The sequence below is a fragment of the Chionomys nivalis genome, chromosome 9 (genome assembly GCF_950005125.1).
Source record: "Chionomys nivalis chromosome 9, mChiNiv1.1, whole genome shotgun sequence".
NCBI lineage: Eukaryota > Metazoa > Chordata > Mammalia > Rodentia > Cricetidae > Chionomys > Chionomys nivalis.
This window is the reverse complement of record NC_080094.1, coordinates 5,107,228-5,395,585: the sequence shown is the minus strand read 5'-3', so window position 1 is coordinate 5,395,585 and position 288,358 is coordinate 5,107,228. Positions and strand designations below refer to the sequence as shown.

Sequence of the window (288,358 nt, the reverse complement as noted above, 5' to 3'; positions counted from 1 at the left end):
GTGTCTGTAACTGAGGGCCATCTGGCAACCCTTGGGGAAAGTGGCTGATGGTGCTTCAGAGACATACTCCCACTCCCAGTGCTGGAAACAGGGATACTAGGTTTGGGGATATGTGCCCCAGGACCCTGCTTTGACTTCCATCAGCAAATGATGGCTCCTAACGAATGTAGCCAACCCCAGCCAGCCAGCGAGCACTTTCCTCAGAACCCAGTTCACATCTGCCCTCTTGGTCCAGAGGGACCAAGCACTGATAAAGGAGCCAAAGACATCAATTGAAGGGCCAGTGGGATGTCTCAGTGGGTAAAGGCACTTAGGACCCACACAGTGGGGGAGAGAACCACGCCCCACGAGTTGTCCCATGACCTCCACATGTACACTCTGACACTGACCGCCCCACCCCAGCACGAAGGAAATAGAAGTGAGGTTTTTTTTTTAATGAAACATATCGAAATTTGCTATTGAAATTGACACCAAAAGAGAGTTTCCTCTCCTGCCTCCCATGATTCCCGAGACGGCTTTGGGGGAATCACAGAGGTAAGTCTGGGATGCAGGAACAGTGGGCCCTGGGACACAGAAGCAAGGAGTTCTGTCTTTTGCTGGCTTTGGTGGGTTTCAGACTTGGGGAGAACTGTCCCAGTCCACACTGGAAATGTCGTACAGCCTGGGGGGACCTGAGTGGGGCCAAAGGACTCTAGGTGTGGAATCTGAACTATGAGGACCAGAAAGAGCAGCAGCTGAGTCTGGCTGGAGCTGAGAGGATAGCACTAGGGATTCTTCTACATACCCACTGAGTGGCAAGTGTCAGGAGTACCCCCAGTGTGGGTGCTTCACGAAGAGCTCGGCTGTCTGGCTCTGGCTGTCTGGCTCTGGTGTGGGAATATGTGTCAAAGGTCAGGAGCAGCAGGGACTGAATTTCAGAGACCCTGGCAGCAACAGACACATGGTGGCTGATGGAGGGAGGTGCGGTTGTCGTGGCTGCGTCTCAGCATCCTCTCTGGTATCTTATTAGAGACATTCATCTGCAGACGGAGAAGGGATGCCCAGAAGAGCAGAGGATAGAGGCAGAGGGGAAGCCACAGGTCAAGGAGTGGGAGGTCATAGGTCAAGGGGTGGGAGGTCACAGGTCAAAGGGATGGGAGGCACTAGCTGCCTTTGCAGTTCTGGGTTCTAGATCTCAATACCTATAGTGAAGGTGAGGGGAAACTGAGTCAGCCATGCTGCACTGTGGGCATACGGACCACATCACACAGGCATTCAGCAGGATCTGACAGCGGCCGGTTGTCCAGTTAGCAACATGATACAGCAATCAGAGACAGGGTTTCTCTGTGTGGCCCTGGCTGTCCTAGAACTCACTCTGTAGACCAGGCTGGCCTTGAACTCACAGAGATCCACCTGCCTGTGCCTCCCAAGTGCTGGGATTAAAGGTGTGCACCACCACGCCTGGCAAGAGCGAGACCTTTTTTTTTTTTTTTTTTATTTTCGAGACAGGGTTTCTCCGTAGCTTTTGGTTCCTGTCCTGGAACTAGCTGGAACTAGACCAGGCTGGCCTCGAACTCACAGAGATCCGCTTGCCTCTGCCTCCCGAGTGCTGGGATTAAAGGCGTGCGCCACCACCGCCTGGCGAGAGCGAGACTTTTAAGTGGCTGCTGATCTCTGTGTGTGGTTCCTTACTGCAGTGCTGTACAAAAGACCTGACAAAAGCCATGTAAGGCAGGAAGGATTTCTTTTGGCTCAGTTCGAGGTCCAGTCAGTCCAGCATGGAGGTCTCAGCAGTGGCCATGCGGTGGTTGGTCACAGGAGCTGCAATCAGAAGGCAGAGCGGCACGTGTTGGTGCTCAGCTGCTTTCTCTCTTTGTATGATGTCTAAGACCCTGGAAAGGTGCTGCCCACGTTTAGGGAGGGTCTTTCCATCTCAGTGAACCTAATCTAGATAATTCCTCCTAGACACGTCCAAAGTTCGTGTCGTCCTAATTCTGGATCCTGTAGAGTTGACGGTATTGGCCTCACACTTGCCTTCTGGGAGGGTGGAGTGAATACACATTTCCTTATTCCAACGCATGCACAGATGCTATTCTGTGGCGTCTCTGTGGTGTGGACTCGCTGCTATCTCTGTTTCCTTGCACGTGCATTGCAGATCATCACAGCAGCTCCTGCATGCTCTGGTGAGGGTTAAACACGCTCTGAACACTCACAGCAGCACCTGACATATACCGAGTGCTTAATAAATGTCAGCCTCTATTATTAATAGCAGTATTAATGCAGATAGTCAAAAGTACTAGCAGGTGGTATCAACACCTGCTACATGAAAGCCCTTGTCTGCTGTGTCCCCAGAGGGAAGGCTGATCACCCCTCAGGAAACTCAATCCTGGAGACCCAAATGCTCCAGCAATGTTCTGATGTGCTGGCTCCTCACCGCACAGCAACCCGTAGCCACTCAGCCTGGTCCTGCACAGGGTGCCAGCGTTCCCACCAGCTTGGCTTCCTCTTAGTGACTGGACTAGGTGATTCAGTCACAGTCCAACGGCTCAGGGACAGCAAACACAGGACGGGGCCCAGGCTCTGATGTCCTTAGTATCTAATGACTCCAGGCATCTGGGGCACTCTGGGGATCTGGCAAGTCCCTGACAGCCATTTCTGACTTCCAAGTGCTTCCTGTTTGATCACAGCTGCTTCTAGACAGGGAGACAGAGCACGGGGAAGCCTAAGGCCACCCTTCCTTTCATCTGAGGCTGGGAAAAGCAGTTTCTTCTCCCAGTGACCACAGGCTCGGAGGCCACAACAGCCTAACAAGCAAATGATGGGTTCGTGTTTCTCTCTGGCAGCCAGGGCCAGGGACTTAGGCTACAGCTAGAGGGATGCTTCAGATTTGCGTCTCAAACACCAGAGGCCACAGCCGGGGGACCAGAGAAGAACGGATAGGTTCTGGCATTGATTGGTACCCTGAATAATACATCAAAAGCCTACGACTTTACCATAAAGGCAAATCACCTTCTGCACCCAGACTCCCTGGGGACCAGTGAGGGAGGAAAGAGGGACACCACTGGGCAGATTCTCAAACCTGAGAGAGGAATGGAAATTATGTCTTCAGCCCCACCTCCATCCCATCATGCACCCTGTGGCCTGGGGAGAGGCCCCCACCCTACCAATGACAGTTCCCTGGGAGGACAGAGCTGACCCTGCACTTGAGGTCAGTCACTAACCTCTTTGCGGTCTCTCTAACGTCACCCTTCCCTGAAAAGTATGAAGTTAGAATTATATAGTACATACCCTTTCCAGCCTGCATGTCTCAACTCCTTTTTTTGTTACACACATAAATTATTTAAAGGGTAAATTCTGTGTCACCCTCACAGACAGGAATTCAGATTCAGGAAGTCACAGGAATATCAGCAAGAACGGGTCGCTGTCTATCCCACAAGTCATGATAAAAATAACAAACTGCCCAGATCAGCTTTTCCAGGATTCTGGAAGTCCCGCTCAGGTTTGCGGAATACCAGAGAGTAAGCGTTTGTGGGAGAAGCCTAGCAACATTTTAACTCAGTGTATTTCCCTAACTCCTTCATCAGCACGGGTTCCTCTGAAAGCCCACAGCCTAGAGTCTCCCCAGAGACTCCACCCAGCCTTCCCGGAGGGGACAGAGCCTCAGCTTGGGAAAACTGTCATTGCTCTGTCCCTGGGTGACTCTACTAACAAAGCTGTCTTCTTTGACCTTGCCCCGTGTGAAAAGTCTGAGTTTTTAAAAAAAATGATGGACTCGTTCACTAAATTCCAGTGAACCGCAGCTAACCACAAACCTCGGAGAAAACCTGGAAGAGAATTCTCCTGAAGTAGGCTAAGAGCAGGGCAAGAGAGAGTTGTCCATGGCGGCATTTCAAATTACAGCAGGCTCCTGGTTCCTTGATGGCTGTGTGCCTCTAAAGGCTTCATAGCATGGGCACATGCTACAAAGAAACCCAAGAAAGCCCTGAGCTCTCAGCTCCACCTGACCCCCAGAGTCTATGCTAGCAAGAAGTAGAGAACCAGTCACTTCCTGGTATAGGACTGAAGATGTATTCAGCATAGACAGACTCCCTGTCTCTCGGGGGCACTTCTAGGCATTTAAGCATCATTGTCCAATAATCAGTTTGTAATCTGAGCAGATATCACAGGGCCCACATGAGGAAAGCATTATACAAGATGGTAATAGACTCAAAGGTAAAACAATAATGCCGCCTGAGCGAGTCCCTCAACAGAGAAGACCACAGCTGGAGGCTGGAGAGGTGGCGCAGGGTGGCGCAGGGGAGAAGACTGCTGGTGGCTTTGGCAGAGGAGCCGGCATCTGCACCATGGCTCCCAACTCCTGCTAGCCCAGGCCGAGACAGAGAAAGGGGGACCAGAGCTCAGGGCGTCCTTAGTTACGTAGAAAGTTTGGAAAGGGCATCAGGACCGGCTCAGCATAGCGCCAGCCTTCGAGGTGCTAAGGAGCAGCATCCCTGCGTGTTTCATTCTCCCGTCTATGTGTTCACATCTACAACCCTCCTCAAGCTTGGGCACCGTGCTCTGAGAGTGATGGGGGGAGGGATCACAGCTGAGAGTGCGAGTCACTTCTTCCTGGCACGGACCAGCTGTGTGATATGGGGGCAGCCTCATGTGCTTCTCTGGTCTTAGTTTCCTTATCTGAAGTACCCATCCTGCAGGTCACCAACAGTAGTCACTAAATAAGGTGGGAGGCACTGTTAGTAATTGTGGTTTGAATGAGAAGGTCCCCCCATGTTTGAAGGCTTGGTCCCCAGTTGGTAGAACTGGTTGGAGAATTAGGTGTGGCCTTGCTGGAGGTGTGACTGCGGTTGAGCTTTGAGGTTTCAAAGGCTCAAGCCAAGCTCAGGCGCTCTCTCTCTCTCTCTCTCTCTCTCTCTCTCTCTCTCTCTCTCTCTCTCTCTCTCTGGCTCTGCCTGAACATCGGGATGCAAAGCTTTCAGCTACAGTGCCAAGGCCACGGCTGTCTGCCCCTTGCCATGATGACCGTGGACTAACCCTCTGAAACTATAAGCCAGCCCCCAGTTAAATGCTCTCTTTCACATGAGTTCTCTCAGCCATGTGTTTCTTCTCACCAACAGAACTGTAGCTCAGAGACGGTAATGGAAGTTGTTGGAAAAGCCAGTCATCTGGAACAAGCTGGTTTTCAAAGATCCTGTAAGAATCCCGTGGGGATCCTGAAACAGTCCCTTGAGACCCATGGGTGTGGCCAGAGAAACTCCTCCAAGGTCCTGGAGAACAAAGGTGTCACCATGTACATTGGGGACAGGGAGACTGCCCTAATCACACAGTCCTGTTTCCCCAGCCCAATCTGGGCTGTTGGGTTCAGCCACAAATGGTAGCTGTCAGTGTGGATTCCTGTCTCTCTACCTCCCTGGGCCAGAGGGTGAGGGAAAGGTGAGCTTGGCTACACAGCGAAGGAAAGACCTGGAAAGACCCTCATGATGGGAGCCTCTGGGAATGTGTGGAAAGAAGATTCAGTTCAACAAGGGAGAGTTGGCCTTGGCTGCAGTGGCATGTCTCCAGCTGTGGCTTAGATGCCTGGGTACCACAGGTAAGTTCTAGAGCCTCTAAATGTTAGCTTTCTCCAACAGCAGCCGGAAGGCCCCCAAAGGCCAGGCCTGTCCTTGCTGCAACCTCCCGGGCAGATGCTGCTTCCTACAGGAACCAGAAGCACCTTGGACCTGTCATCTAAGTGAAGACTGCACATTCAACTGCCTTAACATTACTGCTCCTCCCGGCTCTACTGCCGAATCCCCGCCTCCACCCACAGAGACCCTGGGAGTCAGTTTCATTAGCAAGAGTCAACTTAATTCCAGCCCAGTCAGGCAGCACTGAACCATGCAGAGTATCTTCAGGAGACCCCCAGTGCCTTTTTGTCGGGGATGAGATTGGACAGCCAGCAGTTATTGACAGAGATGGCAGACAGACATTGATTAGGTACAGGGAGAGAGTTGCCTTCATTACCACAGACCAGCTACAAGCAGTGATGGACGAGTCCCTGGCAGGGTAGATCTGCCCCTTTCAGTGCTGCTGGCTGGTACTGGAGGCCTGCCTCTGTCTCAGCCTGTCCCTGACCTTTAAAGGGAATGAGATGACCATAAAACTCGGTGGCATCCCTGACTGATGGGTGTGCAATACTGGAGATGTGAGTCCTCAGTGATGAGAAGGGCTGGCTGGCAGCCTCCTTGGCAGTCTGTGCCTGGACCCCTCTGCAGCCTGCTCTCCAGGGCAGCCAGGGGCTGGGGCTGGGGCTCCAAGGAAGTGCAAGGCTGATCTTCCAGTCCACAGCCTCTTGTTTTGAACCTTCCATAATGTTAGCTGGGAAACTTCTGGGATGGGATGGGAGTGGGTACTGGCAGAACCTAAGCTCCTTGACTCCTGCAGTGAGGTCCCTGAGTCCTTCTGGTGGCATAGGTACCCAGACTTGCCCTATATCTGTCACTTTTGGGGGAAGAGCTGTACCTCTATGTCATGAAACCCCACTGAAAACACTTATCCACTGAGCTTTCTAGAAAGTTCTGGAGAGATCCCAAGCCCGTGGCTACAGTGAGGCTTGCCAGTCCTGGTTTCCTTCTGCAGCATTTGGATGCTATTCTGGCCCCTACAAAGCCACCATCCGCTCCCCTTAGGGGCTCACACAACCTGTAGGATGAAGACCCACCCAGGGACTCTTCCATGAAGGGTGGAGGCAGACGCCTATCAAGATTCCCCCAGACAGCTAGAATCTCAGAGCAGAAAAAGGAGTCTGGGTTACACACTGGAAAATACCCATGTTTCCGGAAACCTACAACTGGCTGCTGTTTCCCCTAACTCTGAGTCTTGTCCTGCCCAAAAAGATCATAACCTCAAATCATGAAGTTTGCATCTGGGGGAAAAGTCACATACTCCTGCACAGCATGTGTTCCTAGCTAAGCAGAGCTGAACGAGTGAATGAATGAATGAATGAATGAATGATCACTTACTCCATTCTTGCTCAAAGACTTCTGAGAGTCTGAATAGGAATCTCCCCACATGGGGCTCCCTCATTCAGCTAAAACAGATGGTCCACAAGCCCCAGGGATCTGCCTGTTTCTGCCTCTTTGGCACTGTGGAATTACAAGCTCACACCGTGGTGACAGGCAAGCTCTTTACCAACTGAGTCTTCTCCCGTTTCAGTGATGAGGCAACAGATCTGTCCACTGAGTGAGGAGATACCCTCAGAAGGCACCCACAGACACTTGGGGCCCACACCTACTGGGCTCAGGCTTCTTTCCAGGTGGAGACAATGGTGACCACTGTGCCATGCAAGTTGGGACCCCTGGAGATGTGGCCACGGGCTGCTGTGTTTTCAGGCTGCTTGGGAAGGAAGGGTCTGGCTTTGGGCAGGTTTATTATCCTTGGCAGGAGATAATGAACAGTGTCCCTAAGTCAACAGCGCTGGACGAAGCCTGGCCTCGGCTGCTCTCCACGAAGATTATTGCCATGTATGAATATTTCATAAGCCTCTCCTGACAGCCCTCCCTGCCCGCTCCGTGGTCATAAATGTCATCCTGCAACCCAAATCTAAACTCAGCCGTGTCCCCAGTGGGTGGGAGAGCTTTCAGATCAGTCTGGGGCTCACAGCACTCACTTCAAACACGGAAGAGGGAGAGAGGGAGGGAGAGAAAATATACATCATCTCTCAAAAGCTGCACCAGGCACAGGAGTGGATTAAATGGTGCCCTCTTCCTACTCCCCGCCATATTCGTGTCTACAGAGCTTCAAGATGTGTGCTTACACAGAAATAATGGCTTTGGGAAAATCCGGGTATGGTGAAGTCACACTGGGGTCTGTGGACTCTAACTGGTTGATATCTTGGTAAGGAGAAGTGGCACCCAGGAAGAGGAGGGAAAGCCACATGCATAGAGGAGTGCCCTAAGCCAAGGGACAGTTGAGCCTTCAGAGCTGGAGGCGCTCTTACCCAGAGGCTCAGAGATCCCCACCCACCCTTGACTTTGGACTTTTGGCATAAGGACTGGAAAAGAATGGCTTCCTTTGTTGTGAGCTTCTCAGTTCTCGCAGTTTGTGGCTGAAGCCCAGGGATTTTCCAGGATGTGGCCTCTGCAGGAAAGGTCTTTGGAGGGACTGGAGACATTCACTATCCTTCACACACACACACACACACACACACACACACACACACACGCCATCCTCAGCCTTCCTTGTTTCGGGTCTCATTTCTCATTTTTTTTGTAACAAGCACCATGGCCAAAAGCAACTTGGGAGCAAAGGGTTTGTTGTATCATACAGCTTCTAGTTCATCACAAAGGGGGAAAGAAAGGCAGGCGCGCAGGGCTGGAGGCACACACTGAAGCAGAGGCGGGAGAGGGATGCTGCCCACTGGCTTGCTCAGCCTGCATTCTTTTTTTTTTTTTTTTTTTTTTTTTTTTTTTTGGTTTTTCGAGACAGGGTTTCTCTGTGGCTTTGGAGCCTGTCCTGGAACTAGCTCTGTAGACCAGGCTGGTCTCGAACTCACAGAGATCCGCCTGCCTCTGCCTCCCAAGTGCTGGGATTAAAGGCGTGCGCCACCACCGCCCGGCTTCAGCCTGCATTCTTATACCTCCCAGCACGGCCTGCCCAGCGATGGCACCATCCGCAGTGGGCTGGGCCCCCAACATCAACCATAAATCAAGACACAGTCACAGCTCTTTTTCGTGGCGCCTCCTAGGCGGTCGGCTGTGCGAAGATGAAGCTGAATATCTCCTTCCCTGCCACCGGCTGCCAGAAACTCATCGAAGTGGACGATGAACGCAAGCTTCGGACCTTCTACAAGAAGCGCATGGCCACGGAAGTGGCTGCCGATGCCCTGGGTGAAGAGTGGAAGGGTTACGTGGTCCGAATCAGTGGCGGCAATGACAAACAAGGTTTTCCCATGAAACAAGGTGTCCTGACCCATGGCAGAGTGCGCCTGCTGTTGAGTAAAGGGCATTCCTGTTATAGACCAAGGAGAACTGGAGAGAGGAAGCGCAAATCTGTCCGAGGATGCATTGTGGATGCCAATCTGAGTGTTCTCAACTTGGTTATTGTAAAAAAAGGAGAGAAGGATATTCCTGGACTGATAGATACTACTGTGCCTCGTCGGTTGGGACCTAAAAGAGCTAGCAGAATCCGAAAGCTTTTTAATCTTTCTAAAGAAGATGATGTCCGCCAGTACGTTGTCAGAAAGCCTTTAAACAAAGAAGGTAAGAAGCCCAGGACCAAGGCACCCAAGATTCAACGTCTTGTGACTCCACGTGTCCTGCAACACAAACGCCGGCGTATTGCTCTGAAGAAAAACAAGGAGGAGGCTGCAGAATATGCTAAACTTTTGGCCAAGAGAATGAAGGAAGCCAAAGAAAAGCGCCAGGAACAGATTGCCAAGAGGCGAAGACTGTCCTCGCTGAGAGCTTCTACTTCTAAGTCTGAGTCCAGTCAAAAATAAGTCTGTAAGGGTAACAAATAAATGATCAGACCTTGAAAAAAAAAAAAAAGACACAGTCACATCAGATATCCCACAGGTCAATCTGATGGAGGCAGCTCCTTAGTCAAGGTTCCTCTTCACAGGAAAACTCCAGTTTGTGTCAAGCTGAGGGAAACATAACGAGCAACCTCCTTTTCCACACCAGAGATCGCCCTCCCTCTCAGGTCTGAGGCAGCAGTTAGACAGCTGAGGTGATGTGTACACAGCTGTCAGGAAAATGCCTCAACCTTCTGTCGGGTCAAGGTCACACTGGGGCCCGACCTCAGCCATGACTTCTTGTCTGTGTGACCTTGTAATCCAGTCCTCCACATAGGAAGGGCACTGTTCTGTGATGGAAGGACCCTGGCCCCGCACAGTGGGTGAGGTGGATGCTGCTGAGAGTCAAGCTTTTCTGACACGGAACCCAGTGTAACTGGACGTTCTGGGGAACCCTAGAAGGGTTGTCACATGTTTGGGGGAAAAATGGGTCCTCTCTGGAGCTTTTTTGGTTTGGTTTTGGTTTGGTTTGGGTTTATTTTATTTTTGGTCTCATTAATAAAAGATTTAAGAACTGACTCAAATGGAAGCTTAAGGACAAGCTTATCAGAGTTTGAAAGAAAAATCTCAAAGCAGGCAAAGTGTGAACCTCAGCAGCTGCCCCGAGGAGCGAGACGGAAAAGAGAGACAGGGACAGCCATGCCATCTGAGTTAAGTATGAAAGGCAGCCTCATGGCAGACGAGCCCTTGAGAAAAGGTGAAGCTCGAAGGACTGGGGGAAGAATGCTTAGAAAAGAGAGAAAGAAGCGAAGGGAAAGCTAGGCTTTTCTGAGTCTTTCAGGAAGCTGCATGGTTGTGGCTGGTAGAGACTGCAGCAGGGGCTTGGAGAGGGAAATGACATCTCATTTACAGGATAATTATTCCTCCTATCTCTTTAGTGTGGCTCAAAGATCCTACTTTGAGTGTGGTCCCTTGGCCAGGTGATTAACAAACCCAAACAGATTGTTTCTTTCGTGTTTTGGGCAGTTGAGAACATTAGGTCTCTGCCCAGCTCAGAATTGCAGTTCTCACTAATGGTCCTCGGCAGAGCCCTGTGGGAAGCCACTCTATCACCAGGACAGCCGGGCACAGCTAAGGGCTTTTTTTGATTTTGTTCCTCCCCTACCTGCTTTGGGGTTAACTCACCTGTCCCCAACAGATAGTTAAGTGACTGTCATCCCAATCCATGAAGGATAGGTGGACAAGCCAAGCAGAGGCCTCTAAAGGACCCCTCCATCAGGTGGAGCCCCCCACCCATGCCACAGTGATCCCATCTGCCTGGGCCCTCCCCCCATGGATTCTTACAGTTTCCTTGCCCAAGACTGGTGCTATCTCATCTCCTGTGCACTAAGTTGTGGGCTGGAGAGGCGGTCCAATCAGTGAAGCGATTGCCAATTACCTGAACCAAAGGTCAGCGACAACCTCCAGTTTGGAGCCCATTGCTTGGCAATCTTGGTGGCATCTGCAACACCGTGAAAGCTAACAGACTTGCAGATGGACATCTTTGCAAGTATACGGTTCTCACAGCACCCATAGGCTTGTGGCCATCTCATCATGTAAAATGCATTCAGTTCAACTTCAAAAGTCGTGGTAGTCCTTCACAGTCTCAACAGTCTTGGTCTGGAGAGATGGCTCGGTGGTTAAGAGCATTGGCTGCAGAGCACCCAGGTTCAATTCCCAGCCCCCACATGGCAGCTCACAACTGTCTGCAACTCCAGTTCCAGGGGATCTGATACTGTCACATGGATACAAATGCAGAATTTATTTTTAAAAGCCCAAAGTCTCTTCTGAGATTCAAGGCAATCTATTAACTGTAAAATCCAAAAGCAAATTATATATTATCATTCCAATAGAAAGGAGGCATAGAGAGAACATGTTACACCTAAACAAGATTGAAAATCGGCAGAACAAACTCCACATCCAATAGCTCCATGTTTGCTGTCAAAGGGCTTAGCTGCGTTTGGCTTTTCAGCTTTGCTAACTGCAGCTCACTTCTCTCTCCTGCTTCCACTCCCTGTATACAGCTTCCCCTGCCAGACATCCCACAGCCTCCGATCTCTGATGTCCTGGGACCTCCAATGCAAACCCAGGCTTTCCTGTCATGGAGCCACACAACAGCCTCTCTGTGCCTCCCCTCAGAGTCCCCTCCCACATCCTGGCCTCAGCAGCTCTCCTAAGCAGCAAAGGACAATTCCACAGCTCTTTACTCAGGAATTCTCTGTGCCTTTAAATCCAGGACCACGCAGAGGACACTGCCTAACTGTGTGCTTGGGATGGAGCCTAGCTCAAATCACACGTGCAGGAGTCTTTCCTGTGTGTCATCACGTTGTGAGAGCAGAACTTTCCCAGGCTTTCCTCTTTACAAGTTGGAGGCTTAGCTGGGTGGAGACGTGCCCTGAAAGAGACACTTCCTTTCTTTCACTTATGATCAGGCCTCTTGCTTACAATACACTTTCTGTTTACTTAGGCAATATTATATCCTTCTGGGGTCTTTGATGGAGTCGAAGAATAGATAGTTATAATTATAGTTTTTCTTAGTTATGATAAAAGATAAAGTAGATATAAATATGGTAACTATAATTTTTGCTTGATACCTGTTTTGTTATATGTAATTTTACTATGTTAAAGTTAAAGCCTTCCTTTGTATTTAAACAGAAAAGGGGAAATGGTATGGGAAGTCCTTCTGTATATGTGTTGCTTTTATTGGTTAATGAATAAAGAATCTGTCTTGGCCTGTGATAGGGCAGAGGAGAGTTAGGCCAGGAAAACTAAACTGAATGCTGAGAGAAAGAAAGCAGAGTAGTGAGATGCCATGGAGCTGTCAGAGGAGGAAGACACAAGTCGCCAGCCAGAACCTTTCTGGTAGGTCACGAGCCTCATGGTAAATAAAATAATGGAAATGGGTTAATTCTAGATGTAAGAGCTAGCTAGCAATACACTTAAGTGATTGGACAAGCAGTGATTTAATCAATTCAGTTTCTGTGTGATTGTTTCAAGAGTCTGGGGAAATTAACAAATGGCCTCCTATGAGAGAAAGAGAGAGAGAGGGAGAGAGAGAGAGAGGAGAGAGAGAGAGACGACACTGGGAATAATAGCAGTCTTGAAATCTCAAAGCTTGTTCCCAGTGACACACCTCCTCCAACAAGGCCATACTTCCTAATCCTTCCCAAATAATTCCACTGACTGTGGACTAGGTATTCATATATTTGAGCCTACAGGGTCCATTCTCATTCAAACCACCACAGCAGAGCAAACTTTTATGCCCTCAGTTGTTTCTTGTCAGGTATCTGGTGACAGCAATAAAAATAAAAAAGACACTAAAATACGAAGTGAATGAAAATGAGGACATGATTGCTCCTAAACTGACTGAGAAGTTTTTATTGTGGATATGAGAGAGAGAACAGTCAGAGGCATCTGGAAGGGTTCAGACTGAACCGGGTCACGGAGGTACAAAGAGAGCACATGAGAGCCAAGAGACTAAGAGCAGATCCAAGGGGGAGAGAAGACCAAGATGCCAAGAGAAGGCGAGCCAGGACCAAGAGAGGCGCCAAGAGACCAAGAGACAGCCAGCCAGGACCAAGAGAGGCGCCAAGAGACCAAGAGAGCTCATGGGAACCCGGAGAGTTTGTAGCCAAACTGGCTGGGTTATATAGGAATCAAACTGCTCCTGGGCTGCGGAGGTTTAGGGTAGGGGATGGGTGGAAAGTGCTAGGAGGAGCCACAGGCACTGAGTAGCCCTGCCCTGGGTTTCTTTGGGACCTGGTAGTTAAATACAGGAAAGTTTTAAATATAAGATAGAGGAGGCCTGTGAGTGCCAACGGGGCAATGATGGGGATGCAGATCAGACAGCAAACCAGGACCACAGAGCACATGAGTTCACCCGGAAACAAAGTCGCACAGTGGACAGCACTGACAGACACCCTAAGAACCTGCAGACGGATTCCCTCGGGGCAGTCAGAAGGAATCAATGAGCTACGTCAGTTAAAGCCCAGAAGAAGAGTCCAATGAAAGGCAACAAACTGGTGTCCCTCTCGGGCTGCAACACTGAAAACCCATGCCCAAAGGCAAATCGTTTCAGACGGGCAGATGACTCCTTACCATCCCAGTTTTTAAATTTTGTTACAATATAAAGAAAAGGCTGGGCGGTGGTGGTGCACGCCTTTAATCCCAGCACTCGGGAGGCAGAGGCAGGCGGATCTCTGTGAGTTCGAGGCCAGCCTGGTCTACAAAAGCTAGTTCCAGGACAGGCACCAAAGCTACAGAGAAACCCTGTCTCAAAAAACCAAAAAAAAAAAAAAAAAAAACCAATATAAAGAAAAGACTGTTTTAATTGTTTTTATTGAGCTATATATTTTTCTCCGTTCCCCTCTCGCCCCCTCCCCTTCTCTTCTACTCTCTTGTATGCTCCCAATTAACTCAAGAGATCTTGTCTTTTTCTACTCCCATGTAGATTAGATCCATGCATGTCTCTCTTAGGGTCCTCTTTGTTGTCTAGGTTCTCTGGGAGTGTGAATTGTAGGCTGGTTTTTAAAGAAAAGATTTTAAGGGACATTTTGCAAAAATAAGTTTGAAATCTTCAATTAAACCAGCAAAACCCACTGACCCTAGAATTTAAAAAAATTCTGAAACTATCAAAAATCAACTGATGGATAATCTGAAAAACTGAATTTACTCTGTTATACCCACGTGAGTAGATTACCAACCACCATGAATACCAGGCCAATGTGGGTCATTTATTTAAACTGGTAGCTCCTGCATGAGAAAGTTCTTCTGGGGCTATGCTCAGTGGGGGCTGGGGAGCAGCTGGGGGAGTTTAGCTAAGACTTGAATAAAATGGAGTTACTTCGGGTGGCACAACTTTGATTTAGCTTTGGGTTAGACTCTGCCCAGTACACTTTTCTCTTTATTTTTGGGGTGTGTGTGTCTGTGTGTGTGTGCACATGCATGCATTTGGAGGCTGGAGGAAAGTGTCAGGCATCTTTTTCTACTGTTCTCCCACTTATTTCCTTGAGACAAAGGCTCTCTCTGAACTTGGAGCTGTCTGTTTTTCTGGCTAGACTGACCGACAAGACCCAGGGATCTTCCCATCACCATCTCCTCCCCTCACAGTGTTGGGGTTAGAGGCAAACCCGGGATTTTACTCCAGTGTTGGGGAACCTGAGGTCAGGTCCTCACGCTGACCTGGCAAGCACCCTCACCCACTGAGCCATTCCCTAGGTTCCCCACAAGCTTTTCCAAGTACATTTTTAACTAAAAGGACTCTCAAATCTGCAAGGAAACTGCAGCTCACAGACTAAAGAACTGAACACATGACATAAGTAGTTTTGAGTCACCCACTCCGTCAAGAGAGACTTTCAGCTAAAAGAGGAAATTCATTTCCATCGAGACAGAATTGACTTGGTCGCTGCTGGGTAATCTAGATGCTGTGGGATATAAAACAAGAGGCCGAGGTCTCGCTCAATGCCAGTTTGCATCGTGTGCTGCACAAGGAAGATAATAGGGTTAGGTTTCTGGAGTGGACTCGGGAGTTCCATGGAGACAGTGTAAAATCAACAGACTTTACCACACGAGCCATGAGCCATCCTGAGTTGCTGGATGTGATGAGCCAGAGACAAGGAACTCGAGTGTTCTTGCTCATTGGCTGAGTCATGGAGGAATCTCACTGAGACTTTTCTGAAGCCCTGAGTCCTAGTTAAGATTTCCCCAGAACAGAAGACAGACATGCCCAAGGGACAATGATCAATAACATGCCCAAGAGGCAATAATTAATGATGGACGTGCCCAAGAGGCATTGATCAATGACAAAGAACCTAGACTCCATCACTAGGTCTCTCCTTGAAAAATTTATGATGCAGACTTAAGAGCTGAGCCCGAATTCTATCAGCGACCTTGATAGAGGGGGCAAAATTCTTACACGACAGCTCATGCCTGTAATGCCAACACTGGGAAACCTGAGGGAGGAGGACCGCTATGGGCTCAAGACCAGCTGAGACTACATAGTGAGACAAAACAATAATATCTAAATGTAAATCTTTTATCATACAAACCAATAAACATAATTATTCAGTTTTCCCCCATGCAGATTTAAGTTGCAACCAACAGTATCATGCAGATTATCTAAGAAATAAACAGGAAGTTGGCAACCCCTGTGTTGATATTGGTACATTCAGAGTTGATTTTGGATCTGTGGCATGCCCCTTTGATTTCCTCCACCGGGACCCTTGAATCTCGTATCTCACAGGCTCTGGTTTCATCCAGTTCCTGTCGGCATCTCTTTAAAAATCTGTTTTGTTATTCATTTGTGTACGGAGGGGGTGTGCACGAGGGCAGCTCCAGTGGAGGCCGAGTCTGATCGTCTGGAGCTGGACTCGCAGACAGTTGTGAGTCGAGTGATGTGAATGTCAGGAACCAAACGTGGGGTCTCAGCAAGGGCAGGAAGCACTCTCTCTTAACCCTGGAACCCCATCTCCAGCTCCCCCACTCTAGCTTTTCCTTTAAAGATGAAAGAAATAGAAAACGAAACGGCTTTCTCAAGAAAAATCCAGTTATTAAAACTTTCTGGAATGAAGTGGATATGGTTATATATTTCTAAGATTGCAAATTTTTATCAAATATTCCTGTGGGCTCAAGCACCATGAAATGCAAACAGCTAAACTCAAATCTGCTGTTAAGGGTCAAGGCACGCACTTGAATCACAAGATTTAAACAGAACAAAACAGCGTAAAATACTGCATCAATAACTGTGTTCTGTGTTGACATGACAGTGCCTTGAACATTAGCACATTTTAAAATTAACTTCACTGCTTGCATGTTTCATCATGACAGGGTCTCCCCATGCAGCTCAGGCCAGCTTCAAATTTGCAGTTCTCCTGTCTCGGTTTCCCAAGTGCTGGGATTGCAGGTGCGAATTCTTCTGAAATCACGGTGGTGAGCAAGCTTGAGGCTCTGCCACAAGCAGGGAATTGCCCTTGCTTTTGTTTCCAGGCATAAGCTTGAGTCCGTTTTAATAAAAGCTGCAAAGTCCAATTGGCCAGTCCACTTTCAGCCAAGTTTAGTGTTGGAAAACACATTTGTTTCTGGTAGCAAACGCCAGGAAACCACACAAGCCTTGAGGTCTGGTAGACTTTCGCAGGTCGGTCCTTCCCGGCTGACGCTGCCTGTCCAAGGGTGACACTTGGCAACAGGACCCACTGCCGGTGTCCTCATGTGGCCCAGGGTGGACTTGTGGGAGAGCCAAGTCCTCCGAGGTAGGTGCAGAGACTTTATTGGGAGGAGGGGCTCTCTTTTCAACAGTTTGATACAGCTCAAACGGAATTTCCTCTAGCTCAGACTCATTGCAAAGGGGGACTTATCTAGTTAACATCAATCTTTGATAAAGGTTAACTAGGGTCATAGATACATATTTTTATTTACCAGGGTGGCCTTGAACTCAAAGATCCACCTGCCTGTGTGTCCTGAAATAACCAATTCTTTATCTCACCATTTGCATGGCTGTTCTTTCTAATGGATTTTTTGCTTTAATTTCTGACAATATAGCCTTTTATTGTTTGGCCTATTTCTAGTCCTCCTTTCTGATATTCTTCAGTTGACTTACTAGCCATTCATATCTCCTTCTTTTTTATATGCAACACAGAACATTTAAGTATGTGAGTTTTCCTCTGAACGTGACTTGGCTGCATCCAAAATGCTGCTGTCATAGATAGCTTTCTAAATAAATTAAAATCTAAGGTCTTGTTATCTCCTTGATCTAAAATTTGCTGAGGAGAGTATGTTTTTAGAATTTCCCACTGCAACTTCTTATCGACTGGAAAAAGGTTATGTCTTGACAAATTCACACAAATCTTGTATGGTCACAAGTGAGAATTAGAAGGACACACACAACACAGGTGGGCGCTCCTGGCATGGGTGAAGAAAACCACAACTTCGGGGAACTCCCTTCTGGAGCTGTCTCCCTGGCCGCTCTGGTGGTGTCCTCTGGAGAAGGGTGTTGGCTGTGATGCAAGGCAGGGAGCCCTCTGCAGGTGGCCTGGGGGGCCGCACATCTGTGAAAGTGTACTCTGGTGTGTACAGACCATCTTACACTACATGGTACTCAGACACACATCCTTTCCTTAAGGGTGAAGATCTGTCCTCACGAGCAGCGCAGGGCATCTAAGGTATGTGTGTCAGCTGCTTCCTGCATGGCGGTGGTCAAACACCTAGAAGAGACTTGAGCAAAGATTTATGCTGATACTACTGTCTGCCATGGCTCTCAGCTGTGTGTTCTTAGCTCACACCCTAGTGGAACTGGAAGCAGAGGCCATACAGGAAGTAGAGCTGGCCTATGACTCTCGATGCAATACCCAAGTGATTCAAGTCTCCAGTGAGGCTCCACCCCCTAGAGGTTCCAAAGCTTCCTAGAACAGTGCCATCATGTGAGGACCGAGCATTCAAACACACAAGCCCATGGGGAATGTTTCACCAAGCCATACTGGCATCATTAGCAGAGAATCCAGCATATCAGCTGTCTCCTTTCTGGAGATTGTAAACATTTTCTTCCTGACTGGAGTTATTGCCTCTGTGGGCTCCCCAGAAGGGTCTTGTCTTCTTCACCCCGACCTAGACTCAAAAGTTTGGATGGATTTAACTATGCACCACTCCCAGGGGAGCTGCTGACCATCCCAGTTCCCGGGGCAGGGGTTGGAGAGGGGGTGAGGGCGCATGAGTGGTCTCAGCCAGTTTTGATGACTTCCTTCCTTGTTCCACATTTAAGTCCACCTGGCATTCTCTCTGTAATCTGTGGGAAAGAGACATCACTGGTCCAATCTGACCACAGGAGAGAGATATCTGTTCCCAGGGATGGGAACTTGGGGCTTCTGCTTCAGTTGTGCTGGCTCCCAACAGTTGGCCTGAAGATAGGAGGACGGTGTCCTGGAAGGCAGACTGAGGCAAAGGGCCCTCTGTGATAGACTACCCTGTACCTACCTTTCCTAGTCTCCCGGAGATGTACCCATACACTACCTCCTACTTTTCCCTTAAAAAAAGATTCATTATATTTTTAATTGTGGATATGTGTGTCTGTACACAGGTGTGTGTACCTGAGCGCAGTGTCCACAGAGGCCAGAAGAGGGCACTGGATGCCCTGGAACTGGAGTGACAGGCAGTTGTGAACAGCCTGACATGGATGCTAGGAACTGAACTCTGGTCCTCTGTAAGGTCAGCCAGTGCCCTTAACCACAGAGCCAGCTCTCCAGTTTCATTTTGAGTTGTGTGGTTTTTTTTTTTTTCTTTAACTCCTGGTTTCATGCCCTCCAAAGGGAGGCTTTTTGCTTGTTGTAGCCAAACACTCCACCCATGAACCAAGTGGGAAGTTCAATGCGGAGGCTGTTCTACGGGCCAAGGGATGGGGTGTCCCCTTTGCAGTGTTTGGATTTGTCCTTATGAGGCGGAGCTCATTACTGCCGTCTCCTCCCCTGCTTGTGTGATCTATAGAATATGAGAGGAACACTGAAGGCTGGTGCTACAATGGTGGCTTGGCAGAAGCATCGCATTAGAGCCTTTCTCCTAGGGGAAATAGTCAGAGTTAGGTTCATAACCATCATGTCTTCATGGGTAGTGGGTTTGACCAGGGTTGAACGCTGCTGATTTCGCTGGTGGTGCGTATTTATCTCCTCGTCCTGCCTGTTCTGCCCTAAGCCCCTCTTCACTGCCCCACCCATCATCTCTCACTCCTCTGGGTCGTTGGGGTGTGTCCCTGGTTGGGTGTCATCTCTGCAGCCTCTGCCTCCTGTGAGGAGCACTTGCCATCCCATCTGACATTCTGTTCACCCTGTTTTGATTGTGGATGATGTTTTGGTTTTTGCTTTATTGAATTAATCTTGCCTTTTCTCCCTATTTCCCTAGATATTTGAGTACTATTTCCCTTGTAGGACACACCAATATCTCTAAGCCTGGATACTGGTTGTGGATGATGATGTTTTGGGTTTTGCTTTATTGAATTAATCTTGCCTTTTCTCCCTATTTCCCTAGACTTGGATATTTGAGTACTATTTCCCTTGAAGGGCTACACCAATATCTCTGAGCCTGGATACATCTGTTACCATCAACACTGCTCAGTGGCCAATTTCTAGCCTGCTGCCCCTGCCCAGGCTAGCCCTTTGCCCAGGCTAGCCCTCTGGCAGCTTTCTACAAAACAAAATGTTGCTCAGCTGTGCTGCCTCATCCCTGGCCAGTCTCCTCTGCGAAACCAGCCCGCTTGTCACTGCAGATGCCTCCCATTGCTGCGTCTCTCTACACTAGCCCCACAAGGGCAGGGACTTATCTTCCTCTCTCAGCCTGCTATGACTGGCCCAGGACCAGGTCTCAGGTGCAGATACTGGACTTTCACCCCACCTCCCGGGTTGAGAGAGAGCTGGAGTTTCAGCTCGAACCCAGCAGTGTTTTGTCTTTGTTTACACAATTTGCCCACAGAACAAGTTGAGGACAGTTGCATAGTCTCAAGACAGGTGCAGCAGGGGCCGGAGAGACAACCTGGCGGTAAGAGTGCTTACTGCTCTTGTAAAGGATCTGAGTTTCGGTTCCCAGCACCATACCAGACAACTTACGACTGCCTGTAACTCCAGCTCCCAAAGACCTAACATCCTCTTTTGGCCCCCACAGGCATTGCACTAGGGTGAACAAACCCACACTCAGACACAGGCACGTATACACAATTTTTTAAATGTTTCAGGATATTTTCTCACACTGTGGAACTCTGAGACTGTGTTAATAAAGTTAACTTTATATCAGGAGGGCAGAACCAGCTACTAGTTGGCAAGAATTATCCATAGGAGAGGATGGAGGAGCCAGGAATATGGATAGGGAGGCACACAGGAAGGAGTAGGGAGGGACTTAAAGATTCATGATCTTTTTGGTTTGACACTCTCTTGCTGGGTCTCCCGCCACAAAAGAAGGGCTGATTGCTGGTTGCTTCTCAGATTCTTTGGTCTAGCAGGTTTTTACCCAACATTTGACTCTGAGTCTTCACTGGCGAATAGAGCGACTCAGCTAAAAACAACATAAAACATCAATGAGCCGGTTAGACTTGAACTCGGATGAAGTCTACCTTCTCTATTAGTTCCCTACTGCCGTGACAACACAGCCAGCTGCAGCAAGTGGGAGGAGGAAGGGTGGGTTTTGGTCTGAGGGTACCATCCATCATGGCAGAGCAGCATGAAGGAACTTGTTGTGTTCCATCTGCAGTCTGGAAGCAGAGGGATGAATGGAAGGAGCCCAGCTGCTTTCTCCTCATTCATTCTGGGACCTCATCCTATGGAGTGGCGCCACCCACATTCAGGATGGGTCCTCCCTCTGCGGTTAACATGTTCTGCAAGCTCTCTCACAGATTCACCAAAGCTCACTTCCATGGTGACTTTATATCCCATAAAACTAATAATCCAGATGACACATCTGATCTTATTATTACCTCCTCTGCCCCAGCCCCCCTGCCACACACACACCGATGTGAGCTCAGGAGGAGGCTGCTCTGAGTGAGACCTCTCACACTGTCATGACAAGCCACCAAGGTCATGGTTCCCATCGATATGAATGTATCTGGGCCCCCCTTCTCCTCCTCCATCACCATCACCAGTTCCATCTTAGGTGACCAATCTAAGGGTGGCCCCTTCACTCCCAACTAACCCGTCTCCCTGTAGGGCTATTCAGTGCCTTTCTTGACCCCTGCACCTCGGGCTGTACCTGGCACACACGAATTGAGTTCAGTCTCTGTGTGTGCATTGTGAACTTGCCTTGTTTTATCCAGAGTCTGGATGGATGGTCCTCACCCTTCCTAATGCTGGGAGCCTTTAATACACTTCTTCATGTTGTGGTGACCTCCAACCATTAAATTATTTCATTGCTACTTCATAACTGTAATTTTGCTACAGTCCTGAATTGTAATATGATACACCAGATAGCTAAATACATGGTTCCCCAAAGCGGTTGCAACCCACATGTGGAGAACCACTTATTCAGACCAAGATCCACTTCCTCCAGGTAACCTGCCGGGAATCCTCGCAGGGTCCCTTCTCCATTCTCACCTTTCCCAACTGGGAGACTTCAGTCTGAGAACTGGATGGAATCGTGGGAGCCCCTGAAGAAGAGAGCATGCAGGCCAGGACAGCGCCTCTCAAGTACTGCCCCTCTGCGGTCAGGATGAGAAATTCCAGCCAGAAGACCCATTGCAAAGCTGAGTTCTTTACTCCCTGGTCTGGTTTCTTGCTGTCCTCCCCAGCACTGCTCCCCAAAGTCACTACTGTTGTAACATGCTTAAATGACCCCGCTGCTTCCGCGACGGTGCCGCTCAATCACAAGCCAACACCCGCTACCTTCCAGCAACCTCAGGTTTGCGACAGGTTTGAGATTGGCTTGTGTTCAGTGCTTTGCTTGTTTTCTATTGCCGTGTTAAAACACACACACATACCTACACACACACACACACCTACACACACACACACACACACCTACACACACACACACACACCTACACACACACACACCATGAGCAAAAGTGACCTGGGGAGGAAAGGGTTTATTTTCTCTTGCAGCTTACGTTCCACCATGAAGAGAAGCCATGGTAGAAACTGAAGCAGAAGCCACAGAAAGGCGCTCAATGGCTTGCTCTTCATGGCTCACTTGAGAAGCTTTTTATACAGCCCAGGACCACCTAACCAAGCATGGCACTGCCCATAGTGGGCTGGACCCTGACATATCAGTCATAATTGATATCACATAATTGAGAAAATGCCCCCGAAGACTTGCCCACAGGCCAACCTGACGGAGGCATTTTCTCAGATGACCCTAACTTGTATCAAGTTGATTAAAATAAGAGACCCAGCGGTAAAGGATAACATGGTCCCTCTACTGTTGCTCACACGTTTGTGGGAAGCAGCCCTGGATCCACAAATCGAAGGAGGCACCAAGTCTGTCACCACAATGTAAAACCAGCACAGAGCACAGCGAGCCCTGGCATCCCAAGCAGCCACTCGGCACTCGCTTTTCAGACCATAGGAGACTGAATCTTGGCCAGAATTCACTGAGAAGAGAGGCCAGACCCAGGGTTCACAGCCCAGGCTTGAGATTCAAACCGATTCTTGTTCTGTGGCTTGTATGTATTTAACCTAATTAAACGCACGCTAATCAAAAGAGTGTGTGTTTCCTCGTGTGGGTAATGAAGGCAATGAGAACAGCTTCCTGACAGTGGGTGTATCGTGTTCGGTGAGCACTGCATAGTGTCAGACCCAGAGACATCCCGAGTGTGTGATGTGTGCAGCTGGCCTTCCTGAGAGTCTGCACTAACCGATTCTCCTCTGCACAAATCTCATACCCCACCCCCACCTTTGAGAGTGAGTGCTGGGACAATGTCTAGTCAGCTTCCTGTCCAATACCCAACCGCCTTCCTCCCCAAGCATAGACCCCAGGCTGCATTGGGCAGCACAGACCCAGATGTGGCCCATGATACACTTAAGCCCACCTGTGTTTCTGAGACCCACTTTCCCAGCCTCCTTTGCAGCAAGAAGCAGTCCTATATTCTCAGCTGCAGCCTGGTGGTAGGTTTTCTGGGAAACAGTCCCTTTTCCCCTAATACATGAGTCACATGGTGAGCATTTGCCTCTTTACTCTTCACACCTTGAACGCGGATGCGATGTCTGGAGCTGGAGCCATTGCTGTAAAAGCACGAGGCATCATCAAAGGTCAATACGCTAAAGATGACAAGACGAAGTGAGAGCTGGATCCTGGGGACATGATTGACATCTGGGCCCAGAACCAACAGCCTGCCCACCTGAGGCTTGGTTGTGTGAAGAACTCCAGAGCAGACCCAATGTCTGCAAGCTACAGCTGAATGAATCCATGAGACTCTGCTTCCTGTGGCCAGGAAGAAGCAGCTCTCAGCTCAGAGACATTCCCTAGAATGGCTCATCCCTCCCAGGACACAGAAGCCAATTAGAAGGCAGATATCTGGATCTGCCTGGGCAGTAGGTGGACCCCTAACACAGGGTCCAGACCTGATCAACCTGGGGTCTGTCTACCTCTCCAAGCCCTGCATCGCACCAAGCTGAGGGAAGATTCTTGGGCAATCAGGTAAACTGCCACAAGGCTGATCCCCCACCAAGACTCACGAGTAGAGACATAGCCAACCCTGGGACCCCAGAGGCAATCCCTGGGAAACTGTGGCCTCCCGGATGCCCCTTGTCTCGCTGCAGGACTCTCCGCCTTCTGCTCAAGCCTTCAGAATGTCGTTAGTAAGAATTTGTGGGTTATTAGCCAAGCATGTGGGTTGTAAAATTCCCGGAGCTGGGACTGCGGGGTGAGGGAGAGCGTGCTGAATAACGGTCCTGCTGTCAGGAGAGACAGGGGTGACCTCCAAAGAGCTCAGGGTCTCACATGCACGGTGACCAGGACGTCCTCCACACATGAGCCACCAAAGTCGCTTTGCTCCTCGTGTTCCATGTGGCATCCTTGGCTGGAAGGAAAGAGTTCCCGAGCTCCCCCATTTCCAACTCAAACCTGCTCATGAGTAGCGACATCCACCCCGTGATGACACTGAGCCACCTATGACCTCATCCCAACATCAAGTGGAATGTCACTCTTTCTCACTGTGTGCCAAACACCTGATGAACATCTGTGCAAATGTTCTAAATAAAATTCAAGAAAAATTGTGTAAAATATGCAAACACATGAAAATTGAATTATACAGGAGTAAATAATGAATTAAGTCGTTGAAAATTCATAAAAGAAAATTAAAAATTTTTAGAATCAAAAAAATATAATTTACTGGAATTTGAAGGCATAAAAGAATGTTACCCACAAAAAAATTACAAGCCAAATTCAACAGCACAATTAAAAAAAATAAATGGTAGAATTGAGTTAGTCTCATTCAAGGATGTAAAGATGCATAAGCATACATAAATCAATCAAGACTATATAGACTTGGGGTCAAAAAAAAAAACACACACGATCATCTCAATAGGTACAGAAAGCTGACAAAGTTCCACATCCCTTTATGATAAAAATCCATGAAGAATGCTGGGCACTGGTGGCACACGCCTTTAATCCCAGCACTTGGGAGGCAGAGGCAGGTACAGAGACAGTTCAAAGTCAGCCTGGTCTACAAGAGCTAGTTCCAGGACAGGCTCCAAAGCAACACAGAGAAACCTTGTCTCGAAAAATCAAAAAAAAAAAAAAAATCCATGAAGAAACTAGAAAGAAAAACAAATTCAATATGATAAGGGCTATATATAGCAAACATATACCTAGCATTATACTTAATATGGGAAGCATTTTCTCTGAAGTCAGTAACAAAAATGGGTGTCTACTCTCTTCCATTATTCAATATGGTGCTTGAAGGCTTAGCCAAAGCAATAAGGCAAGATAAAGAAATGAAAGGGATACAAATAGGAAAAGAGCAAGTGAAATCATTCTGGTTCACAAATGTCTTATCCTGTACTTAAAAGACCCTGAAGATTCCACCAGAAAATCCTTAGCTCTGACCCACATTTTCAGCAAAGTAGCAGAGTAAACATCAAGATACAAAAGTCAGTAACCTTTCTATGTATCAATAACAAACTGGCCAAGAGTGAAACCAGATGGTTAAGATATCATTACAGAAGTTTAATACAAATAAAATACCCAACGAGGTGAAATACCTCCATAGCAAAATCTTTAAGTCACTGAAGAAAGAAATTGAGAAAGACACCGCAAAGTGGAAAGACATCTGTTGTTCATGCATCAGCAAGATTAATATCATGGAAATGGCTGCATTGCTGAAAGCAATGAACCCTTGCAATGCAACCCTCACAAAAGTGCCAACACTATTCTTCACAGAAATAGGGGGGAAAGTCCCAAAATTTACATGAACGTACAAAACACCCAAATAATCAAAAGAATCTTAAGTAGACAGAGCAATGCCATGGGTACATCAACACCTAAGTTCAAATTATACTACAGAGCCATAGTCACAAAGAGCATAGCCCAACAAAGCATAGGCTAACGAAGGAGAATAAAGGACCCAGAAACAAACACATTCAGATACAACTGCCTGGTTTTCAATGGAGTTGTCAGAACATTGCTGGAGAGAAGGCAACCTGTTCAGTAAATGGTGCTGGGAATCCTGTGTGTCCGCAAAGGGATCAGAAAGCCTCAACGTGAGACCTGGAACCCTGAAACTTGAGGAAATCATTTTAAAATGTAGGTGAAGCAAAGGGTGTCCTTAAAAAATTCCAACAGCTCAGGAAAGAAAACATTAACTAATGAGATTTCATTTGATTGCATCGAAGTAAAAGATTTTTCACAGCACAGGGAAGAGTTAGCAGAGTGAAAAGTCATCTTTGAGGGTAGCAAAAGCCCTCTGCCAGCTAGACAGCTGCCACTCGCATCCAGAGCGTGCTACAGCTAGACAGCCGCCACTCGCATCCAGAGCGTACTAAGAGCTCAGAACACCCCCAAAACAACAGAATCATCTAATAAACAAATGAGTCAATGAATTACCCCCAAAACAACAGAATCATCTAATAAACAAACGAGTCAATGAATTACCCCCAAAACAACAGAATCATCTAATAAACAAATGAGTCAATGAATTACCCCCAAAACAACAGAATCATCTAATAAACAAATGAGTCAATGAATTAAACATAACATTTCTCAGAAGAAGGAGGAGGAGGAGGAGAAGAGGGAGAGGGAGGAGAAGAAGAAGAAGAGGAGGAGGAGGAGGAGGAGAAGAAAGAAAGAAAGAAAGAAAGAAAGAAAGAAAGAAAGAAAGAAAGAAAGAAAGAAAGCACAGAGCCAGTTCTGATGGCGCAGGTCTTTAATCCCAGCTCTCAGGAGGCAGAGGCAGGCAGATCACTGTGAGTTCAAGGACAGCCTGGTCTACACTTCAAGTTCCAGGACAGCCATCGCTACATAGAGAGCTCCTGTCTCAAAAAACAAAACAAAAAAAAAAAGTGCACAATGTCAATAAACACATGAAGAGTATGAAACATGGTTAGCCATCAAGGAAAGGGAAATCAAAACTATGTTGAGATTCCATCTCACTCTAGTCAGAATGGCTGTCATCAATAAAACAAAGGACAAATGTCAGTGAGGATGTAGTGGGTGAGGAAGCTGCGCTGATTAGTTTTAACTTGGCAAAACCTAGAGTCACCTGGGGAGGGAGTCTCAAATGAGGCGCTGTCTAGATCAGGCTGGATTGTAGACACGTCTATGGGGGATTGTCTTGATTGTTAATGTAGGAAGACCCAGCCCACTGTTGGTGGCACTAGTCTCTACTCAGGATACCCTAAACTGTATAAGAGTGGAGAAAACTTGCTAAGGCACAGCCAGCAAGCAAGAAAGGGTCCATCCGTTCATTTCCCTCTCCTCTGGGCTGTGCCTGTGAAGGAACTAGCTGCTTGAGTTCCTGCCTTGACTTTCTCTCAGTGATGGACAGCAATCTGGAGTTGTGGGCCAATAAACCTTTCTCCCCTAAACTGTTGGTGTTTATTACAGAAAGAAACAATAGCAACAACAACAAAAACAACAATTAGAACAGACCCTTCTACACTGTTGGTGGGAATGTAAATGAGTGTAGCTACTGGGGAGAACAGTCTAGAGGGTCACCAAATACTAAATAGAACTACATTATAATCCAGCTACGTTATTTAATCATATACTCAAATGCCGGGTTCTCTGGCAGAAAGGGCCAGGGCAGAGCCAGATCTGCCGGACTTTCCCTGGGGCTGAGCGGGATGGTGAGTGTTGACAACTCAGACCTCCGCCCATTGAGGAGAACACACACACTGAGCCGGGAGTCTGTTGAAGCAGGATCTCCTTTAATTACATCAGGCAGGAACTTATATAGGCTGAGATGGGGAGTGGAGGAGACTGGGATGGGCCGAGGTGGAGCAAGGAACAAGGGCCAATAATATTCTGCCACGTTAGTGGCGGTTGGGCAGAGGTGGGCCTAGGATGGGTTGTGCTGAGTCACTTCCTGTGTGGAAGTTATAGCCAGAGACAGGTCTCCAAACTCGAGTCAGGCTCAGGAAGTTACACTGGGCCTCATGAGGCCCAACATCCAAGGGTCTCTCATTCAACAGTCCACAGAGATGCCCAAACAGCCACCATTACTCTGGCTCTTGTCATTTTAATCAAGGTACGAGAGGATTCAGTCTAGACGCCCATCAACAAAGGCGTGGATAAAAGAAATATAATGTGTACACAGGAAATACAATTCAGCCATCACGAAAAATGCAGGAAAACGAAGGAAGCTGAAGGCCCTCAAGTTGCATGACATAAAGCAGACTCAGAAACACCATGAAAGCATCTGTAAAATCTAGGCCAAAATTACAGAAAAGCAGAGGAGCGACTATTTGTTGGGGAGAGGGGGAGCAGCAGGGAGTAGGGAGGGGCAAGATGGGCGATAAGAGGTGAATATGGGGGTGACAGGCGATGTGGTAAGAACGAAAGCCGTGTAGCCATTGCTGCTGTATCAGTTTTCAAGGCTGATGTGAAAAGGAACAAGCAATAAGCAACCAGAACCACCAGGCTTGGTAGAGTTCAGTCTTCAGGGTTTTGAGAGAAAAGCAACCGGCTGCTTCAGATGCAGAGAACTTTAGACGGCTGTGATTGTCACAGGATTAACCAAAAGAAAGCCCGGGTTCTAAGTTCTCGGAGGCCTGAAGCCATCACTGGGCTCATACTCTTCATTGGGGTATATTAGGGAGTGAAACTCTCCAGGGACACACCAGAGGGAGTCTCTTGCTGCCCCAAACATAGTAACTCCAAGGAAAATCCGAGGTGGTTTAAGTAGGCAACCCAGCAGGCATGTTGTAGGTTATAGCCAGTAATGCTGTGCCCTTCTCCAGGAGGGGAAGTGTACAGGTCACTGGAATGCATTTAAATGATCAAAAAATGGATGTCGGATGGGGAAGATGGTTCAGTCAGTAAAGCACTTGCTACTCAATCACAAGGACCTGACTTTAATCCCCAGAACCCCCTAAAAATGCCAAGCATTGAGGTACACACTTGAAATCCCAGTGCTAGGGAGGCAGGGAGGACAGGATCCCTGTTGATGGAGTTTTCCTCTCTGGGCAGTACTCCCAAATAATCACTCAGAAAGTTAATATTAATTATAACTGCTAGGGCAATAGCTCAGGCTTATTACTAACAAGCTCCTACAGCTTAAATTAACCCATTTCTATTTATCTATGTGCTGCCCTGAGGTTCTGTACATCTATGTGTATGCCCTCACATACATACATCCCATCCTGCTCGCTCTTCATCTCCTGGTATCTCCTCCGACTCTGCCCTTCTTCCCAATATTCCCTATGCCCTGAAAATCCTGCTTAGCTATTGGTCAATCAGCTTTTTTATTAACAATGAGAACCAGTCAGCTTTTTATTAACAATGAGAGCAACACATTTTTACAATGTTCAAAAGAATTATTCCGCAGCATTTCCCCCTTAGAAACGTCTGTCTACAGATCTCTACTGGCTTGCCAGTGAGCCTACTTGAGAAGCTTCACTGAGAGACCATGTCTCAAAGGAGGTAGATGACACACAAGATTGTCTTCTCTCAATATGTGTACATACATGTGTGAACATACACGCACACACACACACACACACACACACACATTTAAAAGGAAAAAGCCAAGAGTGGCTTGGCAATGCTGCTTTGGAACCCACCAGCTACCACAATGCTTCTGAGTACAACAGTTCCAGCTCCCCAGCTTGGGCCAATGGGTACATCTAACATTTCCCACCAGGGACATTTCCTGTTCCTTGTGGACAGGTATCTAGGCTGATTCTCTGCTTTGGTGCTTGTGAATCATGCCACGCCATCTCTGTGGCGTGTTGATGAGTGTCTTCTGTGTAAATAGCCAGGGATGGTACAAGTGGAGTGTGTAATCATCCTCTATTTCATTTCTGAAGAACATTTGTGCAGATTTCCTTGCTGACGTCACCTGCTTCGGCCATTTGGCCTAGGGCCGCTCTGTTCCCACCCCTACCCCCCTTATTCTGAGGAAACCCAAGAAAAGAGCTGCCTCATATTGACTGCCCCACAAAGCCTACACAGCTCCAGACCCCACAGAGGGGTCTGGGCCAGGCCACATGAAGGGGTGCTTCTGCGCGTGGTATGAAAATGCATGTTTCCAAAAAGCACAGTGCCCCCAGGAAGTGCAGTGCCCCCAGGAAGCGCAGAGCAGGGCTCCCAAGAAGCACTATACTCAGTCATTTATGGATAGAACCCACCAGGAAGAAGACGGGAAAGGCTCTCGCCCAAGCAGGTGGCTAAGGACACCCCAGCCTGCCGCCAAGTGCTGGGCTGGATATGGATTGCTCTGTCTGAGATCTGAATCGTTTGATTGATGAATTTTCATCAAGCAGCATTCAGATGAAAGGGTTTTATTGGAATGAATCAAATGTTCAAGGGAGACAGTACGTACCCAGTGTCACTTGGAAGAGAACCTGCCAGCCAGGCAGGAAATAGCAGGAGGCAGGTGTTGATCTGTGTTCCCATGGGACCTCACATAGACCTCCCTCAGAGCAGCTGTCACCCTGTGTGGCCTTGAGCGAGTGACAAGTTTATCTCCCACCAACTGGTGACCTCAAGAAGCAGGGCCATGTCTCCCTGCTCTGTAGTTCCACTGATGTCCAATGCAGAGCACGAGGCCAGGGTGCTGGAGATGTGTGAAGGAGGGAGGGAGAGAGGGACTGAGGCAGAAAAGGAGGGCAGAGAAGAAAGAGGAAAGGAGGGTAGGGGGAAGAGAGGCTAGAATGAAGGACAATGAAGAGGAGATGAGCGAGAGCCAGGGAAGGAGGTGGGGAGGAGTTGTCTGCCTACAGACCTAACAACGCGGCTATGCCTTTGCCCACTGCTCACATGTAGCTGCGATTTTCTTTCACCTTTCTGAAGACAAAATCAGCCCTTCCTGAGGGATGGGTTCCACCTCAGTGGGATGGTGGAACAGCCAAGGTGACAGTTCACACACTCTGACCTCCCGTCCTAGCTCCAAGTGACCTCACTCATGCCATTTGCAAATTGGGGTGACATTACTCCTCTCATGGTCATTCTGAGAACAGATGTGCAGAGAGGCTCATGACACTCAGATATGGATACCTGGGGGCACCGTAAGAAGCGGGGAGCCCTGTGGTCATCAAAGCTCAACCGGAGACACCAGAGCAGCCACATGCCACCTCTTCCCCTTTGGGACTTGGTGTCTTCTCTTTGTCTCAGAGAGAACATTTATGGAGGTCATCCAGGATGGGATAGGGCCAAGTCAGCCTCACAAGGCTGTGAGATGCTCCTTTGTTGTTTTTGGAGGAAGCTTGCTACTCACTACCCTAAAGCCCAGCTCTGAGGAGCCAGCTTCTGGGTCTTGCCACTGTCAGCTGCCTGTGTTCAAAGCAACCTCTCTCCCTCCCTTAGGTGGGTCCTCCATCACTTCCCTTCAGGGCTACCTTGTGCACTGCTCAACAAAATGCCTGCAAAAAAAACCAACATCACGGAGGAATGGTTCACTCTGTATCAGTGTGAGGGTCCAGTCCATCATGGGGGAGGGGCGGTGCATGGTGGAAGGAGAGTGACGCAGCTGGTCACATGACATCCACAGGTCAGGAAGCAGAGAGATGAACGCTGATGCTTAGCTCACTGTCTCCATCTTACATAGTCCTGGAACACCTACTTAGGGGATGGTTCCACCCACAGCCGAGATGGATCTTTCCACATCAATGAACATAATTGAAATTATCCCCCAGAGGCAAGCCTACAGGGTTCTGTCTGCAGACCTAACAATGCAGTTATGTCCCTGCCCTTGAGAAAGATCATCTCTTGCATGATTTGAGATTCTGTCTCATCTTATCCTATCCTACCAGACTGGCATCACCAACCATCACATGTGCATGAACATATACACAGACATGAGTGCACACACACATGTATACACACATACACTCATGTACACCCCCACGCATGCATGTACATACACACACATGTGAACATACTTATGCACACACTTGCACACACCTGCAGTCACATGAGGTAGGTTGGCTCCAGGATATGCATTTAGGAAAAGCCAGAGGTCCTGAAGATGAGGATAGGCATGGTCCTCAGACATGATGCCCCCGTGAAGGAAAGGGTCAGTGGAAAATGAGACGGGGAATGCCCAACTCCTGGTCCAGAGGGATGTCTTCAGATCCATCCTCTGATGAACGGCAGAGACTCTGCACCAGACTCCAAGTTTCACAGACCAATTAGATTCCCCTGGTGGAACCTGCTGAAGCCTCTTAGCCTGGTTCTCTATCCCTTCGCTTAGCATGTGACTGTGAACTTCAGGTGTCCAGTATGTTAAGTGGACACCATATTAATAACACCTCCTCCGGGCTATGGAGAGTTGAGAAAAGCTGATTTCTAAACATTTAGTGAGGCTCTCCTATAAGATGCTTGCGACGCTTAGGAATAAGATGTGCTGGCATGGGTGGTGGTGTATGCCTGTGTGTGTCTGCTGCATTTCTGGAGACATGCACGCTCACCTATGAGGAGGCCAGAGCTTTCTGCCACGTGTCTTCCTTGATCTTGCTCTACCTTATTTCTTGAGACAGCCGCTTGCTGATTCTGGACTCACCAGTAGCTTTAGCACAGAGGCGTAGGGACCCTCTTGTCTCTGTCCCCAGGTGCTGGGATTAAAGGCATGCACTACTATCCCTCACTTTTCATATGAGTACTGGAGATCTGGACTTGGGTTGTCATGTTCCTGCAGCAAGCATGCTACCAACTGAGCCATCCCTCAGCCCCTAAGATGCACTTGCAAATGCAGTTGTTGGCCCTACTTGGCATTGATGCCTGTAGGATGCAGAGCATAGCTAGGTAAGGGGCAGCCGTGTGGCAAACCTGCCCCTACCTGCTTTTATGCCAGTTCAGTTGGCAAGGTGTTTTATTATTAATGATTAAGAAAAACAAAAGAAGAATGCTATCCTGTCGCCAGGTATATCTGTAAACACGGGTGTGCCACCACAATGTCCCTTCCACACTATCTGTGCTTCTGTGACACAGTGGGAGCAGTCAGCTGTGACAAGCCATGGGACCTGGCATCTTCAGATTCATCTTTTACAGAAAGCTTCCTGGTCCCCACTCAAGGGGGTAAAACCAATGTTGAAGTCTTCTCTGTCCCTTTCCCATTGTGTGTGTGTGTGTGTGTGTGTGTGTGAGAGAGAGAGAGAGAGAGAGAGAGAGAGAGAGAGAGAGAGAGAGAGAGAATGTGCTGGAGGGGAGGGTCTGGTTGTCATGGAGATTGGCACCCCCAAGGAGAGGCCAGATCTGCATTGGAATAAGGGGAAGGTGCCCTTAGAGCCAGACCCTACTTGTGGAAGGAAACAGTCTATGAAATGTTCTGCTTCTAGAAAGAAATAGCGAACAAGAGTTTCTGCCAGTGTCACTCGAGGGGCCAGGAATCTATCTTGAACTGTCAGCTGACGTGGCAGTGCCATGTGTACGATTCTGACTTCAGAGTCGCGATGGAGACACTAGCTAAACAGTAATAGGATCTTCCTCTTCCGTCACAGAAAGGCCACCGAGGCCAAGTGTGTGACAGGGGAGTCTCTGCCTGGAAGCCCTGAGAGGCCATTGTGTGACACTTGGGTTGCATAGACCTCAAGATGTTGGGGACGCCAGAGTTGTGAGATATCTGCCAAGGAGAGCTGAAGGCAGCGTGTGGAAGCAGCCCAAGAGAAAGAAGGGCGGGGGTAGGGCTACCTACGCCCTTTGACATCAGACATGGAGACAAAGGCTATGGAGATTACCCTGTCGCTTTTTTAAATCTTGCTTTGATCCAGTATTTCCTCACTTTGCCTCCTACAAATATTCTGTGCATTGTATATTGGAAATGTGTAATCGATTTTGTGAGTTTGCAGGGGATCACAGTTAAAAGCCTGTGTTGAGACTTAGAAAAGACATTGAACTTTTGAACAGTGTTGAGACTGAGAAACTATGGGGACTTTTGAAGTTGCACTAAAGTTATTTTTCATTATGTGACCTTGAGTCTAAGGGGACCAGTGCATGGAATGTGGTGGTTTGTTGTTCAAGATGTGTGAACCTTCCACTCTCAGTTTCCATTCCCAAATACCAAGTCTGCTGTCCCCAGTATCATGGACCCTAACCCTCTGGAATCTTAGCCCCAGATAAACTCCTTCTTTTTTTTAAGCTGCTTTGGTCATGGTGTTTTATCACAGCAATAAAAAAAGAAGCCATTGTAGTCACAGCTAAATTAGACCCTGTCTCAAAATCAAAAGTGAATGCAGAGCTGAGGATATAAGTTAGTAGCTGAATGCTTGCCTTGCATAGGCAAGCCTCTAAGTTCAATCTTCAGTGCTGGGTTAAGGAAGGAAGGAAGGAAGGAAGGAAGGAAGGAAGGAAGGAAGGAAGGAAAAAAAAAAAAACTTTGTATGTCTCTGGTTACAAAGAGAAAAGTGTTACAACCACAACTGCCGTTTCTCAGGATAGACCACAACTGCTTTAAATGTCAGTGGTTTAATTACATCAACCAAAACAAAATTGCCAAAATGGACAAGAAATGGGAGCCAATTGTGCAATAAATTGCATATTAGAAGTATATTTTAAATATAAAAACATGCTGTCCCTAATTTAAAAAAAAATGGCTCCAACAATCATACTAATTTCAGGCAAAGTCAACTTCATGAGAAGGAAAATTATCATCATAAAATGTTAAAAGAGATCAGCTTTCCAAGAAGTACAGCCCTGAGTGTGCAGACAGCAGTCTGAGTGTGCAGGCAGCAGTCCTGAGTGTGTAAGCGGCAGTTTTGAGTGTGCAGGCAGCAGTTCTGAGTATGCAAGCAGCAACCCTGAGTGTGCAAGCAGCAGTCCTGAGTGTGTAGACAGCAGTCTGAGTTGTGTAAGCAGCAGTCCCAAGTGTGCAGGCAGCAGTCCCGAGTGTGTAGGCAGCAGTCCCGAGTGTGTAGGCAGCAGTCCCGAGTGTGTAGGCAGCAGTCCTGAGTGTGCATGCAGCAGTCCTGAGTGTGCAGGCAGCAGTCTGAGGTGCACACAGCAGAGCATGGAGACACATGGCAAAGGCAGGCGACACTGGAAGGGGTTGACGAGCACTACGACAGTCGAGGGCTTCCACACCCTCGGTCACTACTGATCAATCAAACGGACAGGAAATCAATAGGATGGGGCTGACTGGGATAGTGCGGTCGTCAGCAGACATTTGCAGAATTCATCATCATCATCACTGGCAGCAGACGGAGGCAGCAGCAGCCGCAGCACACACCCCAGGCTCATATGGAACACACAGCACAACAGACCGTGTTCTTACCCATAAAGGACATTGCAAAAAAGCTGGAAAGAGGGCTCGAGGAGACAGCTTAATCTGTGACTTGTTTGCTGCACACACAAGAGCCTGAGTTTTATCCCCCAACAACCACGTAAAAAGCAGGCAAAGCAGGACTTGAAATCCCAGTGTTGAGGAGACTTTATAGCCAGCCAGCTTGGCCAGTCAGACAGGTTCAATCAGAAACCCTGTCTCAAAAAATAACGTGGACAGCAACAGAGGCAGACACTCAATATTGACCTCTATACATACCACACACATGAGCTAACAAAAACCAGAAACCGCACAAAATATTACTGATATGATAAATTAAACTGGAAATCATTAACAAAGGGATAATTAAAAGAGTTTGCAAAAAGCAGTTTGAAATAATAATAAAGACATCAAGTGGTTATATTACTTTAGCATAAACATATTAACTGGAAGCACCTTGCCCGTGAATAATGTACCATATCTTATTAACATTGGTTTTGGTTGTAAGCCTAGCCTTTAATGGCTGAGTCATGTCTCCAGCCCTCTTACTAATGTTTTTGAAATCTATTCTGCTCATATGTGTGTGTGTTCATGTAAAAATACTCACACACATAAAGTAGAGCTGCATATAAAACACATGAAATTGAAAGGTGGTTCTTAAAGATGATGATTTTAAGTCAATAAACTTGGAGTCAGACTAAAATCTATGAGGACACAAAACACCCAAATCAAAATGAAATGGTCCTCGCCACTAACTTGGTACATACTAAAAGTCATAAAGACTTTAAATAAAATAACAAAGAAATATAAAGATAAACAAAGAGATATTTTAAGTGTTTTGAAGGAAATGAGACCAGAACAAACTCGTGAGGTAATAGCAAAGGAGAAATCCAGAAAAAAACGTGCACACTGCGAAAGAAGGACCTTAGATGAATAACCCAGGCTTGGCACTACTGAAAATTCCAGAAAAATTGAGCAATTTAAGTCTGGCGCAAGCAGAGGAAATGGAAAAACAAAAATAAGGACAAAAATCAATGGCAATAAACACGCAGAGCAGGGGCTTAAAAGATGGCTCAAGATGGTTCCGGGCACTGACTCCTCTTGCAGAGGACATAGGTGCAGATCCCAGCACCCACACGGTGGCTCAAAACCATTGATAACTCCAGTTCCAGGACATATGACCTCCATGGGCATTGGGAACACATGTAGTGCACACACACACACACACACACATATATAGAATCAGGGCCAACAAGATGGCTCAGTGGGTAAAGACACGAGCTGCCGAGTAGGACCACCTGACTTTGAGCCCCAGCACCCCAGGACCAGCTGGAAAGAGGAAACAGACTTCTGCAAGCTGTCCTCTGACCTCTGCTTGTACACCATGGTACATTACCCCAAATATATATGTGTGTGTGTGTGTTCATGTAAAAATACTCACACACATAAAGTAGAGCTGCATATAAAACACATGAAATTGAAAGGTGGTTCTTAAAGATGATGATTTTAAGTCAATAAACTTGGAGTCAGACTAAAATCTATGAGGACACAAAACACCCAAATGAAAATGAAATGGTCCTCGCCACTAACTTGGTACACACTAAAAGGTATGACACAAACAGTTCCATCTCAAGGCCTAGGGTTTTGATTATGTAAATAAGGTAAAAAAAGTTCATCAAAAGGTCCCAGCTACCAAAATTGACACAAATAGAAACAGATAGCCTGAGTAGCCCTGTGTCTGCATAATTAGTTAAGTCAATAGCCTTAAAAAATAAGTCACCAGGTACAGACTGTTTCACTGGTGAGTCCCTTCAAATATTTAAAGGAAGAAATAAGAAGAGGCCTACACTCATTCAGAAAACAGAATCAGGGCCAACAAGATGGCTCAGTGGGTAAAGACACGAGCTGCCGAGTAGGACCACCTGACTTTGAGCCCCAGCACCCCAGGACCAGCTGGAAAGAGGAAACAGACTTCTGCAAGCTGTCCTCTGACCTCTGCTTGTACACCATGGTACATTACCCCAAATAGACAGACAAAAATGTTATAAGATTTTAAAGGAAAATAGAATCAGGGAGATCATTGTCTGGTTTACTCTACGAGTTCAGGGTCAACACAACACCAAGTCAGAAAAAGATCTTACAGGAAGGAAGATTTGCAGATGAATGGCTCTCCTAAAGACAGGTGAAAGACAGGTGGAAGACAGGTGAAAGACAGGTGGAAGACAGGTGAAAGACAGGTGGAAGACAGGTGGAAAACAGGTGAAAGTCTTCAGTGATCCCAGGGGACATGGCTGTCTGTGTACAAAATGTGTAAAGTTAGACAAGAACACTAACAGATGGAATCTTAAAGAGCATACAGCCTCAACTGAGGTTCACTCCATGAGAGCAAGGCTGGTTAAATGTTCAAAACTACGTTGATGTAATTCACCCTGCTAGAAGCCAAAGGTGAAAAATGATGCAATCATGAGATTAACTCGGAAAGCATTTGACAGATGAAACCCACACTCGTGATACAACCTCACAGCACACCAGGGACAGAGGACATTTCTTCTCCTGATAAAGATCCACATTTTATACCCCAGCTCATATGAATAAACACATTCTCCTATCAGGACCGGGTAGTGTAATAAGGACAGCCCATTGCCAACCTTATGTATCATCGTACCAGACATCTCAGTTTCTGCCATAGGGAATGACATTGGACCCAATGGCAAAGAATAATTGCATCATCCTGCATGAAGATGGCACAATTGCCTGTGTAGAAAGATCTAGATAGTGTCCCCAAACTTAATAGAACTGCTTGGTAGATATGTCACATCTTCATGATACAAACAATTATGTGAAAGTTAACTGCTTTCTTTGGGAACAGCAAAGAAGGGTGTAACTGAAACTTCTGGGGGGAAATACCATTTATAACAGCACCAAGTACTCTTTTAAAAAGTTGAACTCTGGCGTGGAGATGGTAAAGATGGATGCTGGAGGCTGAGGGCTGGGGACTGTTAGAGTTAAAATCTGATGGCTCGTTTCCTCAGGTGCTTTGAGCCAGCTTCTGTCCAGCTACAAATAAACAGAAAACACCAGAGCTTGTCATCTCCTGCTAGTCTAGCTATCTCACCCAAACTGCTGAGCTTCCCTCCCGTCCAAACTGCTGAGCTACCCTCCCCAGCAAAAGTCAATAGCATAAAGCAGTAGCCTACAGAATGAGAAAATATTTTCACCAACCCCACATCTAGCATAGGGTTAATTTCCAAAAAGAACTTAAGAAACTAGACTTCAAAAGAAAACAATAATCCAGTGTAAAAATGGGGCACAGATCTAAACAAAGGAATCTCAAATGGCCAAAAAACACTTAAATGTTCAACATCCTTAGTCACCAGGGAAATGTGAATCAAAATGACTCCGATTTCATCTTATACATGTCAGAATGGTTAAAATCAGAAACACAAGTGACAGCTGAAGCTGGTGAGGATGTGGAGCAAGGAGAACTCTCCTCCACGGCTTTGGGAGTGCAAACTTGTACTGCCACTTTGGAAATCTATATGATGGTTTCTCAGAAAATTGGGAATTAATCTAACTCAAGACCCAACTATATCACTCTTGGACATATATCTGAAAGATGCTCCATCCTACCACAAGGACACTTGTTCAACTATGTTCATAGCAGATTTATTTGTTATAGCCAAGAAACTGGAAAGATCTTAGGTGTCCCTCAGTCAAAAAAGGGATAAAGAAAATGCAGTACACTTACACAATGGAGTATTACTCAGCTGTTAAAACCAATGGCGTCATGAAATTAGCAGGCAAATGAGTGGAAGTAGAAAAAATCATCCCAAGTGAGATAGCCCAGACCCAGAGAGCAATCATGGTATGTACTCACTTGTAAGTAGACATTAGTAAAGGATAGCCATGCTACAGTCTGGAGACCCGGAGAAGCAAAGCTAACAAGGAGTCCTCAAGGGAGAGGGGGAGCTTGGATCTCCCTGGGAAGGGGAAACAGAACAGAAACTGTGGGTTGACTGGGGGCAGGTGGGGCTGGGGACATGAGCATAAGGATAGGGAGATCGACCGGAAAACAGAGTGTTTCAGGACAAGATTAAAAACCTAGCACAAATCCCAGAAGTCTTCAAGGATGGCCCCAGCTAAGACTCTTAGCAATACGAAACCTGAACTTCCCATCTCCTGTCACCGAGGGATCGGGACACCAACCCAGCCACATAACCTTCGACCTACTGTCTGTCCTGCCTATGGGATGTGCTGGGGTAAGGCTGGCGTGGAGGTTGTGGGAGTGGTCATTCAACGACTGGTCCATCCTGAGACCTATGGGGGAGAGTGAGCCCACCCCTGGTGCCTGGAGCACCAGGACCCAAAGGCTGGATGGCCCAGAGAGCTAGGACAGAACCCAACACGACTGAAGAAAAAAAATGTCAGTTTAATGATGCCTAATGATATTCTGCTGTACTTAAAGATTCGGGCCTAGTTAATTGTCATTAGGGAGGCTTCATCCAGCAGCTGGTAGAAACAAATGCAGAAACTCACAGTCAAACATTAGGCCGAGCTCAGGGAATCCTGCTGAAGAGAGAGGGAAGGATTGTGGGAGCCAGAGGGTTCAAAGTCATTATAAAAAATAAAACAAAACAAAACCACAGAATCAACTAACCTGTGCTCATAGGAGCTCACAGACTGAATGGACAACCAGAGAACCTACATGGAATGTTAGACACACAGGGCTCTTCCTTCAATGGAAGGGATATAATCTGCCATCTGCCCAGAAGGCTGGGAGCAATGGTGACCTTTGCCCTGTCTGTGTGTCTGGAGACCACAGCAGAACCCTATCATAAGCTGGTTTTCCCGGTAAACCTGCAGAGCCCTCTTCATGGACGGCATCATGGGTGCGTTACGTCCAATCTCTGTTTCTTTGGGCTTTATCATCCACACAGAGCTGTGCTCTGCTTAAATATGCCTAAAACGAACTACTTGGGGTCAGACTCCCCCAAGTTTGAGCCAACACAGGCTGCTTAGTCATGTTGAACCAGTTTGCCCTCTTGCCTTCCTGGGATTGTTACTCTGCTGGCTGTGGCAGTCACGGAGACCCACACACCAGAGGTTCACTACCTGGTCAGCTGCTGACACAGTATACTCAAGAATGAGTGGGAGACTCCACCCCAAAGACAAGATGTACAGTAATATAAAGTCACTCAATGTCAACCTCTGGCCTCCATACCCACATGTACACATGCACACATATACACACACACACAAACACGTACACGCATACACACACACTCTTCAAGAATAACTCATTTAGGGAAGTCAGGTGCCTGGGGCAGCTGGGAAGGGAGCCTACCTGGACTAGAAATTGAAAAGACCTTGACCTCTGTAACCATGGAGATGTGTGGAACCTGCAGCAGGAGGCGAGCAGAGCTGCGCCAAGAACTGTGCTCCATGAAGCTCCTCATGCCAAAGTGTTTGCCAAAGAACTGAAGGGAACAACAGGGGACAGGGAGGGGAGGGAATGACCGGCGAGCTCCAGGCTTCACACTGCTACAGTGGGAGACAGTGCAGGCAGTCATGGGTTAAATTAGGAGACATCAGCATGAACTTATGTTTGGCTTAGTGTAGACATGGACAGGACATGTAGAGGTATTTAGATGTAAGCATTATGTGAGGGTTGAATCTCCTTTCTATCATCTGAGAATACATAAATGCAATAACGCAGTAACAGAAAGCCCTCCTAGCTTCCAGATATGCTTTATTTTCTTTGCTTTGCTTTCCTTTCCTTTTCTTTCTTTTCTTTCCTTCCCTCCTTCCTCCCTTTGTTCTTCCAGTACTAATGGTTGAGTCTAGTGCCTCACACATGCTAGGTAAGCCACCACCAAGCTTTATTGCAAACCCTCTTTTTACTTTTTTATTTGAGACAGAGTTTCATCAAGTTGCCCAGGCTGGCCTTGAACTCACTGTATACCCAGGCAAGCCTTGAACTTATCATCCTCCTGCCTCAGCCTTCTGGGCAGCTAAAATGGCAGACCTGCTCCTCCAGTCCTGGAACATATTATAATTCCAATGTGTGAAGACAGGGGATGGGAGGAGAGGGTAAATATGAATCTACCTTGAAGGGCTTTCTGTTGCCAAAGCTGAAATAATTTGAGAAATAAAATAAAGTCATTAGGGATGAAGTGTTGATGCCCCCCCCCAACATGGCTGCAAAGCAAGACCTGAAAAAGGAACGACATCAACAGACACGCTAACAGACATGGTAGGAAGCTCAGGGGTCTCAACCCTAGACAAAAAACTACAGGCAGCTAAGGAACACTGACAGTGGGGAATCTTCTCAAGGAAGGGCACACCTGTTGACAGAGATTTCTGTCCTGCCCAGTTCCACAGCTGTTCAATCCCAAAGAAACACATAGAGGCCTGCATTAATTATAAACTGATTGGCCTATTAGCTCAGGCTTTATTAATTTATTAACTAATTCTTACATCTTACATTAACCCATAATTCTTGTCTGTGTTAGCCAGGTTTGGTACCTTTATCAGCGAGGTGTTCTCATCTTGCTTCCTCTGCGTCTGGGTGTCGACTGCAGACTGAGTCTTTCCTCTTCCCAGAATTCTCCTGTTCTGGTCACCCAGCCTATACTTCCTGCCTGGCTATTGGCCAATCAGCATTTTATTAAACAAGTACAAGAGACAAATCTTTATAGAGTACAAGACCATTGTCCCATAACACACACTGATTGGTTATCCAATACCAAATGGTGGCCAGCCTTGGAAACCTGAAAACTTACATACAGTTAACATTATACAGATTGAGTAGGTCTATTTAGGAGAGTGTGTGTGTGTGTGTGTGTGTGTGTGTGTGCAACTAAGGAGGAGAAGGACACAAACTTGAATAAGAGTGAGGGTTTGGGTACATGGAAAAAGTTGGGGAAGGAGGAAATGATGTTATAATCTCGATTTTTTTTTAATTAAAAAAAAAGATGATTGTATGGTTCCCCCTTTCTCCCTCCTACCCTTCCCGTGCTCATCCTCTCCTCCTCCCGAATTTATGGCCTCCTCTTCTTTAACCATTACTGTTATACGTAATAAAATTAATAAACACTTACATGCAAAATAAACGAGCCAGGAACTGAGCCATGACTCTCACTTCAAAAGGTACCCCACACTCTGGGGACCCAGCCGGTGGTTCCTATAGAGATCAGGTGATGTGACAGGATGGGAGTCAGGCTCATCCTGAGCTAGAAGCTTCCAGATGTGTGGGAGAGTCAAGGCTCTACTTTAAAGGAGGACCTGAAAGATGGCACTCCCTAAGTGTGGCAATTTCTAGCCACTGCCCCAGCTCTAGTCTTCTTGAGCCCGACCCCCAGGAACAAGTTGTGTCCTTGGCTTTCCCAGTCCACCTCTCAGTGTTTTCTCAAAGCTCCCCAGTGTCCTTCTAAGGACCCCTACCTGTCTCTGAGCTGCTGGACCCCCATGCTATGCCCCAATCTACACACTCTCCACTTATTCTCAAGGATATTAGGGCAAGATCCTAATGTGGTCCTCTTGGCTACGTCTGAGTGGGGCTGGGCACCTTTCCCAGCTCTCAGCTGCAGCCTTGGCCACTGGAAACACTTCGTCCATGTGGTGAGCAAGCCTCACTCTCCGCCTGAGGGGAGCATGAGATGCAGTTCTGTCCGGGAATATGTGAGACTCATTCTAATGGAGGCTTCTGGAAGATCCCCTCCCATGCACCCCCATTTCTCCTGTAGGAATTCTTTTCTCTTCATCCCATTCTCTGTAGCACCTAGAGCTTCGGTTGCCACACACAGCGCGTATCTGAGGCTCGTTCATTCATCTTCTGCTGTGTCAACTGAAATACAAACGTGTCTTAGCTGTCACATCCCACTGTTGACTCCAGACTCTCGATGGCCCTGGACCCTGTGGGCACCTGACAGATCATAGTGAATGAGTAAATCACTTGATGGGGCTTCTGGCCTGGGGTGGAGGTAGGTGGAGGAAAAATGAGTAAAGCAAACGGACGAGGAAGAGTCATAGCTCACACTTGAAAATGTGTAAGGCACCTAAGGCTGGACGATGTGCTGAGAAGGGACCAGGGATGAAGGGACACATGGGTAGTGCTTAGTTGGGGGTTCTATTGTGTTTATGATCAAATAGACTCCAGAGAGCCAAAAGCAAATTATCTAAAAGAGCCGGGTGGAAACTCAGAACTGAGATATTAGAATGGCTGAAGCTGAGACACCGAGAGTACTTAGCATCATGTTGAACATGGCCAAGGAGCTGGAAATTTGAAAGTCTTCAAGCTTAGACAACCTGAAGGACAAAGAAAGGGGGCTGAAGAAACAAGGGAGGATGTCACCCCTGGCTCTGAACAGCTGTGCTCCTTAAAGTAGGAAAGGATGTTTGAGGGGCCCTCATCCTCAAGAATCCAGGTCCCCACACACACACTGCATTATCTCCTCCCTCTATTTCTTCTTTTGTGTCTTCTTTCTTTTACTCTGAGTCCGTCTGCAAACAGAGCTATTCGGCACCACATTTATAAAAACAAATAAATATCATTGCTTTTTTTTAAAAAACCACAGTTTTCTGTCCTGAAGCTTTCTCAGTGGCTGTGCAGTGGGAGCCAGCCCTTCCCTTCAGGGCTTCCTGGGGGCAGCCACAGGTGGACATCCTTCCTCGCTGTCTGATTGCTTTTCTCCTTTCCCCTCCCCACTGGTCCACCCCACATCCAGACTCTGACAGATCTTTTGGCTCAGGGCTTTGAAGCTGGCTTCTTGGTGGGCTTGCATGAGAAAGGGAAGCCGTCTTTCAGATGGATTTTGTCCCTTTGGGGAGTTCTATTTCCAGCCTCTGAATTCCTATGCCACAAACCGCAGTATCACTCCCTCCATTGCCTGAGCTGAGTCACCTTAATTCGGACCCTTGATGCGACAATGTGGGAGATTCTTCAATGCTGAACTCTCCTTGGGAGACCCCAGATGGGATGCCACTGCTACTATCTCTGAAATACCACCCGAGACCCTCAGATCATTCTGTGCATTGATGTCTTGGGGATGAATCTCAATGACTTCTTGAGTTAACTCACCAAGCAGTGACTTAAGCGATGTAGGACATGCTAGGTGCCTGTCCTTGAGAGTAACTAGGAGAGGGAATTAGACCACACAGAAGGGGCTGCAGAGACAGCTCAGTCGCTGGAGTGTTTACTACAAGGGTACAAAGGGCTTGAGTTCAAACCCCTGCACCCACAAAAGAAGTCAGGTGCAGTAGTGCACACCTGTAACCACAGAGACAGGCAGATGCCGGACACTTGCTGGCGACCCCGGCTGGCCAAATTATTGAGGTCAGGTTCAGTGAGATACCCTAACTCAAAAAATAATTGGAGGTGGGGGCTGGCCCGATGGTTAAACGCACTTAGTGATCTTGCAGAGAACCTGGATCAGTTTCCAGCACCTACTTTGGGTGGTTCAAAACCACCTGCAACTCCAGTTCCAGGGAATTCTACAACTATTCTGACCTCTACAGGCTCCTTCATATATGTGATACACACACAATGCTCGCATGCATCCAGGCAGGCCATAGTAGAGACTAGAAAATGCCATAAAGAATCAATGCTTTGGGGGCTGGAGAGGTGGGTGAAAGTACTTGTTATGCAAGCTTGAGAACTTGAGTTCGAACCCCTGGCATCCACATAAAAGCCGCACTGGGTGCATGCCTGTTACTCCGGGTCCTAGGAGGGACCCTTTCTCAAGGGGATAAGGTGGAGAGTGATGGAGTTGGACACTTGGCATCTGCCTCTTGCCTCCACATGTCCAGGGAGGCAAGGGCAGCATATATGCACACACACATTACACACAAAACAATAATGATAATAATTAAAAATTAAAAATAATCAGGACTGTGGAACACTGTCACTTCCCTTTGGCATTCTTGGAGAGACAACTCATTGGAATGCACAATTAACACCAAGAGCAAGAGTCACATCTCCAAAAAACCTCCTGTTCAAAGCTCAATCTATTCTACATCAGCATCACTGAGAGTTCCAGGAGTCCCCTGTTCTCAGCACCAACTCACCCTGTGCTTCCCAGGTGCCCATGTCTGAAAGGTACCAGGCTCACTTGAGGTCACCTCTGAGCAGCACTCAGGTGCATCTGTGATGGTTGTGCCAATTTATGCCAACTTATGCCTCCAGCCCCACTCCCTTCTGCAGTGACAATGGGGCAAACCTTTTAGTGTCTGGAAGTCAAGTCCTGAGATGCAAGTAGAGAAGACACTTTTGATATTCGGATCCCAGATCCTCCATTCTGCATCTGGACTTGCCTCAACTTCACTGAGTCATTAATCCCTTCCTTTATTCCAAAAGAAAGAAAGTGAGAAAGAATGGAGGTGCTTAGGAGAAAAAAAAGGATGAAGGGGGAAGGAAGGAAAGAAGGAAGGGAGGGAGGGAGGGAGGGAGGGAGGGAGGGACGGACGGACGGACGGAGGGAGGGAGGGAGGGAGAGAGAAGGAGGGGGAGAGGGAGGGAGAGAGAGAGAGAAGAAGAGAGGGAGAGAGGGAGGGAGGATGGAAGAAAGGGAGAGAGGGAGGGAGGATGGAAGGGAGGGAGGGAGAGAGGGAGGGAGGGAGGGAGGGAGAGAGGGAGGGAGGGAGGGAGGGAGGAAAAGAAGGAGGGAGGGATGGAGGAAGGGCTAGTTAGCTGTCATTGGCCACAACTGAACTTCTCTACATATTTCAGACCAGCTCCAAACACTTCACTAGCACGCCCACATAATTAAATCAGAACTGGGAATCTGGGGAGTTTGGCAGAGGAGCATGCAGGTTTGCTTGGATCTGAGGCTTCTCTGAGGGCATGGCCACTGGGCAAGAAGAAGACTGAAGGTTGACTTCTAACAGCTTTTGGAGGGGATGACAAAGGGGTATGGCTATATGACAGTTTAGGAAATGTACATCAAATGTCGTATGAAGTGTGATGCCCACATTCATAATCGTGGTACTCGGAGGCCAGCCTGCACCACATATATACCTAAACACAATCTCAAAAGCAAACCAACTAACAAGAGGCTGGGGGTGTGGCTCGTGGGGGGCGGGGCTTGCCTAGCATGCACAAAGCCCTGGGTTCACCAGGAAAAGAAAGAAAATCTCAGAAACACATGAAGAGAGCTGTTCCTGCTATACCCAGTCCCTGGGGACCCCAAAAGACCACCAGGGAGACCGATTCATTGAATGCAAAAAGCAAGGTTTATTGTGTGCACAATACAAGCCGGCAGGAACCTCATCAGCACAGCAGAGAGAGGAGGTACCTGCCCTTCTAGAGGGCACTATTTAAAGGAAAAAAACCAGAAAAGTTAACATTAGCAGGGTGTGTGCTGGCATACCATAGTCGGAACTTGGGAATTTCCTTTGAATGGTCTTTTCCTGGATGGTGCCTGGGTGATCTCAGTTTGTGGTCTTTATCAGAACCAGGTATTGCCTCAGGGTAAACTACTGAGACTCAGGTCTCTATTGAGCTTGTCAAGGCTGGGTCCCACAGTTCCTTCCCACTCCCTGTGACTGAGAACAGTCTCCATGGGGGTTGGCCCAGCAAAGGCCTCCCCTGGGGGTCCGTGAACCCCTGCCTGGAATGTAAGAAACCCTAGACTTTTGGCTAGAAGCCAAGGATAAAAGCTCCTCTCTGAATACAAGAAGCAGGTACAGGAGGCCAGAATCTAACCACACCAGGCTTGCCACCTCTGTTACCACAACATAGTAATGGCTTTATCCTTCCTTTGAAATAAGCATATTTTAAGGGGTTTAAATAAAAGTTTTTGAAAAGGTCTAAGTCAGTAATGGCCCCATAGGTGGGTAGAGTGTGAATGACAGGTTTTCGGAAAGGCATGACAGACGCAAGAAAAGTCAGCTTGGCCTTCCTGCTTCCTGTGTTTCAAAACTGAAATCCCCTCTGTAGTGTTCAAAGAAGGAGGAGGAATGCCCAGAAGTTCATCAGCATCATAAGGAACTCCCCAGAAGGATCTGGGGAGGGGAGTATCGGGAAGGTGGAGGTAAATGTGATTAAAACATGCTGGGTACACGCGTGAGATCCTCAAAGAGTCAGAATATCACCAGCAGTCTCAATAAAACGGGGGGGGGATAATTTCCCGGGACTGGGGAGACAGCTCAGTGCACTTGCCGAGCAATCTGAGGACCTAAGTTTGGACCCCAGTCCCCCAAGTCCTTGTAAAAGGCAGTTATGATCACACGTACCAGATCGCTGAGAATCTCTGGCCAGCCCTAGTGAAACCCAGTGAGCTTGTGGCTTAGTAAGGAATAGTGCAGAGACTGGGGAAGTTAAAAATGTGACATCTTCATCTGGCCTCTGCGTGCAGACACCTAGGGCCTGTGCCTGCACACACACACACACACTCACACTCTCACACCCTCATTTACACACAGTGACCCTTTGGGGAGAACGACTATGCATCTATGTCATTATTCTAGCGCTTTTATCTGTCTCCAGGAGCGCTGGATTTTCATCTCTCCCTGGGCTGGTGTTTGTCTCTAACCCTCTGCTGCATTCTGGAGGTCTGTGGTCATGCACAGTGGAGGTTAAGTTTCCAGTCTTGCTCCAGTGTCACTGTAGCTCCAGAGATTTCTGGGGTGCAGGGGCGCATGAAGCAAAGAAGGGCTCTGGCTGTTTTTCCTCTTGGGACTTTAGAACCCGTTTAGCGTCCAAGCATCGACCGACTTGGTACCTCACAGTGTTTTGCATAGAACTCGGGGATCAAAATATAATTTCAAAATAATATATTTCCTGACATCCCCTAAGAAAAAAAATAATTACTAGTTTCTTCCCTGTAAAAGGATTTAGATGGAGTAACACCTGCATTGAGAATTCGGCAGATACGTTAAACTGACAGGCGGTCTCCCAGGCACTCCACTCATTAATGTTCTGTGCATAAAATTAAAACTTGAAATATATTTTTAAATCCATTTTGAATCATTTAAGCAATTCTCCCGCAAAGAAACTATTGTACTAAAATAATATATTTGGAGCGAGGAAAATGAAAGGCATTAAAATGTCTTAAGACCCCCTGCCTTTCGCAGGCAGGAGGAGTGGGAGGGGGACCCCTCTTTCTCCTGTGAAACATGCCCTGTGCACAGCATGCCTGCCTGGAAGAAAACGACTTTCAAGTAGAGTTTGACTTGAGCCCGCAGGAGCCGAGGGAATTGAAGTTGGATATTGGTTATTCCGTCTCTGGTCTGCAGCTGAGGTGGGGGTGAGGAGGCGAGGGAGGTCTCCCCAAAGAAGAGATAAAGGCATACCTCAGAGCCTTGCTTTGCACCAACTTGGGGGGGGGGACTTCTGAGATGTCTGTGTTTGTTTTGCTTAGCAAAGGATGGCCTTGAACTTCTAACCCTCCTACTCTTCTTCCAGGGTGCTGAGACTACAGGTGTGCACCATTGTACGCAGTTTGTGCAGTGCTGGGGCTAGAACCAGGGTTGTGTGTGTGCTAGGCAAACACACTACTCACTGGGCTACAGCCCAATCCTCCGATTTGTATAGTTGCTTTCAGTGTGTTCAGGACACCATGGCTGGGTCTTTGGAGCACATTGGCCCTTGTATGTAGCTGAAACAGTGGACTGATGCTCCCAGCCCCTACTCTCCCTCATTGCTGCTTTAGCCCATTTATCAATTCTGCATTAAATGCTACCCAAGAGCCATCTCTGCTAGGACTCTCACGATTCCATGTTGGGGAAGACTGAACTCCCCAGGGGCGAGCACCATGGGAAAGAGGCACCCGAGCAGGAAGGCCTACCTCATTACAGTATAGGAATGGGGCCCTTAAAGAGGAAGAGCCCAAGGATGGCACCAGATGCTCCCTGGAGAGGTGTGTGGCCATCAGGGTATCCCCAGAGTCCCGCAGTTTTCATAACTCCCAGCCAGGAGGTGAGCTAGAGGATGCGCCTTCTCCGTGAGGCTTCCTTGGACTCTAACCAAGTCTTGGTGTAAAGTACAATGCAGCAAATGTCCGCGAGTGAGATGGGCCAAGAGTCTAAGCAGCTGGGGAACCAGGACTGGGCAAACTAATGACCCGTGGGCAAAATGGATCTTAAGATGTTCAGTTACTCACAGGGCCTTTCAGAGGTGGAGAAAGAGGTTCACTGGGAAACAGCCAAGACTCTGACAGACACCTGCTACCTGCCAAAGAAAACTACCTGGTACCAGGAGGCTGCAGCACCCCAAGACCCATCCAGTCATGCTCCTCCTCTCTGCTCCCACTCTTTCTCTACACACAGCTTCAATTGTTCCTGAAGTGTTTGAGCTTCGATTGAGGCTTTTCCCAGGGAGGAATAGGTGTGTCTCCGTAATGATTTCAGTCACATAAGACGATACTTCCGGGTTCTAGAGCCATGCACATGCAGACAAACCTTCAGGCAGAAGTGCCTGAATGTTAAAGGGCCCCGCATGACCCACGAGCGCACTTGCAAAGTTACATCCACTATGACACAGCTAAGCCCTTGTGCGCATGCGTGATTCCATCCACTAACTCAGCTAAGCCCTTGTGCGCATGTGTAGCCCATCATTTGCGTCATCTGTGTATGATGTAGTCACACCAAACCCTGTGCGCATGTGCTAGGCAGCTTTTAAGAAGCTGGACGTGCTGTCTTTCTCTCTCTCTCTGCACACCGACTCCCCAGGCCTGTACCCCCCTCTAATAAATTCCTAAGCAAGTTTGTTGCGAGTTCTGTGTTTCCTTCTCACTCGCTCTAGGTAATTTCATTTCTGCCTGAAGGCTTGTCTGCACGTGCATGGCTCTAGAACCCGGAAGTATCAGCCTTATGTGGCTGAAATCATCACAGTCCTTACTCCAGATAAGACGCCAAGGATAGACCAAAGAAACGAGTCCACTGAAGTCCAATCTGGCAAAGCAGTGAGTTTACTGGAGCTACTTACAGAGTATGAGGGAGGGCTTACTTCTAGGAACACGATGGCATCGGGAACGCTCAGAGAGGCATGGTTGTAGACTAATTACATAGCTAACTCAGAGGCAGGTGCATCTGGGAAAACCCACCCCAGCAAGAGCGGCAGCTCACCAAAGCTGCATCCCTGGAGCTCCCTACCAGAGTTGCAGGCAGCTCAACAGGTAGGAAAGTCTGCCCCATCCTAGCAAGTCTTACTGCTCATATAACCCTGGGGACAGAAGGGCCTGGGAAGTCCTATAAGCTTCAGTGACTTCTGAGGCCTTTGAGATGCTTGCTTCCTGGGTCTGAAGGAGCATCCCCCAGGACAGGGTGTTTCATTTGGAACGTCCTGCACACTGGAGCATCCAGCTCATCTGTGCTTTAGATGAAAAACGTTCCTCAAGGCTCATGTGTTGAACATTTGGTCCCCAACGTATGGGAAGGTTCTGGAACTTTTAGGAGGCATAGTCTTGCTAGAAGAAAGTGTATCACCGAGGACCTTGAGGCTTCAAAGCCAGCTTCCTGTTCCCTCCACATGCCTTCCCTTCTGCAGCCATTGTTGCTCACTGTGGTGGCTTGAATGAGGCAGGCCCCCACAGGCTCATATCCTTAAATGTGTAGTCCCTAGTTGGTGGGCTATTTAGGGAAGGCTTGGGCAGGTGGCCTTGTTGGAGGCACTAGGGGTGGGCTTTGAGGCCCAGTCTCTCTCTGCTGGCTCCCTGTGGATCAGGGCGCAAATCTCTCATGGTTACCGCTCCAGTACCATGCGCGCTGCCACGCTGCCTACCATGAAGATAAAGGACTGACCCTCTGAAACTGTAAGCAAGTCCCCAATGAAATGCTTTGTTTCTAAGAGCTGCGTTGGTCATGGTGTCTTCACAGCAATAGAACAGTGACTCAGACACCCACTGTGATGGAATAATCCCCTAATCTAGAAGCCTGCAGAAACCCTCCCTCCCCAGTTGCTTTTGTCAGAGCACAGGAAAACTAATCCTGGGCCTGATAGAAGGCAGCTGGGCCATAGACGGGTGTCCCCCTGGGACGGGACCAGTGTAGCTCTTGCAGATCATAGGTCAGTTCTCCCTTGAGACCGGCTCTCCCTTTCTCTGTCCTCCAGTGTCGTCATGACTTCGGTTACACTCCCCTACTGTGACGTCATTGTCCAGGATGACCTCACTGGAGCTGAGTGGAAGCCGGCACTATACTCCTGAAGTTCAGGAGCTATTAGCCAAATGGACTGTTTTTCTTAACAGCTTCAGGCATTTTGTTATAGCAATGAAAAATGGACAAACATACTACCCAAACTGCAAGGCCTGCCAAGCCTAGATCTCGCGATATTCCTCTTTGTTGTTTCTGGGAACAGCCTCCCTGACCAACCCGTAAGAGAACTTCAAAGCATCCACATCGCCGTTTGAGTTGGTGTAACACTAGTCCCATATAGAACTCTTTGACTGTGCTGTTTTCCTGGGCTGGAAGCATCTAGGAGGTTGGAACAGGGTCATTCTGGGCACTGTCAGGTGCCAGAGGCCCTGCACATATAAAAGACTCAGTAACATTTGTTGAGAAAAGTATGACGAAGGCCACCTTGAGGCCTCCCTGTGTCACTGAATACAAGACAAAGAATGACACTGTGGGGTAGGATGGAGGTGCCACCCGCCTTCTCCCCTTCCAACCACATGACCCTGCTTCCCTTCAAGCATGTCTAACCCTTTGTGGGAATCCCCTCTCCTTGGACTGTCTGGGATGATGAGAACTCATCATTACACAGCCCTCTGGGAGGGCTGACATCATCAACTAAACAAAGTCTGGACTCACCTCGGAACTGAATCACAGGGCAACAGGTGCTCAGGCAGATGGTTTCCCCAGGACATGGTGGGTACACTGTGTCCTGTGTTTTGGCCCGTTCGGTCTTGCCACCCTGCTGGAGGGTGCCCCAGGTTCCTGCACTCCTTCCTGCCACTAGGACAAATACTCTGACCAAAAGCAACATGGGAGGAAAGGGTTTATGTCAGCTCCACTTTCAGGTCACAGTTCCTCACTGGGGGAAGTCAAGGCAGAAACCCAGGCATGCAGACCCAGCTCCTACCAGGGAGCTAGCTCACTGCACAGTCAAGGAAATGCAGCAGGGCTTGCTAGCTGGCTTGCTCCAGCTGACACTTAGCTAGGACTCCCTGTCTAGGCAATGGTGCTGCCCACAGTGGGCTGGGCCCTTCTACATCAATTAACAAGACAATCTCTCCCAGACATGCCCATGTGGTAATTTGATCTGGGCTACTGGTTCTCAACCTTCCTAAAGCTGTGACCCTTTAATACAGCTCCTCATGTTGTGGTGACTCCAGACACAAAATTATTTTTGTTGTTACTTCAGACCTGTACTTTTGCTACTGTTATGAATTGTAATGTAAACACATGTGTATTTCCGTGGTCTTAGGCACCCCTGTGAAAAGGTCATTCCGCCCCCAAAGGGGTTGTGACCCACAGGTTGAGAATCTCTGATCATGCTTTTCCTCAGTTTGCAGCTCTCCTTCTAGGTGGCTCCTACCATCAAACCTAATCAAGGTAGAAGGATTGGAATCCTAGGAAGAGTGGCTCACTGCTGTGGGACAATGGTTTCACCCTGTAAAGATTTGTTCCTTTTACTTGTTTAATAAAATGCTGATTGGCCAGTAGCCAGGCAGGAAGTAGAGGTTGGGGTGATGAGAACAGGAGAATTCTGGGAAAAGGAAAAGTGACTCTGCAGTCATCATCCAGACACGAGGAAGCAAGATGTGACTGCCTCGCCGAAAAAGGTACCAAGCCATGTAGCTAACACAGACAAGTATTATGGGCTAATATAAATTATAAGAGTTAATAAGAAGCTGGAGCTAATAGGCCAATCAGTTTATAATTAATGCAGACCTCTGTGTGTTTCTTTGGGGCTGAACGGCTGCAGGACCAGGCGGAACAGAAACCTCAGTCAACAGCTCACTAGTAGGGGTTAATAGATGTACCTGACCCTACAACAAGTGATTCTGTCCAGGGAAAACAAGTCCCTAGTCCCATAATTAAGAAGTTTCTTCCACCAGGCAGTGGTGGTGCATGCCTTTTATCCCAGCACTCAAGAGGTAGAAGCAGGTGGATCTCTGTAAATTTGAGGCTAACCTGGTCTACAAAGCAAGTTCTAGGACAGCCAGTGCAGTTAAACAGAGAAACCCTGCCTCGAAAAGCCAAAAGGAAGGAGGAGGAGAAAGAAGAAAAAAAGGAGGAGGAGAAGAAGGAGGAGGAAGAGGAGGACTTGAAGTTTCTTCCCCAGTCAGCATCAAGGGTATCCATCTTCGTGGGCTTCAGCAGCTGGGGCTAGCCTGAGATGGGAAGCCTCGATATGTAGGGTTTGCCCCGCAACTGGAGGTCTAGACTAAATAAAGAGAGGAGGCGAGCTGAGCACCAGTGTCCATCTCTCTCTGCTTTCTGACCATGAATGAGGTGTGACTGGCTGCCCCACACTCCTTACCGATGGCTGGAAACCACAATAAACCTCCTTCTGGCAGGTATTCATCACAATGGTGGGGAAACAGCTAATCCACTTTTTTCCTTCCAGTCGTTTGAGTTGGGGATTCGGGTCTCAGTGATGAAAAGTGGGGCCAGGAGCTGGGCCCACAGAAGATTCCCAAGCCTGTCCATGGCCACAGTTCCTGCCTGTTTCTAGTCCTGGATGTGCCTTAGGGTGCCCTGTGCACAAGGCCACTTCTCCCCGTCTCCGCAGAAAATGCTTTGATCCTTGTACGTGGGTGGGCCGCTTTCCACATCAGGCCAAGCACAGCAGCCACAGGCTGTGCTTATTCTTGATTTCAGAGACATCTAGAAGCTTCCCGAAACAGGAGCAAGGTCTGCCTGACTGCACAATGAAAGAAACGGGTCTTTTTTTCATCCCTCCCATAAAGGCTTCACCAGCCATAGAACAGGGACCTGGGAGAAAGGTCAGGGACAAGACCCGAGCCTACCTGAGGACCCACTCACCCAGGAGCAAGGACACTGGCGGTACTATCCCTTCTCATCTCAGCATGAATACAGGTCAAACCATCGCAGACCTGCTGTCCTTGGGCAGGGGTGGGTGGAATACTGAGCGGGAATAGAAAAACGCACGGGAGGACTCTCAGAACAACACCAATGACTTCCCACAGACCTCAGCAGACAAGAGAAGCCTGGCTAGACAAGCCAGCCTGTCCTAGATCCTGTGGAGGCCGGATAGCTCTGCAGGGAGGTGCAGGGAGGGCAGAGTGGCATCTGCAGCGGCTGGAGGTGGCTGGCAATGCTGGTTTGTGATGCCCAGGATCCGGGCAGGATATGTTCTTACTAATAGACATCGCCAAGCTCTGTGCTCTTGGGATTCCGCACCTGGATGGGTGCTCTAACCTCCTTGCTTGAGGCTTAAGTTTTGAAAAGGGCCAGGGACAAGGATTTGTGGTACAAACCAGGCCATCCCGACTACTCAGGGGGCTGAGACAGGAGCATCTCAAAGCACAGGTCTACTTCGGTTCCAGAATGAGTTCAAGACCAGCCTGAGAAACTTAAGGAGACCCTGTGAAGGCTGGGTCAGTGGTGGAGTGTGTGCCATGCCCTGGGACCAATTCCCAGTATCAAAACAGAAGTAGGGATGTTGTCGTTAGGTCTAGAGGTCACTCAGAGGGACACGTGACAGGGTGACCACCGGGCACTCAGAGGGCAGAGACCGGCAGCAGCAAGTTCCAGGGACCCACCTCCCCTGTAAGTGTACCTTGGTCTCCGCCTAAGCATCATGTGTTACCTGGCAACCGGTCTCCCAGCAACGAAGGACGCAGAGTCTACGGCAAGAGATCACAGGTTTGCGGAGACCCCAGGAGCCATGGCGCAGAAGCCGCTCAGCACCACGGCCGCAGAGCGCATGAACCTTGTGGCCCAGGACCAGATCTGGTAAGACCCCTGGGCCGGGCCCTTCTCACCTGCCAAGCGCACACCTTGGTGGCCTCAGTTTCCCTGCCAAGACTAGATAACAGCCGATCTCTAGGCGCCAGAGCAGTGCTCTTATGATAATCAGGAACGTGAAGGAGAGGGGGCAACGTTGGGGACACAGGGACACCTCAGTCTGTATACCCCTCCTTCCTGCCCGCCGCGGAGACTGGAAGAATTCCAACAGGGAATTTTAAAAGAAGATAAAAAATTAAAATGCTAATATTTGACAAACATCGAAGGTTTGGCCTTTCTTGGTTTTCCTTGATTCTTTGAAACAAGAAGAAATGTTAATTTTAAAAGACCCAGGGCTGGGTTTGGTTTCCCACATCTTTAACACAAACACCGGAGACGCAGAGACCAAAAGGTCTCTGTGAGTTCAAGGCCACCCCAGTCTACGTAGTGAGTCTACATAGTGAGACCAAGAGCAGTGAAAGGTTATTCTCTGAAGAGTCTGGTGCAAGAAACATTTGTCTCTCGTCCCCCCCCCACCCCCAGCACTGGGTATGACTCTGAGGCTTTGAGAAGCAGAGTGCTCTGCTGCTGAGCTGCAGCCCCTCCTCCGTTCCCCCTCCTCCTCTCCCCATCTCTGCTTCAGCCCTGGGTAGGACTCTGGCCAAGCCTCTGCTCTGCTACTGAGCAGCAGCCCCAGCAGCCCCAGCTTTGTTTTTCTGACTTTTGATTTCGAGTCGCCCAGGCTGGTCTAAACTCACTCCTCCATAGCTCAGGCAAGCCTTCAACTTACCATCCTTCTGCCTCAGCCACCGAGTATCTGGAATGACAGGCCCCTGGCTCTCCTCATAAGCTCCCTAGTAACCATCTCAGTGACTCTTGTCACCTCCCTTCACACCCTTGGGGACAATTGATGGAGACTCATGAAGAACCTGCTTCATCTTGGAACTGTTGCTTTGTTTGTTTTGTAGGAAACTGTATAATTCTCCCAAGTGGAAAACAGCATCATTTCCATGAACCACACAATCTCAGTGTCTTAAAGGTGTTTGTTACCACCCAAGAGGAAACATCCTTTTCCCCCATTCCACTAGACAAACTCATACATATCCTTCGATATCCAGACCAAAAGGCCCTCCCCTATGAACTGACCCTCTTGAAGCCCCAGACTCCAGTATATAACGTGACTCTGGAGCACTGGAAATGGCCATAGCCAAACGTGAGGTTAACTAGAAATGGGAAATTAACAAATTTCAAAAATTCACTCCCAAAAAAGTATCATGAAAATTCATGAAAGTTGGCTATTTTTATTTCCTTTTTGAGATGTGGCCATGGGAAATTTACAGCCATGTTTGTGGCTCCTGTTTGATGCTCATGTTGGTTACATTTTTATGAGAAATAGACTCTGGGACACAGAGGGACAGTTCAGCAGGTGGGAGTGTGACAGGGAAAGCCTAATAACCTAAGTTCAGATCCCTAGAACACTGTGAACTGTCCTCTGACTCCCCACACACGCACACACGCAAACGATAAATTTACACACATGCACACACTCAAACACTGTGACTAAATGTACACATGCATGTACACACTCAAACACTAAATGTACACATATGCACACACTCAAACACTAAATGTACACAAACATGCACACACTCAAACACTAAATGTACACAGGCCTGCACACACTCAAACACTAAATGTACACACACGCACACACTCAAACACTAAAAGTACACACACATGCACACACTCAAACACTAAGTGACTAAATGTACACAGGCCTGCACACACTCAAACACTAAATGTACACACATGCACACACTCAAACACTAAAAGTACACACACATGCACACACTCAAACACTAAGTGACTAAATGTACACAGGCCTGCACACACTCAAACACTAAATGTACACACATGCACACACTCAAACACTAAAAGTACACACACATGCACACACTCAAACACTAAGTGACTAAATATACACAGGCCTGCACACAAACACTAAATGTACACAGGCCTGCACACAAACACTAAATGTACACAGGCATGCACACAAACACTAAATGTACACAGGCATGCACACACTCAAACACTAAATGTACACAGGCCTGCACACAAACACTAAATGTACACACACATGCACACACTCAAACACTAAATGTACACACACATGCACACACTCAAACACTAAATGTACACACATATAACACTCAAACACTAAATGTATACACATGTACACATTCAAACACTAAATGTACACACACACACACACACGAAAAGAAAAATAAAAAGAAACAGACTTTGTCTTCCAGGCTCTGGGCCTAGGTATATAACTTGGCCAGACCCCAAACATGCAGAGACTTGGGAGGGGTGTGGGTTCTGATTCCCAAGTGGGGGATCAAGTTGAACTCAGTGTTTGCAGAGCCTGACACATCACCTCACCAGCTGCCCCTCAAATCAGCTCACTCGTGGGCCTCTAGGAACTGTGTTTAATGTGGAATGAGCAAGGGTGGGGCTGGAGTGGGGGGGATCTGAGGACCACACCCCAGGAAGGTCTGGATGTCAAGTTCACGCTTGTTGTGTCCATACTTGCAGGACTAAGTGTCTTTTTCAACTCACTACCCCATTCCATGGGTATGTCTGCCTCTGGCTGCTCTTCCTCAAAGGGTAGTAGGCCAGCCTAAGAGGGCTAGCAGTCTCTGCCCCAGTCCCACCTGCACCATCTCTCCCCACCTCCTCCTCTCCTGCCAGGGTCTCTTCATAAGTTAAGGGAGACTCTGTTGAGGGCACTGACCTCTCTCCTGCTCCAGCCCCACTCAGATCGCCTGCAGACCCACTAGTCAGTGTGCGGGACACAAAGGAAGCCACCAGGTCTCCACAGGTTTAGAGGTTGGCACGGTGGACTTTCTGAGAGCATCACCGCCCACTTAAGTGTTTCCGTTTCTCAGGAGATACCGTCTGAAGGCTGAATACGAAGCCCAGGAAAACTGGCCGACAAAGTGGGGCTATTTAACAACCTCCATGGAGAAGGTAACTGAGAAGTTCATCGGGGCCCCCTCTTGCCCTCCCCTGACTCCAGGCTGTAGTGATGTCAGGAAAAAAAATGACTACCTTCCGATAATCAGCAAGAATTATCTGAATTAACTGAAAGAACGTGACTGAGGAGATGACCGTGCGTAAGAGCCACACAGTAGAATAGCTGATGTCCCCTTCGGGCATCCACATGTGCGGGTACAGGTATATATACACACACACACACACACACACACAATTTAATTAGCTTTTTTCTGCTCCCCTGAATCCAGAGGTTCCTTTGAGGGGTTGCAGAGCACTCTCAAGATGCAAGGCGTGTGCCGGGCATTTCCTCTAAACCAACATTGTAGTTTGCACAGCAGCCAGGTGCATGGGGCTGCCGCTGCATGCCCACTTTATTAAAAAGACAGTGAGTTCAAAGAATGATGGCTGGGCACAAGACTGGCAAAGCAGGCACAAAGACGAGGAGCCAGCTGGCCTCAGCCTCACCTTGAGGCCACCTGACCCACTCCCTTCTGTGAAGTGGGGTGATAGCTCTCACGTGACTTGGGGTGTAGGTGGAACATGGTATGTGGGCCCCTCTGCAGACCTGGAGACAAGTAGTAACCAAGACGCTGCCTTCCGCAAAGCGTGGGTCAAACATCCAGATGTCTGCCAGGGTCCAGACAGATGACAGAATGAGAGGGGACAAGCATCACAGCCAAGCTGTGATGACATGGGCAGAGAGACAGTGCTGGTCACAGAGCTGGCCACCATAAGCTCAGCTTCTAGAGGGAGTGGGTCCTCGTTACAAACAACAAAAATAACAACAAACACTATGCAGGCACTCATAGTACCCCAGGGCTTCTGAACTGGCCTATTTGTGACATAGCTACCTCTGGCCAGACCCCAGGCAGGTCCTCTTCCTTTGCCAGAACACAGTGACCAGAACCGCATGGTTCAAAATCCTCTAACTCACGGCATCGCAAGCCCCACCCGCAGCCCACCCACTGCACAGCTTTGAAATTATGCCATTTGTAATGAGGTTTTTAAAATTCTTAGATAGTTATACGGTTTGAAATTCGATGCATAAAGTAGGGGCCTTAATAATGTACTGTTCGTGAGTGATTTGATATTAATATTCCTCGTGTGTAATTAAATTGGGTTTCCAGGGAGTTTTAAATGGCTCTAAAATCTCCCAGGGCGTGGGGCACTCATTTCTGGTTGGAAAGCTTGGTCTTGGAGCTGGCACAGGCAGTTTTTAGTTTGAGTTCTTGACCAGGGATGTCCCCTCTGGTCCCATGATTGGCTGTTAATTCCTAGGCTGGAAGACTAGTAGAAGGGGCCTCAGCAAGGGCCACTCAGGACTAACTTAGCAGCTCGGATCTGCTTTACCATCGTCTGCTTGTGCTAGGGCTGTAGCACCTCTGCTTAGAACCCCATGAGTGTTCTCCGTCACATGTGAATGAAGGACCCACACCCTGAAGCCTTGGCCTGACGTTCCTGTCTCTGGGGTTCTGTTTCAGCTGCTTGAAGGTGAGGAAGAGCCACATACCCCAAAGCCTAAGATTGAGCTGCCCAGCCACTTCCGTGTCCAGCCGGTGAGCCCCTTGGACAAATATATCAAGGTTTGCAGGCTGTTTTTATACCATTTTCTTAGAAAGAAGTAAGTCCTACTGCAAACTGTGGTCTGTCCACTACCAGGGGTGAGGACAGGGCCATGCTGGCAGCCACAAGAACCCCACAACCAGGTTGGGAACCTCGCTGGTAAGACACCTGCATGGGCATGTGGTTCATGCACATATACCTGCACATATAAACACAAGCAAGCATGCGCGTTCACACACACGGATTTCTAAACATGCTCATAGAAAACACAAGCACATACAAGCATGCATACATGTAAGTATAAACACAAACACATGCATGTACGAACACACATATATATATACACACATGTGCACAATCTATGGGAGCAGGCGAGTAAGGGAGGTTCAAGATTTACAATGAGATCTGAGCCTGTTCAGCTCCTGTGTTGTCTTAGACAAGTGGCCCAGAGTTTGTGTCTCCATTCCTTCCTTCGTCACTGTATCTCAGAGTTACTGGAACACCTTAGGGAGCGGGGTTCTATGGACAGTGTGCTTGCAGGACTGGGGACAGAAGCCAGCATTTCCAGAGTGGTGACCGCCAGTCATTACTGCTGGGTAAGTAATCAGAGGCAAACAAGGAAGGGATCCTCAACCAAAAAATCAAAGAATGCAGTGGGCAGGAGATGTTCCACAGGGTGACCAGAGCCCATGGGCAGACCCCTCGTAGCCACCAATCTGTCTGAACCAGTGAGCTACAGATTCCGTGAGACAAGGTAGAGAGCCCTTGAGAAAGACACACAACAGCCAGGCTAGTTTTTAGCAACTTGACTCAGCTACAGTCATTTGAGAAAGGAGACTGTCAACTGAGAAAATGCCTCCATAAGATTTGTCAGTGGGTAAGACTGCAGTGTAGTTTTTAAATTACTGATTGATGTGGAAGGGCCCAGCCCATGATGGGTCCTGGGTTCTCTAAGAAGGCAGACTGAGCAAGCCGTGAGCTACAAGCCATGAGCAACAAGCCATGGGCAGCATCCTCTATGGCCTCTGCTTCAGCCGCTCCAGCTTCCGGACCTGTTCTTCCCTAACTTCCCTGGATGATGGACTCCAAGCTGTAAGATGAAATCAACCCTTACCTCCCCAGCTTGTTTTTTATCATGGTGTTTTATCACAGGACTAGAAACCCTAAGGCATGTGCCTCAGCCTACAGTCCTCTGAAGGAAAGCCTAGTTCAGACTAGCCTGTGGATGTATTTGATTATAAACTGATGTGAGAGGCCCCGGCCCACTGCAGGCAGCGCCATCCCTAGGCAAGTGGCTCTGGGCTTTAGAACAAAGGCCTATAACCATGACCCTGTGAGTGAGCTATGGGTACGCCAACAAGCAACATTTCTCCATGGTTTCTACCTCGGCATGTGGCGGTGAATGCCTTCGTTGATGAGCTGAGACTTGAAAGTATAAGTCAGTTTCTTCCCTAGGTGGTTTTTGGTCAGTGTTACCAAAGAAACAGAACGGAAACTTAATGAACACACAAAAGCTGAACTCCAGCCTTCACACACACATTTCCGCACACACTGTTTAATATTGGTTTTCCTGTCTTCTCCATCCTAGGCCTCATATGGCATCACGGGCACCTTGCAGACACTCCCGTGGCACGTATGACCATTTGCCCCACCATGAAATGCAGGCCTTCCTCCTGTCAGCACCTGTGACTCATCCCTTGCCTTTCTCCTTCAGATCCATCCATCACCTCCAGTCCCACAGACCACCCAGGGCTTCATCGGGTGGCGATCTGGGGTGCCAGGCCTGAACAAGTGCTTGGAGCAGGACACAGAGATCCGCAGCTGCAAAGGGGCTTACGCCCGAGAGCTGCACTGGCCTGAGCAAGGCGTGTACTGAAGGTCACCAGCCTCCACGTCAGGTGGGATGCACCCTGTACCTGGGCAAGCCTCCCCGAGGACAGCTCCCCACATATCAATGGATGTGTTGAAGAATAACAGTCTGCCTTGGGCATTGCCATTTAGTGGTGCTTCCAAGATTCTTGGCTTAAGTGAGCTAAAATAGATACTCTGGTTTATTTGTCTGTTTGTTTGTTCATGGGAATTCTTCTCTATGACTTTGGAAAACAGTCATTTAACTCTTAAGCACACTTGTCTATATCTGGGGATGTTGCTCAGTTGGTAGATGACTTATATATATGCGCCAAGCTCTAACACCTCAGAATACTGGCTATGGTGCCAATCACAACATTTGGGAGATGGAGGCAGAAGAAATAAGTTCAAGGACATCCTTGGCAAATCAAGTTTGAAGCTAGTCTGAGTTCTGTGGGATCTTGTCTCAAAAAAGAAAAGACTTTAACACACCTGCCCAGCTTGAGGCATAGTGGTAGCAGGCCCGTCATTACACAGAGACTCCAAGATTACCTGGGGAGCAGAGCGAGCTGGATAACCCGGGAAACCCAGTAAGACGCGTTCTGAACATAGAAAGAAGGCTGCGGGTAGGTCTGCAGTAGGCTTGCCTAGCCTGCACACAACCCGATGTTCAGTCCCAAGGAACCTCCTGTGAAAACCTGTGTCAGCTCTCATGGCCTCTCCCAGCCTCCTCTTGCTGAGGAGATTGCTGGTCCATGGCTTCTGTGTCCAGACACCAGCTTCTCTTCAGAAGGAATGAGATAGCTTGAGGTTTCTTGTTGAGGTATCTTCAGGAAGTTCACAGCTTCAAGGGCAGAGACCAGGCCAAGGCCACCAGGTGGATTTCCCAGAGTCCCTTCTTGAGTTTTCTGAGCACACCCTGACCCATTCAACAGCCTGGCCTCCTAACCCAGGTCCCTTGCCATTCTCACCTTGTGGACGTCTGTACCCCAGCTAACAGTTCCTTCCCGCCTTCCCCTGCTCAGTTCTGTAGCTTTCCACCGGGTCCTCCAGCAGCAGGTCGGAGCGGTTCCCAGGTGACCAGAGAGGAAGAGTATCGTGTGGCAGGCATCACGAACTGCACGCTCCAAAGCAGGCAAGCAGAGCTTTGGGACAGTGTGGGAGCTGTTCCTGGTCTCTGCTGACTCTGAGATAAGATTTTGTGTAGTCTAGGCTGGTGTGGAACAGATAGATATCTGAGGATGACCTTGAACTTCTGATCCTCCTGCCTCTGCCTCCCAAGGGCTAGGATTACAGACATAAATTACCAAAGCAGGTTTCTGTGTGCTGGGAATAAAGCCCAGGCTCCTGCACGCTAGGCAAGGACTCAGTCACAGCTCCAGTCCTGGGGTTCAGTCTGCAACTTCTTCAGATCTGGTCTGAGTCCGACGTCTCCGCAATGAATGACTCTTCCTCCTGTCTAAACTGTGGGCAAGAGGTTTTCCATGACTGACTGATGGGCTTGGAGAGCCTTCATTTGGCGGAGCCATTGCTGAAGCCAGAGTCCCTCCTCTTAGGGAGATTCGAAGACCCATCTCTCCCAGTTCTGAGCATAGGCCTTTACCCCTTCACCCCTCTACTGCCCCCCAAAAAGGGATTTCATGGCAAATAGGAGTCAAACACCAGGGGACAGAATCCCCTCAGCATCAGGGCATCCCCTTACCATCAGGGCTGGGAGACCAGCAGACAAGTTCCTGCCACATGGGGACTCTCCTCTCTCTCTGAGAACCTCTAGGTGGAGATTTGAGCCAGCATCTATCTGAGCTCTGTTGTGCCAGGGCCAGGCTTCCTCTCAGAAACCTCATTCACCTCCTGGTGGGATAATTGCCACAGCTGTGCCTATGGTCAGGTTTAGTCATCCCAGCTGCTCAGGAGGCTGAAGCAGGAGGGTCACAAGTTCAAAGCCAGACTGGGCGACTGAGAAGACTGCCCCAAAATAAAAAACTGAAGAAATAGCTCAGTGGTGAGCCATTTGCCTAGCATGTCCAAGGTCTTCGCTCTGTCCCCGGTACCTACAGGAAACAAGCTACACTCTCTTCTGCTCCATTTGCTCCTGTCAACATTTAGATGGCTTCGTGTGTTTGTGTTGTGTAGAGTATGTGTGTTGTATTTGTCCGTGAGCACATGTGTGTATGCATGTGGAGACAAGAGCTGGAGCTGTCTTCCCCTATTGCTATTAATTTTACTTTTTGAGACAAGGTGTCTCACCTAACCTAGAGCTCACAAATTTGGCTGGGCGAGGTATCAAGATGGCTCCAGGAATCCTCCTGTCTCTGTGAGTGCCATTGCATCCCAGTTCTGGGTTTATAGATGTGCACCACCGTGCCCTGAGTTTACATGGTCCTGGATATGAACTCAGGTTCTCATGGTCGCATGGCATCTTCCCAGCCTCTGTTTAGATAGCTTTAGCTAATCTAGGAAACCCTCGCAGTGGTGGGAACAGTCTGCCTTAGGATTCTTTCTTTGCCCTGTTAAACACCATGACCAAAAGCAGCTTGGGGATGAAAGGGTTTATTTGTTTACATATCCTGGGTCACAGTCCACTGAGGAAACCTAAAGTAGGAACTTAAGCAGGGCAGGAACCCGGGGGCAGTAGCTAATGCAGAGGCCACGGAGGGGGCTGCTTTACCGGCTTGCTCCTACGGCTTGCTCAGCCTCTTAAAGCACCTAGGACCACCAGCCTGGGGATGGTGCCACCCACTGTGGACTGGGCCCTCCCACATCAATCAATAAGAAAATGCCCTAAAAACTTGCCTACAGCTGGATTTTATGGCGGCATTTCTCAACTGAGGTTTCCTCCTCTCAGAAGACTCTAACTTGGGTCAAGTTGACATGAAACTAGCCAGCACACTGTCTGTCTGCAGTAACTTATTCTTCAACTAGCCACATGTGGTCTTTGATTTAAAGAACTGAGCATAAGATGTCCCTCTGGGTGTCTAGTTTCACTCCTTCGCCGTCTTCACCCACTTGCTTCTCCTGGATTCTAGGGTGACTTCTGGCACAACACAATCTGCCCTGTGCTCACTGGCACCTAATGAGACCCAAGCCCCAAGTCAATGGCCCAGTTGAGACTTGAAGTGGACACCCCTCCAGGATTCAATTCCCCACAACCACTACAAACTTGACATTTAATCTACGGAAATCCACCTCTTTGTGGGTGTCCACGAAGGCCCATAAATGTGACCACATTTATGTGGTGTAAAATACCATAGCACTTCCAAGGTCAAGACGCAGCTGGTGAACCCACGTGCAGGATGTCAACATCATCTCAATAACGAGCCAACAACTAGGCTCAGGCCAAACGAACAGACTCAGAATGATGCCACACAGGACTGGGTCAGGGACCCAGAACAGACCCAGTGCAAGCATGCTTGAGTCTAACACAAATTAGAAACACCTGTGCTGAGTTAACAAAAATGTATAATTGAATGCAAGCTGAAAACCAGGGGGACCAACTCATAAGCATTTTAACAAGGAGGAATGTGCCCAGGAACTCAGCATCTCAGGATCCCAAAGCCCCAGAATAGATTGCTTGAGAGATTATAATCTACATATTTCAGAGATTACACATACTGTATATGCGCTATAATCCCATTGACAAGGCCTGGGTATCCCCACAAAGCTAAACTCATCAATATTTTAACTTTTTAAAAATGTGTATAGGTGTTTTGCCTGTGTGTCAGTCTGTGCACCATATGCCTGCAGTGCTCCCAGAGGCCAGAAAAGAACAGCAAATTCCCTGGAACTGGAGTTTCAGATGGTTGTAACCAGCCATGGGGGTGCTGGGAATTGAACCCAGGTGCAGTGGGAGAGCAGAAGTGCTCACACTGCTGAGCTGTCTCTCTGCCCACCTCCCCCTTTGTTCTGTTGAAACCTAAAAATAAGCACACAAACTCAGATGGAGGCTCCACCGGGTCAGGTGTCGGTTTCGTGGAGTTTTGTCCGCAGATAATCGCTGGTGTCACACTAGATAAACGTCCCTGGGGTTTGGGGCAATTTTAGAGCTTGAAATCAATGGAAAAGTTTTGGAAATAAAATCACTATTGCCACAGAGGACATTTTGGGAGTCTTTTGTATCTGCCTGCCTTTATGAAATTATGCAGGGATTCTGTTGGTTGTAAAAGGAAGTAACCCACCCCAAGCCACACAAGATACAGAGGAACTTATGAACTCACAACTGGGAAGCCCCAGGGGGAAGTAGGCTTCAGGTGCTGTTTGTTTAGGCTTTCAGAGGCTGTCTCTAGGACCCAGGATCTCTTCTCCCAGTTCACTTGAGCTTGGTCTGACTCCAGCTTTCGAGACCTATCTCTGCATTGTTAAATCATGGGGAAGTTTCTTAGATTCCAAAGAGGAGGTACAGGGGCACTTGCAGTGACAAGCTAGTCTGATAGCTTGCCTTCAAAGCTTTTGATTTTTTTTTCTCTCTTAACTGTCCTGATGGCAGCCTCCCTTGGAGATTTAGTGTTGGTGCCCCCAGCAAAGAGGGCCACACACTCTCTGCTCACCTGTGGCGGTAGAAAAGGAATTTGCTTACTCTGCATCAGATCAGAGAGTAAAACAGCTGCCCTGATCAGCCTTACAGACCAGACAGTGGTAACACACACCTTTAATCCCTGTAGCCACACTAGTTTGCCATGGAAGCGGTGCGTGCCTTTAATCCAGCTCTAGAGAGAATTATAAAATGGAAGGAGACAGTTCTCAGACACGATCTCATTCTGAGATTCCTAGAGGCAGGATCGTGTTTTGGAACTGAGGTCGAGGTAAGAGCTCTGCTTTTCAGATCTTCAGTTTGACCCCCAATTTCTCTGAGTTTTTATTAATTGTGCTTCAGCTGGGGTGGCTTTTGCCCCTGTTATGGGTCAACCACTACATTATCTCCTTTGGGCCAACAACCCCTTCCCATGCAACACTGCCTACTCGTAGGAGAGCAGAAAGAAAGAAGTAGGGATAAGCACGGTAGTCACCATGATGTCAAGCTCACAGTCCTCATTGTCACAAGAGGGTTGCAACTGCTCCTGGCTTTCCTTAGTCTGTGCCCAAGGCTATTTCCCAGGATTCCCAAGTATGGTCTCATTGTGTCTCATCCACTCCAATCTGGTAGCATGTCCATTCCTGAGTCAGTGTGGCCCCCAAAATGTTCATCAGTGTCAGGTCTCTAGACCTCTTCTCACCCCTCCCATCTCTCGCTCTCATACTCATCCTCTCGGAGAAACCGTTTGCCATCATGTGTGCATACTCGGGGCGTCTCCACAGATCTGGAACGGAAGGAGACCATCATCCAACAGCCAAGGAGGAATGCGGCCTTGGTCCAGCTGCCTGCTGGGAACTGAGTGCTTCGGACAGCGGAGGGGGGGAAGGAGTCAGACCACAGAGCCCTCTGACTCTACCAGTACACACTCACAAACACAATTCTGGCTGCACACCTCCCACTCCCATGAGAAAAGAAGTTCTGCTTCTATGTATTTCTGGGGCCACGTAGACAAATGGCATAACTTGAGTCCCCAACCTGCAGGCGTTCCCCCCACTCCCCTGCCTCAGCGGCCCTCTTCTGCATCCTGGAGAGACCTTATGATGGGTGTTGTTGCTAAAACCAGGCAGTGTGGATGTGGTGGGTCAGTTCTGACCCTTACAGCGCCTGGGAGCTGCCTTCACACCCTTCCCTCCCCAGAAGCCAGATCCCAGCTAATAGCCCTTTTCTGTCCCCTGTCAGAAACCTGCACCTCTATCTCTGTCTACTTTTTATTAAGTTGGGGGAGGAAACTGTTTGACTTAAATTTCCAAGTCCAAGTCCATCACTGCGGGAAGTCAGGGCAGGAACTCAGAGCAAAGGAAAGAACCAGGGAGGAAAGTCACTCCCACTCGCTAGTCCCATCTCTCAGACAAGCCAGGATCACCCTCACAGACCAGTGGGGGAGGGTTGAGCCCTCCCACATCAGTCACTAATCAAGGAAACGGCGGCGGGCATGCCCATGGCCCAGTCATGGTGGCAACTTCTCAGCTAAGCTTTCTTCTTCTCAGATGACCCCAGTTTGTGTCAAATTGGTACAAAAAAAGCAAGCAAACAAACAAAAAACCCAAAGCAAAAACCTAACCCACACAGGGTTTGTTAGGGTGACATTTCCGGTTCACAGTCCATCATTGAGGAAGCAGGATCCAAACTCAAGGCAGGAACTCGAATCAGAAACCATGGAGAAATGCTGTGTGCAGGCTTGCTCCCTGGCCAGCTCACAGACATAACTAGCTAGCTTTCTTACACAGCCTGGGACCACCTGTCCATAGGCTGCTGCACATGGTGGGCTGGGCCCTGCTGCGTCTACTATTAACAACACGATCCCCTGGAAACATGTCCACAGGCCAGTCTGACCTGGACAATATCTCCGTTGAGACATCCTCTTAGACGACTCTAGGCTGTGTCAAACTGACAAGGCTAACCAGAACACCCCACCCCTTGTCCACTTGACTCACAAATGCATTAATCCAGAGCCTCGTCACCAGGGTCTCATGTTAACATCATACTCTAGAATAGAATACAACTTTAAAAGTCTTAGCCTTTAAAATATTCAAAGTTTTAAAAGTTCAACATCTCTTTCCAAGTCTAGCGGCTCTGTTGTGTTTTCCTATAAAATAAAACGCGGGTTACAAATTTTCTCACTCCAGAAGGGAAGACCCAGGGCATAGGAGGAACCAGGTAAAGGTAACTCCGGTAGAAGAACTAGGTCCTGTCGCTGTGTGCAGCATCTCGGACTCACTTGTGACCCGTCACCAGGGCACGGGCATCCTCACCTCTCAAGTTCTGCCAACCACAGCACACACAGTTTGTCTCGTCAGCTCATTTAGTTTTATTCCTTACCTGCTTGGGTAGCTTTGGCCCCCAGACCACAGTTTCTGTGTTCTGACCCCTCAAAGAGATAATTCCCTGAAGATTTCCCCCGAGTGGGGCTGGTGTCTGGTTAATCACAGCTAATTCTTCAGTCCGGGCACGACCAAGCATGTACGGATTATCAGTCAAATATCACACGAATGGCCCTGTCCCGAGTCTTAATTAAGCCTTTGCATATCCTCACATTTCTCTCACCATTTTTGTCTTATAAGCTTCCACAATAATGGCCCATTAAGTTCTGAGCACTCAATGACTTTCCCATTCCAGAATCCTTGAATAAAACACTCTAAAGGCATAGGAGGAAGCTGTACGCTCAACTCGATCCCAACAACGCTCCACTCCCTGGTACCATGTTTTGTCTCCTATGACAAAGCGCCCGATCAAAGCACCTCAAGGCAGACAGAGGTTCATCTGACTTTTATTTCCAGGTCACACACTCCATCCCTGAGGGAAGTCAGGACAGGAATCAAGGCAGGAACATCAGACGGAACCAGAAGCAGAGACTGTGGAGAAACGCTGCTTGCTGGTTTGCTTTAATAAACTTGTACAGCTCAGGACCACTTGCCCAGCCGCCCACAGTGGGCTGGGCTCTCCTGTATCAATTAGTGATAATGGCAATCTCCCACAAACAGGACAATCTGACTCAGGCAATCCTTCAGCTGAGGTTCACCCTCTCAGGCAACTCCAGACTATGTCAAGTTGGCCACAAAGGCTATCAGATGAGTCTCCTCACTTTATGAAATAAAAGGTGCTTGCCTTTTCAGTACCCAGGACCCACATGGAAGAAGAGAACCAACTCCCCCAAACTTCTGACCTCCACATGCCTGCCACATGGTACTTGTATGCCCCCCCACACAGAGAGAGATACACATACACACATTAAATAATAATAAATGTAAATTATATGAGCATCTTCAAAACCTGAACCAACAAAGCTAGGCAAGCCACCAAGATGGTGCTGAGGCCTCACATGACCTCTGGCTTATGGAGCAGAACCACCCTCCGCTGCGCTGTGACTACAACCTGTGCCCTGGGATACTCAAACTGGAACTTAGTCTCACTACGAGGTGTTCAGAGTGGAAACATAATCTCACCATGGCATCTCGAAGCCACAAGGACCCCACAAAGTCATCAGCCCCCATGACTGACTTTGGGGGCTTTGTCAGGGGAGGGAGAGAGACTGACAGACACAACGCCCTGTGCACACTGTCTCTAGTGTGGTGCCCTGAACAGCCCTGAAACCTGTCTTCTAGAAGGCTGTCCCCAGACACAGACCTCCCACCTTGTGCCCCAGATCGGGGAACTCAATAAACCTCTTTTTCTATAACATACCCCACCTGGGTTATTGTGTCTCAGCAACCGAAAACAGACTGAGATATCTCAAACTAAGAGACAAGAAAACAGGGCCAGACCTCGTGGTGCACACTTAGAATCCTAGTTACTTGGGAGGCTGAGGTGGGAATGTTGCAAGTCCAATGCCTACCTGAGTTCTAGAGTGAACTCAAGGCCAGGTGTGGTACACAATTAATAAAGGCGCTATTAATAAAAATCAGGGTCAGAAATTGGGGTTCAACCTGAAGATCCAAAAAGTAAAACATCTTACCTTGACCTCAGTCTTAAATGGCAATCCTGCCTCTTGGAATCTCAGGAGACTGCATGACCAAGAGCTGTTTCCTCCCATTTTATAATCCTCTCTAGGGCTCGGATTAAAGGCATGCACCGCCCAGTTTCTATGGCAACTAGTGTGGCTACTGGGATTAAAGGTGTGTGTTGCCATAACCTGGTCTGTAAGGCTGACCAGTGGGGCTGTTTTATTTCAGATCTTCAGGCAGGCTTTATTTATTAAAATACAGTTGAAATGCTACTACCAGGTGCTCCTTTTTTTTCCCCCTAAAGGAAGTTGAACAACTTGGGTTTTCAAATTTAAAAGAAAAAAATTGAACAATGTTTTTACATTTTTAAATGTTTCAATTCTTATTAAGTGTGATACCCCAGAAACAGCAGCTTTGACTTTCTCAAAGAAACACATTTCCAAGTGCTTTCCTGATGTCTCCATTTGGGTATCTAGAAGGCATCTCAAACTGAACACACCAAAAATTCACCTTACTCCAGCAGCCACCTCTCTTGGCTAACTGTGTCCTTTGTTCCTTCCCAGCATCCCTATAGACAAGGCAGAAAGAAGTCTTGGCTTTCCCCTTCCTCGTCCCAATGGTTCTTCAACAAAGCTGTCCGCACCGGCCACCACAGCACCTTCAGCCGTCACCATCTTCTCTGGGTACTGTGGTTCGGAAATGGGTTCAGTCACCCCCAAGGGTTCTGTGTTGGCAGCTTGGTCCCCAGGGTAGCGAAGTTTAAAGGCGCTGGAGCTGTGAGATGTGGGGCCTGAGGGGCAGGAGGAGCTCTCGGAGTCCTGGGAAGTGAGTCACGTGACCCTGATTCCTTCAAGAACAGCTTACCATAGGAAGAGTGGGCCTGTCATGTGACTTTTTTGGCTCTTTTGGAGGGCCCACCACAAGTTCCCAAATAAATCACACATGGAGGTTTATTCTTTCTTATAATTGTCCAGCCTTAGCTCGTCTTGTTTCTTGTCACCTTTTCTTATTGACCCTTCTGCATTTTCCCTCTGGGCTTTTATCGTTCTTACTTCTATATATCTTACTTTCCTTCTTACTCCGTGGCTGGCTGGGTGGCCGGGTGACCGGGTGGCCGAGTGGCCAGGTGGCTAACCCCTGACATCCTCCTCTACTTGATCTCTCATTGCTTTTTCTCCTCCTCATTTCTCCTTCTATTTATCCTCCCTGCCTGCCAGCCCCACCTCTCCGTGCTCCTGCCTCACTATTGACCGTTCAGCTCTTTATTATAGGACCATCAGGTGTTTTAGACAGGCAAACGATCACAGCTTCACAGAGTTAAACAAACACAGCATAAACAAAAGTCACACACCTGGAAATGCCTGGCCACTGAACGCCTCTGGCTCGTATCTTGTATTGAACACCTTTTCTCTCATGTGCACTGACGCCACTGTGACATCACTGTGTTGACCCAAACAAGGTGTCCTCCCCAAAGGCTGCACAGGCAAGGCCGTGAGCCTTAGACATCCCTCTCTGGAAGTGAGTTAAATGAGTCCTCTTGGTAAAGTGTCCCCCGATGACCACAACAGCAGGCACCTAAACCTCCTGACCTACAGGTTCCGTGAGGATGGCAGTGGGGACAGACACTAGCCTGATGATGCTAACCCTGAGTGAGGGTGGCACACATGACCCGGCTCTCAAGTCATACTACAGAGCAAGTCACCTGGAACTACAGTCTCCTACGGTCAAACAATTCCCAAGTCAAAAGCAAAACACCACAGAAGACTAATTCTCAGACTGTTCCCCCTAGAAGGGGGGTGGGGCGGTTTGGGAAGAGAACAGAGGCGCTCCCATGGAAAAGAGGCCTCCTCGCCACCATTGCAATGTTCACGTCTTTATTTCAGAAAACACCTTGAAGACCAGAAGCCAAAAGAGGAAATGAATGTGACAATTGCGTCCAGGCGGGCGAGCACGAAGGCTTCCTTCCTGTCATCCGTGGTGGGAAACGCTCAGACCAAGCCAGTTCATAGGAACATAACAACAACTGGGGAGGGGGTGACAGGGCCACCTGGGCACGGGGACTTCTGACAGGGTCTCCTTTCAGGGTGACAAACCAGTTTGAAACTGAGGTGGTGAGGGCTGTACTGTAAACACCTAATGACGAGTCCCACCCTGTCAAATGGTCACTTTGTGTAGTGCAAACTTCTAAAAACGGATGGGGTTTGTAACTGTCAATTCTGTGTTCTGTGTTCTGTGTGGGCAACTTTTCCCTCGCATATCCTCCCAGTCTCTGTGATATATGTCACTTAATCGTGTGATAGAGGCTATAGTGAGTCCTAGAACCCCTGATCAATCCTCCAGGCTGTGTGTCTGTGTGTCTGTGTGTGTGTCTTCTTGGGCTTGTTCCTGTGTGTGCCTGTTCATATATGTACACTTGTTCTTGTATGTGCTTATTCTTGTGTGTGCCTGTACATGTGTGTGCAAGCATGGAGAGACCAAAGAACAATCTTTGGTGTTCCTTGGGTGACACGCATCTGGGTTTTTTGACACAAGGTCTATCAGGGACCTATAACTTACCAAGTAAGTTAAGCAGTGGACTTCAGGGCTCCACCTGGCTTCTCCCTGCCACTGGCGTTACAAGCACCAAGGGCAGCTCTTCCCATGGGTCTGGCTCAGCTGCCTCCCCAGCACCAGCCTCTCACCCCTTCCTCGAGTGTCCCTTGAGGCCAGCCAGTCAGCTGGCCATTCACTCCCTCCTGTTAGCTGTTCGCACCCAAAGGCTCTGCGTGTGGGAACCTTCCCAGCCTCGGAAAACCTGCTTTGGTGGGGCTGAAGATAAAAATAAACCCACAGAACATGGGGCCAGAGACGCCAGACACTGAAAAGAACGCGCTGTCTGCTTCCATTTATATCAAGTGCGGAGACAGCATCGATCCAAGAGTCAGGCTGGGGTCTCTGCGGGGTGGCAGCCGGGAGGGGCTCAGGGAGAGGGCACTTCGGGTCACATTCTATTCTTAATCAAGACCCTGGGGACCCAGCTGTGTCGAGCCTGTGAAAATTCGCCAGGCTGCACATTCGGGACACTGCACTGAGCTGTTTTCTCGGGTTCAGGAGTTTTCAGAGAAACAAGTGTGTGTGTGTGTGTGTGTGTGTGTGTGTGTGTGTGTGTGTGTGTGTGAGTGCCTGCCAGACTTTTCTCAGGGGGTAAGATGCCTGCAAGGTGAGTCTGGGATCTGAACGTCCACTGTACAGGATGTTTGTCCAGCAAGTAGCCTGGAGTGAACCCAGCGCAAGCTCCTTCTGGGGATGAAGTGCCTGGGGGAGACTGTGCAGGTAGTTGTCACTCCAGACAGGGGACGGAGAGCCCAGAAGCATACCTCCCCTTCCTGCACACTTTGATTTCTTTTGCTGTGATGAAACGCCACGACCAAAAGCAGCTTAGGGGTTATTTGGCTTAAAGTTACAGTCATCGAGGACACCAAGGGAGGAGCTCGGGGCAGGAACCTGGGCACTGATGCAGAGGCCACGAAGGAGTGATGCTTCCTGGCTCAGCCTGCTTCCCTGTCAGGCCTAGAATTACCAACCCAGGGAAGATACCTCCCACAGGGAGCTGGGCCCTTCCACATCAATTATTAATCAATCAACCCAGAAGATGCCCACTGGCTTGCCCGCAGGCTTGCCCGCAGGCAAATCTCAGGGAGGTGGTTCTCAATTGAGGTTCCTCATCTCAGGTGACCCTAGCTTGTGTCACATCAGCACACCTACCTGGCACACTGAGGACACTGTGTTCGTAGGGATATGGGTATAAGCAGCCTGGATCAAGGTTGTTAACCCACTTAAACAGCAACACATTTGAAGAGAACCGTCTTTTCTGTAGCGCTCCGGAAAGAATTCCCAGTCACCCCCAAGGTGTTCCTGAATCCTTGAAGAAGCCACTGTCCCCACCCACCCCCTCTTCCTCTGCTGTGGCCCTTCTCGGGGGCTACTTCTCCCTGAGCACAGCCAGTACTACACGTCCACCCTTCCAGCACCCTCCACACCAGCTCTGGGGTAGGGGTGTCAGCTGTGAGCAGCACAGCCTCACCTCACCCCTTCCAGGGTATGGAAGGAAAAATGGGGGGGGGTGAGGAGAGAGGGAAGGGGGAGAGGCAAAGAGGCGAGGAACAGACAATTGTGAAGATGCTAAACACACACACACTGCTGGTCAGAGATGGGAGGAGGAGGCTAGGGGGAAAGGAGGGGAGGACCCAGTTGCTCTTGTGACTGGGCCTCCAGTCCAGAGGAGAACGAGAATGGGGAAGTCTGAGCGAAGCCACCATCCTACGTACAGGGGAATGGGCCAGAGAGCCAGGCTCTATGGGTTCTCATGAGCCACGCCCTCCAGCTCTCCCAGGTGGATGAGCTGCCTCGGTGGGCCTAAGTTCCCTCTGCTCCTCCTGTGGAGGGAGCACCACACCAAGCAAAGACAGTGGCACCGAGACCCTGCTCCGTGAGGGTCTATGAACACAATGTCCCCAGTGTGCCGGTTAGTTGTGTTGATGTGGCACAGTGATTGCTGTATGTAGCATTCATCCAGAGCAAAAGTGCCCCAGTTGGTCATGGGTCCCAGTCCTGGGCAATGAGAGAGCTGAGAGTGGAGGTCACCAGCTGGGAGCTGGCCGGGTTCATGTGACCCCTCCACCATTTATTCAAACGAGGCTGGGTACTGAGGGGCCAGGCTGGGCTCGGGCACTGGGACCTGGAGCTAGGCTCTGCACATAGAGACCCAAGGCTGGCGCTCCTGGAGAGTCAGTTTCCCTAGAAGGACATCTGAGGGTCACACGGAGAGTCCCTACCCAGATCCCTGATCAGTCATAAAGGTTGCAGACCCAACTAGAGGCCAAAAAAAAGTTTCTCTAAGACACAGCAGAGCACGCTAGGATTAACTCCTGAGATGACTGAATGGACTCTCATTAGGTGACAAGTGTCCCCATGAAACACAGGGTCTCACCACAGCTCTCAAATGTCCCATCAGTGCCTTCTGCACATTCCCCCAAGGGCCCAGGGGTCTGGTCCCCTCCTCAAAACTGGGGAGACAGGACTCCTCTAACTGGTTTCTCCCCCAGAGTCTTGGGGTTTTCACAGGAGCCCAGCTTCCAGGGACGCCCAAATCCACGGTGCCCCCTGGTCAGTCACTGTCAATACAGGCAGCCAGGCCAGTGCTGGTTGCACACTTGCTGTATATGAGCTATTGCTCGAGGCACCCCGAGCTTAGCCCTTGCTTCACATGGCAGGCAGGGACTCGGCAGCCTGAGTTTACACAGCAGGACAGCAGGGCACAGTGGGGAAGAAGGGGGCACAGTGGGAAAGAGGGGCACAGTGAGGAAGAGGGGGCACACTGAGGCCCCAGCAGGCTGAGCCTGTGGCAAACCCAGGTGTGGCAACACTCTGGCCCCCAGGCTTCGATCTGCAGAATCAAAGAGCCTTGGGAGCAGAAGCTAAAAGATGATATGGATGGAGCTTTGAGCAGTGGGGCCTTGGGACCCAGAGCCCAGCCCCTCAGGTGGTCCCGTCACTGAGGGCAGGCATCAGAGCCACCTAACCCTGGGGACCCTACCCCAAGTTGGTGCCTTTTCCCCTTACTGTCTCTTACTGCCCCTCAAAATATGTGCTTTTGTGTAGGAACTAGTTGAGCTCTGTTTTCTACTTGATCCATTGCCACAAAAGCCTGAGGGAGGAGTCAAGGGAGGGAGGGGACAGGCAGCATGCACACGCGGGCCCACATGTGAACAGGTACACATATATGTACACATTCACACGTGCATATGTGCAGGCACACTGGTACATACACACATAGTTACAGGTACATACATACACACATGCTCACAGGTACACATGCGCGCGCGCACACACACACAGGTTGCTGGATACCCTTTCAACGAATAAGCAGGCACACAGGCATTTTCTGAGGACACTTCCTCGGGAACCTGTCAGGTCTCAGCTTGCAGCCGGCTGGACGCACTTTTCACATCCAGGGACAGCAGGGGCCTGACATTTCGCACAGAGGCAGCAACTCCATCTGATGTCTCTAAACCGCGCCTCGACAAATAGCAGGCACTCCGACAAAAGGTCACCAGTCAGACACCCACAGAAAACCCAGCCATCACTGTCACCTGCCTGGTGCCCCCACCCAAGGTCTCTCCAGATCATTTCCTTCCTCACTCTGCCTTCTTTGCAGAGATATGCAAAGGGAAAGAGGTGCCAGCCAGCTAGGAGCCCCGCCTGCCAGGGCTCGTCACCTGCTGCCTCCCGGCATCCTCTCTCCCACTCCTGTCACACATGCAGGACCTGGGTTGCATATATATGGTTGCCTCAAAGCTGCGAGTCCCAAGTCTGTGCTGAGCCTACAGCCGAAGCCCTACAGCCACATGGTGGCCCCTGCCCTGCTGAGAAAACACAGCAAACCCAGTCCCTCCTGTGCTCCAACTCTGATGTCCCTCACCCATCCTCAGCCTTCAACAGAGATCTCAGGACCATGCTCCCAAGCTCACGTGACCCCTTGGCTTGGACAATCTTCAAAGCTCTGGCCTCCGTTGTGATGTAGAGCAGTACCTGGGGCCTGGGCCTATGAAAGAGGAGGGCTAGACCTCCAACCCACCAGGAAAGGAAAGGTCTCAGAAACAGATGGGACAGTCAGCTCAAAGACCCGAGCTTATCTCCCTGTGCTATGAGAGGCGGGGCTCTGTCTATGAGTTCAAGTATGTCCTTCAGCCGGCAGAAAGCTCAGTCCACCAGCTGAGAGAGAGCTCAGGCCATCTCCCCTCCAGGACGGACACCTATATAGGTGGGACTGGAGGCCAGACCTGCGCCTGCTCCTCTGTTCATCCCTCTGCACGCCTTCCCCACTCTCCCAGAACAAGATGAAGGCTGGCAACAGAGCTGATGCTCCTTTGAAGACAGGACACCAACAGCCACAGACACCAAGAGGGCCACACACTGCACCAGTCCCTAAGGGAGACACTGCAAGAAGAGAAAGGGCCCTGCTCTGGGAAGGGACCTCTGAGGACCCCTGGTGAGGTCACTGTTGAGCTTAGAGTGTATCAAGAGACAGACAATGACAAGCAGAGAGGAGTCTGGGAGGTTGGAGGGTAGAGAATCCCTCAGAAGAGAAGTCAAGGGTCCCACAGTGTACCAGCACTTCAAAGCCCAGGGGCCAAGACCACACAACAGGAGGGGGGGTGATTTAGCCTCTCTGAGCCTCAGTTTCCCTATCAGAGATGGCAGAGGAGGGAAGGGCAAAGCTAGATGCCCCATCCCCTGAAGGACACTGCTCGGTAACCTCAAAGGTTCTGGCTCGTCAGCAGTGAAGACAAGCTGGGGAGAGTACCAAGGAACCCCGAGGGCAGCATCCTGAAAGGCATCAAGAGCCGGCTCTGGGACAAATTCCGAGTCTAGCGTTTTCTGTGTTGTGTGACCTCAGTCTGTTTATCTCTGGGTCTCAATTTTCCTATCTGAGAAAACACAAAAACGGTGACTTCCCTCGCAGGCTGACTGTGAGGATCAAATGTGTCAAAGCCAGCAGGACTCTGGCTACGGTCACTGCAACAAACTGTGTCCCTGCCGTGGGGACAGGGGCAGACACTAGATGCCAAACTCCGTCACCTGCAGGTCATCAACACAGAAGCTTCCTGCAGCCTCCTGCTGAGAACTCATTGGGTTTTGGTTCATTTATGTCTGAATGGATTTTTTTTGTCCAAGCATCTTACCTTTTCATGATTTTCATTTCAAATTATCAAAGAATGTGCTCTTGCTGACTGCAGAAAATGAGGAAAAATGTGCCCTGCACAAAGAAGATGAGGTCCTTCCCCGGAGTCAGGATGCCTAAGCAATGGCCACTTTCAGGGCATCGTGGTTCCCTAAATACCCATCACCCGTGCCATATCCACTCCATCTGAAGCAATTACCCTGAGAGGAACTCAGCCCTGTGGGAATTCACCCCACTGTTCTCTCACCTTCGTGAGACGGCAAACCACACCCTCCAACCTGGGCTCACAACCCAGCAGCCCCGTGTCGCCGCCGGCTCGCCGTCAGACATAGCTCTGGAAAGGTGAGCCCCACAGAGTGTTTTCCACAGCACCTGGCACATAGTCGGCACCCCAGGAACACTGTGGTGGCCGAGTGCCCTGTGTGCCTGTCCCTTGTGAGGCAGAAATGTCATTCGGTGGGGAAGTGCTAGGAAGACCCAGGAGACTTAGGCTGGCCCAGGCCACAGCATGGTGCTCCATCATGACCCCAGAAGAGGCAGCAGGCCCCTGGGTGATGTCACCTGCCACCTGCTTGCTATGGGGTTAGAGGGCTCTGTTGAGGGCTTGGCAACTCTTGATCCCCCACTGCTACAGACAAGGCAGCTCTGAGAGGCAGGGAACAGTGCCACCCCAGTGGGTAACAGTGGGCAGAAGCCAGCCACACCAGCCTCTATTCACGAGAGACTGTCCAGTCCAGAGTGGCTGTGACGAGCCTGGCGTGGCCTTAACAGTCAATCTTACACAAGGGTTCCTTCTTTTTGTTTTCAATTCAAATGCAGTAAAACCACACAGCTCAGCGGAACTAAAACTTGGAGCTCTGCCTCCCACCCCCAGGTGTAGGGGTTTTCGGCAGCCTTCTGCCTCCCTCTCTTGTCTGCGGGACTTTTGAGGGAAGGAAAAAAATCCCTGGCCCAGGCTGGACTCGAGGTGCCATGCTGCCCCCTGCTGGACACTTGTGGCACCGCACGAGCCAGAGTCCTGAGGTGAGTGGGTGGAGCCTGGTAGGGAACGCCAGCTACCAGACCGCCAGCGCCACTCCTGTGGGTAACTGGTCCCCCAGTAGGCCATCTACCACCAAGCATGGCGTAAAATGGGTGGAAAATTAAAGCAGATGCAATAAAACGTCAGCACTCAGATAAATAACATTTTTTTAAATCCTAGAATCAATGTAAATATCTCCCCGTTCTATAAAAATATCGAAGTTTTCAGTAAACATGGGATCCTATCACTGATTTCTTTCTGTCGCCTCCAGCTCCGGTACAGCTGAGCACAACACTGTAATGTGTCTGTCTTTATTTAAAGTAAAGCCCTGATGATTTGTTTGCATGGCTTTTTGGCTTTAATTTTGATTTTTAAAAATTGCATTAAAATGTCATTTATCTTGATTACAGGTATGGTTTTCTGCTTAGGTTGCTAGTTGTTCTTTTATTTCATTCCAGTCTTTTCTTATATTTTGAGCCCAAGGCATGAAGTCCCTTCTCTGTGGTAGCCTTGGCTCTGCCCTGGCTCACCTGGCTTTCTGCTCTTCTCCCTGTTACCCTTCCTAAGGTCCCAATGGCAAACTGGGGCGCCATTTTACCAAAATTCACTCCAGGGAACCAATGAGTTTATTGGACTTTCTTATACAGCATGAATGAGACATTACTTACAGGAGTGTGGGTGATCCCCCTGAAAAAGGCAACTCTGGAAAATCTTTACCCAAGGGATGACAGCTGCCTATAGCTACATGTATGGAACCCCCTTTCCTATTCTCTTGGCCTGTAAACTTTAGACCCTCCCCGAGGCCAGGAGCAGTTAGGTCTGAGTTGCATATGACAGGTGGTGAGGAGACAGCAACCGGATGACTTGGTGACTTCCAACCCTTCCTGTCCCTCTGAGAGGACGATGTCTGCAGCCATGCACCACGCCCAGCTGGGCTGGTCGTTTGCAAGCAAACACAGCTGAACTCCCCAAGATAGCAGTTGTTTCATTTGGAGAACAGTCATATGTGACAGGGGCTGTCCCCTGGAGCCTCCAGAAAGGAACACAGGCTTGCCAAGACCCAATCTAGAGGAGCTCCCAGATGGTACCCTCTAGAGTTATGAGGCCATGTATCTTGTCTAAGACCCCGAGTTGGTGGCAGTTAAAGCATCACAGAAGCCCAATAGAGAGACTTCCAATGTCCCCAAGGAATGTTGGAACCCCTAAGATGGCTCCAAGCAATTGCTTTATCCCTTGCTGGGGTGGATTTCCCCCACAGCTGAGTGAGAAACATCAAAACTGAAGGCTTAGGACAGCAGAACCTGACTCTCATAACATGGGAACAGAAGCCAGGAGCCCAGGCATCAGCGGGGCTCTCCCTTCTTACGGCCCTGGGTAGATCTTGCCACATTCAACTTCTGGTGGTGCCAGACATCTCTTGCTTGACTCCTGGCTTCATTGTTCCTGTCCTACGGTCATGTCCCTCCATCCTCCTGTATATATAAGATCTTTCCTCCCTTTTAAGGATTCTTGCAATGGTATTGCAGTCCACCTAGGACATTCACCCCATCTCTGGATCCTTGACTTATCCATGTCCAACCTTTCCCTGAGTAATGGAATTGGGGCGTGCAATCTTTAGGGCCATTGCCCTGCCTTCCATAGGCTCTATGACACAGCAGCTACCCTGTGGGATGGCCAAGGGGTAGCCACTTAACCCAATGTTGAGGTCCAAGCAGAGCTGAGAGCAACCCGGTTTCAAAGCCACTCCTTAGCCCTGCCAAGCCCTTATGCAGGTGCCAGCGATTCTGAACCTGCTTCCTCCTTGATCCTGGGAACACTAGCCATGTCCCACCAGTCCTCACAGCAACAGCTTACAGAGTCCTGCCTTCCCTAATGCCATCCTCAGTGATCACCACTCAGGGCCTGGAGTTAGGTTGCTCCTGATCAGGTTCCCACTGCTCAGCTGCCTGGGTGTACCCCCGACGTGCTCGTTGAAAGGCCAAAGCAATGTGATTGCTGTCCAACGCTTAACCCGCAGGCCTGGGAACTCGGCCTTTCTCTCCCGGCTCCCTGCAGCCTCAGACGCCACCACATCATTGTCCCTTATGTTACACGGTCAGCTGTCAGGTGATTTCTGGTGTTGGGAGCCAACCCCACAGGACTGCCGCCACTCTTGGTGGTTTATCATCCCCGCAGATGGAATTATAGCTCTGGCACGGGTAATTGGCCACATATTATCCCATATTTTATTTGTATTTATCATTACAGCTAATTATATGGGCCAAGCCTTGTCACCGGGGAAGCATATAAATTATGTCTACAGCGTTTGTGCAGAGCCCATTTCCAAAGAAAAGAGTCAGCAGACCCATCTGGCCCCAGGATGGGGGGTATAGTCATGTGACTTCTGCAGTGTGACTTATACATCTAGCTCACCTATTAATTACACATGGGCACAGACACTGAAGCCTTATGTGCCAGTGTCTACATATAAGCATATATATGCACAGTGGATCTCTATGGATCTTGAGGTACATCTTCAAAGGAAGACAGAAAAGGGCTCCTTGAATGTCAGATAGGCACCACTATGGCCCCCATCAGTCAATCGAACAATAAATTTAAAAGTGTTGAGCTGTTATTTAAGCCCATCATCAGCTGACTTTATGGATTTTGTTCTGGATATCCTGGGTAGGCCAGGTCCAACCAGGTGAGAGAGAGGCCTTACAAGCCTGGACTCCCCGAAAAAACAGAACTCCCCTCTGCGGTCACTGCCGCAGCTAAACCAAGAGGACAGCTTGCCCTCAGGGTTGGCTCCGTGGGTTTCATACTGGTCCAGATGGACCATACCTGTCCAGCAAAATCCCTCGAGGCAGACTTCCTTCTGCCTTGTTCTTCTGGCTGAGCTTAACTTAGACAAGGACCCGGAAGTGTCCTCTGTCAGCCAACCAGCCAGGGTACTCGTGAGACCAGAGCTGGTACAAACATGTTTAGTGACCTGTTGGGTCCTTGGAGCCAAAATGTCTTTCTAGGTTCAAAACCATCACAAAGGTACCTCAAAGGTCAAAGCTTGAGGAAAGGCCCACTGGATTGTTCTTTCTCTTGGTAGGGAAACTGAGGCTCAGAACAGATGTTGCAAGGGAGGTCAGTACTACTGGGCCTCCTATGCCCCCCTGGCCTCCTCCCTTCAAAGTTCTGGCAATACATCCAAGGAGCAGAGTCCTTCTCAGAGTGAAGCAGAAAGGAGCACAGCTTCTCTGAGAGCATTGGCGGGGAAGGGGAAGGCTCTCTATATGGTATATTCTTTGTATTTTAATAAATAAGACCAGAGGCAAAGCTAAGTCACTAGAGGTCAGGTAATGGTGACACACACCTTTAATTCCAGGATTTGGGAGACAGAGGCACAGGGATCTCTGTGAGTTCAAGGTGATCCTGGGCTACACAAGATCAGTGCAGGAGGGCCGGGCGGTGGTGGCACACGCCTTTAATCCCAGCACTTGGGAGGCAGAGGCAGGTGGATCTCTGTGAGTTCGAGACCAGCCTGGTCTACAAGAGCTAGTCCCAGGACAGGCTCCAAAACCACAGAGAAACCCTGTCTCGAAAAACCAAAAAAAAAAAAAAAAAAAAAAAAAAAAAAAGATCAGTGCAGGAATAATTCCAGGTAGTGGTGGCTCACACCTTTAATCCCAGCACTAGAGGGAATATAAAATGGGAGGAGAGAGAGGCAGAGTTTAGTCTGTGGGCACCCAGCCTTGGTAGAGGTAAGCTCGTGTAGCTAGGCTGCCTTGCTTTCTGGTTTTAGGGCTGATTTGTTTATTAAAATACAAATAACACACCGCTATAGCCCTCTGCCCTGGCAGATGCTGCCACATAACTGGGCTCCTGGTAGACAGGCATGTGAAAGTCCCATGATGCTGGGTCCAAGCACCTGGGAGAGTAGGCAGGCTCAGTGGCTGGCCTATGGGGTGAGATTATGCTGTAGGTGTCTGAGGGATCTCTGGGTCCCCAGATATTCGAATCCTGGGCAAGGCAATGACCTCAGACAGAGGCAAACACGGGAAGGTACCAACTCAGAACATTTCATGAGTTCGTCACAAAGACAAAAATCTATTGACTTGACATTTTTTAAAAATTTTGATTTGAGTGACTTATACAAAGTTGGAACTAAATTAATAACAAATGTATTAACTTTTAAGTATTCAAACAAACAAGAAAAATGGTAGTTATGAACCCAGGGGAAGCATAGTTGGTCAATAAAGCAGAATTTATGTGCTTTTTACATGCCCCAAGGAAGTTACTACAAAGTGATAGTATTGAAAACGCTGTAACTCGGTCATCTTCCGTCCTGGAGTGAAACACTCAAAGGCAGCTAGAATGTACATGGGGAAGGGTTCTTGGACTGACAGATTGGCAGGTTTGAAGTCCAGTTGAGATACTTCATTAGCCTAGCCTCTGGTAACTGGGAACAAATGGTGGCACAGCATAGTAGAAACCCTTGACAAAGCAGAGAGAGGGCTGTCCCACACACCCGTCCAAGGGCACGTCCCAATGACACAGGATCTCTCCTAAGGCCCTGCCTCTTGCTTAAATTCTTTGTTCTCTTTCCTCCCCCTCTCATTGGGTTCTCTCTCTCCTCTCCCCTCCCTCTCACCTACCCTCCCTCCTCCTTCTCCTCCTCCTCCTTTTCCTCCTCCTTCTCCTCCTCCTTCTTCTTCCTCTCTCTCTCTCTCTCTCTCTCTCTCTCTCTCTCTCTCTCTCTCTCTCTCTCTCTTCCCTCCCCCCCCCCCCCGCCGCCTCTATCCCTATGTCCCCTGCTAGGTGGAAGCAAGCTGTCAAGACAATGAATTGTGTCATCGCCCAAGCAAGCGAGCACAGGACAAACCCTCCCTGGTCTTCAGATGAGGACCCTGTCCTGACATTGACTCAGCTTCTGAGGCCCTGGAGCAACACCAGCCCAGATGAGCTGTGTCTGCACGTCTGATCTAGGAGTTACAGATGACAAATGGGTGTGGTTTTAACCCACTAACTGATATAATGAGCCTATTAAAACCTCTTTAAAATGCCATAAGGAATGTGATTCCCAGTGACAATCACCGGCTCATACCTAAGGACAAATGGGGAGCAAACCTCACAGGAACAAACTTTCTCATGGGGTAATCGGCCAAGGCTCTGCCTCCCATACTCTCCCGGAGCACGGGGACCCAAGCTGCCATTGCTCAGCCCCTGGAGGAGACAGCCGTGATGCTGCTGGTGGGGAGGGCAGCGGAGGATGGACATGAGTTTCCAAACTCACCCTTCGTGCTGGACACCAAGGGTTTTTAGGGGTGTGTGTGCATGGCATGGTTAGGTGAATGTTGTAAGTGGGCCTTTGGCTGTTTCAGCTACATCTCTTTGTTTTTAGACCTTATTAGGCCAGCAATAGAGTCTTCTTCTGTCTAGGATCTCCACATATGGTGTTAGCTTCTGGTGACTTGGGGTGAACCCATTACCTGGACTCAATGGAAAGGTACAGAGCACTCAGTCACCCCTAGACTCACCTGTTAAATTAACCCTAAACATATCTGAGTGTTTCCAGGATCCCACAAGCCGGTGGATGAGAGGGACTTCAAGGTAGTCCTTGAACATCACGGAGGTTAAAGAGTGGGTCAAAAAAGGCACGTCTGCTGAAAAGGTATCCACCTAGAGCCAGGGCCCCTCACACAGACTCAAACTCATGTGTCAGATGAGCTCACCCCTTTCCCCAAGGTGCCTTCCCTTGCAGATTAAACTGACTCTCAGCGTTTCCCGCCGTGGTAATGGGGAGAAGTGGCTCATCCCAGGCTTCGGGAGGAGTCTTATCAATACTTCCCTGGTGCTACATGGGATTGTGTCCCTAAGTCTCCCTCCCTAGTGACCAAAAAGTCTACTGGGGTGATGGTCAGAGTTAATACTGTACCTTCTGTGTATAGGCAGCTAAAAGCTAAAATGACGTGCTAAGAAATTACTGTCCGGCTCTACCGTTTTCTGCTCCAGTTTATTTTGCTGTAAGACCCTAACACTACAAGATCTGTGCAGGTTCTTGATGTTGGGTGGGAGCTACAAGTCTGATTTCTGGAGTAAGTCGAGCAAAGTGACGCACAGTGATTATAAAACAGTGTAATACGAGGGGAAATGCATCCTCTGCTCCTCCCCCTAGGGCTCCTAGTGATGGGTCAGCAGTCAATCAGGATACCCTATCCCTCAACCCAGTACATACACGGGGGAAGGCCATTAGCCAGTGGCCAATCAGAGCAGCCCCTTCTGCTGGGGCACAGCACTGTTTTGTGTTTTGAGTTTGGGTCTCCTTAGATAGCCCAAACTGAACTGAAAGTCACAATCCTCCTGTCTCAACCTCCTTAGTGCTGACTGGGATTGAGTCTAGGATGAGCAAGTGACCCAGGCAGCTCGGTGGGGACACCTCTGAGATCTGATGGAGAGAGAAAGGGGGTCACTCTGGGTCTTGGGCTCTGAAGACCACCTGCTGGAACTTCCTGAATCAGAGGTTCAAGAACACATCTGCAGGAAAAGAGCACGGATGAGCATAGGAGGACAGGGGTACCCAGGAGTATCATCAGTTATTCCCCGGAGCCCTCAAAGCCCAGGGTACCCCTGAAACTGTCAAAGTTTCCGAGAGTCAACGGTAACCTCTTTATACTTTAGCAAGTTTACAAGGATTTTCTGCCAGTTATACCCAAAACTGTCCCAAGTGACACAGGGGACTTCTGCCTTTACCCATGCATATATACATACGTGCATATATACATACGTGCATACATACATACATTCACTTCTCACATAAGAAGGCTGGTCCTGGGCCCACAGAAAAGGGAGTTGAGTAAAGACAAAAGCCATTAGATAAGCACACTAAGAAACAGTCATGGGCTATATATCCCCCATGGGGACATATTGGGGACCACACTGAGACTCCCCCCAGACAGCGCACAGTAAACTGGTCAGAGATGCTCCCACCCCGGCTTGGGTCCTGGGGGTTTGCTTTGTCCCTCATGTTCCTAAGTGGTAACTGGCCTGACATTCTTCCCTCCAAAGAGCAGGCAGGAGGACACAGGCTGCCAAGTCTCCATCTAAAAAAAAAAAAAAAAAAAAAAAACCCCTCAGGCTCTGGCTCACCTGGCCCACTCCCTCACCCAGCACTTCCCAGTGGAGAAAGAGTCTATAGAGAGTCCTCATTCTACCTGCTGGGTAACCAGCCTCACACTAGCAGCAGCCACGTGTGAAAAGCCCACGGAAGGAAATCAGCCTGCGGGAGCAACAGAGCCAGCAGCTCTGGCAGGCTGGAGAAGTGCCTGGGTCCTGCCTGCCACAGCAGCTACCCTGAGCCTTTGTGGGAATGTCTGAACAGAGCCCTGCCACTCAATACCAGGCCCTTGCCAGACATCCTCCCAGCCATGCCCTACCCTCCAGACCCTCTTCCCTCACTTGAGGAGGAGAAATAAGAAGGATGGAGGAAGAGGAGGAAGAAGAGGAAGGGGAAGAGCAAGCGACTATGACATAGGGAGAGCAACCTCCCTCTGAGCTAAGCAAGCCCTACTGCAGACCCCTATGCGACAGCTCAGTGACCTTGGGCCATAGCAGAATCTAGGGACACCAGCAGAGGGCAGTGGCAGCCAATATATCCACCCTCTCAGAAGCATGTATGTGGCAGACAGGAGGCCCTAGAAATGTCTGCGGCAGAAAAGGTCTGTGCGTTTTTCTCGGGCTCCAGGAGGACCAGTAAAGAGAGCAGGACTTGGTGGCATCTGGGCTGTGAGTGTGGGCCCCACTCGTGCCCACTGGCTGGTGAGCAGCTAGTGGCACAGATGTTATTGGCAACACTACTCATTCCAATGGACAGAAGAGGTAGGAGAACCTAGAGGGGCTTTGTCATGGGAGTGGGGACTCCGCCCCTCACAAGTATATCCTGTGCAGGAATAGTGGCAAAGGACCCAGAGAAGATCTGTCTCCATCCAAGAGAGCTCTATATGCTGCTAGCCTAGTGACAGACCCTGGCATTCCTATCCTTCCCCACCAGGCCTGGACACACAGTTTAGCACAGGGGAGATAAGGGCTGAATAAGGACCACAGATGCCCGGAGCCAGCATCTCCTGGAAGCCCTAGTGTGGATGCAAAAACTGTGTGACATCATCTCTGTGCTGCTGGAGGTCTTGTAATCCACCCGAGGTGTCCTCGAGGTAAGAGGCAGGAAGGGGAGAAGGGTGCCCCGTCTATGTCTGACGACTATCCTAGGCCACACCTGCCCTGGAGAGCAGTGGCCAGGGTCCCAGAGAGGCTGTCACACCGCGAACCCAGCACCAACCACCGTGAGGTGGCTGACAGGTGTGAGAAGCTAGGAACATGGCGCCTCTGCCCCAGAGCAGCTGCAGGAGCTTATGAAGACCCCGCCCCTCTGGCCACTCGCGCGGCGACGTGTCTGGGAGGAGGGAGAGCTGAACACTACACTGGTCACATGCCAGGCATTTGCCTGAATCGTCACCATCACTCCACTGCCATGGCAAGGCTCTGGTCAACCCTGAATGGCTGTTTCCTCCAGGATGCTCCCTGAACTGAATTCAAAGCACCTCACTCCCAGCTGCTGTTAATGTTTTCTGCCCATAGCCCCTTAACAGTAAGTACACCTGGGTGCAGGCCAGGCTGTCTTCCTCCCCGCCCCCACTACAGCAGCCACCAGTTGCTGGGGCCTATCACAGACTCTCCTCCCAGAGTCCTCCTGCCTCTTCTTATCTAGTTAGTCCCAGCTTACCCTCCCGATCTGCAGACCCTTGTTGTCTTCTCAGCTGATTTCCCATCATGCTTTGAGCTCAGATAAGATGCTCAGAGACGAGGCCGCCGCTTCAGCAGATACGTTCCATAACTGCAAGGATCCCCACACACCCATAGGTCGTTGAGGATTCTAGTAGGGGAAGCTGGGTCTGACGGCGCCTTCCCTTCTAGGGGGTCGCGTGTCCTTCGCACAGCAACACCAATGACACTTGGAGAAATAGGAGAGGAAATGAGGGTTCTGGAGTCGGGGCTCGGGACGGGTGTGCTGTCTTTTTCACCTCAAGCTGGAGCCCCACACAGCATGATGCAGAGGCTGGAAAATAGGCACCACCCTCAGGGAAGCATGCAAAGTCAAGGGTAAACGTAGGAATTTGGGGTACAGAAGGAGTTGACACCAGTCATCTCCCCATTTTCTTGAGCTCGGTTGCTAGCTCAGACGTCTCGCAGGAGCCTTAATGAGATGGAGCAATGTCCATCATAAAATAGGGAACACAGAACCACACAGCACAGGTGAAGTCTTGAACATAGCTATGTAGATATTTGTGTAGAAGGAACATCTAGAAAGAAGAACTAGGGCCATTAGGATCTGACTGAAAATAACAGAAGACCCTGCTAAGGTGACTTTCGGAAAGCATGAGCAGGCCACTCCTGCTGGATCATAGTTCTTTTTTTTTTTTTTTTTGGTTTTCTTGAGACAGGGTTTTTCTGTAGCTTTGGAGCCTTCCTGGAACTAGCTCTTGTAGACCAGGCTCGCAGAGATCCACCTGCCTCTGCCTCCTGAGTGCTGGGAAAAGGCGTGCGCCACCACCGCCCAGCGGAATCACAGAGTTGAGATAGCTGTAAATTCCTTTGTCTGCAGCCATCACTTTTGAGCTGAGGGTGACAGCAAGCAAGCTGAGAAGGGAACAGAGATGTTGAAGTTGGGAGCAGTTAGACTGGGAGAGGCAAGAGAACCCAGGGTAGTCAGAACAGCCTGTGGAGGGGCTGATATAGGAAAAACTCGAGAGTGCACCTTCCTGAGACCCAGAGGAGAACAGAGGGACCCAGAGTGAGACCCACAGAGACGCAGGGTAGAGAGATGTAAGCTTCAGTGCTGAGTTTAACTTTATCCAAAGGGCAGCTGGGAGTCATGGAAGGTTGCAGGCAGAAGAGAAACACACTCTCACATTTCCACAGAACAATCATTCTGTTAGCGAGAGATGCAGCACCAGGGTCCCCCAAGGATTTCCTGAGAGACATAGGGCAGAAGAAGCAGGGAGGCTTCCCCAGCCCTGGGAAGCAGCTTAGACACAGGAAGGGGCCCCGAGATGGGGCAAGTAGTAGGTTGGGTAGCCTGAGGTAACGGGGCTGGACTCTGGCAGATCACTGGGCTACCTGATCTGGGGCCAGAGCGGATCATCACTCCCAAAGCAACTAGCTTCAGGCTTCATAAGCCAGGCTCTCTCCAGCCACCAGCCTCCCAAGGTGATTGTGACTGAGAACAGAGATTCCTGCCACGACATGCCCCTCCTCCACGACATGCCCCTCCTCCACGACATGCCCCTCCTCCAAAATTCTACCCGTCTAACGCATTCCACTTAAATGTTTGCTAGAGCCTGCATGCCCTGGGCTTGCTTTAAATCCCATCTGACTTATTTGCCTGATTGACTCCTAGGCCTCAATCCACTCAGCTCTGGTTGAGAGGCTTATACAGCAGAGAGGCGTATCGGTGACTTGAGAACTCAATGTTGCCCTGTAAGATCTCCCCCCATTTGTGGGTTCAACCTCTCTGCAGAACCAGGCCACAGAGCCTCTCTCTAGACTGTCCAGGGCCCCAAACCCGGCTCCCATCTGCAGCAGACAAGCCTTGACCTCTGAGCACTCAGGAGGAAGGGAAGCTTTACAAAGCCCCAAGTTCGCACGTCCATCTGGCCTCCAGCTCTGGGAAGAAGGAAGAGATGCTGGCGCTGGCTCTGAGAGCGTGTCTCATGGCATCGGGGTCACTGTCTAAATTTGATCTTTGTCTTCTGGACTTGTGAAAACAGGACGCTGGGATTCTTGTTCCCAGGGAATTTGCAATTCTTTGCTAAATATATACATAGATCTATAATATATACAGTAAACTACATCAGGCAAGATATTTTTCTCCTCAAAGGGATAGTCACAGGGTCTGAAGGGACCCCAGGAGGTCAAGAACTTCCCTCTGGAGATGCCTCTGGCAGCTTTCAATAGTCATCTCCAGTTCTAATTCTACACTTCCTGGAGGAGGGAGGGTGCCCCCGCCCCACCCAGAGCATCATCGAGAGCCTTTCTCAAAATAAATCACCCCCACTCTGACGGCAGGGGTTGGGAAGATATTAAATCATTTGGCATCCCTGTGTTCTTCACTTCCTCCCCTTATGGACTTGGAAGCTTGTGGAAGGAGAGGCTGGAAGCACTTAACCCTTCTTCAGTCCTTGATGCCTTCCGAGTGGAGTCCAGGGTATGGCCTAGGGGGATGCCAGAGGCACCAGCAAGTGTGTTCAGGGCTAACTCAGCCATTGGAGTAGTCTTGAGATACCAAGGTTGGCACACATGTCCATAGGCCATGCAAGAGCCACATGCTGAGACTCCACCTCCCAGACTAGAAGGTGCCCAGTTGTCCTGGCACTGGGCACAAACCCACTAGAGTCTGGATTTCTTCTGCTGTCCTTGTCCCTCCACCCTGTGTCCTCCTGTGAGACAAGCCAGCATGAATGTTAGATGACATCAGTCATTGGCACACGCGCACACACACACACACACACACCTCTACACAAGCACCCAGGAATACAATAAACTAAACAGAACTCTGGCTCCATTGACACACAGTTGTTCCCTTAAAGGGCACTGTTGATCTCACCCAGTTCAGTGGCCGCCCCTTAAGCAGTTGCTGTCCTAATCAGCAACTGCAGCCCCACAGTTACGCAGCTGTTCCACCACGAGGGCTGTCATCGACAGTGGGAATTCTGCTCCCTTGTGCACCGGCTCTCCCAAAGACACCAAGGGAAACTGCTTCGACATCTCTGCCCCTCTGTAGAACTCAGGATTCAAGGGTTGAGGTGAAATCCTGCTCGCTCAGAGAGGCTGAGGAGCAAGTATCTCACCTTCTCTCCTTCCTCACATCTCCCAAAAACCCACGAGACCGGCCGTTCGGCTCCCACTGAAGAACCCTCGCTACACCTGGTTCCTCCCTGACACTTCCTATCAGTCAGTTGCTGACGCAGCCTCCTGCCCACACGTTAATTTTATTTAATCAAACAAGTGGAACATGATTTTGCACTGTAAACAAAAGCAGTAGGAAGAAATATAACACCTTAAAATAATACTCCACAACAGGGCCCAATCTAAACCAGTCACTTCCATCAGAAGTGCACCCTGCACCCTGTCCACAGGCTACTCCATTTCACTTCCCGTCTTGTCTCCTCTGGCAGCCCCTCGCCCTGGCCACCGGTATTAAGGTCCTGTTGAGGGTTTATCTGTACCTAGTAACTGGATTTGACCCACTCACTTGGGTTGAGTTAAAATTGTTGCCTTTTTGCAGGTGAGTAATAGTCCTTTACCGAGTGCCTCAGATTGGGTGGCTAAACTGCCCTGCTTATGTAAACAAAGCTGCCCCAAGCACTTCCATAGATGCTTTCAGTTTCGGAGTATAGCTCAAGTTCTCTCTGGGCTTGCAGGGCCTCACAATCACTTTGTGTGTGACATCCGGAGAGCTTCCAGGTTCTTTCCCAGTGTCTCACTGTTTATTCCAGCGGACCCTGGCCAGACTTCCCGACCTTTCCCACCAGCACTTGCTGCCCTCATCCTGTGACCCTCCTCCATACCATGCTTCGGTGCCTTGCTTTGGCTTGTCTGTCCTCCGGGTCATGTCCGCCCTCCCCGAGCCTACTGGGGTGCCTTTCTGTCTCTACTGTGTGAACATTAGGTTCTGAGCTCGGATCCATGGTACCCATGTAATCTGTGTGTGACAGCACATGCCTGTACACCAAGCTCTGAGGAGACGGAGACAGGAGGATTCCCTTGTTTGTCAGCCACTGGAGCTGAGCCAGTAAGCTTAGGGTTCCGAGAGGCATTCTTTTTAAATTTTTGTGTTACTGTGTGTGTGTGTGTGTGTGTGTGAGAGAGAGAGAGAGAGAGAGAGAGAGAGAGAGAGAGAGGGAGGGAGGGAGGGAGGGAGGGAGGAAGGGAGAGAGAGAGAGAGAGAGAGAGAGAGAGGGAGAGAGAGAGAAGAGCACATGTATGGAGATGCTCCTCAGAGGACAGCTTATGAAAGTCAGTTCACTCCATGTACCATGTGGGTCCCAGGAATCAAACTCAGACCACTGGGCTTGGCAGCAAGATCCTTCACCTTCTCAACCATCTCACCAGTGAGAAAAAGATAACCTGGGCCTCCAGGCACACCTGCACATACTAACACTCACACATAAGAACACACAGAGGGCAACCCAGAAAGACCAAGGCAGAGAAGATCATGTAGGAGGTAAAGCAGGGACTTGAGAGGGTCAGAGATGATTCAAAGAAGCCAAATGGCTAGTTTTGTCTATGAAAGAAATAGCTGAAAACTAAGCAGGGTAACAGAGCCCCGGGAAGGCCCCAACATGCCAGCACTGGGGTCGGTACATATCTTTCATCTGTTGAATAGCAATCTGCGAGTTGGACACCTCCTTGCCCAGAGGTCAGGGCGCATGCCCACCTGCCTGGATGCATTGTCTCCAGGTGGGATGCATTCCCTTTCAAAGCCGGGTCCTATCTGCGGGCTGGAACACACACTATGGGCCCATTTCATAATTCCAACTGGATGCTGTTGCTAAATCTTCACACACTGGTGAAAGCAGTGGTTCTGTGGGGTGCATGCCTTAGACCCCAGCCCTTTCCTGCACACACGGTTTACACTCTACTGAGAACCATGCTCGGCCATCGAGACGTCTTTCTTGTTGCACTAAAATGTTCACTGTAGTTGGAAAGTCTTAGCCAGCCCTTTGTTCGGAGGTCAAAATTTGGATTTATGAACCCGGCATGGTGGTGCACACCATAATTCCAGCACTTGGGAGGCAGGGGAAGGTAGATTCTGTAAGTTTGAGGCCAGCCTGGTCTACATGTTGAATCCCAGGATAGCCAAAGCTACATAATAGTGAGACCCTTAAAGCTAGTTATCTCTTACTCTTGACCCTGAGACCATGATTCCTAAGCCCCTGGAAGGCCATTGAGCTCGAAGACATGAGTCTGGGAGTCAGATTGCCTGAACTACATGAAACGCTATCTCCAACAGTAATTTAAAAATACAAAGTTTCATGTTTTAAAAAATATTTTTCAGCTATGCAAAGATGAAAGACGTAGATAAGAATCAAGTGGGGAAACATGGGGCAAAAGGGTCTAATTTAGGAGAAAGCAGCTAACTGGGAATCCATTTGTGGTCTCCAGGCGACACCTGGTGGTGGCTCCATTACATGTCTGCAATAGTGGTTCCCAACAGCGCCACCTATCAGAATCCAACTCCAAGCTGGCCTGGGAGAGTTTCCTTTTGGAATCCGGAAGGGGCTTTAAAAGGTTCTGGGATCTCTGTGGGCTGGTTCCTGTAACTGTCTTAGGGACCCAAAGGGAGTCTAGGGAGTTTGTGCATCCATTCATCCACCCTTAAGTCTGCATTGCATGATGGTGCATGACCACAGGCATGTTTAGGGTACCCTGGTTGACTGGTACACCTTTAATGCTTTCAAAGCCTATGCTCCCTACCTCAATACTTTGAGAATACTCATACAATAGTTCAATCAGAATATCTTGGAAGGGCTTAATGAACCACTGACAAAACTCTCCAGCTTTGGAGAGCTATGGTGGGAGGGGGTCTTGTTCCTTTCTTCCCCTCTGTGTGTGTCTGTGTGTTTGTGTGTGTATGTGTGTGTGCTCATGCAGGTGCACACACTAACATACATTGTGTGTGTGTATTGTGTGACTGTTGTGCGTATGTGTATATGCTTCTGTGTGTTTGTGTGTATGCATGTGTGTTCAGATGTATGTAGCAGTGTATGCTGTATTTGTGCATCTACGTGTGTACATTGTGTGCATGTGCCATGCACACACCTGTGGAGGGTGAATGTCCACAGTAGCATTTCTCCTCAGGTGCCATCCGTGTTCCTTTCTGAAACAGGATCTCTTACTGACCTAGGACTCACACAAGCAGTCCGGACTGGCTGGTCAACAAAGCTCGGGGGTGGGTTCGGTCTCCACTGCCCCAGCTCTGGGATCACACATGCTACCATGGCTGGCTTTTTACTTGGTTTCTGGGAATCAATATTGATCCTCAATGCAATACTGATGGGCCTGACTCTCCAGCCCTCAGCTTCTTTGACATCATTCTCTGTGCTCAAATCAACATGGAAGGCATGAGCAGGGTGTCTGTCTACAACTGTAACTCGGGGATCGTGTGTATATTTCCAACCCTAGGGCCGCAGCCTGGACAATCCTGTGACTACCGCTTGGCCTGTACTTACAGCATACAAGGCAAGATCTTCTAAAAAAAAAAAAAAAACAATGAAACAAAACAAACAGAAAACCAGGGGCTTGTGTAGCTCAAGATAACTTGGAGCTCACCACGTAACCGAGGATGTCTTTGAACTTCAAATCTTCCAGCCTCCACTTCCCAAGTGCTGAAATTACATGTGTGAGCATCCACACCCAGTTTTAGAGTGCTCGGGATCAAACCTAGGGCATTATGTAAGCTCGTCAATAACTTAATCCACTGAGACCCTCAAATGATATTTTCAATAAAAGGTGTGTGTGTGTGTGTGTGTGTGTGTTTGCGTGTGTGTGGTGCCGGGAGGCTGTGGGGATTGGGGAAGTGTTTGCGGGGTGCGTGTGGGGGGTGTATGTGTGGGGGTGTGAGCTGTCTTTTTTAAACTACGCAATACATGCAGTGACCTCAGAGCCCGGCAGAGGGCAGCAGATCCTGCAGAGTTGGAGTTACAGGTGGGTTTTTTTTTTTTTTTTAAAAAAAAAAAAACAGCTACGAAATGAATTCTGGCTCCTCGCGTCCCTCAAACCCATGATCTTTCAACAGCTGCAAAATGTGCCCCCAACATCCCTCCTAGTAGCACAGGGACTACTTCTAAGGTCTTACCATCATCTTAAGCAGCTGTTTCAACATGTCTTGTACCCTGGGACTTCTACAAAAGTGGGGTGGCTGGGTCCAGGTTGGGCATTTGGACAGGAAATGGTCAATTATAACCTTCAAGGATATGGAATTCTCTAAACACCCGTGACATTCACAGGCGCGCGCGCGAGCCCCAGATGTTATCGGTATTTATTTTTTCCATTTTAAATTTAGAACATATAGCAACCAAACAGGCAGATGACGACTCTACGGGGATACAATACCATGTTTTCCTGGGGCAGCTGGGCCCCAGGAAACTGGGCCTCCTTGTTCCACGACCAGATGTGGACTCCAGGAGGAAGGGAGGGGTACAGACCCCTTTCCGGTTGTCATGAGGGCTATACACGTGTTCCCTAAGCCTATTATGCGGAAGGTTCCAGAGCTCAGGCAGAAACGCCACCCTCGAGCCCCCCAGATTGAGCCCCACTCTTGAAATCACGAGTGACGCAGTTGCAGCATCCCTGACATTTCCGCAGAACACAAACCCCGTGTTTTTGCGCCCTCTGCTGGCTGCTTCTGTATTCAGTGCACACTGCGGAGGCAGGGCATGGCATAGCGACTGGAATTTCCCTCTGCCTGAGCCTGCTGTTCCCCTGTGGCAGTTCTGGCCTGAGGGCGCTCTATGAGTTGCTGAAAAAGCCTTCCACTTAATGTCCAGACCAGCAAGTTTACGGGAAATTATTAATCTCCCACTTTGGGAATTATTAGTTCTGGATGGAGACTCTTATTGTATAAGGTTTGCTGAGAATTTATGAGTCTCTCTGGAATCCGGGAGGGGATCGATTCTCAGCAAGTAAACACTTTAAGCAAATTAAGTGCTGGTGGTATAATAATACAAATAATGCTTGCCATTTTTCAAGTGTCTGCTTCATGCCAGGCATTTCATCTCTCTGGTGGCGACAGGGCAGGTTTTATTACCCCCAAACACTCCACATGAGGCAACTGAGGCCCCAGGAACTGCCTCTGATAGGCCTCCTGCTACCCATCTAAAGGCAGAGGAAGTCTGCAAAGCACATTTACTAGACCACAAAGCCAGCCCTCCTGCTCATCAGGGGATCGGTATGGCAGGCAATTCCCACGGGCCATTTCTTCCGCCAGCATGACTGGTTGTGTATGGGAACAAGACCTCTGTACAGAATGGGTGGAGGGAGCTAAGGGTATCAGGAAGCAGCCATTGGTCCACAGCTGATGATGGAGAAATGGCTCCATCAGTAATGTCTACTGCACAAGCAAGAGGACCTGAGTCTGAGCCCCAGAAGTCACATGAAGGAATCCTGTATGGGGACTGGAGACACAGCTCAGTGGTCAAGTACACTGGCTGTTCTTGCAGAGAACCCAAGTTCAGTTCCCAACACCCATATGGTAGCTCACAACCGTCTGTAACTCCAGTTCCAGTGGATCCAACACTCTCATCTGGCCTCTGCAAGCACCAGGCACACATGTGGCACATACGTTTGGTGACAGCAAAACACCATATACGTTAAATTTTAAAAAAAATCCATCGTGATGTAGGCAAAGTACTTGCAATCCCATTGCCAGGGAGGCAGAGCCAAGCAAATCCTGAAGACTTGTAGCCAGTGTGGCCCTATTTGGTGAATTCCAGGCTAGTTAGAGACCTTATCTCAAAAAATAAATACAAAAGTGAAAGTAAAAAAAATAAAAAAATAAATTAAAAAAAAAGGTGTATGGTCTCCCTAAGGAACCACAAATAGAGGCTGTGCTCTGAGTGTGGTCCCAAATCACCCACACCGGCTGTGTACACACACACATAGGGTTGGGGTGGGGGAAACCACAATTCTAACCCATGGCATGCAGAAATCAAGGCAATGTTAGAGCTGGCAGAACACTATTGCCTGTGGGAGTCAGCTCTTCTTGGGTCTCAAGTGGAGGCCAGACAGGTTTGGAGGGCTCTATGTAGCCTAACACAGAGTGAGGTTCTCTAGGTCTACACTGCAAGACTTGGAGAAGCTGGAATGGGGTCAACCTGCTCACCCAGTGCTCAGAAGAACCCCTGGCAGGGTCAAGAGGGACACTTTCCCCAAACTCTAAAAAACCTGGACTGGTAAACACAAAGGGAGCATCCAGGTGTGTGATGCAGAGTATTGGGAGGTCAAGGGACCCAAGTACACAGGAACAGCTGTGCTCTCTACTCATGACACTTGGGATGGGGACACCAGAGGCTGGAGTCAGGAGACTAGGTCCATCATCACAGTTGAGTGAGCCATCAGGCTATACTTCTTTTTTTTTTTTTTTTTTTTTTTGCTTTTTCGAGACAGGGTTTCTCTGTGGTTTTTTTTGGAGCCTGTCCTGGAACTAGCTCTTGTAGACCAGGCTGGTCTAGAACTCACAGAGATCTGCCTGCCTCTGCCTCCCAAGTGCTGGGATTAAAGGCATGCGCCACAACCGCCCCGCCAGGCTATATTCTTTAACCTATAGCTTGTCTTGCTGTCTTTAAACTTCCCACTGTGTTGGCTTCTATGACAGACGCCAGCTGCAATGACCTCTGCAGGGAGGACCAGGAGGGGAGTCTGGAGACTCTCTCAGGGAGGAGAAGGGAGGAGAGAGCACACTGGTCACTGGACACTGACTTTGAGAGCCCTCATAGCCAAGGCAAATGGAAACACAGTAACCAATGCAACCATCATTTTTGCTGTGTCATCCTGGTGAAACTGGCTTTTCCAGAGCTGTTTTTTCAGGCTGCCATGAGGCTCAGCAGTGAACAAGCTGAAGAGATGGGAATATCATTTTGCTATTGCCTCAAATGTCATCAAGGACACAAAATAGCACTTCCCCAGGGCACTAGGGCCCAAGGGCTAGTTGATCAGAGTTTGGTGGCCAGGACTGAAGAGTGCCCAGAAAAGACAGCAAGAAGGCCTTCTTCTGTTTTTCCTACCCTCAGTGGTACAATCATCGTTTCTCGTGCTTCAGCAATGCTTGCAGCCAAGATCTCAAACGACTTGTTAGGTGCTCCTCAGTGGGGACTGGGTACAGGAATGGCCTTCCATCCTCTACAGGAGACACTTGGCTCAGAGAAGCAAAGACCCACCCAGAAACACAAGCCCGGAGTGCTGAGTAGGGGTACTCAGCCTCCAATTCCACACAAGTGAGGTCCCTGAAGAATGGAAGGTCAGTCCTATGAGGGTACAGAACAAATGTCCTCTCTGTACAGAAAGCGTCATCAGGATGTGGCAGACCACAGTTCCCTCAGCATTCTAGACCTGCTCCAGGGCATGGGGCAGCAAAGATCTTTTTTTTTTCTTTTTTCTTTTTTGCTTCTACAGGAACACTGAAGATGAACCTTCCCTTGATTTTCCTTTGTTAGCTCCTGATTATGAACAACAAAACACTCTTCAAAATAATCATGGAAAAAAACAGCTCCAAATGTAACAGTCTTGACCAGAGGCAGATCTGTTGGCATAGCTGCTGACATACCCTACACAGTCTGTGATGTGGGGCTGTTTCTATGTAATATGCAGGTGTGAGAAGTGAACCCAGGGCCTCGAGCATGCTACGCAAGCTTTCCACACCTACATTGTAAACCCAAGACTCCATGCAAGGTATTGATATTTTCTCTACTGAAGTGTCCCCAAAACCCAGGAGAGTGTCCAAGTGGCCCTGCCCCAAATTGAAGAAAATGTTACCACAGAGAGCTTGACACTGCCAGATGCCTAGCCAAGTGTCTAATTGAATTGGGGGAAATGGAGTGCTTGTCCCCAAAAGTATGGGTCTTCATGCCAGGCCGTTGACTCTTCCAGGAAGAAAGACAGCTTAGCAAGCTCTTGGCAAACACAATACTTGGAGGCGCTCCACTTGTTAAGTTAAAAGGGTACCCGTAAGCCAACCCCCTCCACGCACCTCATTAGCTAAGTGGCCTGACCCAGTGTCATGTGGGATGTCCTCCTATATGTGTTGCTTTACTGGTTGATGAATAAAGCTGCTTCAGCCTATGGCAAGGCAGAAAAAAAAGCCAAGCAGGAAATTCAAACAGAGATATAGGGAGAGATTAGGCAGAGTCAGGGAGACGCCATGTAGCTGCCAAAGGAGACAGCTGCCTGGAACCTTTCCAGTAAACCACAGCCTCGGGGTGATACGCAGATTAATAGAAATGGGTTAATTTAGGATATAAGAGTTAGGGGTTGGAGAGATGGCTCAGAGGTTAAGAGCACTGGCTGCTCTTCCAGAGGACCTGAGTTCAGTTCCCAGCAACCACATGGTGGCTCACAACCATCTATAATGAGATCTGGTGCCCTCTTCTGATATGTAGGCATACATGCCAGCAGCACATTTAAAAAAAAAAAAAAAAAAAAAAAGCAACAGAACAAGAATACTTTTTAAAAAGATATAAGAGTTAGTCAGGAATATGCATAAGTATTGTCCAAGTAGTGTTGTAATTAATATAATTTCTGTGTAATTATTTGGGTCTGAGCAGTCAGGAAACGAAAGAGCAGTCTCCGCCTACACAGTGGATGGGGGTTGTTTGATATCTGCCTATTGACTTTGGAGCTTGCCTGCCAAAAATAAGATCTCAGTTTGACATCCTTGATGCTGAGATGTACTTTCCTAACTCTTATTTGTCAAACAGATGGCCGAGCCCAGGCACAGCCACGTAGGCTGGTGTAAGACCATTGTCAACAAAGGTCTTACTTGCTGTGACACCAGGAAACACAGGCCATTAATTTTAAAGGTCTAGTTGTTGGGACATTGCAAAGAAGGGCAGCCAGGGTACGACGCCACTCTGACCAGCTCCCACCCCAAGCAACTTGATGAGTGGCCAAGAGACCTTTGACGTATACATGGATTCCAGAACTTGTGTTGTGGTTCAGGGCTTCAGGGAAACATATGGCCCACCAGGAGCAACATTATGTGTCACTACAAGGTCTGTGGCTGTCCCTAGACTGCAGTTGTAGAACTGAGGATCATCCTAATGAGATCCAGGTTCCTTCTGGCACTTTCCCCCGAAACAAACAGTTGAGTGGCCAGCAGCTGTCCCTTGGACTTGCTTTCCTGCCTTTCTATTTCTTCAGAATTTCAAGGCGATATTTTAAAGCCAGGAGTTAAACTGTCACGAAAGTCATGTTTTAACTCTGGAGCACTCTAGAACAATCTAGAAACTTCTGCCTTGCCTTTCTGATGGAGCTGAGTCCCCACGTCCTTTTTCCAGGCACCGGGACTCATCTTCAGCTTTTCTGCTTGTAGTCTGCACTTGACTCACTAACCCCCACTGCAGGGTCTCAGGTCTAGACTCAGGCAGAGTGTTGCATGGCACCAACAGCAGGCACTCTGAGCTAGTCAGCTCCTGGGGAACGGGGGTGCTTAGGAAAGTGGGAAGGAGCACAGAGGTTTGTGGATACCACTGGATTGGGACCATAGGAAGAGACTGCCAGTCTCTCTCTCCCTCTCTCTCTCTCTCTCTCTCTCTCTCTCTCTCTGTCTCTCTCTGTCTCTCTGTCTCTCTCTCTCTCTGTCTATCTCTCCTGTTTGTCTCTTCTGCTGTTTCCTCCACCCCTAAGGCCACATGAGCCCTTGCCACAAGGATACGAAAGCAGCCCCTTGACAGCCCCCTTGTTTGGAGGCTCATGGGCCCTGCTCCCAGCTTCACCTACGCCCCATACTCAAGAAGCAGACCCCTCCTAGCTGGCTTGACCAAAATTGTGTCACTCCTGGCCACAGAAATGATTAGCCACATAGGTTTGACAAATTCACAACCTACGCTGTGCACGACCTCCTGACGCAGGCCAGTGCTCTCTCTGCACGATAACAGGGGTGCTATTATCATTCCTGCTATTGCTCCTATTATGCGGGTGCATTAGATGGCCTCAAAAGAGAGAGATAATTGGCTACCATCGCCCCAACCAGTGTGATTGGTGCCACGTACAAAGAGCTGAAAATTAAAGGCTGGCATTGTCGGGCCTGGTGGGGACAAAATGGATTACAAAAGAGACAAGCTCACCTGCTCCATTACACCCTCCCAGAGACATTGGTAAGAGGACAACCAATTTGGTGTCTGATTTAGATCTGTTCCTTCTTTTGTTGCCTAATGGGTGCCATGGGGGCCACTGTGGGAGCTGCAAGGTTGCCTCAGAGAAGGGTGAGGGGCAAAGGCACTCAGGAGAGCATTAAGCTCTTCTTTAGCACGGCCCCAGAGCTGGCTTTCTCTGGAGCCTCCCTCATGACCAAGTCGGTGGGGTCCTTGTTCCCAGACTTGATCATCCAATAGAGGAGGAACATCCTGCGTTCGAAATTTCTGCGCTTCAGGCGCCGGGCAATGGTGATGGGTGTTTCCCCCTTGGCATCTCTGTCGTGAATGGAGGCACCATGTTCCAGTAAGGGCCCAATGCAGTCCATCCTGCCCATGGCTGCAACCACATGCAGGGGCGTCCTGCCCAGAGGTGATTTGCCCAGGCAATTTGCTCCTGTAAGATAAAAAAAAAAAACCCATTGGAGTAGTCTGCTCTCCCAGGCGGGAGTCCCACCATCTGACCCTGAGGTATCTCAAGAAGGGGCCGGGGGCTATGGTGGGGATCAAGGGAGGGTTGGCACTGCTCCCAGGGACATGGTGGCAGTCCTTATCATCCCTCCCATCCAACCTGGTTCCATGGGGCACCCATTCCAGTCTCCTGTTCCAAGTCTATCACTAAATCTTGCTGTCTGGGGAGCACTCTTTGACATCTTTGTCTGCCTCTCACTATACTGCTTAGTCATTCCAATGCTATCCTCACCCCTTCTTGTGCTTCCTACTGATTCCTTTGCTCCCAAGGCTCCAGGTCCATGTACTTCCCGTCTTTACCCATAACTACATCATTCTGTACCTGCCCAGGCTCTTTGCACATACTATTCCTGTTACAGACTACGCTTTTGCATTTTTTTCCTTCTTAGGATTTCAGTAATTTCCTTAGCTCTCCTCTCTACAACCTTTACCCCAACCTATACAAGCTCAGTATGCACATCCCATATGTGGCTAGCTATGGAATTAATCATTTGTAATCCCTGGCTGGCTTTCCCACCTAAGATTCATGCTGGCTTTTTGTCCCCGGCACACAGCTAGAGGTTCTGGGGAAGTGACAGGGGATAACAGCCTATGCATGGAGAGATCTGGGTTCTCACTGCCTCCTGCAGACAGATGGGCTAATGACAAGGGTCCAGCATGGACTCACAGGGTAACAAAAATCATGACACAGAAAACAAGGCAATTCAATTCAACCCAGCCAGCACTGCGGCTGCTGCCACAGTCCGACTGAGCTATGGCTGGCTGGCGAGGCGAAGCTCAAGTAGGCTTCCAGAATGCGGGCATGACTCTGCACCTCCCTCTGTGGTGGCTGCAGAGGATGGAAAACTTTGCAAAGCTGGCCGTCATTTTTTAACGGGTGCCTTCAAATACATCACGGCTCTATCAGAGCGAAGATGACTTTTTATGAGCTTAAAGGACTGCTGGGCTGTGAAAGGCCATTGTATAAGAGACGTGCGGAAAGGCAGTGTGGAATGGCAGAGAACATGGTGTTATCACCCAGCCACCCCTGAGCTCTGTAGCAGAGATGTGACATGCCAGGTTCTGCCCTGGAAAGCTGAGGTGTCTCCCACCCTTCCTGGTAGAAGGGGGGTGATAGCCAGGACTGAGCAAGACTGCAGATGCAAACGACAGGCCTGGAGGTGGCAGCTTAAAAGGCCAGAGGTGCTTGCTAGTCCTTCCTTAGTCAGAGCTCTGGGTGGTCTGAACCTGCGGCACTGTTTTTAGTGGATTGTCTTTCAATCAGGGGAGAACAAAAGATCCCCTGACATCTGTCCAGACACAGTGCTGACTACATCTTTCAACAGAGGGACAGATGGACAGATGGTCACCCTCAAGGGGAGACAGGAAGAAAAGGAGGAGTGGTGAGCATCTTTCTGAGGATCTATTTGAGAGGAACCTCCAGCCAGCCTGTTGGCCACTCCTTGTGATACCCAAGGTGAGGTCCTTTGGGACCACTCCATTTCTGTGGTGCCAGGATGAAGACAGAATATGGGCTACTCAGAAAGGACAAGTTTGGAAGTCCTGGACACTCTGTGTCTTACTGTCCTATAATTTTGGTCCTGCCACAAGAGAATGTTCTAGAGATCCAGCCCAGAGATGTGCAAACCTCCCATAAGAGCCCCACAGGAGATATGTTTGGTGGGTGAGGACTGGGGTCTAGGGAGCCACTGCTGGAGAAACAAGATAGATCACTGTGTCCTCCCAACCAGACCAGGTCGTGCTTTCTGCAGAATTACCAAGTTCTAAGAGATACTGCACGGCATCCACGTGGCCTCTGTGTGCGGAGATGTACAAGGCCACAAACGCCCTCTGGGCGGTCCACTGCCTCCACTGCTCCCCCTTAAAGTGCTGTGAGTTCGCCGTTCGGTAGAAGGTGTCCTCACTGATGCCAAGACAAGACAGCTGGATGAGAGAAACAGGTCAGGGTCGTCTCCAGAGCGTGACCCACACCCCAGGGCGCACGAGGTCCTACTTGATCCAAACCAGAGAGCGCAGTGGGAGGAGGGGGATGCTGACAGGGGACACTGTTCGGTGACCTGCATGCCCTCAGGAAGGGCAGCCACCCCTGGTCAGGCAGGGGACACAGGATGGCCTTCCTGACAAGTGTTTTGAAGGGAGAAAGTAACTTTGCTAGTGTTCAAAGGAAGATGTTTGTGGCCCTTTGGAAATAACAACACAACACGGTAGCCCTGAAGGAGCTCAAGAAGAGGAAAGTCCTCTTGGAGCTGTGATGGACTCTGCATTCCTTTCCAATCTACTTCTGTGCCCGCTGTCAACTTCTTGAAACTTTCCGAACTCTGCTGGCAGGTAGCTAGCCTGCCACAGAACCCTCTTGGGGATGGGAAGAGGGCCATGGGTTACCACAATGAGAACTGTGCTTCAGAGGTCCAGGGTCAGGGAGTGGGTGGGATGAGGAGGGGCAATGGGGTCAGGTGTACAGGGAGCAGAGGGCAACAGTTACCTCCTCAGGCAGGAGGAGATAAGCCAAGGCAGTGGCTAAATTTCCAGGAAAGAGGAGAAAAACTGGGAAAGGAGAAATTGGGGATGTGGAAAAATGCCAGGAAAACATACTATGGGTGGGGCTGGATAGACTCCCCCGTGTCTCAGGCCTGGGGTCTGTGATACGCAGACTACCACTACCCTCCTTTCCCCAGATGCACCCAGCACTCAACCTTCCCTTGAACCCCGTCCCACCAGGAAACTGCCTCCTCTTCCCCGGGATCTCAGAGTCTACTCCTCAAAGTCTTCTGGAGGAAGAGCACACACTTGTCCCGGTGCCAAACATTCATCTTCACAGAGGGGTGAGCATTCGTGTCCTGGTCTTCCTTCCCATCTTCCCTAGCAGAGACAGTGGGGCACCCAGAAGGGGGTCTGGCACACAGGCTGCTGTCCAAGGTGACCCCACCCCCCAATCAGACAGAACCTCCTGGGATATTTCTGTTCAGTTGCTCATGGCACACAAGTCTCCGAGCATGGAGCTACAGCCCCGTTCTTAGGATTAAAATTTCATTCTCAACTTGACCAACACGTAGATATTCAGAAAGGTACCACTTGAGCTCCACCGTGGGTGAAGTAAGCACATTTCTAAGCTGTAAAGAAGTGAACCCAGGGGACTCAAGCCCAGAGTGGCTGGAGATACGCCATTTTTCTTCCCTACTCTGAGGCCTTTATTCAAATGTTCATGCTAAAGATTGGGGGGGGGTCCCTCAACCCCTAATATTGAAAGAAGCATGCAACCACCTTACTGGGGTCCCCTTCCACGGCTGCCAAGACCAGTTCTGTCCAACCATCGTAATGCCAGATACATAATGAAATGACTGCGCCGGGGATGACATCGTAGAACTTCAGGGTGGCATCGTCCATCAAAATCCCTGTGGGGAACAATTTTTCCTTTTAACAAAATTAGGATTTAAAGAGAAATCACTGTATCAGTTGAGATAGTGTCTGACCTTGAATCACGCAAAGATACATTTAAAATCTTGAGCAAAGGGGGGGAAATGTCTCTCCCTTGATGGCTGCACAGGGGCCCATTCGCTGCTTCTAATGCTCTTTAGAAAATTAATTTGGCTCAGCTCAGATCGAAGCTGGGCCCAAAAAGAAAAAAAAAAAAACCATACACAATAGCAATGATTTATAAAATTTTGTAATTACAGCTTGTCCTGTTGGGGAAAAATACATGAGTCAGTGAAATCGTTTTATGAGGCAAACTCTACAAATAGAACTACTTAAATTTGAGCTATACATCACAGGCCCGACAGTGTACTTAGCAAGTTATATACCTTCGACTCCATACCGACTCCAGGGAATGCTGCCATTAGCTGGCTAAGTGGATGACAGTGACGCACAAAAGGCCTTGCAGATGACAGACAGCCCTCGTCAGGGTTTCTCCACGTCGTCTTAACTGACACTCTCAACTAGGTAACTAACCCTCTCTACCCCACGCACCACAGTCTCCATGGCTTCCGTCATGACACATCAGCCGCACCCACGGCTAGCTCTCGCAGTGAAGGACGTCCCCCAGACATTGCCCCTGGTGGGGACACATTGTCCCCATTACAAGCCTATGGTAACATCAGAAACAAAATATCAACACTCACTGTATTTGGACCTGAGTGTCAAGAGTTCTCGCCTGACCCAGCTTGGCGTCTTGAATAAAATGGATATGTGAAGAACAGAGGACCTAGGTAGGCCCCTAGGCCCACATACATAAACCAGCCAGGCTTAGTGGCACACACCTGTCATCCCAGAATTTGGGAGCTGGACACAGGAGGACCAGGAGTTCAAGACTACCCTGAGATATATGAGATCCTGCCTAAAAAGTAAATAGATAGATAAATAAATAAGTAAATAGTTGAAGGGGCCTTATGTAGGGAATGTTTTTTGAAATGTGGTGGTATTTAGTTTCTCTTTTAAAACACATACACATGTTTCTTTCTTGGTCACCTACCATCTTAGGGACCACAGAAGACTTGGGTTGTCCATAAGCAATAATGATCTACCCAAGTTATACCGGGACTCTCTCAATTGAGCAGAATCCATGAATGTTCTGGTTTCTTGCCCCTCCAGCCTCCATTGCTCTCCCTCCCGGGGAGCAAAGTGAGGCTAGGCCCAGCTAGGATGTGAGTGACAGAGCAGACTCCCCCTCGGCTCGTGGGTACCACTTGATGACCAGACTCTCAGGAGGAGGAAGACAGAAAACTCTGGTCAGCAAATCTGTAAATTAGGGTCTTATTTGTAGCTTGAACATGGGAACCAGCCGGTCACTAGCCTAAGACAACTTGACTTTCTAACCTCTTTGTACATGTCCGGGAAGAGAAGGGTTTCTTCACTCAGTCGTTCCTATACAATCGCTAGCATATTCCTTCTGCGGACAGGCAGCCACTGAGACAAATGCTACTAATTATCAACAGATACATAAATGATTGGCAGGGGCACTGCTGGCCCATGAATTCGCTTGACTTGTTTTGGCCTGGCCATCGAGACACTCTCCCGCCATGATCTCACTTGCCCTTCCTTCCCTCTGCCACCCTGGAGGTGGGCAGATGGGCCAGCCAGTTATTTATAGGCAGGGGCCCAAATGTCTCTTAGCGACAGATCGGCACCATCTCCACCGTGCCAGCCGCAGTCAGCCCAGCCCAGGGGTCAGGCCTCCAACAGTTGCTAAGTGACTGCTGAGTCTCAACACTGTGACATCAGTGTGAAGTCACCCTACCTCTCATTCCCTCTTCAGCTTGCTTGAATTTCTTGCTCATTTTGGTGAAGACAAAAGAACCAGCGGGGGTCCAGAGTTAGGAGGATAATAATTTTCAAATTCCTTGTTGGGGGGACAGTCACTCAGTCCCCCGACTACGCCTCATCTCTTTCATAACTTGTCAGCTATAGAATGAGGCTCAAAACACAGCTTAGAGCTCCATAAAGCTTCAAGAATATCGAAAGCATCTTTACACGACTCTAAGGAAATACATGTGCCATGGAAAACACTTAGCCTATTTTTTAAGAGCAGCAAGGAAAAGTGTTTTGGCCTTGCCTGCACACACACTGGCAAACTGCAGAGTCATTCCTGTCCACCGGGGAACAGCACAGAGAATTCTGGAGCTAATGGGGCTCTGCTTTCCGGATTAGGAAACTGAGCCCAGGAAGGGCAGCTCGAGAACGCTGAGCTGAGCGTGGGGACAGGCTGCTTTCAGAGCTGTCTCCAGGCCCTGCAGTGCTCTGCAGTGTCTCCGGACTACCGGCTGCTCATTTCCCAGGCAGCCTAGAGACTGACTCTCTCTCTCTCTCTCTCTCTCTCTCTCTCTCTCTCTCTCTCTCCCTCTCTCCTCCCTCTCTCCTCCCTCTCTCCTCTCTCTCTCTCTCTCTCTCTCTCTCTCTCTCTCTCTCTCTCCTCTCTCTCTTTCTTCATTTTCTTGAAGGGTTTTGCGTTGATTTCCATCGGGTGGTGAGATGATGGAGCCCAAGAGGCTTTGATCCTGTTCTCATATCCTAAACATTGTAGGGAATGGGGCCAGGGACAGCCACGTCCTCAGGTTGAGGGAAGGATTTAGATGGAAGGATAGGCTGCTGAGCCTCTCACTTCCACTGGGTGCCTCCCCGTGGAATTTGTCTAGACCAGGGTTTATGGGGGTCCTGATTCAAGAGAGCTGCAGGTATTAGGTTCTAATTCCGCTGGGCTCCCTTTGAGCCGCCCCCCCCCCCCCAATGTGGGAAAGGACATAGCTTGGACCTTGGGGTTTAGATAGACTAGTAATGTCAGAGTTAGGGGTCTAATCACAGGCAAGGTTTGCTATGAGTTCTGGGGTCCTGATGAGGGCAGGATTTACTCTGGACTTGGGGTTCTCATGACAGCAGGGTTTGCTGGCTGCTTAGGGGTCCTGGTTTAAGAGCAATCTGTGGCCGAATTTAGGGTCCTTTCATGGACTGGTTTAGGTAGCTGAGAGTGAGGAGTCAAACGGCTCTCCCCTGAGAGTTAGGATCCTGTTACCGACAGAGTTTGCCCTAACTTTGGGGTTCTGATATGAGTAGGTTAGGCTAAGGGATCTGTATTGAGTTTTGAGGTCCTCATGAATAAGGGTTACTTTGAACCTTTGCTTCCTCACCGGCACACAGCTGGCATCAGCTTTGAAATGCTCCTAACACATGATGTTGGTGGGGGTGGGAAATCGAAGAGAGGCAGGCTTGGCTTCACTTTGGGGGGTCCTGCTGTAGGCAGGCTTTATTTAATCCTTGGAGCCCTTAGGAGACACTTAGCTTGGACTGGGATCCTGCTGTGATCATGCGTAGTTTGAGGAGTGCCTTTCAGAGGTGTACAGAATTGGCTTTGGGTTTGGGGGTCCAGATGTGGGCAAGGTCCTTATGTAGACTGGGGTTTGGCTGCACAAATGAATGGTGAGATACGGGGGGAGGAGTGTCTCAGAATTGGGTACATAGGCTTGGTGTTGATACTTATGATGTGGGTGGAGTCTGCTCTGGGATTTAGGGTGCTGGGGTGGCCGGGGGAAGCTTTAGAGCATTTGAGGTTCAAACACAGCAGTGTATGGACAGATTTTGGGACCCTGAGTTTGTCTCAGTCTTCGGTATCCCTTTGTGGACACAGCCATGGAGGATTCCAGGTCCTGAGGGTCATGTGGTTAGCCTGGGGACTTGGGGTTCATATTTGACCAGGTTTGTTTTGATTTGGGGATCCTAAGGTGGGTAGGGTTGGTTTTGAGTTTCAGTGTCTTTGTGTAAATGCAGCTGCTGGAGGATCTGGGGTTCTGAAGGAGTGACAGCTGGTCTGGAGACCTGGGGTTCAGTCTTGGGTAGGTATATTCTGGATTTGGGGATACCAAGGTAGGAAGGAAGCATTTGGTTTAATTTTGACATTCTTATGTAAATAAGTTGTCGGAGTAGTTGGGGTTCTAAGAGTGATGGCTAGCCTAGATACCTGAGGCTCAAACTTGGGGTTCGGGTTTGTTCTGAGTTTGGGGTCCCTGGATAGGCAAGGTTTGTTTTGCATTTTAGCATCTCTATATGCACACAGTAAGGGTTTGGGGGCTACAGTAGTAATCATCCTTGGGTAAATAGGTATGTTCTAGGCTTGGGGTTGTAGGATGGGCAGGTTTTATTTTGAATTTTAGCACTGTTGAATGAATATATACTTGGTGTGAGTTGGGTGTGTGTGTGTGTATTAGTGGCTAATGGGGGGGGATTTGGACATTCAACTTTGTTCTGGGTTTGGGAAGGTTTCTTCTGAGTTTTAGCATCTGTATGTAGACACAGTTGATGGAAACATCTAACAGTCATGGTAAGTCAAGATTTGGTCATGTTTGCTTGTATTTGGGTGGGGGTTGGGGGGTCCCTGCCGTGGGTAGGATTTAATGTTTAGTTTCCTTGAATGGCCATTGGGGTGGAGGACTTGGGTTTCTGAGGCTATGATAACTAGTAATCTTGAGACCTGGAGTTTAGTCTTGGCTAGCTTTGCTCTGGGTATTGAGGGTCCTGGAACTGGCTGGCTTCTTTTGTGTTTGTGCAGTCCTGTGTGGATACAGTTGATGGAGTTTTAGGGTTTTGACCTAGTTATTGTTGGCTTGCAGATTTGGGGTTCAATTTTGGGCAGATGTGCTCTGAGATTGGGGTTCTAAGACCAGCAAGGTTCATCTCAGCTTCTGGAATGCTTGCACAGATAGCCTGGCTACAGAATTTGGGGTTCACTACTTAGGGTTGGTTTTGGATTCAGGATCTCACAGGGAAAAGGCCTGTCCTTGACTGGGGGGTGGTCTGTTGAGGTCTAGTTTTGCTTCAAGTGATGGCTTGCTTGGATTCCTTATAAGGACAGAGGATCTGGGCTGCCAGGAGGGTCTTGCTGTGGATTGAGATCTGAGGTTCTGAGTAGCCTGAACTTGCTCGAGGTTGGCAGACTGGAGCCAACAGACAGAATGTTTATGAACCAGGTCCACCTTTACATTTGGGGTCTAATGAGAAACCTGTGTGTTTGGAGTTGGGGGCTCTTGAGTGGCCTGCGCTCCAAGGGGCCCTTTTAGATGGGGTTCAAGGTGGTTGGAGTTGACTTGGTCACCTTGGAACCTCTGGTAGTTAGATATATTTTGGAGACCCAGGGCAGGAGTGGGCCGGGGCCCTTGCGTAGAAGGAGCTCGTGGGGTGCGGGAAGGGACTGGGCAGGGGCCACCTTGGTCCAGGAACTGCAGCCGCTGTAGGTTGAAGGGGATGCCGACCATCAGGTCCAGCTCCTCTTTGAGCTCCCGCACCGTCATGTCGTTGCGGCAGTTGGCCACGCGGAACAGCTCCCCAGTCTCCTCCAGTTTCACCCGCAGGAAGAAGACGTCAGGGGCCAAATCTGGCGATACAATGGAGGCGCGCGGGTCCCCTGATTGGCCCTTAATTCGCGCGCGGGCACGGCTGGTGGGGTGAGCGGTGCGCGCGCCCGCCTTGGGGTCGTGCCGAGGGGTGCCCCCCTGCGGCTTCCGCGGCCGCACGCCCGCCCCCGCCACGTCCGCCGACCTCCGCATGGCCCGCGTCATCCCGCGCGTCATCACCGCCCCCGCTTGGGCCCCCGAGACGGGAGAGGGGGCGCCCACGCTTCCGGTTCCCCGCCACCTCCCGCCGCAGCCCTCGCCAGCCTCCTAGCGCTGTGGGGAATCGACTTCTGTCTGTCCAAGGCAGAATGCAAGATCAGGGAGAACCATCCGGAAACGCTAGGCCCACCGTTTCTAAGGTGGGCTCCAGGACTGCCCCCATGTGCTTCCAGAACACAGTAACCCAAGCAGACCTGGACCACAAAGGAAGTGACCCAGGCCCGCGCGGAAACGGCATCAAGCCCATGCATCCTGACACTACAACATCCTCGAGGGAGGAAAGTATGGAATACATTTCATGGGACAGGCTAGGCTAAAACCTTTTCAAGTAGAGCTCACACCGGGGGTGGGGGTGGGGACCTCAAATACCAGACCCCAAGTAAGGTCTTCGGGGGTTGAAGGAAGCACCAGGGAAAGGGCAGGGAGCCAGAATACCTTTACCAAAATAAAATACAGCTTGAAAAGATGCATTTGGTACAGCAGTTACAGAAATTTGGGCTGAGACGCACAGTGGTCCAGGCCACCCACGCACCTGGGGACAGAGGTAGGGTTCAAGATGACATCCTTGACTATAACAGTAAGCCAGTGACACAAAGGGGGAGGGGCTTAATCCTCTTATATCGAAGAGAGGCTCATTCTAAACAACAGATAACTCATTTGTACAGCGCCCAGGGTAGCCCTTTTTCCTGCAGAACTGGATCCCAAGGCTCCACCCATGCAAGGACAGCTCTCTACCTATCACTGAACCATAGTCTACACAGGAGGCTGCCCTTGTTACCTGAAGGAAGTGTTCACAATGGTTCTCAGTGCCCAGATTCTACCTCAGAACACCGGTCTTTGTTCTTTTATTTTTGTTTATTCAAGGCAGGTTTCTGTGTAGCCCTGGCTGTCCTGGAACTAGCTCTGTAGACCGGCTGAGCTTAAACACAGAGATGGGCTTTCCTTTGCTTCGGGATTGCTGGGATTAAAGGCGTGTGCCACTACCGCCCTGGCTTTTTGTTTTTCTTTATAGAAAATTATGCTCTGTAAAGAATCCAAAATTCCAGCTGATTTTAATAGAGCCATCTTCATTCACTTCGTAGGCAATAAAAGCTTGCTTGTTGTAGAAGCTCAGCAGTATGGTCTGTCTATTTGCTGTAGGCACACAACCTAGACTGTTCTTGTTTTATTTTTTTAAATCTTTTGCCTCTAACTTTGATAAACTAACTCTGCCAAAGCTGCCCAAACGTCGTCTGTGCTTGCTGAGTTCTTTACACATTTCCCATTCTGTTTGGCAGTGTAGATTCTTCTTTTTAAATAACAAGATCAATGGCATTTGGGGACCTACAGGGGTATTCTGTATACCAGGAAATGCAACATAAAAGTTTACAGGATTTGTGTTGTTTTGTTTTGTTTTTTAAGTTCCTGGGTCCCATAGGTTGCTCTCCCACCTTTCCCATGTTAAAATCAGAAACAAAGCTGGTACAGAGCCATACCCAAATGTCTACAGTATACAGAATTATTAATGAATGGAAAGCTTTTTAATCTCTACAGCATCTTTCTGTTTTCTGTGTACTTAAACCAACATAGAGTACCTAACTCCTCAAACCAATGTTGCCTGGAGAAAGTGCTGGTCAAAATTATGGCTTTTTTCTTTTGAGTCTAAAGTGTAAGTCAACATCCATGCATCTCAGCAGTCAGCCTCCTTCCCCCACCTGAGTCCCTAATTTTGTTTGTTAGTTTTTGTTTTGTTTTTTGAGACAGGATTTCTCTGTGTAGCTTTGGAGCCCATCCTGGACTCACTCTAGACCAGACTGGCCTCGAACTCACCTGCTTTTGCCTCCCGAGTGCTGGGATTAAAGGCACGTGCCACCACTGCCTGACTGAGTCCCTATTAAAAACAACCTATGGCTCGCTACTCTCAAAGACCAATACACATTTTTCCCATCTCTGAAGGGAATATCCTGAGTTCAGTGGTTTATAACAACAATACATGACCCTAGGGGAGCCCACAGCAGAGGACACAGTTCAAAGGTCACCAAAGCAGCTGCATGGAGCTACGTGTCCAACAGTTCCAGAGCAGGTCACGCCTTCACATGACCTGTGTCCACCGTTGGGAGGCTACTGTTACAGTCATATATTTTCTTCCTGTCAAGTTATTTACATATGTACGGTATTTCAGCTGGAGATAAATACAATGCCATGAACTCCATTTTCTCAGAAAGGATTAGGGCAGCAAGCCCAGAGAAAACATACAAGCTTTTATTAAATTACTTTATTGGCAAGGGAAGCTGTATTTACGTATGGTTTCCTTGGATAGGCAGGCCTGGAATTCTTTAGATTGACCTTGAACTCTTGATCTCCCTGTCCCAGCCTCTTAGGTGCTGGGGTTACAGATATGAACAAACTATACCACACTCTGGTGGCGGGGGGGGGGGGGGGAGGGGGAGTTTAAGTAACACAGTCTCTCCTAAAACACAAACGGCTGGTCACAGCTGATTGTGTGGAAGCCAGAGACTCATTGGTGCCTAGATCCACAACCTTTCTAAACTGCAAAGGATCAAGTCTGCACAGGTGGGAAGCATAGGGCTGCCCTATCAACTGAAATAGACCTCCTTCAGAAGCTCCAATACAATTGGATCCCCTTCAAGTGACAGGCATGTGTACACTGAAGCCATCCCTGTGCACCCATGACAAGGTTGTGTGTGGTTTTACTTTTCCAGTATAGTGGTGTCTATTGCAGTCTGCATCTTTGGTTCTAGGGAAGCAAAAAATGAAACATCTTGGTCCGGGTCAGACTGCAGAGCCAAAAGAGTCTCTTCAACAACTTCAAGATGATGGTTCCCGGCATTTCTAAAATATGCTAAGGAGAGAAAAGTTGGAGTTATATGTGCCATGAACTGTGTTCTAGAACATATCCTAATTTTGTTGTCTTTTAAGCCTCATGTCAAGACACTGGATAAATTTTCCATGAATATCCACATACTTAAGTCCTTTCAAGTGAAAAGTGCCTTATTCCAAAACTATTTCAGAGATTTTAATGGTGGGCTGCCAGAAGTGACACCGGCTTTAAAAATTAACCCTTTAGATGCTCCTTGTTCTGCGATGCATGAGAACTGGCATGTGTGATCAGCAGCATGGGGAGAAGGCTAGAAATGGACAAACAGGCCACGCTATGGTGGAGAAGTAAGGCAGCACAGACACACAGCTTGCACCCACTATCACTCAAGCTTAAACAGCCAAGAAGAGTCACACTGCAGTAGCACTGAGACAGACTTTGGGCTTTCTTTCCTACTGGAACTGGAGCTGATAAATGTGCCCTGTCTAGAGAGTGATAGATAGTTTGTATCTGGTGTGCCCTTGTTAAACAAATGGGATTGTGTTCATCTCTTTAGCTGGCTTGTGCCTCTAGTATGTTGCTATGCAGCCTGCTATAACTCCTTGGGGACCTAGCTGCTACCTGCCACAGCTAAGGTTAACTGAGAAGCCAGCAAGGCTCACACACCCTTCTCCAGCAGTGTCTGCCGCAGGGCCTTGGCCAGCAGAACCCTCACATTTGGCACAGGATCAGATGCCAGACTCAGGAGGCTGGGAAGCAAGTGCTCCACAAATTGGTCCACAGGAACAGACTCTTCATTGACCACAGCCTGCAGAAATAAGAGCCACAGCCCAGCAGTGACTTTCTCAACATTTCAAAGCACACATACTTCTATAATTCTAACGATATCACTTTGGAACCTGTAGGTTTGAGAGCAGCGCACATGTGAACTTTTACATTTCAAGAACTGAATTTAGTTATAAGCAGTGGCTAATTTTCCTAACACCCTTCCAAAGAATGACTGACAAGAGCACAGGATCTAGAGGGAAACATGGGCTTTGGAGCCTGGTCGCCTTGTGGCCTCAGGTAAGTTGTTTAGCTTTTCTGCACCTGGCTTTTCTCAACTGCACAGTGGTCGACCCTTTGTACCAATCACGCAGCACAGTACCACCACACTGTACTTACCTGGCCAGTAAGAACTTGTTCAGAACCCCGCCTCAGAGACAGGGACCCAGATGCTAGCCCAGGCTTGGGTGTCTGTAAGAACTGGCCATGTCTGCTTGAGCACAGCAGCAGAGTGTGTGCAGTACACCCCTCCTTTCTTCTCACAACCGACCCTGGATAGCAAAACTAGCCTTGTTTTATGGTAAGAGTGCCACCAATGTGGTGGTGGTGGCACTGAAAGTCTTAGGGCCAACAAGTGAGTGGGGACTTTAGTCAGGTGTGTGGCTTCTGGATCCTGTGGGTGTTCATGGCAAGGCTAGCATCATTGCAACAATGTATAAGGCCATCAAGGGGCTCTAGGTGCCAAGCTTGCTGGGGCAGCTGGACTGCATCAGACCAGCCAGCCTGGAACAGCACAGGAGGATACACTTTACTGTGCAGAGAGACTTGATTGCCCAGGCCACTGGCAGGGAGCTCAGAGAGAGGTTCTAGGCCAACTAGGTCTCAATCCAGATCTGTCTTGTCACCCTGGTACTTTCTTTCCAGAGCTGTGTTCAGATCAAAATTAACAAGTCTCTGAGGTGTGCTATCTCCTGAATATCCTTCCCTTGTTTTGTGTTTTTCTTGATTTTCTAAATCTTTAACATTAAGCTTTTTTCTTAAAAAAAAAAAAAAAAAAAGATCTTGTTTTTCTTGAACAAAATGGATTGGAATCATTTCTTGGTACTCACATTGTTTTCTACATTCTAGATAAATAATTAAAAACATAAAATAAAAAATATTTCATTTCTGTTTTTGCTACAGAATGATGTGAATACTGATTTTTTTTCTTCACAGATGGCTGTGCTGTGGAAAAATACTGGCTATGTTCCTCTAGACCGACAGGGGGCGCTGGTGAGTCTTCTCACTGCAGTTGTTTTTGAGGCAGGGTCAAGGGACTAAGTGGAGACAGACAGGGCCCCATCAAAGTCAACTGTGAGCACAGCTGGGCAAGCAGCTCCTGGAGATGGCGCCCCAATCCCTTTACATTTGTGATGCCAAAAGACGGCATGATGAAACATCAGAATCATTATCCTTATCATAACCCTAAACATCATAACATTATCAAAATCCTCAAACCAAAAACCACAGCTTTCCACTTTAGTGGGATCCTGCCTAGGTCACTTGACTTCTCTGGGGTTTATGCTTAACCTAAAACAATTATCCTTAAAGGTTAACAAATGTGCCATCATGTTCTACCGTGTTCCACTGGGTTCCATACCAGGAGGTCTTACTAGAGAGCCAGATGTACCAAGATGGCTGACATTCAGGTGAACTTCAGTCATGAGGAGGGGGTTGTAGAGGAGACAAGGGGACATAAATTGTAAGCCTGGGGCATGAAAAGGGGTTTCTGCACCCTCCCCCTGAATGAAGTGTGACAGGAGTGGGCTGGGTCTGGAGGGAGAGCTGGCTGGCTCTTCACTGATTTCATCTCCACAATACCCAGTACACAGCAGGTATCAACCATGTGTGGGATGTGAACGAGTACCCAGGGTGACTGGACAAGACATTATACCTCCCAGCTGTTCAGTAAAGAAGCCCAGCCTCTGCCAGGGACAGGAACCTGTGGCTGTGCTGACCTGACAGATGCAGGCAAAAGCCTGCCTTCCACCCCACTTAGGGCAGTGCCGGAACCTGGAGATGAGCTCCTGCATGAAACTGAGCCCCAGAGCACACGCGCCATGGGAGTAGAACTTCCGCAGCATGGCCACCACCTGCAAGCAAAGTAAGAGAGCCAGCCTGAGGCAGGGCCCAGCAGAGCTGACTCGAAGCAGCACTCTCCACGGCAGGGGGTGGGGGGGTGGAGAGTGGAAAGGGGTAGGGGCAGCCATTCTTATGTTCTTGTCTATCTTTTCAATGGATTTACCAGCAAGAGAAAGTAGCTCAGTTCTCACTGGAACACACACGTTTAAATAAGTCATAATACATACATGCACACAGAACTTTGCAAGGGCAAGGTAAACAGAGAAGGGGATTAACAGACAAATACATCAAGGAGAAGGATCCAGCTCTTAAAACACATCATCTTGTGAAATGTTGTAAACTATTACCTTTGAGGATATGGTACTTTTATAAAATTTTAATACCATCAAGGAATTTAAAAATCATTTTCAAGTAAGACTGTCTTTCTCTCAGGGGGCTGGAGGCTATACACGCAGAACAGGGTCATCTTTTCTAACCAAGGCCCTCCCCTTTATGAATTATTCTACGAAGCTGTATAGAATTCAACAATAACAACAAACACACACACATAAACAACAATAAAACCCTAAGCTATTATTTAAAGAGTTTTAAATACAAAATGATTTCTGCACATTTACCATCATGGAAGCATAAAATTAACAGAAGGGTAGCCTGAAAATTGATAAAATAAAGCTTCTAACTTCAAAAATTAAAAGCTGGACTTATAGAGAAAACAACAAACATCCCAGGGGGGAAAAAAACAGCGTTAAAATGGGAAACAGAAAAGAGTGTGCTGTTTACAAGAATGAGCTACGGGAAGGCTGGCTCCTTACTAGCTTGAAGGAAATCCAGCGCACTTGAGAAACTTTGTCTGCACATAACTTCAGGGCGACGTGCCTCAGGTAACCATGCACGTCGCTGGCGCTGTAGAGTTCCAAGATGAGGATCAGCTGCCTACAATCACAAGCAGGGGGACCCCTACCATTAGTTACTAGTCGATTCCGCTCCTTTCCTTCGGCGGCCACGCGGGCGCAGCAGCAACAGCCAGAGCAGCGGGCGTGCCGAAGCCGCTGGCACCGAGTGCTTTGTAAAACGGGTTTGGGCGTTAGGGCGTGGGTACCGATGTTCCAGCATCGGGCTATGGTTGAAAGGCACACAAAGCTCTGCCCTACAACACATACAATGTAAAAGCAGCCGCAGGCCTGCACATCCCAGGCCACACCATGCATGGGTCAGCGGGAGCGAGAGCCGAGCGGCGGATGGCGCCCTCGCTCTTTTTCCTGTGTTCTTTCGCCTCCATTTCTTTTTTATTTTGCTCGCTCTTTCCTTTGCTTTCAACATCGCTCTTTCCCCCTCGTTCTTCTTTCTCATCCGCTTTCCCCTAGCTCGTTTATGCCCACTCTTTTAAAACCGTTTGCTTTTTACCGCTCGCTTCATCGCGGTCCCCTCCGCCCCAGTCTGCGGGCTGCCCTTTCACTCTCACTCTTTCTGGCTAGGTCTTCCCTTCACTCTCCAGCCCCCCTCGCTTTTTCGTTAGCTCTTTTTCCCTTGTTCTCTCTCTAGCTTCCCGCCCCCCCCCCGCCCCATTCTCGTTAGATTTTTTTTTTTATATATATATCCCCCTTGCTCCTTCTTACTAGGTTTTTTTCTCCTCGTTCTTTCTCGCTGGCTTTTTTCCCCCTTGCTCCTTCTCGCCAGGTCTTTTTCCCGTGTTCTTTCTTGCCAGGTTTTTTTTTCCTTGCTCTTTTCTCCCTAGGTTTTTTCCCCCCGTGCTTCTTCTCGCTAGGTCCCCCCCCCAGTGCTCCTTCTCGCTAGGTTCCCCCCCCCCCAGTGCTCCTTCTCGCTAGGTACTATTATTCCCTTGTACTTTCTCGCTGGGTATTTTTCCCTCGCTCATTCTCACTAGGTATTTTTCCTTCGTTCTTTCTCGCTAGGTCTTTCCCCTTGCTCTTTCTCATTAGGTATTATTCCCATGCCCTTTCTCACTAGGTATTTTTCCCTCGCTCTTTCTCACTAGGTATTTTTCCCTCGCTCTTTCTCACTGGATATTTTTCCCTCGCTCTTTCTCACTAGGTATTTTTTCCCCTCACTCTTTTCTTGCTAGGTCTTTCCCCCTCGCTCTTTTCTAGCTAGGTCTTCTTCCTTTGCTTTTCCTCGCTAGGCTTTTTCACTCGCTCTTTCTCGCCAGGTCTTTCTCCCTCGCTCTTTTTCCCCTCGTTTTTTCGATAGGACGTTTTTCCTTGCTCTTTCTGTCTCGCTCGCCGCGGCCCAAGGGCCCCCGCTCGGCTTGGGCGGAGAGTGGTGTGATTTGCACGCAGGCAGAGGAAATGAAAAAGGGCGGGGAGGAAGCGGGCCGCTGCGGGCTGTTTCATATCGCTCCGGCGGTTTGCAGGGGAGGCAGTGGGGAGGGGGGATGAATATTGCTCCCCGCACAGTCCTTTATCGCGGCCCGGGGCTGCAATAAGCACTGTGATGGGAGATAGGGCCGGGCCGCCGAGGCCCAAGCCGGCTCCTGCCGCCAGGGGGAGCACGGCCGCTGCGCCGGGCCCAGGCTTGTTTTTCTCAATTCTTTTGAGTGTGCTGAGAACATGACATAATGACTAAACCTCAATCTCTCAAATTAAGCATAATGATTAAAGCTCACAGCAAAAAGAAAATCTTCCAGTTTGCCCCTGGCACCGGCCAAATCATATCCTGAATAGCTGAAAATGCCAGATGGATTTCTTCAGAAAGATAATTATTTGAGAGATGACTAGTTGTGAATAATGAAAATGAAAACTAAAGATACTAAATGGCCCTCAACAAAAGCCCAAACAAGCACCCCACAAACAATCTCCCCATCACTAAAGTACATTCTCCACTTAGAGAAGGGGGCACTGAACTGCATTCTCCTTCATTATGGGTAAAGCCTAGAACATTCTTTGTTGACAGCAGACAGGAACTGAAGAGTGCTCCACATAGGCACGGCACAGCAGCAAGTCTCATGGGCGGGTACTTCTATTTAATAGCTGTCTCATCCAGAGGAGACCTTTTCAGACCTCAATGCTGCCCAACATTCTTTGACTATTCAAGTGCAGGAGGCACCATGTGTCCTACGGAGAAGGCAGTACACAGAATGCTCAAGAAGGCTTTGCAAAACCACTCTGATTCAGGGGAAAACATTGAAGAGTGGGTGATTCATCTTTTATTTGCTTCAAATAAATTGCCTTATAGAACTGCAGAACACTCCAGTCCCAGAGTGACTCTAGCCCTGTCTTCATGTGAAAATGGATGTCTCCCCAGAGACACAGGACATATATAACTCAGAGCTTCAGAATCCCATTTATACCTTAACAAAAACAAGCTCTCTATCCAAAGGAGCACTGTGCTGCTGCTTCAGATGTCAGCTACAACGAGGGAAGGAGGCAGCTTCCCAGCTTGTCTCCCAGGGCCCCATTTTCACTCACTCTGCTAGTTGGTATCGGAACCTCCAGTTCCTGCTGCTGTCGGTCACTACAAACTCCTGCAGCTGGCGGAGATGCTCTCTCCTCTTGTCCTCATGGAGCAGCTGTTGAAAATACAGCTCCATGAATGACATGCCAGCCTCAAGGTGACTCCAGCACTCCCTTTGTTTCTCTGCAGGCTGTAAGTTTGTCACCAGCCAAAAGCCTGGGTGTCTCCCTCATACCTAGCCACCTAGGACTCGGTGTGGCTGACACCCAGTGAAGCACCCCTTGGACAACTGCTGCTTTTCCTCTGGGGGGGAGGGTGTCCATGTCCCTGAAACCGGTGGACTTCCCCACCCCAGGAGGTGTGTCTTTGTGTTCAGTGGATGATGGCTCTGCTGCCCCTGGGGCCGAAACTCCTCATCAGCAAAGAAAGGCAGGGTCTGAATGGGGTCAGTGACCACCAAAGTCCCTAGAGTGCCAAATGAGTTTCTGTAAGTAACTTCTAAGCTCTTGTTTCTATACCCATCACTTCCCTAGGGGAAGGAAAAGGCAGGAGCAGAAGCGCTGCAGTGACCTGCAGGAAAGATCTTCCTGTGTGCAGGGCTATGGTTTTATTTGGGCTCAACATCTTTCCACAGGCGACCTCTGAGTAAGCCAGGTCACCCCTGGGGACCTTGAACTTTGCCATCCAGAACCCTTCATAAGAAGCACAGCCTTACTGGGTCCTAGCAGCAGCAGAGGTATGAACGTCCATTTTAGATTCTGGGTGCATTTCAACTGCAGAGTGTGGCTGTCTTTCACCGCCACCAAGCTGCTAGCCCATGCTCAGCGGCAGACTGGGGAAGGTCTGAGTGATTTCAGCTTTCCCACCTTTAGGAAGTCATACAGGTGTTTAAGGACTCCTACACGCACTTCATCCAGATCCTTTAAAAACCCACTGAAGATGGGAACCAGGTCGGCTGCTGTCAACTGATCCCCGAGAATCACTGCCAGCTCATGAATGGAAAAGGCGAGGGTCCGCCGGACCTTCCACTAGGGGTGACAGCAGACACACGAATCACCACAAGCAAGTGTAATTCAATGTTCCTAGCATTTCCCCAGAGGACAGTAAACAAGCCGGCTCACAGTCACAGGCAAAATCAGGGCAACAAGCTGTGTTGCAGCCCCAGGGCCTCCTGCTCTGATGCCGCCCTCTTTCTGTCTGTGCCTCTCGATCAGACCCTTTACCTGACCATCAGAAGCCAGAGTTTCATATGTGTCCTTCAAGCAGTGCCAGTTCTGCCGGCCGAGGGTCAGGGCCACCCCAGGGAGGCTGTAGGCACAGTGCTTGGCGATGTCAGTGTCCACAGTCTGGGCTCTAGCTGGGTCAGTCATGGACACGAACTGGTCAAGCAGAGGCTGAGGGATTATATCCTGAGAAACATGAGAAAGGAAATCATCACACTGGCAAGGAGGGCCAGCGACAGCAGTGCAGGCTCTCATAGCCTGGGCTGAGAACAGAATAACAAGAAGGAAAGCAGTACCTAGAGTCAGCTGCCTCAAAGGGGGCACCTGGGCCACAGAGAAGAGCCTGGAGAGCAGAGTGCATGACACAGCCGCCCAGTGTGGAGACCATGCTCTCCAACAGCCCTGGAAGCTGGGCCCAAGGCTACCCTTGGGATTATTATTTCTCCTTTCCAACTGAAGAGAAGCCTCCCTGGTACAAACAGCATCTGTTTATGCCTGCCTCTGGAAGAGCAATGTGTGCCAATGACTTAGAATATTTAAGGAGCATAATATTTGTATAGCACAAGGGGCCAATCCATAAGAGAAATGCACCCAACAAAAGAAGCCTTACAAAATTTTTGTGCCAAAAAAAAAAAAGTCATTGTCTAAAACATTAGTCTGAGGTCGTTTCCCCCTTGTTTAGCTTTATTAATAGACTTTGAACACTACTTCATAATTCTATTAGAGAAAATATTACCAATGCACTTAACTAGATAAACACTACTGAGATAAGGAAAACACTGGGCTTCAGTGGCTGCTCCAAAGCTTAACTTAAGGAAGATGAAAGGCTAAGCTACTTTGTTTTTTTGTTCTTTCCTTTTGTTTTAAGGAACAAACAAACCTGTACTTTAGATCTGTGCTCCTCAAGTGCCGGAGGTCCCTGCCTCTGCTCCATCTCCAGGTGCTCACTGCTTCTATTCTGAGGCTCAGTTTGATCCTGTAGAGTTGATGGGACATGTCACCAACTGACACCAAAGGAGAACAGCGTCTTCATCCACCCCCATCCAAGGAACCGTCCTTCATGTCAGAAACAACAAGTGCATTTCCTGAGGGGCATGGCATTTCTCCTGACAGCAGAACGTGCACTTCTGCATAGCGGCAGGCTCTGTACACGGTCCAGTCTCTACCTGTGCTCTGGAGAAGGAGCTCACAGCAGCTTCAAGGCTGCCTTATAGGCAGCCATGCTGACTGTTAAAGCCGGTGAGGAACAACAGTGTGGGATGGCATCTGCCACTCTTTTAAGGCCTGGGTCTCTTGTGTGTGGTCAACCAGCAGCCTTCAAGACAGCTCCAGAAAGAGGGGTAAGGATAGATTTTCAGAAAGGACAGAGCAGGACCTGCAGTCTTGGCTTGGAGTCAGGCTGCAGTGCAGGTGGCAGGCATGGCAGTGAGGGAGGTTCGACCAGCAGGGGACTATTGACTCAGTAAACTCTTCTGTGCTCTCACATGTGCAAACACTCCTAATGTTTGCTGATGAACCTTTGCATTAGGTTAACAATTAAAATGAGCAACAACATTCAATGGTGACATATCAGTCTTTGATCATTGATTAACATTAACTGAGATGGACCTGACCTTCTCCTTCAACCATAACACGGATATTCAACTTGCACTTGAAATGTCATACTGTCTATTGTGCTAATGGATTCTGACAAATCAGCTCAATATATGATCTGGGAGTCAATTAATACCCCAATAAATGCAATGTTTGCTCTGAGCATGCCACCAAGACCTTAGTGCCCAATGTTTACAGAGAAACATGCTGTCTATCTGAAGAGGAAACATGATGGCAGTAACATTTTGGTAGGGCACTCAAGGTCTCTTTTGGGCATGGTGCCTCCGATTCTCCACATGAATCAACAACATGCACTAACATGACATGGCTGGTATCAAATTCAGCACTTTAGGAAGGAATCCTGTCCAAGTCTTGAGTGAGCTCACTGTGGAGCACTGGCTTCAGGAGTGATCCATCCTGACCCAACACCACAAGCCCTGTGAGCTCACTTCTCCAAACAGCCCTGGAGAAGGGTGGCATACTGAGTGGTGCGAGGCACCACACCTTCCTGAGGAGAACCTATGAGAGAGCCCTAGTTCTTCAGACAGTCACGTTTCCAACCACTCTGCCATATGCACCTCCCCTCCCCCTGCAGCTGTGGCCAAGAAGAGCCAGGAGGAGAGCAATGGCAGGAGGACTTCTGGGGTAGGGTTTCCTTCTTCTGTTGAGCACCCTATGCTGACATGGACAGACAGCACAAAGGTATGATCCACTCTGCCTCTCTTGAACATTGTGGGACAGGGGTGCTCTGCCGTCCACGTGGTCTCAGTATTTGCAGCTGAGGCCCCTGGCTGACCTCATCTGCGCTCCAGGGTCAAGCTGAGATCCACCAGCTTAGCTTTTCACACATACCTCGGAAGACCTGACTGAGGTGCTCTGCTGCCTTCTTCCAGTTCTGCCTCTGATAAAGAGGCCACAATACTAACACACTCCATCAGGGACAATGGACTACACTTTTCTCCCCTATAGTTAGGGTTTCTACAGGCAGGTAGCAAAGGAAACAGGCCTGTTTTCTTGGCATTTTATAGAAGCAACAAAGGCATCCCATCCTTTCTTACTAATCTAAAGGCACCTTTGACAACTTAGACACTTGAGATTAAGATTGTGCCAGTTGCTCATTTGAACAGGCTTCAAGTGGGGATGATAAATTAATAACTACAGTCAGAATTTCAGTCCTGTCAATAGCAGTGTGCACTTGGCTCCTGAAGACCGTGGACTTGCAGAGTCTGATCACGCTGAAACACAGTGGCGAAAAGGCATCAACTTACCCAAGGCCTAGGCAATGAGAAACCCCAGTTTAAACTGGGCCAAGTGAAAGCTGGGGGAACGGGAAGGTACATGGATGCCCAATATCAAGAGGGTTAGGAAGCTTCTAGAGAGTCAGGCAAGGAGGAAGTTCAGGCCATTCTGGTTTCACTTGGGGCCCTGGTTTCACAAGTAGGAGAAAGCAGGTGACGCTGGCTTTCTCAAGTCTCCCCTCTGAGAAGGACCATGACCAAGCAGCTGGGGATGAAAGGATGTCACTCTCTGTGGCCTTGGTCAAGTTAGAATTCACCCTCTTCTGTTATTAAAGACGTAAATGACTGCCAGAAATGACCAGGACATTTACACTGTTAATCCCCCAGGAGCACTGCCTGTCATCCCCCCCCCCGGGGGGGGTTGTTTCTGGTGCCCACCCTGTTCCCAAGGAAGGGATTCAGGGTGATCAATCACCTGATTGATTGGTTGTCTAGTTATCCAAAACATGACCTTAAGAATGAAATGAAATTTGCCATTTATCTTCTCTGCGGGGATGTATTAATAAAAGCAAGCATGGCTTTGTGATTTCTGTCACATCCTCAGTGGCTGAGGGACAGGGCAAGTACTTACTGTGCTCTGTAATATCCTGGCCACGGAGAGCTCATTCTGAGATGATGAAGCCGACAGGAGGATATGATTGTCGGAGACAGGGCTGGGATCTGAAACGGGCTCTTCGTTTAGACCTTCTGTCTGCCTGCCCTCGGGTTCACGAGTGGAGTCGAGCTGCGTTGCTCTCAGTGCGGCAGATAATACCTGAACTTGAGCTACAAGAAGAGAAGCATCAAGAATTTTAATAACTATACGGGGCTGGGTATGTGGTTCAGTTGGTAGAGTATTTATCTAGCATTCAGAAAACCCTGTTTTGGATGCCCTGCACCCCATAAGATGGGTGTGACAGTGCTTACTTCTACATAATCCCAGGACGTGGGAGATGGAGCAAAAAGACCAGCAGTTCAAAGTCACTCTCTATTACAAAGCAAGTACCAGACTAACTTGGGCTTTGTGAAAGCCTGTCTGTAAAAAGATTTGTAAAAAGACTTTAATAATTGAATGTGGATCCTGGACTGACTTGAGGGTGCGTACCAAGCCTTGGCCTGGGAATGGGATTCTCCCTAGAAGCACGTGTGTGCACCTCCTCCAGAACTGGAGACTGTCTAGTACCAGACTCTGGAGTCTAAACAAGATCTCCCAGCCCACTGTGATGCTGGCCACATCAGCCACACTGAGCGCATATCTGGATTCAAACCACATTTGTCAGGAAGAATCAGTTCAACTCTATTGTCTCTCACAAAAGAACAAAATGAGGTTACACAGGAGAAGCTGGGAGGCCCCCCTCCTTGACAAGGGTTGTCCCACTACCCGTTTATAAAGCAGGATGGCTGCCTCCCTCCCACTCACGCATATGCATGCGCATACATCTAAGTCTCTTCTCACACTAGTGTGGTTGCTCTATGTGAACCTACAGAGTTTTCTACACAAATTAAAGCTGTATATTCCCATCTCCAGAGCACTGGGCACATGCACTACCTATCCCCCAAGTGCAGCACACCAGGCCCTCTGCAACAGCCAGAATAGAAAATGTGTCATTTCTTTCTGAATCTCTGGGGGTACTGACCCCTTTGGTATCTGAGGAAAGCTAAGAGTCCTTTCTTACTGAGAAAGCAGCTATGTAAATATGTGCAGAACACTACAAACAATGGCTTTTCAGGAGCAGGAAAAATACCTATCCCTTGACCTCCAGGGTGGGGATCCCTCCATTTTCTCTGCCCCCAGGAATGACCAGCTTCCTGCCCTATGCTGCTTCTGGACACCTCTCTGTCAGTCCTCACTATACCCTAGGCAGAGCTGCCTCTACAACCCCCTCTGGCAGATGATGTCAGCCCCAGCAGCTCTTGCTATGGGAGGAAGGGGAGTGTCAGAGCAGTTACAGGAATGTGCTGGTCCATGCCCAACCCTCTGCCTGTAGCAGTCAGGCAGGGAATGCTTGTTTGTCCCTTGAGCAACCATTGGGCTCCTTTACTTAGTCTCAGGGACAAAGACTAATCATGAGGCAATCTGAACCTTCACATTTCCTTTCCCCAAAGCATCACAGATCTTTGCCCAGTAACAGCAGCAAGTCTTGCTTTCCCAGTTTCTCTGACTCAGGACAAACACAAGTCTAACACTGTTGATTGGCAGAGGATTAACTGGAGTATGCATGACACCGGGCATGGATTAGGAGACTGGCTCCAAGACCCCACATTTGGTGGGAGCATTAGTCATGACATAAAAAACACCTCAAAAAAGTTGTCCTTTCCCTGGTTGCATAAGACAGAAACCTTAGGACTTAGTGAAGGCCTGAGGCAATGAGTTCCAAAAGGAGGGCCTCCCCGGGGAGTGTGAGAAATGACATCACTGCCCTGGAGCTAATAAACCTTCCATGACCACAGGCATGCCCAAGCACTGTCCCCTGTTCTGTCAGGGTCCCCTCCAGGCTCTGCACACACTGTCTGGAAACCCTCTTCACACAGTTCCTGCTTGGAGATATCAGACTGGACTAGGCATGACCCTGAGTGAGGATAGTTAAGAGATTTTACCGACAGACATTGCAGCATAGGGGCCTGGGGGGAAGGAAGCAGTCCTGTGCCATCCACAACACACAGACATCCTGTCTTTACCTTGAATGTCTGGGTCCTGCAGCAAATGCCCCTGCAGACTCTGCAGGACTTTCTGGATTTCGCTTGTGGCCACACAGCTGTCACATGCAGCCTCAGGTCCACTGTGGCTCTCTTCCAGGGGTCCAGCCCCACTCAGAAGCAGCTCCACTTCTTTGCTTATGTCAGGCAGAGGAGTTCGCCAATACAGGAAAGTACTGAATGTGTCCTCAGAAGTCCCTGGACCTGCTTCATGGTCACTGTTGCTGAGGCAGCCACTGCCCCCTGGGAGCTCTGGGAAAGCCCCAGTCCTCTCAGCTAAGGTTGGAGAACAGCTCCGTGGCTGGCTCTCTGCTGTGACTGCGGAGGAGCTGCTGTCATGCCGGTGACCGGTCCTGACCGAGGCCTCTTCTGGAAGCAGGTCTGGCTCCACGTGCAGTGCTGCTTTAGGACTAGAGCAAAGGAGGGAGCAAGCTCTCAGCGCCACAGAGCATTCGGGAAGGAGGCAGAAGCAGGGGCCTCCACCCTCCTGCCACTGTGTCAGAAGACTGCTACCTCACAGCTGCGCTCAGTACCACTCTGTCCCCTGGGAGAAAGATGTGCACTGAAAATACCCCTAAAGTTTATCAGTACCCCAGGAGGGGCAGGCTTTGGAAAAAAAAGGCTCAGGCACCAGCAAGAGCTGACTGTGTGCCAGTCTCTTAGAAAGCCTTGATAAGGAAGACCTGGTCCCAGGAATGGTACAGCACAAGCACCGTGAGTGCAGGAAGAGGAAGTATGGAGGATGGGGACACTGAGTGCAGGAGGAGGAGGAGGAGGAGGGAGTATGGAGGATGGGGACACTGAGTGCAGCAGGAGGAGGAGGGAGTATGGAGGATGGGGACACTGAGTGCAGGAGGAGGAGGAGGAGGAGGAGGATGGGGACACTGAGTGCAGGAGGAGGAGGAGGAGGAGGAGGAGGAGGAGGATGGGGACACTGAGTGCAGGAGGAGGAGGAGGAGGAGGGAGTATGGAGGATGGGGACACTGAGTGCAGCAGGAGGAGGAGGGAGTATGGAGGATGGGGACACTGAGTGCAGGAGGAGGAGGAGGAGGATGGGGACACTGAGTGCAGGAGGAGGAGGAGGGAGTATGGAGGATGGGGACACTGAGTGCAGGAGGAGGAGGAGGAGGAGGAGGATGGGGACACTGAGTGCAGGAGGAGGAGGAGGAGGAGGAAGTATGGAGGATGGGGACACTGAGTGCAGGAGGAGGAGGAGGAAGTATGGAGGATGGGGACACTGAGTGCAGCAGGAGGAGGAGGAAGTATGGAGGATGGGGACACTGAGTGCAGCAGGAGGAGGAGGAGGGATGAGAAGGGTCTGTATGCAAAGGTGTCATGTGCCCACACAGTCCTACCTCACACTCTTACATAATGGGGTCCTTAAAAATTACCTCAATATGGTCAGTCCATGCCCACCATTTTCATAGGGCAAGCTAAAAAGCCAAAGATCAGCCTTCACACTAGTAAGACACTGAGGGTCAACACAGCACACAGGGATGGGGCCTTTGTATACACAGAATGTCCCATGTCACAAATGTATGTCTGGAACATTTCACCTTTTTCCCTGTGTAAATTCTCCAAAGAACTCCATTATTCGAGGAGAGAAAGAATTTTCTTTACAGGTCATCATTTCATCCCCACCCTCCATGAAGATCTGATCTAACTGAAGAGACGTGGTAGCTCCGTTATTTATAACCTGGCAGTCATGTTTCAAAATCATTATTGCAATTACTTTTTGCTTCTTTACATAATTAAAGATCTAATATTCCATCTTTCCCAGAAGGTCACTATTACTAAAACTGGAGATGAGATAATTGCTAGAATTCTAGACGGATGCTTGAGGTGAAGCGGGTGGGGGGAAGGGGGGGTTGTGCCAAGTATCCTGGCTGGAGCTTACCTGTTTGAGGAGTCTGCACTGCAACTGGTGGGCCTGGGTGGTCCAGAGGCAAACCCAGAGTCCACCTCTTGGCTCGATGGCCTGATGCTCAGGGTGCCATCCTCCCGAATGGACAGGCCAGCTTGGGATGGGTTTGCAAACGTGGAGATAAAGGGGCCGAGTGACTGAAAGGCCGCTTGGCGCACCTGGAACCAGAGCACACAGTGTTGGCCTGCAGCAGGGACCAGATCTGACACCAGGGAGGGACAGAGATGGCAGATCTCAAGTTTGCTACTTTCTAACCACCCACTAAGAGCCAAGTAAACCATTACCAATGGAAAAGAGGTACATTTAACCCCACAGCCTAGTCTTCATGTTTCTAGACTGTGAACTCCACTTACCACTAGACTTCATGAAGTCTGTAGGAAGACCTAACTGACAGTGTCCAACCTGCCTATGGCAGTATAGGAAAGAGAATAAAGCACTTAGAGATTTTTCTTCTCAATTATGGCTTCTATAAGCCAGAAACCAAGACGGAAATTGGAGACAGCAGGACAGATGGAGAGATTGACACTTGGAGGCCAGTTGTGCAAGTACTCACCCATCGACAGGGATCACTGATGAGTCTGATGAAGAGGGGCGAGAGCTGGGTCCTACGGACCTCAGGGGAGGTGTTGCAGCTCACAGCCATGAAGCACTCTGCGCATGCTTTCCGCATCCCCCACATGTTATCGGAGCAGAGCTCAAAAAACGTTGGTATCTACCAGACAAGCAAAAGCTACTCAAATATGAGCACCTGTAGATGGTCAGGACCTGTCCCAATAGCCTATAAAGGCAGAGCCACAGGGGCATAACAAAACAACAATAAAAAGATAACGGCAAAACACATTCTCTAAAGGGATCACATAAAAGAAACAGTAAGTAGGAAAAGAAAGCATAGCTCTTTCACCACCTAACAAGTGATTTGGTTAAATTTAAGAAGATAATGGAGAAAACAACAAAGAGAAGGGCCAACACTCCTTTCTCAGCTAAATTAGATCAGCTCAAAAGTCAGAGACTCGGTGAATGGCAGACTCACCCAGCCACGGGCACTGTCTTTAACCAGGGTATTGTCAGGCTATGGTAGCTGAGAGTAGACATGGGGCTCACGCTTGTAATCCCAGCACTCAGAAGACTGAGGTGGAAGGATTACACATTTGAAGCTAGTCTGGACTACACAGAATGTGAGAATATAAATAATTCCTGTCTACAGACATGCAAATTATGTCCAGAAGAAGGTAGAGGACCTGTCTATTCCTCTGGAAGTCACCTGGAGTCTGTGCTCAGACTGTGAATGTGTACTGTGGGGCTCTCCATTGAGATTGGCTGTTATATTTTTCTGGTTTCCTTTATTAGCAAATGAGTTAAATATAATTTGTTTTTACCTATGTTCATTTATGTCTACATGAAGTTGGCCGTTATATCTTTTCAATTTTATCTTTTAAAGAGCTTTGATTTTAATATCCTAATGTAAAACACTTAGCTGAAAACGTTTCACAAATGGGAGCATGGTGTGACAGAGGGAAGAGCCACCTACAGGAAAATGGCTGTGCTGGCCACTGCTGCCCCCACCAAAGACATCAACGAGATGCTAATGTTCTTGGGGCCTTCAGAGCAGAAGCCCAGGATAAATTGTCTTGGCTTACAATGGCGTTGATGTGGTTTACACTTTAAATAAATAAAATGTGCTTCTGAACTGAAATTTAAAAATCAATTTGGAGATGATCCTCTTTGAGGTTAAATTCCAACCACAAAGCTAGAGCATTAATGAAGAGACAGGTGCAGTCTGAGAGCCCAGCAGCCGCCCAGGCAAAGATAACCCAGTACAATCCCTGTCCTCAAGGTACCCATCTGTGAAACCCTCACAAGAGGGTCTATGAACAAAAGGATACAGGGGGTGAAAAAAGAAACATTCTACAGCATGTGGGCAGGTGAGTCTGGGCAAGGCAAGAAGGCCAGAGTGCTCTCCAGCTGAGCTAGCAGCGTGTGAGGGTCTCTCAATGGACAGGCAGAATGGTCTTAAGAAGAGCCACTGCTTCACAGGAGTGAACGTCATGGGGGGGAGGGGCACTATAGATGTGGTGTTCCATTGGCCACATCAGTCACATGAACTTTGACTCCCAGTTGAGATGTGTGGCCAGAGCTGAACCCAGCCAGACCAGCACAGTGGAGCAGATGTGGGGTGACTGCAGGCACGGGAGAAGAGATACTTTTTAAAGAGACCTGAATGGTGACAAGGCTCTGTATTTTAACCCAGAAACCAAGAAAAACATGCCTAGTGTTTGCAGGCTCAAGGGCAAGAAAGAGCATCGGAAGGGGTGGTGAGGAGGCAGCAGAGAAAACACAGGCAGAGGAGGCACAGGAGATGTGACCAGGAGTGGGAACAGCATCAAGGTCACAGGGCACAGGACAGTGTCTGGGCTCTCTGTGCCCACCCACTTGCTGACAGACTTGCAAAGCACATCAAGAAGTGTGGCAGCAATTACGATTGGCAAAGCTTCACATACCAAAAATTGCTCGGTGGCTTCTTGTCCAACAGCATGACAAATATCACCAAAATGCGTGGCGCATACCTGTGAAAGGCAAAGGCCTACCCATCATTTCTTTTTCTTTCTTTTTGTCTTAACAAATTGTAAAGCCTAACAAGCAGGAACTCTGAGAGCAATTATTCCTCTAGTCAGACAGCTAACAAGCCTGCACCAGGCCCATCGCCCACACAGCACCATGCCAGGTGCCTGCTGCATTGAAAACAGGGATTTACAGGAGGTTGCCCACTTCTTTGGCTTCCTGGCTCCTAATTGCTCTTGATGCATAATGCATTTGGTAGTGATAAGGCAGAGCCTGTCCGCTTCCCTGCACAGTGAACGAGACCCCCAGTCCTGACCATGCTTGTCCCATGGCCTGAAGAGCAAGGTAGAAGCCGGGGCATCACTACCTCTAAGTAGGGCTGAGAAAGCTAAATCTTGAGCAACCCAAAGGGAAACCAGGAATAGGGTGGAAGGTGCAGAGATGACAAGAGGGTTTGGAACTAATCATTCCAAGGAATCAAAGAACCAATGAGTCTGTCCAACGTTACCTAGCCAGCAGTGGCCCTCCCAAAAGTTGACTAAACAAGTGGACAGGGACACCAGAGGGACAGACTGCAGTCTCTTATGCTCCCACCTTTCGAACTTGGAAGAGTTTCCCATCGCTGCACAGTTCACAGAACCGAGGCAGCAGCAGGCGCTTAACTATGTTCTTCTTCAGCATGGACGCCATTCTGCAGATTATCTGTATGCAACAAGAAGAGCAGGATGGCCTGACATACCAAAATGTCTCCATCACAGGGATAAAAAGACATGCATTTGAAATAGTCTTCAAATACCCAGGAAGGAAAACAAAGGATACCTTTGATACCTTTGAGTTCTGTCAAGTCAGATGGTCAGCAGAGGCCAAACATTACCCAGATATGAGCTCTCCTGCAGCCCCATCAGTAGCTGCCCAACCCCTACCATGCACCACCTGATTGATCTTCACTGGATGTTTTACCTCCAGGATGGTTACTGTCCCACTTTTCAGATGAGGAAACCAGCACAGAGACGTGTCAAGTGGTGTAAATACAAACGAAGAGCCTTGAGGTGAGACACAACCACAGGACACACATGTAACACTGCTCCGCACGGCTGTGGGTGAGCAGGCTTCACACTCCATCCCTGAGCCGAAAACTGAGACCCCAAGCAAACACTACAGGGTTACTGGTTTGAGAATTCAGGTTTGAGCCTTCCAGGAAAGCTGGAAAGAGTAGAGTACTTAGGGAGGAGGCCAGAAGGAAGCTAAGAAAGAAGAGCTCACCATCATGATGCTATCTTATCTGCCTCACTAGACAGTCTATGAACTGGGTACATACAGATAAGATGATGAGGGTCACATGACTACTGCCTGGAAAGCAGGATCTGAAACACTTCTCACAGCTAAGGTAATACTCTTCAGAGAAAAGTAAGAGAATCTACTTTCTATTTTATCAACAAGATACAAAACAAAAACAAAATCCGCACAGGCATGGACCTAGCATCATTAAAAAAATAAATAAAATGAGCATGAGACTAGAAAGTGTGATCCATAGTTTAAAAAACAAAACAAACAAAAACCAGTACTCAGAAGTTAGAATTTACAAACTTTAAAAAGAACATAAAGCAGTCATTATAAACATGCTTGGGAACTACAAAGAAAAGATAGTTACAATTAATGAGCAGATCAAGACTCTCATCAAAGAAACAGAAACTACAGAATAGAATCACACAGTAACAGAGCAGCTTTGTAACAGGTGCCCTTGAATGGAACTGGACTAAGAAACAGCAAGTTAGGGAAGGTGTCAACTCTGGGTGTGCCTGTGTGAGCACCTCCAGGAAGAAGCTTCTGGCCCAAGAGTGCTTTAATCCAGTAACCGGGGTGGTGGGGCCTGTCTGGGATGAAAGAGGTCATGGGGGCATCTGGGACTGGATCTGGCCCTGGCCTCTCCTATTCCTGTTCTCTTCTGCTCCCTGTCCTCCTTGATGTCAGCCATTCTAATATTTCCAATCATGAACAGATGACAACCTTTGAATTGCAAAAATAATAAAGCAAATAAGTATTTCCGTCTTGTGAGTCCCTTTCATTGGCCACTGTCACAGCAGCGAGCTGCAGCTGTCCATAAGCCTTGGAGATCAACTGCCCTGTGGATATCAGCTACGTAAGTTCAGCAAGCTGAAGAGTCAGCTATTTGAAAGCAGTGAGAACCAACCAAAAGGCAGAGATTGTATGTCTAGGTGCCCTTAAAAGATGAAGGCCAGCCAGGAGTGTTGCTATAGGACTTCGATTTTGCACTCAAGAGTCTGAAATAGGAGGATTATGAGTTATGGTAAGTTCAAGACCGGCCGGGCCTACACAGTGACATTACCTAAAAAAACTAAAAAGAAACTGCATTGCAAAGGAAGGAGTGTGTGCAGGAACAAATCCCCAAACTTTCCAAACCCTGTAAAATCTAGGTTGCTAAACAAATAAGGAGTAGGATAACAAACATTGTTAGGATCCATTGTGAGAAGAAAAAAAAAGCTTGGGGAAGATACTGTATCTATAAAAGCTTAAGAATGAAAGCTGACTTCAGAGAGAAACAGGAGACCCAATGGCAACAATGGCTTTAACACTTTACAAAATGAAACAGAGCTATAGACCCACAGTTCTATACCCAGCAAAACTAACATAAAAAGTGAGGAAAGTAAGGACTCATTTAAAACCAGAACCACTTGGAGCCTTGAAGGAAGTTCTTCACATGGAGAGAAATGACAGGAAGAGCATTCACCAAAAATTGGCAAAACTCAGCATATAAAATGCTATTATCTTTCTCTTAGCAATTTCTTCAAAAGATATACCTTTTAAAATAAACTATAAAACTACACTTTCTGATTTATAATGTAACACACAAAAACAAGAGCACAGAGGGTAAGAGCGAGTAACAGACTATGTAGCCCTAAAAGTATTGTTACCCCAACACACAAAGAAAGAATTAATAGAAGAACAAAAACTGGTAAGAAAAATGTAAAACAAATGGCAAAAGGGTGGAAATAAATCCAAACATGTCAACAACAATATCAAGCAAAATGGATTAAGTATGCCAATTAAAAGGCATAAACAATGAGACTGGACACAAGAAACCCAATCCTGTGCCCATGGAAAAAAAACTTGTAAACATAAATAATTCTTGATGATACGTTAGTAACTCAGATGGGCATAAGCATTGAACCTGCCTCTTTAAATACAGCAGAAAAGATAGACTCAAAACCACTGCTTCCTTTCTACAAACCAAGCAGGCTGAACTCTAGAAAACAGAAGGGAAGGAACAAAGTAGAAAGTCATAGCAAAGCAAGCAATTGAGAAAGTAAGGTTTAAAACTGTGTTGAAATGCTAAAAGAATTGACAATCATGAATGAAAGGAAGCACTAGAGATCTGTCAGACAGTGAAAGGGTAAGTGAGCACTGCCAATAACTCTATCCTAATAAATCTCAGTTCAGATGGAGAAAGTAAGTTCTCTTAAACGCTGAACAAAAATGAACTCTTCATGTGAATTGAATTTATCAAAACCATGTCACGCCACAAAGAAAACTCTAGAGCCACATTTTTGACTGGTGTGCTCTAACAAGAATTTAAGAAGAGAAAAGGTCTCTGATCTTAAACAAAACTGCTCAGAAGGGCCACTTCACAGCAGGAGGCCAGCTACGCACAAAGGCCAGTGGGTAAGTCCCAGGAGGAGCCTACTGCACACTCCCTTACTACTACTACTACTACTACTACTACTACTACTACTACTACTACTATTTCTTCTTCTTCTTTCTTCTTCTTCTTCTTCTTCTTCTTCTTCTTCTTCTTCTTCTTCTTCTTCTTCTTCTTCTTCTTCTTCTTCTTCTTCTTCTTCTCCTCCTCCTCCTCCTCCTCCTCCTCCTCCTCCTCCTCCTCCTCCTCCTCCTCCTCCTCCACCACCTCCTCCTCCTCCTCCTCCTCCTCCTCCTCCTCCTCCTCCTCCTCTTCTTCTTCTTCTTTGAATTTTTAAGACAGGGTTTCTCCGTAGCTTTTTGGTTCCTGTCCTGGAACTAGTTCTTGTAGACCAGGCTGGCCTCGAACTCACAGAGATTCGCCTGCCTCTGCCTCCCGAGTGCTGGGATTAAAGGCATGCGCCACCACCGCCTGGCTTTCTCCTTACTTCTGAAAGGACACAGCAGCTGAGAATTTGGCAGACACCATCTCTGACTATGTCAAAATTGGCATAACAACGTTTAAGTCCTAAGCTTTCTGCCATGACATACCAAGAACATGTTTATGTCTATGACATTCCTGTCAGAGACACAGAAGCTAACACCAAAATGCAGGAGACAGCAGGCAATGCTAATCAGAAGACACTTTACAAAAGAACTGGCCTAGACTGGGTTGAGATCTCCCAAACACCTAGGAACCACCTAAGATCAGGAGAGCAGAGACAGGATGACTCAGGGCCAAGAGAGATTGACAGACATGCAATGTCAAGCTAGGTGACATCAGCACTCACTGAAATGTTCTGACTCCATCCCTGTGCTATCCTTGTGTTAGGAAACACACACCGAAGTCTTTCAATGCAAAATGACCAAGCCTCCAACTCATTCTCAAATGGCTAGTGTGTATGTGTGTGTGTATAGACACACATATATACATGTGTATACATACATGCATATATACATAAATGCTTTGCAGAATATATATACACACATATGCATATGTCTGTGCAAACAGAAAAGAAAGGATGGCACACATAAAAGTGACAAGCTACAAGAGAAATGGGAACAAGGGCACAGAGGAGCTCATGTTTATATTTTTCTAATTCTTCTGCAAGTTTGAAATTAAAATAATAAAAAGCTACCTCCTTTAGGAAGAATATTCCAATATAAGTAAACAGGAAAAAAAAAAACAGAAGGAAGGAAGGACAGACATTCTGTCTCCAAGCTCTGTCTCTCAGGGACACAGCACTGCCATAGTACAGTGAAGAATTCTGGGTGGGTAATATAGCCATCATTCTGTTGAGAATTTGTACACAGACAAGAGAATGGGGGAAAGGGGAGAAAGAAACACAAAGAAACCTAATTGGGGTGAGGGAAGGGTAATCCAAGCCCAAAACACAAATCAGGAAAAGGCCACTGTCTTCAAACTCTGAGGACACCTGTTTCTGATGTAATGCTTAGCCGAGTGTACACTGACAGCCACAATAAATGAGGATGTGAGACCTCTGTATCCAGGGCAACGGGGAACTAAAGAGCTCCCTGTATCTCTTTCCACTCCTCCTCATCCACCACACCCACATGACCTTATTACTACACCATATAAGACAAATCCAGAATCATTAAAAGGCAGCACACAGTGACGAGAAATGACATTCCTGCAGCCCTGGGAAGCACTTGTGTGGAATGACGGTTGTCACCAGTTGCTTGGAGCCAACTATTCTTTACATCCCACCACAGCATTCTCTTAAATAAATGCACAAATAAAAATGAGCTCAAAGTAGGGATGACGACAAAAAATGAGGAAGCCTTACTGTGAAAACGTGTTGAGAGAAAAACAGGCTTCTGACAATTAGTTATCATCGCAGAATGCTAACGGCCTCCCTGCAAGCAAGAGGAATTATAATTGGTCTCCAGCGGCCTGTTTATCCTGTTGAGATATAATTACAAGATACAGCGCTCACAGTTTTTACCAATCCATTCATCCAACAACTAACATTTATTTGGCACTGACTCTAAGCTTGGCCTTGTGTTGGGCGCTGATGGTGCGAGGCCACAGTGACCCTAGGTCAGAGCTCACCATTTCAAGGGTCAGGTAAACGGAACTTCATAACTCAACTGCTAAGTGAAAGGAGATGGACATGCAGCGGCCTGTGATCACAGAGAGGAGGCATCACTAGCAGTGATCAAGGTATAGGGAAAGACGTCAGCAAAGCAATGTGTGTATACATGGGATAAGACACGACCTGAGTCCTGTCCCCATAGGACAATCAGAACTGACTGACTGTGACTCCCGACGAGAACTGAAGCTGAGGAAGAGAGAGATGTGTGTGTCATCCATGTGACAGGCCATTTCCCGTGGAACAGCCTCCTTGTGAGCATCTGCAGAGCCACAACACTCACACACATGGCCACAGAGTGTAGAGGGTATTGTCCAGTCCAATCCGCTTCCACCATTTCCATCTCTCCGTTCTCAGTAAACAAACGCTATTATCGTAGAGTTTAGGGTACTGCCCACTGAACCAGACAACAATTTTCTTGGGGAGCTCCATAACATACATGTAGTCTTTTCTTCCTCAAATAAAATCACCTACATGCCACATACATTGTCATTTCCCAGCTGAAAAGAAGACAGCCCCATAGCTCTTGGTTTCCAGGGCCCCCTAACTTCCAGGATCCAGGGAAAGAACTTGACCAGAGCATAGTCGGGCCATAGAACAGCATCTTCTGCTCCTGTGGGAGCCACAGAAAGACAAGCAAGCCCTCCAAACACAAGATGACAGAGCTGCATGACTGGTCTGGGCATGCACAGTAGGGCTTCAAATCACAAACCAGAAACCAATTTAGTCTGCAAATGGCCTGTGGGGATTGTTTATGGAAGGCTTGTTATATTTTCCAAATAGTCCTACCAAAAAGAAAAAAGACACCACTGATAAGAATGAAGTGTTTGGAAACAAAACAAAATAAAAATCCTGCAGAAATGCCTTCAGCATTATTCTCTGTGGCATTATCAGTCTTTAGGGATAAGATTCTTGGCTGCCAGCTGTAACCTTGGAAACTCACTGGACCAACTTGCAAATGAAAAAGAAGATCTACTTGGCAAAGTTCACTGCTCCACTGCCAAACACCCTGGCTAAATGCTATTATCCAGGTTCATTTTGCAAAGTAAATTAAATTTCTTGTAGAGAAACTTGAAATTTATAAAAGAACCCTGGAGAATTTGAATTTTAATAATCAATTATTCCTCAGACTGATTCATCTTATAAACATATGGAATATGCAAAAAATTAAATTAGTTTAAAAATCCAGACCTTTAACGCATAGTTGAAAAAAACTTTTATATAAATGAAGAATAATTGCCAAACGTTCTGACGCTGCAATATAATTTTTTAGCTACATGGCGTATAATGCTTTTGCATTTTGGGAAAAAAATAATTCCTTCCTGTAACGTCATTCCTTTCTGAACAAGAAAACAACTATCTGCTCACCCGGCATTCATCATTCAGGCCAGGCCGATCCTGCAGCTCTGAACTGAAACTCCCAGAAAGGGTCCAGCACACAGTCTTATCTGCAAGGGCCAACAGAGGGGAGTGCTTGAAGGAAATGAGGTGGCCCCATGATGGTCCCTGAACACAGAGAAGGACACAGCAGAACCCAGCAGTGCTCACCATCAAATAACGAGGAGGAGGAAGCCAGGACTACTATACAGCCCCTTACTAATAGTATATGTACCTGATACCACAGGATGCCACAGGGAAAACCAACATGGCAGGGCAGAGGCTGAGTCTCCCCTCTCTGCTTCTGCCAGTGTGCTGCCACACCCACTTGTCAGGGATCTATCACTGCTTACACACCTTCTTGGCATCGACAGAAGACATCAGGTCTGTTGAATTATTCCTGGCCCATGACTGGGAGAAACAAGGGTAAAATTCCCAGGCTGAGGAGTTTTGCCGTGAGAATGAAGATCCTGAGCAGCAGTGGTTTGAGTCAGTGGTTGGCAACACTCACATGGCTGGGACTTCTCCAGCCGTGGTGCTCCAAAAATGAGCATGTCTAAAAACAGGTTCAAAGCTACTAGTGGAACTGCCTTGAATGCCATTCACCTTACTCAGGGAATGGTGCTGGCCAAAGTCCAACTCTTGTGAGAATTCAAGTCCTACATTAGCCACTCCCAGGAAGACTTACACTCACGGCCTCTGTTCTGCACTCATCATCGCAGTCAGGAGCAGAGCGCTCCAGCAGAATGGGACACACTCTGCCTTCGATGTCGCACTGGGAAATTAGACCTTGCTCCACAAGAGCCAGCAGCACCTCCTGGCTGGATTTTCTGACCTGGAGGGGAATAGAAGAAGGTGAAACAGGAGATGGGGAGATGCTTTCTCAGGATGGAGACAGCTCTCCCCCAGTGGCCCTCCACTTCCTCTGGGTCTACTCTTTGCTCCACTTCCGGAGAGAGCCCCAGTCTCCTGGTGGAATCATTCCTCCTGTATGGACATGTTTTGGGTATGATTCCTAGCTGTCATGTGTCTTCCAGAGGGTGAGATTGGAGGGCAGTCCCATGTCTGAAATGCCTCTTATTCTCAGCACACCCTTAGTACAAACAGCAGGTAACACAGAACATCTCATTCTGTTAGGGCTGGTTGGATGGACGCACATCTGCCCCACTGGCATACCTACTCCTGCTCCTATGCAAACATGGATCACCACATACAAGAAGACCTGAGTGGTTTCTGGAAGAGTCCCATCATGGTGGAGAGCACCGGCAGAAAAAAGATGCTTCTTGTCCTTGGCCATTGTGCAGTGAGCCAACAAAAGGGTGTAAAGGGACCAAAAGAAGCTAAAGAGGCATTTTTTAGGAAATGAAAGCACTTGAATTCCCATTTATAGAGAGCAATGAAATATGCAGTTCATTGTCAAGAGAGGAAGGCAAGAAAATCATAATGGGCCCCAGAAGTGAACAGACATTGTCACCAATGATCAGCCCATAGCAGGGTACAAGAGGGCAAGCCCCAAGGCTGTAGCCACAAAGGCTACATGGCACCACAGCTTCTGACCCCAGTGCAGGGAGGGAAACTGTGCTTCAAAAAGATGGCTCTGGTAGTAATGCTCCAAATGAATGGCAAGCAATGCGAGACAATACAGAGGGCCTGCAAGGCATCGAAGGCAGAGCCCAGTGCGGAGGGATGAGACCCTGCTAAGTTGGCTGTGTCAAGAAAGGTGATGGCCTAGCAATATTACCCAGCATGGTGACAAGACTGGGTCCTGCTACAATGTTCAGGTGTCACACTGATTGAGGAGCAGGCATGTGCCAGGAACTAAGGACATGAGACAAAGAAACATTTCTGGGGCAACCTGGATGGAGACTCCTCATTGGAGGTGGCACCAAGTACACGCAGAGTGCACCAGGAGGGAAGTTGGGACACTCACAGGCAACCACTAACGCTACACAGAGCACAGTGGGGCCATGGCCAGAATAAGTGGCCACCAAAAATGTAGAGAGGACAGCAGGAACTGCAGAGTCAAAGAGGAGACTTGGAGACAGGTGTCCAAAGAGAGGCACTGCCAAGAGCGGTGACAAGTTAGCGCTCTACAAAGGTATTTATTTCTATGTCAGTCTCTGGAACATGCAGCTACGAGTGGTAGTGTCTGGATCTTGTCTATGAACTGAAAGGTTCAGTCCTTGACCTCTGGCAATGATGGAAGATGTGGGGGACCCTTGGGTCAGGGGGTGAAAGCCTAGCAGAAGAAAACCAAGTCACTGGGTCTTTTCTGGACTCTCATTTTTGCTTCCTGTCCACGAGTGAGCTGCTCTGCTCCATGCATGCTCCTGATATAATGATCTAGTCCACACAGGTCCAAAAGCAACACAGCCGACTCCATGGCACAAAACTTCTGAACCCAGGAGTCCAAATATACCCCCCTTTTGTTTCTGCTTGTTTGTTTTTCGAGACAGGGTTTCTCTGTGTAGCCTTGGCTGTCCTGAAACTTGCTTTGTAGACCAGGCTGGCCTCAAACTCACAGAGACCCACCTGTCTCTGCCTCCCCAATGCTGGGATTAAAGGCGTGCACCACCACTGTCAGCTTAACCTTTCCTCTTGGTAACTGGGTTATCTGGTATTGTGACATAATGATGGAGAATTAAGAGGACCCTGATGCCAGCCAGGACTAGCCCAGTGGTCATAAATGTCATCACAAGTATGAATTATGACAAGAGAGAAATGAGAGGAGGAAATGTGAAGTAATACTTACAAGTGGAGGGTCAAGTGACACAACCAGCAAATGTTGGACAGGTGAGGGCGGGCGGATCAACCCTGACAACACTTTTTTCCCAAACTGTGAGAGTAAAGAAAGGCCCGAAGCTTAGAGCTGCCAAGTTCCTGGCACTTTGTTGCAGTTGCCCCAGGGAAACAATACACCAGCAAGGGAAAGGAACCTCAGGTCCACAGAAGAGCATGTTCAGGAGAAGAGGGAGATGAAACCTGGGGACGTGACAAGTTCCAGGTGACAGAAGCAAGGGAAACTTTCATGGAACAGGAAGTGAGGGTGAGCTGAAGAAAGCCCAGGAAAGGCTGCCACAGTGAAGCCCTCTGGGGACCAGTGAGTGCTACCGAGGGCTTAAGAGCACAGAAATGACAAATCATGTTTTGGTATGAGTGATGATAACAGAGTAGCGACCTGGGGTGGAGCCAAAGGACAACCATGGGCAAAGAGCTCCTGGCCCTGCAGACAGGAGAGAGGGGTTAAGAAAAAAGGCTTAGGAAGGCCATTACCTTGGAAGGTCAGAGAAGCAAAGAGTGACTGCTGACACTGCCCTGGCTACTGACACCAGAACAGAAAAAAGAGGAAAAAGAGCAGGCAGGGTAGGGAGAGCAGGGCCAGTGTAAGGGTCTGGTCTCTCTGGTCTACAAAGCAAGTTCTAGGACAGCTAGGACTATTACACAGAGAAACCCTGTCTCTAAAAGTAAAAATCAGAAACAGAAACAAAGATAGGGGTGGTTCATCATCCCTGTACCTGGGATGCTGAAGCAACAGGATCACTGTGAGTTCCAGGCCAGCTCAGGCTACAGCTGAGATCTTATCTCAACTCCAGCAAGCAAACAACAATGCATTTACTACATTTAACCTACTAACAGCCTGGTCAACCTCAAATGTGCTGAGTGATTACATTAGCAACAGTTGGACAAGATCGCCTACAATAACCCAATCTAATAGTAAAGTGCTGTATAACTCAGGTAATTGGTTGAAGGTAATAATGAGAGTAAAGGCCAAAATAGTCATCTGTATACACCACCATAAAGAATCAGACCTTTAAGCCATCAGAGGCCTGACCTAAGCATCAAAAGCCTCTCAGGATGCAAAGAGCTGAGAATAGTAGTTAGCACACATGGTACTCAAGTAGAAGCTGGCTGTTGTTCCCAAAGTTTCCACTGTCAGAGCACAGGAAGGTATGTGTACAGGAGCCCAGCCCAGGACCCCGAGGGGATCAAGGGATGCATGTGGTCCTTTTTCCTTCATACCATTTGCGTGGAACAGCAGTAAATGACTGACAGGCATCCAGTTCCCATCTCAAACACCCAAAGTGGCAGTGGAGTGTGGATCAAGCAGAAACCAAAAGAGGCTGCCAACAGGTGACCTGGATCACGGTGGGGCTGGGTGGTACAATGCAATGGTAAGCACACATAAAGTGAACAGCTGAGCCCAGCACAGGTTAGTTCAATAGCCTACAACAAAAGGAACAGGAGACCATGGCCCAGAAAGCAGAGCCACACAGTTTATGTGATGTGCTAACAACCCCACTCAGCCACTCTCACAAGTGGGATGCCTATGACAACCTGCATGCAAAGGATGGAGGTACTTTGGGACAGGAGAGGGGTACAGAGCACTTGGAACCACTACTGTAACCTCAAAATCAAAAGCAAAGAGCTGTCAAGCAAACTGCAAACACTTGTTACATAAAGCGGGTGGGATGAGACGCGTGTTTATTTTATGATCCTTCTCTCAAGTGATTAAATTTGTCAAGATAATTTTAAAAATGAAAGTGTTTTTAAAACAAGAGTACTGAATCTTCCAAATGAGCTGATTAGCTGAATTCAAGGCCAAACAGCTCCATGTCTACCAGCTACCAGGAGCGGAAGTGGCCCAAACTGAGTGGGAGTGTGTGGGGGCTGCAGCAGATCCTCCAAGGAGATCAGCTGTAGGAAATGGGACCAAAGCCAAGAAGCAAAGAGGAGGGAAACTGAGGCACAGAAACAACACAAGCTGAGAGTAGACAGAGCGAAAACACTTCTTTAGAAGATGGTCAGCCGGGACAGAAGGCAGGTGCGAGGCCTGCTGAGGACAGAGGTTTCCCAGCTTCCTGGCTCACATAACTTCAGAGAACTGCAACAAGGTACCAGGCTCTGGGGCTAGGTCACAAAGGTTCCTACAGGGAAGGACTCAGATTTGATGACAGGCAAGAGGTCCACAAGAGCCTGGACAATCCCGAGACAGACAAGTGAGGCTCAGGATCCAGGTCTGGTATCCAGCCATAGCCTCATTTCCCACACCTCAGCCTCCTCTCATCTGACACAAGAATGAAGAAATGAATGCCATGTGCCATGCAGACCTGGAGCGCAGCAGCTATTGTCCAGCTGTGCAATCACAGCTGCAGGATTTAGGTATTACCACAGGGCTGTGGCCAATACTCCCCAGGCTCATCATTCTGACAGAATAAGGCACCTATCCTAGGCTGAGGCAAAACCACCCATGTTTGTACTAGAACACTGACCGACTAGTGTTGTGGGAGCTCCTTCCGCTCCTTTAGCCAATAGCCGCTGAGAGACCACACCCCAATGGGCTGGTATCTCAGCGGCTATTGGCTGAAGGAGCGGAAGGAGCTCCCACAACAGACTAGAACTTCTAGGCACTGCCAGGAGCCCACTGCACACTTCCAAAGAGCCAGCACCTGATTATGAGAGGTAGACCGGACAGGAGAGAAGGGCATTGGGAAGAGGAGGCTGGCTCTAGTGAGCAGGCCCTCATGAGGCTAACGGTGGGGATTGAGGAGGCAGCCTCCAGCCTCTACCCAGTGTAGTCAACTTTCTCATAGCTGTTTTTGAAAATGGAAGGGCAGGAGGAGAGGAGGCCTTTGGGGTTATGCATTTATGATGGAAACAATGGATATCTGGCACGGGTCTGACTGGATGTGGAGGTGAGGGGGAAGGGTTTCCAGAGTTCCCGGGCCGTGAATTGAATATCTCAGGGGAATTGAATATCTCAGATGGTGGCTCTGTTCACGGCAATAGGGGATGAAGATTGAAGACCTCTATTTTCTCCGTGATGTAAAATACAAGGTCACTTGCTTGGCGAAAGGCAGGGCAGGGTGAGGGGCCTGATGAGAATGGCAAAGGTCTAAGGGAACAGCCAAGGATAATGGGAGAAGCAGCTGATGAGGGACGGGGGTGAAAGGATTGCCGGGCAGTACTGCACATCCAGCTGCGACTGGAGCCCATAAATTTCCAATGGCACCAATCAATGCATGACAGGACACCCTCCCACAGACTGAGCTCAGCAGGCAAGACTGGAAGAAGCCAGGCCTAGCTAGGTAGACCCAAGGTAGCAGAAGTTCTACCAAAGGGCAGGAACATGGAGATGGATCTGAGGGGGTGGAGGGAGAGAGCACAGATGCAGAGCAGAGATTACTATAGAATCAGACATGATGGGGCTGTAGATCCAACGGTCTGGAACAAAATATACAGCAAAGACAGGCGACAGAGGTCAGGAAAAAGGCAAACCCTTGGACAGTCTCTCATTTTCAAGAATGCATCAAAAGAGAAAGAAAAAGTCAACAGAAGAACAAAAGTGGATGCCCGCACAGTTCACAGAACACTCAGACACATGCCGAGCTGAAGATGGGGCACACGACAAAATTAAAACCAGTGGAGATGATGAAGAAACAGGAGAATGTCTGTGGCCCTCAGACGAGCTTGCTGAGGGCAGAAATCTGTTCTGTTCATCTCTTCATCCCAAGGCACAACACACCAGGCTTGGCTCATAATGGGCACTCAGAAACTGTCAGAACAAATGAACGAATTGAGGAAGCCGCCCCGCGTTATGATCAGACGCGTGTGGGAGAAAATGCAAAGATAATCAAAATATCCATGGCAGGAGAGTGGAAATAGGATGGCTGTTTCCTTATCTGAAAACTCTATTGCGCCCTGTCACACTGTGTAACAGTTAAAAATGACTGTCTGTCCTTTTTTAGAACACCAGATCAAGAAAAACACAAACTAAATTTTTAGAATTTCTTGAAAATAGTGGTAATCTAAACATGGTATGTCATTAAAAATTTAAATACTTTCACCCTTTACAGGAAGTCATCTCTGAAATACACTGATACAAATACAAAGGACAGAGACTTCCTTCACAGCGTTTGTGTGTGTGTGTGTGGGGGGGTACATGTATTCCATGGCGTATGTGTGAAAGAGAACTTTTAGGAGTTGGTTCTCTCTTCCAACCCTGTTTATGAGGCAACCCCTCTTGTTTCTGCCACTGGGCTGCAGACCCCAGGCTGGGTGGCCCTCGAGTTTCTGGGTAACTCTCCTGTCTCTGCTCCCACTACGAGCAGGAATGCTGGACTTACAGATGCGCTCCACTGTATCAAACCTTTCCACATGGCTTCCAAAGACTGAAACTTGGGTCATCAAGTTTGTGTGAAGAGTCCCTGAACAGTCTCCCAGACCCCTTCAACAAAGTCATAGGTACTAAAGTTTCCCCAGTGTCCAACAGCATATGTGCTATCCCTAACCTCAGAGGCTGACACTGTAGGAAATTGGAGCAAGACCCACCTTGAGTCACTGCCCCAAGAACAGGGCATATGGCATGAAGAAAGCAGGAGGGGGCACAGCCACCTGAGAAAGGTCAGGGTGCATGACACAGGGCACTCTCTGGAGAGCAGTAAGACTGATACCACTTGAGGAAGCAGGCCCAGAAGGAAGGAAGGAAGGAAGGAAAGAAAGAAAGAAAATTAGACTTCCCCAAATATACTGAGAGTTTTAAGTTTGGGAACTGGGAATTGGGTGAATATTTTCAATGCATCAGAGTCAGAATGACAAGAGCTACTCCTACTCTTGAAGATAAACCAGCCACAGCAGAGCACTGGAGCCCAGGAGTTCAAGGCCATCCCCAGCAACATAGTGAGTCCTTGTCTCAAAAGAGCAAAAAACTATGCGCTCTATAGATTATGTGCTCTATAGATTATATCTAGGAATGTACATATGCATCTACGAAGAATACATGCAATAAATAACAACTGGAAAAAGAGACAGTGAATTTGAAGGAGACTGGGGAAAGGTAAATGGGAAGGTTTAGAGGGAAGAAAGGGAAGGAAGAAATGTAATTAAAACACAATCTCAGCCGGGCGGTGGTGGCGCACGCCTTTAATCCCAGCATTCGGGAGGCAGAGGCAGGCGGATCTCTGTGAGTTCGAGGCCAGCCTGGTCTATAAGAGCTAGTTCCAGGACAGGAACCAAAAGCTACAGAAAAACCCTGTCTCGAAAAATCAAAAATAAATAAATAAAACACAATCTCAAAAATAAACAAACAATAACACAGTAGATGAAAGCCACTCAGGCTAGTCTGGTATGCCTATTTTCTCAACAACCTAAGGCAGAGGCAAGAAATCCAACGTTAAAGTCAGGCTGAGCAACTTACACCAGAAGTAAAACAAGGATAAGGATGTAGCTCATCCATTGTAGAGTCCGTGTCTAGCAATCAGGAGGATCTGGGTCCCACCCCAGCACCACACACACACACACACACACACACACACCTCAATTTAGTAATGTGGATTAAACACAAACATAACAACTACCACATGAGACTTACACTGTACAAAGTGAAAAAAGAAGATAAAATAGGAAAATGAAGTAAAAGCTATCCTTGATAAAAGTTGGATATACCGATAAACCAATGGGTCATTTTATTTTTAAAAACTGCCATCACTAGAAGTAATGGCTGAGTGCATAGCCAGGAGCACCGTGGTACCCATGTTCTGGTTTCTCATCATTTCCCCAGTTAAAGGAGCATTGACCCTGTGAAGAAGCAGTCAGTTTCAGCTGGAGGAAAACTCTCAAAGTCCACTAGACATGTCAGGAAGATTCTAGAATAGCTCCCACAAGCCAGAGTGAAAAACAATTACCAAAAAGAAGCAATGCCCACAATGATGTGAACACAGTCATCACACTAAAGCCTAGCTGATCTCCATAATTCTGACAGCCAACCAATGACAGAGCCTCAGCGGTCATCTGTAGACAATAGAGGATGCCAACCAATGACAGAGCCTCAGCGGTCATCTGTAGACAGAGCATGACAATTAATTATCCTGGAAACCAGTAAATAAAGGAAGAACATAAAGAACTGATCTCAGCTGTCTATGTGGTCTGCGTTCTCAGACAGTAGGAAAGCTCTTCACTGAAGACTTCTAGGCATTACCCCAGAGAGCAATGAATGACAGAATTCAGGTATCAAATCATACAGCCTCCAAGGAAATAGTGTTCTCCATGAGGACTACTCAGGTCTGCTCCAAGAGATGGGCACCTTCACATTAAACTTCAGATGGCATATTACCTGGAGCCAAGCTCAGCATCCGACAAAGAAGCTCCCAGAGCTTCTATGCTTCCTACTCAACACAGAAGGGAGGTCCCAACTCAGAAGTACCCTTGTGGAAACAGAAAACTCATTTCTGGTTGAACCTCTAGACCCAATGCCCAGTTTATAGAAAACACCTGGAATGAAGGGGCTCTTAAGGCTAGAGATACTACTGCTGATCCAAGGTGGAAAAATCAACAGCACCAATGTCCTGGGCTCTTTAGTTAATACACAGCAAGGAGAGGAGAGAGGCACAGCTTGCGCAAGCTTCACAGACTTAAGAAAATCCATGTGCCAACTTTGTTTGTATTTACACCCAAATGGGTCATCTAGAAAAGTCACATTTCTTGCTATATGTGGTGTGGTCCATAATTCAGCAATGAAGATGCTGAGGAAAGAGGAGCCAGAGCCAGCATGGTCTACATAGCAAGTGGAAGGCTAGCTTGCCTCAAAAACACAGACCCAAACAGAACACACACACTGATGAGAAACCAGGAAGATCTAATTGGCAGAGCTGACTGGGTCAAATAAGGAATGGTAAGTTTTAAAATAACGGTAACTCTCTCTATATATTTTTGTCATGCTAAGGACTAAATGTAGGAATTGTACACTAAGCAAGTGTCTACCACTGATACACACTCAGCTCTTTATTTCTTAGAGAGCCATGCTAAAGCTTTGACAGTTGAGGGAACTACTTTCCTCTGTGACGGTGTCTATCTGGGTGAGATCAACAGAGATGACTGGTGAAGTGGTAACGATGGCTGAAGCAGTAGAAGGTTCATGAACCTCACTTTTATGTTCTATCCATTGGTGTTTGAACACATCCATAATGAAAAGTTAGAGAGAAGAATCCTCTCCAGTAAGAAGGAATACAGTCTGCTTCTCCCGTGAGATGAGAGGACTGATTTCATGCAGTTAGCTCTACCAAGGCTTTTCCTGAGCTATAGATGAACCAGAGAGAGTGTGCTGATGAGACCTTGGTGGGCATGCTCACACCTGCTTGTCTGGATCCACGAGGTACCGCACTATAACAGGCACGAGGTACTGGGAGACCACCATAGGAAAATCCAATCTGCTTTCTTGTAAGAAAGCAACGACGGGCGGGATCTGCTCCATCAGCTCAGTTCGCACTGTGGGCTCTGGAGCAATGGGACAGAGAGTTAGATAAGGAGAAGTCAAGCATCTGACATGGTATATACTAATGGTTTCTAGCTTTGCTTACTGAAATACTTCATCAAGAAAATTAGACAAATGCAGTTTAAAAATCATTTCCCATTTAGAGTATTTATGCTACAGACAGGCTTAAAAAGCTAGTAAGGCACACAGCAATATAAAAACATGAAAGGAAGAGAGGATGACAACTCTATTATAACAAGCCATATACAAATGGAGAAAGGACCGAGAAGTCTGCACGCTGGGCCAGCGTCCAAAAGCCATTACAGCTAATGGCTTCTCTGTCAGACCTATGGGTTGTGCTTATTTAAATTCCAGCCAGGATGTATACATTATAAATAATTCTTTCACAAATGCACTCCCCCACAATCCACGCATCCCAATTATTTCTAAGGCAAAGCATTAAACAAAAGAGCGCTCGAGCTCCAGTACACCACGTTAAATTTAACACAAATATATAATTGCTGCAGCACTGTAAATGGTGATTCATTTCCGAAGAGAATCCATTCAAAGCCTGAGAACGTCCACTTGGGCCTTTTTAAAAGCACCGTGTCACATCCACATGAATATTTCAAACTGATAGCAGAGCTACATGGAAGGCTTCTTTTCTATCTTCAGCTAAAATGATCAAATTCTAAGGCCTCAGATTTCTGGAACTTTCTGAAGCAGCTCGCCATTCATTATGAGTGCAGAGAAGGGGGGCTGTGGGGCAGCTGTCAAGACTGGCAAGCCCACTACTCATTCATCTTCCTCATCTTTACGGGGTGGCGGGGGTGGGGAGGCAGCATCTGCTGTGCTGCAGCGTGCTTTCTTCCAGAATAGCAATCACAGGGAGGCAGAGAGAACAGGAAAAATCAAGATCAGTCCACAGAGATCACAGGTGAGAGAAACTAATGACTGGATTGTTCTAATCCAAAGAACTGCTTTTGATTGGGTATTTCTTAGCAACCAGCACTCTGGCAAAACTCAAGAAATACAAAAGGCCTAACTGCCAGGGCAAATGGCCTTCATCACATTAGTCACTCCGATGTTCCAAAAATAAGGGCAATTTGAGTCATTCTCAAGTAAGACGTCTGTTCTTCGTGACAAAATCCATCCACAGTCAGACACTGTCCAAAGCTCACTGATTAATATGAAGGCCTTTCAATCTTAGCTAGCACTTGTACCATATAATTTTTAAGAAATGTACAAGTAAAAAAGTTACAGAACTGAACAAACCTGAATCTTCTGACAGTCGGACTGCCACCTCCATGACTGCCAGTATGTCCTTGTCACTGTGGCTGACATCCCGGAAGACATCCAGTAGTCCTCTGGCGACAATCTGACTATAGGGACAGAAGAAACCACATGGATGTTAGCTGGCAGGTGCTGACCAAAGGATGCTGCACTGCAGGTACAGTGCTTACATCTAGCAGGAGGGTCATGGAACAAAGAAAAGCCAGCGTCCATCCAGGACAGAGACTACCAAGGACCATCAGAGATGGCCGCTCTAATGCCAATCAAAGTCCTGTAAGAATTGGTACTTTATCTCACAGCCTGCAAGTCGGAATAAACTTGACATAGAAAGCCCTTATTCTCTTTGGTTTATTGCTGGGTTGGAAGAAAACCTTTGGATCATTGAGATTATGGGGGCAAGTAACTAATAAACATCAGTAAGAGACCCAGAGAGCAGCTGCTGGTCCTTCAAGGTCTGGAGAACAAGGTACTACATACAGACAGAAGTCCAGAGATAACTGTTTTAACTAAGGTTCTTCTCTGTTCTGCTGGCTTATTCCCCCATCTTCCCGTGTGATTAATACTAAACAGGATCGACCCATAACACCTGTTTGGAGGGAGCACAAATGCTACAAGTAGGCTTGGTCAAGATAACAAAAGGTGAAGGGTAGGGTCAGTGGGAGCGACTATTTAAGGAGAGGAAAAGCTATCACTGGGCCCTGGGACAGCAGGAGAGCAGTGAGCCAGCCTGCAGCCAAGGAGCAACACAGTGACTAGGGAACCTTCCATACGCAGCGGCCAGCACTAAGTCACATGCCAAACACTAGAGGGTTTCACCATGGGGCTGTAGAGATGGGACTGCTACTACAGTCTAAAAGATACACCTTGTAGGCATCTCAGACACCAGGGAGAAACAGATGGCCATTAAGGTTTCCCTGAGAGCAGGGTAGAGACTTTCCAAGGAGCAGGCCTAAAAACCCAGGAAGTCAATGTGAACTACTCAAGACAAGGAACCGTAAATAAATGTTTTATTAAACATTAAGAAAAAAGCTTAAATTATAAGAAACAATCAAAGAAATCCTCCAAGCAGGAAGAAAATGACATTAGATAGAAATCCAAACTTACATACATGAACAAAAAGGACCAGAAATGATAACCACATATAAAGATTGATCTCAGTATTTATATCTCTTTAAGAAATAATTGTTAAGCAAAACTGAAAATGAATTGTGGATTTATAGCATATATGTCTGTGTGTGTGTTCATGTGTGTGTATGAATATACATATATGTAAAATGGAAGACAAAATAGCACGAAGACCAGGAAACAAAAATGAGAGCATACTACTGTAATTTTATTACATTGTGTAGTAGAAAAATATCACTAATAAGTTAAAGAAACACTGAGACAGCTACTAAAATAACAAAATAATAAATTATAGCTAATAAACTATCAAGACAAACTGAATTCATAAAAAAATTCCATTAAACCAAGGAAAGGCAGATGAAGACCCAAAGGAGAAGAGTGACAAGAGATGAGCTCAAGCAGGATGATGTCAGTTTTAGCAGCAGGGAGTACAAAGAACATAAATGCTCTGAACACTTCAACGAAAACACCAAGCCGCTGGAGTAAACAAGATCCAACTATATACTGCTAACAAGAAACACACTCTAATATACATATGTAAATACATACAGAGTGAAAAACTAAAAGTGGTTAAAGAGCTAGGGTGGCCACCTCAATATCAGAGAAAACACATTTCAGACAGAGAACATCACCATGGATAAAGTCATTTCACAGTGATAAAGGGGTAAACTTGTAAAGAAGATATAATAATCCTAAATGTCTATCTATGTACTAAATAACACAGCTTCAAGCTACAGAGTAAAAAAAAAAATCAATAAAACTACAAGGAGAAATAGATAAAAGTCACGCTGGGAGTCTAGAAATAGGACCACACATACGTCACCAGTGACATACGTCACCAGTGAAATAGGACCACACATACGTCACCAGTGAAATAGGACCACACATACGTCACCAGTGAAATAGGACCACACATACGTCACTAGTGAATTTTCACAAAGGTCACAGGGAAAAACCAGGCTTTTCAAAAATGCTGCTGGAATGTGCAGACACTGGGAAAATGACCCTGACTCTCACTGTGTGCCTTGCACAGAGACTGACATGAAATGCATCAGAAGGCTAATGTTGAGATATTTACCATAAAACGTCCTGAAAGAAAAAGAATCCAGGAAAAAAAGTCTGTGTGAGCTTTAGTTAGCTATATTTCTGAAGCCTCAAAATATACAAAGCATAAAAGAAAATAAATAATTTAAAAATGTCATTAAAATAAAAAACTCTTTCCCAAAATCATACTACTAAGGAGGGTACAGGAGACAAACCACAGAATGCAAGAAAATATCGGACAAAAGAGACATCCAGACCTAGCTTTGAAACTACGTTCATAAGCAATTGCAGCAATGTTATTCAAACAGAAAATAACTGAAAACAACCTGAATAATTATTTGTTGCCAAGCAGGTCAACAAAATGAAGAACTGATATGTTCTACAATATGGATGAACCTTGGAAACAAATTGAGTAAAGAAGCCACAAAAGCCCACAAACAACATGAATATACCTGCTACACACAGTGGAAAGAGAAATTAGGTTAATGGCTGCTTAGGGAGAGGACAAAGGTCACTTGAGCAGAAATGTTCATGACAACAGAGTTTCTTTTGGAGGTGGTAAGAAAATTTCAAAATTCCTTGAAGAATGCTAGACATTCTGTGAATATGTTAAAATCTATCAATATGAAATTTGAAAGTTGTACACTGTATGGTTTGTGTTGAGAGAGGTTTCTGTCCCACCCAGTCCTGTAGCCATTCATTCCCAAAGAAACACACAGAGGTCTACATTAATTATAAACTGGTTGGCCTATTAGCTTAGGCTTCTTATTAACTAATTCTTACATCCTACATTAACCCATAATTCTTGTCTGAGTCAGCCATGTGGCTTAGTACCTTTTATCAGTGAGGCATTCTCATCTTGCGTCTTCTGTATCTGGGTGACGACTACAGACTGAACCTTTCCTCTTCCCAAAATTCTCCTGTTCTGGCCACCCTGGGCATACTTCCTGCCTGGCTAATGGCCAATCAGCATTTTATTAAACCAATACAAGTGACAAATCTTTACAGAATACAAGACCATTGTCCCACAGCAGGATTGTGTAAAGACACTACAGTGGTAAACTCTACTGTATGTGTTAGAATAATATATTGATGAACTGCATGGTATGGCATAATGTAGTGGACATTATACTAAACTGTATGATATATTATCTTGGTCAGTGTTCTATTACTGTGAAAAAACTCCATGATCAAGACAACTCATAAAAGAAATCATATAACTAGGGACTTGCTTATAGTTTCTGAGGTTTAGTCCATTATCATCATAGTGGGGATCATGGCAGAATGCAAGGCACTAGAGCAGTGACTGAGAGCTATATCCTGATCCACAGGTCAAGAAAGAGACTGGGTCTTGCATGGACTTTTGAAGCTTCAAAGCCCACCCCCAGTGATACACCTACTCCAATAAGGCCACACCTCCTAATCCTTGTAATCCTTTCAAACAGTTCCACTCCCTGATGACCAAACATTCAAGCATATGAGCCTATGGGGGCCATTCTCATTCAAACCACCACAGATATGTAATGGACACCATACCAGTAGATTGTCATATGCTGTTTGAGTTCACTGAAAAGCTGTCTCTGGAAGCAGGATTACATACATGTGCATGAGCACACACACACTTCAGACCAATCATTTTTGCTTCAATGTGTCCTCCAACACCTCATGTCCAGGAATGGGGTGACCATATCCCCCAATGGGGTGACCATGCCCCCGAACTGTGGCAGAGGAGAGAACACTAGAACAGCCCAAGAGTAAAACACAGAGCTCCTGAGGACAGACAGCAGAGGCTAAGGGTGCTTGCCTCATGATACAAAAGAGTCTACCGTAGGAAAGAGAGGCTGTGGGTTTAGCCGTGGGGTGGAAGAAGGAAATCCCTCCTTCTAGGACTCTCAATCAGTAAATTTAGTTGACAGCCTCTGCTTCCCCAACTGGTTTCTGCTGGATGTTGTAAGCCCCTGACTTAATAATGTCGCCTTTATATGCCGCAATTTGTTCTCTAACTCAGAAGTCTCTACCTGGACCCTAAACCCTGAGCTGCTGCCTCAGCAGGCTTCTCTAGTCCTTCCTGCCAGAGGCTGGAGCCCCAGTTTATGTTGCCTTTTGTCAGCTCTCTCAACCAGGCTACTCCAGCTGTCCACATGGATGCTCTAACTCCTGACTCGACGGTGTTTCTCTCTCTCTCTCTCTCTCTCTCTCTCTCTCTCTCTCTCTCTCTCTCTCTCTCTCTCTCTCTCTCTCTCTCCCCCCGCTGCCCCTATCTGCTCCTTGTTATCAGTTTCTGGGCCTGTTTGCCCCAGGCTTAATAAACTCACCCACTGAAACAGAAATCAGCTACTGTACATCATTTTCTTGAAAATATAGATATGTAAACTAAAGACTGTCAGACTTTTAAAACTGTAAGACTATAACATATTGTGTATTGATTTGATTCAATCATCAGGAAAGAGTTCACTTCACAAGTCTTTGGGAACACAGACTGCAAAAATCCTGACAGATACCACATAGACAGCATGGATAAGGAGGTGTGTCTTCCTACAGTGCAGGGAGAAGGTGTGTGACTCTGGATTACACTGCCAAAATTTTATGACCCCAACTACCTATGAGAAAGTATCAACCAAACCCAGTTGGAGAGAGAGTGTAGTAGGAGGATGTTTATTTGTTCCCAGCTGCCCAGAACCAAATTAACCACACAGAAACTGTCTAGAATTCCTTTCCAAGTCCTCTCATGTTTTAAGTGGATTTAGCTAGTACAAATTGGAGTGCCAATTTGTTGTAGTAATAAAGTTAAAGCCTTCCTTTATATTTAAACAGAAAAGGGGAAATGGTGTGGGAAGTCTTTCTATCCTATGTGTGTTTTTATTGGTTAATGAGTAAAGAAACTGCTTTGGTCTATAGCAACACAGAACAGAGGTAGGTGGGGGAAACTAAACTGAATGCTGGGAAAAAGAAGGCGGAGTCAGTGAGAAGCCATGTAGCCCTGCTGGAACATCACCTGGTAAGCCACAGCCATGTGGCGATACACAGATTAATGGAGATGGGCTAGTTTTGGATATAAGAGTTAGCCAGAAATACACTTAAGCTATTGGCCAAACAATATTGCAGGGCTGGAGAGATGGCTCAGCGGTTAAGAGCACTGCCTGCTCTTCCAAAGGTCCTGAGTTCAATTCCCAGCAACCACATGGTGGCTCACAACCATCTGTAATGAGGTCTGGTGCCCTCTTCTGGCCTTCAGGCATACAATCAGACAGAATACTGTATAAATAATAAATAAATAAATATTTAAAAAAAAAAACAATATTGCAAATAATATAGTTTCTGTGTGATTATTTTGGGGCTAAGCAGTCAGGAACAAACAAGCAGTCTCCTACAACAAGAGAGTCTATGAATACCTCACTACTATTCTTCAAAAGTCATCAAGGTCACATAAGACCAGGCTAGTCCAATAAATTGTCAAAGATTTGAGGAAACTACAGAGACACAACTAACTGACATGTTACTCTGGGTATAAAGCTGGCATAAGAAAGAGATTGCTGTGGAAAGCTGTGATGTCTGTGGTTAATGAGCCACCATGGACCACAGCTACAGTTAGTAGCTCAGCTTTCTTTCTTTGCTACACACAAGCACACATATTCATGTCTGACATAAACATCAGTGCAGGGTTTCTTGCCTTCAGCACAACTACATTTGAGAGCTGACAATTCTTTGCTGGGGGACCATCCTGTGCATTACGGGGTACTTACCAGCAGCCCTGGATTATATCCACTAGGTGTCAGTAGCATTCCCTGACCCCCAGATGTGACACCCAGATATGTGTCTGAGACACCTTTGGAGGTCTCCTGGGAGCAGACTCTCTTCTGGTTGCAGGCCACTGTACTAGAAGGAGCTGGGCACATGCTATAGAATCTGTATACCCATTAGTTCCATTGTCCATTGCTGTCATCAAACCGTTGACAGAAGCAACTGAAGAAAGGAAAGTTAATTTTGGCCCACAATTTGAAGAAAGAGGCATTATGGCCAGAAAGTGTTGGATGCAGGTCACATGGCATCCACAGTCAGGAAGCAGAGAGTGATAAAGACTGGTGCTCAGCTCACTGTCTCCTTTTACTCAGTTGGGAACCTCAGCCCCTGGAAAGGGGCTTAGGATGGGTCTTCCCAACTCAGCTAATCAACTCAGTCTAGAAAAGCCTTCACAGACATGCCCTGAGCTCTATCTCCTAGGTGACTCTAGAGTCTGTCAAGCTGACCATTATATAAACCCTTACACTACAATTCATCTGCAACTAATTATCTCAAAATCAAAAACTAAAAGATGAAATACAATCACACACACACAGAGAAGACAAAAGAACTACAGTAGGATAGTACTACAACAGCTAGCACTTAAACTAGGATGACAATCCAAGTACTAATGAAGACACAGCATGAGGAGCTGCAGATACTGCTGGTGTCTCAGAAAGTCAACTTCACTTCTAGGTGTCTAGTCAAATGAAATGAAGATGCATCTATCTGTACACAGAGGCTGTAAAACATACACACAAACATCATTCATGAAAAAAGTCCAGTCCATTTTCTGGTGAACACATGTGCAAACCAAAGTCCGGGAATCCCTCATCGGTCCCCCTAGTTCTACTGAAATAAGATGAGAAAACGACAGGAACCATGCCAGAGGCTGTGGGGACCCCAGAATCGGGCGAGAAGAACTGACCATGAGGAACAAACACGGAGCCTGTTGGGTGACAGAGGTGCTCAAGCTACTGTAGTACCAGCTGCATAACAGGGCACACTGAATGCTCAGGGCGAGCAGCTTGCATGGTGTGCACAAATCTACACAAATTGACACAGGCAACCAGACAACAGTGTCAGAGGAACCAACAGATCCCCTCTGCCAAGGGCCTCACTGCACTCAGAGAAGCAAACAAAGTAGACTCACCTACTCCGATTTTCAAGAAAAGAAGACAGCAAATTGAGGATTCAAAGTGAAGCCCTCTGGCCCAGCACAACACAGAAGAAATATGTCAACACAAAGCCTGGCCGATGAGACAGATGCCACCCTGGGGATAAAAGGTTGAGATCTGGCAGCCAGGAAGCTTGGGAAAGTCGAAACAGACACTATGGAGAAAGAAACTTATTACCTTTCCCTGGACCTCATTCACACCAGCCTCCCCAGGGAAATCAAGGAACTAAGATCCCAAATCTGCTGCTCTGGCCACAGAATAGATGAACAAATCTGCATCTGATCTCAAGAGGGCACAAGGGACCTGCCCTCCCTAGGACAGAGAAGAAAGGGATAAGAGAGACCCCAGGGCAGGACAGTCTACTGGTGTAAATACAGATGGAAAGGGCTGCAGGCAGATAACCGGTCCCATGGTAGTGCTTTGGAAAACCTGCTGCTTTCTGTGGCTATGCCCTGGGAGAACACTGGGGATAAAATGAGCCAAAAGCACAGGCTTCAGGACCGTCTCAGTTAGCAAGACTAACAAGACAGGGAAGAACATGGCCTTCTGGAAAGACTGTACCTGCCAGCCAACCAAGCCAAGTACTAAATGATTTGGAGCAGCAGGTGCTCAGCACCCAAGGGAAATTGGATCATTTAACAAGCCACACTGACAGCAGCATTAATGGCAGTGATCTATCCAAGGGGCCAGCCTTCTGATGCTGGGAGAGAATGTTATCTGTGAACATGGCAAGCAGCATTCAAAGCTATTCTGGGGCGTATGGGGTCCGAGGACCACAGGTTGGACTTGCATGATCAAATTAAGAAGTAGAGATGGGTGAACTGTACCAAAAAGCAAGATGTGTTCATATACCTCCCACAGTAAGTATAATTGAAATTTTGAAGGTTATAGGTTCAAGTATATACAAATAAATACAGTACAAAATCAAAAGAAAGCTGGACTTCATGCTTACTATCAGACAATGTGAACTTCAGACAAGGGGATAAAGATTCTATGCAACAAATAAAAGAGCCAACTTAATTTAAAAAAAAAAATAGAACAATGCTAGTAGGGTACACTCCCAACATCTAAACTTCTGAAAGGATAGAAAAATCGATAACGATCCTAGCTGAGGATATGAACACTATTCTCTTCTCAGTAACTACCCACATAGGTGCATAAAAAATAAAGGCTGTGAACAGCTTAGAGGTGCAGAGGGCAGTGGACAGCTCAGAGGTCAAGAGGGCAGTGGACGGCTCAGAGGTCAAGAGGGCGGTGGACAGCTCAGAGGGTTAAGGGCTGTGGACGACTCAGAGGTCAAGAGGGCAGTGGATAGCTCAGAGGTCAAGAGGGCAGCAGACGGCTCAGAGGTGAAGGTACTTGTCACAAGAGTCTTAGTAGAAAGAGAGCCCAGCCCTGCAAGTTGTCCTCTGATCTCAGTATGGGCACTGTGGCATTCAGGCATCTACTGACATATGCACACTAAAAAATCAATTTAGTGCAGTAAATAAATAAATAAATAAATAGCACAAAAAATCTGGAAAATGCCTCCAATCAACTTAACCCAATGGATGTAAATGTATGTCTAAGGCACTCATCCCCAAAACTCTAGAATACAACATTCTTCCAAGAAAAAACACATTTTGAAACATAAATAAGTCAGCAAACTTTAAAAAAAGATATTCTCTGACAACAAAATAAATGAAAGCAAAGATAACAAAGATTTTTGAAAACTGTTTTAAGATTTAAAAATGGCAGAGTGCATTTGTGAACTCACTGGTCAATGGGAAACTCATCAATGGGCATTAGGGACCCTGGTAACAATGGGTCATGTGCAGATCAGCCGGCACAGTGCTTGTTCAGCAAGCGGATAGATGACTTCAAGGCTAGCTTGGGATACCTGATACCATGATACCATATCTCAAACTAAAAATAAACTAAAAGGCAGCTGTAAATATGCCTTATGTTCATTTGTGGGTCAACCACCCAAGGCTCTATTAAAACAAACAAACAAAACTTAGGTGATATCTACACACTAGGATTTGTGTGCCAGATACTTGCAAGAGTCCAAGTATCTGGTGTGCGGTCATCAGCATGTGGTGCTCTCAGAAGTGGACTAGTTAGGAAGCAAGGCCTAGTGGAAGGAAGTTACTGCTGTGGGGATGCAGCCTGGAATGAGACCGCACGATGCCAGGCTCCTTCCTTTCCTGCCCAACTACCATGAGGTGTGCAGCTCCATCATCAACGTGTCCTCCATCATCTTCTGTCTTAAACAGTGGAGTCAACTGACCAGGGAAAACTCCTAAGCCACAGATACATCTTATCTTTACATCGATTCTTCTCACCGTAATTCTGTCACCGTGAGAAAAGCTGACTAAAATTGTACAATATAAAAATGCAAATGCTACCAAAGGAAGAACAACACCAAAAAAGCCCAGTATAGCTTTCTCTTCCTCACACAGGTTTTTATTGGGACATAAAAGAAAACCTACATAAATAGAAAGGCAGGCCACATTTATAGATTGGATTCTCAACACTATAGAATTATGTAGGTGGGCCTTCTATCTATGTGTTGCTTTCACTGGTTAATAAAGAGACTGCCTTGGCCTTTTGATAGGGCAGAAAATTAGGTGGGTGGAGTAGATAGAACAGAATGCTGGGAAGAAGGGAAGTGAGTCAGACACCATGGAGCCAGCTGCCAGGTCAGACATGCTGAATCTTTCCTGGAAAGCCACCACCTCGTGGTGCTACACAGATTATTAGAAATGGGTTAAGCAAGTTATGAGAGTTAGCCAAGAAGAGGCTAGATATAATGGGTCTGGCAGTGTTTAAATGAATACAGTTTCTGTGTACTTATTCTGGGGCTAAGCTAGCCCTACAGGAGCCGGGCATGACGAAAAGCAGGCCTGCCCACAGCTCCTTCTACAATAGAAAAGACAAGGTCCTCCAAATTGGCCAACTGGTGTTATGTTTTGTTTTATTTTGTTAGGATCTGAGGGGCTGGGTTTCAGATCTATGAAGGAGTCTAAAGGACAGAAGCGATCAGCAGTGTCAGAGAAGACCAGATGAACATAATTTTGCACTGTAAGGAACAGGGTTGGTGTTGCATGGCCACCCTGCAGGCTGGCTCCAGTGGAAAACCTGACAGCACCATCTCTAGGTAAAGTGTGAGGCACAGGCAGGCTATGCAATGAGATAAGCGGTCTACAAAGACAACAACATCCACTCAAGCACACACCTCCCCTCAATCCTTTCACACAGGCGCCAAAGGGAAACTGCTGCCCAAGAGTCCAGCACCTGAAACCTCCCTACCCTGTCAACAGGCAAAAGTCAGTGTATTCCAAGAAGAGCTTCAAAAGATGCATGCCCATGCTGAGCACTAAGCCCAAAGCCCCATCTCCTATATAATTTCACATATTTTAAATAAAGAAAATTAAAATTTTTAAGGTGGATACTTGGGACTAAAACTTGGCAGAAAATTAAGATTTCACATGAAAATGAAGATTAGTGACTAGTGTTTGGTGAGGGGGAAGCCATGGGGAGGGACAGGAAGGGCTCTAGGATGCCAGCCACTTGATGTAGCTGGAACTGCTTGACCCAAGGACATGACTGCAGGGTACCGGCCTCATAAGAATGTTTTCGACTCTGTATGTATACTTCATCCCACTTCCTATGTATCATACTTCACAGTGCAAGAAAGCTTTTAAAGATTTCTTTTTTTTTTTGCCGGCAGTGGTGGCACACGCCTTTAATCCCAGCACTCGGGAGGCAGAGGCAGGCGGATCTCTGTGAGTTCAAGACCAGCCTGGTCTACAAGAGCTAGTTCCAGGACAGGAACCAAAAGCTACGGAGAAACCCTGTCTCGAAAAATCCAAAAAAAAAAAAAAAAAAAAAAAGATTTCTTTTTATTTTGCATGTATAAATATTATGCTTGCATGAATGTGTGTGCACCTTGTGTATGCCTGGTACCTGCAGAAGCCAGAAGGGGCATCAGATCCTACAGAGCAGAAAGTGCTCCTTAGCTGCTATCCAGTTTCGCAATGCAATAAGTTTTAAAGAAGATTTTTAAAGAGATTTTTAGTAGAAAACAAAACAAAACAAAACAAACAAACAAACAGAACCCCACTGGCAATCTCAAAAAAAAAAAATCAAAGAAGTATGCTACAGAATTCAGATCTATGATCTGACAGATCTGAGAGCCTGTCAATCAAGATCATTTTACAAAACAAATATTAAAATCAGCAGGCATGACAGCTTTGAATCTGTGAGGCTGAGGCAGGACAATCACCATGAGTTGGAGGGTTTCAAAAGAAGAAAAGATAAAGTGAATGTCATGAGAGGTAAAGAAAGGGTGAGACACTTGGTATAAATGGGTACCACAGGAGTACAAAGTTGAATGAGAACACACAGTGCTGAGCTAGCTCCTGGACAGGAAAAGCAACAATACCAAGGCATTATTGGGAGAGTTCGTGCCATTTTATTAATGTCTGTATACTAGATTGACAGTGTTAGCTGGGCATGGGGGCACCCTCTCATCAGCACTTAGGAGGCAGAATGAGATGGTTCTCCAAGCATCAGAGGCCAGCCCACTCTACACAGCAACTTCCAGGCTTACCAGAGCTACACAGTGAAAAAAAATGAAATTTATGCCCTGGCAATGCTGAAGCATGCATGGGCAGCCTGTAGATGGCGGTTCTGTTGAACTGGTACATTCTGTGCTTCATGTTTAAGTTGATGAAGACAACTGACCAGGTCTCTTCCTCAAGATCTCATTAAAGATGGTTGTGAGCCACCATGTGGTTGTTGGGAATTGAACTCAGGACCTTTGGAAGAGCAGGTGGTGCTCTTAACTGCAGAGCCATCTCTCCAGCTCCCTACACAGTGAAACCCTATCTCAAAAAACAAAAAAAAAACAAAAACAAAAAAAAAAACCTAAAATAACTAGGTGGCAAACAGTATTGTATCAGTTGCATTTCCCATGCATGATAATCACACTGTGTGATTACAAGAGCGACAAAGAGGAGGGTCTGTGTTCTTAGGAAACTGTAATTGAAGCAAGGGATGGCAAAGGTGAGGTCTCCAGCTACTCATAGGGTCAGAGAGAAACATGCAAACTTGAGGAGATAGAGGTCCTGAAGGGGATAGGGCAAAATGCTGACAATGTGACAGCGGAGGAACTGAAGTCGAGGGCACGCGAGAACTCTCACTGCTACTCCTGAGGCTCACCCCCTTCTCTCCCTCCATCCCTCCCCTGTGTGTGTTTAATTTAAAAACCATCTTTTAATGAACCATAAACACAAGCTTTCCACTTAAAATGTAAAGTAAAGAAAGAGAAAACAGAAACTCATTTTCACAAACATCAGCGCCATACATAGAGAACCAGGAGAATCCACAGAAAGCAGGGAAGTTAGAATTAGTATCGACAAAGAAAACAAAGTTTAAAGCCTATTTCATTCTCATACGGCAGCAGCAGCTAGAAAGCTCACGGAATGGCGCTACTACAAGGTGCGCAACTGCAATGTTGTGCCTGGGAGAGAGGCAGGAAAAGCCCATGTTCAAGGCCTTCCAGGCTGCACAGCAAGTTTGTCTCAAAAAAGTTTATAAAGGAGAAGACCAAACCCAAACACCTAGAATTAAACCTGACAAGAGGCAGGACTCTCCAACAGAAAAATTATGCTCTTTGGCTCCACAGTTGTATTAGTGTGTGTGCACAGATACACGTGTGTGTTGTGTGTGTATGTGTGTTGCACACACACGTGAACACATATAAAGAGAAAGTAAAGAAAAATTTAAAACACAAATAGAAGGAAGGTCTGGAAGAACCACACTCTTCAGGGCCTGACTGGTGGGTGGAAGCTGCCAACAGGAGCGCTACAGGCTGCTTAGTTGTCCTACTTCTAGGGACTGCTGAGCCCCTGCAGAGCATGTGTGGGAATGAGACAGCGAGACAAGCCAAAGCACTCTTGAAGAGTGGTGTGGCGCGTCTCGCTGTGTCATGTCATGCTTTTGATGATCTAGTTAGGATACTGTAGGGCAGTAACAGGTACTAGATTCGTGCGGACATGTGACTGAAGAACAGAGAAGACAGTGCTTCACCCAGATAGCAGCCACGACTCCAGGTCGACTGGAAACACAAATGCGAAATGTAAAACTTGGGAAAACATCAGCAGAGAACAGCTATGGTTCCACAACAGGCAAACATTTCTTTTGTTGTTTCCTGAGACAAGTTCTCAAAAGTAGTCCAAACTATCCTTGGACTTGATACTGTTGTGCCTCAGTCTCAAGTACTGAGATGAAACGTGAGCCACCACATCTACTGCAAACACCGTGTTTACACGACACAAAAGCGCTAACCAGGAAAGATAAAGCAAGCAAGCTGTGAACCACATGAAGATGAAGAATGAGGACCACATTTCCTTGCTTCTAAAATGGGAGGACACTGGGCTCTCCCAGCTCTATGACCTGCAATGTAAGGTGGGGCTCGTGCTTGACCTAGAACATCATCCTAGAATAATCAAGCGGATGGTGAGGACAGATTGAGAAGGCTCTTGGCTCTCTTGAGAGTGGTACAGCCAGGGAAGATGAGAGGATAAAAAATGACAGAAGGAGATGACCAGTATACCAGATAAAGATTCTGGGACAAAGGCATTCCTGAACAGGTGGGCACAGAGGATGGGAAGTGATAAGGCTAAGGGCAGAGCCAATGGATAAACAGGAAGGACGGGGTGAAGCTGTGCAGGTTCCTGGGTAGTTTGGACAGGGTTAGCTCCTGCTATCTTCAAGAAACCAAACCAAGGTCATCACCGAAAGCAACATAGAATGGTCCAGGTCAGCGTTACTACGGCATGAGAGTAGAGAAAGGTAGGATGGGGTGACAAGGAACTCGGAAGTGCACAGTTCAGCAATTGTGTGCTACACTCTACTGTACACATGGGACAGAAAGCCCTCCTTTGCTTAGATGGCAGATGATAACAAGAGCAACGAGCAAGGATGGAGCTGCAGCTCAGTGAGAAGGAGCCGGAGCAGCATACACAGGGCTCTAGATTGGATCCCCAGCTCTACCAAAATAACAAAAAGCCAAGTGAGAAAGCCTAGTAAGACAGGATTCTGCAGAGATAGAATCAAGGTCTCCTGGAAACAGCAGTAGCCCACCTTACCTATGAGTCCCCCGGAGTCTGCCGCAGCAGCAGAAGGCTGGCAGTGTGAGGATGCTGCTTACCGGCTGAAGACATTCTCGCTGAACGCGTGCTTTTCCAAGCGAGTGAGCAGGGGCAGGTTATCATGGCCAGGGATGTCCAAAAAAGCCGTGACCCTCCTGTTGTCACAGTCTGGACCACAATCTTCAAATCCATCTAGACAGGAAGAGGAAACACTCTAAAACTGCATCTGTAGGTGCCTCCAACAGTGATGGGTCAGTCACACACTGAGGCAGACATGCCCTGTGACTGGGCCGTCCAGTGCAAGCTCCTGGAAGCCATCCACACCGGCGCCAACAGCTATGGAACTCAAAAGAAGGGTGGCAGGGACCAGAGTCACAGAGAAAACTGGTTTTTATCCAACAACTATGGTAAGCACTCATCTCTGTGGAGAATATGTACCTCTCCTCCAAAATGCTGAAAATGGTCAGCTAAGAAACATTTTTCACCCTGAAGATAAGCATCCAACATCAGGTTCCCCTCACATCTTGTCTGTCTAAGGCCTTGGTGAGCAGTCCCACCCATCCACACCCTGGCCTAGCAACACTCAAGAAGGCCCCTCCCTCCAGTTCCCTTAGCTAAGAACTGCACTGAGGGAGCTGAGTTCGGGAATCCTGGGGCCAATGGCCCTGGAACAGAAGGAATCCCATGACTCCCTACGTAGCTATGTAACCAGAGGACATCACTGAGCCTCTCTGCACTTCTCATCCTCAAGTAAACCTAACTTGTGCCATCAGGATGGCAGCACATGAGTTTTTGCACAAAAAGAGCTGTGAGATCTGCCCCAAGACCTGTGACCTGGCCAACCCTGACCACAGGTCCCCATCCTTTGATCTGTGATGACCAATGACTGGCTCTCGTCTCCAAGACCTTCGGCAGACACTGTCTCTCATCTCCTTTGTCCTGGGCTTTTCGATCATGGTTAGTGTGCAACATCTCTAGAAGGCCTCCCGTGCCCACCATGTCCCATGTCAAAGGTTCCAGTGGTGCCAACCTGGCTGACCTGCTCCAGTTCAGTTCTCTGCACAATGCAGTGAGGTCTTCAGCAACAGATACTCTCTACACACTCACTCCCAGTTTTCCATGCCCAGCACAATGCCTGGGGCACAGTAGACGGTTTGGTTCTTAACCATATGATAAGCAAATTCATGCTATAGCTATGTATCTCTCTAAGGAAACTTTAAACCACCAAATTAACATAATCTTTCCATAAAATCTTTCTATAAAACACACACTAAAGACTTATCACTAAGAGACTATTCTAGAACGGTGATAGTAAGAAGAGCTCTTAGGTAGTCATAAAAATAAATTTAATTTAGGGGTTGGGGAAATGGCTTACTCAGTAAAGTGCTTGCTGTCCAAGCATGAGGACCGGAGTTCAATCCCCAGGACCCATTAAAAAAGCCAGGCATGATGGAGTACACTGTAATCTCAATGATAAGGAGACAAAGACAGGTAAATCCCTAGGGCACAATGGCTAACCAACCAGTGTTGTGAAATATTACTATAACTATGTAAAGACGCGTTACATTTGTTTATATTGCACTTGTTTAATTAGGCAAAGATGTGTTATGTTTGTTTATGCTGCATTTATTTAAGGATGCAAAAAGGTTATTCTTTGCCTGCCTAAGGCAGCTGATTGGTCTAGTAAAAAGCTGAACAGCCAATAGCTAGGCAGTAGAGGTGGGGCTGGTGGGCTGAGAGAATAAACAGAAGGAGGAATCTAGGCTCAAGAGAAGGGAGGAGAGATCTAGGAAGTAGAGTGGAGAATGGGGAAGAAAGAGAGGAGATGGGGGGGCAGCCAGGCAGTCATCATCCAACCAGACATGGAAGAAGCAGCAAAGTAGGACATACAGAAAGAAAGAAAGAAAGGTAAAAAGCCCTGAGGCAAAACAGAGATGAAGAGAAACAAGTTAAATTAAGTTATAAGAGCTAGTGAGAGAAGCATAAGATAAGGCCTAGCATTCATAACTAATAATAAGTCTCCAAGTCATGATTTGGGAGCTGGTTGGTGGTCCAAATGAAAGCCTGCTACAAATCAGTCTATGCTACTTAGCGAGTACAAGACCAGTGAGGGACCATGTCTCAAAAAACAAGGTGAGCAGCTACTGAGGAATGACACCCAAGGCAGACCTCTGGGCTCCACTGACGTGTGCATGCACACACGCACGCACACGCGCGCACACACACACACACACACACACAAATAGCTTTTGTCTCTTAAGCACCTGTGATGGGCAGAGATAGAGAAGTCCTAGTAGGCATGTTACTTTGCCTTGGAGACAGGGCATTTGTCACTGGATCCAGTCAGTGAACTCTGGGGCACTGCATGCATCCCAGCCTTTTAGGTGCTGGGGATTCCAGCTCGGGCCCTTATGCTTGGGTACTATACTGATCGAGCTCCCTCTCCAGCCCTTCTTGGTCTTTAAATTTTTTCTTTTGAGAATTTCATATTGATATACAAAAATATGATATCCAATTTTCCTCCTTCAACTTCTCTTATATCCCTCTAACATGCCCTTTTCCTAACTTCTTATCTTTTTATTTATTTATTTATTTTTTGATAACCCTCGAAGTCCAGCTGGTAACTATCAGTATGTGAATGGATGGAGGGCCAACCCTGGAGCATGGGAAACCTACCAATGGTCAACATATCCAGAAGAAAGATGACTCATCCCGAGGAATTACTCACTGCCAGTAACTTCCCAAAAGGAGAGCATCTACCTCATCTGTGCCGGGATGCTGGCTGGCTTGGTCTGCCTCCTCTTTTTTCCTCTGTCTTCCAAGACTTAGTGGGGGTGATAAGGACCCACAGTTCAGCAGTCCTCCTTGCTATTGTTTCAGAGATAGGAGTTTATCAGGCACGCACCTGGCTTGTCCCCGCCAGCAGCGGGCGCACACACAGCTGCGCTCACAGCCATCTCTGCTCTCACCAGTTGTCCTCCTCACTTAGGGAAGCACTGCACAAACAAATGACACAGGACCATCAGAAAGACGTTATGTACCTGCACACGAGCTTGTGTTCCTCAGAGGGTCCATAGTGGTGAACTACTAGAGCCGTGCAACAGCTGACTTTTCCTATAGGCAGCCATCTTGTCTCACTCCTGCTGAAGAAAGGGGTAAGGCAGGAAGGGAAGGACCTGGATTTGAAATCAATTATCAAGAGGGCTCTCACTGTTTCAAAGAGAGCCCGTAGGTTTGTGTACAACGAAGAGAAAAAGACACAGCAAAGCCCTTCTGTCCCCCCAATCCCCTGCTGAACCTTTTTATTTTGACCAAAAAGAATAAAGATGAAAAAACAAACAGCCGAGGCCTCCCAAAGGCTAGTTTTGGCAAGAGACTTGCCTCCCGGGCCAGTTCTGGGAAGATCAATGGCACCTGCTCTAGAGGTGCCGATGCCCCCTGCTGTACTGAGCACTGAAAATTAGATGTCTGTGCCAGTTACACTACAGGTGTGAAGAGGCAGAAGAGTCCCACCTGGCAGACAGGAAGCCATGGTCAATTTAGGAATAACTGATAAGAGTTTAAAATAGAGATAGCAAGCTGTTGCCTAGGTGCTCACTATTCTCTGAATTCTGGCCACAATTTTCTCAATTCTTTTAGTTATAAATGAGAGTTATTAAAAATTCAAACTGGCTAAGGGGATCTTACTAAAGGACGCTGTGTGCATGTGGAAATGCTGAATGTGGACATGCTGGGTGTCTTCCTCAGTTGCTCTCCATCTTATTCTTTGAGGCAGGTTTCTTGCTTAAACTGGAATTCACTGATACAACTGAAAGAGCTGGGCAGTGAGGCCCAGGGATCCTTCTGTTTCTGCTGACAAGGCTCTGGGATGACAGGCTTTTATGTGGGTGAGGGGGATCAGATTCAAGTCCTCATGCTTGCTGAACAAGCTTAGTTCATCTCCCCAGGCCTAGTTAGTATACATTAGCTTTATAAGTGTGTGTGTGTGTGTGTGTGTGTGTGTGTGAGAGAGAGAGAGAGAGAGAGAGAGAGAGAGAGAGAGAGAGAGAGAGAGAGAGAGAGAGAGAGTGTCCTGCAGGTGTCACGACCAAGTACTTGATCATGACCACAGTACTTGATGTACATATCCAAGACCCTGCCAGGGCCCAGAAACTGCAGCCCTCAGCCTACAGGAGTGAGAGCTTCTGCAGATCCTGGCAGAGAACAAAGAGCTTGTTCCTGAGCTCTGGGGCTTACTCACGGCTTTGGAATCCACAGAGACGGACCTGCAGACACAAGGAGAACCTCACATGCAAGAGTGGAGGCTTTCACGGGCCCTTGGGACCTACCCTATGCTTCATGGGCAAAGAACTTGCTGTCTTAAAGCTCTGCAAGAAACACTTTCTTCAGAGAAATAAAGACCTTGGCAATTAGTCCACAGAAGAGCTGTTACTGCAGAATACTAATGAACCTACTACAGAGAAATATAAAACAAAGGAATAAAAGCTATAGGTCATACGGTATTGAAAAATTAACCCTTACTGGTTACCTCCAACAATCCAGGAACTAACCACACAAACTTTGTTGTATAGTTTAAAATGTTTTGATGTTTATATTAATTTTTTTTTTAAATTTCAGACTATGTACTACAATCATATTTGCCTCCTTCTCCATCCTCCCCACTACCTATCCAATTCATATTTTCTCTGCTTGCCCGCTTTCCTTTAAACTCAGAGTCCAGTTTGCACTGGATGACCACTCCTGGGAACAGGGTCAGTTATATTATACCAGTGAAAAACCAGTCTTTTCCTCTCCAAGAAGCAATTCCATGCCAAGGGTTCCTCAGCTAGAAGTGTGACGTCACAATCCCCTCCCTTGCTCCCTGGTACTCTGTCAGGCTTGAGCTTCTGCCCCCTTGTTGAGTTCCTATGTGTAGTTGTCTTGCTGTGTGTACAGAACCATTCTCTATCTTTCCAATTGCCATGGAGATCCAGAGCCCTGAGGGAAAGGGTGTGACAGAGCCGTCCCTTTAGGTTTGGGCATTCCTGCGTTTCTGACTCCCTGCACCTTGACCTTGTGGGTCTCTGTGGGAGAAGCAGCTTCTCCGTTGAGGACTGAATGAGGCACTGATCTAGGGTGCAGCAAAATATCATTAGCAGTCATTTTATTGTTATGTTCCTTTAGCAGAATAGCCGATTGTAGTAGGTTTGCCTGGGGTCCAAGACATATATAGTCTCAGGTTCTTAGCCCCACTGACAGTGTCATGTACAGGTTCCCTCTCCAATCAAAATGTGGTTGGTTACTCCGAAACAGTTTGTATCAGCATGAATATCTGGCTAGGCGAGACATTATTGTGTCTCATAGCGCTCACAGCTGGATGAGACAGATGAGTACTTTTCCCCTCCAGTACTTTCCAGTACAATGAACATTAGCCAACAGGGATAAAGCCTCTAGGTGAGCACCAGCTCAATTTCTCCACATCCTTTGACTCAAAAATGTGCTGTCTTCAGCATAGGGTCATACTACCTAATCTGGAGCAAGTAACCAAAAGCATTGGCAATAATCTATAATGTTTAGAAAGGGGTTTATGGAACCCTCATCAACCAACAACCGTAAACCATTCCTGGCACTGAAAGTTTTATTTTGTGGTAGTGCATGGTGTTCAGCTGGGATACTGTTCCCTGCTTCCTCAGTGTCTTAGTCAGGGTTTCTATTGCTGTGAAGAGAAACCATGACCACAGCAACTCTTATAAAGGAAAAACATTTAATTGGAATGGCTTACAGTTCACAGGTTTAGTTCATTATCATCATGGCGCCATATGGTGGCATGCAGGTAGACATGGTGCTGGAGAAGGAGACAAGAGTCCCATTATCTTGGGGCTGGAGAGATGGCTCAGCGGTTAAGAGCATTGCCTGCTCTTCCAAAGGTCCTGAGTTCAATTCCCAGCAACCACATGGTGGCTCACAACCATCTGTAATGACTTATTAGGTCTGGTGCCCTCTTCTGGACTTCAGGCATACATGCAGAAAGAATATTGTATACATAATAAATAAATAAATAAATAAATAAATAAATAAATAAATAAATAAAAGAGTCCCATATCTTGACCCACATGCAACAGGAAGTGGTCTGAGACACCAGGTGTGGTTCGAGCATATATATATATATGAGACTTCAGAGCCCACCCCCACAGTGACATACTTCCTGCAACAAGGGCACACCTACTCAGCAAAGCCACACCTCCCAATAGTACCACTCTGAATGAGTTTATGGGTATCAATTATATTCAAACTACCACATTCCACTCTTTGGCCCCCATAAGCTTGTAACAATATCGTAAGGCAAAATGCATTTAGTCCAAATTCAATAAAGTCCCCATAGTCTATCACAGTCTCAGCAATGTTTTAAAGTCCAAAGTTCAACATCTCTTCTGAGATTCATTCATGCAATCTCTTAACTGTAATCCCCTATAAAATAAAAAAAAGAGCACACACTTCCAATAAATAATGGCACAGTATATATATATATATATACATATATATATACACATATATGTACACACACACACACACACACACACACACACACATATATATATATATATATATATATATATATATAAAACCATTCCAAAATGCAGGGAAGGGAGCATACTGAGGAAACACTGGATCAAAGCAAGACTGAAAACCAGCTGGGCAAACTCCAAATTCTGTGTCTCCATATCTGATGTCAAAGTGCTCTTCAGATCTCCAACTCCTTTCAGCTTTGTTGACTGCAGCACACTTCTTTCTCTTGGGCTGGCTCCACTCTCTGTTAGCAGCTCTCCTCGGCAAGGATCCCATGGCTCTGGCCTCTCCAACCTCTTGGGGTCTCCAAGGCAATCCAGGCTTCACCTTCACCGCTTCATGCAATGGCCTCTCTAGAACTCCATGCAGGGACACCCTGACACATGCCTGACACCAGTGGCTTTCCCTAGTCGCTCCTTGACTCTAAAGCCAGAATCATGTGGCTCAAGTGCCAATTTCTGCTGGGCTGGAACATGGCCCCCTTGTTCAATTACATCTTCACCAGCTTTCTGTTTGTAATGGTTTCCCTCACTGCCTAAGCTTAGCTGTTCTGGAACTTGCTTTGTAGACCAGTCTGGCCTCATCTCAGAGATCTGCCAGCCCCTGCTTCTGGAGTGCTGGGATTGAAGGTGTGCACCACTACAACTACCTCTAAACATTTCTATAATTGCTTTTCACAAGTTGGAAACTTAACTGGATGGGATCTTGCCCTGAGATTACCATTCTCTTTGTTTCATTTCTTAATCAGTTTATTTCCTCGAACACAGAAATTTCACGACTTGGTACTCTTTTTCTCCTCAAATTGTACATTTTATATTTTTTCTTTCTCAACTTGCTTCTTTCCATTATAAATCTTCATTAGAATTAACACTAAAAACCACATGACAGACTCTATACTAGGGGACTTGAAGTTTTCTTTTGCCAACTGAATTAATCCAAATCTCTCCAGTTTAGCCTCAGGCAGACTCATTGGACAAGGGCAAAAAGCGGCCACATTCTTTACCAAAATTGCACAAGAATGATCTCCAGGCAACATATTAATATTCTTCTCCTCTAAAACCTCTTGAGCCAGGCCCCCACACTCATCAAGTCACACTCAGTACCACTGTCTTCCACACTCCTTCTAGGATGCCCTATTAAGCAGCCCTTAAAGCATCCAATTGCATTTCTAATCCATAGTCCCACGGTCCACATTCTTTCAAACAAAAGCATGGTCAGACCTATCATGGCAATACCCCAGTCCGTGGTACCAACCTCTGTCTTAGTTAGGGTTTGAAGAGAAACTATGACCATGACAACTCTTATAAAGGAAAAGTATTTATTTAATTGGGGTGGCTTACACTTTTCAGAGGTTTAGTCTGTTATCATCATTGGTGAGATATGGTGGCATATAGACAGACATGGTGTTAGAGAAGGAGCTCAGAGTCTTACATCTTGATCCACAGGCAGGCAACAGGAAGTGAACTAACTTACTGGGCATGGAATGAGCATATATGAGACCTGAAAGTCCACCCCCACAGTGACACACTTCCTCCAACAACGCCACACTTCCTAATAGTGCCATTCCCCATGAGTTTATGGGGAACAATTTCATTCAAGCTACCACACCCATTATAGAGCAACTCCATTTAAACTCTTTTCCTATGTGTAATTATTGTAGTAATCTTCTGCAGTAGGAGGTTTCCATACAGCTTTTTCAAAAGGCCTTTAGAACACACAAAATTCTTAAGGTTCAGAATGCAAAACAATATTAGCAAGCCTGAAAAGAAGCCAAGCTGATAATAACCAGAAAAAAAAATGAATACACAGAAGTTGCCCAGAGCCGATGGGATTAATAGAAAATTCTCTTTAAGCATCAGTTAAATGAATGTTTAATATATATATTTTCCCCCCAGGAAAAAAAAAAGAGGCAGAAATACAAGGAAGATCCAAGTGCATATCTGAGTGAGAAAAACATACAAAACAAACCAAAAGACAAATGTAAATAAGTTAACAGGTCAGAAAACTAAGAAATGGATGGCTCAAAAGATACACCAAGATGGGCTATACTGGCTGCTCTTCCAAAAGACCAGAGTTCAGTTCCCAGCACCCTCTTGACAGCTCACAACTGTCTGTAACTCCAGTTCAAGGGATCCAACACGTCTTTTTGCCTCCATGAACACCAGACAAAACCCATTAAATAAGGAAATGGAAGGATACTGTTACAGAACTGAGACAAAGTCTGTGCCTAGAGTCATGGCTTTCAAGATGTAAAGTAGTAGAAACATCTCAAGAATTTTACATGTTTTTAAAAGTCCACGAGTGGGCTCTCAAGTGACAGGCGGTTGTGAATCGTGGGGTGTGGTGCTAGGGAGTGGACACAGCTCCTGTGGAAGCACAGCAACTGCCCTTAACTACTGAGGCATGTCTCCAGCACCAAGCAAACAACAGAAACCAGCCCGGTGCCAACAGACTGCATGGAAGAACTGGTGGGGTTTCTGCAGAGAGGCTATGACATTGACGAAGCTCAGAAGCCATTCCGGTGAGAAGAATGAACACAGGAAAACAGAGGCAGGGGGTTGTTTTTCTCATTCGACAAAATTTCTCTAAAATACAGATAACTGCATGCTTGCGAGAGGGCTCAAAGGGCAAAAGCATGTGCCATGCAAGCCTGACAACTTGAATGTGATCCCTGGAACCCATAACAGAAGAAGAGGATGGGCTTCCCAAATCACTCTCTGACCTACACATGTATACCATAGCAGAGCTGCACCCGCACTGTCACGTGCATGTAAGTACCTCATACACAGTAATAACGAGATGAACAAAAGATAACGTCTAAAGCAGGACTCCTGATGACACAATATGGGGCTTATGCACAGAGTTGGTAGAATTACCACATGGCACCAAGACCAGAAAAAAGACAGAAGCATATAGGCTGGCAAGAAAAAAGCAGAACTGCACACTGGGTGGCGGCGGCGCACGCCTTAATCCCAGTACTCAGGAGTCAGAGGCAGGCGAATCTCTGTGAGTTCGAGGCCAGCCTGGTCTACAAGAGCTAGTTTCAGGATAGCCAGGACTGTTACACAGAGAAGCCCTGTCTCAACATCCCCTCAAAAACAAACAAACAGAAAACCATGATGGATGTTTAGTGGATGATAAGAAGAAACAGAGTTGTCTGCAAACCTTGAAGTCAGTTTTTACAAAGGTTCCAAGGTAACTCAGTGGCAAAGGACACACTTTCCAGCAAACAAAACAAGTAAATCAATGTGGAGAAGATGAACCTTGGTCCTCATGTGCTGTCAATATAATTAACTTACAACCTGCCAGATAAATATGAAGCAAGAACCGAAAAACTCTAGAGCACAGGAGAAAAAGCATGTGCCACAACAAAATGACCAACTCAGCCCCATTGCAATGAAGAGCATGCTCTCAGAAGAAAGAAGCAGTGAGACCGGGTACCCCATACCTGTACCTCAGGGGGACTGCCATGAATCTGATAGCCTGGGCTAAACAATGAACCCCTTATTTCCCCCTCACCACCACCACCCAACCCAGAAACAAGATGAAAGCGGAACACCATGTCACAGACCTCAAAAAAAAAAATTGCAAAACTGGTATTCAATGGAAGATTTGCATAAAGGTTATACATTAAAAAAACCTGACAGCTCTGTACAGGAAATGTTGGACCACATCCTTGGTAATTATGCCCATGTCAATTAAAACCACAATGAGACCACACTACACACCCATTAGAAAGACGTTTTTAACTGACTATATCAACACACTAGCAAAAGTCTGCAGCGATGGGACCTCTCACACATCAGAGACAGAAAGGCGAACTGGTACTGCTCCTAAGGCAGTCTGGCAGTTTCCGTACAAAGCTAACAGACGTTTACCACGTGACCCTCTAAGCCCTACTCCCAGGTATTTACCCAAGAGAAATGAAAACACGTTTGTTTACACAAAGACCTGTATGTTCAGTTACAAATAAAGGAGAAAAACCTCTCCCTGGGCCACTGGCACTGCTAGAGCGTTGATGAGTCCGTCGTAGTCACTGCCAGCACTCATGATAAGCTGTGTGTGTGTGTGTGTGTGTGTGTGTGTGTGTGTGTGTGTGTGTGTGTGAGCACTCCTGACACCCATTTCCCTGTAAATAGGCAAAGCTGTTGGGATGAGGCAGTCTCCCTTCCTAGCAGCTGCTGGACTCTGCCTGGCTGCTGAGAGTAATGCCACCCACCATCAACACCTCAGAGCTGTGGACACAAGTACATAAAGGTTGCAGCTGGCTACCCTGGTCCTAAAGGCAGTCTCAGCCAGGACAGGGGAGACAGCACCCAATGAAGTCCAGATGAATCTGCAGCCATTTTGACCTTGTAGTCTAGCACAGGGACTGTGATGGCTGGTACAGAAGGCAAGGCTGTGGTTTGGTCCAAAATATAAGCCTTAATGACGGTGATTGGTATTAAGAAGTAAGGTTGTGATTGGCCTAAAAAGTAGCAGTAAGTGATCCAAAACAAGGGGTGGATGAGTCCAGGCAAAGAGCTGTGGCTGTGTAAATGGTTCCTGGGGCTGAAGAAGCAGGCAGCTCCAGCTCATTGGGCAATAGGCATGAGGGACTTTTCAAGCATTAAAAATGATCTATTCTGCCAAGGGTTATGTATTAAGACTGACTTTAACAAATTAAACATTGGTGAGTTTCACTGAATGTAAATTGTACATCATCACTAAAAGTAATTTTAAAAAATTAATATGAGCCTTTAATCCTAGCATTTAGGAGACAGAGGCAGATGGAGTGCCATGACAGAGGCAGATGGAGCGCCATGAATCCTAGGCAAGTAAGAGAAACGACGAGAACATAGTGAGACCTTGTTTCAAAACAAAAGCAAACAACACTACACCTTTTTTTGTTTTGTCGATGCTGCCAAGCCAAGCTTTACAGGGCCACAAGGTCTTACAATAGATAACTTAAATTCCATATGGTACCCAGGCCAGCCTTGAACTTCAGATCCTCCTGCCTCCTCCCAGTGACTAAAATTATCAAGATGTGTGCCATTAAGTCCAGCTGAAAACTCAGCACATGAGATTCCTGTGCTCTGATTCTGTGTTTGGGAAGTGACTTTGTGAACCCAACCTTCTCCTTCAAAACCCAGCTGGGATTCAAAGCAAGCACAATAGACAATAACTAGAAAACCACAGGGAGATGGGCAGCCTTCAGGGAGTCCTTCAATTCACTATGATAGAGATACAGTCTGCCAAGCCATTCATGTTGTTGGTCAGTAAGTGCTATTTGTCCCAGCGGTACTGGAAAAGCCAGTGAGTTCTTACCACACAGTCTAGCAAATGGGAAATGACCAAGGCTAACAGAATGAATATCCCAGGGATTGATCTCTCTACTCTACATCAGCCATGTTCTTCTATCCCCCAGGGCTTTGGACCACGAGGTTCACCTGGTTACTAAGGTTTTCAGCAACATGACAACAGAGCTGAAGAAAATGGAATCCCTCACCCCACCTACACCACAGCAATTTCAGTAACGTACTCACAGAAGTGCAGGGGGATAGGAGGGAGAAGGAGCTCTCCCAAGGCCAGGAAGGAAGCTAAACACTAGCAGGACAACCAGGGGCATAGTGGGTCACACCTGCAATCCTAGCACTTGAGAGGCTCAGACAGGAGGATTGTCAACTAGGCTATGTAGTGAGTTCCAGGCTAGTTAGGGAGTGAGACTTTGTCAGAAATGGAACAAGACATAGGGAAACATCTGTTCAACACAGAGATAAAGCACGTAGTCAGTAACTAGGAAACCACGACACCAATAGGAAACAGCTGTGGGACAGGGGGGAGGCGTCAGTTCATCGATCAAAAGCATATACATAGGCCGGGCAGTGGTGGCGCACGCCTTTAATCCCGGCACTTGGGAGGCAGAGGCAGGCGGATCTCTGTGAGTTCGAGACCAGCCTGGTCTACAAGAGCTAGTTCCAGGACAGGCTCCAAAACCACAGAGAAACCTTGTCTCGAAAAACCAAAAAAAAAAAAAAAAAAAAAAAAAAAAAAAGCATATACATAGAGAGCACTAGGAGGATGGCTGCCCTGATCCATCGAAATCCCAGGCTCTCTAGCAGAAGCAAAGGAAGAACTATCCCAAAGAAACACTTTTAACTCAAGATGCAGAAACATACCAAACCACCCCCAAAGAGAACCAGGTAACACATCTCTCAAAGCACACAAGACTGCAGACCACTGCGAGGAAGGACTGATACACAAGGCAAATGAGCATCCTCAGTCCAGCACCAAAACATCACAAGACCCGAGAAAGTGACTAAGGAATCTGTTAGAAATGAGCAATGTTTTCAGAAATAGGCATCCCGATGAAAGAAGAGAACAAAAACAGGCAAGGGGGGACAGGCATTGGAAAAGAACCATAGACATGAAAAATGGGGACTGTAATTAAAACTTCAGCAAGCAGCTTAAGTGGCAGTTTAGACACAGCTCAAGAGAGAGTTAGTGAGCTGGAAGATTGAGCTGACAAATTGCCCACAACACTGCGTGGAGAAATGAAGATGGCAACAGAGGACAATTAGGACAGCGAAGATGAAAAGCTAAGGCCTGAGGTAAGTCCAATAGGATTCTAGAAGCGATTAGAGAAAAAGGAAAGAGATAGTGGCTGGAAAAAAAGATGAATAGCCAATCTGAGGAAGTACAACTGCATAATTAATAACAAAGCAATGCAAGCATTATGGAGTACCACAGCAAAGAAAAACCGAACAGTGACGTCCAGGCAAGGATCGTTCCGGAAAAGGCCTATTAGAAGAATAATAGCCAATCAACAAGAGGGATGTGGACTCTGACAGCCTCATTAGGGGCGACCTTGGCTTTGAGCTTCCCTTTCCCCTGTGTGAAGGAGCGGAGCAGTGCCCACTCCCATGACTACTGCAGTGAGGACTAAGTGACAGAAACAGATGAATGTGGACATAAAAATGACAAGCAGAGGCAGAAATCCCTATACACAATAGGGGCCCCAACAACTGGGGGCCTGGCCTGCAGCAGCAATTAGAGCCTATCTCTTCTATGCCTAAGATGTAACGTATTTCACTGCACACAAGACAGATAACACTGAAGTTATAAGCTTACATGCAGGACAACTCAGTTCATGAAGTGCAGGATCAGGACCTACGTGACAAAGACAGCACTTACTCCGTCACCGCTTGTAGGAAAGCTACTTCTCTTAAAAACATCCAAAACACTGGCAACTAGATCCATAAACATCTCATAGGTTGTTTAGAGCTTGTGACAACAAAGCTGAAGAGCTCAAATTTAGACTCATATCAACCTGAACCTTCAAAAAGGTGGCCATAGCTGCCTGACTTGTCTCCTGCAGAGCACCGGAGGCTGTGCTCTGGGAGTGCGGATCTATTTCCAAGTCCTGAGCAGTTTCTCTCATCAGGTGACAGTGGAGTTTGCAAAGTTCAGTGTGGTTTTTTTTTTTTTTTTTTTTTTTTTGGTTTTTCGAGACAGGGTTTCTCTGTGGTTTTGGAGCCTGTCCTGGCACTAGCTCTTGTAGACCAGGCTGGTCTCGAACTCACAGAGATCCGCCTGCCTCTGCCTCCCAAGTGCTGGGATTAAAGGCGTGCACCACTACCGCCCGGCTTCAGTGGGTTTTTGATAGCATCTTAATTCAAAGTGCCACAGTATCAGGCCAGTAATGATGTGGTTTCTACACATACATACCCCCGCCACACACACACACACATACACACACACGAGGGTGCACTCTCATGAGTGACTGTGGTAGTTGGTTGTTTATCGGGGTGAATTTCCCTGCAGTCTGCTTTGTACGATCACAGAACAGACCTGCTGATGTATCCATCCCCCTCCTTTGGCTGAGCCTCACTCTTGATGACCTGAAGACCCTCATCTCAAATGGCCAATCTCAGGAAAAGATAAATGGTATTTAATTACCTAACAAGATGTGAGAAAACCACTGATATATCCAGATAAGATCAAGAAACTCGCCGTTCCTACAGGAAAAGAGCCCTTTCCCATCTTCCAGAGGAGACCTCTCTCTCACACAATCCACAGCTATTTTATTTACTAAACCCTTCTCTGTCTGCTCTGTAAATATTGTCACTCCTGGGCCTTCAGTTTGGTGTTCCTAACACAACAATTTCCTTGAAAAATATTAGCTGCTGTTACTGTTATTAAATCACCGCTAGTGCTGTTCATGCTTCTCTGGCCAGAGTTCAAGGCTAACCACAGCATTAGGAGTGTGGGGAGGGAGGATTTCCAGGGGAATCCAGGAAGGAGCCTTAGCAATAAGCTCTTCCAAGGCCTGGGTTGATGGCTGAGTCATGAATCCATGGAAATCCCAAGCTGCCCAGGAAGGTTGGAGACCGGGTAGAAAGACAAGGAAACGGTCTCACACCTCAGCCTCCTCAGCCTGCTGATTTACATGTCTGCTTGGTAATACTGACAAAAACAACACTCTGGGGTTCGGAAGTTCTACAATACATAGCATCCTCAGTATAGAGAGAAGATAGGAAGACACGAGCAAAACTCTAAAGCGTGTAAGAGGACCCAAAAGCTAGGGAGTACAAAGGATTCTAAGGAAACGCTAGACTCACAACATGAAGATGATCCGTGAAGAAGAAAGGGTCTCAGCAAAGAAGTGTCCTTTGGGAAGAAGACGGTTCAGCAGGTAAAATTGGGAGTACCGCAAGCCTGATGGCCCATGTCACCACAAAACCATGTAGTTGGACATGGTGGCTTATCTGTGATTCCTTCACTCCTGTGGCAAGACAGAAAAGAGACAGCAGACGCCCCCAGAAGTGTGCAGGCCAGTTAGCCTAGAGTACACAGTGCAGGGGCAAAGCAAACACGTCTCAAAGTGGAAGGCGAGGGTGCCCTGGCCCTTACACATGCCATAGCATACACACACCCTCACATGCAAACACATGTCCAACCACACATACACACCGCACACACATACATATGTGAGAATAATTTTTTCATTTGAAAAAGCACCAAGTAGTAATTCTAGAATTGAAAACATCTGAAATTCTTTTTTTTTTTTTTTTTTTTTTGGTTTTTCGAGACAGGGTTTCTCTGTGGTTTTGGAGCCTGTCCTGGAACTCGCTCTTGTAGACCAGGCTGGTCTCGAACTCACAGAGATCCGCCTGCCTCTGCCTCCCAAGTGCTGGGATTAAAGGCGTGCGCCACCACCGCCCGGCAAACATCTGAAATTCTAAAACTCACTGAAGATGATAAAATTCTCCAAATTTCATTAGACCCATGAGAACCTTAAGCTCTCAGTAAACCCCAAGAGGGCAAACACAAAACTTTCACCTGACACATCATCATCATTGGTCATCAAAACCAAAATGGACGTTTTGGAAGCAGCATGGAACGAGGACTGGCTGCCCTCTCCTCACAGGACAGGGGAGAAAGGCTGCATCTCCCAAGACTAAAAGAAAAAGCTGTCAATCCAGAGCTCGGTGGACAGTGGGACCGCCTTCAGGAATGAGATGAAATAAAGACGCTGTCAGATAAAAAAAAAAAAAAAAAAAAAAGGAAAAATGTGCTCCTAACACATCGTTTTTAACACCAGAAAACAATAAATGGAGTGAGACCATTTAGAAACCTTTGTCTTCAAAGGGAACAAAGCCTATTGGAAACATAGAGACAAACCACCTTCCTCTTTATTGCCTTCAATTACTTTAAAGTGCACATTATGGTTTGAAGTGAAAATGAGCACCTGTGCTGTAGAATCTGTACCCCACAGATGTGGGCAGTAGTGACTCAAACCACACCAGGGGCTGCAAGGAGCTTCTTCAGGTGGACTTAACACCTCACCCCACACAGACAGCAGCAGTTCTGCCAAGGCCGGCTCTGCCTCCATGGCTAGGCCTTTAAACACTTGCCCTATCATATAGTGCCTGGAACACTTCAACTCGTTTCTATAGAAATCAGTCCCCGGAGGCTTTGATTAGCAGCATTCAAACAGCGGGGCAGCCTCCAAGAAGGCGAGAATCTCGCCTTCAGAAAACCAACCTGAGGTGCAGCATGCAGCCTCACCACCTGGGGAAAGCAGGGATCCAGCAAGCACAGGCTCTAATTAATGTGCTTCTGTTTGCCAAACAGAGACAGAAAACAGGTCAAAACTACCATTCTGCTGCTAAGTAAAATAAATGCTAACGTTCAATATAATGTGGATTAATTTGTCAAGTGTCAGTCACTAACAATGGGCATAGTAGAATGAAATCTTGATAGCTCATATTAGATATGTAAAGAAGAAAAGGCAGAAGTTTAAAACTTAAAAAAATAACCTGAAATAGCAGCAAATCTGAATTATAGTTTTGTCTAGGTTCAGAACAGGATTTATAATCTTGTTCTACACACAGTAGCATCAGGCCACGGCTACAGCCCAAATCCACTGCTGGGGGCCACATGGAGCCAGGGAGAAGCAGCAGCTGGTGTGCCACAAGTGGGCTCGGCACTCTCACTGCAATGCAGCCCACCAGTCCTGCTGCCAAAGCAGCCCTTCAGTGCCTCAGAGCACACACGGCTGGGGACAGCAGCTCCCCATTCACAACACAGGGAAAACACATTAAACGCTATTAAACTGCATGAGGGGGAAGTTATTTCCTTCTTAATTCCCTAACGAAATCAAAGAAAGTACCCTTTAGGTGCTAATGTGTCTCAAACAGTTCCATAAGACTAGTTATCTGTGTTTTATTTTGTTTTGAGTCAGGGTATCATGTAGCTGAGGCTGGCCTCGGACTCACGATATAGCCAAGGTTAGCCTTGAGCTCCTATCCTCCTGAGCTCTGGGAATAGAGGGGAACTGTAAGAGGTCCTTCTGTTTGTGGGTTGCTTTCACTGGTTAATGAATAAAGAAACTGCCTTGGCCTAGTTGATAGGGCAGAACTTAGGTAGGTGGGGAAGACAGAACTAAATGCTGGGAGAAAAAAAGGTGGAGTAAGGGAGAGACACCATGGAGCCATCAGAGACAAAATGCTGAATCTTTCCCAGTAAGCCACGACCTTGTGGTGATATACAGATTAATAGAAATGGGTTAAATCATGATGTGAGAGTTATCCAATAAGAGGCTAGAGCTAACGGGCCAAGCAATAATTTAATTAATACAGTTTCTGTGTGGTTATTTCATGGCTAAGCAAGCCAGGCAGCCAGGACAAACAAGCGGGCCCTCCTCCTTCAGGGAAGGAGTATCACCATCACAGAATGGCAAGTCTTCCTGTTAATATAAAGCTGCTGTCAGGAATTTCTTGCAGATAAGGTGGATGTAGCAGCTTTTATCCCAGCACTCGGGAGGCAGAGGCAAGCAAATCTCTGTGAGTTCAAGGCCAGCCTGGTGAGGACAGCAGGACAGCAGGGCTAGAGAGTCTGACCCTTCTAAAAATAAAAGAAAGGGAGGAAGGGAGGGAGGAAGGGAGGGAGGGAGGGAGGGAGGGAGGGAGGAAGGAAGGAAGGAAGGAAGGAAGGAAGGAAGGAAGGAAGGAAGGAAGGAAGGAAAAGAAAAATCTTGCAGGCAACAGTGTCTATCTAGGATTTAATGATATTATTTTATCTCCATCATATTATATACTTGTTAAATTTCACTTATAGCCACCAATACAAGTTCCTCAAAATGATTTCAAATGTACTTGATATAAAGAAAACTACACATTATACATTGATAAAGTAAAATGACAAAAAATAGCACACAAGCGACTGATTTCTGAATTGATGTAATCCAAAGAAAATAATTTTACTAATAATATCACATTCATACCTAAAAGAATAGCACCTCTTATTTCGAGTACTAAAAATCCATTTTCTTTTATAAAAGTAAAAGAAAATGGGAGCAGTCCCTGGCCTTCTAAGCATCTGAAGCCCCTCCCAGGGCTGAATTACCACCATCCTCCAGGCGGTGGCCAATGCTTCCTTGCAAATGGTGCATCACATCTGTTTAAACTGGGAGCAAATGAGGTGGAGACTGCCCATTCTCACGGTGAGCAAGCCAGCAATGGCTTCAGTGTGGATGGCCAAGGTGTGCTGACCAGGTGCTCAGAAGAATAACCTTGTCCGTGACATTTTACTGTTTCTTCTCATTATGTCTTCAAAGACAAATTCAATCAATCAACAACTGATGAGCTCAGTAATAACAAAGCAGGTTGTCTCCACCCTGATACCTCTGAGATCTGGACACTCTGCTGTGGGCCCTACTGCTTCAGCAGCACTCTGTGCCTCACACCCCACATGCCAGAAGCATCCCTTCCCTTTCAGGATGGAAGTAGAGGATGGCAAGATGTCTGTCGTTGAGCCACACCTAAGGAGCCTGAGGTCTCAGCATAACTACCCAAGAAACCTCGGGCCAGTGGGAAAGCCTTCACCTCTACTCATTGTTCAAGCTGTCCCCAACATGCTCCCATCAACGAGGCTTGGTTCTATGCCTAAAACACTCTTCCCTTGATGTCCTCTCAGACAACTTTCTTTAAAAACAACAACAATAAAACACCATCTTCATTCTCCTGCCCTATCTCCTTTTCTATTTTTCCAACAAACTCCTCACCTTCAGAAGGAAAAAGCATGTTTGCTGTTCATCAGCTGTGTCCTCTCCCCCTCCCTCATGCCCCGAGTAAGAAGCTCTGATGAATTCATTGATATGCCTGGCACACACAGACACTCAATAAAAGGTGCGGAATGAATGAGCGAATGGTAAAAACCTGTGTCCCCTGGTGAGGAAAGCAGCACGGAAAGCAATGTAGGCTCTTAAAAGGATTTTCTAGGATTTACATTTCCGGCCGCTGCTAAGATGGCATGCTGTCTGGCAACTGTTGACAGGGACTATGGGTGAGGTCTACATGATGGTATCAGGGGCAGTCAACTCTTCTGGGAGCCAACAAGTCCAGGCTGAACATAAACACCGAGTCAGGCATGAACTATGAAGTAGTATATGAATAATTCCTTGTTCAATTGTTTTCACTGTATGTTTTGCATTTGGGGAATAAAAGTTACCAGCTCCATTCATGAAAGCTTAATACAATGCAGAGAAGCAAGGCTTGCTGGAGAAAACAATCTCTATTAGTAACTTCACATCAACTGGTCCAATTAAGAGAGCAAATAAACCAATACTGATCATGTTTTAGTTCATTTGCCATCAAGGTTAGGATGAACTGCCAATGCCAGGTTCACATAGGACACCACTACCTCTGCAACAAAGGATAAATAATTAGATCCATCAAGAAGCAGTTGGAGAAGAGCTTAGAAGTGCTATTGTGATCTTCCCACGTGCTCAGCACCCAGTCTCTTGTCTACTGCATGGTGTTAGGTGCACATACACATACCACACACACACACACACACACAAGCCTGTTTCTACTGAATTGTGCCCAAGGTCTCTGCTGTGAGCAGCTGTGGCTGTTATTTGCCTTACAGGGAAGAATCCCAAGTTCAAATCTCCACTTCAGTAACTCATACAAACATCTCATTTCTACCATTCAGCCAAGTCAACATGGTTCTGAGCTCTCATAACCAAAATGAAGATGTTTTCGGTGAGGATGTACCCATTTTGCAAAGAACAAGATTTATTTTCTTTTAATCCTAAAGCTAGACAATCACAAAAAAAAAAAAAGAAGTTTTAAAAATCAAGAACCTTCAACTCAGAGAAGGGGAACTAGCCTTCGCAATGCTAAACAAGTTAGTTACTCAACAGTTGTCTAAAAAAAAAAAAAATGACTACTGTCTTCACCATCTTTATCATCCAACAGGTGGAATGAAGGGCAAATGGGACCAGGGATTTCAGTGACCCCATATGTCCCTGAGTGCCTATGCGAAAGTCACTGCCTCTCAACTTCTTACTGCAGTCTGTACAGGAGTAAATATTTAAGCCTCCTGTTAGACAAATGTGCTTCACAGGACCAAAGAACAGATCTAATTTACAGAAAGAAAAGAAACCCATCAGATTATTCACAGCAAGAAAAGCATCAAAGCTCAGTATGAAAGCTGTTGATAAGCAGCAAAGCCATTGTGAAAACACCCTCTCCATCCACAGTCACCTAGAACTCAGCAAAGTCCTGCAGTCCCCAGAAATATAGGCTCCTGGGCACCAAGGCCGTCATCTAGGAACCAGCGTTCAGTCCCAAAGGGAAGAACCAAGGGAAATGCCACACACAAACAATAGGTAAGCCCATTAGGCAAAGAGAAGCAGAGACGGCTTCCTGAAGCAAAATGATCTGAGCTGGGCCCTGAAGAACAAGTGAGAATCTGTCATTGGGAAGAAAGTAAAAGTCAGAGGAAGAGAAAAGAACATTCAGAATACACAGCAAGAGCACAGCAGAGGCAGGACAGTCTGCCATCTCTGGTCCAGGGACTCAGGAAGTCTCATAGGAAGCCACCAGGCCCTGACTGAGTAGCCACAGTATAATTGGTTTTAAGTGGAAAGGTGAGGAAAACTAAACACAGTAATGCACAGCCAATGAGATAGCTTTATTGGTTCAGACATGAGCAGAGCTGAAGCTGCAGGCAGAATGTTCCAGCACGTCCATCCCAGCAAGCATTTTCATTAAGAATCCGTTCTCCAGGCAGTCTCGATATTTACGACTCTCCATTCAACATGTCATCCTGTCACTATAACTCTGTGTGAGATATGACACCCAGGGCCAGACCAATTATCCACACGATCCAATATTCTGTCTCTGACATAGCACTAGGGGACACTGGGTGGAGAGCATGATGGACATGGTCCTCTATGTCTACTTCTGGCTCAAAATATTACATTACTTGTCTGAGGCCAAGGTGGTTAACCTTATTCTCAAAATCTACACTTAAAAAATAGAAAAGGGGGCATCATTTGGAATTCAGGGAAACAATAATTAAATATTCGAAGGTTTCACTAGTCTCTCCCTGAACAATCAGTTTCTAAGAGTCCAGAGTGATCTGGAGAGACTTGAGTAGCCACTCCCCATCCTGCTATTCAGAGGGTCTCCTTCTCCTTAACAGGTTCCAAGGATGAATACAAGACCTTAAATGGTGACTACTTCTATTGGCTAGGCTAGACCCACCGAATCTCAAAGAACATTTCTGATTGGTCACTAATTTGGGGAAATGACCCTTCACAGCAGGACCCTGTTGACTTAACTGAATTTCAAAGGCAAGTTATACTAAAACAAAGTGTCTGTATCAGCGTCCTCCTCTAACAAGCTCCCACAGATGTATGAACCCTTGAAAGAGCCCATCCGTCGACACAGTGCTTCATATGGCAACATCTCTTAGGGCCACCGAAGGTTAGATCTGGCACCATGCTCTGGGCTGGCTCGAAAGGCCAGCTTAATTCATGAGTAGCTAGCCATCCTTTCCACACCATGCATACATGGAGATTCTTCTTTGATTTGTGGACTTAATCACAGCTTCCAAAACCTGTCATGATTTATGAGTGTGACTTTCACACTGACGGTCAATAGGAAACATTTACTCAGGTTACCTGATTGGTGAGACTGCTGCATCTAAGCAATTCCTAAGCCTCCCCTTTAGAGTGACACGCTTCACTTTGTCAGCAGACCCACTGGCTGGGGCAGATCTGGAGAAGGTGATTCCTCATTGGCACAGGACTGATGAATAGAACAATTAAATAATTAAATAATTAAAGAGGCAATCAATTCACTAGTCAGACTTGAAACCCATTCAAACAGATGAGAAGGACCTAGAAGGACGCTCTCTGCCTCTGTGCTGGGGAGGTTTCTATCTCCCTCCTATTAAAACTATTTAAAAGCACCAAGCAGCTTTGTCCCAATAAAGTTGCTTCTCTTTGGCCAATCTAATAGTGGATCACATTTTTCCCAGATAAGAACAAACTCTTCCAGAGACAGACTGGAGCTTTATGGCTCATGAAGTCTGTGGTATTTTAGATAAGGGTGGCCCCATAGACTCATATATTTGAATGCTTAGTCCACAGATGGTAGAACTGTTTGGGAAGGATTGGGAGATATGGCCTTTTTGGAATAGATGTGTCACTGGGCATGGGCTTGGAGATTTCAAAACTCAAAGCCATTCCCAGTTCACGCTCTCTGTTCTGAGCTTATGGATCAAGATGTGAGCTCTCAGTTGCTGCTGGAATGCCATGCCCGCCTACAGCCATGTCCTTCCCCCCCATGATGGTCATGAACTCTAAGTCTCCAAAACTGTAAGCCTTTGATAAATTCGTTAGTCTGTCAGCTGCCTTGATCATAAGGCCTTGTCACAGCAGTCAAGAAGTGGGCCAAAACCAAGCCTAGCCCAGTTCTTCCTGCTTTCTTCTCTTTCCCCTTCCAACTCCTGACTCTCTGGGCACTCCTCATCAGCCTGGATGTCTTGGTTTTTTGAAAAGGGGTCTCACTATGTATTTCTGGCTGGCTCGAACTCATAGCAATATGTCAACCTCTGCCTCCTAGATGCTGGGTTAAAAAGCGGTCTCACCACACCCATCTGGATTAAAAGGTGTTTGTCACCATTCCTTTTTTAAAAAAAAATATAAAGTAGCATACAGATAGAACAGTGCTCCAATACAAGTACACCCGAAGGGTTTCACACAGAATATGCTTATCCAGTGAGTGCTCCAGGAAGTCAGAGACCTTCCCCAGCAGCTCCAAACTTTGCCTGGCTCCCCCACCCTTCCTCCCTCCACATAGCCTGGACAACTGTGCCAGCCGAATCACTCCATGAGCCCTTACATTCTGGCTTCCTTTACATTCCAGACACTCATGGAAATTGGTGGGGAGGGCTCTCTAGACTTCTGCTAAAGCCAAAGCTTCCCACTGTGACTACACCAGTCTATACCTATTCTGCTCTCCGTGGATATCTGAGTAGGCTCAAGCCTAACTCTGCCAAGGAGCTGTTATGAAGAGAACCCCTGAGAAGCGCTCTCCACCTGGCATACAAGCAAGAGTGGGATGTTATAGCATTCAAATCTTTGAGGAAGGAGTTGTTTATGGTTTTGTCTTTTCATGAAATTTTCAGAGTAAATACAAAGAGTACTAATGTGTTCTGGGATCTTCCATTCACAAGGGAAAGCCTTCTCCCCCAGCTTCTTGAGTTGGTGTGTTTTCTCCTGCTAGGTTTTGTGTCCTGCAACATGTCCAACACTCACCTACTGCCTGGTAAGTGCTCAATGGGTAGCCTCTGAGCAACTGGCCTTGGTTGCCCTGCTGAACTTCCCACGCCTTCCTAACTCACTCCTATTTCCCTCTGAGGTGGGCTGACCGTTCACTCACTGGAATCTCTCAACTGTCAAACACCCTGAAGTGTTTCTAGTTCTCATCTTAGCTAACCCCTCTGAAGTGTTTCTAGTTCTCATCTTAGCTAACCCCTCTGAAGCAAGTGGTATCCATTCACTTTACTCCAGCACCCAAAGCATTCTCCAAGCTACCTGATGCCATCGGCTGCACTAGACCACAGCAATCCAAGGTCAACACATGCATTCTGATGAGCAAAAGAGCCACTTGGCCACGCCCATGTCAAATGCTGCCACAGAGTGAGTGGTACAGAGTTTCGGAACAAGGAGAATGGGCATCTAGCCCTATTTGTATTAAGAACAAACAGGCGTCCCACAAGCTCTAGCTCTGAGGTCACTCTTCCCTGATCATTAGAACCCGCTATCAACCTCATCCCCTTGTGTGTGTCACACCTAAATCCTTTACTGGCATCCTGAGAGCACAAGGGACCCGCCCTTCTCTTGATTTGCAGCTCTTCTCACACCTCCTTTCCTGAAAGCATGCTCAGCTCTAGTCACGCCCTGGTTCAAGCTCTCCAGTGGCTCCCCAGGAGTTCCTGAGCAAAAACCAAACACTTCACCTTGCAGAGGGGCAGAAGGGCCATGTGGGGTGTCGCTGTACCATGTCTCTGATCTCTTCTGTTTATCATTCCCTGTGTGTCAGACATACAGATGCTCCGCTGGTCCTTGACTTGGAGGGGCCATTTGTGAACTATTTCTTGGCCTCTTCACATGAAAACCTCCACCTTCACTCCAATCTCAACTCAAGAGTCCCTCCACAAAGCTCCAGAGGATTGTCTGGCCATTTGACACAATCAGCCCCTGGAGTCCTCCAGCACTGTGCTGGCACCTTCTCTTTTACTGCCTTGCACCTGAGAATCTTACTCGGAAGTCCAGGTAGACTGGACTTGGGATTCTCTTGTCTCAGCTTCATACATGCTGGGACTACACACGCAAACCACCGCACCTGGCTGTGCTGGCACTTGGAACCACATTCATGATTGTCTGTCCTCAAGGCATCTACCACAACCTGAGACTATGACACTGGCTTGTATTAACCTGCTCAACATTGGGCTCTGTTATTGAACTTGCACAGTTCTGAATCTATGCCTGTTGTAGTACCCATGACTTAAGGGGCCTTTAGTAAATGCCAAGCGAATGGATGGATGGATGATGTCTCCACAGATTAGTGTCTGAGACAAATTCTGCAGCCAGCTCCCTGGTATCACTCACTAGATTGTGTACATTATTTTGGACAACTTATTTAACCTGTCTTCACCCCTTGTCAGCCTTACTCAGCAACAACACTGGGTTAAAAGTGTTTACCTCTTCCGGGGCTTATATGTAGTTTCTATAATAAAATTTCTGCCAGCCCTAGAGGAGTTTATCTTACTCATTTTTATTTATTGTGAGTTTATGAGGGCTTGCATATGAACCGTGGTGCACATGTGGAGGTCAGAAGGAAAGTTGTAGGAGATGTTCTCTCCTTCCACTGTGTGGAACCAAACTGAGGTCAGCAGGCTTGGCAGCAATACCTTTACCCAAGCAATCTTACCAGCCCTGCAATTAAGTAAAATGCTAGAAATATTCAGATCAGAGCTTCACATCGTTAGTCCTAAAGAAATGGTAGCTTAGGGCTAGAGAGAAGACTCAGCAGTTAAGAGCACATACTGTTCTTGCAGAGGAACAGAGTTCGATTGCCAGCTTTTACTCTGGGCAGCTCACTGGTCTTTTTAACCTCAGCTAGAAGGAATCCAATGACTCTGGCCTCCATGGGCACCGTACTCACATGCACAAACCCACACACAAAATAAGCAAATAAATAAAAACTAAACAGTGGTTTTGTACCACTGCTTGAGTGAGTCTACTGCCTCAGCCTCCCATAACAGAAGCTGAAGCAAAGCATTCAGAGCCGTCTACTGTCTTCTCCTTAGCCCTGAATATGACTGGTCAGGGTGTAGATTCTTCTCTAGCAGTCTCCAGCACTATTTCCTAGTGTCGCCCCACCCTTTCCCTCCACAGACTTCCCAAGCCTCCCACGTTACCATCTGAAGACAAAGCACACCATCTGGAAACCCAACCTTTAGACTTTCTTGGGTAACTTAGGGAGACCCTGTTGCAAAACTTAAAAGTCAGTAAGTTGGTGGGGGTGTGAATCAGTAGCAGAGCGTATGCCTATTGTGCAGAGGTCCCACCCTCAGCACCAGAAAGAAAAGCTACTGCTTTTATTATTTTTAGTAATCCTTCTTTAGATTTGTCTTATTATTTTATGTGTATGTGAGTGTTTTGCCTGTGTGCACATTCATGTATCACTCCCACACCTGGTGTCTGTAGAGTTCAAAAGAGGGCGTTGACTACCCAGAGCTACAATTACAGACTGTTGTGGGCCACCACCCAGGTGCTGGGAATTGAACCTGGGTCATCCGCAAGAACAAGTACTCTTAACTGCTAAGCCAACCCTCCAGCCACAAAAGGCTTTCTTTTTAATTAGCTTTTGTTGAAAATTCTGTTTAAAACTTTACTAAAGTTTCTTTATGATACGACTTTACTTGTATTTTCTAATGAAAGGTACACGGACCCAAACACTGACAACTTTCCAGGACATGCTGACATCTACCTGTTTGCCTCATAGGAACCCGGGAATGACAAGGCACCAGGCTGGGAGGGGAGCCACTCTGGACTTCCTGCCCCGCGCATCCACCAAGAGGAAAGAGTGGATGTCTTCATCCCCAGCAGCCACAGGAGACCAAACATCAAGTATGAGTAACTTGTTCGAAGTTATTCAACCAAGCAGTGGTCCTCAAAAAATATTCTGCTCACAAACCCAGCAGGAAAGACACCTCGACAGGTGGGCCCAGCTCCTCCACAGATGACAGAATTCACTGCTCCAATGTGACAGTTTCATTTCATGGGGGTGATCAGCAAACCACTTGCCATGAGCCAAGTTCAGCTCTCTCTTGCATCAATAAATCTTCAATAGCACACATCCAGGCCCAAATACATGCACATCTGCACATTTGCGGCTTATGGTGTGTGTGTGGTTGGTGATGTATGTGGTTTATGGGCATGTTTATAGGATTTATGGTGTGTATGTATGACTATGTATTTGTGTGAACTTTATGGATATATTTTGTATGGTTGGTGGTGTGTGTAGTTTATGGTATGTGTATATGTATATAGCTATGAGGTTTATGTATGTGTTTGTGTGGTTTACTCGTACATCTGTGTTCATATGGTTTACATTATATGGTTTGGGGTGTATGTGTATTATGTATGTTTGTGATTTACAGTTACTTCTCGGGAATATGTTGGGAGAGGAGTATGATTGCTTTCAGGATGTGTATATGTATGTGTTTGCATCTGTGTTATCTACAGGGTGTGGGGATACGGCTGGTGTGTGTGTCTATATGTGTGTATGTGTCTGTGTGGTTTATGGTTGATTCCAAGGTGTGTGTGAGAGTGTGTTTGTAGTTCACGGTTGATCCAGTATGCAACTTCAGAGCTTACAGGTGCGTCACATACCTTCTGGCCTGAAAAGCTCAAAATTATTACCATCTGAACCTTCATGGAAATAAATATATATTGGTCAACTTCTAAGAATGGTCTACTGTCTGAGGTTTGCTCTACAAGTATTAGAATCCTCAACTAGCTCTTGATTCTGTTCAAATTATTTCACTTGACAGGGAGATTTTGGTAAACAATAGTTGCCAATGTTTGATTCATAGTCACACTGTACAAAAAAAAAACTCAATGGCTGCATTTATGGTTCAAGTTAGCACACTGTCTGCAACGGGTGCAATGCGGGTATAGAGTAGCTGCAGTTCTTGGAAAGAGCACTGTGGCAGACAGAACCAAGTGTGTAGGTGAAATACGACATGTTTTCCTCTGCAAGTCTTTCATTCAAGGGTGAACAGGCACCACCCCCTCCAGCGTTCTATATTCCACCAGCTGAGCTAATCCTATTTTCACCAAAGATCCAGACATCATTTATTGGCACCTTGCTTTTCTCATAAATAGAAGCATGCCCTCTCCCAAGTTCCTTCACTGATACCTCTTGAAAACTAAACATCTGAAAAGAAATGTGGTCTCCTGAACACTGATGTATTTTTCACCAGGGTCTTTCGAAGCTAAATGCATCCTAAAATAACTTACAGCATATTCAGAATTGAAATCCAGCCTTCCAATTCCTCCTGCAAAGGTCTGATCATTTGTGACACTTTCATCTCATTTTTTAAAACCTTTTACTATGGAAATTTTCAAATATGCAAAAAAATGAAAGGATAGTCCCCAGCCACTAGCTTCTACAAGTACCAGCATTCTGCAATTTTTCCAGTGGATCCCTCCTCCCAACGTTTTGTTTGCTATCTGTTAGAGCGTTTGAAAGCTCATTTCACACACCAAGTCATTTCACTCATGAATGCTTATTTCTGTTAGGGCTCTTCCTTTGAAGAAAAACATGATACCATTATCACCACCAAAATAATAAATAATAATTCTTAATGTTATCTAATATTCAATCTCACTTCAATGTCTTTTATTTTCATACTGGTTCTGTTCAAGCAAGGATCCAAATATGACCACATACTGTGTGCTCCAGATTAGTCTCTTAAGTCTGTTTCCAAGTGCCAATAGAGCCCTGGCATTTCTCAATCATCCATCCCTGGATGAACAGCTCTCATCAACAGTGACACCTCTTCAGTCTCTGCGCACTGTAAGCGAACCCCGACTCTTTTAGAATTCCCTAGGCAGACCCTAACAGCCCTACCGCCCACCTGCAACCCCAGCTGAAAACCAGAATGAAGACTACCTCCCTCCCTCATGCGCTCAAGAGAATTCAGATGGCTTCAACAAGCCAGCCCCAGAAAATCCCATCTTTTCTGGGCCGCTCTGGCCTGGAGACTCTGGAAGGCTTAAAAGCAAGGACCCACGCATCACACCTTCGCTCTGAGATCAGCCAAACCTAATCAAGGATCACCAAGTAAATCAGACATTACTGTTATCAGTATCGATATGAATTTGTACCTGCACCATACAGGGCATGAGGTTATGAAAAGGATGGCCAGAGTCCCTGCCCACAGGAACCTGACCTAAACCAAGTGTCAGTGGTTCTCAACCTGTGGGTCAATTTGAGGTCACATATCAGATCCCCTGCACGCCAGATATTTACATTCCGATTCCTAACAGTAGCAAAATCACAGTTAGGAATGAAGTAGCAACCAAATTAACTTTATGGTTGGGGTCACCACAGCATGAGGAACTATATTAAAGCGTCACGACATTAGGAAGATTGAGAACCACTGATTTAGATAAACCGCCCAAATCGCCCAAGGAGACAACAGATAAAGGAGCACCCAAACTGACAACCACGCCCCAGCTCCTGGGTGAAGACTGTCTGTCAGGTCATCCACACAGCGAGACAAAAAGACCAGGAGTTAGGAGGAACAAAATGTGTCTTCTTTACCATTTTATGCCACACTAGATCTTAAGCGCTCTGACTCCCAGTCTTATTTGTAAACCGGGATAATCCCACTCACTTCCCAGAGGAGCAGCCACTATTTACTGAGTGTCCACGGTGCACAAGAACCCACATCACCTTCTATGGGGGGTTAATCTTCACAAAATCCCTCATTATGCAGCCCTGACCAGCCTAGAACCCACCACGTAGAGCAAGCTGGCCTCGAATCCATAAAAGACTTATGGGGTGGGAAGTTCTTATTCTCATTCTGCAGATGAAATGACCAATTAGGCTCTAAGTGGCAGGGTGACCTGCCCCGGATCACAGCACAGCTACAGTGCCACTGGATGTCACCTGGCGGCTCACCGACTCAAGAGCTAGGCCTCCTCACCATTGACTTCTATTTTCTCTTCAAGTGTCAAGCGACATTAATAAAGTTGACTCCTTCTGGGTAAAGAGATAAAAGTGTGCTCAATACTGCCAGGTCTACCCAAAATTCTCAGTCAACAGCAACTCTTATCACTAGGGACGTTCCAGAAGGGAGGGAAGAGGACCAATAACCAGGAAGGCCCAGCTGACTATGGCGACTTTGGGGACTTGTGCTGACCTCATACACCAGCAAGCCTCCCAGGGTTTGTTATTTTTCTGATATATCTCTGGTCCCCTCGGGCCTGTGAGGGAGATCCGGGTAATAGTGGCTGTTTCTAGTTCATCTTTGTTACCACTCAGAAACCCATCAAATGACCTGGCCAGGAAGAGGTAGGCACTGGGGGAAAAAATGTGTGGCTTAGAAAAGCCAAAGGTTCATTCATTCATTAATCACACATTTGAACTTGCATGTCGAAGTAGTATCTCTCTCAGCTACTGTCCCTTAAAAATAATCCCAGAGAAAAAGAGCAGGCTAGAAGGGTCAAGTGGAAGAGACCCACTCAAAACGAGGAAAGCAGTGTGCTCCAAGAAGAGATGGAGCTGGGGCCACAAGTACAGGGGGCTCACACGCCCTGACGACTTCTCTCAGCTCCCAGAGCAGCTAAGGGAGAAACTGACAGGAAGTCAAAGTTTCCAACAGACCCAAGTCCTGGCCGGGGAAGCAGTGTCACCTGAGGAAATGGGCTCGTGGGGGAAGGAAGGCTCGACCTGAGGTTCCCGCCCCGTCTAAGTGCACCCTACAATCCTCCAAGAGAGACTCAAAGAGGGGCGGGGCGCCCCAACTGTTACTTACAGTCGTCTAAGTCATCCTGCAAGTCCACAAAGTACAGGGGGATCTCTGAAAAATCAAAAGGCACACAAGGAGTTACGCGGGGCGGCGCGGGCGGCGAGTCCCGGGCTCGCGGGGGTGGGACGGGGAGGCTCCCGGGGAGGGGGAGGGGAGCCGCTCGGAGACCCCGGAGTCTGGACCCACTCACCCGCCATCTTGGGATGGGCTGGAGGGCGGGGCTGGAGGCGGAGCGAGACCGAAGGTCACGCCCCTCCGTCGCGCTCCGCCCTCCCGCCTGGACCCGCTCACCCGCCATCTTGGGGATGGGTGGGAGGTGGAGCTAGGGGCGTGGCGATGCCACGATTACGCCCCACCCCGTTCCGCCCGCTCCTCAGAGGCGCCCGGGCCGAGCTGGAGGGCGGGACGAGGCTGAGGCTCCGCCCCTGATGCTCCGCCCGTTCGCCTGGGAGCCGCGAGCCGGCCGCCCCGCCCTCGCGGCGAAGGTGGCTGCCGAAGTGGGCGGGGAGGTCAGGTGACCCTGCCGGCGTCCCAAGATGGCGGCGGCTGTAGCGCCCGGGAGGCCGAGGGAGCGTCCGGGCTGTTGAGGTGGCTCCGCGGGGCAAGCGACGGGTCGGCCGGACCAAAGGGCGGCGGCGGAGGCACGGCCGCCCGGCGTGCAGAGCCGGGGCTTGGCGGTGCCACCGGCAGCGGTGCCGGGGGATGCTGGTGCTGGGCCGGGCCTCTCCCTCAACTTAGGGCGGCGGCAGGCCCGCACCCCTGGTCCCCGGACCATGGCGCTGAGGGAACTCAAAGTGTGCCTGCTGGGGGTGAGTGGCGGCGGACCGGGCCCCGAGGGCGGCCGAGGCCAAGTGGGCGGGTCCCGGCATCCCTCGGCCCCTTGCACCCCTTCCCGCCCTGTGCGGGACGCCGCCCCTCCGCAGACCCTTGGGCCGTCCTGACCCCCAGGCTGTGCCCCACCCAAGGCCCCGAGGTGTCGGGGTGGTCCCCGGCGCCCCAGAGAGGTGTCCTCTTTCCATCCTACAGTGAAGCGGCCCGCGGGTAGTTTCCTTCCAACTTATCGAGGGACTCCTTTGAAGTTGGCCACGTCTCTCAAAGTTAACCCCCTAGCAGGTCTTTAGGTTTTTATGAGCGCCCTTGGCCTACTTTCTTCAGTGTGGGATACTTTTGAACTTTTGGAACGTCTCTGACACTTCTGCAAGAGTTACTTTCAAAAGTTTACTCTCCTAGTGGAGAAAGGAGGAGTCCATACCAGGAAGCTTCCAGGACTTTGAAGCTTCAGCTTCCGGTCCTCTGTTGGTAGTTGGGTCATTCCAAAGCCTTCTGATGGTCTCCTTCCTGAGTTTCTGTTTTAATAACCGACTGAAAAGAATTCCAATAACTAGACGTTTTTTGCCCCTCTACTAGGGTGGGGCTAGGGTTCATCCGGGATTACTCAGGCCCAGCTTGGAAGCGCAGAGTTTCCTGGTATATGTGAAAAGGCCTTCGAGTCGTCACTTTACTCAAGAAGCAGAAGCATGGGGTCTTTTTCTTCGTGGAGGGAGGAGGAGCATCCTAGTTATTGAACCTAAAACTTTGTACATGCTAGGCCAGCCTGTCCCACCCAGCTTTGTGTATCCCCAGCTTGTTTCTGTTTTACAGCAGGATCTTAAGGAGCTGCCGAGGCTATCCTTGAAGTCTCTGCATAGCCTCAGCAAGCCTTGAACCTGGAACTCCCCCGCTTCAGCCTCCCAGATTTGCTGGGATTGTAGGCCTGTACTACTACTAGGCAGGCTGGCCTGGATCTTTCAAGAGGTTCTAGTGTCTCTTAATCTTAAAAACTACAAAACCCTTCCCTAGTAGTTTTTAAATATTTTTTAAAAAGTTTCCCACTGTGTAGCCATGACTGGCACAGAATTCACTTTGTAGGCTAAGAAATCTTTGTACCACAGAGATCTGCCTGCCTCTGCATCCCAAGTGCTGGAATCAAAAGCATCCCCTACTGGTCCTGGCCCCAGTAATACAGTTTGAAGTAAAATTGCTTCACTGACGCATTGCAAAAGCCTTCTTTGTGTCCCTCAACTTAGAAAATCGACAGATGTGGGTGCTTTTTCTAAAATTCCCTACTTTATGCCACAAAGTGGGTTTGGGCGTCTGCAAATAACAAACTTTTCCTCAGTCACGCATCTTACTCTCTTTTAGGATACTGGTGTGGGTAAATCAAGCATCGTATGGCGATTCGTGGAAGACAGTTTTGATCCGAATATCAATCCTACCATAGGGTAAGAGAACAAGTTTATTTAATATACTTCGTAGAATGCATGAAAAGTCATTTCAAGGAAAAAAATGTATTGCTGGTGTAACCCGTGTCATCTTGAGTTCAGTGAAATTTTGAGTTCCAAACCCTCTTGAGCAGTGTAACACTGGTGACAGTGATGAAATAATAAAGTGGCTTCAAAATGTTAGGTGTTTTTGTTTCTTGCTTTTTTTGGTCTCTAGTATTTTTGGTCAGTAAAGTTGACTGTCTAAAGAGATTTTGAAGGTCTGATTATTTTTCATTAGGTGTGTGAATTTCAGTGTAGTGCCCACGTTGAAGGCCAGAGGAATCAGATGCCCACTGAGGTGGTTGTGAACTGCCTGCTGTGGGTCCTGGGAACCAAACTCAGGCCCTCTGGAGAGCACTGCTTTTTACTGCTGAGCCATCTCCCCAGCCTCAGAGATTTAACAAAAATCTTTTCTATTTAAATGTCATAGGGGTGATCATGGGATTAATTCTAATTTTTCTATGTGAGAACTTGAGAGCTATGTAGACTCTACTATTAAATTAAAAGCTTAATTTAATTACAACGAAATAATGATTATGTACTGTTTATTCTGAAAATCCTGCCAGTCAAGTGGTTTCCTGTCTTTAAAGAAAAATTGTGTGTGGTTCATCATTAGGCTGTGCTGTGTCTTGGTGGTCCTGTGAAGACCATTCTCTGCCTCCTAGGGAACAACTTCACCGAGAATTTGTTAAATCTCTGGGTTTCTTACACATTGGAGAGCATGCAGATGAAATCCACCACTCTGTCTATAGTTGCAATAGCATATTTCCAGAAGAACTAGGTGTGTCCACATGTTTGGAGTTGTCACCTCCCACGTCGGGTACTCTTGGTACCTGCATTACAAAGTGACAAGAAATGTGGTTGAGTCAGGGAGTGACATACTTCATTCACACCGAGTCACAGCTGGAAACCCAAGGACCACAAATAGTAAATACCACCTCAGTTCCTTTTGGATGAGTAGAGAGAAGTGTATGCCATGCCTTGGCCCAGTCAGGCTCCCATTGTGTCGCAGGCTATTATCTTTGCTAATATTTTACAATAAAGACCATAAAGCCCCCTCCTTTATCCTAGCTACCTTTCTGCCTCTAACTTCCTCTCCCTTGACTAGCACCTCAGTGATCCATATACCTCTCTGGAGTTCTGGGTCCCCAGCTTTTCTTCACTTTCTCCTTTATCCTGCAACTCGGCTGCCCTTGTATCCTGATGAATTCCAGCAGCATCCCCTCCTCCCACCGTCTTGCTACTTAAGCTGGAAGAGAACCTGCCACTTTGTCATCTATCACTCTGTGCAGCCCACTGTCAACACAATTCCACCCCACCCCTCATGTCACTAAATCCACCTCTGGGTACTAGTCATGGTGGGAACACCACAACAAACCCAGTGGGTATTTTTCCAAAAAGTTGGGTCTCAGCCATAAGGTGTTCAGGTATAGCAGGTGTTCTGGATGCTGGCCATTTATATCTGACTTCAGCAAAATGTAGCCTTGTGCCCTGCCTGCTTTGTTTGTAAATAAAGCATTGCTGAAGCAGTCACACCTGTCTACTGTTTCCAGGCTGTCCTGACCAAAGGCAGGGGTTCTGTGGCACAGAAAGCCAGGATTTGCTATCTGGCACTATGGCACTTTTATTTATTTTTGCAGCAGGCAAAAATATTTAGGCTTAGGTAGGACTAAAACTTAATATGTAGCCTAAGATGACTCAGTCTCCTGAGTGCTGGGATGAGCCATCATATGTCTAACCTGGTACTTTTCAGAATACATTTACTGAATCCTGATTTGGACATACTCTGTTCATATCAAATAACTTCCCTGTGGGTTAAGAGAGAAGCAAGTTCTGTAACTATTGTGTAGAAAATGATTCTTTAGCATGTCTCTGTGATGTCAGCACAAAGCAGGCCCTGACCTGTCTAAGGTTGCCTGATTCCTGCGGGTCCCATGGAAAATGGGAAGCACTTAATAACGCTGACATTTAAATACTGAAAGATGAGTGGATTATACTTTGTAAGAAGTTAAGAAACTGTGTTTGCAGAGGAGTATGTCACTTGGTAGGAGTGAGAGGTGGCAAGAAGTAATCTGCACAGCCCTGGGAGTTTGAAGGTGGAAAAGGGTCTGAATTGAGCGAGGACAGAGAGTAAGACCAGAGAGTAAGAGTGGCCCAAGGCTGTTGAGACAAAGATCAGGCTAGGAGCCTTAAATATGGGGAGTGAGTCACCATGTTAGGTGCAAACCAGGTGTAATGGAGTGAGGTCCCTTGTCTTCTCTGGTTCCTTCCCTCCACCCGAGGCTGCCTCTTTCACTGGGACTGCTTGGCCTCCCCTACTACTTAAGTAAGCTTTGGGCTTCTTCGAATCGTGTCCTCTTTGTTCCCAAAACACCCTTTCACCTGGGTCGTGTGACCCAACTTGAGCTTCTCCTAGCCTTTTCCTTGGCCACTGGTCCCAAGCTATGGTTTAGACTTAGCTCCCTAAAGAAGTAGATGTCTCTGCCCTGCTCCTCAGTGTCTTCTTCCCTGATGGCCCAAATGAGTTATGGAATAGGGAAGAGCCTTGCCTGCAGAGAACCTTCTTGTTTGTGGACTTGACTTGGGACCTCAGTGAGTGTCCACAGTGAACACTGGCTGGGAGAATTTCCACTCCAGTGGCCAGGCTGCTGTTGGATTTGTCTGGCTCGTACCTGCTTTGTGGGTTTGATGAGTCACTGAAGATTCACTGGTTTAGCATAGGAAGTATTGTTAAGTGTTGGCGGTAGCTGGTAAGACATCAACCACATGCTATAATTCCATCCCTCAAGGAACACATGAGGAGGATGAGGACCCCATTAGAGTCACCACTGTGATGAGCTGAAATAATCCTTGGAAGCTCATTGTGTCCCTTGGGTGTGCTGGAATAGAGAGGTTGCCGTCTGTGGGCAGGTGTGTGAGTCCCACGCTGTTAACACCAAATTCTCTCCTAAGAGCCAACCTGGAAGAGATTGTACTCACCAGGTAGCCTGTGCCCATAGGTGATCCACAGATACCTAGGAGCTCTGCGTGCTTGTGACTGTACTTGTAAGCAACCACTGGAAGGCTTAGACCCCTGTTCCTCTTTTCCTGGGGAGGGAGCAGGACTAGCATGTCCTCAGATACCAAAGTCACACCTTCTCCTCCCAGCCAGTCACCACAGTTCTCGTCCAAACCTCCACAGTGTCACCTGACATGGAGGACTTCAGAATGAAACACAGACACCTCTGGATTGTGGCTCTGCCACTTGCTAGCCAGTTAGTTAGCCAATGGCAGTTAAATCTATAATTTGTTTCTTCAACAAAGTAAGGGTTAGTGGGGCCACCCCCTTATTGTTGGGAGGATTCAAAATAATGCAGGTTAAGTGTGAAGCAAAGAGCTGGAGAGACACTGGAGTCAATAAATGACACAGCTGTTACTATATCTTGTTTCTTTGTTTTTTTTTTTTTTAATGCTTTATGATTGAACAGAAGGACTCAACGTTCTAGGCAGGCATCCTGTAAGTTGTATCCCCGGTGTGCTTGGTCTCTAGGAAAGTGAAGGCAGGAGGATGGGAAGTTGCAGGCCAGCCTGGACTACATAACAAGCTCCTCTAGGACTGGGTAGGGTGGAGTGGAGAAGAGCAGTAATTTTACAGAAAAGAATGGTGTCCTAGGGCTTTTAAGTTCATCTTACAGCCCTGTCTGCTTAGACCCATTTCTTAGAGGCAATCACTGTTGCCATGGTGTGCAGCTATTTTCTGATTTCTTCTTCAGTTCCTCACACTGCACCCCTCCTCCCACTCCCACCACCAATTTTAAACATTATCTACTGATTTTCTCTTTAAAATGTGGATCCTAGCTGTCCTCCCACCTCCTGTACATTTGTCTTCCCTCCATTTTGCTATTACATTCTGTCATCGAACCACGGCATGGTGAATGTTTAAATACACACCCTCACACACTAGGCCAGCTGTGTATTTCCCAGCCCTCACTGTACTTAGTTGTTGTGGGCTTGTTAAATTATATAAGTTCTTCGTGCCTGTATTTGCCTATTGGGAGTACTCTGTGATACCTTATAGAGGTGGTTGTGAGAATTGGGTTAAAGCATATGAACATGGTGCAGAATGGCACGTGGTGTACAGTAAACATCTTAGCAGTCGTAACATCTTAGCAGTCGTTATTTCATAATAAACCTGTAAAGCTTAGAGTTTAGGTGAGTGGAATTAGACTATAACCCTACTGCTTTTGAGTATTGTGAGAATAGTCTGTCTAGCAGTGTGTACATTGGAGTTCGCGTTGGATGTAAAGCACGGTTGAGGTTTGTGCCGGATGCTGTGTTCTCACTGAGGACTGTTACTTAGAATTCTGCAGTGAACATTCTTTAACGTGCCAGGGGCACACACACAGGCACATACAGCCCTTGCCGTGACACCACTGCGTCACAAAGCTGTGCATCTTCAGTTCTAGTGAGTATCTTGAAGTATTCTCATCCACCGGCAGCTCTTGGGTGCTTGTATGCCCCGACCCTCCACAGTTTGTGTCATATGGCTCTTACTAGCATCACCTAGTCGATCTTCTCAGGTGTAGGGGGCTGTCTTGTTCTAGTTTCTGTTTCTCTGGTGACTGCAGAGACTGGATATTTCAGCATTGTGTTCAAACCATGGACAATTTGCTGGTCACTCACTGCCTTGCATGTGTCACTCTGTCATCTGTGTCTGGCGGTTTTGTGTCCCATTGTGTGACAAGCCTTTGCCATCTGTGAACAGCTTTCTGGTGAAGAGTTCTCTCCTTGATTGTGTTCACCCCCATCGCTTGACCTCTGCAGCTCCACCCTTGTACCTACCCAGGCAGCTACTAAGAAGCTTCTATCAATTTTCTTGATCTTCAGATAATTCAGCTGCTGGTTATATATTTCTAATAATGTTTTGTCTTGAAGACTTTTTTTTTTTTGAGATTTAACCCATATTACTAAATGTATTACTAGCATATACCTTTATATTACTAAGTAGTGTTTCATTGCATGGGATATACTAAAATGTATTCACTGGCTAGTTGATAAGCTAAAATAGAGTTTACAATTTTTTGCTATTATTAATAAAACATATCTATTTGGACATAAGTTTTCTTTTAGATATATATCTCAAATTATGTTATCTAGAAGTGCCATTTCTGGGTCATGTACTAAATATTTATTTAATTTTCATTAAGAAACTTTCAGATTTTTCCAAAATATTCATATCATCTAGGTGTGGTGATACACACCCTTTTTTTTTTTTTGGTTTTTTTCGAGACAGGGTTTCTCTGTGGTTTTGGAGCCTGTCCTGGAACTAGCTCTTGTAGACCAGGCTGGTCTCGAACTCACAGAGATCTGCCTGCCTCTGCCTCCCAAGTGCTGGGATTAAAGGCGTGCGCCACCACCGCCCGGCCCGGTGATACACACCTTTAATCCTAGCACTTGAGAGGTAGAGGCAGGAGGAACAGTGGATTCAAGGTCAGCCTGTTGTAAGTAGTAAGTTCAAGGCCAGCCAAGGCTATGTAGTAAGACCCTATCACAAAGCAAATACTCATTTTGTGTTCCATCCAGGACACTGTAAGTTGGGATGATTCCACAGTTTTCCCAATCTGTCAGTCCTCTCTGAAATGCCAGCCACCCTCTTGGTCTGTGATGCACTACACTGGTTTTGATTTGCAACTCCCTACTACTGCCCAAGGGTGCGCTCATCTTGTCCTGCACTTATATTGGTCTAGTTCAAAGTGTGTTGTTTCATTTCTACCCATCAGTAGTGTTTTATGTCTTACCAGTATCTTAAGAAGAACAGTTTCTTTCTGTTCTATTCATGGCATCAACTTGTGTCCTATATATCCAAGACCAGGATTTTCTCCTATGCTCTAGATTTTGATTTTTAGTTTTAGTTTTGTTTCTGTGTTTTAAGACAGTCTCGATAGGTATCCCTGGCTGACCTAGAACTCAGAGATCCACTGCTTCTGCACACATTTATTACTGGGATTAAAATGTGTGCCACCCAACCATTGATCTAGAATTTCCGTAACTTTGTTCTAAGATTGACCTGTGGTCTGTTTGTCTTACTGTGCTTGCTGTGTGAGGTAGTACTTTCCCCATGACCACTCTGGGCATTGGCTGCAGGGAGCTCAGCATCTGTTCACGCCTTTGCACCTTTGTTAGAAATGGGCTGATGGGATGGGGGTTGGTTCCAGTTTTGGAAATATGGCAGTTACTGAATTGTATTACTTTTCAAATTTGTTTTGTTCTTGTAGGCACTTTGGATATGTGTATAGATTTTTAGGGACACAATGCCTAATTCTTTGAGCATCTATTGAAAATCTGACTGGGAACATTCTGACTAGTTTGGGGGAATTGATAACCTAATAGTATTTGTTCTGCTCTGACCATGAACATGATGATTCCTCTGTTCCTTAGGTCTCAGAGTGTATGCACTCTACCTCTTTCGTGCGCTCACCCTCTCCCTCCCTCCCTCCCTCCCTCCCCCCCCACCTCTCTCTCTCTCTCTCTCTCTCTCTCTCTCTCTCTCTCTCTCTCTCTCTCTCTCTCTCTCTCAACACATGGACAGACACACACACACACACACACCTTAAATTCACCTTGTAGTCAAAGCTGATTTTGACTTTCTAGTCCTGTTCTCTCTGTCTCATTAGATCCTTTTCTTCCTGTTAGCATTTTTTTTGTTTTTGTTTTTGTTTTGTTTTTCGAGACAGGGTTTCTCTGTGGTTTTGGAGCCTGTCCTGGAACTAGCTCTTGTAGACCAGGCTGGTCTCGAACTCACAGAGATCCGCCTGCCTCTGCCTCCCGAGTGCTGGGATTAAAGGCATGCGCCACCACCTCCCGGCTTCCTGTTAGCATTTTTAGTTGTCACTGTACATGAATACTTCATGGCTTTTGTTTCCTTTGCTTTGGGATTCTTTGTTGGTTTGGGACTTTTCTTTTTGAAGCAGGCTGTTTGGGAACAAGGTCTTGATGTGTATCCTAAGCTGTCCTAAAACTCATAATTTTCCAGCTCTAGTTTGCTACTATAGATAGTCTTCATTTAAATTGCATGCTGATAACATGTAGACACAAATTGCTGTGGCTTTGCCTAATTGAGTTAGTTAAAACAACTTTTCTGAGAATTCCTTGGGCTTTTCTCTGGTACACAGTTAGTCACTGTGGTCAGGCACTTCTGCCTTTCTGGTTCACACACGTTTGCTTTTTCTTCTACTTCCTTACTACACCAAGGAGATAGGTGCAATAAAGTTAGGGCCCACCATTGAGGTGTAGACAGCCAGGCCCTTTGTCTTCCTAACCTTGTAGCAAAAGGGACTGACTCATCTGGCCTTTTTATAGTTAAACTCAATGGCTGCTCCTGCTGCAGACTATGGATGCCTTCTCTACCCAGAGTTAATAAGAAATTGATTTTGATTTTATTAGGATATACATATGCATTTCCTCTTTTTGGCCTAGAACCTCCTCTATCCTAGAAAAGGTTGTGTGTTTGCTATTGTGTGAGGTGTTGGATGAATGGATGTTAGCAAAGACGCGCTTATTAATAGTGGTGTTTGTATGGCCCTTCTTCTGTTGCCTGCACTGAAAGGAGTATTTAAACTCTGAATGATGGTAACCTTTATTTTTTGCTTAGAGTGTTGTGAAGTCTTTGTTCTGAGTGTCTGTATGTACCATGGTTTCTTGATATGCACTCCAACCCCACCCTCACCTCCATGCCCAATAAGAACGCTTGGTCTGAATCTGCTTGGGTATAGTTTAGGCTCCCTGCATTCTGTTTGCATATCTTAAACTTAACCTGTTGATAGGTAGGTATTTCAAGCAAGCATCTTAAAAGTTTCATTCAAGTAATTTTGCTCTTATATGCATTCTGCTAACTTGAATTTAGCCTTTATGGCTTCATGGAGTGTCCCCCTTTTACTCCGAGTGTTTAGACCTATAGTAGCTATGTAGTAGAGTTGCTACTAACCACATGTAAAATTATGTAAATTCAATCATGCTGTCTACATTTTAGTCCTTGTCAGGAATGCTGTGGTACTAGTTTAGACCCTTAATGTATGGTAGCTGTCAGTGTGGTTTGGTTTAAATTTGCCATCTTGCTGCCTTTTCCTGTGTCTACAATTCCATTTTATTTCCACTGCCATCTTGTCTGACTACCTCCTATACAATAATGAAGATGAAAACGGTTGTTGCCTAGGGTTACAGTCTCTGAATCACAGTTTGTGTTCAGACAATAGCATGGCTTTGCGTGCTTTGTAGGTGCCTATAAGCACCTTCTGTAGCTTTTGTGCTTTGTTTTCAAGGGACTGCAGTGAGCTTGTTGTGCATTAGTGATCTTTTATAGATGTCATTCATCTTTTCCGTTCTCCATCCTTGTGCCAATAATACAATCCCTCTTTTTTCTTTTTAATCTTCATAAAAAGTTGCAATGTCCAGTGTTAGTTGAATGTTCTGTGATTCAAGAATGTCTTGGCTGCTTTGGGTCTGTTATATTTCCATATAAATGTTAGCAATCGTATCATCTGTTTTTGCACACACCAACATGATGACCCTTACTGTGTTTTTGACTAGCTTTCCATTGAATTTACAGATCCATTTAGAGAGAAATGACATGGTAATACTAAATGCTGTAGCTTATGAATATGGATTATCCTTCCATTCCCTGGGCTTTTGTAGTCTCTCTCTGTTTTCTCTGTAGTGGATTTGCACATCTGTCATTAGAGTTATTTCAAGGGAGTTGATGTTTTTAATGCACTACTTTGCTGTGAAAATGGTAGCTGATTCAAAGTTTATGGCTTCTTGTTGTTGTCGTCGTCTTTGGTGTGGTGGGGTTTGGTGTGTAACCTTGAGCTTGGAAACATCTTACCTTAGCCTCCAAAGTGCTGTGAGAAAGGCATGTACCCCCACACATAACAACATCTTAGGTTTTGAGCTTCTCTCCAATGACCTTCCTGAATTTGCTTATGAATTCACTTCCATATGGACAGTTTTTTGTGTTTTCTGTGCACATTTTTCTGCCATCTGGGAGTGGGGCTTTGTTATAGTAACTCCTAAGCCTTTGACTTGTTATTTCTCTTTTTGTTGGTTTCAGCGGATTTCCTTAACAGTGTCGATGAGAATGAGTAGTGACTGAGTACTCTGACAGCGCTGTGATGGTGCTGGGAGAGCGTTCACTGAGCTGCCTCGTTCACTAGAGGATTTTTCTGTGCACATCCTTACCACATTGTTCAAAGAAGATGATGATGTTCGCTAGGATCTTATTAGTTTGGTAGTATTGACTTTGTGAACATGTTTTTCTATCTCTACGAGGCTGACCACATAATATGTAGTATCTTGTTAGATTTTGTGGTTTGATTTGGCTTGATTCTTTTGATGCAGGGTTTCTTTGTGTAACAGGCTATCCTGCAACTCATTTTGTAGACCAGGCTGTCCTCGAACTCACAGAGATCCACCTGCCTCTGCCTCCCAAGTGCTGGGATTAAAGGCATGTGCCAACACTCTCCAGCTCTTTGTTGAATTTTTATAGGATTCATCCATGCAGTTTTTATGTCACTGGTGTCTTAGTTGCTTTCCTTGCTCTAACACAGTGGTTCTCAACCCGTGGGTCACAACCCCTTTGACAAACATCTATCTCCAAAAATGTTTACATTATAATTCATAGTAGTACTAGCAACAATTAATTTTATAGTTGAGGTCAGCACAGCATGACTGTGTAGAGGGTCTCTGTATTAGGAGGCTGACGGCCACCACTGTTAACAGAATCCCTGTCAAGAAACTTCTTAAGGGAGGAAGAGTTGGTTTCAGCTGTTTAAGGTGATATGGTCCGAGATGATGGAGGAGTCATAGCAGCAGCTTAGAACAGCTGATCACACTGCATCTACTACAGTCAGGAAGGAGAGAGCTGGTGGCCTTCTCACTTTCCCTTTTTCCCTTTTCTTCAGTCTGGGACCCCTTCATGATTTTCCATCCTCAGGTAATCCAATCTAAAAGCTCCTCATAGCTACGCCCATAGGCTTGTGTCTGTCAAGTTGACAGTATTAACCATCACAAGCCCACCCCTGGACAACTCGATACCCAAGCATAGTACCTTTAAGCTATAATATTCCACCCTCTCCCATAGACTCCTGGGCATCTCAGGTGCAGAGTGTATCCAGTCTAGCTTCTGACAGTCTCGTAATCATTAATAGTCCCAATAATGCTAAGGGTCTAAGTTTCTTAAACTCAAGGCAATTTCTTAATTGTGAGCTCCTAAAAAATAAAACCAAGTTACATAGTTCCAATATCCAGTGGCATAAAGTAAATAGTTATAATTCCAAAAGCTGGGAATGGGAGCATAGCAAAGAAGGGCCAGGTCAAAGCAAATCCAGACCTAGCATTATAAACACCAAATTCTGAAGCCCATAACGGAATAATATCGACTCCAAAGGACTTGTTTAGCACCACTTCTACCAATCTGCTGCCTATAATACACATAGCCTCTCTATTTGGCCAACTCCACACTGTAACCTGCACCTTTCCTCTGTGGATGGTCTGTTAATATCTTAGGATCCGTTGCAACTTAGGCCTTACCTTCACAACTGACGCTGTGACACATCTGGCCTTGGTGGCTTTCTGGAACTTTGGTAGAGGATTCCATGGTCCCCCTTAGTCTTAAAACACGGACATCAAATGTAGTCTTGCTTCCTTGAACTACAGTTGCTTTAGTCTCTTGTCTACTGACCCTGGGGGACACTTCTTGTTTTCTAGGAGAAAACCCCTTTAGACATTCTTACTTTGGGCTTGTGTGTGTATGTGTGTGTGTGTGTCTCTGTCTGTCTGTCTGTCTGTCTGTCCATATGTCTGTCTGGGGGGCTGGAGAGATGGCTCAGCGGTTAAGAGCATTGCCTGCTCTTCCAAAGGTCCTGAGTTCAATTCCCAGCAACCACATGGTGGCTCACAACCATCTGTAATGGGGTCTGGTGCCCCCTTCTGGCCATATGTCTGTCTGTATCTGTGTGTAGTCAAGGCTAGCCTCATCTTCAGCTAGCTCAGTACTTCCTTGTCAGCAACACTCCTTTCCTTGCTGAACTTTGTGTTTTTCATGTCTCTGTTCTCACTCCCTGCCTGTCCTCCCCCCACCCCATCTGAGTAAGAGCACCAAGAAGTCGTCATGCCACATCCTGAATGTTCCCTTGTCTTGAAATTAGTCCATTATTTTCAAATTCAGCCTCAATGAGATTCTCAGGACCCAACCAGAATATAGCCAAAATATATCTTTAATGGCCTTTAGCTCAGTTCCCAGTTGCTCTCTGAAACTTCATGAGCTAGCCTGTCACTGTTTGCATCGCTGTCTGTACTCTGGTCTACTAGACACCCAGTAGGCTCTGCACAGCTTCTGTGGCACACAGCTGCAGACTCCCTTTCCTCCTGATGATAGTCTCCAGAGCCTACAAATCACATTGTTAAATTTATCACAACAGCAAACCCATTACTCAGTACCTTTTTTATTCCTTTCTCTGTTGACATTACAGCATCCCTGACAAGAAACAGCGTAGTGAGGAATAGTTTATCTCATCTTGTCATTTGAGGAGCTGTAGTCTGTGATAGGGAAGTCACGGAGGCAGAGCCACAGTGCTGCTGCTGGGGCACTTCTACTTTGTGTTTGTCACCCCCATCAGCTAACCCTGTCTGCAAACTCCTCCCATCTTGTCCAGAGGCTTGTCTCCTAGGTATCCAGTTCCTTTTAAGCTGATTGTCCTAAGCATCACATTTGACTTCACTTGCCTGTCACTTGCTGGATTTGTGTGTATGCAAGTGAGACTGTGATGTCATCTCCTTTTGGAACAAACACTTATCAGATTTGTATGAAAGTTGTGATTATTCAGTAACCCTGCTTGCATGAAGCACTCCTAATTCCTCAAATTATTAGTAAAATTTGTCAGTGTTTCCATCTGAGCTTCAAGCACTGCTTGTGTAATAGAGTTAATTGAGGAGTGAATTACGTTCATAGTTCTAAGATTGTTCATATGCAAATTAATCTGTTACTTCTGGCTCTGGTTTTGGTAGATTGCATTCTTTAATGATTTTAACTCTGGTTTTTTCGAGACAGGGTTTCTCTAGTTTTGGAGCCTGTCCTGAAACTAGCTCTTGTAGACCAGGCTGACCTCGAACTCACAGACATCTGCCTGTCTCTGCATCCCAAGTTCTGGGATTAAAAGTGTGCACCACCACCTCCAGGCTAGAGTCATCTGAGAGGAGAGAACCCCAGTTGAGAAAATGCCTCCATAAGATTGGGCTCTAGGCAGGCCTGTAGAACATTTTTGTAATTCATGATTGATGGGGGAAGGGCCCAGTCCATTGTGGGTGGGATCATCCCTGGGATGGTGGTCCAGATTCTATAAGAAACCAGGCTGAGTGAGCCATAAAGCAGCACCCCTGCATTATTTCCTGCCTCCAGGTTCCTGCCCTGTTTAGAGTTTCTGTCTTGACTCTTTAGTGACAAACCTAATCCTTTCCTCTACAACTTGTTTTTGATCGGTGTTTCATTACAGCAGTAATGACCCTAAGACACACACCTTACAAGTTAAACCTTAACTAGCAAGGCTTTTCTTTTTAATTTATTTTTATTACTGGGGGAGGAAGCCAGGTATGTATATATGACTGCAGGCTCTGCAGAGGCCAGAGGTGTCAGATGCCTATGAGCTGCCTGCCTTGGATACTGGGAACTAAACTAATGTCCTCTGCAAGAGCACTATGCCATCTCTCCTCCAGCTCAGTATATTTTTGTATTTTGTTATCTTATTGCCATTCAGTTCTAAGTATTTTCTGATTTATTATTGGTTTTATCTTTGATACAAGTGTCATTTAAATATGTGGTTCTCAATCTCAGACATAGAAATAACTTAATTTTTTATTGGATTACTGACAAAATTCTTGTAAAACAGAACATATTTTCCGTAACTCATCCTTTGGATCCAGTGTGATCTGCAGTCTCTCTCCCACCATGTGGTCCATCTCAGCAAGCATTCTGGGTTTCTTGGCAAAGCTTCTGTGCTCTTAGCTGCTGGGGCGTGGCCTGCGATTAGAATTTGTTTTCTTTTTCTTTCACATTCATCTTCTCTGTTTTCCTTTGTTGGCATTTTAACAGAGACAGTGGGTTAAAACCTTCTGTTGTTGTGAATTTGTCAATTTGTCTCTCATTCTGTGAGCTTTTATCATTTTCCATTTAATAGCACTTGAATCGATGTTGTTCCCATTGAGTCTTTTATCCCTGAATATGTACGCCCCCATATCTTAAGCATTTTCTCTGTACTGGTTTAAGGTTTTGTTTGTTTGTTTTTGAGAGAGAGAAAGAGAGAGACTATAAATACGTGTAGATGCCCACTGAGACTAGACTAGAAGCCCTGGAGCTGGAGTCACAGGTGATTGTAAGCTGAGTGCTATGGGTGCTGGGCACTGAACTTGGGTCCTCTACAAGAGCAGTATGGGTACTTCACCACTGAGCCGTATCTCCATCCCTTTTTTACAGTTTGTAATGTGAGCAATGCTGGAAATCTTTTTGATTATTTTCTTAATATTTGATGGGTCTTTTAGCTGTTGTGAATGAAAATGGTTTGTTTTTTCATTTTTGTGTACAATGTTGTTGGTTTTTATGGATTGGCCTTATCAGCGTGTACTCCTGGTAGCCCCATTTATTCTCAAAAGTGTGCTGTGGGCTTTTAGGATCCTTGAAGCACATAGTTATGATTTCAGAGTGGGGTTGTTTTACTCTTTGGTTGATTTGGGTGGTGGTTTAGTTTGATGATTTGGTTAGGTGTTTTTTATTGTTGTTTCCCCATGCCTTGTTCCCCAGGACTTTTAGCTGGAAACAGTGGTGAGAGCTGACATGTTTGCCTTTCCTCAGCCCTGATACTGTGCTGTTGGGTGTTTTCTGTAGTACGCAGGGTGACTTTACCCATGAAAGTTGCCAGTTACGAAGAGAAGGCAGTCTCTTTGTATTTCTAGTTAAATAAGCATTTTTGTTAAGAATAACTCTTGAGTTTTGTCTTGATATTTTATGTTCTTAGATAATAATTCTTTTCTCCTTTCTGTGGTGCATTACTGTATTTATATATTGTATGGAACAGTTATCCCAAGCTTTTGGTACATCATGTTTTCTGTAGGTTAGTTCGCTATGGCTGGGCTCAAAGTCTGTTCTGGTTCAGTGACACATCAGCCAGAGCTAAAGGATGCTCGATGACATGGCTGTGGCTGGAGGCTCTTGTGTGTCTTCCTTGTTCTCTGCCAGGTAAGCCTGCCCCAAGCTCTTAGAGTGGTGCCCTCACACAGCATAGAAGAAGGAGGGGGCAGGGTGAGATCTGTAGTGTCTTCTCCAGCCTCTTGAGAGTCATCGGCAATGGCATCTGTTAAGAACACAGTTTTACACACTTTAGGACTGTCTCCCATGGTGCAGAAAAGAGGCGTGTCTTAGAATCTCCATAAACTGAATTTCTTATAATATAGCCCCTGTCTATCTCTGTTACAACTTATACAGTGACATCAGACAAACCAAGATTGAGAAACATTGATATGACATAACAGCTTGTTGGTCATCTCACAGGCTGACAGGTGGAAGAGATGCTGAAAAGTTGACTAGGTTGAGGAGAGGAGTCATGCTGAAATGTGTGGCTTTGAACTGGGATTTTTTTCCAGAAAGACAACATCAGGACCATTGTCAGAATTCTAATGGGGTCTGAGGACTAGCTGCAGATTCTACAGGAAAAGTGCTCTGGTTTGTAGGAGTCATACTAGCCTTCAGGATGATGCAATGTACCGTGAAGGGTTGGGATAAATACATGCAGCTTCTTCAACTGGAAAATAAATTGTTTTTAATTGCACTTAGCATCTATTTCTGTAGGTTCAAATTGTTTTATTTTGTTGTTTAAAATGGTTGTTTCACTGTGAAGTGTTCCCACACCCTGTCTCAGTGTCATTAAAAGACAACCAACTACTTTATGTATTAAATGAGAGTAGTGGGTATAGTGCAGTGTGGAGCATAGTGGGGAGGTGGGGGCTGTGGTGGGACACAGTGGGGAGGCGGGGGCTGTGGTGGGACCCAGTGGGGAGGCGGGGGCTGTGGTGGGACACAGTGGGGAGGCGGGGGGCTGTGGTGGGACCCAGTGGGGAGGCGGGGGGCTGTGGTGGGACCCAGTGGGGAGGCGGGGGCTGTGGTGGGACACAGTGGGGAGGTGGGGGGCTGTGGTGGGACCCAGTGGTCAGGGGCAGTGGGGACTGTGGTGGAGTACGGTGGGGAGATAGTTGGGGGAACTGTGGTGGGACACAATGAGAAGGTAGTGAGGGTGGACCATAGTGGAACACAGTGGTCGGGGGCAGTAGTGGGGTGGGGATTGCTGCATAGTGAGAGACTCTGACCCTTTACTACAGAAAAGCCATTGAGTTGTCCCTGCTCAGCACAGACCAGCACCCCACTCCATCTGCAGGAGTTCATCAGCCTGCTCATTAAGACCTGCTATGGCCAATGTGACTTTACTTACCTCTCAATGAGTAGTTACCTACTTAAACTATCTCATGGAAACTTTATTCAGACCAGGAAGAAAAGAAATAACTTTTATATTCCTTCTTGTAAAATGGAGTTTTCCTCTGATGGCTGACCCATACTTATTTTATAGACCAGCTAGCATTTGATGTAGGGCTATTGTGCACAGGCTTCCTCGATCATGATCTGCTGTAGTCTGCATTGCATCCTCACTCCTTTCAGCCTTCCCCCAGGGCATGTTTCATTTGCCTTTTAGCCCTGAGCCTGAGTATTGAACCCAGGGCCTCACCTATTCTAAGTAAGTATTATGCAATAGGTTATATCCGCTATTCCCAGAGTCTTGTGTTTTTTTGGGTTTTTTTTATTTATTTTTTAATATTCTGTTTCATTTATTATTTATACAATATTCTGTCTGTGTGTATGCCTGCAGGCCAGAAGAGGGCACCAGACTCCATTACAGATGGTTGTGAGCCACCATGTGGTTGCTGGGAACTGAACTCAGGACCTTTGGAAGAGCAGGGAATGCTCTTAACCTCTGAGCCATCTCTCCAGCCCGAGTCTTGTGTTTTTATTTTGAGACAATTTCACAAGTTGCCCAGGTTAACCTTAATGACTCTGTAGCTCAGGCTGGCTTTTAACTTATGATTTTCCCAAGTAAATCCCAAAAGTAATGAGCAGTCCTGTGCTAGCATGCTGTCGTCTTCCTTACTGTTCTATTGCTGTGAAGAGACACCATGACCAAGGCAACGCTGTAAAAAGAAAGCATTTAACTGGGGCTTTTCATTTTTATAGTGTTAGCATGATCATCATAGTGGTAGGCAGATAGGCATGGTGCTAGAACAGTAGCTGGGCTTAGTGTGGGCTTTTGAAACTTCCTAACCCACCTCCAGTGACCACATCTCTCTCCTCCAACAAGGTCACTCCTCCTAACCCTTCCCAAACAGTTCTACTAACTGTGGACCAAACATTCAAACATATGAGCCTATGGAGCCATTCTCATTCAAACTACTACACAGGCCTTTTCTTTTTCTTTGAAAGGCAGATTCTCATACTGTAGCCTAGAACTATATATGTAGTCCATACTTGTGTCAAATTCATGATGAGCCTTCATCTAGCTCCATCCTCAAGTACTGTGACTGCAGGCATGAGCCACTACTTCCACCTTTATTTACATAGAAGACTACCTGTAGGGTTGGGGTTACAGCTCAGTAGCAAAAATACTTTTCTAGAACACCTAAGGCCTGTGATTGTACCCATGCACGTGTGTTTCCGCACGAGCACACACGTCTGTGAGTCACATCCAAACTTCGTCTCCTTTTTTGTTGATTTTGATTAAACTTAAGTATATAGTTGATTAACCAAAGACTAATATATAATATATCCTCCTGTGTAACACACAGGAATACTCTTTAACCAAACTTCATCACCCTTCTCCAATGTTTAATTGTAAATACAACTGTCAAACAATCCTGAACATCTTTGTTTTTGCTTTTGAGACAGGATCTCTCATTGGCATTTGAGGCTTCCTGATTATAGGCGAGGCAGGCTCCCGTGTATGCCAGAGATTCCCCCAGCACTGTGACTGTAAACTCATTCCACCACACCAGTCTTTTTATGTGGATGGGATTTGGCGGGGCAGATTCTGTACTTGTATGGCAAAACCCTTACTGACTGAATAGCTATTTTACCAGCCCTGATCGTGACTCATGTTATTGTTGCTGTTGGTAAGGGACTCTCAGAGCACACACACGTGGAAGTCAGAGGACAGCTTCATAGAATGGTTCTTTCTTTCCATCTTTGCCACCTTTACCTGCATCTGGATATTGAACTCAGATTGCAAGCTCATGTTGAAATCACCTCTACTCACTGAGCCATCTTGCTGACCCCAGACCTGAGAATTTTTGATACTTATGATCCAAAGACACACTGCTTCAAAGTTAACACTGTTTGGGAAGGCTCTCCCTGTGCCTGCTACTTTAAATAGTTTGAGCTGCAGCTTCTTCACTGGGCAAGCTGAAGAAAACATACCATTTATGTTTTGTTTTTTTTTTTCCTGCAGTGCTTGACTTTTCAGAAGACTGTTCCTTCTGCCCTGTGATACCTCTTGGCTTCTTTCACCTTGTAAGCCTAATTCTGTTCTGGGTACTTCAGATGTATGTTGTTTTGATGTTTAGGAGTACTTTTATGTTTTTTGTTTTTGTTTTGACAGTGAGTTCTACCATGTAGCACACACTGATCTGAAATTGTTTATGTAGCCCGGGCTGACTTTTAACTCACATTTCTCCTGCCTGCCCTGGCCTTGAGTGTTATAGTCACAGACATATGCCACTATGCTTCTGGACTTGTGTTTAAATGGCAGTGCCTTAGCAAGAGAAAGATTGTGATACATAAGGATATTAAGGAGATATTAAATATGTTCATGGCCAGGTCATGTTGCCAGCTACATTGCATTGTGTTACTTAATCAAGACATTAACGTGAGTAGGAGGATGTTGATTTAAGACAAGTTTGAGATTTGTTAAAATTAATTGTAGGTTTGTCCTTCAAGCCCCATGTTTTATTTGGGCCTATTAGTTCCCGAAGTATAGTGGCTAACCCTGTGTGAGTTTTGCCAGCATTGATGAGCTCCACCACCCTGGAGCTGTTTCCCTCCATCCTGTGGAGGGTTGGTAAGAGTGCCGGTTGTTCTTCCTTGCAAATCTCTGAGCGGTGCTTTGCTGAATGCACATTCCAGTTTCAGGCTCTGTATTGCCTTCAGAGTTTGCCTTTATGCTTTTATCCGATGCCTTGTAAGTAGTGATTTAGCTCCCGTGGACTCCATCCTCACGGCCTGTAGTGCTCCCCTCCTCACTTTGGAGGAGTGTCTGTCCCAGATGTGTACTCCAGCTTGTGTACTCTGGCTTAAGCAGTGCCCTATTTGCTGCTTCAAGTACTTTGTAATACACTGTTCAATTGAACCCTGGTACCTGTGTTTCTGTTGAACAGCCCACCTCTACCTATGATGTCTGTGTATGTAATGTGTGTCTTTAGTCTCCAGCTGCTTCAGAGGCCTGCTGTTTATCATGATATGCAAAGTGCATAATATCCCTTGGGTTCACCAAGATTCTTGGACTTGAAATTTGACTTTTACTGCAAATTTATACATCTGGATCCACAGGGAAGTGAACTGGCTTGAGCTTCTGAAACCTCAAAGCCCACCCCCTAGTGACACACTTCCTCCAACAAAGCCACACCTACTCCAACAAGACTACACCTCCCAATAGTGCCACTCCCTGTGGACCAAGCATTGGAACACATTAGTCTATGGGGGCTATTCCTATTCAGACCACCACACTTTTGTGTCACACATATAGAACACAGCATATATGTGGAGGTCAGAGGACAGTTTACAGTTCCTGTGTGGGTCCTGGGGATGGAACCAAGGTTTTAGACTCTGTGTTAAGTACCTGTGCCCACTCAGCCATCTCACTAGTCCTTATCTGTTTCCCTTTTGAAACAGGGTTTGAGTTTATTAAGGAAAGGCTTTCATGTAGATATAAGTACAGAGCATTAAGAATGAATGTTAGACGTGTAAAAGAAGAACAGTAGTGCACACTCCAGAGCAGCTACCAGCTCTCTACAGAGCCACAGTTCCATGTCTTAGCAGCTGTTTATATGGACTTCACAGCTTTTGAAGTCACATTCACTTACATTGTTCAAAGACTTAAAAAATTGGGTAGAAATGTTACTCATTCTTGTTGTTGACTGTAAGACTTTAAAGTGGTTTATGAAGTGTATGGTACAGTTTCACAGGCCTTGAGATAAAATCATGGGTCAAAGGAAGCCTTGGTTAAAAACTTAGGTAACAAGCCAAAACATATTTGACTGTAGACATGGCTCATAATCTTGCTGAAAAGACCTTCTCAGCAACAGAGATGAGAGACTCCCTATTCCCCTTATTTCCCCTTAACTTTTCCCTATCTTTCTCCTCAGCCTCAATTTTTCCTTTTGAGACTTAGATTATCTCTTTGAAGGTTTGTTGTCCTTAGTTTTTGAGACAGAGTCTCACTCTGCAGCCCAGGTTGACTTGCAACTCAACTATGTAGCCCAGGCTGACCTCAGACTTTCCAGTGATCCTCCTGCCTCAGCTTCCCAGTAACAAGAATTGCAGTTGTGAGCCACCACACCCAGCTTCCAATCCCTTAATCTTAAGGGTTGATGTTGGCTGAAGATGCATTTTTTTGAAGCTTCTTCCTGTTGGAGACTCTCTTCTCTAGGTGTGGAAATTCAACCTGTCTGATCTAATGGGCATGAAGAATGTTCAAGCTTGGAGACTGGAGGGTCATCATTTGATTGGCATCTAAAAGATAGGATATCATTAGTCAGGATATCAGAGTACACACATAAGCATTGCTAGGCCTGATTGTAAGAGTAGCACCAGAAACACATACTATGTGCTTCTGCGTGTGGGATCCAGAGATTAACACAGAAAGGCTCCTTCAATTTCTTCCTGCCTTATCTGTGAAACAAAATCTCCCTTGGAACGTGAAGCTCACCAATTTGGTTAGATTGGCTAGCCAGTGTGCCCTAGGGATTCATCTGACTCCCTCTTCTTAGTGCTGGGATTGTAGACACACCCTACCACATACAGCTTTTACATGAGTGCTGTGCATTCAAATTCAGTTTCTCATGCTTGTTTAGTAAGCACTCTACCAACTGAACCTTCTATCTATTGCCAGCAGGACTGTTTTATACCATGAAATGCTTACAATTGGGATTCAGTTGCTAGATCTCTCTTCTAGTCTTTCCATCTTCCTGAGTAAATATATGCTACATATGTGGGGGTGTCTGTGGAGGCCAGGAAAAGGTGTCTGATACCCTGAAGGTAAAAATACATATGGCTGTGAGCCATTTGTTAGGGGTGTTGGGAGCTGAATTGGGGAGCTCTGGAAGAGCAAGAAATGGCCTTAATAGCTGAGCATTTCTCCAGCGACCCCACACACACACACTAGTTTTCTTATCAGCCTAACTCCAACTGTCTAGGAATGATGTTACCCACAGTGGGATGGGCCCTCCTACATCAATCATCAGTCAAGGCAGTCTTTCACAGCCTTATCATTTTAGATTACTCTGGGCCATGTCAGGTTTATAATCAAGGCTAACCAGAGCAATACCTCAATAAATTACAGTTTTGTAAACCCTCATTGTGTTAGTCATCATTCTGTCACTAGAACAAAATAGCTGAGGTAATTATTTAAAAAAAAAAAAAAGAATGCTTGTTTTGACTTTAGGTTTTGGAGGCTGCACTGGCTGGTCAGTTGACCCTGTTGTGTTTCTGCTCAGTGCTGTGCTGAGGCAGAACAGCAGGGTGGGTGAGTGTAGTGAGTAGGCTCCATGTCCTCATGCTGAGAAGCAAAGCAAGAGGAGACTAGAATTCTCAGTCTCTTTGGAGAGCATACCCCCAAGACTAAGGCCCACCTTAGGCCCCACCTGTCGGAGGTCCATTGCACATCTCAGTAAGGTCACCTGGGTACCAACGCCTTAAATACCTGAACTGTGGGGAAACACATAAGAAGTCATTTCTCGTTTTCAAATGAGATAGTTGAAGTAAAGAAAGGTGAGTTGACTAATCTTGTGGCACATACTATCAAACCTGATCAGCCACGCTGGAAGACTCCCTCGAAGGTCTGCTTCTCATCCAGTGCATATTGTCTGTCTTCTTCAGTCTTGCCTGATGGCTCCACTTCTAGGACTCTGTCCTACAGATAGCACCTGTAAATTTCAAACTACAGTTAACTCCCGTGACACTGTTCACTGAGTACAGTGATGCAACTTGAATACACATATTCATAATCTATTGGGTGAGGTGGGTGCAGTGTAGAAGGGAAAAAAGATCAGCCTGAAGTATTACTATCAGTGTTTCAAAAATAAGGAGGGTTTGGTAGAGACTATAAACCTGCAGTACTTCTGAGGAAGCTGATCAAGTTGAGTTTCCAGGAGAGGATGCAGCTGGCCTGAGAAGCAGTAGGAGGAGTTTGTACATAGGAGGTACTGAAGCATATCAATATTCTATCAGAAACCTGAGGACCACAATTACAATTTGGAAATTGCTGAAATATTTCATCGCATATTTGCCTAAGCACATGAAAACCTGCCTCAGACTTACTGAAACTGCTCCTGTCCTCATCCCAGTCAAAACCCTGTGACTTTTGGATATCAGTCTCCAACTACCCCTTCTTCCTATTAAGCTTGCCCTTCTTTGTCCAGGATCATTGCATTAGCCTTCCTTCCCTTGTTCTCCTTCTGTCCTATTCACTCTGTCCTGTATGTATTCTTTAAAAAATAAACTATGTGCATATGTTTGTGCTTACCTGAGTTTATATGTATCATGTGTGCAAACCTAGTGGAGTTCAGGAGATCCCCTGGAACTAGACTTAGAGATGGTTTGGGAACTACCATGGAGGTGCTAGTAGCTGAACCCTGGTCCTCTGGAAGAGCAGCCAGTACTTCTACCTTCTGAGCCATCTCCCCAGCCCTAGCAACTATATCTCAAGCTCACTTGTGTCTCCGCCCTGCGAGATCCGTTACCCACACCATGGTCCACTAAGGACATTAGCTAGCATTGCTCTTTTGTCATTGTGACCAATCCTAGCTCTCATTTTCTAAAGCAGTGCATGCAGCTGAGTTCAGATCATACACAGATAAACAATAAGTGAAGCTCATCTACAAAACCTGCAAGTACTTGATTTTACCAACACCATGCTTAGGCATAGCTTGGTTTCAGAAGAGGGAGTAGTTTGTTAGTATATGCCTTCAGCAGTAGTACAGAGTGCGGCCATGGCAGAAAGATACCTCTGTAGAGGGGCACTAGCTCACAGAATGCCCTCATCCCCAGTGCCTTCCTGCCCAGATCCTTCTCTGTGGCCTCCTAACACGGTACCCACCCCACCCTGTCTAGCCCAGCTCAGGCAGGGCTGCTGCAGTGTTCTTAGTGCTCTGCTTTGGCCCAAGTTTGCTCTCTATGAACTTGCTCTTTCCACTGTCTACACTGTCCCTCCTGACTTCCAGGAACAACTTCCCTTACTCTTCAGAAAGTCTGCATGTGTTCGTCTCCCCCAGCTGCTGTGACCAATCACTGCAGAACCTTGAAGAACACAGATGTTTTCACCTGTAGTCCAGGAGATCAGAGGTCCCAAATCAGCTTTCCCTAACTCTAAGCTCAGGGTGTCGGCCATGCTGCTTCCTTCTAGGTTCTGAGGGGAGAGCCTGTTGTCTTGCCTATTACAGTTTCTAGTGACTACGATGGCTTGTGGCCTCCTCTGCCATCTTCAAGGCCTATCACTGTACTCTCTCCTTCCATCTTCACATCACCTTCTCTGGCCCTGGCCCCTCATGGTTGCTCTTGTAGAGAGCCTTGGTGTGAATATCTCCAGAATAGCTGTCTTGTACATTTCTGTCCCTGGGACCAGCCCTCCCAGTTGGGTTTCTCAGAGGCAGTGATGTGGTTACCCCTTTTGCCTACCAGTCAGTGTTTGTACAAGACTTTGGAAGCCCAAGTGTTGGAAAAGATAGCTGGGATCCTACTGGCTGCCCTTGGATCCCAGCAGTCCCATTCATGGCTCTGGCCTGAGCAGTAATGATGAAGGCTCACAATCCAAAAGCTCACAGTCCAGCTAAATAGGTTCACACATGAACAAATAGGAAGAGGATATGACAGCAGTCAACACTTAGCTGAAGCAGCTAGTTTTGTTGTTATTGTTGATTTTTTTGTTTATGATGTGAAAGGGTTAGAAGTTATTCTTTAAGTTATAGGATAGGAGAAGCAAAACTTTTTAGATATTTTTCTGTTTAAATAAATGTTTTCTTAAATTTTCAATATTTATTTTGAATATATGACCAAGGTAGAGAATATAAAGAGCTTGTATGGATTTAACATGACCCTAGAGAACAACCTTTTGTGTGCCTGCTGATGTGAATGGGTGGCAGCGATAGTGTGGCCAGCTAGTCTTTTTGCATGGCTAGGCTCGGATGATGAGGATAGGGAAATGGTGAGAGGTCTATCGTGGAGGATGTATGTACATTCACGGAACTTGTGGATACTCCCTTCCCATCTTACTCTCCCAAATTATAAGCATGCACTACCATGCCCAGGCAACAACATCTAGGCTTTAAAAACTTTACTCTAGACAGATGCTCTCTCTGTTCAGCAAATTCTCAGAGCCCCAAACGGCCTTTGCACTGCCCTACACCTTCCCAAGACCTTTGGTGTCTCTGTTAGAGGACCTATAAGGGTCATCTGTGTTTGTCTCTTCACATCCATTTTGGTTTGTGTCTGGCAGTGTGTCATCAGCACATTTAACCTTGAGATCCAAGTTATGGCCTTTTGTTCATTTAAAGATGTACTGAGTTGCCGGGCGGTGGTGGCGCACGCCTTTAATCCCAGCACTTGGGAGGCAGAGGCAGGCGGATCTCTGTGAGTTCGAGACCAGCCTGGTCTACAAGAGCTAGTTCCAGGACAGGCTCCAAAACCACAGAGAAACCCTGTCTCGAAAAATCAAAAAAAAAAAAAAAAAAAGATGTACTGAATTGTTCATCTTTAGAATGCACAGTGGGGGGTGACTGCACCTCAGGAGCCCAGAAAGGTCTCAAGGGAGGCAGTCTGCGGTGATGTCATTGCACAGCAGTATTTCAGGAGAGCTAAACAAGTTGCTGAAGTTAAAGAAGAAACGATTTGAAAACACCTTGTAGCGAGTATTTTCATTGGGAACTCGTACTCTGATCAAAGATCGTGACTGCTTGATCTGCGCGAGAGTCATATTTTTAGAATGTCATGAAAAATGGAGAAGCATATGAAAGGCATTCTAGCTTTAGGAAATAATGCTAGTAGGGATTTTAGATTAAAGAGGTAATAAGATCTGCCTAGACAGACTGAAGAGAGACAGTTTAGTAGTGAAAAATAAGGTTCTCAGACAAGTAAATGGCAGGCTGGGAAATAGAAACGTATCCTTTGAATGGCAAGGAGCCAGTGCCTGTTTTTCAGATGCAAGACACTGAAGCTATCATACCCTCTGGATCATTTAACTTGAACGTTAGAGGAGTGATCCTAGAGTTGAAGTAATGATGGCAGATAATTGGAGTAAAGCCACCCCAAGATTAGGGGTCCAATCTATGAATTTATTTCAGGGGCCAAGGTTTGGATGTAGATTAAATATAAAATGAAGAGCGAGACAACTCTACTACAAAATTGGATGCAAGTTAATAAAAGATAGGTATAATCACATGGTGTTAAAGGGGGGTTTGGTGTCTGTGACTGACAACTTAGAAGTTGGGACCAATGTGGGGTTAGACACTTGTGTTCTGTGATAATGTGTCTCTGTTGTTAGTTCAATTTTGAAAAGTGCTGTCCTCAGTAGACAGCACTATAGCTTTGGCAGGAAATTATGGTTGAGTCTGGTAGACAACCTCTGTCCTGGTGCTAGCCAGAACCTAGCAGGGACACTGAGAGAAGCAGCAGGCAGTGTTACTCCCAAGTCTGACTCTGATCTGTAGTACTGCTACTACAGGAGGAAACCAAACCTGTGTATCAGGGATGAAGTGATTTGAGGTAAATCAGTATTTCACTCTCTTACAGTGAACAGGTATGCAATGCTTGGTGCTATAAAGTAGAGAGACCATGATGGAGCTCAAAGGAGGAGAGGTGAGGGAGTAACACACTGGGACTAGGAGGTTGGAAGAGGCTCCTGGTTCAACCCATGAGAGAGCAACAGACAAACCCCATACAGTACTATGACTTCTTCCTAATGAACTGCAAAGGCCACTGTAGTGGGGGAGCAGAATGAGTGTCTACAGCAATCCCAGGTTTTGCTTGACTCCTGCAGCTAGTACAGGAGTTGAGGCTGGTAACTGAGCACAAGGCAGGTAGGACCCTCAACAAGGCACTCCTGCCCCGCTGCACCACTTCCTTCTGCTGCATTCTGGTCAAGCTAGAGCAGAGCCTTATCTGCCTCTACGTATGAGTGACACTTGTTCTTTATGCTGTAGTGTGTGTGTGTGTGTTTGTGTGTGTGTGTCTAATGGACTGCCAAGTAGTCTGTGGGCAACCACAGTAATTGTTGACTAAGTTCCAGGACAGCAAAGAAAAGCTGCAGACAGTGTCCTGCTACAGAGGAAGAGCTGTGGGTAGCCTGGGAGGATGTACAGTGAGAGCTGTGTGGGTGCTGGGGCTTCTTTTTAGACACTGCATACCTCAGTGCTGTGTTTGTGTTCTCTTACTCATGGAAGCCTGTTTTCATTAAAGGAAACTGGTTGGAGGCAGACTGGACTTGGCGTGAGTTCTGAGCTTAAGGAAACAACTTTTGATCCCTGCATCTTCCTTCCTTGGCTTTCTGTCCACTAGGAGTACAGCCTGGCCTCTCTGTCCTCCAGTCACCATCTGTCTGCTCCACTTGCTGCCATGCTCATGTAACACCACAGTGCAGTTGATGAGAACTGAGTGGCAATCTTTGAGGACATGTTGGAAAGTTTCGACTGAACATTTCCTGAGCTGCCTCTAACCAATAACACCTGCATAGACATGTTTTCTCTCTTCGTCTTCTCCAGTACTGTGGCTTCTGACTGCCAGATCTTTCCGAAGTGAGGAATCCTATTGCACACCCTGATTTAGTCAAAGTGACTCTTCAAAAGCTCCTTACACTTGAACTTTATAGAGAACCTTTACCACAAAGCTTTTCCCTGGGGCTCCATGGAGCAGATGGCACCCACAGTAGCCAGGTCTTGCTTCTCACTTTCCATCCCTAACAGCCATTTGGGAGGCTGCCTGCTGGGCCATGAATTTACATAAGTGTTTCTAAGAATTCTGATTCTTGAGGAGCAGTATTCTTCCAGAAGTCCTCTTAATGCACTCTCTTGAAGATCACCTCTGATTAAGGCTCTCTCGCGTGTCTGAGAATGTCTACCCATTGAGTTCATTGTCTAGATTGCAGTGCTTGGGGTGTAGTTTAAGAGTACAACTCGGGCTTGGCATGCTGACTCATACCTAAATCTCAACTCTCAGAAACTAAGGCAGGATTGTGATTTCAAGACTAGCCTAGGCTACAAAGGGAAACACACCTTTTAAAAATACACAACTTGGTTGTTTACCCCAAAGGGCCATTTCTGAGTCCTTTGAAGCAAAGTGGGAAGACAAGAACCTCCACAGAGGACAGAAAGCAGCACTGGAGCCAAGCCTGCACCCCAGAACTTGAGAGAGGCAGGTTTGTGCTGTGGCCTTGGGGCTCCTCAGAAACATACAGGCACCTGGTAGTTTCACAGTCCTTCAAAATGCCTAGGGTCCCCAAATAGCAGAAACGGAGTGTAACCGTTGGTTGGGAAATGTCCCATGGCAGACGCTGAGCATCAGGTGAGAAGCTTGTGTTCCAAAAGCAGTGATCATCCAGTATAGAGGTCACCTTGATTCAGCTGTCCCAGAAGCCATCCTTGTCCTCTTTTGTTTTGGCATCATAATTCTATGAACTCCAGTGTTACCCTGGTTCTTACTTGTCTATTTATGTGGCACGTGGTTTGAGAACTGGAAGAGAAACCCAAAATGGTCTGAGGTGCTATTGACTAGTGCACAGGTCCCTGAGCATGGTGGTCTTTAGACTGCTTTCTCATGGGGCCAGTGAAATGGTTCAGCAGGTAAAAGTGCTTGCCTTGTAAGTGCATGGGTACACAATGATAAAATAAGCCTATTTTAAAGAAAGCTTTCCTGTGACACCCACCTGTGTGAGTGACAGCACCGTGAGTTTTACAAGGGAAACTTACTGGTTCTCAGTTCTTTGATGTGGAACTCAGGCTTCCTCTTCTGTCAGGCAGATGTGCCTAATGCTTTATTTTGACAGAAGCTGCAGCCAGCGTCTGACCATCCCTGAATACTCCAGAGAGACATGGTGAGGATGTAGTGGGGAACTGGGAGTCTGAGTGCAAATCTAAGTGATGATTCCAATTGGGGCTGGACACGGGTTTTAAATGACTGTGTTCTGATCATTTAGGTCTCTCTTTATAGGGCATCTTTTATGACCAAGACTGTCCAGTACCAAAATGAGCTACATAAATTCCTAATCTGGGATACAGCTGGACAAGAACGAGTAAGTCACTCTTTAATTTACTATGTTTTTCTGAGGCCCAAACCAAATTACAGCTCCAACTAAACTGTCAGCGTCCCTGTCGTCCACCATTCCTCACTTCTGTGCACCAGAGACGCATTTGCTTCCATCTGCGTGGGCCAGCCTTTTTCTTTTCAATTAGAGCCACAAAGTCCACTGATGGAGAAAGTGATAATGGGCACTGAGGGCGTTTTTATACTTTTTAGTGTCTTAAAGTAAATGCTGACTAACAGGCCTGATAAAATTCCTTGAGCAGAGTATGTGATTTGGGGCTCTGTCCTCTAGTAAAGATGTAAAAGAATTAGTGGTAGAAAGGGAAAATTAAGCACAGCTCATTTATAGTCTCCTTTTAAAAGCTAAAGAGGGAACTTTACAGCATATAAACTTTAGGTTTAAGTGGACAGATTAGCTAATGCAGTGTCTTGCAACAGGCTCTTAAGTGCCTGACAGGGAGCCTGTCTGTAGCACAAGGTGGGAACTGGGGAGTTATGGGAATAGACAAGGAATAGGGAGCAGAAACAGAAGCACACCCTCAGCCTGATACCATTCTGGCACTAAATCCAGTTTCCCTGGTGAGGTCCTGCAGCAGTCATCACATTATTCAGCTACAATTTAATTTTGTTTTCAAATGATTCTATGCAAACAGAGTGCCTGACAGATGCGCAATTCTGTCCTCGCCTCCTCAAAGTGCAGCAGAGGGAATCGGGAAAAATAGTTTGTCATCACACTCTATCTAGAACGACAGGTAGAGCCTGACAGATGGAAGAGCACCAAGCTAGGGTGCACATCTGAGCAGAGGTCATGTGCCTCAGCCTTGCTGCTTGCTACCTTTAGTTTTGAATGCCGTGTGTCACTTATGAGAGCTGCCACCCTTTTGTTGGTGGCCTGTGTGCATCTAGAATTGGGAGTTAGGACAGTGGTTCCCTTTGTAACCATCACTCTTCCATCCTGCAGAAGTACTCTTCCCCAAGTCCTACGGATGGATCTACACACTGCCCTGGGACTGTGCTGTTAGCCAAACACATGGGCTTTCCCTAGTAGTGATAGATGTGCCCTTCTCCTGGATCCCAGGTTTCTGTTACCCTTCAGATATATTTGATGCTCACATGCTGCGATTATCACAGGCTCCATTATCATGTGACTTGTTTGTACCATGAAAATAGAATGAATGCTTAGGCATGAGCCTCCCTCAAATGGTCACAGGAGCCTGAGGACTGTGTCTGCTTTGCCTGCCTCTTACTTGCCCACTTCCAATTGGTTCTTCAGCAGAGAGTGCTGCTCTGTTGTACAATCTGTCTTTCCTTGACTGAAGTACCATCTTGCAGCCCAGAGTTGGGCAGGTGATGCTCAAAGTCCAGGCCAGGGACAGGGCCCTTGACCAGGAGACCCTGAAACAGGAAGAGAATCGAGAGGAAGACAGGGTGTGGCCAGTTGTCATTGTGCAGAAAGACATGCCCAGGGATCCAGATTTTAGGGTTCATTCAAGGATTTGCCCATTCATTTAGAGCTAGATCTTCTAGGCTCTGTATGGGAGCTATAGCTAGACGCCACTCCACCTCTTCCTGCCAATCTGCTCTGGGGCTGTAAACGTGCATTCTTCTCCAGTGTACCACACAGCTCTACATTCTCTTGTCTGTCTTCCCGTATTTGGCCCAATAACTATCTAGGCTTTGGAACCTACCCTCTACTACCTGAGAGGAGCTGTCCTAACCACCCTGTTGCCATAAAGTTGTGCTTTTTACACTCAGATCTAGAGGTCGTCTTGTGTTCTTCCTGACAGCTCTGGTGGCCATTCAGTTCTTTGGCTCTCCACTCGCCTGGCTTCAGCTGCCTTCACTGTCTCTCAAGTGTTCTGCAGCCCTTGTTTTTCTCCTCCCAGTTCTGACTTATGTCACTACTCAGAGAACCCAGACACTGTAGGGAACATTGATCAGACTCTGCTGTCTTCTTGCTGACCCTCACCTCTATCTGTGCCCATGTGTTCTGCTCCACTCTTCTCCCTACATGCTGGCCTCCATGCAGGTCCTTATATGCATACCTGCCATCAGGCCTTCACATATACTGACTCTTCTCACTGGCATACCCCTCTATCACTCATAGGCTCCTTACCAGCTTTTGGCCTCAGGCTAAATGTCATTCCTCAGGGCTTCCCTACCTCCCTGTACCTGAGCAGGGCCTGGTTCATTCTCTATCCTTGTCAGTATTTATTTTCAAGACGCTCATTTACAAGTAGTAATGTCTGCTTATCTGTCTACCTTTATTGACAACTTCTACCAACCAAGATGTAAATGTTAAGAGTTAGGCCTGCAGTATCTTGCTTACTGCTGTAGTCCCAGTGTTGGCACAGTACCCAAAGGCAAACTAATGCCCAGGGGTTAGCTGGGTGACAGTAAATGAACTGTGTCTTGCAGTCTTTGCTTGCCCTTGGCCATGGGATTGTTACCGATTTTCTTACTTTTCTATCTTCCATTTAGACTGTGGCCTCTTTCAGTGTCAGGGACTGCCTTTGCATGTGCTCCAGCCCTTGGCACATGGCATTGATGTTTGTACTTAGTTGACTGGTTGGTAGCCCCCCTTCTGACAGATAAGGACAGAGCCTCTCTGCCCACTGTGGGTAGTACATGACTCCAGTGATAAGTGTCCATGGTAGTGTGTTTATTGCTTAGCGCTCTGTAGGGTAGAGTTTTGTGGTAGGGACCCAAAACCATCGCAAAATGGAAAGGCTTTTTGATGAACTGAACAAACGTCCTCTCCCTTTGACCCTCACATCTCTTGCCATGTGTAGTTCTGAAAGATGGGTTTTCTGACAAGTTTCCAATGATCGCAAAGTGATTTCACTAAGTTGATGGAAGCAAGTAAGAATTGAATGGTATGTGAGTCCCTGACTGCGGGAGCTTGTTACAGTCAAAGGAAAAAAGTGCTGAGAAGACAATGGTTTGTATATCAAAGGGTTAAAAAGCGCCCAGGAAAGCAGACTGGAGCTCTCAGATGTTTTTTCAAAGCGACTGTCTCTGTGAGGCCCACGAGAGTCCACTGTGAAATGAAAGGTCCCATGTTGTGCTCTCTTCCATTTCTAGCAGAAGCATCTCCCCAGGCTGTCTCCTCACTGACTCAGACTCCTCTAAAAATCAGCTTCTGCTGTAAAGATAAACCTGGGTTTCTCAAATGCCAGATTAAATGAACTTGTTTTCATGATTAAATATATTTTCTTAAGACTGAGCACTTGTGAGTCCTTTCTCCACTGTTTGCAATTTGAGTGAGCTCATCTTGTCACCATTTGTTCCATTTACCCTTCACTAAGACTCCTGGGGTGTGTCAAGACAGCCCCACAGCACGTAAACAGATGGCTACCATGAATGCACATCATAAGTGCAGCGCAGCATCCCCAGTGCCTCCTAACTGTATGACAGTCTAGAAGGCTTCTCAGCCACACCTCTAACAACCATTTTACAACCCTGTGTTTTCCTGTACTTGTTCTGCCTTACTGTTCCACAAAGGTCAGAACAGCATGAAGTCTTAACAGTTCTCACAGTGTTCATAATGAGCAGTTGTTGTTAGTGCTTAAATTGGGACAAGGACAGCTTAAGAGCATCCAGAGCTGGGATTGCCAGACCAGGGGCCATGTTGAACCAACCATCCATTCTTATAAATAAAGTTTTATTGGAACGTGGGCATGCTTATCTGTTCATTTTTGTCTGTGCTTTACTCTACAGTAATCCTGGTCCAAAAATACAATAATACTATAACACAAAACAGAGGGCCAAAGAGCTAAAGCTATTTCTTGTCTGCTCCTCAACAGCGAATGTTTGCTGTCCCCTAATCCAGAGCCAGATTTGAGGTACAGATGTGATGACATATTTGGACTCTTCTTATGTGTCCATCTTCTTTCTTCACCAGAACAATATGGGAGACTTTCCAAGTCAGTATCCAGGGGTGTTGCCCAGAATGGCCACCCTGGCTAAGTCAGTATCAGGAGTGTCACCCAGAATGGCCACCCTAGCTTGTAAATGTTGGATGAGTCTGTACAAGTAGCCTTTTGAAAGTGCTGCCAAACAACTAGTAACTAAGGCTGAAGCAGCATTGCAAGGTCATAATCCAGGCCTTACATGCACACCTAGAGTGTGGCACAGAGTAGCAAGGAGCTGAGCAGAAAATATCTTTATGCCGGGTGGTAGCAGCGCATGCCTTTAGTCCCAGCACTTGGGAGGCAGAGGCAGGCGGATCTCTGAGTTTGAAGCCAGCCAAAGCTACACAGAGAAACCCTGTCAAAAAAAAAAAGTCTCTAAGATTACGATACAGAAAGATGTTGTCCGAGAGTGCTAGGGCACTAGACAAGATCAACAAAGCCTGGGAAGACACATCCCGGAAAAGAGAACCCTCAGGTCTGGTGAGAAGCCCCCCTCATGCCTAAGTGAATATGCAGAGAGGACATTGCAAAACCCAACAGAAATCAGCAGGATGACCAGACTGAGCAGAGACTCACTGGTGCTTCTTACAGCAGCGCTGGAGTTTAAACCCAGTCTGCTACATTAGAGGGTGTTGATTCACTCCTTGATGTGATGCATTTTGATGAAGCATCTTAGTCAGAGGAGAGACAGTGTCCTGGAACCAACCCACACAGAGCCATCCTAGCAGTGCACAAAATCAGCTGAAGTGATAAGAGTTATTGCTCTTCAAAACGGCAGTGTGGGGGACATGGCCAGAGTGCCATTGTAATTGTGACATATATGGAGAAATGAGAACAGAGGATGACCCTGCGATGAAAATATACAGCCATAGAATTTAAAATATACCTTTAAATATGTCCAAAGGTTCAAAGAATGGCAGATTGACTACAGATGGGAAGCTTATGCAGAATGGAGGTTCATGAAGTATATGATGAAAATACCAAGATTGAAAGCCACACTGTCGGGAAGCAAAGGTGACTGAGTGGATAGTAGAACAGATCGTTTGGGAACCAGAGGAGGAGAAGCCAGAAAAGTCTTAACAGTCTATGGATGTGGTTGGCTGAGTAAAACAGAGCTGGCACCCAGAAGGAATGAAGAAGGGGTACAGGTTAAAGACAATATTTCTGTAATTGATGACTGAACTCTTCCAGTGTTTAATGAGACATCTACTCTCAAATCTAAGAGTTTCAGTAAATCTTTAAGTACAACCAGGACCCTACTCAAACTGCCAAAAAGCAAAGATAATGAGAAAAATCCTCAAATAACCAGAGATATATTGTATGCAGGAGAACAGTAGGAATGGGGTGACTTCTTACAGAAGCAGTGAGGCAGGCCAATAGACAGACTCTTTAGCATGCTGTGGGCATGCAAACAAGTCAGTCTGCCTAGATCGTTTTCCAGATACAAAATCAAAGTAGTCTTAGAAAAAGTGGGAGCAAAGAGTTCAGTAGTAACAGTCACAGAGTGGCCACTCATATCCTACAAAAATAAATAATGAACTGAGCAGTGGTGGTGCACGCCTTTAATCCCAGCACTCAGGATGCAGAGGCAGGTGGATCTCTGTGAGTTCGAGGCTAGCCTGGTCTACAGAGCAAGTTCCAGGCTCCAAAGCTACAGAGAATTCCTATCTGGAAAAAAAAGAGAGAAAGAAAGAATAAGCAGTACAGGTGATAGAGGGGGAAGAGCATATTTTTTTTTCTTCTCAACTCTGGTTATTTCACTCAGCAATTAGTTTGTGCATTTCAAGCATTTAGCAACAGCAGCCAAAAAATGGTGAAGCAGACAAGGTTAAATTTAAATAAGGTTCTAATAGACAAGGTTCGATTCATTTAAGATTCTGATGTTTTATAGGAAGCATACATTTAATACATTTAAATTAGAAGTGTATTGAGAAAAAAATATATCGTATTTGTAAGAACAACCACCTAATAAATAATGCATAAAAGTATAGTAAAAAGCTAAGAGAAGGGGGCTGGGACCAGGCACAGTAAACCCAGAGTTTGATTCCCAGCACTGCATAAGCCAGGAGCCCTTCACTCAGGAGATTGAGGTGGGAGTGTCAGGAATTTGAAACCAGTTAGGGGTACTAAAACTTAGTCACTGCAGAGAAAGGAAGAAAGGAAGGATGAGCATTTTTTAAATTTTGAACAAATCTGCAGCAAAGCCCTAGACCTGTGTCCAGACACAGGGTATGTTCTTAGTTGTGAAAGGACCAAGCACCCCACTGAGCAGGCAGAGGTGGCAGAACTGCCACGTGACAGACCTTAGCAGTGGTGCCTAAAGAAATGTACACACCTCAGCACAGAGAAAAGAAAATAAGAGAATAGAAAAGGGTATTCTATGCAGATTATAAACACAAAGGGGAAAAAAACAATACTGTGGTTGTGTTCCATCTGCAGATGGACTCGAGGGCAAGTATTATCAAGGTTAGAGATCTTGGGGATTGTCTGTGTTGACAGAAATGCTTTGTCTTTGTGATGTACAAGGGGATTTACATTTGTTGGCTTACACATTGTAGACTTGCAATCTGCTTTTCTTGGTGTGAATTTCCCCTTACAAAACTGTAGAGAAAGAAATGACCCTCTAAAGGATGTTGCCACCACAAGTACATCCATAGCGAGGCAGCTAGGACCTTGATCCTAGTTCTACCTACATGCCGCTGTCTCATTCTCTTTCACTGTATAAGTCAGTCCAACATTTTAAATGTTTGTCGGGCAGAAAGGACTGAACTGGCTTGTAGCTCTTGGTTATGCTGTAGTGCATGAGATTCATTCCAGGCCCTAGCAGTCATGATGTCTTCCCTCATGGACGTTCCAGTTAGAATATCACTACTTTATCAGAAGGTTGACTGTGAACTCAGAGACATTTGAGTGTCACAAGCAGGCTGTATGTGTTCTCATGTATACCCCGTGCTCTCTGAGGATAGTATCTGCCAGCCAACCACTGCAAAGGGATCAGGATACAGTACAGGAACTTTGTATCACTCTTGGGTACCAGATTTCAAAGTCAGGGTATAAGATGAAGACATGACACTTGATGGGGGGAAGCCACACTAGAACATTTGGCCAAGACCCTGATTTGAATGAGGAAAGAGCTTCACATTTTCTATCCCAAGCTCCTCCAAGGAAATGGCCTGCTGAATTACCCTCACTCTGAGGGTAAGCCTTTCCCTAAGTCCCTCTCTAGTGTGTTGGGAGAGGAAGCAGAAACTGCCTGCAATATGACACTTGGAATGCAGTGAGACGTATGCATGCAGATGTCAGAAAAGCAAGTTGCACACTCACTCTAGTAAATTCAAATGTGCATTCATGTCTAGAAAAACTGTTTACAGCAGTGGGTTCGGGGGGGGGGTTGTTTGTTTTGTTTTTTAATTCATCTATTTATTTTACAGCCCGGCAGCAGCCTCCCCATCCTCCCCTCCCAGACCCTCTCACCCCACCCCACTCCTACTCCCAACCCCCCTCTTCTGTCTCCATCCAGACAAGGGCAGGTTTCCTATGAGTATCAATAAAACATGACATATCGAGTTGCAGTAAGACTAAGTACCTCCCCATGTGTTAAGACTGGCCAAGATGACCCAGTATGAGGAGTAGGGTCCCAAAAGCCATTAAAAGAGTCGGAGACAACCCCTGCTGCCACTGTTAGTCCCACAGAGGATCAAGCTACACCGCTATAACATATATACAGAGTGCCAAGGTCAGTCTCCCTGGTTGTCCGTTCAGTCTCTGTGAGCCCTTATGATCCCAGATTAGTTAATTGTATGTGCCTTCCTGTGGTATCCTCGACCACTATGGCTATAGCAGTGTTTTTATCTCCTTAGTTTGGTAAAAGACTATTAAACAAATGAATTTGGGGAATATAATGTTGAGTTCAATTAAAAAGCTTTCTTAGCTGAAACAATTGTTTATAGTCCCATATTCAATTCCTATAAAGCTGTTTTCTAGACTGTCTTCTGGGACATTTCAGCACTACCATCAGTCTTTGCCTTTAGTAATTACAGGTTTGTTTGCTCTGAAGCATTATGTCATCTTCTGTGACTTCAGAGAAAGATTACCTTTTGTGCAGGGATAATGGACTTCAAAGTCTGCTAAGAGGACATCCTTAACTGGCTGTCACAGTTTCATTGCTTCCTTTCCCCTCTGCAGTTTCGTGCATTGGCACCGATGTACTATCGAGGGTCAGCAGCAGCCATCATCGTTTATGACATCACAAAAGAAGTAAGACTTTTTATTCATTCATTCTTAGACACCATCATTTGTTGCTCAGGCCTCTAGCTACTCTCCTTTCATGTTGCAGGAGACGTTTTCAACGCTCAAGAACTGGGTGAGAGAGCTCCGCCAGCATGGCCCCCCTAGCATTGTTGTTGCCATTGCTGGGAACAAATGCGATCTTACCGACGTCAGGTGAGTTATTAGACAAGAGATTCCCATACCGATTACATGTTCTTTTTCTAATGAGCCACATCCATGGTAAGTCTAGCTTTTATTTTATCTTTGACATTGAAAAATGTCTTGTGTTATGTGGTTGGCCCTGAAGTTTCAAGCTAAAATGAAGACTAAAGACATTTGGAGTTAATTATATTACATGTAGACAGGCGTGTAATTTACTCAAACCATAGTGGTATCACATATGACATTATCTGAGATCATTGCCTCTCAGGCTGCTATGACACAGAGTAATAGAATACAAAAAGTGCATTTTATTGGTAGTTTCAGTGCACCACACATTTGATTCCCAGAGCAGGGACCTTGTTTTGTTGAGGGGGAGGGCTTTTTAATATGGGGGTTGGAGAAAACCTTGTCACAAAAATCATGTAACTGGAAGGACTGTCTGAGCTCATGCCGTGGATGATCCTTCTGTGTGGGTGGGGTAAGGGGAAGGTGTTAAGGGACAGACCCTCTGATTAGCAATTGTTGCCTTCCAGAGAAGTCATGGAGAGAGATGCTAAGGACTACGCTGATTCCATTCATGCCATCTTTGTAGAGACCAGCGCAAAAAATGCAATAAACATAAATGAACTCTTTATAGAAATTAGTAAGTATCCCTGCATCTTTGGGGTTTCCTCTGTTCAGGGCAAACAAAAACAGAATTTTGTTTTTGGTTAGAACCCAACTTGTTTGAAATAGTCTCTGAGATTGTGTCCTTGAAGGAGATTTGAGCAGATGAGTACAGCCAGAGTCTCTGTTGCAGTGGGGTTTCTGGAGAGATGTTGCTTGGTAGATAGTGCCTTTCCAGAAAGGATGCCTCTCAGTGTTGAAACTGCTTTCCTCTCTCCTCTTGTAAACGTTGTTCATCCAAGGCCATCAGAAATGAACAGAATAATCTGTAGAGTCAGCTTAGCAAGGAGGAGCATACACTGCTCTTCCAGAGGACCTGAGTGCATTCCCGGCACCACACTGTGCTCACAACCACCTGGGACTCTGCTCCAGGGGGCCCAACACTTCCGGCCTCTGAACTCAGCTGAACTTGTTTGTTCATGCCTATACACAGATATACACAGGATTAAAAATAATAAAGATTTCTAGAAGAGAAAAAAAAATAGCTCAAGGGGGATGCAATGTGGGTATGGTTTGTCTGTAAGAAAACCCCCAAACTTAGTCCTTGGCAAGGGAAGGGTCAGACCACTCCCCTTCTCCTCCTTCAGAGTGTTAGCATGTTGACAGTGGGTGAGAGAAGCTGCTTGGTGCCTTTGGGATTCTCTGCAGATTGGTTCTGTGTTTATTCATTTCATTCAGATTCATCAAAATATTTATTGGGAACTGTTCCAGACTCAAGGAGCCAGTCTAAAGAAGATAGACACAGCCCTTGCTTTCCTGGAATGCTTGTTCTGTTGAGCAAGTCAGGCAGTGAACTCCAGATAAATAGGATCATTTCACATAATAATAAGAGACATGAAGAAAGCAATGAGATAGATGTAAGCATGTGTGCAAGGTGTCCAAGAGAGCCCCTCTGGGGAAGAGAGTTGGAAGCTGAGGCCTGATGAAGGACTCTTTGAGGCAGTGGGATGGGGACTGAGGCCTGACAGTACGGGCCTCAAGCTAAATAACTTGCTTTCACAGAACATAGTCAGCTCCCAAATAAAGGGAGCACCCATCCAAGCATAGTACATTTACCTATAAACTGCCCTTAGGTTGAAATCCAAAGTAGCTGGAAGCTATAAGAGCTCTTGACCTTGATGAAGGTGAAAGTCATGAATTGCAGGACCCCCCCAGATCCATTCAGGGACTGCCCAAAGGGAGCAGAAGTGGTCCCCCATGGGCTGGACCAATCAATTGCAGTAGTTGGGGTCACCCTGGGTTCTAGAGATTAGGCATGCTTTGTTCTCATTTTGTATTTTCTTTATGAGGCAGGGGCTCAGAGTCTCACTCTATAGCCCAGGTTTGAACTCACAGCAGTCCCCTTCCTCAGCCTCCAAAGTTCGAGAATTGACAAGTCTGAGTCCACACATCTAGTACTGTGATGGGTTAGTTGCTCAGAGATCTGGGTTTTTATGCATGTGTTCCATTGTTTCAGTTGACCACTAATTTAAACCTTTTCAGAGTCCATGGCAGACTCAAGCATTTCTCTTCATTCCAGGGGTAGACGTGGTGTTCATAGCTAGCAGGTAGCAAGGTCTGTCAGGACAGTGTGCCATGTGTTGAGACTATTGGTTTTGTTGTGGGTTCTTTCTCTGTACCATAGCAATTTTAAAAATAAACAGGTTTACGAGCAACAAATCCTTATGCCAGAATGTCACAAACGGTGCGGTGCTGTGATAGTGACTTCCCTGACATGTTCAAGGCCTTGGGTTCAGTTGCCAGCACTGCAAAGACCTAGTGCATACTTGTAACTGAGAAGAATTGAACATGACCACAGAGATGGAAACCAGACAGAGTTAGAAATCATCTTTATTTTTTGTTCAGTGAGTATTGTCAGTAACTTATGCCTAGACACGAACTTTGGGTTGAAGCACAGTGTGCATATAGGAAAGCACAGGGGTTCTCCCAGGTTGTCTCAGAAAGAACAAAGCCTGTGCTCGACACTCTGGGAGGCACAGCTGCTGCCACCCCACGGGTAACCCATCCTAATAGCCGACTTCAGGTGCTTTTGTTTGTTTTATTTTTTGAGACAAGCTATCACTATGTAGCCCAGGCTGCCTCTATTTGTAGACCAGTATGGCCTTGAACTCTAAGAGATCTGCCTGCTTCTGCGTCCCCCGTGCTGAGATTAAATACTGTGCAGCACTTTATTACTCTGTTTTCTCTGTTGTCCTCCCCTGTCTCTGTCTTCTGTAGCCGGCCTAACCTCACACTAACTCTGTGGTTGATGACGAAGGTGACTTGGATAACCTCCTTTCTCTCCCTTCTCACCCTAGAATATACTGACACCACCCGGCCTGTTCGATGCTGGGAATTGAACCCACATATGCTAAGCAGGCATTCTGCCAACTGACCACCCTATTTACTCTTCTGTGTCTGGCTGCTACTCTATATCACATGTTTAAATTGTCTGTACATCCCAAACAGCTGCAAAAGATGCATTCACAATGCTAGTGTATGTTAGTGTCAGATCACAAAGTTGGAAAATGAAGAAATGGATACTGTTTACTGTATAATTGTCCCTTCTGTTGTTGACAGACATTGGGCAGTTGTTTCCAGCTTAGGGCAATTTCAGGCTGCTGTATGAACATCCTGTGTCCTCTGGGGAACATCTGGATGATTTTTTGCTCAGTATCTCTGTGCCCAAGAGAAAAAAGGGTGGGCCATTAGGTTTGCATGTGTTCACTGTGACTTTACTGCCAAATAGTTTGCAAAGTTGTACTTGTGCCAGCTGCTGCCCACAGCAGTGGTGTACAAGATTTCTTCCCTGTCAGTCTGTGGGAGAGGCAGGGTCTGAATCTCCGTGTCTGCCTTGAAGCTGAGCGCCTGTCCGCATACAGATTGCCACCTGGACAGTAGCTGGCATCCTCTTCTTCAGAGTTCTTAGTCTCTTGCCTGCCTCTGCCGAGTCACCACCCCCTTCCTAATGACTTGTACTTCACTCTGGATGTCAGTCCCTGGTTGGTTATGTGTGTTGGAAATATCTTTCCTTAGGTTTGACTTTGATTTCTGAACCAGTCCTTCAATGGACTGAGCTTCTTAACCTTACCCAGAGTCCCTTTGTACTCACTTTCCTTTATACTCATCATAGTTCCTGCTTAAGAAACCATTGGTCGTGCCCAGACCATCAAGCTGTCTCCTGCTTTCTTCTAAATCACTTTGTCACATTTGAAAGTCTTCTGTCGCATTTCACAATTGCCTCTGTGGTACCAGCTATATTTCAGTTTCCGTTTATTGAGAAAACCATAATAACAAGAGTCTTCGAGAGACTTAACTACATTGGTGATTTATTCACAGCAGTGTCACAGCACATTTGCAAAGTCCATGTAGAAGTCACACTGTGTGCTGTCTACACAGGTTACCTCCCCACACATTTGGACAGTCCATGTGGAAGTCACACTGTGCGCTGTCTACACAGGTTACCACCCATGGTGGGGAGCCCTCAAGATTCTGCAGCCACACCCAGAGGGTTGTCAGGAATTTTTCTCTCAGCCTTGCTGATGTCAGATGTCCCTGTCTGTTAATTCCCTCTTTAAACAAGCAGACAGAAAGCCTTTCTCTGCCTGATGCTGTGCCACAGAGATCAGAGAGTGCCAGAGCAGAAAACAGGCAAGATTGGAGGGCCCAGTCTAGTACGAGGATGCCAGCCACACAGAAAACAAGTCCAGCATGTTGCTGATGTCTTGGTGCTTTGTGAATATGTGAGGGTTAGAATAGAGCAGGAGGAGGAGGGCAGGAATGCCTTTGTACAAGAAGCTACCTTGCCATGTCAGCCAGGTGGGTGGATGGTGATTGAAGCTTTTCTCAAAATTGACATTAGCCTCACAGAGCAGTAAAGTGAAACCTGTCCCTCTCTTACGTTGTTGTCGATGATAAAATGCCACAGCCTCTTCTGAGAACAACTTGGCAGCATCTGTCAAAAGCTAAATTGCGGTAGGTAGTCACTGGGAGTTTGGTACATGTGGCAGATACACGCTCGGGAGTGGAGCAGTGTCCTGGCTCCTCTATTCCAGTTTCTTAGTCCCCACACACACACAGTTGCTCAAAACACTGACATCCTGGGGATTGATGATGATCGCTAGAGACAGTGCAGATGCTCAACTGTTCAGAGACACAGCAGCCCATTGTGTCCTGTGAGGGACCATCCTGAGGGCAAAGGAGCTGAGTACATCTGGGAATATCCACATGCCTGTGATGACTTCTGCCATGAGACATGAAACCAAGCTTGTTGGTTGTCTTTTGTTTTTGTTCCTAGGTGTATATGTTTACTGGCTCAAGAGAAAATGTTTTTAGTCTAATTTTTGTATTTAAAAAGCTTACTAAATGCTGTTTATTCTTATTTGGATCCTGGAATAGAAGTATATTAGTTTAATAACTAGTGACATCTAAAAGACTGGTGACTTCTGGTGCCATAGCAGTGTTTGTTCACTGTGGCAGGTGTCTTGTGGGATCACGGTTAGGTGATGCTGGGTCACTGTGAATAGGCACACTCTGTCCCTGTCATCTTCCTTGACTTACCTCAGTGAAACTGACATGTTGTGTTGCCAAAATTGTGTCTGAGAAGGAACAGATTAGGAAATCAAAACTTGTGCCTCCTCTCCTTTCCTCTCTTCTCTCTTTGGTGTAGGCCGAAGAATTCCATCCACAGATGCCAACCCGCCGTCTGGCGGCAAGGGCTTCAAACTCCGAAGACAGCCATCGGAGCCAAAGCGAAGCTGCTGCTGACGACCCGGGTCCCCACACTAATGAAGAAGCAGGTGGTCCTGGATGTTGCAGGAGGGCCAGTCCCTGCCATTGGCAGCCGCCTCGTGCCCTGGAGTCTTCTTCATGCAAAAAGGACTCAGAGGAACTGGCTGTTGGGTACTCTTGGAAGACTGCACCAGGTGTTTCTAACTGCAGACTTGTGTCGTGGACTCTGGTGTTCAAAGGGACCACATCCTTGGCTGCTGACTAGCTGAAAGGAGCATCTGATGTATGGATGGTAGGACTGAATTGCAGGTACTTTTGTAATCAGGATGTCGTGTATCATTTGTAAAGGGAAACGAGCACTTTTGTGGATCTTGAGGGAAAACGCTGTGGAGATGACCATCTCCTTGGTCCTTGTCGCTAGTGTCAGAGTCGCATCATTTAAGATGTGGAAAATGATCACAAGTGGAGGGACGGTTGGCCCTGGAACAGTTTCCACCATCTCTCAAGCACTTTCATACACAGTAAATTAACACCACGGCGGCGGCGGCCTGGTTCACCTCGGGTTTCCTTCTGACCCTGTATGTGTCTCCACACATTAGTTTTATCATTACCTTTCTCAGTAAGCTCTCATGGTCCAGGTGATGGTGTAGAGATGCTACCTGGAGCCAGTTGAGATGAGCAGTGCTTTAAAAGGAAGAGAGAAAGAACAAAGGAAATGATTTTTTTTTTGGTTTTTGGTCCAGGTATTTGGTGGAAAAACAAAAACAAATGTGTGCTGCCTAGCATATGTACATTTGTAGTCTATATTTATGAGACCATTGCTTACAATTATAAATTATGTAAATACATTAATAACTTTTGAATTCCACATTTAGTACTCCATTTAGTCATGCACCCACTCATTTTTCAGCCAGTCCACAGGAGATTTTGAAGCGCATTCACCTTGTGCAAAAGCATGGAGCACTTAGCTCACAGTTCCTTCCTCCTCCCCTTGCCCTTCTGCATCCCATCTGGAAATGGTAATAAAGACTTCTGCCTCCTTGACAAGCCGACCAGTCCTTGCTAGCCTGGGGCAAGTGAGAGCCTAGCACCCAGCACTCACCTGGCCTTAGCAGTAGGGAGCTCAGACCAACTGTGTTGACAGTGCTTTGTATATAACAGCCAGTCTGCCTCACCTCCTTTATTCTCTCTTGCCTCTGCTAGTGCTTTGCACTCTTTTCCCTCAGGAGCCTAATGAGGTTCTTAATATAATCTAAAAATAAAGCCCCCAAGTGAAACTGCTGGAAATTTATTCCTGGTCTAATTTGGCACTCTTCCAGCCCAAGTATTGTAAGGGAAGGAAATTTACAAGATTAAATAGGAAATGAAACAGCTTGAATTTCAAACCAAATTGTGTTTTCAGAGCTGTCCTTAACTGAACAGTCAAAACTTTTCAAAACAACTGTTACTACTTTGCGCCCTCCCATACACGCTTCACATGGAGAGGTTTTAGCAAAAGGGCAGCCCAGATGACACAGACCTGGGTGAGGCCTCGTGAGCGTCTCAGTTGTTTACTCTTACTCAAGTCAGACTGGGAGCTCCTTGTGTGGACTCAGTGTCACCTCATCCCTGAGCCTCCTGCACAGCATTAAATTCTCACACATGAGAAAACCCTGTGATTTCCCAAGACTGAGGTGCTTCCACCTGCAGTGGCTTGATACGACTTGACATACACCTGCAGAAAACAGCACTGCTCAGCTCATGTGGACGAGGCTGCCCATGTGAGACCCTTTCTGTCTCATTTCACCAAAAGACGGTATAAATTCATGACCTGAACAGTCCAGTAAATTCTGGAAGTCGTGGGACATGCAGTGACTGCTCTCCTGTGGCACATGTGACTTCTCTAGCTGATTCCCTCTCATGTGACATGGAGGGAGTGACTCTGGCCATGGCTGCATGTCTTCCCAACAGAATGAACAGCATGACTCATGGTCATGATCCTGTGTTCATGTCTTTCTTGCCCTCTCTGTCACCAGTCTGTCCAAGAAATGAAGGGGGCTGCCCTGTCTGTGGTGTCGTGTACTGCCTAATGGCAGTGGATTGCAGCTGGGCCCACACTCCATGGTCAGTGAACACAGGGAGGTCTCCATGTCCTTTCTTCCTATAAAATGTATATTAAAATGTAGGCAGACATAGTGCTTTATTCTGACCACATTGTCTCCTGGTTGTTTCTTAGGAGAAATAGCCAGACTCCAAAGGCATTGAGACATTGCTCCTCCAAAAAAAAAATCTTTGGTTCCAAATGATGCAGGGCCATTTTTAAAAACTTTGAAGACTGAACAGAAGGGGCAAGATCTTTAATTAACTGCCAGTGTGTATTGATTTCTTTCAGAGAAATTGAAATAAGCTCCTTGCAGGTGTCCAATCCTAGGAGCCACTGGTCTCTCAATCTCTTCTTTTACATAAGTGTTTTTCTGATTCTGTGATAACTAATTAACTATCATTTGGTGATTAAAAGAACATAAAGTGAGAGTCTGATTAAGTGTCCTTCAGTGTAAACTCTGTGAGAAGTGATTGGAGAGAAATACCTACTGCAAGCCCTTCTGGTTCCCAATGAAATTCCATTGCCTGCTTGTCAGCTTCAGCCAAGACAAGCACTGTACATGGCAGTCGGAAGATTTATTCCTTTTAGAATAGCCTGGGTCCTTGTTCCCCATTTATGATGATAGTTGAAGTGCCCACTTCTTCTCATTGTACTCCTCTTCCTTGGACGCCTACCCAAGTCCAAGGATCAAGATTTTCTTATGAGAGACATGGTTATATCAAGAGGCCAGTATCATTGTGAAGATTAGCTGTTCTCTGGATTGTTAAATCTGTGATGGGGGCTGGCAGTGACCCACATTTAATTTCAGAACTTAACCTATAAGTCTTACATCTGTTCCTTGTCTCCAGGGGAAATGGGTTTGAGGACTTTTAAAGCTCTTAAGAGATACAGCTGAGAGTGTTCTGTAGGTTGCTGTCACCCGGCACCCAGGGGGCTGCCAAACCAGAGGGTCTGCTGCTGTAGTTCAAGGTTCCCATGTTTGAGTGGGTGGGTTCAGTTTTGGGGTACACTGCGTGTCAGTACATCGGCCTCCATGTCCCAAAAGGCAATGGTTCGCTGCCTTCTGTCTTTTCTATTGCAAAAGAGGCTGATGGGGTTCCTTTCAACATTTCTCACCCATTCATTCAGAGACTGTGACATGTGGACCCTCATACTATGTGATCTCTGCAACTAGCCCTTAGCCACCCGTGTGTCTGCAAGACCCTGCAGGAGTCAGGAGAGAATCCTCCTGGGGAAAGGTAGCTGGGAACCCTTAGCTCTTCTCTAACCACCAGTCGTGCTTCAGAGCATGGCAGCCAGACAGGTGGCTTGGATCACAAAACTTACCAGGCTCTTCAGCCTGATTCTGGTGAGGGCAGAGTGGTCATGGAATCCCTTGGAAGTTCTTACTTAAATTTATTTTGAAGGGACAAGCAGCACAATTTTTGTTCATTGTTTGATTTTATCAGTTTTTAAGGAAGAAATGGGATATACTTTTAAGATTCAAGCTGTTAACTAAGCCTTCAAGGGGGGGGTGATGATAAAAGATGTTGGTTTAAGACAACCCATGAATGATTTTTTTTTTTTTTTATGAGGTTGATGAGATAGCTCGGCAGGTAAAGGCACTTGCTGCTAAGGCTAATGACACAAGTTCAATCCCTGGAACCCACATAGTAGAAGGAGAAGAATTCCACAAGTTGTCCTCTGATCTCCACATGTCCTCCCACACTACACACACACACACACAAATAAGTGTCATAATGTTTAAAAAATGTTCTGTGCAGTACATTATCTAGAAGACAAACAGAGCACTGTGCAGTTTAGGAAAAGAAGGGTCAGGTAGACTTTAGCCTGAGACTTATAAGATGACCTCGACAGATTTCCTGTGACGGCAGAGATCTTGTCCAGGGATAGAAAACCAGGCAATCTGATTATCTGATTTGCAAGAAATGTTAATGGAATTCCAGGGCATTTATCCTGTTTTATGTGCAAATGAAGCTCTAAAAAATATTAGAAGGGTATTACCCTTCTCAGAAGGTGATGAGTGAGGGGCCTACACTGATGAAGTTCATTAGACATGCTAAGAAGGGCAAATGAATAGAGCTTGGAATCACTGTATTTCTCAGCTCGTCCTTCAGGATGCTCCGAGCATGTAGGAGTGATTTACTCTCTGGAGCTAGGACTTCCACCAGCATAGATCAAGTTTAATTTGATGGTCTGTACCATCAGAAATAACTACTATCTGTGTTCTTTCCTCTCAGAGGGTAATCAATTAGAGATGTGCTAGAATATTTTTGGCTTCAAAACAAAAGGATTCAGAAGTTTAATAAAATAGAATCTCAGCCCTTCCATCGATTCCTTTCATTATGTTGAACGTTTTAGATAGCAAGATTAGAATATATAAATAGTAGATGGTAAGATTGAAACCATAATGTCCAAAAAACTTGCAGGAAAAAAATGTTTTAATTTGCTGTGAGTTCATTTTATGGTGCCCAGTGCCTCATCAAAATGCTGCATGATTACAACAAGCAGAAACCCGGGTAGGTCTCCACAGACACGACTTAAGTGCCAAGCTCTGTCTCCCAATTAATGGGGAACCTAAGACAGTAATGACTTTTTTAGAGCCTTCTTTAATTGACAGTTTTCAAGCGTGGGTCTTAATGTCCTCCTTAATCGCACAGTAGAAATGGCCTGCTGCTTTCCTCATGCCACTTCTTGATTTAGGAACTTGACAGTGTTTAGAGGCGGGTTGTGGACAGCAGTCCACTGAAGGGATTCATCTTTACCTAGAACTAACTGTAACATTGTCAAGGAGGCCCCCAAAGCATCCAAAACCCAGTGTGTGCTTCATCCACTGCTCCACAAAGCAGGGCTTCAATTACTTGCTCAGCCAGCCTGGAGTCCTCTCCATGCTCACCAGCTCCAGATCACTGCCAGACTCTGCCCATTATACTGTTTGCTTTTAGGGCTTGTCTTAACATTGTTTGACCACCATTAACACTTGGCATTTACACTTTAACTATCCATTTCACCCCTTGGAAAAGCTTGGAAGCAAGGATGGAGCCCCCCGCCCCCCAAATCCCTTTTTGTTGCTACTACATGGTCATGAAATTTTCTCAACTTGGGTCATTCCCCCACGATGTCAGAGAGACCAGTTAGATTGGTGGGGGAGGATGAGTGGCAGCTGGGTAGTCAGCAGCTGATGTGGCTCTGTTTTTAAACCATTGGTTGTGTTCTGTAGATATAACTTTATTGCCCTGGGAAGGATCTTTTTTTCTTTTTTAATGTCCCACTCAGGCCGGGCGGTGGTGGCGCACGCCTTTAATCCCAGCACTCGGGAGGCAGAGGCAGGCGGATCTTTGTGAGTTCGAGACCAGCCTGGTCTACAAGAGCTAGTTCCAGGACAGGCTCCAAAACCACAGAGAAACCCTGTCTCGAAAAGCCAAAAAAAAAAAAAAATGTCCCACTCAGTCTTTCCATCATTTTACATCACAAGTCACTTATACCATCATCCATCACTGCTCTGACCTTCAGAAATTATGGCCTGCCTTCCTTATGATCAACACTGAATTCTTGCCTTACTCTCATTTTCTGTGGGCTCTCCCTCAGGCACCCTGCCCCAGCGATCTCGGCATGTATGGTATGCCCTTCCCTGTGGGGAAAACAGCCCCCAGGACTTCCAAAAGGGCAGTAGGCAGCATGAGCCTGCAAGGCAAACACAACTGAATGACGGAATGGGATCTGTTGTGGGTGATAGGGTGGTGGACTGGAGAATCAGAAAACCTAAGCCCTGTACCAGCAACCCTTTCTGCTCCTGAGAGTGCCACCCTTTGTCAAGACCCAGTGGAAGGAGTAGTGCCCTGTGCCTTTTTAAATAGCATCTGTATGAAAATCGAATTGTTCCTGGTTTCCCAAGCCTGGTAACACTCTAAACGCCTGAATGAAAAGCCGTGGCTTCACAAGCCTGTATGGTTGTTTGATGAGCATTTTTGCAGTCTGACCTTAGGCTGGGCCTAAGTCTATGTTTTGTTTGTAAACATTGAAGAAAGGAAACTCCGCCTTTTCCTTCTCATTGTAAGATTTTTCTTTTGTGACCTGTTTGCAGATGGTAAATCTGGCATCCTTTGGAACAGTGTTTCTTCAGCTTGACTTGTATGCTTTTATAGAGTATGGCATGCTCCATCACTACAAGATTTATGTCAAGAAAGGTGTAAACATTTCGTTAATAAAATGCTATGTTTACAGATGCATGATTTAGACTCTGGTGCTTTTTCTCTTCAGCAATATTCAACACAATTCTTTTATTTTGGTTGAGATGTTTTCTTCAAGTTTAACCCAAATATGAATTTAGCCAAGTACTGCAATTTCTGGTTATACGTACCACACCCACCACCCTTCACATCACTGTAGCCACTTATTCCAAAGGCATTCCTAACAGGCTGCGGGATAGAGTTCCAAAAGATTGGGGTGACTAGTTCCTGTCTAGTAAAAGGTTGGAGTATCTGTGTGGTGTCTGCTGAACATTGGTGTATCTGTAGTGCCTGGCAGAAGACTGGTGTTTCTGCGGTGTCTGGTGGAAGATTGGTATATCTTTGTTGTCTGGTAGATGATAGTGAATCTGTATGGTGTCTTATAGTATCTTGGTTTATCTTTGTGCCGTCTGGAGGAATGCTGGTGTTTCTGTGGTGTCTGGTTGAAGGTTGGTTGGTGTGTATGTGTGCTATTGGCTGAAGGTTGATATATGTGTTTTTCTAGTGGAATGTTGGTGTATCTGTGCTGTGTGGTAGGATGTAGGTGTATCTCTGTTGGTGTGTGGTTGAAGAATGGTGTATCTGAGTAGTATCTGTTAGTATGATGCTGTATCTAGGTGGTACACGGGAGAAGGTTGGTTTGTCTGTGTGCCTCCTGGAATGGTGGTTTGTCTGTGGTATCTGGTAGTATGTTGTATCTGTGGTGGTGTCTAGTAAAAGTTTGGTGTGTCTGTGATGTCTGGTGGAAGGTTGTTTTATCTATGGTTTCTGATGGGAGGTTTGTGTTTGGTAGAAGCTTGGTGTATCTATGTAGTGTCTGATGAAACACAGATATATCTGTGGTATCTAGTAAAAGGTTGGTTATCTATTGTGTATTGTGGAAGATTGGTACATTTTTGGTGTCTGTTAGTGGGTTGGTTTAATTGTGTGTTGTTGGGTACAAAGTTAGTATGTATAGTGTCTGGAGGAAGGCTGGTATGTCTGTGATGTATTGTGGAAGATTGGTGTTATCTGTGGTGTCTGGTAGTGTTTTAGTGTATTTATTTGGTATAGAGTAGAAGGTTTGTGTGTCTCCTGTTTCGAATAGACAGTGGATATATCTGTGGTATCTGGTGGAAGGGTTTTGTATCTTTATGATGTCTGGTAGTATTTTTGGTAATCTATATGGTGTCTGGTGGAAGGTCGAAGTATCTGTGGTCGTGTTTGGGGGAAGTTAGAGTATGTGCTGTCTGGTAGAAGGTTGGTGTATCTATCATGTCTCATAGTATATTGGTGTATCTGTGGTGACTTGTGGAAGATTGCTGTATCTGTGGGGTCTTTTACCATATTGGTGTGTCTGTGGTAGTATCTGGTAGAAGGTTATTATATCAGTAGTAAGTGGTAGTGTGTTGGGATGTCTGTAGTGTAAGTAAAAGGATGGTGTATCTGTGGGTTGTTGTTGAAGGCTGGTGTGTCTGTGGTGGGGTTTGGTAGAAGGTTGGTGTATCTGTATAGTGTATGGTTGAAGACTAGTATATGTATGTATGAACTACTCTGGTAGTTTTAGAAGGTTGGGCTATTTGTTTAGTGTCTGGTGGAAGACTGGTGTGTCTGGGGTGTTGTGGAAGATTGGGGTATCTCTGTCTGGTGGAAAATTGGTGTGTCTGTGATGTGTTGTGGAAGATTGGGGTATCTATGTAGTATCTGGTGGAAGACCGCTGTTTCTGTGGTACACTGTGGAAGGTTGGGGTATCTGTATGGTGTCTGGTAGCTGTTAGTGTATCTGTTGAGTGTCAAGTGGAAGGTTTGTGTATCTGTGTGGTTTCTGGTGGGAAGTTGTAGTGTCTGGTATAAGGTTAAGAGAATCTGGTGGTGTCTGGTGAAAAGTCATATACATAGTGTCTGCTAGAAAGGTTGGTAAATTTGTGGTATCTGATTGAAGGTGTGTGTATCTTTGTGATGTCTGATAATATGATGGTGTATCTCTGCAGTTTCTGGTGAAAAGGTTGGTGTATCTGTGGTGTCTGGTGCAGGGTTGGTGTATCTTTGGTGTCTAATGGAAGGTGTGTGTATCTGGTTTCTGATGGAAGGTTGGTGTATCTGTGTGTTGTATCTATAGTGCCTTCTGGAAGGTTGGTATATCTATGTTGTGTCAGGAAGTATGTTGGTGTATTAGTAGTGTATACCAGTATATTGGTGTGTCTCTGGTGGTGTCTGGTAGAAGGTTGATATTCTGTGTTTTATGCTAGAAAGGTTGTGGGTATATGGAGTTTCTGGTTGAAGACCAGTATATCTGTGTGATGTCTGGTAGTAAGATGGTGTGTCTCTGTAGTTTCTGGTGTGAGGTTGGCATATTTTTGGTGTCTAATGGAAGGTGGGTTTATCTGGTTACTGGTGGACCCTTGGTGTATCTGTTCTGTATGGTAGTATGTTGGTTTATCTCTGGTGATGTCTGGTAAAAGGTTGATATATCTGGTGGAAAGAATGGTGTATTTGTAGTGTCTAGTTGAAGGCTGATGTATCTGTGTGGTTTCAGGAACGTATTACCTGATAGTGTATCTCTGTGATTTCTGATGGAATGTTGGTGTATCTGTTGTGTCTCATGAAAAGTTGGTATAACAATAGTGGTGTCTGGTGGAAGGTTGGTGTATCTGTTGTGGTGCCTGGTAGAAGATTGGTGTATCTGTATAGTGTCTGGTGGAAGATTGATAAATCTGTTTGGTATCTGGAAGTATGTTGGTGTATCTCTGGTGGTGTCTGGTAGAAGGTGATACACCTCTGTGTGTCTGGTGGAATAGTTGGTATATATGTGGTTTCTGGTTGAAGGTTGGTGTGTCTGTGTGGTGTTGGTAGTAAGATGGTGTGTCTCTGTGGTTTCTGGTGGAAGATTGGTGTATGTGGTATCCGGTGGAAAGTTTGTGTACCTGTTGTTTCTCATAGAAGGCTGGTGAAAGACTGGTATACCTTTGGTTACTGTGATGTTTGGTGGAAAGTTAGTGTATCTGTAGCGTCTGATAGTATGTTGGTGTATCTGTGTGGTGTCTGGTGGGAGGTTGGTATGGTTTCTCATGGAAGGTTGATGTATCTGGTTTCTGGTGGAATGTTGGTATGGTTTCTAGTGGAAGTTGGTGTTTCTGTGATATCTGGTAGTGTGTTGTATCTATAATGTATGGTAGTATGTTGGCATATCTCCGATGTCATCTGGTAGAAGGTTGATGTATCTTTGTTCTGTCTGTTGAAAAGGTTAGTATATCTTTGTGTGGTGTGGTAATATGATGGTTTGCATCTGTGGTGTCTGATACAAGATTGGTGTATCTGGTTTCTAGGGGAAGGTTAGTGTATCTGTGGCGGTGTCTGGTAGAAGCTAGATGTATCTGTTTGGTGTCTGGTGAAAGGTTGGTGTATCTGTGATATCTGGTAGTATGTTGGTGTATCTGTGGTGTATGGTAGTATATTGGTGTATGCTGGTGGTGTCTGGTAGAAGGTGGTTATAACTGTGTGGTGTCTGGTTGAAGGTTGGTGTATCTGTGGTAGAGTTTGGTGGAAGGCTGGTATATTTGTGTAATGTCTGGTGGAAAACTGGTGAATCTGTGGCAATAATGAAATTTTTGTGCATCTGGTTTCTGGTAGAAGGTCGGTATGTCTGTGGTGTCTGGGAGTATGTTGCTGTATCTGCAGTGGTATCTTGTAGAAGTTTGTTGAGTCTATATTGTTTGGTACTATATTGGTGTATCAGTGGTGTCTGGTAGTATGTTGGTATATCTGTTTGCTGTCTGGTGGAAGTTTGGTGTATCTGTGTGGTGTCTGAAAGCTGATGTGTCGGAGTCTGGTACTGTCTGGTGGAAGGTTGCTGTATCAGTGATGTCTTGTAGAAGCTTTGTGTATCTTAAGTGGTGTCTGGTGGAAGGCTGATGTATATCAGTGGTTTCTAGTAGAAGGTTGGTGTATCTGGTGTCTGGTATGAGATTACTGTGTCTCTGGTTTCTGGTCATATGTTGATGTATCTGTTGTTTATGGTAATATGGTGGTGTACCTGTGTTGTGTCTGGTGAAAGGCTGTTGTATCTATGTGGTGTATGGTAATACATTGTTGCATCTGTGTAGTGTCTGCTTGAAGGTCAGTGTTTCTTTAAGTTTGTGCTAGGTGGAGTCTTTACTGCTGTGATGGGACACTATGACCACGGTTCAGTCCATTATCATGACAGAGAACATGGTGGCATGCAAGCAGATGTGGTACTGGGGTTGAGTCCTTACATCTCAGGAACAGGAAGTCAACTGAAAGTCACACTGAGGGAAGCATGAGCAAAAGAGATCTCAAAGCCTACCCCTACAGTGACATACTTCCTCCAACAAGGGCATAAATCCTAATAGTGCCAATCCCTTTGGGGGGGTCATTTCCTTTCAAACCACCACATCCCACTCCTTGGCCCTCAAAGCTTATAGCCATATTGTAATACAAAAAAAGGCATTTAGTCCAACTCCAAAGTCCCCATCGTCTATAATAGGCTCAAACTTGTTTAAAAGTTCAACGTCTCTTGTGAGGCACATGTCAATCTTTTAACTGTCATCCCCCTGTGAAAATCAAAATCAAAAAACAGATTACATACTTCCAACATATAATGGCAGAGGATATGTATATCCATTACAAAACACATGGAACGGAGCAACATGAGGTACTGGGTAAAAGCAACTGGGTAAAAGCAACTGGGTAAAAGCAAGACCAAAATTCAGCTGAGCAAACTCTAAACTCTGCATCTCCATGTCTGATGTCAAAGCACTCTTCAGATCTCCAACTCTTCAGCTTTGTTGACTGTAACACACTTCTTTCTCTTTGGCTGGTTCTACTCCCTGTTAGCAGCTTTCCTTGGCAGGGATCCTATGACTCTGGCATCTCTAATATCTTGGGTTCTCCAAAGCAATCTAGGCTTCAAGAATTTCACAGCTCCACTCAGTGACCTCTCTACTAGGCCTCCATTGAGGGACACCCTGACACATGCCTTGCCTCGGTGGCTTTCTTTGGATGAGATGTAGCAAGTCTTTCTCTGGCCCACCAGTCAGCACCCTAATAATGACACAGAGACTTATTATTAATTATGAAAGCTCTGCCTTAGCTTAGACTTCTAACTAGCTCTTTTAGCTTAAATTAACCCATTTATATCATTATGTTCTGTCACATGGTGTTACCTCTCTCCTATCTTGTACCTCCTTTTTCCTCCCTGCATCTCCTTGCATCTCCTACATGCCTGGAATCTTCCTGCTCTTCCTTTCTCTGCCCAGAAATCCTGCTTATACCTCCTACCTAACTATTGGTCATCCACCTTTTTTTTTTGAAGTTTTATAATTATATTTATGTACAGAAAACTCAGAAGTACATTTAACCCAGTTTAGTGGCGAGTTCTTTGGACTTTGCCTTTTCCAGCTTGGCAATTCGAGCCACAGATTTAGGACCCAGGACGTTGCCTCCCCAGTGGCAGCGGATCTCATCGTATCTGTTGTTGTAATTGGTCCTAATAGCTTCCACCAGCTTGGCCAGAGCACCCTTGTCTTCTGAGTTAACCTGTGTGAAGGCAACAGTGGTGCACGTCTTCCTGTGGACCAGCCGTCCCAGCCTGGCCTTTCCCTTGATGATGCAGTACAGGACCCCCATCTTGCGACAGAGGGCAGGCAGGAAGACCACCAGCTCAATGGGGTCTACGTCGTGGGCAATCACCACCAGCTGAGCCTTCTTGTTCTCTACCAAAGTGGTGACTGTATTGATGCCCGCTCGAAGGACAGGTGGTCTCTTAGTTGGGACATCCCCTTTGCCGGCAGCTTTCTTCTCAGCACGGGCCAGCAGCCTCTGCTTCTTTTCCTGCTTGGTCTCTGGCCTGTACTTGTGGGCAAGTTTAAGCAACTGGGTAGCTGTTTGCCGGTCCAGGGCCTGGGTGAACTGGTTAATGGCAGGAGGAACTTTGAGGCGCTTATAGAGGATGGCCCTCTGCCGCTGCAGCCTGATGTAGCGGGGCCATTTGACGAAGCGTGTGAAATCTCTCTTGGGCTGGATGTCCTGCCCAATGCCGAAGTTCTTAGGCCTCTTCTCAAACAAAGGATTCACCACCTTCTTCGCCTCCTGCTTCTTCACGAAGGCGGGGGCCAGGGCCACCTTCTTCCCCTTGGCCTTCTTTCCCTTGGGCATCTTGCCGGGCTGGAGAAGAGAGGATCCAGCTTTTTATTACACCAGTCACAGCAATGTTTTCACACAGTATACAAATATCCCACATTTCCCCCTTTTGTCTAAATAAAAAGGAAATATTTTTAACTCTAATATGTTAAAATTATGTACAATAAAAACAATTATCAATTAATAATTACTTTCACAATGTCTAGTCTCTCTGTATTTGGCAAGTTCAGAGAAAATATTCCATTAGTTTTATACCTAATTTACTTTGTATCCTAACTACAGAAAACCATAACTATAACTATCTAATCTTCAACCCCATCAGAGACCCTAGAAGGCCAAAAGTATAGAAATGACAGTTGGCTTCCTGGACAGTCACCAAAAGTTTCTCTGCAACATTAGAGACTTTATTTATTTATTTATTTATTTATTTATTTATTTATTATCCTACCTTGTCTTGGCATGGAGGCAAAGTCCATAAACCATTTATTTTATCCTTAATTCTAAAGCCAGAACCACATGGCTGAAGCTGCCAAATTCTGCTGCTTCCTGGGACTGAAACATGGCCCCCTTGTTCAATTGATGTGGGAGTGTCATATCAATCTGTTGATTTCATTGGTTAAGTAATAAAGAAACTGCTTGGCCCTCATAGGTTAAAACATAGGTGGGTGGAGTAAACAGAATAGAATGCTGGGAGGAAGAGGAAGTGAGCTGAGATGCAGGGCAGCTCCTCTCAGAGACAGACGCCATGCCCATGTGCTCCAGAGCAGATGCGATGAAGCTCCTACCCAGGATGGACGTAGGCTAGAATCTTCCTGGTAAGCGCACCTTGGAGTGCTACACACATGAATAGAAATGGGCCAAGCAGTGTTTAAAAGAATACAGTTTGTGTGTCATTATTTTGGGGCATAAGCTAGCCAGGCGACCATGAGCTGGGGCGGCGGGAACACAGCCCACAGCTCCTACTACATTCAATTACATCTTTCTGTCTCTCACTTTCCTAAACTGGGCTGTCCTGAAACTTGCTCTGCAGACCAAGCTGGCCTCTGCCTCCTGAGTGCTGGAATTAAGGGTGTGCCCCACAACACCTGGCTCTAAGCTTTTCTTTAGTTTCATTCTACAAGTAGGAAACTTAGCTGAGTGGGATCTTGCCTAGAGGTCACCACTCCCTTTATTTCATTTCTTTTTTACTTTTTTGGGGGGTGGGGTGGGGAGGGTTTAAGGCAGGGTTTCGCTGTGTAGCCCTGGCTGTTCTGGCACTCAGTAGACCAGGCTGGTCTGAAATTCACAGAGATCCACCTGCCTCTGCCTCCTGAGTGCTGGGATTAAAGGTGTGCACCATCACCACCCAGCTCCTTTATTCTATTTCTTAATCTGTTTATCTCCTTGAACACACAGAGGAGTTAGTTTCGGTCTACTTCCTGGTATTCTTTTTCTCCTCAAAATTTACATTTTGTAATTTACCCTGTTTAGCTTGCTGTTTTTCATTATAAATCTTCCTTAGAGTTACCATTAATAACTACCCATTAGAATCTATACTAGACTTTTGAAATTTCTTCTGCCAGTGAAATTAATCAAAAATCTTCACTTTAGCCTCAGGTAGACTCTTTGGACGAGGGCAAAGGTATCCATTTTTTCACCAAAATATCACAAGAAAGATCTCTAGGCAACATACTAAAATTTGTCACCTCTGAAACCTCTTGAGTGAGGCCCCCATAGTTCAAATAAATAACTCTTAGCATCATTGTCCCTCATGCTCCTACCAGTACGTCCCAGTAAGCAATGCTTAAAGCATTCTTCTGCTTTTCAAACCCAAAGTACCAAAATCCAAACTCCCAAACAAACACACGGGCAAGCCTATGTCAGCAATACCCTAGGCCCTGGCACCAAATTCTGTGTGACAACAGCAGCCATTATAACTCTTATAAAGAGAACATTTAATTAAGAGGACTCACGGTTTCAGAGGTCAAGTCCAGTATCACAACAGGGAGAATGGTGGCCTGCAGGCAAATGTGCTGGAGCATCTTAATAGGAAGGCTACAGGAAACCAACTGAAAGACACACTGAGGGAAGTTTGAGCAAAGGAGACCTCAGAGCCCACCCACAGTGACGTACTTCATCCAACAAGGCCACACCTCCTAATAGTACCACCCTCTTTAGGGGCTGGCCATTTTCTTCAAACCACCACAATGGGGATGTATCTGGTTTATGGTAGTGTCTGGTGGAAAGGTAGTGTATCTGAGGGATCTGGTAGTATGTCAGTGTATCTGTGTTGTGCCTGGTTGAAGGTTTGAACATCTATGTGCTGTTGGTTGAAGGTTGGTGTAGCAGTGGTTTCTAGTGGAAAGTCAGTGTCTCTGTGTGGTGTCTGGTAGTATCTTGATGTACGTAGTTGTCTGGTAGAAGGCTGGTGTATCTGTGGTAGTGTTTGGTGGTCGAAAGTTGATATATCGCAGTAATGTCTGGTGGAAGGCTAGTGTACCTGTGGTATTCATGGATTTTTGGTTTATCTTTGTTTCCTGGAGCAAGACTGGTTTGTCTGAGTGTCTGGGAGTGTGTTGCTATATCTATAGTGGTGAATTGTAGAAGTTGTTGAATCTGAGTTGTGTCTGGTACTATATTGGTATATCTGTGGTGTCTGTTGGAATTTTGGTGATTTGTGTTATGTGGCGAAGAGTTGGTGTATCTGTGGTGTCAGGTAGTATGTTGGTGTATCTGTGTGGTGTCTGGTGGAAGGTTAGTGTGTCTGTAGTGCCTGGAGGAAGTTGAACTTTCTGTAATATCTGGTAGTATGTTGGTGTATCTGCCTGGTGTCTATGTAAGGTTGGTATATCAGTGGTATCTTGTACTATGCTGATGCATTTGTGATTTATAATAATATGTTGTATCTGTGCCTAGAAGTTTGGTATATATGTGGTGTCTGCTGGAAAATTAGTATATCTGTGGTATTGGGTAGAAAGTTGTGTATCTGATTTCTGGGAAAAGTTTGATGTATCTGTGTGCTGGTGCATGGTTGGCATATTTGTGATGCCTAATGGAAGGCTGGTGCATGGTTGGCATATTTGTGATGCCTAATGGAAGGCTGGTGCACCTGTGGTTTCTGGTGGAAGGCTGACGTATCTGTGTGGTATCTTGTGGAAGGGTGGTATGTTTTTTGGTAGAAGGTTTCACTATTAGAGGTATCTCATGGAGTTTGCTATATCTGTGGTTATGTTGTTCGAAGGTTGGTGTGTCTGTGTGGTGTCTGGTGGAAGGTTCATGTGTCTGTCATGTCTGGTAGTATGTTGGTGTGTCTGTGGTGTCTGATGGAGTTTTAGTATATATGTGGTATCTGATAGCATGTTGTTTTATCTGTTTTATTGGGTGTAATATTGGTGTATCTTTGATGTCTGATGGAAGGTTGGTGTGTCCGTGGTGGTGTCTGGTAGAATGTTGCTGTATCTGTGGTATGTGATAGTGTGTTGTGTCTGTGTAGTATCTGGAGGAAAGTTGGTGTATCTATATGGTGTCTGGCAGGAAGTTGGTGTGTCTGGTTTCTGGTGGAAGTCTGATATATCTATAGTTTCTGGTGTGCGGTTGGTTTATCTGTGGTATCTAGTAGTATGTTGGTGTGTCTGATCTGATGTAAGGTTGGCATATCTCTAGTATCTTGTATGTTGACATATCTCCGGTTTATGGTAGTATGTTAGTGTGTCTTATCTGTGTGGCATCTGGTGGAAGGCTGGTGTATCTGTGGTGTCTGGTGGAAAGCTGGTGTATCTGGGGTGTGTTGTAGAAAATTGGTGGATCTGTGCTGTCTGGTATCTGTGCTGTTCGTGTATCTGTAGTGTTTGGTGGAAGGTTGGTGTATCTCTGGTGCCTGGCACTATGTTGCTGTATCTGTGTGGTGTCTGGTGGATGGTTCATGTGTATGTGGTGTCTTGTGTGTCTTGGTATTTCTGTATGTATGACAAGCTCAATAGAGGCCTGGGTCTCAGTAGTTTTCCCTAAGGCAATACCTGGTTGCAAGAAAGACCACAAACTGAGACTACCCAGGCACCACTCAGGAACAGACCATCCAAAGGAAATTCCTAATGTTCCAACCTGCCAGCCCATACCCATCGCTTTTCACCAAGACACCCCTAGACAAATGCCAGCCAATCAGGGGTCCTAAACCTTAGAAATCCTTGACCCCCGCCTTTGCTACTATACAAACCCAACTCTGAGCTCGGGTTCTCCGGTCACTCCAATACATTGGACATATGGAGAAACCAGGTTTGCAAACTTGTGTAAGGATAAAGGCTCTTTGCTTTTACATATAGGATTAGGTCTCTTGGGTGGTTTTGGGGGATTCTCTGTGATCTGGGCATGATATCTGGGATTTCCCCCAACCAAGCTACCAGGAACACCACCCTAAAGAGTCTTCATTTGACCAGTGTGTTTTCTGTGTAGACAGGCAGGTCGCGCTGCAAAACAATTTGAGGCTGTCATCTTCTGCCAGTTTTGCCTCCAGGCGCCAGGAGGGGTCTGTATTGTTTTGTGTGTTGTTTTGTCTTCTTCTGTATGTCCTCTTTCTGATTTACAAGATTGACAATGGGACAGACTCAAGGCAGGACTTCTTTGACTTTGATATTGGATCACTTACAGGACTTTAGAGACAGGGCCATAAGCATAGGGCTGTATTTTCCTAAAAGGGATAAGACAGACAACCTCTACCCACCTTAAACATTTCAAGGAAAGGAGTCAGCCTTGGCCTGGGGGGGGGGGGGCACAACGTGGGCAGGTTTGCCATACAAGCACCAGGCTGCGGGGCAGCATGCTTGTATGGATGGGTGGATTGTTGTTACAATGTAGCAAGGCTGCCAGCCACAGTCATATGGGCAGATGTGCCCCTGCAGGATTTCAAACACTGAACCGAGTATCTGGGATTAATTGCTGTGGCTGGAGAAGGTAACTATCTTTTTCCCCCAATCTGCATAACCACCCTGCCCCCTCCCATGCTGATAGATGGGTTCCCTCGACCTGCCCTGGAGGCTGCAGGGCCTCAATTTCTAGCCAAACCTGGCCAAGGTTTGGCTCCACAGACCAAGGGCAATGAGTCACAGTCGCTGGCTATAGGTGTTAAGCTGCGGTGGCCATGTTGTGGCCGTGCTGTGACACTATAGCCAGACTTCCCTCCACCAGAGCTGCTTTGGTCATTCAGATCCAGTGTGTTATAAATATCTGTCATCATTTAAAGGGGATGGTTACAAATTATTATTGTTTAGAGTATGGAAAAAACTATTGCTGGTCTCTCAAATGTTTTACGCTGGTGCAGGATTTTATGTGATACAAATTTAAAGTTATTTTTGTTTTAGTATATGAATGTTTCTGTTCTTGTCTAAAATATTATAGCCATATAATATATTATATACTACTGAGGGAAACCACAAGAAAGACTTTGATAAGAGTTTTTATGTTGTCTGGAAAGCGAGGGAGAAAACAGGAGACTGAAAGAACGAAGAGAGGGAACCAGATTAAAGCTATATAAAAAGTTATAGAAGACCAGAAGGGGATTCTCATACCTACAAATACTGAATATGCTTGTTTTGCTGAAAAGTTTGTCTATCTAAGTTTTCTTGTGAGCATGGAGCTGACAGAAATGGTTTGGATATGTTTGCTGTCTCTGCCACCCATCACTGCTGTGGCCACATTTACGGGCCTGACCTCAGAATTTATCACTGAGCTCTAGTTACTGTATGTGGATTAGCAGAAATTCAGGTGACTCTTCGGTATAGATGATGTTAAAACTGTTTTATGCTGTTCTTTATTGAAAAGCTGGCTCTAGAGTTGGATTATGACTCTTCCTTTGCTAGACCCAGGCTTATTTAAAAGTTTCCTCTGTCACTCTGTCAGTCTGAGCCCCCAACACAATGACTAGGAGGAGAAAACAAAACAGAACAGTCACATTCTGTAGCTTTAAATTTATAAGTTTATTTTGTTAGATAGGGTCAAAAATCTGTTAAAATTAAAGTAAAACTAGTTAAAAGTTAATTAGTAACACTGGGAATTGATAACTTAAAATCTATGCATAGGTAATTTTAAAGAAACCATAAGGCATGATTCCATTTTAAATTCTGGATTGCCATTTTCCTAGATAGAATTTTTTTTTGTTTTTTTGTTTTTGTTTTTGTTTTTTCGAGACAGGGTTTCTCTGTAGTTTTGGAGCCTGTCCTGGAACTAGCTCTTGTAGACCAGGCTGGTCTCGAACTCACAGAGATCCACCTGCCTCTGCCTCCCAAGTGCTGGGATTAAAGGCGTGCGCCACCACCGCCCGGCTCCTAGATAGAGTTTTAAAAAAATGGATGCTGCATGGACTCACCACCATCTTGATTAAAGGTGACTTCGTTGAGTGGGCCTAAAAAGGAGGTAACAACAGATCTCTAAGGTGGTTTGCATTGGGATGGATTTCTGCATGGTGACTCATGTCATGTTCTAAAAAACAAGGTTTAAATATATATATGATTTAAGGTATTAGCCGGGCGATGGTGGCGCACGCCTTTAATCCCAGCACTCGGGAGGCAGAGGCAGGCGGATCTCTGTGAGTTCGAGACCAGCCTGGTCTACAGAGCTAGTTCCAGGACAGGCTCCAAAGCCACAGAGAAACCCTGTCTCGAAAAACCAAAAAAAAAAAAAAATATATATATATATATGATTTAAAGTATTAAAGCTGCACCTCAATGTTTTTATGCTCAAAAATGCACCTTGCTCTGCTAGCTAGGACTTTGATAATTTAAGAGTCACCCAGGTGATAATGGTTATAAAGACCTAAAGGGATCATAGCAACAGCTGAGGTTTACAAATGTATGGCAGGACTAGAGTCCTAAAGAATGTGCAGTTGCAAGAATGGACCTAACAGCTTTAGAAATGCCAGTGCCAGGTGATTGTCACCAGAAGTACCAGCTACAGTGAAATAGAGCAGGCTGAGATCTAAAAGACAGGCTGTGTGGCCGGGCGGTGGTGGCGCACGCCTTTAATCCCAGCACTCGGGAGGCAGAAGCAGGCGGATCTCTGGGAGTTCGAGGCCAGCCTGGTCTACAAGAGCTAGTTCCAGGACAGGCTCCAAAACCACAGAGAAACCCTGTCTCGGGAAAAAAAAAAAAAAAAAAAAGACAGGCTGTGTAAGTGCCGTCGAAGATGGAGCTAAAGAGGCACTTTATTTTTGATATTGCAGGAAGACATTTAAGAGATTTTAATTTTTTTTTTTTCAAGACAGGGTTTCTCTGTAGCTTTGGAGCCTCTCCTGGAACTAGCTCTTGTAGACCAGGCTGGCCTTGAACTTACAAAGATCCACCTGCCTCTGCTTCCTGAGTACTGGGATTAAAGGCGTGCGCCACCTCCACCCGGCCTTGTTTATTATGTATAAGAGATTTTAAATTTTTTTAAGAACAGTTAGAACTATGGGACATTAGTGCTTATAAAATGTTTTGTATTGTTAATGTTTAGACTTAATAAAAGGCTAAAAATTAGGGACAGATCCACAAGCACAAAATGCTAACCAGAAACTGGATGTTCATTTCTTGTGATGCAGAAGACAATGACCTAGGCAGTTTGATAGAGGGCTTGGAACAGCATCCAAGCTGATGGGTCTCAATCCTTTGAGAATTGTATAGGAGTAGCCTAGGACCACTTGCATGTCAGATGTTTGAATTGAGATTCACAACATAGGCAAAACTGCAATTGTAAAATAACATGGGAAAAATTTTGTAATGGGATAGCACTATTACATGGGAAACTATATTAAAAAGTCATAGCATTAAAAATATTAATTAATGGTTTAAAATGTGTTTCCTTGTTCAGGGTCTATTCAGGCTTAAAAACGTATGTTTAGCCTCCTTGTCTTTGTTGGGCTTAAGCTATTCGGATAAACTGAGTCATAAATTTTTGTATCGCTACTAAGAGGAACTTCAATTGAAAAATTGTTTTCTAAGGCTCATACTTAACAGAGATAAACCTACAAAGTCCTTTTCCCAAGGTCAGGCATTGGGTAAAGCTCCCATTCCCTCAGGTTGCTTGGAGAAAGTTCTTACTCCCTAAAAAGGATGCTACCCTCCTTATCTCTGGCAAAAGGGAACTGTGGCTCTTCCCTAACGAAGGCTGTGGTGCCTTCGTACTTGTCAAGACTAATGCTAGCCCCTAGGCTCCCTCCAGTTCCCATTTCACCCTGGGACCTTCCCTTGCCTTCCCAGGAGACAGCGTTAACAGCTGGATACAAACTCGTTCTCTTTTACCCTCAGAATGACTCTTTATTAGCTTCAGTTCAAAATCATTACTTTCTTTTAAGGCTAAACTTGACAGGATGTAAAGTTTTAGTCTTATGAAAGCTGCTAACTTATTATAGACTGTTAGGAAATAGAAGTTAGTCGGTCATCCTTAAAGTACTGATATATTTAGTTACAGGAATAAGCCTTATTTAGTCCCCTGGATATATTTTCAATGTCAAACTTAGAATAAGTAATGAGAAACAAAATTTGTCTAATCAGACATACCTAGGCAGCCCTCATACTTCAGAGATCTGCAGAATATGGCATTTGAGATAATGATTAAGAAGCGTATTATGTTAGATAGAGACTCGGAGATCCTAGCAGTGACCCAGTGGCTCCACAGAAGATTATGGGACACCATGATGTCTCCACCTGGATTATGATGACGCTAACCACTGGGTGAGATGCCCCAGTGCAACACCAGCTGCCAGGACCCGGTCCAGACTGTGGACAAACAGCAGGACCTTGGAGAATTGATTGCACCACTTTTGCATGGTGCTCCTCCACAGAGGTGGAAAAAAATATCACCTTATAAGCCTGGGTAAGACTATAAGACTGCTGTTCTGGATACTTCTGCCTCCAATGCTATGGAGACAGACCTGGGTATGATTAACTGTATATGGAGACAGACCTGGGTATGATTAACTGTATATGGACTCTGATCCCTGTCATTTTTAATAGATTCAGAAGCTGCTTGGTCTGTACTCAGGTATAATTTATTTATCCTTCTGGGATCTCTGATAGTATTGATGGCTAGGCCAGCTGTAATGTTGTCAGTTTAGCAGCAAAAGGTATCTAGAGCCTTCCAAAAAGCTATAGCCAGCTTGTTAGTTTAATATATATATCAAGCCTTGCTTTTTATAAAGCTACGAGGTCTCTTGATTAAGGAAAAAAATGTTTTAAGATATATAAAGCTCTGAGGATATAAAAGTTCATAAGCTTTGAGGGTCTGAAAAGTGATTTACAATGTAAATAAAGGTTAAGATATGGAAAATGTTTCTGATTTCTTTCCCCTTCTATGGTATAGTTCTGGTAAGCTGATAGAGCAATGACTACTTACTGTTTGGGTCACAAGCTCAAGATTTTAGATTTATTCTGGTTGCCATTGTAGTGTGAACTTGAAGATGTTTCTCATCAGGCCAGAGGCATCTCTGTCCAATCCATACATGGTTCTGTGGACAGCAGAAAAATGTACATGCTTCTAACCAGAATCTGTAGTTTCTTCTAGGACTCAAAGGTAGGAGTCTGTTCTTCTGTTTACAGATACCTGATATCTGCTCTTTTTCTACAATATGGATTTTAGTATGGGCCCAAAAGTTTCAAATGTATTATTTTTCTTTAAGTACATAAATTTTAACTTCTGTTCCTAGTTTAAACTTATCTCAATAGGTTTCCACTTGGCTGGCAGACACATCTAATCAGTTGCTGACTACAGCCCTGGACTTCCTTAAAGCAGATGTGGACCAGTCCAGCTGATGTGAATGCTCCCTGTCTCTTCTACAGAGCCTGTGAACCAGGTGCTTCTGATGAGTGCCCTATTGCCTGAGTTCCCTCCTTACCTTTGGCTACCTTTGGGCCCTAATGACAATGCCCCAGTGTCAGTTGAGGTACTTGGAGAAAGGAACACGCCATCCCATGCTCCCTGCCCAGAATAGGTTGAAATGCTGAGACAAGGGGGAACTCCTTGGCATGGGGAACAAAATGACTACCTATAGTGCCCATTGATAGACCAGAAAACCAGGCCCAGAGTTGTCAATTAATGGATTTATTAGCTAAAATGATCCTACAATAAAAAGACACTTTGGTTCTTCTTGCAGAACCACAGAACCGAAGAGGACTTCCAGGATTATCATTACATGTGATTGTACTGAAAAGACCAGAGCTACAGGGCCCGGTAGGCTGGCCACTGCCCTGGAAAAATCTGTTAGCTAATGGTTCTTAGGTCCCAATACTATCTTCTTAAGCCTATGAGCAATCATGGGTCCTGTCATTGGTACTTGTGAAGGGGGAAATGTAGGTCCCAGCCATGACAAGCTCAATAGAGGCCTGGGTCTCAGTAGTTTTCCCTAAGGCAATACCTGGTTGCAAGAAAGACCACAAATTGAGACTACCCAGGCACCACCCAGGAACAGACCATCCAAAGGAAATTCCTAATGTTCCAACCACTGTAAATAGGATCACCTGCCAGCACACACCCATCGCTTTTCACCAGGAACCCCCTAGACAAATGCCAGCCAATCAGGGGTCCTAAACCTTAGAAATCCTTGTCCCCCGCCTTTGCTACTATACAAACCCAACTCTAACTGAGCTCGGGTTCTCCGGTCACTCCAATACATTGGACATATGGAGAAACCAGGTTTGCAAACTTGTGTAAGGATAAAGGCTCTTTGCTTTTACATACAGGACTCGGTCTTCTGGTTGGTTTGGGGGTACTCTGTTGGCTCCATGATCTGGGCATAACGTGTAGTGTCTGATGGAAGGTCTGTTTTCTGGTGGGAGGGTGGTGTGTCTGTGGTGTCTGGTGGAAGTTTTGGTGCATGGTCGATGTATCTGTTGTATCTGGTAGTGTGTTAGCGTAGCTGTATGGTGTCTGGTGGGTAGTTGTCTGTGTCGTCTTGTGGAATATTGCTCTATCTTTGCTGTCTGGTAGAATGTTGGCCTAGCTGTGCGGTGTCAGGTAGACGATTGGTGTATCTGTGGTGTCTGGTGAAAGGCTGGGTGTCTGTGGTCAGGTAGAAGGTTGATGTATTAACCAGGAGTAAACACACAGGGAGTATCTCTGTCCTTATGCCGTTGTGTTGAGAGTTCCCTATTACTCAAGTGACTGTTATTCAGGGTGGGTGACTGGCTTTGTTTTCATTTGTAAAATACAAACATCTTCAGGAGATGACACAATGTGTCCAGCCCAAACTGTGGTGTGCTGTGTACATCCCAGAAACATTTCTGCCATGGCGTGTGTGTGTGTGTGTGTGTGTGTGTGTGTGTGCGTGTGTGTGTTGATCTGTTTCTCTGTGTGTGTCTGCCCGTCTGTGTTTGCTTGCACAGGTACATACAGAGGCAAAAGGTCTGCATTGAATGTTTTCCTACACTGTTCCCTGGTTTAGGTTTTGAGAGTGGGTCTCTCACCAAACCTGCAGCTCACCAATTGGTGAAAGTAACTGGCCAACCAATCACAGAGATCCTCTTGTTCCCACCTTCCCTGCATTGAGATTGCAGGCACATTCTGTGTCCTTTACACGGGTGCCAGGGATCAACCATGAGTCATCACGCCTGCAGAGCAGCCGCTTCACTGGTGGAGCATCTCCCCAACCCTTGTTTTTCTGGCCACAGAATTCTTTTGTCTTTGTCATTTTTGATGTGGACTGCACACAGCCGTGTGGGTGTACTGTTGGGTCTGGCCTTGAGTCAGAATAGCACAAAGCACTTCGTTCACTCCTGCCTACATCCCTGTAGACTCCTTGCCAGCAGATCCTTGCCATGTGTCCGTTCTGTACCCATAGGCATCGAGCCGCTCCCAGGCTTTTGCTATTGTGAATATACCTTGACAAAAAGTCCTGGTTGTTTGGTTTGTTGGTGCTCATTTTGGTTTTGACTTAAGACAGGCCGTCACTCTAGCCCTGAGTGTCATGAAATTCTCTGTAGTTCTGGCTGACCTGGAGTGCACAGAGAGCCACCCACCTCTGCACGCTGGAATGACGGCTCTGAGCCCCCACCCCGCTGTGACCCGCATTCTGTGGTCTACACATCACACTGCTCTTGGGCATATCCTCGGGGTGTCATCCTGTCTCCTAAGAGGCATGTGGTATTTGTACACAGTTTTTTGCTCTTTATTTTATTAGATGCACTTTTCTAAGATGGGCCCCTCCGTAGAACCCACTAGCGGCACAGGAGAGTTTTCCACTGCTCAGTCTCCCCGGTTACAGACTACAAGTCCATCCCCAGCTGCCAGCAGCAGTCATTTCTGGGGAGAGAGGTTGATTGACAACTGCTACTTTGTGAATAATTCTGTACTTGTTCAAGCTCCTGCTGTATGCATAATCTTCCTTATTTTCTAACAAGCAGTGGAAGGAGAGAACCCGTTCCTAGAAGATGACTTCTGACACCGCGGGTGTGCCCGCCCTACTCACGTAACAGCGCCTTTGTAAGAAATCGGGTCTGTCGTTTGTGTCGCTGCCCTGCCCACTGCTCGCTGTGCAGTGGACTGAACAAACTTGTTTTCTTTCTGTTCTGGTCTAAAGAACAAATCCTCACCAGTTTGCCGGATCCTCATGGCACTCTGCAGGCTTCAAAGCGCTTACACAGCCTCTGAAGACACAGAGAAAACAAAACTTAAAAAAAAAAAAAAAAAACCTCCTGCCTTCAGAACGTTAATGAAAATCAATCGATGCACAGAAAGTGTGGCTGACTGGTTTCTTCCAGCGCACGAAGCCCTGGGTGCCGCACACCTGGAGGTGCTGCACACCTAGGACCTCACCACCCACAGGAATTGGAATCAAGAAGATAGGGAGTTCCACAGCTGCTTGGCTGGAGGCACATACGTTTAATCCCAGCACCTGGAAAGAAGAGGCACACAGAGCTCTGAATTTGGGGCTAGCCTAGTCTACATAGAGAATTGCAGGCCAGCCAGGGCTACATAATAAGACCCTGTCTCAAAATGCAAACAGACACCAAGCAAGCGGTAGTGGCACGTGCCTTTAATCCCAGCACTTAGGAGGCAGAGGCAGGAGGATCCCTGTGAGTTTGAGGCCAGCCGGGCCTACAGAGTGAGTTCCAGGACAGCCAGGGCTGTTGCACGGAGAAACCCTGTCTCGAAAAACCAAAAAATGAAAAGAAAAAAAAAAAAGCAAAACCATGGGGCTGGGAAGACAGCTCGGTTAAGCACAAGGACCTGAGTGTGCTCCCCAGAGCCCACTTGAAGTTCCATGTGGCGGTCTATGCTTGCGATCCTATGTTAGGGAGGCAGAGACAGGCAGATCCCCGCAGTGTAGCTTACAGTCTAGGCCAGTGGACAAAACTTCTGTCCAAACAACAGAAAACAAACCAGACACCCAAGGTCATGTTTGGACCTGCACACACGCATGCATGCACCCACCCATGTACACGCATGCACCCACATGCTCACATGCAGCTGCTCGCACACACTAAAAGTGTTTGCTGTTTCACTTTAAGGTGGCTTTGGAACAAGTGTAAAAGCTTTACAGGGCACCTTTATTTCCATGTCTGTTTTTGCCTTAGATCTTTCCAAGCGACCTTAAATCCTCATGGAAGAAGGGCAGGGGAGTGTGAATGCTTACTAAGAAGGCAAATCAGTCTCTGGCTCTCAAAGCTGCACTACGCAAGAGCCAGCATTGTCTACAGATGCCAGGAGAAATAGGAGGAGCCCAAGCCAAAAAGGAAGGAACCGATTACCACCACTCCAAACAAGCCGGATGTCTTAAATGCACACAACAGTGGCCTGGTGTCTTCACAGGCAGCTGGCCTGGAAGCCCACGGCAGCTGGGTTGCCCGACCAGGTTTCTTGGCAACCGCTGAGTTGCTTCTAGATAGATCTTTCTTCCATTGGAACATAAGTGTACTTCCTTTGAGATGATAAATTACAAAACACTCATCTCTGATGGGGGGGGGGGTGTTCCTTTAATAATAATGGCCGACATGATGATTCCCCCCCACTGAAAATAACTACAGTCAGCTAGGAAGCCAGGCATCTTCAGGCTTCAAGAATTTACTCTTCATGAGTATTAAATTACCACTTTTCCTTATAGTGCTGGTCGAGCCTGGAAGAAGTGGGGGAGGGAGGTGGAGGCTTTACAGCCAACACCTTGTCAAGATGAATCACTTGGTTAATTATGATTTTAATCAGACCTCTAGTCACTTTAGATTTATTTTCAGCGTCTCCTAGGAAACAAGGTAGGAACTCCGAGACCACCTTTCGCTAAGTGTACGCGGAGGTGCAGCAATCCCTAATACCACTGCTAATGGGGTAGGAAGCGGAGCAGGGGGTCACTTTTCTCTTTATTAATATTTAGTGTAGAACAAAGCTTCAGGCCTCTGTGAAATCAAATATATGAGAAAGAAAATGGAAAAGCTTCCAGGGTTCCAACTCCATTAGAACGGGGCATTTTTTAAAGGAGAAAATTGAGGAGTTGAGAATGTTAATTTGAGGTTAATGTACCTTGCTGGGACAGCGTGGCCCTGTGGTATACTATCATCCGCACTGGAGACCCCACTCCGCCCAAACGAGGGGGGTCAGGGCATGGCTTGTTTGCATATAAATGAGAACCATCTTAACCTCACAATTGCTTTTTTTTTTTTTTTTTTGCTTTTTTTTTTTATGTTTTAAGCCTTTTATTTGCGTAGTAGCCTGATGGTAGGAACAAGCAGAATGTTTTTAACAGGCTGGGTTGCTGTTGGAATCAGTCTTGAATAGCCAATGCCCAGTCATGAAATAACCCATCCAGAGCGTTTCACCTGAATTGATTTTTATACATCTTAATACCACTCTGATGAACCCCCATGTAAGGGAATCAGGATCCAAATAGACTTGCTTTCCTGTTCTTGAATTCCTTCTGCAAGTAACAGGCGATGAGGATGTGGGTGGCTGAGAGCCAGTTTTTGTAAATGGCCTGGGAGTGAACTGGCGACTAGATGTGTCCATGAGGATGGCATGAAGTCCATCTGCTTTGCCCCCAAAGACAGCCACCTGGAGGCAAGGAAGAACCAACCAGAGCCAACCAATCAGGTCCTCCTGAGAGCTCAGCAGGCATGGGGTGTATGTCTGTAATGCCAACATTGGGAGGCTGAGGCAGGAGGATTACCAAGAGTTAAAGACCAGCCATTTAAGCTCCAGAGTGTATTCCAGGCCAGTCTGGACACCATAATGAAACACTGTCTCAAAAACCAAGTACACTCATGGACTCAAGACAGTACCAAGCAATGTCCTTCAGCTAGCTGGCTGCAAAGTCCCCATGAGAAAAACGACCTAAATCATTCATCTTAAAGACCACCCCAAGTACTAGTGGCCTTTTCCATTGACTTCTAGGCTGGGAATCACCTAAAGCATATGCACTGTTTTGGAGTAGTTACTATAGACAAGTCCCTCTTCTGTTTTTGAGGTAGGGTTCACGATGGCCTCGAAATCCTGCCTGCATCTGTACCCCGAGTATTGGAATTTGGGCTGTACTCCCAAACCCACCCTCTTGTCATCTTCTTCTTCTGTGACTTGGTGTGTGGATGTTCCCTTCCCTTTTGGATTTTTGGGACAGGACTCAAGCTATTCTGGGACTCACTGTCTCCCAGGTGGGCTTTGTTTGAACTTGTGGCAATCCACTAGCCTCAGTCTCAGTCTCCCAAGTGTAAGCCAACACATCTAACTTTGGTTGATGGTTTAATTTGCTAAATGAGAAGGATGTAAACTTATGACAAGAAGCCAAGCTTCTGTCAACCAACGCCATTCCCTGCACACACACAGACACACACAGACGTACCAATTCTGTTCTCAGCCCTAACATTGCAATTGTTTGTAAGTGAGCCATATACAGTGGACACCTGCCTCTTCCACCATGGGTCCATTGGGGGACTTTTTTATTGGTTCTGTATGAGCCTAAACAATATGAAAGCTTGTCCTCATTTTTCATAATGTCTATTTTTTTAAAGATACACCCACATAGGTCTGTGTAAACACACAAACACAAAATGAAGAAAAGATAAATGTTGAAATTGCCAAGAAAAATGACAAAAAAAAGACAAAAGACTTTTTTTTTGTAAGAGAGTAACAGGATCAGGGAAAGGGTGTCATCAGGAGACCTGGGTCTCAGAGCAGGGACAGAACAGCTGAAGAGGCGGGGAGCTCTGAGAACAGTGCAGAGAGCACAGCAGCTGAAGGTCGCCTCCCTCCCCTCCCTGGTACCATCTCTCCTACACTGATCCATCATCGTTTATTATTTGGTTTGTCAAACGTTAGACCGTCCCTGCTGCTGCAAAGTCCTACATCTTGGGCTCAGAGGAATAAATAAATGAGAAATCAGGACAGGGCTTCATGGGTCCAGACAGACACCGTGCATTATCAGAACAGAAACAAATCAGGGCCCCCCCCAGGGAATTAAGCTTCTGGGAAATAAAGGGAAGGGAGACAGCTCTTTTGTGGGCCCTTTCCCTAGAAGAAAATAACAAGATATTTACTACTTGGTGGTTCCTGCTGCTACCAGTTAAGAATCATCTGCTTCTGTTTAACAGAGTTTAAAGGCTGAGGAGGGAGGAATGTCTTCCAAGCAACGCTGCCTTGATACCTGGATGCCTGGATACTGACGGTGTGTTTGGGACCCAGGGAGGTGCCCCACCAGAACCGGGGAGCTCATGTCCTTCATAAGGTGACAAATGACTGGCACACTCGCCACACTAGGGCTCCAGTCCCGAGGAGTGCAACAGACCCCAGGCTTACACCTTGAAGCTCTGCCCCCGCCCCATGCTGGCAGGACTCCTGTTTATACTGTCCCAACACCATGGCCTCTGTTCCCTGAGTGTCCCTGCCTGTCACACACATGAATTCCTGTGTTCCCCTCCACACAAGTGGTGAAACTAGGGGAGAAAAAAAAATCCCCTGATGACCCCAGTGGTGTGCTCTGACCCACAGAACATACACAATATATGTCACAGAAGGACACTCTGACAGACTGTCAAGATAAACACATGATCCCCCCGCCCCCGTGATCACCCCTAAGCCCAGAAAAGACATGGTGTAAATGCCAACACAACCACACAGCCCAACAGCGATGCCGCCTTCTTAGTGCTAGCCATCAGCTCACTCTTGTGTCTTAGACAAGGTCTCACTGTACAGCCCTGGCTTACCTTGAACTCAGCAGGTAGACCAGGCTGGCCTTGAACTCATAGCGATCACCAGCTCACTCTGACCTGCCCTAGGTGGTCCATGCAGAGTGTTGGTCCACATCCTCACAGGGTCTAGACCTAAACAAAGTCCTGCATCCCTAGCCTTTCTGCAATTCCCTCTAACCACTGCACTCCGTTTCTGTCATCGCTCCACGGGATGCCCTACATTACACTCCAGCCCACACACACCTCCAGGGATCTCACCGGGCTCCCTGTCTGCAAAGCATTACAGAGACCTAAGCAGCCTGTCTAGGGGCAACTGTTATTAGGCCCGGGGACAGATGGGGCCTAAGACAGCTAACGCCCACTCCTGCTCTTCCAGGACAGACATGGGAGGGTTTTCTGCTGGCGAAATCTGGTATTGGTATCAATTGCGTCATCTCTGGGCACCTGGGTTTCCCCTCAGCAGAATGTAGAATGGTTAGCGGCCACTGAGCACTGATCTAAACCTTCCTGGGAGCACAAAGACTGACATGGAGAAAACAAACTTTAAAGTTCCACGACTCGACACATCACACGACTTGTGTCTGTCCTGGTCACCCTCATTCCTGTCACTGATGTCTGTGTGTTTGTCTGGGGTTCCCAGACACTAGCTACCCTTCGGAGGCTGAGGGGTCAGCGGCCACTACAGCTGTTATCACTGGTCATGTGGCCATCCAGTCAGGACACAGGAGGTGAGGGGTGCCAAAAAAAAATCTGTAAGTAGGATCAGAGTGACAGTTCTCAGTGGGATCTGTGACTGTCATTCTCCTTGGGCAAGTTCCTGGGCCTCCTTGGACCTCAGTTCCCTGATCTGTAGTCAGGGAGACTTTCTTCAGTGTTCACTGTTCATTCTCTCACTAGTTAGATAACCTTTATTTGAAGCCTTTATGCGTTACTGTCATGCCTTGAATGTGGCAAGGGAGGGGCAACAGACAATGGGTGCAGGTCTAGTTCCTGCTCCCGGCCACTGGGAGGGACCACTCAGGTCTCTCCTGCGCCAACACTATGCATAAGGTCCCCAGGGTTTGCCCAGCACAGATGCATGCGTGGGCACATCCCTGCTTCTCAGCACAATAGCAATCTGTGGGGCCCTGAGACCTCGCTCCACAATGATGCCCACGCTTGCTTCTGCTCAGAGCGTTTATCAGGCAAGCAGCTCTGCCGTTCTGCTTGAGGGTGGGCGGGAGTGGGGGGAACCAGAGAGGTAAACACATCACCCTCACCCCTAAGGAGAGAGAATCTAATTATCATCTGGAGAGTCTTCCGGGATCTGCTTAATAAATCAATAGGAATGATTTGTAATTAGAATATCAATTATTTGTATGCAAATGTGGCCTTCTGGGTGCTTGGGACAAATTCTAAGGATTGAAAGACTCCCTCCCCCGCCCCCTCTGATTCTTAATTACATTATTTCGTTCCTTCATCAAACATTTATTGAACACCTTTTACGTGCAAGGCACAGAGATTTGGCCCAGAAATCCGTCTCTGCTTTTTCTCGGTTTGTAGTAAGGGTCCAAGAAAGCTGGATATAGGGAAGAGCTTCCTTCCAGAGACAGAGAGCCCCAAAGTTGTGGACAGCCGCCTAGGCCACCAAGACCCTCTCCTGAGGAGAAGCCCTTTTCAGGCCTCCCGCCCAGGTCTGAAGGGGCCTCCTTTCCTGTAGCAAGAGTGGCTCATGTGGCTGCACCCCTTTTTTCAAAGACTATGAAGCATCTGGATGTAATCACCGCAAAGCCCCCCAGGCTTGTTCTGTGTCAGTAGGTCTTTGAGGTCCTAAGACATAGTGTGCTCAGGTTCATCCTGACACTTCTACCCTGGGGCCCAGAATGTTAAGTTTTATTGATTGCCGTTTGTGTGTGTGAGGGGGAAGGGCATAGACCTGGGGACTGTGAATCTGTATCTCTCCTTCTTTCCTTCAGAGGGCGTGTGTGTGTGTGTTACATGTGCTCGCACGTGAGCTTATAGATGTCAGAGGATGTCATTTGTCCTGCTCTGTCACTCATTGCCTCCTCCTCCTCATTCCCTTGAGTCAGGGCCTCTCCCTGATCCTGGACCTAGGTTAGCAGCCAGCAGGCCCCAGTGAGGCTATGCTCAGATTTTGATGTGGGCACCAAGATCTGAAATCAAGTCCCCTTGTTTGTGTTCCAAGTGCTCTTACTGACTGGACCATTTCCCCAAACCTATCCTTTCATCCCTTCCCTCACTCCTCCATCCACCGAGTGTCTGCTAGGGTGCAAGCCTCTCTCAATGCTGAAAATGGGGAGGGATGATGGTAAAATAAAGGACAGAAAAGCCAGACATGGAAATAGAAACCTATAATCCCAGTGAACACGGGAGAATCAAGAACTGAAGTCCAACCTTGTCTGTATAGTGAGTTCAAGGCCAGCCTGAGTTGGATATGTGAGATTCTGCCTCATAAAGCTAAAAATAAAGCAGACATGATGGCCCCTCAGGAGCCCATTTCCTGGCAAACACACAGATAATACATAAGTACATGCCCTGCTTCTGAAAAATGCACCCTCTTGCCCCACAGCCCATCACAGCCAGACCTCAGTCCCTGCTTTCAGGTCCCACTCCCCTAGGCCAGGTTATGGAACTTCCTGCACCTCAGGTTCCTGATCTATGCAGCAAGGAAAAACAACATCCTGCTCTTCTGAGAAGTGTGTACAATGGCCCGAAGCTCTCAGGCAGCCACAGTCCCTGCCGGATGTGGTGGGTGGGTGGCTGCGGTTGTTATGACGACCTTATCCAGCAGTCAGCTCCCAGGGCATCTTCCCAAGAGAGACATTGGTAAGTGTGTGCGCCTGGATCCTGGAACAGAACAACAGCAAAGTCAGTGGGCAACCAGTGGCATCCAAAGCCCAGAGTGTGGCTGACAGTACCAAGCTGGTGGTAGCATTTCAGTGTGCACACATGAAACAGGACAGTGTGAAAACCGCATGAGGAAACGCGGGGGGGGGGGGGGGGATGGATGTCCAGGCTCACGGCTCTCTTCTCACTTTCCCTGTAGATGTAAAAATATGGCTGCACGAAAGCTGCTTTCACGTGGTGGGCATGAAGGGAAAGAGGAGGGGTGTCAGCATGGTCAGGGGCCTCGCAGCATGGAGGTGACCCCTCTGTAGATGTCAAGAAATGCATAGTGTTCACGAAGGAATACTCCACGCTTGCTCCCAGGTGTATTCGTTTCTTACCTTGCTGCTGTGATGAAGCACCTCACACAAGCGTCTCACCGAAGGAAGGGCTTATTTCGGCTCACAGTTTGTAGGTTGCCATCCATCGCGGCAGAGCACTCATGGTCATGCTGCATCCACAGTCAGGAAACGGAGATGTTTCTGTGCTCGGCTCACTTTCTTCTTTCTGTTCAGTGCAGGACCACAACCCAGCACATAGGGCTATCCACATTCCGGATAAGTTTCCCCTTCTCAACTCACTCAACGAGAAAATTGCCCCCTTGGTTACTCTAGATCTGTGAAGATGACACTTTAGCCATCACACAGGGTCAAAACTGGAAGCTTCTATTCCATTTCCCAGCCGCTAGATTCTTACCAAGAAAACCCACATGCCTGTCAACACATGGGACATGCCAAGAACACAGAGGGCTTTCTGAATCCATTACATGAAACTAACGAGACAGAGAAGAGAGCCGAAGAGAAAGGAAGAAGCCTGGATCAAGCCAAGCTCCAGTCCTCTGCTCAGAGAAGCAAACTGAGAAACAGGAGGAAGCCTGTGCTGTGCTCAGGGCGAGGTATGTAAGAGACTAGAAAAACCCAGGGATGACTGCGGCCCTTTCCACCTCACAGGGAAGCATTCGCAACTGACCTTGGAAACTAAGCAGGGTTGGGACAGGCTATTGCTTGAAAAAGGCACCCATGGGGGCTGGAGAGATGGCTCAGTGGTTAAGAGCATTGCCTGCTCTTCCAAAGGTCCTGAGTTCAATTCCCAGCAACCACATGGTGGCTCACAACCATCTGTAATGAGGTCTGGTGCCCTCTTCTGGCCTGCAGGCATACACACAGACAGAACATTGTATACATAATAAATAAATAAATATTTAAAAAAAAAAAGAAAAGAAAAAAGGAAAAGACACCTGTGTGCAGACGTGTAGGTATGGGGGGCACACAGGGCCATCTGCCTTGATCTTTAGAAAAGGCATTTTACTGGCATCTGGGGCTCACCTATCATGGTGAGACATGGTGGCATGCAGGCAGACATGGTGCTGGAGAAGGATCTGAGAAGGCTCCATCTTGACCCAAAGACAACGGAAAGTAGACTGAGACGGTGGGTGGTATCTTGAGCATAGGAGACCTCAAAGCCTGCCCCCACAGTGACACATTTCCTCCAAGAAGGCCATGCCTACTCCAGCAAAGCCATGCCACCTGATAGTGCCATTTCCCATGAGTTTATGGGGGCCAGTCACATTCAAACTACCACACTCCCCTTCCCACACCCTGGTTTTTACCCCTATAAAAAGGAAGTGTGTGGCTATGAAGCTTGTGAGCGTTCCTAGAGCTGATAACAGGCTCCCCAGAAACGTCCACTCTGATCCCCACCCACACCCATGACTGCAGTATCATGTGTGGGAGGTGTGGCACCATTCAGTGTTTTGAGGTCTAGGGAGATGAACCATGATTATACAGGTGAGTCCTTCCAAAGGGATGACAGGGCTGGAAGATGACTGAGAAAAGTGTTAGCAAGCATGAAGACCGGAACTTGAGTAGAACACACATCTAAAAGGTGTGGGGGCAGGCTGGGGGCAGTAGCATGCTTGTGATATGAATATACTTGGAAAGTAAAAACGCATATCTCCCGGGGGCTCCCAGGCCAGCTAGCCTTGGCACTTCAGTCAGTGCCAGGCCACTGAGAGAGCCTGTCTCCAAAAGTGGGGCTGTGATGCCTGAAGAATAAATCTCAAGGTTATCCTTTAGCCTACACACATATACCCAAACATATGTCCTATGTGTGTGTGTATACTCTGAACACACATGAACATGCATGTGTGTCACACAGATACTCATCTGAGGGGCAGGCATATCAAAGTAGAAGCTAATGTCAGTCCTGGGCAGGTTCTTCATGTCCTAGGCTGCAGAACAGACTCCGAAGGCAATCATGGGGCACATAGTGGCCAAGGCAAGGCCATGTGTATGGACCAGGTGTCGTTCCTGACCTGAACTTCATAATCCTGTAGTGCACCCCTGGAATGCAGCACTATGGAGACAAAGATGGGGATCCTTAGAGCTTGCTGACCAGGTCGTTTCTAATTCAATTGGTGAGCTCTTAAGTACAGTGAGAGACACTGTCTCAAAAAACACTGTGGAGAGTAACTGAGGGTGATACCCAGTATCAACCTCTGACTTCCAATATACAGCCACATACTCACCTCCCCCACCCCAACACGTACACAGTGGGGAGGGTGTCAGAGGAAGGTCAAGGCAAGGAAGGGTGTGTAGAGGTGTGGTGGTTGAATACAGGCGAAAGAAGAGTCAGAGTAGCCACACGCCTGGCTTCTCACAAGTGGTTGTGAACCAAGGAGGTGGTGACAGATGTGTCCTTGAGGCTCAGACAGGCTCCAGTCAGCCAGCACCTTGGTTTTAGCCTCATCAAACACAGTCGTGGGCTCCAGGACTTCACAACAGTAAGATGATCAATGATCTGAAGCCATGCGGATGGTTTGGTGTGTTCAAGAAGCCACCCCAAGTCAGTACACATGCTAATACAGTGCTTGACACAGTACAGGGCTAAATAATATGACAGCTGCCATTGCCCATTGCCTTTCTTCAAGCAGGTTCCTGGAAGCTCCTGAACCCTGGGGCCCTTGCACAGGTCATTCCTCTGCTTGGAGGACCCTTCCCTGTCTATTCTCTCTAGCAAGACCTTTCTTGTTATTTTTTTTTCTGTGACTATCTGTGCAGGCCAGGGTGGCTTTGAACTCACAGAGATCCTCCTGGCTTTGCTCCCCAAGTGCTGGGTTTAAAGGCCTATGCCACCTTGACTGGCTTATCTTGTAATTTTTGAAATTGTATTTATTTATCCCATAATATAAAAGTACTATAGTAGAAAGGGGAACTCAGAAGTTCAGCCATGGGGAACTCTCCCATGGAAAGAGAACTCTGCTCTGCCCAGACTCAATTCAAAACTTAGCAGGCTTCCCCACTTGTTCCTGCTGGATGCCAGAACCCCAGGTGATGTTGCCTTTTGCTCTCTCAACCAGGCTGCTCCAGCTGTCCACATGGATGCTCTAACTCCTGACTCGACAGTGTTTCTGTCTGTCTGTCTCTCCCTCTCTGCTGTTCCTCTCTATCTGCTCCTTGCTATTTACTTAATAAGCTCACTCACTCAAAACCAAAAGCACAGGTATCATAGATCATTCTCTGCACCATACAGAGCATGTATGTGTGCGTGCGTGCAATGAGGGCACAGCTAGACCCCTTACCCTGCTAAGCCATCATTCCAGCCCTTTCTCCTGAGCATGTTTTTCTCCCAGGCTCCAAGGTGAAGGGTAGCTATTCTTTCTAGTTCTCCTTCATCCCCTTTGCCATTCATCACAGATTGTAATTATGTTTTTCTTTACAGGAACTCTCACCGGTAACCAAGCCTAAACACATCTACTGTTGCTGGGGTGTAGCTCAGAAGAGCATTTGTCTACAGGCACAAGGCCTTAGATTCAATTCCCAGTTCTGCAAAAATAGAATAAAATAAACACAATAAATGCGTGCACTGCAGGATGTTCAAACAGTAGATTCGGAAGCAATGCAAACAATAAATAACAAGCCAGATAAATAAACATGACACAGGAGCAGTGCTGAAAACATTCTATTTAAGGGCTCTGTGGGTAAAATGTGGCTGTGCATGCCTGATGGTTTCAGTATGAGGCCCCCAAACCTATGCAAAGACAGGCTCCACAGTGTTACAGTGTACCTCTGCTGGGAGATCGAAGGCAGAGACAGGAGTATTGATGGGAGCTCGTCAGCCATATATCCTGTTATAAAGAGCAGTGTCTCAAACAAGGTGGAGGATAAGGAATAACACCCAAGGTTATCCTCTGACCTACACACACACACAAAGAGAGACACACACACAGACATGCACACACACTGACACACACACAGAGAAACATACACACAGAGACACATACATACATGTGTGCCCATGCACACACACACACACACACAAAGAGAGAGAGAGACACACACACACACAGACATGCACACACACTGACAAACACACAGAGAAACATACACACAGAGACACATACATACATGTGTGCCCATGCACGCACACACTGACACAGACACACACACAGAGACACACACATACATGCATGCCCATGCACACACACATTGACATACACACATGTGCCCATGCACACCCACACTCACACAGACACACACATACATGCATGCCCATGCACACACACAATGACACACACACAGAAATATAGAGAGACACACATACATGCGTGCCCATGCACACACACATTGACACACACACAGAAACATACACACAGAGACACACACACAGACATACATGCGTGCCCATGCACACACACACTGACACACACAAACAGAAACATACACACAGAGACACACACAGAGAAACATACACACAGAGACACACACATACATGCGTGCCCGTGCACACACACACACACACACACAGAAACATACGCATACAGACACACACACACTCCAAAATTCACACCGCCTGTACAATTCTGTTTAAAATCTTACTGAAAACTCAGATGAAGGCAAGCAAGCACAGTGCCCTGCACCTGCGATTCCAGCCCTCAAAAGGCAGAGGGTAGGATGATTACCCTGCGTATGGTGTCAGCCTGGTCTACATGGCATGAACAAGGACAGCTTGGACTTCAGAGTGAGACCCTGTCTCCAAACAAACAAATAGGCAACTAAAAACCTTAGACAAGTATATGAGTGCGTGAAAGACTGAATGGGACTGTGAACAGTGGGGCTGGCTTTTCCGAAGGGGGAAACGAGTTGAAAGCAGTCACCTGCCTCCTTGCTGTGGTTCAGCCCTGGTCACTCAGGGCATCAGAGGGCCCAACTGACACAGGCCATTGGTCACCTGTTGCCCTTGTAGGATGGAAATGCCATTAAAGAGATGGCTGAGTCAGTGTAGCACTTGCTACACAGCGGGTGGGCATATGCTGGTACCCAGCAAGCAGGTTAAAAGGCCCAGGTAGTCAAGGATACGAAAATGAAAACTCCCCCAAGGCTCTGTCCCACCTCGGCCGGCCCTGTCAACAACAGATGCCGGTGGAGTTGGAGGAAAAGGCAACCCTTATCTGCTGTTGGTAGGCATGGGAACTGGTGCGGCCACGTGCAAACAATGTGGAACTCTCAGAAGATCAACAGAACTGCCGCGACGCCTGGTCATATCTAAAGGACTTGATATCCTATGAGAGAGACTCTTGAACTCCCATGTTCATTGCTGCTGTATTCGTGACAGCTAGGAATTGGGATCAGCCAACATGTCTGTCCACCCATGAAAGACATGAAAATGTGGTCCACACACAGTGAGCTTTACTCAGCTGTGAGGAAAAAAGAAATTCACAGGAAAATGGATGGAACAATAATTTACTGAGCGAACTTACCCAGGCCCAGAAAGACAGAAACTATGCGTTCTCTTTTGTATGAGGAGGCTAGCTTTGAATTTTTAGACCTGTGTCTAACTTGGAGTGCCTGTAGCGGCAAAGAAGTCAGTGCCATCCACCAGAAGGGAAGGCAATGGTCTTATACACCTGTGAGCCCTGTGGGCTACCGTACCAACCTGCCAGCTAAGATGCGCCCACTGGGGCGGTTGTGGTGTGACCGTCACTGCTGATTAAATTTGAGGCCTGCTCTGAAGGAGGGCTCTGTGCCTGGTACTGCAAACCCCACCGAAATCCAGGGCTGGAGAAATCATAACCCTGACAGGGATCATCTTACAACTGCTATTCTGCTAAATGGGCACAGTGTCAAACGGTCTTCTAAATATTTATGTGTACTTTCATAGATTGCTGCTGTTCATGGGTAGCCGGAGAAGCTTCTGGGCATAGTGAGCTGCAGACAATGTAGAGACTCACAACTGGCCAAGTGCTGAGACTAAGGGCTGATGAAGGACTCAGCTGTAAATGAGGTATCTCCATCACCCCCTTCATGACTCAGGGAACACTGAAGAAAAGGAGGTAGAGAGAAAGTGAGAGCCGGGCCATAGGAGGGGTGCTGAGAGGGGCTAGTTTCTGGATGGAACTGACATGGCTGTTGTACACGCAAACTCACATCCTACTGGCTGCTTGCACAAAACTAGGCCCACGGAAGCTCACTGCAGATGGGGGAGGGGCTCACAGAGCGCCACTTCTCCCCCAACGAGCTGTTAATGGTTGCTGTAAGAAAAGAGTCCTGTTTCTCAGTGTCGTAGCCACTGGTAAGTTTCCTTTGCTTACGTAAATAACCCCAGGCTAGGCCCATGAAAGCAACCATGCAATTAAAAGCAGAGGCCACCATAGCTAGAAGACTTGAAAGTAAGAAGGGGATTTAGCAAGAGTAGTTCAGTGGGCGGGGTATGACAGTCTCACAGGGAAAGTATGATCAGAGTATGATTGATAGATATGTGTATATATATGTATGATATTTGAAAAAAATAAAATAGCTTTTTTGCTGTTGCTTTATTTTATTAAAGCAAAGTGTATTGGTGTATGCTTGCAGTCTCAGCTCTGGGTAGGAAGACAGGGGCAGAGTCCTGGGATTACTGACCTGGATCTAGCAGACTTGGCGAGTTTCGAGCCTATGAGAAGGTAGACAGCTCTTGAGGAATGACACCTGAAATTGCCCTCTGGCCTACTTGTGTGTGATGGGGGGGGGCAATATGTGGGTATTTGCAGTCCCAGCCCCTCAGGGGCTGTAATGGGAGGACTGCAAGCATTAGGCCGGTCTGGCTTTGTAGTGAGGCTTTGTCCCAACAGCTTTTTCCTCCCACCTTGGGGTTGGCTCAGCAGTTGAGTCCTGACTCGGTGTGCATCGGTCCCTGAAGTGAGAAAATAAATGAGACCTATATAATTCGAGAGCATTTGGAGTTACAGAAAAGTTCCAGATAACAGAGTATCTGCTACCCAACACCCCCTTTCCCGTGTTGTTGGCGCTTACCTTAGCTTGGCTCATTTATCACAATTAATGAGCCTTTATTAACGCGGGTAATGTGTTATTGTTCTCTGAGCTCCAGATTTTACACCCATTTCCTCCGCTGTCCCCGGATGTCCTTTTTCTCCTGCGGTAATCAGTTATCACGTCTCCTTCCATTCTCTGGGCCGTCAGCGTCTCAGCTTTTCTTTTGCGACCTTGGCAGTCTCAGGAGGCCTGCCCAGGTGCTAGAAGGGTGGTCTTCAGTTAAGGCTTTCTTTTTTTTCTGAGACAGGGTCATACTATATAGTACTGGCTGTCCTGGAGCTTACTATGTGGACCAGACTGTCCTCGAACTCACAGAGGTTTTTCTTACTATTCATTTTAATATTTTCTCTTGAGACAGAGGCCTCATTGCCAAGCTATCCTTGAACTCACTCAGCCTTCTGAGTAGCTCGGACTGCAGGTGGGAGAACTTCAGAGAAGGCGCCTTTTTGTCCACACCCTGTCATCAAGGGTGCAGCCTACCAACAGGAGGTTAATCTTGACCTTGACTCAGGCTTCTCTGCTGGGAAGCTTCTTTGTTGCTAGTTTCAACCCTGGCTGAAGCCACAGGAAGGTTCCCCCCACTGCCTCCTCAGAGAAGTCCCTGACTTAGACGGTTGTAATCCTTTTATGTAGGTACCCCTGAAATGTTCTTTCACAATCCCTTGTTACCTGGGCAATGTTATGTGACCCTAGGTGGACAGGTGTGTGGGACCGGTGTGCAAGCCAAACTTTGATCGTAAACCATAAGGAGATGTGTTTAAAAACTTCTTTGGTACACATGAATCTTGCTTGTTTGTTTTTACCATTTATTAAAGATGGAAGCAAACTTAGATTCTAAGGTATTTTTACATGAAGAATTAAATTGTGGCGCTGGAGAGCTGGTTCAGTGTATGTAGGTGTTTGCCTCCTGATGACCACTCCTTCCGGGAACCCATGTGATGGAAGAAGATAACTCCAGATATTGTCCTCTGACCTCCAAACAGGAGACAAGGCGTTATGCTCTCTCTCTCTCTCTCTCTCTCTCTCTCTCTCTCTCACACACACACACACACACACACACACACGTATTTTTTAAAAAGCATGAAAGAGTGGTCGAGTATTTTTCAGAGTGGAGAGGTGCTTTGATTTTATAATTGTTAATGCCCAGAGGACCTCTGTGCAGAGTATCAGTGGGGAAGTGTGTCTAAGGCCATTTCAGAAGCAGTTGGAAACTCTGTCCTAATCTCAAATCAGAATCCAGTTAGCAATGTTTGTGGCTCTGTCTGTTTGGAGACAAGATCTCACTCTGGAGCCCAGACTTGTCTGCAATTCTCACTTAAACTCATGGCAAAACCCCTGCTTCAACTTCCCTCAGACTGGTACAATACATATAGCTGGCGTCACTTAATATTTTTTATTCTAAGACAAAGCCTTACTATATAGCCGTGGCTGTCCTGGAACTCACTCTGTAGATCAGGCTGGCCTCAGACTCACAGAGATCCACTTGCCTCTGCCTCTAAAGTGTTGGGATTAAAGGTGTGCGCCACCCCCAACCCCCACCCCCGGCATGATAACAATTCTTAAAATCAAACATACATTCTACCATGATACAATCCAAACGTATGCTAATTTGACACTTAAAGGTTGAGGGATGACATTAGAAAATATTAAATATTTTTTCCCTAATTAAGCCATTCTGTTTCTACAAGAATAGACTATTTTGTGCATACAGTTAAAAAAAAAAAAAAAGGAAACTCGTAGCATTTCATGGTTTTGAATCGGAGGCACTGTGTTTCAGGTCATTTTAGCAGTGCTGAGTGGTGGGCAGCCTGTGAAGATCAAAGCCTGGGAGTGGGGCCCCAGTGAGGCCCTGTGGTGGGACACGAGTCAGCATGCGCGCCAGAAACAACTCGGATGGATTCAGCTTGCATTTGATTCTGAACTCAGAAATTCTTCACTGTTGCCAAAGTTTTCATGAACCCGACCTTCAGCTCCATGGCCCTATATGAGGTCACAGGCTAGAATATAAGAAGCCAGGCTCTGTCCAGTCTTTTATTTATGAAGTTACATGTGCAGATATATTTATTTTCTTTTTTTAAATTTTTGTTTCATCTTTGAAACATGTATTTATTTATTTAATGTTGGGCAGGGGTGGGGGTGGGGTTTTGGCCCAGTTTACTAAAGTCCCTTGTCTCCTTCAGTGGGTCCCAAAGTCAACCTCAGCTCATCAGGCCTGGCACTGGGTGCCTTTCTGTGTCACCATCTCCTGGTCATATCTTTTATTTCGGGACATGGTCTGCCTTGCTCTGTAGTCTAGGCTGGCCTCAGCTGACAAAAGGTTGTTTCTTTTGCATTCCCTGGTAAACTCCAGTGCTGTGTCTTGTGATTTTGTTTCTTGAGTCCTCAAAGCTTGGCGCTTGGGATCCTCTGCAGCTGTGCTATACCTGTGAAGAGCCTCCTTGCTCCCTGGTCCTGTCTGGAATCTCAAGTTTGACTCCTGTATTTCTTCCTCTGGACCATGACTCATCCATTTTCCCCAAGAGCCTTGAAATGGTGCAAGGAACATTGAACAGAGGCCTAAAAGCAAAAAATGGGTTTTTGTTTGTTTGTTTGTTTGTTTTGGCTTTTGGTTTTTTTGAGAAAGGGTTTCTCTGTAGCTTTGAAGCCTCTTCCAGAAGTAGCTCTTGTAGACCAGGCTGGCCTCAAACTCACAGAGATCCACCTGTCTCTGCCCCCAAGTGCTGAGATTAAAGGCATGCGCCACCACCGCCCGGCTTTGTGCAAGAAAATGTTTTTATCATGAACACTATTTTAGTTACTTTTCTATCGTTGAGGTAAAATACCATGGCCAGGGAAATTTATAAAGGGAATATTTAACTTGGCTAAAAGTGTTCAGTTTGGCTTCCAGTTTCAGAGCGTTAGCATCCATGGTGGTGGGATGATGGGACAGTTGAGAGTTCTCATCTTGATCAACTAGGGAGGGAAGGAGGGAGGGAGGGAGGGAGGGAGGGAGAGAGAGAGAGAGAGAATGGCTAGAATCTTTTGAAACCTCAAAGCCACCCACCCCAGTGACACACCTTCTCCAACAAGGCCATGTCTCCTAATCCTTCTCAAATGGTTCTACCCTACAATTGTGGACCAAGTATTCAAACAAATGATTCTACAGAGACCATTCTCATTCAAAACCCCTCACATTCCACTCCTTGGCCCCCACAGGATTCTGGCCTTACCTAGTGAAGAATGCACTTAGTTCAACTTCCACAGTTCCTGCCGTCTTCCACAGTCCCAGCACAGTTTAAAAGTCCAAACTTCTGTGAGCTCAGCTGAGGGGGATCCTGCCCTCAGGGCTCCACCACCTGTTCTTTGGTGCAGGTCAGGCCTCCCTTGATTAAGGAGATAAGGCTACTTCAATCAGCACCCTTGATTGAGGAGATAAGGCTATCTCAGTCAGGACCCTTGGTTAAGGAGATAAGGCTATCTCAGTCAGGACCCTTGGTTAAAGAGATAAGGCTATCTCGGTCAGGACCCTTGGTTAAGGAGCTGAGACTATCTCAGGACTCTTGGTTAAGGAAATGAGGCTATCTCGGTCAGCATGAGCCTCTGCTACAGCACTAGAATTTTCTGCTGCTCTTTTTCTCCTCTAAATGTGCATTTGAATTCCCTTTTACCCCACTTTTCACTGTAGCCCTGTAGAAGACTGATTACTAATAATGACAAGACAGAGTCAATGTTAGGCTGTCTTAAAATATCCTCCATCAAGAGAATTAGTCCATTACTTTTCAATTTAACCTCAGGCAAATTTTAAGGACAATGACAGAAAGCAGCCCCATTCTTAGTGAAAATGTCACAAGAATTAGCCGAGCAGCTAAAATCATCCCCTCTAAGAACTTCCTCTCCCCCTTTCCATTTAAACTGTTCAACTTCCAGCTTTTTCCTCTTGCTTTCTTCATATTTACTTATTTATTTATTTGTCCATTTATTTGAGACAGGATCTCACCATGTAGTCCATCTGAGCTTAAAATCCCCCTTGTAAACCAAGCTGGCCTTAAATGCGCAGAGGTCTGTTTGTATCTGCCCCTGGAGTGCTGGGATCAAAGGAGCGCACACTACACCCGGCTCCCCCTGCTGTTGCCAGATGTGTCCTAGCTCTCAGTTCCCTGCGACGTTTCTTTCTTTCCTTCTCAGGGTCCTATTTGAGTTTCCTAGCCCCATGGTTGATGTTAAACATTTTTCCATATTCTAAATGGTAACCATGTTAACAAAAGAAAAACCACTCCATTCACTCTGTCTTTCTAGAGAATTCTTAAGCCCATGGGTGTCTTTTGGAAAACACCAGGCGCTGGAAAGATAGCTCAGCAGTTAAGAACAATTCTATTTTTTTTTTTTTGGCAGAGGACCCAAGTTCAATTCCCAGCACCCACGTCAGAAGGCTTACAATCACCTAAACTCCAGCTCCAGGGGAACCTGATGCCTCTGGCATCTGCAGCTATCTGCACTCATGCACATAAAACCACACACACACACACACACACATGCATATATCTAATAATAATAATAAATTTAAAAAATCAGCAGCAATAACAAAACAACCACTAAACTTGCACTGGGGTCTATGCAGCTAATATCGTCAACTTGACAGGCTCTGGAGTCATCTAGAAGACAAGCCTCTGAGTGATCGTCTAGACTGGGTAGCTGAGGTAGGACCCACACTAATGTGGGCACTGTCCCATAGGCTGGGGTCCTGGACTGAATAAAAAGGAGAAAGTGAGTGTCAAAGCAAAAACCACAGCTCTCATCTAGAAGAGAATAAGAGATGATTTTGGAACTATCTTGTGTGGCCATGGCCCTGGAACAGATTTAGGATGCCCCGAATTCAGTGTAAGCAGTTTCATGAAGTTTTTCTAGTTTTACCAAACAAAGAAAGTCATATATCTTGGCAAATTTAAAATACATTGGTGGGTGCACTAGTGAGGCCCGGCCAGTGAGATGGGAAAGCTTTCCTATAGGCTCATGATACCATCTGATGATGTTCTTAGCTCTTGGGTTGGTGGAAAATAGTGGTCTGCTAAGTTACTAGATTTCAAAAGTCTCTAATCTGTTAGTCATGGGATGTTAGTTCTGACACAGAGATGAACAAGGGATGGCTGTTCCAAAGGGCTGGATCTAGCCTGAGACAAAGCAATTGGCCTTTGGACCTGCTACGTTCCCACCCCTCCACCCGGTTTGTATTTGCAGACACAGCTTCTTCTCAGGTGTTTTCCTTCCATGAGTTGTGAACCCGCATTCATCTCCACCTGGTTCCTCACTATGGATATGATGAGACCACAATGAGACGAGGTCCTTCACGTTTCTGCCACCATGGTTCCTCAACACGAGGGACTGCAGCGAGGAGAGACCTTGAGAGAGAAAGACCATCAGGCCTTTGCCAGTGCGAGAGAAAGAACGCAACCGGCTGTTGCTGCGGCGTGAAGTTCTCAGCTGCTTAATTACATGGCAGTCAGTAACTCCAGTGCCAAGTCTGCCCCTGTAATTCTAGGGCTCCAGAGGTTGAGGCAGCAGGATGGAGAACACAAGACCGCACATAGCAAGGCACACTCTCAAATTTAAAAACCAAACAAACCTGTGCTTACCATGTTTAAAGAAAGGAAGACTGTTATCTCTCTGTGGCTTTGTAACTGCCGTGTCTTGTCAGGTAGGGCTCCGGCCAGGGTCCACCAAGGCAGGTACTCAAGAAAGACATCAAAGCAGGGGGGAGGGGCATAGGAAAGACTTGCTGCTCACGCTCTGTCACTGCCCCACTTGACGATGACCCTTTATCCAGCACTGTAGTTGTCCCGGCCTCTGGATGTTTCCTATGATCCCAGAAGTAAGCTGGTGTGTGCTTTTTTCCTCCACATTGAAGCACTGCCCTCTGGATGAAGGAGTAAGGCCCATAACTCGCAGGAAACATACAATGCTCAGAAAGCCCATGAAAATTTACAAGTCTCAGGAAAGTCAGAAGGTTGCATGATTCATAAGGCCCCTCCCTAAGGTTATAGAAGCATGGAGAAACTGCTGAGGGAGAGGAACCTCTTATTTGAGGTTGCCTGAAATTTGGACAAGAAGCTCCAGGGATGCTGCTTTCTTGAGCTGTCACCCATTCTGGGGTGAACTTGAGTCATGCATGTCCCTGTCTGTAAGTAACCCCTCATCTATGTTTCTGTGAGGAAACCCAGTAAACTCACTGGGTCATTGGCCAGACTTGCCGTGTGAGAGTGGAATCCTCTCTTTAGAATGTCTTTGGTGTGCTAGCTAGGATGAATGTATGCTTGTTCACATCTTCCCAGGGGAAGTGTTCACCATAGCCTCAGGGTGTTCCCATAGTAAGTGACAGCACCCTGTTCAGCCAGCGCTTCTTGTTTGGGACTCTGCCCATCTCCATGAGGCTCCTCTGAGCTCTCTTCTATGGGTTTTCCTGTCATTGGGATGTCAGGGTCCCCTGGAGTTCTACTTTTGGATCCTTCCAGATTCCTGTATGACTTTAGGAACAGGGATCGGTGGAGCAGCAGCAGCAGCTCACATCGCTCATGAGAACCAACCGCACACATCTGCTTTCTACTTGTTTTGATTGGTGTTGTTTTAAAGTAAGTCATGGCAAGAATATTTATGCTACAGAAATCTTAACACTACAAATGATAGTTATTCTGCCTCCTAGGAAGCCAGTTTCCCGTGCAACGCTGGTACTGACACGGCTGCCAATTGCATGACATAGTCACCTGCCCCAGAAGCTGTGTTGAGCCCTGCAGCTGCTGTGGTGATGAAGCAGTGAGAACTGGAGAACCTGGGGAGGAACAGCTGCTACTGAGGCCATGGGCAGCTACGAGAAGCAAATGACATGCTCCAGTCTTTGTGTTTCAGCTCGAATCACAGCCAGGGAAGCACGGCTTTCATAGAGAAGCAACCCTTTCAACCTAGATGAAAATCACACCCAAGATTTAACTAGATTGCATAGTAACAGCACAAATGGACATTACCATTTGTCAGAATCTCAAGAAATAAGTGTGATTATCTACTTAATGTGCTGGAGAAAGGACCAGGAGCACAGATGCACAATCAGGAGTAAAAATTCATGGGAAGGAGCAGAAACAACCAGGTCCATAGGTGCATGGTCATGTGTAGAGGTGCACGATTAGGAACGCAGGTGCATGGGTCAGGAGCACAGGTGCATTGGGCAGGAGCACAGGTGCATGGGCAGGAGCAGAGGTGCATGGGTCAGAAGCACAGGTGCATGGGTCAGGAGCACAGGTGCATTGGTTAGGAGAAGAGGTGCATGGGTCAGAAGCACAGGTGCATGGGCCAGAAGCAGAGGTGTATGGACAGGAGCAGAGGTGCATGGGTCAGAAGCACAGGTGTATGGGCAGGAGTAGAGGTGCATGGTTAGGAGCAAAGGTATATGGGTCAGGAGCACAGGTACATAGGTCAGAAGCAGAGGTGCATGGGTAGGAGCACAGGTGCATGGGCAGGAGCAGAGGTGCATTAGTCAGAAGCAGAGGTGCATGGACAGGAGCACAGGTGCATGGGCAGGAGCAGAGGTGCATGGGTCAGGGCACAGGTACATGGGTCAGAAGCAGAGGTGCATGGTTAGGAGCAAAGGTACATGGACCAGGAGAAGAAATGCATGGGCAGGAGCACAGGTGCATGGGTTAGAAGTAGAGGTTCATGGGCAGGAGCACATGTGCATGGGCAGGAGTACAGTTGCATTAGCAGGAGCAGAGGTACATGGATTAGAAGCACAGGTGCATGGGCAGAAGCACAGGTGCATGATCAGGAGTACATGTGCATGGGTCAGGAGATTCATGGGACAGGAACATAGGTGCATGGACAGGAAGAACACAGGTGCATGGGCAGGAGCACAGTGCATGATCAGGAGTACATGTGCATGGGTCAGGAGATCCATGGAACAGGAATATAGGTGCATGGACAGGAAGAGCACAGGTGCATAGCCACAAGCATAGGTTCACGGAACAGGAGCATAGGTGTATATAGGTGCACAGGTGGTCAGGAACATAGGTGCATAGTCAGGAACACAAGTACATAGTCCAGAACACAGGTGCATGAGACAGAGGAGCACAAGTGCGTGGGTCAGGAGCACAGATGGATGAGTGGTAGCACAGGGGCTTGGAACAGGAATATAGGAACATGAGCAAAAGAAAAGCTGCACAGGCAGGGGCAGAGGCATGTTTACGGTCATCAGCAGTGGATGGCCAGGGACAGAGAGTAGAGATGGGGAAGTCTGGTCACCAGATCTGGGGACGATTCTCAAGGTGAATCATTCCCATGAGAATGTGTCCTCTGTAGCCATAGTTCTTGTTTACCGAGGTTTCTGACCTGCCTGGTTCCCACCGTCATTAAGTCCCAGAGAAATCACACAGATGTCTACATTAGTTATAAACTGATTAGCCTAGTAGCTCAGACTTTTTGTTAACTCTTATAACTTATATTAGCCCATTATTCTTGTCTATGTTAGCCACGTGGCTCGGTACCTTATTTGGCAAGGCAGTCACATCTTGCTTCTTCTTGGGTCGTGACTGCAGACTGCAGAATCCTCTTTCCAGAATTCTCCTGTTCTCATTTCCCTGCCTATATTTCCTGCCTGGCTACCAGCCAATCAGCATTTTATTAAACAAGTACAAGAAACAAATGTTTATAGGGTAAAGCCATTGTCCCACAGCAATTCCACCCCCCCTTTTTTTTTTTAAAGAACAAGAACTCTGAATCTAATATTCTTTGTTTAGCTTTTCTCCTGACCAGTATCCATAACAACTTATAGCCAACATTCTAAACAAAGGAAAATATCCATAGTCCATTTTTTGGGAATGTGGGAGTAGTTTTCTAGGCTACTTCCTGCTGGTTGGGGGTGCTGATAATCTTATGGGGACCTAAAGAAAATTTAGAATTATGATCAAGTCATGACTGGAGTATCCTGTGAGGCTTGATCATCTCAGGCAGAGGTCTTGAATCTGTTCTGGATGTAGAACTCAGACATCTGGGCCATCTGCTGCTATTGGAGATTTCTCAGGTGGTCTTCCTTGATCAAATCTGATTTTTCTTAACTCAGAATGAATCTACAGTCTCTAATTTCCTGTGGCAATAAAAGCAAAACCTCTTCTCCAAAGGAACATACCTTTTGACTTCAATTCTGAAGTCAAGGTATTTTCAAAATACCTATTTTGGATTAATTTAGCAGATTTATAAACAAATATCTTTTGGCAGCTGTTGTTCCTTCCTCAGCATTCAAAAAATTCAAAGAGAACATGATAGCATACAGTATCCAGGCTGTTCTTGAACTCACAAGTGCTGGGATTAAAGGTGTGTGCCACCATACCCAACTACTCTCTTTATTTTAAGGACTTTATCCTTTTTTCTTTTCTCTCCCAAGCCTACATATATTTTTAAACACACTGTAAACCATTTAGAGGTTTTCTTTGTCTGAATTTATCTTTACAGTATGTCTCTCTTTTTCTGACCACATAAGTCTTTAATTTGCTTAGCAATGTGGCTAGGATTAAAGCTGTGGCTTTGACAGCTGGATCCAGCCCATTCCTTAGCTTTCTGAGATTCCAGCCTCATGACAGAGGTACCGGCCAGAACCATGTTTATTGCCACAACTCTATGGCATTTCAAGGTCTGTGACGCCACCAAGAAGCATGCTGTAGGCTATTCATAAACATCATTTAAGGCCGGGCGGTGGTGGCGCATGCCTTTAATCCCAGCACTTGGGAGGCAGAGGCAGGTGGATCTCTGTGAGTTCGAGACCAGCCTGGTCAACAAGAGCTAGTTCCAGGACAGGCTCCAAAACCACAGAGAAACCCTGTCTCGAAAAACTTAAAAAAAAAAAAAAAAAAAAAAAAAAAAAACCATCATTTAAGTATTTTGTGGCAGAGCTTCTCAAAAGGGCTGCAAAGTTTTTGCAGCCAAAGCTGAGTCAGGAAGCTTTTCTTAAATGAGATGCATTTGCCTCTAGTAAACAGAGCCAACCTGAAAAAATGCTGCTATCAATAAACTCTATTCTTTTCTGTCTAGAATTACTTTCCAAGTTCTCTCAGGCTTTCCATGAATGCAGTTTCCCCACGTTGGGCACCATTCTGTTGACTGAGGTTTCTGTCCTGCCCAGTTCCCACCATCATTAAGTCCCAAAGAAATCACAAAGAGGTCTACATTAGTTATAAACTGATTGGCCTAGTAGCTCAGACTTCTTGTTAACTCTTATAACTTATATGAGCCCATCATTCTTGTCTATGTTAGTCATGTGGCTCAGTACTTTATTTGGCAAAGCAGTCACATCTTGCTTCTTCTGTGGCTGGGTCATGACTGCAGACTGCAGAATCCTCTTCCCAGAATTCTCCTGTTCTCATTGTCCCGCCTATACTTCCTGCCTGCTACCAGCCAATCAGCATTTTATTAAGCAAGTACAAGAAACAAATGTTTACAGGGTAAAGCCATTGTCCCACAGCAGGTTCTGTAGTGACTAAGCAGACAGTGCACTCTTTGGATAATATCCTGCTTCCCTTGCTGTGTCGCTGCCTGCTCAGTGGGTTCATTCACAAAGTGGCTTTTGTGGCAGGTTGTGGGGGTTCTGTATGAACAAATTGACCTGGGTACTGTAACTGCTGAGCACCTAGAAAGCCAGAAAGAGAAACTAACAGTAAAACTGTGTGACATCATGCCTGGGGTGGGGCTTGAGGTCAGCTGCAAACCCACGTGACCACGCTTGTATATAAAGGCACAAAGCACAGCTGTAGACTCCAACACTGAACAGTGGAAAACTACTCGAAAGGCTTACTGGCAATCTAAGGGATAAAAGTGACCCAAAGAAAGGTCTAGATCTTTCTGGAATATGGAACATGAAGATGACAGGTCAAGGTGGGTTTCAGAGGACTGGGCTGTAAGTCACAGGACACTTACTAGCGTGCAAAAGCCTCCAGCACCAATGATGGTGGAGAGAAAAGTGATTTAAGCAGACACATAGACCTGATGGTAGTGGTCCATGGCCACAGTGCTGGCTCTCAGGAGACTGAGGAAGGTGGATCACAAATTGGAAGCCAACCTGGACTAGGAAGTGAGTTCTGAACCAACTGAGCTACACAGCAAGACTACGTCCAATGATGATGATGATAATGATTTCTCTCTTCCCGAGACAGGGTTTCTCTGTAGCTTTGGAGCCTGTCCTGGAGCTAGCTCGCTGTTGTAGACCAGGCTGGCCTCAAACTCACAGAGACCCGCCTGTCTCTGC

At 46.8% G+C, this 288,358-nt stretch overlaps 6 protein-coding genes across 17 annotated transcripts; 3 read left to right on the top strand and 3 right to left on the bottom strand.

The window, feature by feature from the left end:
- The first annotated feature begins 8,692 nt into the window (after nt 1-8,692).
- LOC130881778 (40S ribosomal protein S6-like) lies at nt 8,693-9,488 on the top strand. The gene has a single exon (XM_057781558.1). The coding sequence runs from the start codon at nt 8,720-8,722 to the stop codon at nt 9,452-9,454; it is 735 nt and encodes a 244-aa protein (XP_057637541.1). The 5' UTR covers nt 8,693-8,719; the 3' UTR covers nt 9,455-9,488.
- Nucleotides 9,489-54,612: 45,124 nt separating this feature from the next.
- Cimip1 (ciliary microtubule inner protein 1) lies at nt 54,613-61,167 on the top strand. The gene is made up of 4 exons (XM_057780088.1): nt 54,613-54,680; nt 57,620-57,701; nt 59,210-59,311; nt 61,006-61,167. Exons 1-4 carry the CDS (start codon nt 54,613-54,615, stop codon nt 61,165-61,167), a joined length of 414 nt encoding a protein of 137 aa, XP_057636071.1.
- Nucleotides 61,168-100,415: 39,248 nt separating this feature from the next.
- On the bottom strand, nt 100,416-109,673 carry Ankrd60 (ankyrin repeat domain 60). Its single transcript, XM_057780115.1, has 4 exons — nt 109,484-109,673; nt 104,059-104,189; nt 102,555-102,720; nt 100,416-100,723 (listed from the first exon to the last, which is right to left on the bottom strand). The coding sequence occupies exons 1-4, from the start codon at nt 109,566-109,568 to the stop codon at nt 100,416-100,418; spliced, it is 690 nt and encodes a 229-aa protein (XP_057636098.1). The 5' UTR covers nt 109,569-109,673.
- Nucleotides 109,674-112,042: 2,369 nt separating this feature from the next.
- LOC130881723 (serine/threonine-protein phosphatase 4 regulatory subunit 1-like) lies at nt 112,043-193,920 on the bottom strand. 9 transcript variants are annotated; one of them, XM_057781472.1, is made up of 21 exons: nt 193,898-193,915; nt 193,714-193,758; nt 166,175-166,265; nt 163,329-163,461; nt 148,986-149,092; nt 147,591-147,733; nt 138,153-138,299; nt 130,872-130,979; nt 130,217-130,282; nt 128,272-128,430; nt 127,692-127,876; nt 125,777-126,204; nt 123,690-123,883; nt 121,108-121,203; nt 120,228-120,413; nt 119,871-120,032; nt 119,019-119,119; nt 116,406-116,526; nt 115,470-115,604; nt 113,374-113,515; nt 112,043-112,731 (listed from the first exon to the last, which is right to left on the bottom strand). In XM_057781472.1, exons 3-21 carry the CDS (start codon nt 166,224-166,226, stop codon nt 112,580-112,582), a joined length of 2,817 nt encoding a protein of 938 aa, XP_057637455.1. In that variant the 5' UTR covers nt 166,227-166,265; nt 193,714-193,758; nt 193,898-193,915; the 3' UTR covers nt 112,043-112,579. The 9 variants fall into 9 exon arrangements, 8 of the variants coding, with proteins under 8 accessions (XP_057637455.1, XP_057637453.1, XP_057637458.1 ...); XM_057781470.1 differs by lacking the exon at nt 166,175-166,265 and having other exon boundaries at nt 193,898-193,920; XM_057781475.1 differs by lacking the exons at nt 119,871-120,032; nt 166,175-166,265 and having other exon boundaries at nt 193,898-193,920.
- A 311-nt stretch (nt 193,921-194,231) lies between these two features.
- On the top strand, nt 194,232-243,645 carry Rab22a (RAB22A, member RAS oncogene family). 4 transcript variants are annotated; one of them, XM_057780698.1, is made up of 7 exons: nt 194,232-194,516; nt 195,889-195,968; nt 223,540-223,621; nt 231,732-231,803; nt 231,883-231,989; nt 232,511-232,620; nt 237,292-237,538. In XM_057780698.1, the coding sequence occupies exons 1-7, from the start codon at nt 194,481-194,483 to the stop codon at nt 237,387-237,389; spliced, it is 585 nt and encodes a 194-aa protein (XP_057636681.1). In that variant the 5' UTR covers nt 194,232-194,480; the 3' UTR covers nt 237,390-237,538. The 4 variants fall into 4 exon arrangements, with proteins under 4 accessions (XP_057636681.1, XP_057636680.1, XP_057636684.1 ...); XM_057780697.1 differs by lacking the exon at nt 232,511-232,620 and having other exon boundaries at nt 237,292-243,645; XM_057780700.1 differs by lacking the exons at nt 194,232-194,516; nt 232,511-232,620 and adding an exon at nt 213,578-213,639 and having other exon boundaries at nt 237,292-243,645.
- A 5,372-nt stretch (nt 243,646-249,017) lies between these two features.
- On the bottom strand, nt 249,018-249,824 carry LOC130881684 (60S ribosomal protein L7a-like). Its single transcript, XM_057781393.1, has one exon. The coding sequence runs from the start codon at nt 249,816-249,818 to the stop codon at nt 249,018-249,020; it is 801 nt and encodes a 266-aa protein (XP_057637376.1). The 5' UTR covers nt 249,819-249,824.
- Nucleotides 249,825-288,358: the final 38,534 nt, after the last annotated feature.

Coding starts and splice junctions, on each gene's coding strand:
- Cimip1 (XM_057780088.1), top strand. CDS start 54,613: ATGGCGCAGAAGCCGCTCAGCACCACGGCCGCAGAGCGCATGAACCTT. Junction 54,681..57,619: donor GTGGCCCAGGACCAGATCTG/GTAAGACCCCTG, acceptor TCCGTTTCTCAG/GAGATACCGTCTGAAGGCTG. Junction 59,312..61,005: donor CCTTGGACAAATATATCAAG/GTTTGCAGGCTG, acceptor TTTCTCCTTCAG/ATCCATCCATCACCTCCAGT.
- LOC130881723 (XM_057781470.1), bottom strand. Junction 138,300..147,590: donor TCGTGGATCCAGACAAGCAG/GTGTGAGCATGC, acceptor ATTCCCCTCCAG/GTCAGAAAATCCAGCCAGGA. Junction 115,605..116,405: donor GCTGGATTTCCTTCAAGCTA/GTAAGGAGCCAG, acceptor CTTTGCTTGCAG/GTGGTGGCCATGCTGCGGAA.
- Rab22a (XM_057780697.1), top strand. CDS start 194,481: ATGGCGCTGAGGGAACTCAAAGTGTGCCTGCTGGGG. Junction 223,622..231,731: donor ATACAGCTGGACAAGAACGA/GTAAGTCACTCT, acceptor TCCCCTCTGCAG/TTTCGTGCATTGGCACCGAT. Junction 231,990..237,291: donor TGCGATCTTACCGACGTCAG/GTGAGTTATTAG, acceptor TCTTTGGTGTAG/GCCGAAGAATTCCATCCACA.
- Ankrd60 (XM_057780115.1), bottom strand. CDS start 109,568: ATGACGGTGCGGGAGCTCAAAGAGGAGCTGGACCTGATGGTCGGCATC. Junction 102,721..104,058: donor TGGAAGGGGACCCCAGTAAG/GTGGTTGCATGC, acceptor TCTCTCATCCAG/CTGTCTTGTCTTGGCATCAG. Junction 100,724..102,554: donor GCAGTATCTCTTAGAACTTG/GTAATTCTGCAG, acceptor TTTATCTTACAG/GAGCAAATTGCCTGGGCAAA.
- LOC130881684 (XM_057781393.1), bottom strand. CDS start 249,818: ATGCCCAAGGGAAAGAAGGCCAAGGGGAAGAAGGTGGCCCTGGCCCCC.
- LOC130881778 (XM_057781558.1), top strand. CDS start 8,720: ATGAAGCTGAATATCTCCTTCCCTGCCACCGGCTGCCAGAAACTCATC.